General features: G+C 38.1%; 7 protein-coding genes and 1 long non-coding RNA gene across 11 annotated transcripts; 2 read left to right on the forward strand and 6 right to left on the reverse strand.

Annotated features, from left to right (window-relative positions):
- Positions 1–1,379: 1,379 nt before the first annotated feature.
- Positions 1,380–6,100, reverse strand: LOC140230791 (uncharacterized). Its single transcript, XR_011901414.1, has 3 exons — positions 5,150–6,100; positions 3,389–3,474; positions 1,380–2,592 (listed from the first exon to the last, which is right to left on the reverse strand). It is a non-coding gene; the product is annotated as an uncharacterized lncRNA (long non-coding RNA).
- A 753-nt stretch (positions 6,101–6,853) lies between these two features.
- On the reverse strand, positions 6,854–30,396 carry LOC140230963 (leucine-rich repeat-containing protein 28-like). The gene is made up of 10 exons (XM_072311107.1): positions 30,277–30,396; positions 25,941–26,080; positions 23,779–23,901; positions 21,273–21,310; positions 20,883–20,920; positions 19,156–19,293; positions 14,977–15,183; positions 8,721–8,823; positions 8,155–8,315; positions 6,854–7,189 (listed from the first exon to the last, which is right to left on the reverse strand). The coding sequence occupies exons 2-10, from the start codon at positions 26,046–26,048 to the stop codon at positions 6,948–6,950; spliced, it is 1,158 nt and encodes a 385-aa protein (XP_072167208.1). The 5' UTR covers positions 26,049–26,080; positions 30,277–30,396; the 3' UTR covers positions 6,854–6,947.
- Positions 30,397–35,986: 5,590 nt separating this feature from the next.
- LOC140230378 (probable ATP-dependent RNA helicase DDX59) lies at positions 35,987–59,377 on the forward strand. The gene is made up of 15 exons (XM_072310526.1): positions 35,987–37,036; positions 38,198–38,359; positions 39,536–39,611; positions 40,864–40,983; positions 41,489–41,641; positions 42,379–42,461; positions 45,891–45,939; positions 47,055–47,131; positions 47,400–47,528; positions 49,126–49,229; positions 52,771–52,837; positions 53,473–53,670; positions 55,030–55,096; positions 56,791–57,022; positions 58,014–59,377. The coding sequence occupies exons 1-15, from the start codon at positions 35,996–35,998 to the stop codon at positions 58,063–58,065; spliced, it is 2,610 nt and encodes an 869-aa protein (XP_072166627.1). The 5' UTR covers positions 35,987–35,995; the 3' UTR covers positions 58,066–59,377.
- A 10,086-nt stretch (positions 59,378–69,463) lies between these two features.
- LOC140230877 (ATP synthase subunit alpha, mitochondrial-like) lies at positions 69,464–101,726 on the reverse strand. Its single transcript, XM_072311023.1, has 11 exons — positions 101,569–101,726; positions 91,919–91,988; positions 90,662–90,831; positions 84,194–84,367; positions 83,660–83,823; positions 82,425–82,573; positions 80,902–81,053; positions 80,367–80,591; positions 74,831–74,938; positions 72,731–72,875; positions 69,464–70,319 (listed from the first exon to the last, which is right to left on the reverse strand). The coding sequence occupies exons 1-11, from the start codon at positions 101,632–101,634 to the stop codon at positions 70,087–70,089; spliced, it is 1,656 nt and encodes a 551-aa protein (XP_072167124.1). The 5' UTR covers positions 101,635–101,726; the 3' UTR covers positions 69,464–70,086.
- Positions 101,727–102,083: 357 nt separating this feature from the next.
- Positions 102,084–127,457, forward strand: LOC140230878 (uncharacterized). The gene is made up of 4 exons (XM_072311024.1): positions 102,084–102,203; positions 117,595–117,644; positions 119,996–120,131; positions 123,871–127,457. The coding sequence occupies exons 2-4, from the start codon at positions 117,606–117,608 to the stop codon at positions 123,987–123,989; spliced, it is 294 nt and encodes a 97-aa protein (XP_072167125.1). The 5' UTR covers positions 102,084–102,203; positions 117,595–117,605; the 3' UTR covers positions 123,990–127,457.
- Positions 127,458–138,208: 10,751 nt separating this feature from the next.
- Positions 138,209–155,748, reverse strand: LOC140230957 (uncharacterized). Of its 3 annotated transcripts, none has more exons than XM_072311098.1 (7): positions 155,649–155,748; positions 150,736–150,968; positions 148,840–148,908; positions 147,199–147,280; positions 143,740–143,840; positions 142,229–142,361; positions 138,209–138,610 (listed from the first exon to the last, which is right to left on the reverse strand). In XM_072311098.1, exons 2-7 carry the CDS (start codon positions 150,928–150,930, stop codon positions 138,468–138,470), a joined length of 723 nt encoding a protein of 240 aa, XP_072167199.1. In that variant the 5' UTR covers positions 150,931–150,968; positions 155,649–155,748; the 3' UTR covers positions 138,209–138,467. The 3 variants fall into 3 exon arrangements, with proteins under 3 accessions (XP_072167199.1, XP_072167201.1, XP_072167200.1); XM_072311100.1 differs by lacking the exon at positions 155,649–155,748 and adding an exon at positions 155,324–155,387; XM_072311099.1 differs by lacking the exon at positions 155,649–155,748 and having other exon boundaries at positions 150,736–150,973.
- An 8,855-nt stretch (positions 155,749–164,603) lies between these two features.
- On the reverse strand, positions 164,604–183,191 carry LOC140230380 (ATP-dependent clpX-like chaperone, mitochondrial). Of its 2 annotated transcripts, none has more exons than XM_072310527.1 (11): positions 182,973–183,191; positions 178,748–178,906; positions 176,738–177,010; positions 174,594–174,727; positions 172,985–173,156; positions 169,747–169,932; positions 169,214–169,378; positions 168,405–168,658; positions 167,698–167,997; positions 166,368–166,460; positions 164,604–165,631 (listed from the first exon to the last, which is right to left on the reverse strand). In XM_072310527.1, exons 2-11 carry the CDS (start codon positions 178,830–178,832, stop codon positions 165,470–165,472), a joined length of 1,824 nt encoding a protein of 607 aa, XP_072166628.1. In that variant the 5' UTR covers positions 178,833–178,906; positions 182,973–183,191; the 3' UTR covers positions 164,604–165,469. The 2 variants fall into 2 exon arrangements, with proteins under 2 accessions (XP_072166628.1, XP_072166629.1); XM_072310528.1 differs by having other exon boundaries at positions 182,965–183,191.
- A 10,144-nt stretch (positions 183,192–193,335) lies between these two features.
- On the reverse strand, positions 193,336–201,607 carry LOC140230381 (uncharacterized). Its single transcript, XM_072310529.1, has 4 exons — positions 201,450–201,607; positions 198,082–198,122; positions 197,182–197,311; positions 193,336–195,840 (listed from the first exon to the last, which is right to left on the reverse strand). The coding sequence occupies exons 1-4, from the start codon at positions 201,537–201,539 to the stop codon at positions 195,739–195,741; spliced, it is 363 nt and encodes a 120-aa protein (XP_072166630.1). The 5' UTR covers positions 201,540–201,607; the 3' UTR covers positions 193,336–195,738.
- Positions 201,608–251,766: the final 50,159 nt, after the last annotated feature.

A 251,766-nucleotide genomic window follows, 5' to 3' on the forward strand; every position in this document is an offset into this window, starting at 1 on the left:
TCTCTGATTGCAGACTCTATCAGAATCTGGTATAATTTTAGAGCGAATGCTGCCAAAAAGGAACTCAGAATCAATTTTTGTGTTTTAGGTTCTATTCAAAGTATTTGTTTATATATATAAATAGATGTAAAAGATCCGAATCAAAAAGTGTTTTTTGTTGTTGTATGAAGAATGATTGGATGAAGGAATTATATATATTAGTGATTTGTTTGATCCTCCACACCCAGTTAGTAAACCGTTTGAAGATCTTATTTTTTATTTTATATTGATCCACAGGATGCAAAATTTTCTTTTTTAAACCATATTCCACCTTAGCACATTCCCACACACTACCCAACTACACACAAAGTGACACAGAAAGCCAGCTCTTGAGAAAAGCAAAGGGTAAGCTACTTCCACTCAGACTCTAATCCTTCATCAGGCTGTTTGCGGAAAAATGAAGTTATACCACAGTCGTCATAAAAAAAAAAAAAATGTAGAGGGACAGCAGAATTTACTGCAACATGCAGCTGCATGCCAAGCACAGAAGTCTAGCTGCACGTGACACTTGTTTAGTAGAGTGTGCACATGATGCTTGCCATGGGCTTGGTTTACAACGTACATGGTGTGGGGTCTTCATGCCAACTGTGCAGGCTATAAGATCATGCTGCACACACTAACATTTGCACACGGATTAAAGAGAACAATATGAGTGTGGGAGAAGGGAAAATTCTTGGTGACAAGCCAAATGACTATAATGTGCTACTTCATAAAACTTATGATCAAACACAAGTAAAATGGGAGAAAAAACAATCAGTTCATCAATTTGTTTTCTTTTTTCTTGTTGTTTATTCCAACAGGACCTACATACAGGAACTACACATATTCCATACAGTAACAACTGCATTTTTTGTGACTTACAATGTCATGTTAAATGTGACTTATTTGTAATACATTGTACATACATGAATGACAAGCCTGCACTCATAAAAGCAGGTCCTTGTCATGGACTACTGGTTATCCTTTACAGTTGGTCAATAAGGTATAATATTGAAACACTATATTCATTTTGTTGGGTTTGTATGTTGTTTTCCTTGAAAGCATCACAAGAGTATTAGGATTTCTGCAAAGGCTGGTTGTGCAAATTTATATGAGCTGCAACTATAACTCTGTAGCTACATACCATGCTATAAGGTACAGATAGGTGCATAATTAGTGTGTGGCAGGATCCAGGAATTCTGTAAAGGGGAGGGGGTGCAAAAAAAAAATGAAAAAAAAAATATATACACATGTATATATATATTTATTTTGGGTTTCCCTGTCATTATTTTCTTTTTATTTCCCTTGTTGTAACAAAAAAAAAATAAAAATAAAGACCCCCCCCCCCCCATCGATCCGCCACTGTGTGGTAGCTATGACATACTAGTATATGAAACATGCTCCCTGGTATACAAAGACTACTGTACCATAATATCACCCAACAAAGGAATTTATATAGTATATAACGTATGTGCTATAATTGTCTCACAATCAAATAAGTGACAACAGGCACATCTACATTCAGGAACATAATCAACTTTTTCGCAAAACAACAATATAGTAAATATTTTGATGTATGCAAACAATTTTCTTTTTTATAACAGTAGATGTCAAATTCATCAAAAACTTCTAACCTTTGTAATAATAAGCGACTTTAGCTACAGTGTAGAATCAAAAATTTGAAATGTCAGCAATCACTTGAGAAGTACAAAATAGACAAAGTTTGCCTTGCTCACAAGAAAAGGATTGAATTGAACAAAAACTGACTGAATTGACCTGCTTTTTACGGTAAGCTCAGAGTTTGTTTTTCATACATTTTTTTTTTTCTAAAGAATAATCAATTGAACAATCTAACATGTACATTGTACATCTCCAAAATTATGAATTAGATGAATGAAAATTTTGGTTCAGAATTCATCATGAATTAGATGAATGAAAATTTTGGTTAAGAATTCAATTGAAGGTGTTTTTTCCACCCATGAGCTTTTATAAATATCTACTCAAACATGATAGCATTTTGAAACACAAAGTACAGCCACGTGTACATGAGTTAAATTTTCATGCATTCAAAAATTGAGGGCCCTAGCATCAACAGGTTGATATAACATACAAGTTTTGTCAATTTTTTTTCTCTCTCTCTCTCTCAAAAAAAAAGTAGTATTAGAAAAACCACTCAATGTGTCCAGAACAATCCAATAAACTCTCACAAGTAATCACAAATCATTACCAGAATATGCAAGATGGAGGAATGATTAACATCACACATGCCAAAGATTGGTAGGCAATATATATCTCCATGGACAGGGTTATAGATTTCTGTATTGATCACAGAGAAGCTGGTACAATGTATCATGCTCACTGAGATTGATTGCTTGGATTGGTTTTGCAGAGGACACAGAAGTTGTGAAAAAGGAGCCATCTTCTACATCCTTCATGGGAGTCAAGTGAAACACTAGTTGTCGTCCTTAGATTCCAGTTGATACATTGGGAGACTAAGGCATTGGTGAATTGTCATCCTCTACAGTTGCTTGGATGAAACAAGATACTCCACATGAGGGATGAACGATCCCTTGTCTACATATAAGAGGAAATGAAAATGGAAAAGTGGCCTATGGGTGGCCTGACTTGCATCTAGCAGTATACTGTAAAATGACAAATATCCACCGCATGAAACTTTTGTGAACTGGAGCTGACGGCCTTTTTTGTGGCACAAAACTGTCAAAAATTGCCACTGGCATTGTGTAGACAAAAACTTTTGCGTGTATTGTACTTTTGCGAACCTTGGCCTCTCACAAAATTTGTGAAAGTCTTGTTGAGGCACACAAAACTTTCTGGTTTTACAGTACACTGTGACTATGACAACTGAAGAAATGACAATGTAAATTAACCGAAAAGCCATATTACAGTGTACAGTGAATATTCATGTTACTTTTAGTAGTCAACATAAAAAAAATATGATCATGATTTCTTTAATATACCATGGTACTATGGAAAGGAGATGATTCCTGTCTTTGTCTTTGTTTTTATAAGAAATCACGGCACTAGATCCATCCTTCACAATGCATGTAGATGTTTTACTAAGTGCAGATGGTAAGCAAAATATTTTCAGCCATGATCTTTAGAAACTAACTGGCTAAGAAAGAAAAAACATGCTTTAGGCAAGGCTTCATGTAATTTCCTCCTGTAAGGCCAAAGTCATTTGGATAATGCATGTCTAAAAGATATCAAATCTATCCTGCAGGGAAGTTTGGAAACTCAATACACGAAAACAAGAAAAAAGCACAGTGACCATACACTTAATAAACTCTGACAAAAAAACAACAACAACAACAACAAAAACATCCCCCATCTGGGGGTAGTGCAAACTTACATGTACAAGTACACTGGGCAGGGCATCACTCACAGAGGAACTCTCTTTGTCTGAGAGAGTGGCAAAGTGAATCAGGAATCTACTGACTATAAGCCAACAAAATGAAACAAAGAAAAACAAAGAGAAATATAAAAAAAAATAGCAATCTCACATGATTCACAGAGCCTGCATCTCTAACAGGGAGGGCATCTTGCTCCTGCAATCTGCTGACCAATGCAGCATGCATGGTACACAGCTGTCCTGCTCCCTTTCATGTATGACCACACGCCAAATGAATGTGTTCTGAATTATACTCATGTTGCTGAAGTTGTTGCTGTTGTTTGTTTGTTTTGGCGTAGGGGTTGTTATGTGAAAATCATCAGGGTACTGTTTCATTAAATCTTACTTCATACAATCAATACATGTTTTAAATCTTATTATAAAATCTAATTCTGAAGATCTATTGTATGATATTAGGATACTTAAAGGGACTGTACAGTACTGGTTTAGGTGGGTATTCATGTTTTGAAAATTCCTAAGTGAGATACTGAGAAACCTCCTATGAAATATGAAAGAGCATGTAATTTTAAGAAGGATTCAACGTTTATTTGATGAAAATTGGTTTTCAAATGGCTGAGATATCAAAAAAAGTGATAATAATAAAAGACTAGAGGCCAAAACTTTATTAGGATCTCTTTGTTTCACCTTATTTTTGGATATCTCAGCCATTTCAAAACCGATTTTCATCAAATAAACTTTTGATACCCCTTAGAATCGCAGTCTCTTTGAGATCTCATAGAGTTAGTGGTTCCTGAATGTCTCGCAAAATATGAAAAGCTAAATCCTCACCTCGACCAGAACTGTACACACCCTTTAAAGGAAAAGTTCACCTTCATAAACATAAGGATTGAGAGAATGCAGCAATATTAGTAGAACACATCAGTGAAAGTTTGAGGAAAATTAGACAATCGATGCAAAAGTTATGAATTTTTAGAATTTTTGTGTTGGAACTGCTGGATGAGGAGACTACTACAGCTTGTGATGTCATATATATGCGTACAACAGCATAAAGAAAATGTAAAGAAAATTCAACATATTTTCACTTTTTCCACATAATAAAAGAGCACTTGACTTGCCTCTTTCTAAAGGCAGGGGGAATAATATTACCCATAACATACGTCAGTAACAAGTCAAGGGAATTTGTATTTCTTTCAAAAGATGAAATTTTGTGAAATTCTCTTTATATTTTGCTTATATTGTTGTACTCATGTGACATCATACGCTGCAGTAGTCTTCTAATCCAGCGGTGACTGCACAAGAACTTCAAAAATTCATAATTTTTGAACGGATTGTCTGATTTTCCTCAAACTTTCAATGATGTATTCTACTAATATTGCTACATTCTCTCAATCCTTATGTTTATGAAGGTGAACTTGTCCTTTAATAGTGACATGGTATATTTTGAACATCATTACTTTCTAAATTACATGATGTAGAATCCATGTCAGTTTACACAGAACCATTTCATAATCACTGTTTTATTCCAGCTTTTTTCAGATGCTGTAGTTACTTTCTACTAGTAGTGGACCAAAGAATTTGCTTTACATTAGGGTGTCTAATTGCTGTTTGTATTGTCTGACAGGATCAAAACACTTGAGCACATGTTATTCTTTCGAGTACTGGATCCTTTTACAGTTTGATACGGATTTATCTATCATTTTGGTGAGATAAATCACTTATTCATTCACCAATATCATTATGAATTTAGAAATTGTGACTCACATACTGTCCAGCTCTTCCAGGAGATTTCTTTGAATGTCCATGTCGTAGTGGGCATTTAGTGATGTCCTCAGTACGGCCTTGACATGTCAAACTCTAGGAAAGTCTCCCTGATGAGTAACACAAGGTACTGCAGAATTACTTGCATGTATTTGTTACATGTGTTCAGTTTGCAACTTCCCTGCAGCACCCGCATTTTACTCTCAAATCCAATGGCTGAAAGATGCTGCATAGACACCAGCATTGTTGTTGGTCATATGCATACAGTATTTGACAGGCAGGGCACTCTTCCCACCTTCCTGGCACAACCTACTGCAGCGAGCATAACACCATCATCGCTATCCGGGTCACTGATATTGTCATGTGTGGCTCAAGCAGTCCTATCTTGGAGTTCATCCTTGGCAAACACTGGCTCATAATCATAAGCTCCAAGTCCTCCATTGAATAAAATAAAGGATTTATGAAGATATTCTATTTTTCAATGTTTGGAGGTGATGAAGTAATAAAAATGAGTGTTTGGCCTACTGTACATTCATGGTCACAGAATGTTTGTGCATTCAATATTCAAGTGCTTTGCGATATTGTATGGTGATATGGGTCTAGACCGAAAGACTTTATATTGTAACATGCACACTCTAGCCTCTCAGTTTAAAAAAGTCAATAGTCTTACGTATTTGATTATCTTTTCTATTTTTCCCCCTAAAAGAATAATCAAATTGCAGCACTGTATATAAATGCTGCAAAAATCCATTAATTTTTAGGCTACATGTAGTTGGGACTTACATGTACAGTATATATGACTTATGTAAAAACCACTCATCTTCGTATAGGCTACAATGTTTTACATTATAGTAAACACATAAACTGACCAATGACCGACAGTTATCTCCATGCCATGCATCCTATCACAGGGTACATTGGACCAAAATAAAATGGCAACTGATTGACAAATTGCCCTACATCGATTTTAACATCTCTTGCTGTCGAACGGAGGCTCAGTGGTCTAGTGGAGATGACACCTGTCCAGAGATCAGAAGGTCGTAGGTTTGAATCCTGCTCGAGTATGTACGCCCATGATTTTTTTTAATCACGGCTACTATTAAAACACTGATCAATTCTGTGCTTATTTACGTCAATGTACAGTGTAGGGCAATTTGTCAATCAGCTAAATTTTTATATGATATGCATCCACACTGAATTTGAATAAGATCAGTTGAGAAATGGGGCCGGTATATGACATAGGAGTGGTGGCAGTGGTACACAAACTGGGGAATACAGTCATATAGGTGATTCAGCTTTTTACATTTGTATACCAATAAACTTTATCATTTCATACTCCATTTTGGAAATTATTTAGATAGCGACATTATCATGCCTTCCATTTTGTTTTTCGTTTTCCTACCTCGCTGATTTGTAATATGGATATTTCATCTATTCATTGTCACTGTCAACGTGATGAATCTTGCAGAGTCTGGAGGTTTTTTCATTTTGTATGACTGTACTGTTATAATGAGGATGGAAGTCTCTTTTCATCTGACTGAAAGTTCTCAGTCTCACACCTCCTAAAAGAAAAAAAAAAACATGTTCTGTAAAGTTAATGGTAGATATGCATCCAAAGTAGTTTGGTCAAGGGATTGATTATCACACTGAAGGCACTGCTTCTCTAGCACTGATCATATGGGAAAAATTGAAGGTCCACGTCCATCTGTTAAACAGTGCCCTCTGCCAGCAAGAAGCAAAACCAACCTGCTGATGCACTTTCAACCTCACAACACAGGGTCTCGACCCAGGGTAAGGAAGATTACGTTGGGATTGGATGCCTCTTCAAAGTCTGAAGGCACTTTCTTGAGCAGCACAGCGCCATCAGCGACACATTGCTGTTACCTCCCAAAGCATAGTCTTGTACCCATGGTATTTGAAACAGGTGCACGTAGGCCTGGGTGAAGATAGGTTGATCACCACATACTGGTCCATTGCAATGTGCGGTAGGAAACTCTAGAAGGCTGGCAAGTCTTCTTGGCAGGGAGTTTATGTCTAGGATATCTGTATTATAGCATGGGGGGGGGGGGGGAGAAGAAAGCAGAAGCTAATTTCTAACATTAAAGGGACTTTACAGTACTGGTTGAGGTGGGGATTCAGGTTTATAACATTCCTAAGTGAGATAATGAGAAACCTGGTATGAAATATGAAAGAGCATGTAATTTCAAGAAGGATTCAACATTCATTTGATGAAAATTGGTTTTAAAATGGCTGAGATATCAAAAAAAAAAAAATTATAACAATAAAAGGCGACAGGCCATGCCTTTTATTAGGATCTCTTTGTTTCTTGTTGCAGTAATCCCATTCGCAGCTCCAAGGAAGCTATACCGGGATGCAACCTTGTTTTTCGGTATCTCAGCCATTTCAAAACCGATTTTCATCAAATAAACTTTTGATACCCCTTAGAATTGAATGCTCTTTGACATCTCATAGAGTGGTTTCTGAATATCTCGCAAAATGTTAAAAGCCAAATCCTCACCTCAACCAGAACTGTACAGTCCCTTTAATCTACCAACATTTCTGTTATCACAGACGAGTACCATCAAAAAATGGATTTTTCTCATGATGAATTTCTTGACTAAAGCACTCAACATACATGTGAACATAATACATCAGCAGTTTCTACACTCCAAATGGTAATAACAACATCTACTGTTTACAGCTCTTTTGGAGAGCAACACCAATGAGAATATTATGCTCCTTTAAAATGCAACATTTACAATAAGATTATAGAGCAGAATATGAACTATCTGTCACTCAAACAACACAGAGATTTGAAAATATGGCCAAAACTTCAGAAAACACAGTTATAACAACACAATAGTCCTGTGATAATATATATATATATATATATATATATATATATATATATATCTAACACTACTTTACACAAACATGAAAAATTCACATGAATTCACATGCATTCACACAAGTAATATTATGTTAGACATTGAGATGGGAAAATTTACCTTTATACTCATAAACAATGCGGAGTGCCATTTCCAAGAGTTTTGAGGGATGTTCTGTCTTATGCACTGCATCAAAATAAGTCTGAATTTCAGGAGGGAGAACTCCACACAGCTCCCCCTGCACAATTTGTCGATCCAGCAAGGGTTTGGATGATCCACAGCTACACAGAAAAAAAAATAAAAAATAAAAAAGTAACTCCACAGAAACAAAAGGCAATCAAAATGAAAGCTGCTGTGACATAAAAAAACGCACACCACAAAACAGAGTCGCATGCCAGTCTACATGTTTGTATGTCAAATACAAAGCTTTCTAGCAGAGGAAATGAATGAAAATGTACATTTATCAAATAACATTCTGAAACCATTGCATAACAGTTTATCTAATTGTCCATTACACAATGTTTGATGTTAGTTTCAAAGCCTGTAATGCACATAAACAAACCAGACAGAAATACACAAAGTATTTGGTCACTAGAGGTGAAAAAAAATGTAATAGGAGTAATGTGTTGATTAAGATGCAATTTGTATCATAAACTAGACTATAATGTAATCATTATCATTCTTACTTGCTGACACCAACTTGTTTGCTGTACAGATTGAAGGGCACTGCACAAAGATGGGGATTGTGGTCAACATAAAGTTTTGACAAACGTGGCAACCAGCCAATCCCTGAGAAGAAATGACAAAGAAAGCAATTCTAAACAGTTTCCAAAAGCTTCGAGGAGGTTTAGGAAATCTGAAAGAGATTTCCTATAGACAGAATCTAAAGGCGTTTTCACATCAGCCCGATGTTTCCAAATAGCGCGCTATTTTCTGACTTGGGAAATTTTCCCGATAGCGAAATAGCGCGCTATTTGATAATGTGAACACAAATTAGCACGCTAATTGTATCGCTCTGATCGAGAAAATTTCTCGAGCCCAACTCGGGAAATTTCTGAAATAGCGGGATAGTAGCGCGCTATTTGATAATGTGAAAATGACTCGAGAAATTAGCGCGATGCATCCCATCATGCCTAACGTGTGTGACCCGATCGATCGACGCAAACTGCACACAAATCATGATGAATTTTTGAGAGGGCACACACATTACTGGTGCTGTTTGCATATACTCAGCTGTCGAATTAGCTATTTTAAAAATTTTAACTATTCGGGCTACCCCCTCTTCGGGCTGATGTGAATAAGAAATGAAATAGCGCTCTAATTCGCAATCGCGAAAAATATTTCGAGCTTGGATTTTTATCGGACTGATGTGAAAACGCCTTAAATGATTGCATATCAGCACAGAATATCACAAGAGGCCTGAGGAATTTTACCAGAATCTCATACTACAGAAATGACAGTACCAGAGCTGCTATGTCTCCCTGATTGTGAAAGACAGAAAACTTGTTCAAATCTTCATACGCTGTTATTTTCATGTACAGATATTTTTGTGAATAAGGTCATGGACATTTTTGAGAGATATTGTTTTCAGGAATTGACACAAAGCTGTCATATGCCATGTTTATTTTCAAACAAAAACTCAAATTAATGTTACTTAATGAGTATAACTTCCCTGATTAGAATTTTTTAACCTGTTATTTACATTATCCTCTTTCAATGCATGGCGGAACAATCTGCAGTGTAAGACTGCCGCCTTACCTCTGGTCCCAGGATTTATGCTCTCATTATATAATCATTACACTAGTATTTACATTTTGAACTCGTTACGAACTTGATACTAGACATATGCTCGCATGTACTTGTGTATTGTGTATTTTTATACTATTTTTTTTTTTATGCAGTTCTTATTTTTTTTCTCTCCTTTTACTTCTTCTTTCCTTTGTACCTTGCTATTTTAGCTTTCATTTAGTGTTGTCATTAGTACTTTGCGTCCTATCTCCATTTCATAAAAGATTTACACTGTTTTTGTTTTTTTTCCTGAAACTCGCATTCATAAGCTTTGCTTTTGTGGTTCCATGATATTTCACATGTTATAGAGAATTGTCTTATGTACATATGTATGCTGACACACTTTCTATTCATGACCTGCTTTGTATCATATTTTGTATCTTGCTCGCTTGTATCTTTTTTTTTTTATAATATAGATGTTAAGTGAATTTTGACAATAAACATGCTGAAACTGTTTAATGTGTCTCGAGTATAAGACCAGTGCAGTTTCAGTTATTCATTTCAATTCATAAGTGCACTATTGCGCATGGGTGACATATTTGCGTGCTGTTAAATTCGTGGCCTAATAGTGAGTCATGAAATTCACAGAAATAACAACTTATACAGTATTTCTTCATATCTGGATGAGAGAATATACAACTGTACATATCATATTCAAAAACTATTTTTGCTCATTAGGATGCATGTAACACACAGTGCATCTTCCTGATTGCACACTGAAATATTCCTGACGTTGCTGTATCAATGTTGGCAGTCATGCAGTATCTAATACATGGACATCCAAGTTTTGCATGCACATATACACACACAACCACACAACTGAAAACTAGAAATGTCGCTATGGCGACTGGTATGCCTCTGCCATAATGCATGATTCTCCTAGTAGGACTGTAGTACATGTGGACAATGTGTGATTACATTTTCACAAAATTGGCAAAATATTAAAATGACATGTTTGTCAAAAATGTGTTGAATGTTCACCTTCCTTGACCTAGGTTTAATTGGATGATTGGGAGAGCATGTATTTGGTGATTTTAGGACTTTTACTTGACTTTGACCGTTTTTATTTTATGTATTGAGCAATTTTCAAGGTACGGAGAAAAAGTGCAATTTCTGTATTGAACAGTACATTTTCATCTGGCCTTTGACCCTTAAATATAGAAGAGAATTACTGTCAGGCAGAACATGCATAAACATGTACTAAGTTTCAAGATAACTTGAGCCACTTCCGAGATATGGAGGAAGAAGCAATGTTCAGCACTTTCACTTGATCTTTGACCTGTTTACCTTTGACCTTTTAGGAAAAAAAAAAAAAAAAAAAACCTTCCCAGAGAATCTCTATTTGGTTATACATGCATGCACCAAGTTAAAAAACATAATAATCCTGCAGGCATTTCATAGATATGAGGGAAATAATAAAATTTCGAAGTGTTGCCCTTGACCTTTGACCCCTGACCTTTGACCCCATGAACCTAAAATTCCCAAAATAATCACTGCCAGTCAGTACATGCATATAACTATGTTCCATGGAGATACCTTGAACATTTCCAAGATATGGACAAAAAAGTGAAATTTGAACATTTTTACTTGACCTTTTGACCTTTGACCTCATGACCCCAAAATTTCACCAGAGAATCTCAATTAGGCTATACATGTATACACTAAGTTTCAAGAAAATATCTTCAGGCATTGCATAGATATGGGGAAATAGTGAAATTTTGAGCATTTGACCTTGACCTTTTGACCTTTGACCTTGAGCATGTGCACCCAAAAGTTGATAGGCACAACTTCACTCCCTAATACACAACTGCCAAATTCCATCAGGATACCTCAAAAGGTTTTTTAGTTACGCTGTCCACAAAATTCATTACGGACAGACGGACGGAAGGACGGACGGAAGGACGGACAGAAGGATGGACAACCCGAAAACATAATGGCCCGAATTCACGAAGGTGGTACAAATGAAACCATGGTTTAAACCATGGACAAAAACCATGGAGCGCCAAGTGTCGCATGGAATATTTCGTTACAAAATTGGTCATTTCGTCGAAAAAATGACGGTTTCGTTTACGAAATTATCATTTCGTGAACGAAATGTTCATTTAGATACAAAATGTTGTCATTTCGTTACAAAATAATAATTTCATTGACGAAATGACTGATTTTGTAACGAAATATTCCATGCGACACTTGGCGCTCCATGGTTTTTGTCCATGGTTTAAACCATGGTTTCATTTGTACCACCTTCGTGAATTCGGGCCAATGCCTCTGGCACCACTTCATGGCGGAGGCATAAAAAGAAACTATGAATTTGTTGTAATACATAACACTGACCCAAATTCTGCCTCACTTTTTTTTTTCTTGCTGCAGCCAATCTAGAAACCTTAATTCTTGCATTTCGCAATCCATGTACCCTCATTCCATTCAAACATGGTAGTTGATTGTAAAGTGTTGATTCCTGGGAGATGGGTCTACAACAACCATTTGTGTGCTAACTAGCTGGGAGCTAGACAAATCAAGAAGTATGGTTTGTGGTAGTTCATCCTTCTTTTTCCCAATGCCTGGAATACTGCAGTTAGTAAGATATTTTTTCAATTGATTGACTTTTATTTCCCCAAAAATCTCCCCAAAATAATACAGAAATGTACAAAATTTGCTAATTTGAGAGAGACAGAGAAACTTTTGAAGCTCCCTTTCCACTATCACGATCTGGACCCCAATCTGTCCCGATCTGCTAGATCGGGAGAGAGCGGCAAAAGCGTACGGGGATCGGAAGCATCGTAGCAGCAGCGTGTGGAGGTCGGGGTTGGAGCGGGCATTTTTTCAGATCGGGAAGAAATTTTGAACCTGTTCAAAATTTCTTCCCGATCTCCCAAATCAAAATTTACCTATTTTTAATCGTACGGCAAGCGGGGAGAGCGTAGTGACAGCGTAAACGCAACGGGATGAGCGTAACAAGGTCTTTCTGAGCGTAGTAACATCAGCACAAGAACGGGAAGAAAACTTGCACAAAAATGTCTGCCAGAAGAAGATCAAGAAGATCGAGAGGCAGAACTGTTGAGGAGGAGGAGGGCATTGTCGCTACACCTGTCAGGGCAGAACATGAAACAGAAGGAGCTCAAATTTTCGAAGAAGGAGAAGAGATGAAGAAAATAAGAGAAGAAAGCAGCAAAGCAGCTACCCAAAAGGCGAAGAAAGAGAGACTGCATGTGATGCTTAAAGAGGAGGAAAAGGATATAGCAGAATTTTGAAGAATATGAAATCATCTACAACTGGAGGAAGACGGACTATAAAAGCAAGGACATCAAGAAAAAGCCTTGAAAAATCAGCACGTCTTTGTTTATAACAATGCATTGCTGCAAATGAACCGAGAGTTGAGGAGCCTCTTTGAGGTCCACAGTATATTCTTCGGTTCTGCGTGCTAATAAGTTGACTGACTGCAAATCGATAGTCGAATCGGGGTACATCTGGGCACATCGGGCACTTTTCAGCTCTCTGAATGAGGTGACAGCGTGATAAGATCGTATAGATCGTTCAGAGCGTAGATACAGCGTGCATCGATCGGATAACATCGGCAACATCGCACTGACAGCGTAGCTAAATCATTCTAAAACTGTGTCCAGATCAGCTCAGGTTTTACCCGATCCTTCCCGATCTGAGAAAATTGTCAAATCGTAGCGAGAACGGCATAGTGGAACAGGGGCTTAACTGTGAAAAATATCTTGTCCATATAGGGATTGGTTACATGATTAAACTAGAAATGTCGCTATGGTGACTGGTATGCCTCTACCATAATGCATGTTTCTCCTAATAGGTCTATAGTACATGTGGACAATGTGTGATTACATTTTAACAAAATTGGCAAAATATTAAAATGGCATGTTTGTCACAAATGTGTTGAATGTTCATCTTCCTTGACCTAGGTTTAATTGGATGAATAGGAGAGCATGTATTTGGGGATTTAAGGATTTTAACTTGACTTTGACCCTTTCATAAGTTTATGCATTGAGTAATTTCATGGTGTGTAAAAAAAGTGCAATTTCTGTATAGAATAGTAAATTGTTACCATTTTCATCTGGCCTTTGACCCTAAAATTAAGAAGAGAATCGCTATCAGGCAGAACATGCATAAATAAGTACTAAGTTTCAAGATAACTTGAGCCACTTCCGAGATATGGAGGAAGAAGTAAGTTCAGCACTTTCACTTGATACTTTTGACCTCTGACCTTTTTGTACCTTTTTGGCAACCCCCCCCCCCCAAAAAAAACAAAACAAAACAAAACAAAAACAAAAACAAAAACAAAAAAAAAAAAACTTCCCAGAGAATCTCTGTTGGATAATGCATACACCAAGCTTTAAAAAATAATAAGAATCCTGCTGGCATTGCATAAATATGAGGGAAATAGTAAATTTTGATGTGTTGCCCTTGATCTTTGACCCCTGACCTTTGACTCCATGAACCCTAAATTTCCTTGATAATCACTGCCAGTCGGTACATGCATATATACTATGTTCCATGAAGATACCTTGAACAATTTCCAAGATACAGAGAAAAAAGTGAAATTTTAACATTTTTACTTGACCTTTTGACCTTTGGACTTTGGCCTCATGACCCTAAACTTTCACCAGAGAATTTTAATTGGGTAATACATGTATACACTAAGTTTCAAGAGAATATCTTCAGGCATTGCATAGATATGGGGGAAATAGTGAAATTTTAAGCATTTGACCTTGAACTTGACCTTTGACCTTGAGCATGTGCCTCAAAAGTTGATAGGCACAACTTCACCCCCTAATACACATACATGCCAAGTTTCATTAGGATACCTCTAAAGGGTTTTGAGATATGCTGTCCACAAAATCCATTACGGACGTACGGAAGGACGGACGGAAGGACGGACGGAAGGACGGACGGACAACCCGAAAACATAATGCCTCCAGCACCACTTCGTGGCGGAGGCATAAAAATTAAAATGATTTTGACAGTACTGCAACAAAAAACAAACAATTACAAATGAACAATGATGAGCTCATCCATAGGACAGAGAATTACTTACTCTGTCTTATAACATAGTAACACTGAAGAGTAAAAATAAAAATGAATATATCAAGTAACATCTAATGTGGTTTGGGGGATTGATATGATCTTTCTCACCTGCTGGAAGCCAGCTTAAATTATTTCCCACAGCAGACAGCTCTTCAAGCTGCTCCAGGGCTAGGATCTGTTGTGGTAGACTCTGAAGCCGATTACGGTCTAGCTGCAGGGTCTCCAAGCTCTGGCACTGGCCAATCTCTGGAGGCAATGTCACCAGGCTGTTGTTCATCAGATTCAGTAGCACCAGTTCCTTCAGCTGACCAATTTCTATCGCCAGAGGAGAGAGATGGCACATTTAACACTCTTCTTCAATGAATACTTTTCAACATTTATGTTATACAGTGTACTGTAAAAGTGGTTTCTTTCGCAGTGGTTTTATTTTTGCGCTTTTCGCGCTTTGAGGTTGACCCGCGAATTTAACATCACGCGAAAATGTTTTGAACTTGCCCCTTGTTACAACGCGCATATGCACACACGAAGATTCCGCGCACTGAGTGTACTGATGGTCAACACACACACAGCGATACCGCGCAATGTAGGTACAAGCCAAAGAAGTAAGCGTCTTTGGTACAAGCATGTTATAAAGTACTCGAGAGACGGGATTTCAGGCAAGCCTGCATTTAATTTTAATTTCTATTTAATGAATAAAAGAATAATTGGAATATAGTTTGGATTTTCATGTGCAAAACAAAACAGTTTTTGCCGACTGTGAATTCACAGATTTTGCCGACCGCGAATTTAAACACACATGAAAAAGTCGGCACCGATGGAAACCGCGAAAGTATCTGTACGCGAAAGAAACCACTTTTACAGTATATCATAATGAGGCTATAACTGGTGTAGGTTGAACAGTTTCTGGGTATTTCTTTTAATATGGGTACCAGGAGTAATTGTGTGATGTCTAATCATGAAATTAGCTGTGCTGGCTACATGAAAATAAATTTCTAAATAATTATGGTCATGAACTATAAAGCAGTCAGAAAGCTTTCCAATGGTGATACATTTTAAATATTTTGATAAAACCAACATGTGTTTCTTAAGCATAAATGTGTAAATATTGTTACTTTTTTGGTTTAAAAAGTGTGACATTTTTGGTAGGTTTCAGAAATAGTTTAATCTTAATTTTCCAAACAATAAAACTGCCCCTCGGAAATGTTCACTGACCAATTAGAACATGTTCATGCATACTGAATACACAATTCATGAGAAAATGTTACGGTCTCTTTAAGAGGTGAGTGCAAAAATAGGCGTTTCATGCGTAACATTTGGTGTTCTCAAAAATGTGTTACTCAGTGATATGTTGAAAGCTTTGTAGAAGCTAAATAATCTGACACACAGTTGTAGCTTGCATTAAAATTGTAAGACTTGCTAACATTAAATAGAATTTAAGTCCAACTTCCATTCAAATTCGACAAAGAACAAGAAAAACATGATTTCATTTTCTGACAAACGTGTTTGGTGTTCTCAAAAAATGTTACTCTGTGAAATTTTTGGGTTGAATTACTGTCTTGTTCAAAACTCCCATATCTTATAAAGTACCTTTTCTGTATGCATTTCCTAGGCAGATTAGACGAGAATTTTCCTTCAGTCTACAATTTCTCAAGTATTGGCCTCATTGGTGAAATTTCATTTTGGTGTTCCCCTGAACACCGTTACTCCGTGAAATATTGACTTTCAGCCAAAATGCTAAAATATAATTAGGAATAGTGTTTTTAATTAAAATAAGGTTCATATGACCCTGTCGTTTGGATTAAACAAAAGAAAGGGGCACAGACAGTGTCAATTGTGACCAAATGTTCTGGAAAATGATTATTTGGTGTTCTGCATAAACCTGTTACACATGAAACCTCAGCCTGTGTAACAAAGTATACATCCTTACAGGAATTTCTTTGGAATAATAAAAATTTAGGCCATACCATGTCAATATGTGACCCTGCACCTCAAAACAAACAAAAAGTCGCCAGACATTAATTTTTAGTTAAGACCATATTCTGAAAGAGCAGACTTTAAGCTTTAAAGTGATGCATAACTCAAATCAAATGGACTCTCCTAACCTATCTAAATATTGGAAAGAAAGCACAAACTCAGGAAAAGTGTGAACTGAGATAAGAGGCTCTGAAGTACAGTGTCTATTCAAGCGCTTAATCTTTACCAAACCTTGCTGGCTGTGCAATGAATGGGACAAAAAACAGGAAGTAAACCACTAGAGTAACAACAATGAAGGGATTATCAGATTAAACTGAAATTAAGCATGCCTCATCAACACATTCTGTCCATAATTATTGCCAACTTTCAAAGCAGTAGCACTATCCTTTCAAAAGTTATTAGAGTTGAAAGTGAAGAGTGTGGACAAGGTTTTTCAGAAATGAAAAAGGGATTCTAAAGACACACCTAATCACACTATTCTACCAAAAATGTTCGAGATAAACTGCTAAAAAACACACTTTCCTGCCCGTTTTATGATACCAAATTTTAGCATAATGTAAAAGAAGTCCCGCTCTTTCAAAAAATATGAAAAAATCAAGTTCGGCTATGTTGACCCATTTCACTTATTTTCAGTCCTCACGGGAAATCAGTGTGTGCGACTTTATGTTCGTTTTGAGGTGCACGGTCACATATATGCATTAATACTGAATCTAAAACAGTTATTTTATTTGATTATGTATGGAATAAAGATACATTTATTGCAATTCTTCTCTCACATAGTAACAGAACACCATTAATATTGGTGTTCATGTTACACCGTGAATTAGGCCTTTCCAATATGTTTGCAAGGTACTGCTTGCGAATACACGTATTCTATACTGGTCTATGAGTCTTTAGAACAAACATATTGGTGCATCCTGAACTTGATTTGACTCTTTCAATGAGGCTTTTTCAAACAAAACAAGTTTTAAGACCTATCAAGAAAAAAAAAAAATCATATTTTGTGGATATCTACAAAAAAGCACATTGAAATTGTACACAAACAATTTTTCCTTATGCTCCGATTCATCTCGTGTGTTGCAAGTATGTTCATTTGCTACACAGGAGTGAGTAACAAATAGAAATTATGTATTTACAAATTAGAAACATTTCAGAAAATCTACAAATTTTGGTGTTCATGTTACACATGAAACATTTATGGGGTAGTTGTGAATGTTTATTGGCTGTTATCTTAGATATAACACAGTACACAAACAGCTAAGTTTCATTACATATTAACCAATTCGAAAATTTGAGGTCATTGTCACACTTTGGTACCCATATTTATAGAAATAGAATGGGTTTGAGAAATTGTGTTGACATTGAGCATCAATCTCTAAAAACTGACTAACTGCATGCTACAATAATCTCAGTCTGGTGAAGAATACTGTCAATGTCTTACTACAAAGGAAAATGAGCTCTATTTGACTGTGCCCAAAGGGCATCTTCACCCATATCCACACCTGCAGTGATATGATCCTGCAGTATAAAGGCAAATCCTCTCTAATAATTACCACACTCTTTTTTTTTTTTTTTTGGTCTATAGAAAAATGTTCTCTCACAGCTACAGGGTAGTGACTGCTATGTGTGTACCTGCCCTCAGATCATATTCAAGACTGATGATGTGACTGTGTCTACAAAAAATTGCTTTGAATGTCAATTATCAGTTCTAAAGTAAACCGCATAAGCATGCGTACAGTTGCTCCAGACAGTAGTTGTAGATTTTAGTTCTTGAACAAATATTAACCCACTAAAACTCTTTGTTGCTTGGCAACATGCAATCATAAAAAATACAGTTCGACCTCGATTATCCGGCCTCCTTTTATCCGGAAATCTCTATCATCCGGCCGCGTTCACGCAGTGAAGGACTTTTCTTTTTCATCCAAAAATTGAGAAAAAAACAGTGACTTTAACATCTTTTCATGGATCTATTTCACTAATTTCATAAGATGTGCATGATAGGTTTCTCAATATCTAATGAGGTAAAACATGTATGATTTTCACATAAAGATATACTTTATTTTTGTGAAGAAGGGACTACAATTTTACGCAGGCTAGCATAGATTACACCACCGTTGTGGGGTACGCTACCTGCCTAGCTGCCAGTGCACTGAGACAGCAGCTTGGACGGCAGCTATATACATTAACATTGTGTCTCCCATATCCGGCCAATTCGCTTATCCGGATGAGCGCCGGTCCCCGACATCGCTGGATAATCGAGGTCGAACTGTACTAGTAGTAAAGTAGAAATGTGAGATTGTTGCTAAGGGTTACCTGGAGGGACTGATGAGAGTCCACTGGAAGACAGGAAAAGTTTCTTGAGGCTTAGACAGCGACATACAACAGGAGGAATCTGACTGAAGGCATTCTGACTGATATCCAGCGAGCCAAGGTACTTTAACTCACACAGCTCTGTGATGTCAGATAGATACATGTACATTCTATGCTGATCAAAAAGACTGACAGACAGAAAGGTAGATAGATAGAGGAATAGACAGACAGCTAGATAAATTAATAGATAGGCAGATGTATACATGTAAAATATTCACAAAATGCATGCTACATGATGGCTATAAATTGACAAGACCATTTAGTAAATCAAAATCATTCACGACAGAAAGCACTAGATGTAGCCAACGGTTGGAACACATACAGGTATTAAAGCATGAAAGTATCCCTCATATGTCTCACATGCTACAGCAAAACTAAATTTCTTGAGTTTTCATACTTTCTCCAGCAATACAAAATATCTTGACAAGATATCAACACAACATTCATTGGCTAATGCAGAATGAACTCACTATTTGTTGCTAGCAAAATGTTTTTTCTTTACATTTATGAAAATGCCCTGATGATTTGTGGGAGTCAAAATATGGTACTGGCAATACTGTTTGTCTCAAATAATTATCACTTATTCAAACTAAATGCCAACAAACTATAAATCACACACAACCAATTTCTTTTGTTCTTATTCACATCAAAATGCTTTGACATTAACATTTTTTTTTATTTGAGATAAAGATGGTTTGAACTTGTTACATCAGGTAAACAATTGCAAGACCTAAAACTTTGGAACAAAATAAGAGCTGTGTAATCCAATGACTAAAAAAGGAGTACACAGAACACTGACACTGATGGGCATCACTCATCAATCAACATCTACTAATTGAAAACACATAGAGTGAATGCCACTTTAGCACATCTGCAAAGCTAAATGGACATGGTCGAACTCACATTTATAGAACTAACCCTAATCCAACTGGGTCTTTTGAGGGACTTGAAACCATGGGGGGGGGGGGGGGAGCTTTTTGGCCCCCCCTTCAGATCTCAGTTATGGATCACGGAAAATTTGCACTATGGTAGAGGCCAATGTAATCTACAAGACTGTATAGTTAGATTTTTCAAATTTTAATTTATGTATTTTATATTAATCAATTTATGCTAATTTATGCAAATATTTTTTGCCTATAAATCAAAAAATAAAGCTCCAAGACTTCTAATTTTTGGTGAACATATTCTTTTCAATATCCTTAACAATAATATTGAAGCAGAAATTTGGCTTCATAATTATTTGTTTTATTGTTTATTGAATTTCTTATGTATTTCTTTGTTTTTACTTTCTGTTTTTGTTGTTTTTTGTCAAAATTTGTCACAGAAACCTTTTAAAGCATAATCAGTCTAAAATAAATCATTATCAGCCATTGAAAATAAGAATATTTATTCTTATATGAATTACTTGCAAAAACACAATTTACATTGGATTTGTACACAAAATCATGTTTTTGAGCAATTTTTGGGTCGACAAATTTTTTTTCAGTGAAGGGGCATGGCTTCAAAACGGTATGCTCGGAAGCAACAAATTTGGTCTCAAAAGTTGCGCGATACTTTTGAAAAAAAGTCATAAAATGTCGCGGCGAGAGCATCACCGTTGCGGAATAATCACGTGAAACGTCGAGGGGGGGAGGAGCAAAATAGGGGAATAGGGTTAAACTTTATCTCACCATCTGGGAGAGTTGACAGCTTGTTTGATGGCAAGTACCTGCAGATAAGAGAAATTTGAATGTTTTGAATCCAACAAATGGTAATTTCATAGATTATTCATTCCCATGCTTCAAACCATTTCTTTCACGGCTACATTCCAACAGTTCATGAGCGATCTCATTTCCCATGTCACCTATACTTGCCATGATTTCCAACCATCACATTTTACATACTGTCCCTTAATAATTCCCACACATTCTTTACACACTTATCTAAGTGATTTCAAAGACTCCACAATTACCAAAAAAAAAAAAAAAAATGTAATCGATTAAATATGCTTCTGTTATGCCAGTTACTGCTCAACTTTAAAATCTGAAATAAACTCACTAGGCAGAAAGCCCAAAACTTACAATGTGTGAAGTCCAGAGAGCCTGTGGATATCCGGTGGCTGACACAAAATTGGAAAGTAAAGAATATTGGGTTGATTACAGTTTCACAAATAGACAAAAATATGTGAAATGACAAACAAGACGGTTCATAAAGGCAGCAGCAATATCAACAAATTTCAGTGAATGAAAATGGCAAGTACATTGTACTGAGAAATGATATAATAGCCGACAATACATCTGGTGAGGAAATGAGTAATAGACAATGATGAAATGATAACAACCAGAAATATCATATTTTTCACAAAACACCTTCTTTTTAAAGAGCATCACTTATTTCTCTTTGACATCCATTGCTGAAATTACCGGCATTTCTTATCATGATTGGTATCAAATTGACTTCCTACATTTACAATCTAAATTCACTTGATTAAACTAGAACTATCACTCAATGTGATTAATACCCCCACCTAACACTGAGGGAGTTAGCTAAACCAGCAATTACTTTGTATGCTTTTTATTGAAAAAAAAAGAAGAAGAAGAAACCATTCCAATGTATTGTTTAACATTGAATAAATGTATATTTTGCTCACTGATAGTCACAAGTGCCATACTCAAGTCAAGTGCTCAAAACCTGAGGGAGTAAGATAAGTAAACTGGCAATTTCTATGATTTTTATTAAAAAATGTTGTTACCATGGCAACACAATGTTTGACATAACAAAACATGAAATTTGCACAACTACATATCACAGATGTTGCATGCGCCAAATTTCAAGTCAAATGCTCAAAAGCTGAGGGAGTTAGCTGAATTCATATTATTGCAAAATTTTCATTCAAAATATGCTGTTACCATGGCAACACATTTTTCAACGCTGACAACTTAAATTTTGCACATCTAGGTTATACAGTTATCACATGTGCCAAATTTGAAGCCAAATGCTCAAAAATTGAAAGAGTTAGCAGAACTATAATTTTTGTATGATTTTCATTCAAAATATACTGTTACCATGGCAACATGTTGTTCAACAATGACGAAAGATGAAGTTTGCACATCTTTGTACTTTAATGGTCACATGTGCCAAATTTCAAGCAAAATGCTCAAAGACTGAGGGAGTTAACTGAATCCACACTATTTTTGTATGATTTTCAATCAAAATATGCTGTGACCATGGCAACACATTACTCAACAATGACAAAAGATTAAGTTTGCACATCTATGTACCATAGCCATCACTTGTGCCAAATTTCAAGCCATATGCTCAAAGACTGAGGGAGTTAACTGAATCCACAATATTTTTGTATTCTTCGTGAAAAAATCCTGTTGCCATGGCAACAAATTGTTCAACAATCATGAAAAATTAAGTTTGCACATATATCTACCATAGTGGTCACATGTGCCAAAATTCAAGCCAAATGCTAAAAGACTGAGGGAGTAAGCTGAATCCACAACATTTCTATATGCTTTTGAGTGAAAAAATGTTGTTACCATGGCAACACATTGTTTATCAATGACAAAAGATTAAGCTTGCACATATACGTACTGTAGCAGTCACATGTACCAAATTTCATGCCAAGTGCTCAAAGAACATTTTGTAAGATTTCTTAAAAATTTACTGTTGACATGGCAACGCATTATGCAATACTAAGGCAAAAGGTGTCATACAGGTACATCTTTATTTGATAGTGGTCCCACATGCTAAATTTGGGGTCAATTGCTCAAAAAATGAGAGAGTAGATTGATCCACAACATTGTGCAAGATTTTTTAAAAATTTGCCGTTGCTATGGCAACGCATTATGCAATACTCACAAAAAAGGTGTCACGCACATCTTAATTCGATAGTGGTCCCACATGCCAAATTTGGGGTCAATTGCTCAAAAAATGAGAGGGTAGTTTGTTCCACAACATTTTGCAAGATCTTTTAAAAATTTGCCTTTGCCATGGCAACGCATTTTTGCAATACTCACAAAAAAGGTGTCATGCACATCTTGATTTGATAGTGGTCCCACATGCCAGATTTTGGGTCAATTGCCAAGAAAAATGAGAGAGTAGTTTGATCCACAACTTTTTGAAAGATATTGTAAAAATTTGCCGTTGCCATGGCAATGCATTATGCAATACTCACGAAAAAGGTGTCTTACACATCTTCCTTTGATAGCAGTCATACATGCCAAATTTGGGGTTATTTGCTCAAAAAATGAAAGAGTAGTTCGATCCACAAGTTTTAATGAAAATATGCCGTTACCATGGCAACGCATTATGCAATACTAACAAAAAAGGTGTCTTGCACATCTACCTTTGGTAGCGGTCTCCCATGCCAAATTTGGGGTTAATTGCTCAAAAAATGAGAGAGTAGTTCGATCCACAAGTTTTTTGCAACGGACTGACTGCCCGACCGTCTGACCGACCACCCGGCCACCCGCCATCCAAGTGATTCCTATATACCCCAATACACACTGTGTGTGGGTGGGGGTATAAAAACATTTCATTAGACAGAAATCACCGAGATGGTATTTGCATGATACTCACAAGACTGGTTATGAGATTTCTCTTGGCATTTATGACCAAGATGTGTGTGTAATCATCATCTCTTGTCAGTCTGTGTGGAAATTCCAACAATCCCTTGTAGTTTAGGTTCAAAATCTGGTGGGCCTTGTCATGTAGATAGAACAATTGAACAATGAACAGAATGTTAACAATGAAAGTGAATCATGTTAAAGAGAGAAAAAGAATGTATCCTGGTCAACTGAAGACTAAAAATAACCTACTGAAAGTGGTTTCAAGAAACATTTGTGACTTACATGTTTGACTATTGAAACCTGTTTGTACAGAAATCTGCAAACTGTTTGTGAGAGAGAGAGAGAGAAAAAAAAACTAACAACTAGAAATGTCGCTATGGCGACTGGTATGCCTCTGCCATAATGCATGATTCTCCTAATAGGTCTAGATAGTACATGTGGACAATGTGTGATTACATTTTCACAAAATTGGCAAAATATTAAAATGACAAGTTTGCACAAATGTGTTGAATGTTCACCTTCCTTGACCTAGGTTTAATTGGATGAATAGGAGAGCATGTATTTGTGGATTTAAGGACTTTAACTTGACTTTGACCCATTCATACATTTATGCATTAAGTAATTTTCAAGGTATGGAAAAAAAGTGTAATTTCTGTATTGAATAGTAAATTGTTACCATTTTCATCTGGCCTTTGACCCTAAAATTCATAAGATAATCACTGTCAGGCAGAACATGCATAAATATGTAGTAAGTTTCAAGATAACTCGAGATATGGAGGAAAAAGTTAGTTCAGCACTTTCACTTGATCTTTGACCTTTTGACCTTTGAGGCAAAAAAGAAAAAAGAAAAAAAAAAAACTTTCCAGAGAATTTCTATTAGGTTACACATGCATACACCAAGTGTAAAAAACAAAAAACAAAACAAAAAAAATCCTGCTGGCATTGCATAAACATGAGGGATATAGTAAAATTTTGACGTGTGTAGCCCTTGACCTTTGACCCCACAAACCCTAAATTCTCTAGATAATCACTGCCAGTCAGTACATGTATATATACTATGTTCCATGAAGATATCTTGAACAATTTCCAAGGTACAGAGAAAAAAGGTGGAGTTTTAATATTTTACTCGACCTTTTGACCTTTGACCTTTGACCTCACGACCCAACCTTTCACCAGAGAATCTTGATTGGGTAATATATGTATACACTAAGTTTCAAGAAAATATCTTCAGGCATTGCATAAATATGGTGGAAATAGTGAAATTTTATGTATTTGACCTTGACCTTTTGACCTTTGACCTTGAGCATGTGTACCCAAAAGTTGATAGGCACAACTTCACCCCCTAATACACATACATGCCAAGTTTCATTAGGATACCTCAAAAGGTTTTGATAGTTACCCTGTCCACAAAATTCATTACGGACGGAAGGACGGACAGACGGACGGACAACCCGAAAACATAATGCCTCCGGCACCACTTCGTGGCGGAGGCATAAAAAGACAACCAGAAATGTTGAGGTTGTACAAATAATACCACGGGAACATTAATAATAATAATCACACATAACAAATGAATATTTCTTCTAATGAGAGTTTGGAGAGGAAAGAGAATGCAAATCTTTAGATTAAGTCATTTCTTGCAAAGTTTGAATTTCAATAGTGGATGGCCAGAAGATGGTTTTAAAGGGACTGTACAGTACTGGTTGAGGTAGGGATTCATGTTTTGAACATTCCTAAGTGAGATAATGAAAAACCTCTTATGAAATATGAAAGAGCATGTAATCTTAAGAAGGATTCAACGTTTATTTGATGAAAATTGGTTTTCATATGGCTGAGATATCCAAAAAAGTGCTAATAATAAAAGGCGACATGCCCCAACTTTATTGGTATCTCTTTGTTTCACCTTGTTTTGGGATATCTCAGCCATTTCAAAACCGATTTTCATCGAATAAACGTTTGATACCCCTTAGAACTGCATGCTCTTTGACATCTCATAGAGTGGTTTCTGAATATCTCACAAAACGTTAAAAGCTAAATCTTCACCTCGACCAGAACTGTACACACCCTTTAAGGTGGTTTTCAAAAATTATTTGTTTTTAGCCAATATCATTGAGTTTTCTCGATGTGTCACCCTTGTCAACAAGAAATAGGAAGGCCCCAGTTGATATAAACCTTATTATGAAGGGCCTCTATTAGGAGATCTCCCACACTGCTGGATTCTTGGTCCTCATCCATCATGGAGGCTGACCTTGTTGTGACCTTGGCTTTGACCTCTTCCATGAAGGCAGTTTATCTTGTAACTTAGATCTACCCTGAATGTGATTTAACAGGATGAATTTGAATGAGTCATCCAGGGTTAACATATGGATGTGTGGAGGTAGAGATGGAGATTCTGCATTTTCCAGCATAAGATAAATATCTTATACATTATAGCAAGTATAAGTGTACTTTTATCAACACCCAAGGTCAGGGCTCATTCTTGTCTAATACAAAGGAATTGAATTCAAGTGGCCTTGTCTAAGAAGCAAAATACAGGTACCATTTGGTATATAAATTCTTTCAGGGGTTATAAGCACACAGTCATAAGAGGGGTCTATTGTACAGCTTGTATTCGTTATCATTTGATTCGGTATGGATTCCTCTCAAGCATAAAATTGTGGGTATTGTGGGTGTCAGATTGACACTGACAGCAGGGCTTTAGACAACATGGGGGGAGGGGCAAACATGTCTTGTCCCCCCCCCCCCCAAAAAAAAGGGGGATACCCCCTTCTACGTCCTCCACTGTCAACTTCCATACAATTTGCACACGGTGAAGGCACACACATGAAACAAGAGGTGGCAGATTCACAACTTAGTCATTCACTCTAGACTAATTTCCCTACTTTTTGACTTAAACATTTTTTTTTTTGGACATTTCACAAAATGTGTGCTCCAGATCTTTCAATTTCAGTTCTACATATGCAAAAGCATCCTCATGTGGGAAGGGGGATACCTCCTCCCACCCCATTCATCTCCACAGACTTTGTACCGGTACACAGTGAAGGCGCACACACGGAACAAAAAGGGACATATGTAACCATAGTTTACAAGTTGTATCTAGCCACTGATGATTTCCCTTGAATATTTGAATATTGAAATTTTCCAACTGCATTCCACCAAAGTGTGAACCAGATTATTGAATTTCAAGCCTGAAAATGTAAAAGCTCCCTCATATGATGAAATTTCACATTTTTTCCGGCAATATTTCAAAAAGTCACATTCTTATTTCTTATCCGCTTTCAATCATTTTTGATTCGTGCTGTAGAGAATATTTTTCTCTTTCTTTGGAAGTTTATTTATTTTTTGGGTGGATTTCTTCTATAAGAGAAAGATCATATAAAAAAAAAAGGAAAAAAGGCCTTCAGCGCAATTTTCTGCTGCCGTGCACTTCTGGGTTTGGCAAGCAAAAAAAAAAAATCAATAAATAACCTGTTCTGGGGTCACTGCCTCACAAGCAAAGAAAAAAGAAAAAACAAAGAAAACAACAAACTTAACCACATTTTTCTCATGTCACTTCCAGAGTATAAAAACAGTGGAGGGGGGGGGGGGGGGAGGGGGGAGAGAGAAGCACCAAGTCGTTATAGACCCTATGTAATCCTATGAGATGTACTGGTATTATTCAAAAAATAAGCGACGCCGGCCCCGTGTTGTTTTCTAAAATGCTGTCCTGGCGCGGCCGGACCATGCGACCATTACTATCACTGAACAAAAGCCCCAAGTGTGATGGCTGATAGTGTTCCCTTCCCCCGGCTCGCACCCTTTTTCTTTTTAACTGTACTGAAATAAAACCAACAAAATTTACTTTTTAAGTGGGTTAACAAAGACTGGATTCCTGGATTCAAGTTGGAAGGAGATCAAACACTGAAGCAGTTCAATTAAGTTTAATTAACCAGTCATGACTGTACGTGTAATAATCAATATTATTAAAGGACAAGTTCACCTTCATTAACATAAGGATTGAGAGAATGCAGCAATATTAGTAGAACACATCAGTGAAAGTTTGAGGAAAATTGGACAATCGATGCAAAAGTTACAAATTTTAAAAATGTTTGTGTTGGAACTACTGGATGAGGAGACTACTAAGGCTCGTGATGTCATATGAGTACAACAGTATAAAGAAAATGTAAAGAAAATTCAACATATTTTCTCTTTTTTCACATAATAAAAGAGCACTTGACTTGTCTCTTCCTAAAGGCAATTGGATTAATATTACCCATAACATAATGTTAGTAACGAGTCAAGAGAATGTGTACTTTTTTCAAAAGATGAAATTTTGTGAAATTCTCTTTATATTTTCCTTATATTGTTGTACTTATGTGACATCATACACTGCAGTAGTCTTCTCATCCAGCGGTGACTGCACAAAAACTTCAAAAATTCATAACTTTTGAATGGATTGTCCAATTTTCCTCAAACTTTCAATGATGTGTTCTACTAATATTGCTACATTCTCTCAATCCTTATGTTAATGAAGGTGAACTTGTCCTTTAACATCCTTTACTTAGAGCGCATATGTGTATGATTATGATATGATATTGTTCTAGATTAGGTACCCGGTATTTGGCATATGGGGTACCGGGTACGTCAAAGTCGTTAAAGGCAGTGATATTGTTAGTCGATTCAGTCAACTGCCCTTTTATTTTAGACAATCTCAAACCAGATACCTGTAGAAAAAAAGGAATACCGCTATAAAATCTGGCACACCTGAAATCCTAGGTTCTAAATGTAAATTAAATTCACACTTTGCCAAAATTTACAGCGACATAAGAGAGTTGATCCTATCACCAGACGCTTTTTTTTTTTTTCCGTGGCTCTGAATTCTGTACTCACAGGATAAAACTTCGGTCAAAAATAGCATGTTATTCACAAAGTCCTGAAAATTTATGGATTCTGCAAAATTATGAAAATCATTCACTCTCATTTTTGGAAAATCGACTTCGAATATACCCCTCTCTAAAAAGTTGTCTCTTTGCATACCATGTTAGTGTAAAATCGCATTTTAATTCCGGACACGATTTTTGTAATGGAATAATCGACGTCTTTCACACCTTATCCTAACGCCGGCGCGGGGCGCTGTAACCAGTAACAGCACGGGTTGGGGTCGCTGGTGCGGTTAACCTTATCCTTGCACCAGAATCACAATTCACACAATTAATCACCATGATCACCGTACACATTCCTACTGAGGACGACAAAGAAAAAAATCAGCAAATGAGGCTGAAATTTTGCATTTTACAGTAAAATGTCTACCTTGAACATTTCGAACAGTTCACACGATAAAACCTTGTGAAAAATCAACTTCTTCTAAATCTGAGGTATGGTACCGGTAGTCAATTGGCAGTCTAGGCTAGACGCCTAGTAACCATGGTAACCAAAATACAAAATGTAAATTTCTTTGCATTTTTACATTTTTATGTCACGTTTTTTACAATTTCCTTCCACACAACTACAAGTAAAATTTACGTTTTGACATTGTGAGGCTATAAATGTATGAAGTCTCGCACGCAAAAATTTGCATGTCCGGAATTGATACTAATATCTCTGTTAACCATAACCCCGGGGCGCTCCTTGTACACAGTTATCACACGTAGCGTTGGGGCTGGTCGCCGTTATGTTAACTACCGGTATAGTATACACAGTCAATGACAATGACAATGACAATGACAATGACAATGACAATGAATTTTATTCTTGAACGGCCCCGCCAGGGGGCATGGAAGAATAACAAACAAGTAAATGTTTCATGGCTAAACAAAGCCATAAATAAAGATGTACCGGTAATACAGAAAGCATATATATACTATGACATATAATGAACTTCATAAAGCAAACAACGACAGTTAACAAAAAAACGATCGAATAAGTAAGACAATCGGTACTTAATGGCAAACAGTGGCAGTAGTATCTTACAATATATACATGTAAAGTAAAAGAAAAGTAATGACGAGACATCAAAATCTGGCCATTATGATCTGACAGAAACGTGACAATTTCTTTAAAACTCTTATGTTCTTAGAATTAAAAAAGCTGCTTCATTTTCAAAACATTCGGTCGGCGAGCATAATAGGTCTTAATTAAAACTTTGCGATCCGTTTCAAAGAATGGACATTTAAACAAAAAATTAAACTCGTCAACTGGATCATTCATTTTACACAAGGTGCAGGATTTAACTTGTTGATTAGGGAGATAACGTCCTTCACTAACAGGTAATCTGTGATTTCCACATCTAAATCTACACAATGCTAACCGTTCCAAATAATCAAGTTTCATCAAATATTTCTCAAAAATATAGCTTTCTTTAAATATCCTATAGTTAGTGCAAAGGCGGTTTCTATTAACTTCCGCACACCAGATCTGCTGACCAATATCATTTAAACGAAGACTAGACTCTGTAGAACGTCTATGTATAAGGGCAGTGCATGAGTAAAGTTAACTTAGCCACAGCATATTCAAGGCGTGGGACTATTACGTTTCATCTTCCTTGAAAGAAGGACCAGAAGGGTTTGCTCGCCTCACGTGCAGACTGCAAGGTGTTGAGGACGTTGACCAGCATCTACCTTTGGGCATCGTTCGGGGAGTTACCACAGAGTGCACAATTGCCCCACAGAGATGGTTTCTGTAGTATTTATCAGTAGTTTTCCTGAGTATCGTTGGCATGCACCACCTCGTAGGTAGCTGGCGTTTTCTAACTTTCGAAGGCCAAGGATGAATACATCCCACATAATTATGTGCACTAACCCAGACCCCCCGCCCGGCGGCGGCAGGGCGCTCCTTCGCGTTCGCGGGCTGGTCGCAGTCATATGTATCAGTACGGCACGTACAGCTGCACAGCACAGTCGTCAATAATGCTCAACAAAGTTTATAGATTGTATTACTAATAAACTTTTTTGGATGGTACGTGGCAATATCCTACATCGATATTGTGGTTACGGCGTGGCCGGTGATAGATCTTGGCCTGGTTCACTGGTTGGGGTAGGTAAGTTTTAGATTCTAACGACAACGTTACGTGTGTTAGGCACCAATGCTAGAAAAATAAGGGACCTAGCGTCTAGCAGATAACGTGTTAAGTGGTAGGAGTTGGTATGATACGTGTCTCATTGTCCCATGCCTGCAAAATCTTACTGCATAGTAAATGCTTGTTGATCTCGGAACCCAACCAAACATTTAACTGTCAAAAGTTTGCTGGATCATGTTCAGGTGAAATGGCGATGAATTGCACAAACTTGACGTTGACTCATTTTGTCACTGTCGTCCTGTCAGGCCTCCAGCTAGGCGCTATAAATTTACTCACGACTACACTCTTGTCTCTAGGCACCATAGGATAGCATTATTAACAAAGTCATAGACTTAAACACAAAACAAAAGACAGAAGAATTAAGAAAACAATAATTTGAATAAAATAATGTCTGACGACGTAACTGTTACTGGCATTAGGTTTACTAATGTACATGATGTATTAACCGTCTATAATACAAATAAAGACAGAATAAACTGACCAGAAAGAATGGAACGTTAGTGGAAAAGTGAGCAAAGAAAATGGGATTCCATCGGGAGTCGAACCTGAGACCTCCAGATTGCTTTTCCACTAATAATTTATATTCTTTCTGGTCAGTTTATTCTGTCTTTATTTGTTACAAACTCAAAAAGCTGCATCACTTTGGTGATCCCTCGCATTTATCCCCAAGTTGAATTATCCTTCGGGTTTATGCCAGGTTCAAGTGTGTGTGTGTGTGTCACACACAAACACACTGCTATAGTTTCTGACCACCCGAGCATTGAGAATTAAGGGTTTCTGGGACGAACACTGTACTAGGGCTTTCTAAAGCTCAGTCGGTAGAGCACCGGTCTAGCAATCCGGAGGTCTCGGGTTCGACTCCCGATGGAATCCCATTTTCTTTGCTCACTTTTCCACTACCTGGTAATAATTTATATTTTTTCTGGTCAGTTTATTCTGTCTTTATTTGTTACAAACTCAAAAAGCTGCATCACTTCGGTGATCCCTCGCATTGAATATCCCCAAGTTGAATTATCCTTCGGGTTTATGCCAGGTTCAAGTGTGTGTGTGTGTGTGTGTGTGTCACACACAAACACACTGCTATAGCTTCTGACCACCCGAGCATTGAGAATTAAGGGTTTCTGGGACAAACACTGTAAATTTACTAGGGCTTTCTATAGCTCAGTCGGTAGAGCACCGGTCTAGCAATCCAGAGGTCTCGGGTTCGACTACGATAGAATCCCATTTTCTCACTTTTCCACTAATTATTTGTTAATACGGTACCTTATTTACAATAAGAAACCCCAGGAAGAATTTCCCAAAAAGGCAATAAATTTAATTGCTGAGCACTGAGTTCTGGATCTGACAGCATGCACTTTATATACATTCAGGTGGATTTCAGTTCAGTATGATCATCATGATCATCCATGATATGTATCCGTAGGTACGTACTGTACATGTACATGTAGGTAAAAACAATATTTTAGCCTAGGAAAGAATGTACCGGTAAATCTAAATGAGCTGTTTATTCTTGTGGAAGATTTGTGATGTTTATATGTGGGTGATCAAATTGCAGCACAACTCTCTGAGTATGATTAATTAATACACTTGGGTCTAACTGCAACCAGCTCAAACACGAAGCAAAGTGTTCAGGCTGTGGATTGTAGGATTTTTGTGCTGGTACGGGGTAGTATCACACCCAAAATCCAACTTAAATACTGGTACTTGAATGTTCTTCAATTTGAATTCATACAGATGTAACGTTTAATAGTTCAATTGTTGACAACAAGCATCGTGGAACATTTAGTTGAACCTCAAATTGTCCATTTCTGTCCAAATTTATGATTTTTGTTGATTTGGTCAAGCGGAATCTGTGAGAACAACAACTGTTTTTTGTTTGTTTGTTGTTGTTGTTTTTTTTGTCGTTCTCACAGATCTTGATGGAATCCCATTTTCTTTGCTCATTTTTCCACCAACTGTTTTTATTTCGACAGAATTGAAACCTGTGCACCTGTGCGCATGTGCTAGCCGTTAGCAGTATAGCCTTTTGACAATGCACTCTCATTGCACAATATTGCACAACTCCTCATGCTTATTCATGTCGCCGATGCACAATCTGTCACACAAAGGCTGTTATGAAAAATGAAGGAAGGAATGGGGGAATGGGGATGAACTTGTAGAAAAATGTCTTTTCAGGACTGTAGGATCAGTCTGGAAATGAGCAAGTGTACAAAGGTATGAATTAGATAAGAAACGTATGTAAAGTAGTAAACGTAAGCATTTCGCGAGTGAAATTAATAGGGCACTTTTAGAGGTACATACATGTGTTTCTTTTTTCATCGATCAGAGTTACATGTACCACTCTGTTGATTCAGGGCGTTCCCACAGTAAACTGTGGGGTCTGACTGTTTCTGTGTAGTGCACTGTAGAGAATCTATCCAAAGGGCACCTTTCTTTTTTCTTTGTCTTTTTTTAACTTTTTCCAAGGGAAAAGAAGTGGACAAAGAGCATTGACTCATAATGAAATATCTGTATTGCATACATGTAGATGGAGTTCAGCCTTTATACACTGTAGGGTGTTGTAGTGAAACGTGCACTGGTAGTGGTACAGTGGTAATAATTTTCATGTTTATGTAAACTAAAAACCTTTGCTTGATATATCTGGAAAAAAACAAAACAAAACAAAACAAAAACATACCTGCGTTGTATAGCAACATGAGACTTGCTTTTCTGTCTCAGGATAGAACTGATCATGATGCAGTTTTGTTTTTTGTATTTGTTTGCCTCATCTTTCATTACCTCCGACAAGGAAGGAGGTTACAGTATGTTTCATCGGCGTTAGTTTGTTTGTTAGTTTGTTTGTTTCTTTTTGACTGTGTGCAAAATAACTCAAAAAGTTGTGAATGGATTTGAATAAAAATTGCAGGAAAAGTTTACAATGACACTAGGAACAGATGATTAAATTTTCGTAGTGATCAGGGAATTTTGATGGATTTTTGAAGGATTTTTATCTTTTGGCAGATAGGGTCAATGAACTTGGGAGTTCAAGCTGTGCTTATTTGAGGTTGGTATACACGCACTAAAGTGCGGTCTCTGCTGGGGCGAGGCACCACGTAGCTGGAAGCTGATAACATAACAAAAGGCTTCTATGATTGGAAAACTGGGCGATTTTCAGCATGCATGTACGAGTGGAAATCACTGATCTCTATGGAAGAACAAGATCAATTGGTGGAAATTAGTTGCTTGGCAGAGTTCTGCGCTCTCAGAGTTCTTTTCTAGTCTTTTTATGTTTTATGGTTCAGTTCTTGCATAGTACATGTATGTCCCAAGCTTTGCACAAGGCATTTATAATCATTAGTTTACACATGACTTATGTATGGACGTAATGGGCATGATGCAGCTTGGTAGTACATTGTATGGTTGGACCTACTACTAATCGACCGCCTAATGTTTATCTGCTTGATAAGAATATTTAACACTAAAATTCACGTAAAAAAACTTGACCTACGTGATTGAGAAAATCCAGCTCTATCAAATGCCGTTGTTCCGTTTTCGATTCGAAGTTTCAGTGCAAAAATATTGCCGACGAACTTGCGTGGCCTCGTTTCAGCTCCCCGCGGTAAATCGCGTTATTAGGATCGACCGCTGTTTTTGCATTGACAATGCACGCAAACCGAGTTGTATTGAAGACCGTGTTGTACGAAGCTTTTTAGAAGCCTTTTAGAAACTTCCACAGACATTACATTGTGCTGTCATTACGATTCGGTGAAAATATTCATTCGAAATTTTGTCCTTGATTAAAACCATTAATGAACAATGAATTATCTCGTTTTCCCACACCATCCTCATCTACATTCAAAGCCAATCCATTTTTATGTGCTTTGCGCGCAGAGAAGTGCGTACTAAGTGTTCGGTGCGCGAATTATACGCGGTCGGTTTCAATAAGGGTGGTCGATATGTAGTAGGGCTACCATACATGTTCTGTTTTGTTTTTTGTTTGTTTGTTGTTGTTTTTTTTTTTTTGGTTTCACCACATTGGATTGCACAACAGTGCACACTAGCACTGGTCCGATGGTCCCTGACCAGTAAAAATCACTGTTAGGCCTGTAACTTTTTTTCTGAAATTTACCAGTTAAAGGGTGTGTACAGTTCTGGTCGAGGTGAAGATTTAGCTTTTAACGTTTTGCGAGATATTCAGAAACCACTCTATGAGATGTCAAAGAGCATGCAGTTTTAAAGGGTATCAAAAGTTTATTCGATGAAAATCGGTTTTGAAATGGCTGAGATATCCAAAAACAAAGTGAAACAAAGAGATACTAATAAAGTTGGGGCATGTCGCCTTTTATTATTAGCACTTTTTTGGATATCTCAGCCATTTGAAAACCAATTTTCATCAAATAAACGTTGAATCCTTCTTAAAATTACATGCTCTTTCATATCTCATAAGAGGCTTTTCATTATCTCACTTAGGAATGTTCAAAACATGAATCCCTACCTCAACCAGTACTGTACAGTCCCTTTAAAGGGTGCATGGTTCCGGTGTTTTAGTCAAATGCGTACACGGGCGCAAGTTTCCTATAGAGACCTATGCTATCAACTCCTCTTTAGCGCTTACGCTTTGGCCCACTTCCCCGAGTCCGAAGAAGTCCGATCCACTGTAGTCAGTGGTCCGATCACAGTTCAGCTCATGATTCGGCTGAGGGGGATGACAGCTTTAGCAAACTTCTTTTGTGATGTCATAATAACAAGCACTTATGCACGCACCCTGGCATTACTACAGACTGCGCGATGCGCAGAGAAGACAACGAAGGCAACATTACTTAGCAACACCTACTCACTTTACTCTTGATGACAGCTCAACTTCGATAATCTTCGTATCAATGCTAACGGTGATCGGCAGTATCATCAACAGCGCCCTCTACACTACCGGGACTATGCCCCTTTAAAAATGGAAAAACTGGGTACCGGTACCTTCTGGTCCAACAAGAAATAGGTTAGTGTGCAGCCCTAGATTACATGACAGTTTGTTTTTTGTTTTTTGTCTTCATTTATCAGCGGTGCTATGTTTTGTAGGGCTGGTGTTATGTTTTCTTTCCTTCATTTCCATTTTATTATCCTTTGCAAAGAACATTGTCGGGGAGTGGTGACTAAATATATTAGTTTTTATCCCCATAATCCAGGAAGAAACATCATCATGGACTTCATTCCAAGGGCAGTGGCAAATAGAAGGACAACAAACAGACCTGTCACGCCGAGTTCAAAGAAGGTTGTATCAGCCCAAGGTCTTAAACTTAATATAGATTCAGTCGATCAATGTCTCCCTTCTGGAGAGGCTCACAGTGGTCCCATATCAAAGCAACAGCAAAATGATTGTGGATTGCTGTCACTGCATGGAAAATCCCAGCCCAAGAGTCGCAATGCTGAGTCTCAGCCATGTGGACATCCTGCGTTTAGATCCAAGCAGTTTGAGATGCAAAGTAACAATGTGGAGAGGACAAATGAAATGAAACTTACTTGTGACCCACAAGCTTCACAGACTGTCCAGATTCAGGATGGCAACAGCTGCAGTTTAGATAACCCTGTTGGAGCAGTAGTTACTGCTGATCAGCAATCCAAGGCTGCAGATGCGTACAGTACCCAAAGCTCTATGTGTGATATGAGGAACATCACTCCTTGTGAATCTGTCCAGGACACACAAGTGAATATGAACAAGGACTGTAGATCAGGAGGAACTGGTCTGGCTGAGTTGCAAACAAGAAGTTTCCAGCAATTTCAGCAGCTGCAAAATCAGATATTGACACATATTTCAAAATCTGAAAAGAAGGAGAGAGAAAATGATCAAATTTTGAATGATCAGAGTGGGCAGGGGAGTAGCAGGGATGGAATTTCTGAGGATGTTCACTATGCATCAGGGTCATCGACCACCAAGGCAGACAGCAAGCATGCAAGGACAGACAGTCAATTTCATGATTCATCACTGATAGATCATGGGGATGTAGAAATGGCGGTTAAACAGTCAGAGACTAGTTACTTGGATGAAGAGTTGGCTGATGACAGGCCTGTAATCTCGTTCAGCAAGCTCCAGCGATGGCCGGAGAAGGAGGAGCCTGTTTGTATCATTTGTGGGCGCTATGGGGAGTACATCTGTGATCAGACTGAAGCTGATGTGTGCAGCCTGGAGTGCAAAGCAAGAAATCTGACAAGGATGGGACTACAATCAACTGTAAACATTCAGGTAATTATCTTACATATCGTACAATGGTCTTAGACATTGTGGAACAGAAATATTGAAAGTAAACAAAGTTGTATCTGATTTAACACTCTTACTTGATATAGATAATTACTTGGGAATAAAAATTAATTTAGTGGTGAATAAAGTAACATTTGTGTTAATTTGCATATCATCTGCAAGCAGTAATGTAAGTTAGGATGTAGGAAAATAGAATTTCATTGAGAACTAAGACATGCCAAAAGATGCTTCTGCAGTAGGTTAAAGGACAAGTTCACCTTCATTAACATAAGGATTGAGAGAATGCAGCAATATTAGTAGAACACATCAGTGAAAGTTTGAGGAAAATTGGACAGTCGATGCAAAAGTTATGAATTTTTAAAACTTTTGTGTTGGAACCGATGGATGAGGCTCACTACTAAGGCTCATGATGTCATATGAGTACAACAGTATAAAGAAAATGTAAAGAAAATTCAACATATTTTCACTTTTTTGGCATAATAATAGAGCACCTGACTGGCCTCTTTCTAAAGGCAATGGGAATAATATTACCCATAACAAATGTCAGTAACGAGACAAGGGAATGTGTACTTTTTTTAAAAGATGAAATTTTGTGAAATTCTCTTTATATTTTCCTTATATTGTTGTACGCATGTGACATCATACACTGCAGTAGTCTTCTCGTCCAGCGATGACTGCACAAAAACTTCAAAAATTCATAACTTTTGAACGGATTGTCCGATTTTCTGCAAACTTTCAATGATGTATTCTACTAATATTGCTACATTCTCTCAATCCTTATGTTAATGAAGGTGAACTTGTTCTTTAATGTTTTTCTTTTCAGGCCAACAACAGAAATTTGTACAACATGATGCGAAGAGGATGTTTGGGAGACCATGTATGAATATTCAAGCTGTCAAGTTTCCCTCTTCCCCAGAAAACATTGATGTGCATCTTTTTTGCCTTTATCATTACTTTGCAGGAGATAAAATACATTGTATATCTGAGTGAGCTACTTCTAACAAATCTGATATCATATCTCATTGAAGTTCAGACAGCCTACAGAAAAACACAGCCTTCAGCATTGATGTGTGAGCTGGCAATATGCGTGATAACTTCGACAAGCAATTTGCTGAGTGTTAATAACTAAAATGTCTTGCATACTAGGCTGCTGAATTGGAAACTGCAGAAGATGACAGTGAGACATCCCAGAGTGAGGAGACAACATCCAGGCAATCAACAGATAACCTCCAGGGTCTGTACATGTACAATGAGCACAGCAGCATTTCCAGTCTTTCTCATGAGCAGATCCAAGATATCCGAAATGAGGCAGGCACTCGCTAATTCTTATTCTATTTGCACATCATTTGATGTAGACTAGAAATGCCAGGTGAGCATAACTTCTTTGCCACTTTTTGTGATGAGACTTCCATTGAAAAGAATGGTAGGTTCAGATTTTTATGAATTCTGTGATTGCATATAGAAGTTCTTCAAAATGTGTAAAGAAATTCCAGTGCCATTGTATGAACCATTGTCTGATCATATTCTGTAAGCATACAGGTAGGAGCACACATGTTTCATCATGGTAGACAGAGCTACTTTACTGTGATGTTAACATACAAATTTATGATACCACCTAATCTTGGCACACCTAGTACCACATCTTTTGAAAACACTGACTTGAACTAATACTTTGCTCTTAATCATTGCAGAGAAATTTTAAAGGTGAATAGATGCTTCATTTTTCTTTCTTTCACTGTAAGCCTATCTAGTAGTTTACTGGAGGCAATCACTGAAGCAAGCCATTACCACCATTCTTTTGTCTTGAAAGCATTGCCTGATTTATTTTTTGTACACCTTCATTGTGTTCTTGGAAACCTATCCTTAGACTATAAACTTAAATTGCAAGAATCATTATATAGGGTAGGGGACACAATGATGCTTACATGGAATGAGCAATGCCCATGGGGCCCAGGGACAGGGACCAAAGGGCCAAAATTGTCTTCATTATAATGATGCTCTTCTCCAGATTTCCATACAGTAGATCCAAATCATATTTGATTGTGGTGGTTGTGGAGGCTGGGAATGTAAGTTGTCTGCGACAGTGATAGTTGTCAACTTTGGCACATGCATTCTAAGGGGGTATTACAAGTTGGGATGGAGGCTCGTTGGAGGCTTGTTGTGCTTTCTGTGCATCAAGCCCCTCTTGACCTTGTTTCCCTGTGCCATGCAAAAATTTTTATCTTTTAGACCGCTTGTTACAAACTTTTTGGGGATTTCTGTCGTTGGACAACAAACTTAGATGATAAATAATATGCAATTGAAAAGCTATCAGAATCAATATTTTGACACATCTGCAATCAGTTGAATGTCATATGATCTTTATTAAAGGTGATGATTCCCATTGTCAGTTTTTTTTTTTTTTCAACCAACAGAATCTTGTGTTGTCTTCTGTTCTTTTTCTTGAATGTAACATTGCTAAACCTCATATTTTCTTCTGTGCAGGTGCAGATATTTGTTGAAGGGGTAGATGTGGCAAGACCAGTCATGGAGTTTGACCAGCTCAGCTTGCCAGAAAAATGTAAGTCAGAATGCATGGAAATGTTATATTGCCAATTTAGACAGCAAATTGCAATGATTTCCATTTCAGTCTCTCAAAATCAAATGGAACCTGTTGCCCCAATAAAACTGGGAAGATTTCTGTTAATCTGAATCACACTTGTTCCACATATCCTGATAACTTGAATCCATCTGAACTAGTTTGTGCCATCCTGCCTAATATCTATATTTTTCAGCCCAACACTGTCGAATTTGGCACATATTTAAAAGAGGTCAGGTTCAATAGTATTATAGCATCAAATTGAAAAATAATAGTCATCCCGTGGGGCATGTTTTAAGAAAAAAAAAAGGAAGTCTGTGATTACAGTCCCTTTAAAGATATGCACCACAAAGTTGAAATGATAACAGTTATGTGTGTTATTATATATTATTATTACTTGATACAACTTCAGAGTACATTACACACCCTAAATCTAAAGCTCTAAAGGGGATATCTAGTAATTTGAAAATTGAACAAAAGAAAAATGTTAAGCCAAACAAAAAAAAAAAGAACAAAAAACCCCAAAAGGAATAAGACATTTTGTTAAATGGTAAAATCTTACTTGTTTTGTACAATGTTATGTACTTTATTACTTTCTATATATATGTAATTTCACATTATTTTATTTTGATTGCGGTGAAATGGTAAGTCAGCTACAAAGTTATAGTTTATGCGCTAGGATATTTGTGTGTGTGTGTGTGTGTGTTTATGTTTATATTATCTAATATGGTCCAAACCAAGGCTAAATCCAGCTTAGACAAATCAATGTCATAAATTGTTTTATTTAGTATAGTACACTAGCCAATATACACTTGTACACTCCAAATGCATTATTAGCCCACATGCACTTCTATAATATCTATGACCTTTTGCCTTGGTAAAATAAAACTGCACTTTGATTAATTACAAACACACTGCTATAGCTTCTGACCATTCCAGCATTGAGAATTAAGGGTTTCTGGGATGAACACTGAACTAGGGCTTTCTATCGCTCAGTCGGTAGAGCACCGGGCTAGTTAGACCAGAGGTCTCGGGTTCAAATCCCGATGGAATCCCATTTCTTTGCCCATTTTTCGATTGTTGATTTATTGTCTGTTTGTCACACTTGTGATCTAATACAATGTACTCAAGATCATGGACTAAATTTATATGATACTTGTGCTGGCATGGCGCATGTCACTGCATTCATACAGAGGCTTGACAGTGGATGTGTAACTAATGTTTGTGTTTGTAGTGCAAGCCAATCTGAAGCTGTCTGGCTACCTGACTCCAACTCCCATCCAGATGCAGGCTATCCCAGTGGCTTTGAGTGGCAGAGATGTCATGGTTTGTGCCCAGACCAGTTCAGGAAAGAGTAAGTGAAGTTGTTGACATTGTTCCTTGGTGGCAAACATTGCAAAATATGTGTGCCAATTTATTGGCAGCTGCATTTACAAAGTTACTGGTAATTCTGCTCACAGAATGAGCTTCTGAATGAGCTATAAATCCATAGAATTACAATTTGCCATTGGCAAATTGACCTGGAGGTTATTGCTGCATGATAAAAAATAAAAAATAAAAATGTGACTTGTGCAGAAGCTGAAATTAACAGACATTGAAGCTTTGTATAGTCTCTTGTGTCCCAAAAGATTTTGTTGGAGAGGTAAACTATACTCATTTCATTATTCACTGTAACACTTTGATGTTTCATAATTATGTTTGTTTGAACAAGCTTGATAAGTTGTATTCCACTTCAGTCAGACATGTACCTTTTAGAAACCATCTTATGTGATGATTTGTACATACATTGTAATGTATGCTTGGAATGATGATGTGCACAGCTAAAGATATGATTCATGCTGCATTCCTTCCCTATATAGCTGCTTCATTTCTTGTATCCAGTGTGATGACTATCTACAACGAAGTGTTATTTGCTACCAGCCAGGAGATGCAGTGGCCACATGTCCTTATTCTTACCCCTACCAGGGAGTTAGCCATGCAAATAGAGGAGCAGGCAAAGCAGTTTATGAAAGGTGTGTGATCATTCTGGTTTATATCTACTTCCTCATGTATCACATCCTGATACACCATCCAGGGCTTACTTGTTTGAAGTCAATTTCAAAATAACATTATGTTGTTCAACTCTTACAAAAATTAATTGCAAGAATTAGATTTACACAAAGTGATATGTGGTGTGATCATTTGGTGACAGTAGAGTGCTGTACATACTCAAACAAAGGTTAGATAGATAAAGGAGACAGATTACAGCTTGACTCAGAGTGGTCCGGGTGTAAACCTGTGTGGCTTTTCTGCTCTAGCTGTGTATCCTATTGCTTAAAGTGTATTTTCGCCGGTGTAAAATTTAGCTTTCTCCAGCCCAAAATTTGTTTTGTCTTACATGTTCAAAAATAAAGCTGAGATAGCATCAGAAAACATCTATAGATGTCAGACTTGCTTTTGTAAATCAACTTATGTAGTTCTGCCTTTTGTTTTGCTTACTTTTTGTGGGAAATTTCTCAAGAGCCACATTTTAAACCCCATATCCTATTCAGAATGGGGAAAAAAAATGCAGCATGAAGGAGCATGCCAAATGCTCCAAACCTGAAATGGACAGAAGTAGACTGACAAAATCAACTTTTCAGATGAAGATAATAGTCATACAACTAAATCAGAGTAACAGTTCATTTTGGTGGGTTTCAAGCCACAAGGCAACTGTCCAGTCCTCATTAGATTTGATGTGTCTCATGTGTATCTCATCATTCACTGACAGGATTAGCTAATATGAAGACTGCCTTGCTAGTTGGAGGACTCTCTCTACCTCCTCAGCTGCATCGCCTTCGCCAAGGTGTCCAGGTAACATTCTCTTGTCTAACCACAATGCATCATAGCACAGGCAAGCTTGGTTTTTTTTTTTGTGTGTTTTTTTTTTATACCCCCGCCACACTTAGTGTGAAGGGGGTATATAGGAATCACCGTGATGTTGGTCGGGCGGTCGGTCGCAAAATCTTGCGTCGCGAACTCCTTCTACAGTTTTGAAGCAATTTAAATGAAACTTGGGTAAATGATTGAGGTATAGATGTGCGAGACATGTTTTTTGTGTTTGACGGACAATGCATTGCCATAGTAACCACAATTTTACCAAAACCTTGTGGAGGGAACTACTTCCATAGTATTTAAGCTATCAATTTCAAAATTGGTATCTATGATGATCTATAGGTGTAGTTATGCAAGACACTCTTTGTGTTTGTACTTGACAAAGCATTGCCATGGTAACCACATGTTTTCTTCGAAATCCTGTTGAGTGAACAACTTCCACAGTTTTGAAGCAATTGAAATCAAATGTGGTAGGCATTATGGCCTTGAGGCATAGATGTGGAACACATAATTTTTGTGTTTGTCAGACAAAGCGTTACCATGGTAACCATAATTTTACCAAAATTTTGTGGATTGAATAACTTCCACATCATTCAAGCAATTAAGGTCAAATTTAGTATGTATGATGATCGGGAGGTGTAGTTATGCAAGACACCAATGTGTTAATACAAGAAAAATGTGTTGCCATGGTAACCACTCATTTTTGTATCAAATTGAACCTTTTAATCTATGAAGGTGAAATTTGGTGTGTATGATGCTCTTTAAGTGTAGTTTTGGAAAATGTCCTTTGTATTTGTATCGGACAATGCATTGCCATGGTAACTGCATGTTTTTTTTTTTTTTTTTTTTTTTTTTTTTTTAATCCTGTGGAGTGAACTTCTTCCACAGTTTTCAAGCAATTGAAACCAAATTTGGTAGGCATTATGGCCCTGAGGTATAGATGTGGAACACATAAATTTTGTGTTTGTCACACAAACCGTTTCCCTGGTAACCACAATTTTACCAAAACCTTGCAGATTGAATAAATTTTCCATCATTCAAGCAATTAATGTCAAATTTAATATGTATCATGATCTAGAAGTGTAGTTTTGCAAGATACCAATGTGTTAGTATAAGGAAAATGTGTTGCCATGGTAACCACTCATTTTTGTATCAAAATAAACCATTCAAGCTATGAAGGTCAAATTTGGTGTGTATGATGGTCTTTAAGTGTAGTTATGCAAAATGTCCCTTGTGTTTGTATCAGACAATGTGTTGCCATGGTAACCACACTTTTTACCCAAACCTTGTGGAACCAACTGTTACCATAGCACTCATGCAACTGTGGTCACATTTTGTTTGTATGATTGCCCTCGTGACATCACATACTATAAAGCAACACTAGGGGCGGGGGTATTAATCTTCTTCAGTGATAATTCTAGTTTCATCTGACCTTATGACTCCAACCACCATCAGGAAATGATAGGTAAGCACAGTGAATAATTGCATTGTGCAAAGGACAAAGAATTAAAATGCCTTTTGCAAAATAACTCTGCATCTTCATTTTTGAGCGGTTGTAGTACACAATGTGTAAAGAAAGGAAAGGATTATGAGGAGATGGATTATTCTGATTCTACATGTATGAGACATGGAAGAGCAATTTTATGTATGCAGAGGTAAAGATTGATAGTCTTTTCTCAGTGAAATAGGAAGGTTTATTCATGCATTTATATTATTCATGATTTTATTCTGATTTTTAAAAAGGGAGCCCATTCAGCAAATGGTTGCTTCAATGGGCCGTGTTGAAAGTAATAATGCATTATTTAATACGATGAGGAATTAGTACATGTGTATTTGGTGACTTGAGTTTGTCATTGAGAACGCACAAATGTAGCCTTTATTTCTCAAACACGAAAGTTGGTCTTTTAGATTCCATTTTGCAGATGAGAGGTTTCCATTTCTGACAAGTCCACTTTTTACTTTTAATGAATCATACTGCTAGCCCAGCGGCTTACCCAAGTTCAACTTCAAATTTAAAAACGGCTTCCTCCTCTACTTGAGAGAGAGCCACACAAAATCCACGTCTTTTTGGCATCAGGCTTAAGCTCTTTCCCTTTTAGAGCTCACCAATTATTGGCTTCAAAGTGCTCAGTTACGATGCCCATCTGGTTTGCAAAATGTGTTTTCAGGGCCGTCAGACAAGAATCTATACCTCTGACAGCATTACAAATTTGATGTAACAAGTGCAAGTCTATGAAGCTACAAATGATTCCTGTCCTGAGTAATAGATCCATCATGCACTGTGGCTTCCCAGAGCTACAGAACTAGAGCAGCCATGATTCTTCCCATTTTACAAGTGCAGCTTGAAGCTCTTTCACTCAAAGACTGCATATTTGAATGGAATCAGCCATTGTGACACAGTTCTTGACCAACTTTTGTGTCACTAATGACACAACAGTGGGCAGGTGATACGTGTATGCATGAATCATTTGGAATGATGTGTAGAGTCAAAACATTAAAAAATGTGGCTTTAGACTAATAGACCAAAGATAGTGTGAAATCACTTTGATGTACATTTTATAATGCAATAAAACACACACACACACACACATTTATTTTAGTCAGGTAACTCAGTGCAAGAATGACTGATTCGCTTATGCATGTATTAAAGGACAAGTTCACTTAAATATATGTGTGGATTGAGTGAATGCAGCAGTATTGGTAGAATACATCTATGAATTTTGAGGAAAATCAGATGATCCATTCAAGAGTTATTTTTTTTTTAAAGTTTCAGTACGACCATCGCTGGATGAGGAGACTACAAAGGTTTGTGACATCCCTGCATGTATGAGATACAAAGAAAATATAAAGAAAATTCTACAAAATTTCATTTTTTTATGAAAAGCTCACATTTTCTCAACTTGTGACTGACACATGTTAAGGGTAATACTGTTCCCCCTGCTTTTTGAAAGAAGTATAGTCAAGTGCTCTTTCATTTTGCTATAAATAGTGAAATATGTTGAATTCTATTTATATTTTCTATGTATTGTCCTGCAATGATGTCACAAAGTGTTTTAGTCTTCTCATCCAGAGATAACAGCACTGAAACTTTAAACGTTCATAACTTTTTAAGGAATTGTCCAGTTTTCCTCGAACTTTCACTGAGGTGTTAAACTGATATTGTTGTATTCAGTCAATCCATAACACATATGTATATTAGGGTGAACTTGTCCTTTGATGAATGGCTTTCTTTAATAGCCATTAAAGTCAAAGACTCACCCGTATGATTAATGAAAGCATTTTGAAATGAATGTCTTTGAACATGTGGAATGTCTCGGTGTACTTGAATGTAAATTGCAGTAGATGTTGAACTTGTATGATTTTCTCTTTTAACCTCCTAGTCATTCTTTCTTGATTTGTTTTCTTCAGTTTATCGTTGGCACCCCTGGCAGGATTTTGGAGATCATGAAGCAAGAAGGTATTTATAAGGCAATGTGTTGCAGCAAATTCTAAAACACTATTCAAAATGTATAATACATTATGTAGTATTGTGAAAAAAAGAGGCCAAATATGTTTCATGACCAGTTGCCGTAAATTCCTCCCATCAATAGCCCATAGACTGATCCGTCCTGGTATCAAGATCTGCCATTACTGCTGTATTCCATGCACACATGCTTATGTTGATGCATGATATACTGTATACGCTATGATTTTCGCGTACATAAATTTTCGTGAATTGCCGCTGTCACACATTTTCGCGAGTGGTTAAATTCGCGATTGGGGGACCAAAGAAAATATGAAGTGGCAAAGAAAGTGAGAATTTTCAACTTACTAGCAAATAAGAATGATACTATTATACACTGCATGAAAAAAAACTTACCAAACTCTGCGAACTAGTAAGATAGAATTCAACATTTTTGAAGTGGTTAAGTCCATTGCGCTAGATTTCTGACAAGTGGTGGTACGAGGGGTTGCGATAATAGATTGGCTCTACAGTATTCGTAAGTAGACGTGGACTAGCCCGACCACCCCCAGACGCTGTTAATACGCTGTGCTGTGCGAATACTACTTACAGCGACTGGGCTGTGTATACTAGTAGTTAGACGTGGGTGTGCTATATTTACATAAACAAGCTTAGCCAGTATGGTCTGTTCGGTAAGCCATGACATGTATACTAGTACTGAAATGTTCGTATCATCAAGGCAAGGGATTCAGTTTGGAAGGTAATATTTTCGCGTGTTGTTAATTTCGCGAATAGCTCCCGACTCGCGAAATTCGCGAAAATAAAACCCACGCAAAATATATAGCGTATACAGTACATTATATATTGCAACAGGCTTGCTCCCAGGGCAATATACAATGTATGTCATGCATTCAGCATAATATGTATACAGGCGTGGAACACTGCAGTCATGGCAGGTTTTCTGTTAGGCCAGATCGGTCTATATCATGAAATTTAGTGCTGTATATGTGTCATGGATACTTCACTAAGTTTGACTGTTTCTTGCTTCATTTTTCAGGCAATAGATGATAATAATATTTTTCCCATTTTCTTTTTATTTTGAATCTTATATCAATTTCTGTAAAATCAAGCCCTGTCTCTGGATAACATCAAGCTAGTCGTGATTGATGAGATGGACACAATGCTGCAACTTGGCTTTCAACAGCAGGTATGTGGGAAGTGTTCATTGAGTACAAAGTAGTATAGAAATAGACACATTTCATTGACTTTTGGACTGGAGGTGAAAAGCTGCATTGTTGTCTCATTCAAGTTTACCAGCTACACTGTACTTAAGTGTTGGCAAAGAACATCAATTTTGAATAAAATGGTGCTCACATTAAATGATTTTTGTTACTGTATGCAAATTTGCATCCTTGCTTAAAAGTGCAAATGTAAATACAAATTAACAAAACAAACACATAATTTCATTTCAACAGGTGTATGACATCATGATGCACTTGCCGAATGAGCACCAGACATTTCTCGCCTCAGCAACTATCCCCATTGCCATTGAGAAGATGGCTTTATCTCTGCTCAACAATCCTGTCTTCATCTCAGTTGGCACAGTGAGTTCCTCTCATAGATTTTGCAGTAACTTGTATCCGTGGTACATGTGCAGGAGGATACTTTAGATTCAGCAGTGTCACACTGCTGCTGTAGCATCTCGTTTGTGCAGTTCTGGCCACTTTTCTTGATGGATTGTATTCAACTTTAGTTTTGAGGCGTATCGGGGGGGGGGGGGGGGGGAGTTGCCTTGTTCTGTCCTTACACACAAGAAAGTTGATTTTGGTCTGTGTGCGTGTGCTCATCTAGCCACATTTCTCATAGATTATATTTATGTTTTGTTCAGAGGCTTATCACATTCAAATCTTAACCTCTATAATTCATTTATTTACTTTTTTTATGCTGACCATAATATTTCATCTTTCATCGGGTCAAGGGTCATATTTAGGTTGCTGAATTATATACACTCTACTAGCTACACTTTTAGACTCTTTTTTTTTTATGCAGGTCATCATGGTATACTCTTAATCCCTATGATTTGTAATGGTGCTGCCTAGTACATATTTCACTTTTTATAGGGTCATAGGTGATAGTCTTGTCATGTGCTGTCTGCAGGCACCACCTATTCAGATATTCTTGTGCAAATGAGGTGCAATACATTTAGATCTTCACTCCTGTTTTTAGTGATGCTGCCTACAGTGGTCCATCCGTCACCATATCACATTTTTGTATGGAGTGTAAGGGCTGCATTTCTTGATGAATTTCTATTTTGGATTTCTTTTGCAGGGCCAAACATAATAAGCAGTTCAATATCTTGTATGTGCTCTTTACCCATGCTCTCTCACTTGTAGACTCAGGTGTCATTTTAGTAGGATTATACTATGAGTTAGTACATTGATTTCATGTAAGTTCATTGCATATCCAGGGATAATAAAATAGATAATTGTTTTTCAGTGTTAATTGTACCCTCGTTTTATCCTTCACATTGGAAGAGGCTGTGTTCATTAACGTCTTTATTCATTGCTCATTTATGGAGAAACAGCCACAAGTTTAACAATTTATGTCAAAATATGATACAATGCAAGGTTGAAACATTCAAATGATTTGTCATGCCGTACACCGGGGTGCCGTTGTAACCCGGGGTACAGCATTGTGTAGCATCATCTCATATCCATTATCATTCAGTTGTACAATGTTGTCATGGCGACTATTTTTAAACAGTGAAGAGTACACAGAGCATGTAAATGAGAGAAAAAAAAAGTTACTGTTTGCATGCATTAATCGTTGCATAATCACAAACAAGAAAACATTTTTGTGCAAAATAATACCAAGAATTATTTTTACACATTTTTTGTAACCCGGAGTATAGTGCTGAACAAAAAAAAAGAAACCCAAAAAACCCCACTAATTCAACAAGATGGCGAATTTTCATTTGATACCCTAGGGTACCAAATATTGCATTAAACACCAGTGTGTGCAAATGTTGTGTTGACAGTTCAGTCTTGTACACGTAAAATACCCATGCTCTCTCAGTTGTAGACCCATGTGCCATTTCAGTAGAATTATGCTATTACAGCCCTATGTTTAACATTTCTATTGTGACATGACAAGACTACCACACTGCATTAAAGAGATCCTGCTCCTTCTTCCACCATTCAGCCCAGTACACCATGTACATCGGTGAAACAAATCATCCTCTGGGTTGAAGAGCCATCCAAGAAGAAAAAGCTCTTTGCAGTTCTCCAAGATCCTAAGCATTTCAGGTACAGGGTTATTATTACTATTACCCACAACATGTATTTTTAGCAACAAGTTAAAGGATTGTGTACTTGTTATAGGAAATGAAATTTTGTGGAATTCTCTTTCTTTTTGTCGAGCCCACCAGAGGCGCGGGGAGACTAAGGGATTGCCTGCGGCATCTGTCTGTCGGTCTTCCGTCTGTAACGCTCCAAAAACTTGACTCTCTACTGAGGACTTCAATTTCAATCAAACTTGGAGGGAAGAGTGGTTATACAAAGTTACACATTTTACCAAACATGAAGGTCACCTCACGGTCAAAAGTCACAGGCAGGGGTCAATGAACTTTGGGGCCCAATGTTAAGTTTTTACGGCGCCTTTCAATTATGGCTCATAACTTTTGATCCATATGTCCGTTTGTGACCAAACTTATGTATGTTACGTATGTCCCTTGGGGAGTTGAAGGTCACCACAAGGTCAAAGGTCACAGACAGGGGTCAACAAACTTTTAGGGCCCAATGTTAAAGGAGACCTCCAGATGATTTTCAGATTTTTACATGTGAACGATGATAAATTACTTATACTGAGTACAGAGTACTCAGTGCGTCTGTACTCAGTGCTTTAATGAATTGCCAGAGAATTTATAGTGATCGGGATGTGGTTTAAGAATGTATTCAAAATTTATAACAAATTGCAATGAACAAGGATGACGACACAGCAGCCTCACCATAAGAATGCATGAGTTGGGGCTCAAGGAAATAGAACAAAAGAAGAAGGTATGCATATATACATTCTACACAGGTGAACTTGTCAATCAAGCGGTATTGTAATGAAATTATACTGCTACATTTCTGAAATACGTGAGGCTCTATGTCATCAACACTGTTCAGTGTAATTTGTTTAAGATTTTCAGAGTATTGGTTTCTTTGCTCAAAGACCACAATAAATTCCACAAATCTATACATGGAGCTGTCAATTTATGTACTACATGATGTGAAATTTTGAAAATCGTCTGGAATGCCCCTTTTTTTTCGGCGCGTTTTGAGTATGGTTTAAAACTTGATCCATATGTCTTTTTGTGACCAAACTTGGATCATGGATGTCCCTTGGGGAGTTGAAGGTCACAGACAGGGGTCAATGAACTTTTAGGGCCCAATGTTAAAGGCAAAACATAGTTCTGGTAAGCCTGCAATTTAAATTGTCAAATTTCGCTCCAAAATGTACACATATGCCTAAGAAATGTGTGGAGTAACGCTGTAATAACAAGATATTCGTTGGGTAACAACAAAAATGTGAAATAGTAACCAAAAAGGTTTGCATCTCAGCTCTTACCCAGTCGGGGTCAGGCTAACTCAGGAAACTCTGGGACAACTCGTCCTCGCTTTGACGGCAGGTCAAGTTGTCCCTCTGGATTGTACAGTGTTGTGCTATGGGAGCGCTTTGCGTTCTGGCTGGTCGCAGTTATGGGCCAAGTTGATACAACGCGTGTATCAAAGAACCTCTTTTGCGTGCATGTAAAATGAACATGCGCCTACAGGTATAGAATACAGCGATCACGAACTGCGTGTAAATTGTCTGAAATAGGGCCGAGTTGTCCCTGAGACAGAGTTAACCTGGATCCTTCTTGAACAAAAGTCGGTATACCGACTTTTACTTATGATCCCAAAATACTCCAAAACAACTCATCTTCCTGGCAAATCGTGTCAGCTAGGTAAGTTTCTTGATAGCCTCTTTCGATATATTGCAAGCAAATATGAAATGGTGCAAGACGGGTTCTCAAACCCTTACCAGAACTACATGTATGTTTTCATTTGAAGTTTTTACGGCGCTTTTCGATTATGGCTCATAACTTTTGATCCCTATGTCCGTTTGTGGCCAAACTTGAATGGTAGATGTCCCTTGGGGAGTTGAAGTTCATCACAAGGTCAAAGGTAACAGACAGGGGTCAACGAACTTTTAGGGCCCAATGTTAAGTTTTTACGGCTCATTTCACTTAGGGGTCATAACTTTTGATATGTCTGTTTGTGACCAAACTTGGCTGGTAAATGTCCCTTGGGGAGTCGAAGGTCACCACAAGGTCAAAGGTCATGGGCAGGGTCAATGAACTTCCGGGAGTTAGAAAAACATTAATTTCTTCTACGCAAATTGGCGAGACACATTTTGGCACTTGCCTTGTGTTTTCTATACATATGGATCAACTACTTTGACCTCATGAATTGTTATAGCCTTTTTATCCAGTGATGAAAGCATGTGAATGTAACAAAGCATAAACATTTGAATGGATTGTCTGATTTCCCTTAAACTTTATGCAGAATATTCCGTTTCATGAATCCACATGTGCTTGCTGAAGTTTAATCTTTTTTTTTTTAACTTGCCCTTGATGCAAAATGCATGGATGGTGGTAATGTATGAGCTCTGGACTGAAATCACATCTTTTTGTTGATTAATTATACCCCCGCCAAACGAAGTTTGAAGGGGGTATATAGGAATCAGCGGACGGTCGGGCGGTCGGGCGGTCGGTCGGGCGGTCGGGCGGTCGGTCCGTTGCAAATCTTGCGTCGCGAACTACTTCCTCAGTTTTCAACCGATTCCCATAAAACTTGGCACAGATGTGTGCCTTGGGTTGTAGATGTGCAAGACGTATTTTTTGACAGTACCCAAAAGTACGTTGCCATGGTAATGGCATATTATGGGCAAAAATGGGTACAAATCTTGCGTCGCGAACTCCTCCCACAGTTTTTGATCAATTTTTATGAAATTAGGTACAGATGTTCATCTGAATATGTTAATGTGCAAGACACATATTTCCGCAGTGGCAAAAAGTGCGTTGCCATGGTAACGGCATGTTATTGGTAAAATATAGGGCAAAATGCTTCATGGCAAAACTGCTTCATCAGTGTTCTTCCAATTCTCATGGAATTCATATTGAATGTTTGTCTTAGGATATAGGTCAGCATGACACATTTCTTGACAGTGATAAAAAGTATGTTGCCATGGTAACAGCTCACATATTATGAGCCAAAATGATGGAAAATTTTGTGTTGCAAACTACTTCCTCAGTTTTTGCCCAATTTCCATGAAACTTGGTACAGATGTGTGCCTTTAGTTGTAGATGTGCAAGACGCATTTTTCGACAGTAACCGAAAGTACGTTGCCATGGTAACGGCATATTAATGGCAGAAGATCAAGGAAAGATCTTGCGGATTTAACTACTTCCTCAGTTTTTTGACCAAAGCTTATGAAATGTTGTTTTGACCAAAGCTTATGAAATGTTTGGCGGGGGTATAACCAGTTGCTGTAGCGACATTTCTAGTTTTAGATTGGAATAATATGGAGCATAACTAGACCACCTTAGATTAGGACAGGATGCAGGTACAGTGTACAATGTATCTATACTGACAGCCTTCTTACACTAGTTGCAGGCAAATCGTAAATTGGCTCCAGAGGTGTTGCTAGTTGTGTGCTCAATATAAAGAGGATATGGTAATGATAGAAAATATTTCATTACCTAAAGAAAAAGAAAACTACTGTAACTTTCATTTGTATGCTTTTGTTTGTTTTCTGCAGTCCTCCTCTCATCATCTTCGTAGACTCCAAGATGGGTGCTGATCTTCTTGCTCAGGCCATTGAAAAGGTGAAGGACAAAGTTTTCAGCCAACTATTTCTTGTACTCTTTTTGATATCCCAAATCACATTTGGCTATGTTTTACCTGATTTTGTTCTAATGACTTGTCCAGAATGATGTGATAATATGTATGACTAGGATTATGAAATGGCACCTCTGCTCCTTGGCTATAATCAGTGCTCAACAATATTAGCAGTGGCCCAGAGACACTAAAAACTGATGTCAGGTCACTTATTTTCCACAATGGCTATCTTTTTGTGGCCTATTTGCGTCCTTAAGACTCCAAATGGATTGTTGCGTTGCCATTTATTCCAGGCCACTACATTTCTTTTTCAGGCCATCTAAATTTTAGATAAAAAATGTCGAGATCTTTGTGGCCCATGTAGGCCACGAGAAAAAAGAAAGAAAAGTATACGTGTCAAGCCCAGCTATAATGTTAGATGGTAGAGTTCGGTTTGGGTAGTAGATGTGGTATTATGTGATTTCCTGACTCTTCTTGAGACAACATTTGTCAGGGCCATGTATGTATAGACATAGAGCCAATATGAATAAACTTTGACATGTATTTCCATACTGAAACCGTACTTCTGAAGTTATGCCTGTTCTGTGATACTTACCTTCATCCTTATGAATCCCATAATCAGAGTTGTGGTCTTGCAGTGGCTTCCATTCATGGGGACAAACCCCAAAGAGAGCGGATGGAGGTGCTGCAGCATTTCAAGGACAAGGCCTACCAGGTGCTGGTGAGCACTGGTGTCATAGGGCGTGGCATCGACCTCCCTGGTGTGCAGATGGTCATAAACTTTGACATGCCAGCAAGTGTGGAGGATTACATACATCAGGTGAGCATTGCACTTTATGAGGATATTTGTACAATTTTAAGGTATGATAATTGCAATGTCCAACATCAAGTTCCCCATCCTCTCCAAAGATAAGTAACATAATATACACTAAGTTGTATATATTGTATACACAAACTTTGTTTGTGTAATTCTTTCTCTGAAAACTGAAAAGAACATCAGTAAGGGTTCTGGTTCTTGAAAGTGCCTTGTGACTTACATGTAGTAGAGGAAATGGAATATACAGTAAACCTGACTTGGTCTACACACACTGGTCTGGATAAAATCTTTTGACTTTTGGGGGACTTTTTATGTTATCAACTTAAGTATGTGTTCACTTACGCGATGTTAACTATACTGTATATGCGAGGATATCTGTGTTAACAAAATGCTGTTGTGTGACATTTTCTTAAATTTCATATTTCTCCCACTTTTATGGTACTTTCAGTCTTTTTACTTCCATGAAAAGCACCTTTAATTGAGCATTTAAACAGAATGGAAAATGGTGCTATAGAAATTGTATGTACATGTATGTATGTTTTATTATCAATATTGTTATTATTATTATTATTATTATTATTATTATTATTATTATCATTATTATCATTATCATTATTATCATTATTATCATTATTATTATTATTATTATTATTATTATTATTATTATTATTATTATTATTATTATTATTATTATCATTATTATCACTATCATTATTATTATTATTATTATTATCATTATTATCACTATCATTATTATTATTATCATTATCATTATCATTATCATCATTATTATTATTATTATTATTATTATCATTATCATTATCATCTTTATAGAAAACACATATTTTTGTCCCACGTAAATATGCAGTAAGCTTTCAAAAGCATTATGAAAACTTCAAAGAAAGTTTAATTTCACAACATAGAGCTAGGGGACTGATTACTCTGAAATTTGAGATGCAATGTATTACCATCTGAAACACTGATGCTGTAGACAATTATCATTATCATTATTATTATTATTATCATCATCATTATCATTATCATTATTATTATCATCATCATTATCATTATCATTATTATTATTATTATCATTATCATTATCATTATCATTATTATAGAAAACACATATTTTTGTCCCACGTAAATATGCAGTAAGCTTTCAAAAGCATTATGAAAACTTCAAAGAAAGTTTAATTTCACAACATAGAGCTAGGGGACTGATTACTCTGAAATTTGAGATGCAATGTATTACCATCTGAAACACTGATGCTGTAGACAATGAAGGGGGAACTTAATACCATGATGTCTTCACTCCTGTTGTAACTTCATAATTTCTTCCATATCTTGTCATGTCTTCTATAGATTGGGCGAACTGGAAGACTTGGGAACAAAGGAACTGCCATGACATTTCTTAACAACAACAGCAAAAATATCCTTTTCAGCACCAGATAGGATGGATATAGAGTCCAATAATGAGTGATATATTTTCTTTTGTAGTTTCCCATTTGTTGCTTTTATTACCTCACGTTTGCGAAATCCTTATACTTTTTTTTTTTTTAAAAAGCAAGATGGTGTATACATAATGTTTGATGACTTTATCTCATATTTGCTGGTAGTGTACAGTGTATTATCATATACAACTTTCGGTCAAATTAGTGGATTATTCTTTTTTGCTCTGAAACATCTGAAACAAAAGGGTCTGTGTGAATATTCGGTGACTGTGGCTACGATTTTTGCTGGAATACCCATTATTATCATTAAAGTTCCATTGAGGGTAGATTGAAGATGTATGCATGAGGGGATGCATCATGACGCTTACATCATGAAGATTACATGAGCATTAACCCTAATCAGGCTGGGGGGAGCGGAATCCGCCCCCCCCTCGACGTTTCGCGCAATATCTTCGCAACGCGATAAGCTCCCGCCGCGATGTTTCATGACTTTTTTCTTTCAAGTATCGCGCAACTTTTGAGACCCAAATTGTTGCGCCCGCGCATACCGTTTTGACGCGACGCCCATTCGAAAAAAATTTGTCAACCCCAAAATTGCTCCAAAATGTGATTTTGTGTACAAATCCAATACAAATTGTGTTTTTTCAATTAATTCACATAAAAATTCATATCTTCACTTAGAATGGCCGAAATTAATTTATTTTATCATAATAATGCTTCGAAAAATGTCTGTGACAAATTTTGGCCAAAAAACAAACAAAAACAAAAGGTCAAAAAACAAAGAAATACATAAGAAATTAATTTCGATACAGATTTTTTTTATCCTATGTCTCAGAAGAATGATACAAAAAACATTTTAAAAAAGAAATTAGCTTAATTGGAGCATTAATAAGTGATTTAGAGCCCAAAACTGATTTTATGCATAAATTACAATAATTAATTAATATAAAATATAAGAAAAATATTCGGAGAAAGCAACCATACATTTGTACATTTTGATAGAATACGTCGCGGGCGTCGCGTGTGCCGATTTTCGGCGCAATCGCGTGTTCCACATGCGAGATCTGAAGGGGGGGGCGGAATCTGCCCCCCCCCCCCCCCCCCCCCCCCGATATAGCATAGCCAAAAAAGCCCAGCCTGATTAGGGTTAAGCCTTCAGCTTTTATTTATATGTTAGAGCAAGCTACTGCAGTATGTTTCAAACTTTATTGTAGAAAGGTAGGAATATTTTCCAGAATATCTTTTATCTTTATTTGTGGCTTGATGTTTACTCGGAGTGAGTGTTTAATCACTATTGTGTGTGTGCACGTGTGTGCACATGTATGTGCAGTCGCTGAAAAAAAGAAGTACCATCACATTGCCAAAGAGTCAGCAGTGGCTTGGTTACATGGAATTGTGTAATTTGCACCAAGAGTTTATGTTCCTAATGCGGAGCACATGCATCAATCACATGCAAGGATTTTACAAGGAGAACCATACAACTCATAGTGAGGATATCATTTGCGATCCCCAAAATTGTCTTGCTGAAGGACGAAAGCAGCAAGCAGTGCGGAGATTTAATGCAAATCCAATTGTTCCATCATGAGTGTCAAAAGTCTGCACCATAATGGCTCCTCATTCTCATATTATATGAAGCAACACTGTTTTCCTTTACTAGTCATGACTTCCTCACAGCTGTTTTTGCAGCTGACAAGCATCCTCAAGCCACTAGGTGTGGTCCTCCCCCAAGAGCTGGTCAACTCCCCTCATCTCCACTACCAGAGACAGATCCACCAGTCCAAGGCATCACAGAGAAGTCAGGTGCCAGGCCACCACCCTAAACATGACAGGAGGGCATATTCTCACTCGAGCATAGCGATCCACAAGCAGGATGAGCGAATTCAAAAGAAGAGAAAGAAAGAGAGGTATGTCAATTGACCCATTTGCAAAATAGGGACTACGTCCAACCAGCACAGGCTGAGAGAATAGTGTGAAGTTCTTTCGTACATGAAAAAAAAAAATGGTGAAACTTCTGTATTTTTCATCTCATTTCCCTTCAGTTGGGAGTTGGGACACACTCTTATCGACTCCCTTTTTTTTTTAGTCATTACAAAAGAGGTGAATAACCTGCCTTAACTTTGTTTCCTGTCTTATCCATTATCTTGTGACTGTTCCATATCTATTTACATAAGTGTTCCAGAACCTTTATCAATAATGAATCCATAAAAACACCTTCCCTTTCCATCAGAGATCTTCACAGTACAAATTTTATTCAAAAACAAACAGTGACAAATGAACAACAAAGGGCTCAAATGAAAGCAGTTCTTTAAGGTCTGCTGCTTGTAAGACTATTATATGAATAATATTTTCTTTAAATAATTACAAAGTATTTTTAATTCATTTTTGAGTTATTGTTCTTAGTGAAGTATTTGACATGGTGAAGATAAAGGTGCAAATATTCAGATGTGAATGACGAGCCTCTTAACTCAACAACAACAATATTATACAAATGGTACACAGCACCATGATGGGTCTCAAGGGTATGTATATGCCATATATTCAGCAAGTATAATTTTACGCGAATTGAGACCTCAGACAATTTTGCAAGTGGTTAAAATTTGCAATCGTGGAGTGCAGTAATGAACAGAGAGATGTATGCATGCATGTCGCATTGACGTTGAGATCAGAGTTAATAAATTCACATGCTTTTAAATTCATGAATAACACCCGACTCGTGAAATGCACGAAAATAAAAACCTCGCAAAATATATGGCATATACAGTACATGTTCATAATCATGATTATACAATATTTGCTTTAGATGCCTCACTCTCCATTTTCCCACAGATAAAGACCGAGTGATGTAATGATGTGTTCTTCATTCCTTCATTCTTCTACTTTTTTTCCTACATGCAGAGAGACTGTATCAGACATCTTGAGGCAAAGGAAGCAAAAGTTCAAGCCTTGAAGCAACATCATGTACAGAATGTGGAGTACATGGACTTCTGAACAAAGAAGACATAAAGTGTGCTAACACCAATATCAAGTCAGCTCAATTTGATGCATATTTGTGTAGGGATCAGGCCTCCACACAAGTAGATTTACTTTAGCAGACATATGAAGAGATGGAATGTTCTCAGTTCTGTGAGCAGTAATGTGTCTTTCACAGTCTCAGGAAAATACTATTTGATAACAAATATTCTCTTAATTCAAATGCAAAATGAAGACAATAAATGATCGACAAAAGGTGTGATGAGAAGAGCAATCATATTTTCAGAAGATACTTGCCTGTTTTTCCCTTTGCTCCTCGGAGGAGGAGAAAATTAGATGAACACATCGGTGCATCATATGTCTAGAACCATGATCGTGTCGCCTTTCTGTTGAGCCATAGTGGCTATGTTCACTTTAAGCAAAGCCAATTGTAAACCGATATACTTATATTAATGCAAAGGCTATACCCTGATCAATATTGAATATATCTATTGTTGCACCTTTGTCAAGGTTATTCTCTGCTTTCCCAAGAGAGATCCTGACTAGAGACTACGAGTCCATGACTGACCAGTCAACTCTGTAACTTCTCCATCTGTTGGCTGCACATGCTGACTGCTAAGAAGCATTGGGTTATGTGTTGAAATTGCCTCACAGAAGTGAGAATGAAATGGCATTCATTGGTGTCATTTCAGTAGATCTGCTTCATTGGTAAGAAGGCACTAAAGAAATGTGAGGAAGATTGTGAATTCAACTTTACTTTGAATGGACAAACTTTGTCCTGCTTAAATGTTTTCCTGAAAAATAATGAAAATCTTGATCATTATAAGAATACAGCTCAAACTTTAACAACCATTAAACATAGTACATTTGATTATGTAAGGTTTGTGAAAGTGCTACAAATCAAATCCCTGACATCCCACCTATGATTTGTACTTGCAGTGCCCATTATAGGCTGGACTAACATAATAAGGGAGTTCTTATGGCTAGAGTTGCAGCTGGGGGAGGGGGTACTCCTAGGCCCCCTATGGATCTCACAACTTGACTCTGCACGCATGGACGTTGGCGCATAGTGGCACATCCAGAGGGGGACGCGCCGGGCGCACGCCCCCTTTTTATTTTTTGTCAAAACAAAAGAAATAAAAAGGACAAAATGGGAAGGGGTGGGCGTGCCCCCCTTTAATTTAAAGGGGAGGCAAATGTGCCTCCCCTTTACAGAATTCCTGGATCTGCCCCTAGCACATAAGAGTGTTCATGAATAAAATTTTAACATTTTGGTTTTTTTCTCTTGTACAAAGTGTATTTGTTTTAGCTCACCTGAGCCAATGTCTCATAGCCAATGGTTCAAGTTTTTATTGAGCTAATATGCTATCATTCATTGTCCGGTATCTATCATACTTCATTCGATTTGTATTGTGCACAAACTTTTTTTTACTTTGCCAGTTTCTACTCAAAAACCATATGATGGATTTTCACCAAACTTGGCAGGAACATCTATATTGTGATAGGATCTCAATGTTCAAATGGGACCTTTGAGGCCCCCCAGGGGAATGCAAGCCTCCAAATTGATGAATCTTGACAAAGACCTTGATCTCTAGAACCAGAAGTGATAGTGCTTAGCTTGTGCTCCGAGTAAGTGCATTGGTAACTGTTATTCAATTTTGTTCATGGTGGATCCAGGGATGCCCCCCCCCCCCCTTTAACCTGTTCAGGACAGACTGATTTCGCTGTAACACGCATTTCCCATATAGACACCTGCCCAAGTATTCTTGGGACTCGTCTCCAGTGGCTTAATAAATCTTACGTTTTTGTGCTCCTTATGTATTCCTTTTTTCCTTGTATTTGTGTATCTTCATGACACAGTGTTATGATTTACTTTCTCATTAATTAACAACAAAAATTTGTCAGCAACTGACACCAACTGACACCAACGCAATATGTTGCATCTCTTAAAATGTATTGTCAGAGTGTGTGAAAGCAACAATATATCAAAGCAAAAACTTGTGCAGTATGTCTTTGCCAAGTATTGTGAAAACTTATCATGTGTAGTTTTGTTATATCATGTGAATGAGATATGAGCTGTTAGGATAGATGGACAAAAATTGACATAACACCTCTGGCACCATTTAAAACATACATAAACATCACACCTGCAGTCAGTTCATTTCCTACCTGAATATTATCAATGGCTCCTCTCCTTGCATGTGCATGTAATTTATGTCTCAATGTCAAGCTGCCAGTGGAAACTCATTGTTCAGATGATTCAAAGAAGAGTACAAAGAAATCAAAAAGGTGCATGTAATTTAAAGTGATGTGATATTATAGAATTGTGGGAAACTATAAGCATCCAGAAGTCTCCCACAAGATACACTACATTGTGTATTAAGCAACCATCCATTGCATGATTTGTTGGAAGATAATTGGTTGAATAATACAGATGATACATGTATATTGAGTAAATTTTATTTCAACATGGTGTTGCCCATGCATTGCTTTGTTCATGTTGATTACTGTGGGAATTTTCTAAAATTTATCTTCTATGTCCACATATCAATCATCGTCATGCACATAGCAGATTGTCGTTAAAGCGCTTCCCTGCACATGGCAGATTGTTGTTAATGCGCTTCCCTGCGCATGGCAGAATGTTGTTAACCCTATGCGCACTCCCACACCCTAATCACAATCGGCCATGTGCAGGGAAGTGCTGTAACAACAATTTGCCATGCACAGAAATGTGTTAGCAACAATGTGCCATGCACGGAGATATATTTGTCTGATTGATTGAAAAATACTGGTGTTATTTCTGTCATAAGAATCAAATATCGCACCTGGGAGATGGAACAGATTGCATTTTTATTATGGGAGGATATTGTGGCCTGCTGTATACATGTACATGTATTTCTGAAATATTATGCTGTATACACTAATACAAATACTGACTTGTAAGACAAACTGAGGGCAATACTTCAGCTAGGAAATGTGATGATGTAAGTTGGTGAATAGAGTGGAAATAAGATGCCAATTACCTGCATCATAGGTCGGCAATGTATGTGGTTTAATATGTGGCAATAAATTTGAAAAAATATTTTCATCATGCAGAGATAGTTTAATGTCAAGTTTTGTTTGGTGGTGAAAATCAATGTCTTTCAACAAAATGTGTACGAAGGGCAACGTTCTTTTTGACAGATCTAGTGATTATATGAAATACTGAGGCATTCAAGTCAAGTATGTGCAACTGTTTCATTACTCTAGTCCCCCCCCCCCCCCATATTTACCTATTGTTCAAGGGTCATTGCTTTTCTTCAAAATCACTTCTTAAGATTATCATCTCATTTGCCTATTTCACTGTACAATAAAAGCTGTTATTTTTGCAAGGGTCTAATTTTTTTTTTTGCAAATTTTACAAATCACTTGTGTCACAAATTTAATGACACACCAATACAGAGTGTATAAAAAAAAAAGAAAAAAGAAGGTAATCCAACTTTGAAGGGCTACCATTTCTTAATTGTCAGCTTTGGAGAGAGCAATGTTAGTTGTGAGGAAAGAAGAACTCTTCCTCTTTCCATTGATACCTAATTATGTATTTAAAAATGTCATGCATGACTGAGCACATGAACTTTAAAGATGACAATTACAAATTGCACTTTTTTCCAAGTTTGTATGTCACATTAGGAACAATTAATTGATGTCTCACTGAATGGATGGGATCTGTCAAATATCAAAGTGGTCAAATAAACAGGCCAGCCTACACGACTGCAGGTTTGTGTTTTTAGGGTTTATTCTAACCTTTTATAGTCGATAACCTTCAACATGGCACCGTTGTTGATAACTTGGTCACTCCCCGCAAAGGCTAACCAATTATTCATTTTCTCTCTTCATATTCAAGACATGGTTTGTTGCTGCAAGCTATGTGTTGAAAATGAACAGAGAAAAATGGACTGTGTGGGTTGGCCTTAGTGGGAGTGACCACGTTATCAGACAGGTGGCCATGTTAAAGGTTATGGACCATACATGATATGTTAGAAGAAACCCTAAACACAAACCTGCATTTGTACAGACTGGTCACTTTCATTGACAGATCTCATCCATTCAGTGAGACATTCATTGTTCCTTCATGTGACACTCAAACTTGGAAAAAGTGCAATTTGACATTGTTGTCTTTAAAGTTCAAGTGCTCACTCATGCATGGCATTTGTCACCATAATTAGATATCAATGGAAAGAGGAAGAGTTCTTCTTTCCTTACAACCAACAATGTGCTCTCCATACCTGACAAGTACGAAATGGTAGTCCTCCAAATTTGGATTACCTTTTTTTTTTTTTTTTTTTTTTATACACACTGTATATCGCCACCTAATCCTAATTGCATCAAGTTTGCAAGGTGAACGGACAGGCATAAATGCACTTAGTGTCAAATTGAGAAAACAGTACTTTGCAAAAAATGTTGATGTGTCCTCGTTTGCAAAAATACCTTATGTGAAATTACCAGCTTTTACAGTAACGGTATTTGACATCAATGTATAATGTTGCACCTTATTTTAGGCTTATGGTACAATGATAATGTTGATACTCTTGTCTGAGGGCATCATCATGTCTTTACATCATTTCTACATGACTATGTATATTTTCCAATGTAGAAGAGAATTCATTCAGCTTTCAGGTGATGTTGCATCATTTCTCATAGAATTCCATTTCATGGAATGTGAGCAAAAATGTGAGACTATTGCAATCCAAATTTGAGTGTCATACAAATAATACATATTACATTATAATGGGAAATATCAGCCTGCTTGGAACCTGCCGACACTGGAAACGTAGCAAAACATTGAAATGTAAATAGTGTAAATATAACTTGAGCTGTCCGTGGCATTTACATGAAATATGTAAAAGTTGTTCATGAATCTCGATGAAAGAATAAGATTCCACATCAAAGTTGTATATTCATCCTCGTCAGTTGATGAAACGAGGAAGTGGCAGGAGAAAAGTGTGGGTTAAGCTTTTTTTGTTTGTTTGTTTGTTTGTCAGCTGATGAAACCTGGAAGTGGCACTAGAAATGTAAACTGCCCCCCCCCCCCCTTTTAAGAACGCGGCATCAGCCCTGATCCTTCTCCGAGTAAGGCTCTGACAACTCCAAAGACGACTACAATGCACTAATACTGTAGGCTATCATTCACAGAAGTTACTTAGTGGAGACAGTCAAAACGACTGGCAGCAGTTAAATAAATTTGGATTTCATGATTGCACATCTACATCAAGGCAGTCTCATCTTTCATTCTCACATCTTACACTGCAGTTTATGCTGCCTTCTGGAGTGATTCTTGAAGCTTTACAGAATAGGAATGAAAACATCTGAATCACATCCCCTTCCAAATATTTAACAACATAAACCTTTCTATATCCTAAAACGGAATCATTTGAAGAAAAAACTAGAATTATCACTGAAGGTGATTAATACCCCCGCCCCTAGTGTTGCTTTATAGTATGTGATGTCATGAGGACAATGAAGTTAATACCAAGTTTGTGCACTTGTTGAATGGGAACAGAATAATTTTAGTTTACTGTACAATTACCACAGTTGCTTGAGCGCTATGGTAACAGTTGGTTCCACAAGATGTGGGTAAAAAGTGTGGTCACCATGGCAAACGCATTGATACAAACACAAGGGACATTTTAATTATAACTACACTTAAAGACCATCATACACACCAAATTTGACCTTCATAGCTTAAATTGAATGGTTTATTTTGATACAAAAATGAGTGGTTACCATATGGCAACACATTTTCCTTATACTAACACATTGGTGTCTTGCAAAACTATATACACTTCTAGATCATGATACATATTGGTACTAAATTTGACTTTAATTGCTTGAATGATGGAAAAGTTATTCGATCTGCAAGGTTTTGGTAAAATTGTGGTTACCATGGCAACGGTTCGTGTGACAAACACAAAAATTATGTGTTCCACATCTATACCTCAGGGCCATAATGCCTACCAAATTTGGTTTCAATTGCTTGAAAACTGTGGAAGAAGTTCACTCTACAGGATTTTAAAAAAAAAATGTGGTTACCATGGCAACACATTTTTCTTATATTATCACATTGGTGTCTTGCATAACTACACCTCCCGATCATCATACATACTAAATTTGACCTTAATTGCTTGAATGATGTGGAAGTTATTCAATCCACAATGTTTTGGTAAAATTATGGTTACCATGGCAATGCTTTGTCTGACAAACACCAAAATTATGTGTTCCACATCTATGCCTCAAGGCCATAATGCCTACCAAATTTGATTTCAATTGCTTCAAAACTGTGGAAGTTGTTCACTCCACAAGATTTTGAAGAAAACATGGTTTCCATGGCAACGCTTTGTCAAGTACAAACACAAAGAGTGTCTTGCATAACTACACCTATATATCATCATAGATACCAATTTTGAAATTGATTGATCAAATACTATGGAAGTTATTCAATCCACAAGGTTTTGGTAAAATTATGGTTACCATGGCAACGCATTGTCCGACAAACACAAAAAACATGTCTTGCACATCTATACCTCAATATCATCATTTACCCCAAGTTTCATTTGAATTGCTTCAAAACTGTAGGAGTTCGCGACGCAAGATTTTGCAACAGACCGCCCGCCCGACCAACATCACAGTGATTCCTATATACCCCCTTCACACTTAGTGTGGCAGGGGTATAAAAACAAACACAAAACTAGACTCGGAATTTGTCATCACTGACAAATTAGGTGATCCGGTCTATTGGGAAATCAATGATTTGAGTCCTGATCCCAATAGGCATGACCATACAGGTTTCATCTGTGTTGAGAGGACATTGGCCATGTGATGTTAGGAGTCTCATTTAGAAAAGGGAGTCAGACCTGCCATCTTTGGTACCGAATTCCGTATGCACTAACGAAGATACAGAATGAAGTATATTTGACCTTTAACCCCATTTTGCACACCAAAGATGGCATCTGAGCAAAAAGTAGTTATTTTGTGAAATGATTCTTGTAAAATGGTCCTTGCGTGTGCAAAATATGGGAAAGATAGGACAAGTATTCACCAAGATACAGGATGAAACATTTATGACCTTTGACCCTAATTTACATACCCAAGATGGTGTCCGATCAAGTAGTTGTTATTTTATGAAATAATGTACGTGACATGAACTAAACATGTGCAAAATATGGGGGTGATAGAGGCTGTTTTTCTTGAGTTATTGATAAGAAAGTTGCAGAAAGAAAGAAATATCTCAATACATCGAAGATAAGCTTTAATTTCAACCAAGTCTTTTAGCATGATCCAGACATCGTATGAAAAAACAAAAAGCATATTTCTGATGGCGCAAAGTCTCAGCTACAACATATTAAAATCTGGGAGAAATTCACCGAAGGGTAAGTGAACTAGTGCTCGATAAAGACAATCGTGTCAACTTTCACATCTAGAAAAATTCCCTCCCATAGAGATAACTAGAGATAACACGTCATAACGAAGATACAGAAAAAACTACATATGACCTTTGACCCCACTTTGCACAGACAAGATGGCATCTGAGCAAAAAGTGTTTATTTTGTGAAATGATCCTTGTAACATGGTCTTTACGTGTGCAAAATATGGGAAAGATAGGACATGTATTTACTAAGATACAGGATGAAATATTTATGACCTTTGACCCTAATTTACATACCCAAGATGGTGTCCGATCAAGTAGTTGTTATTTTATGAAATAATGTACGTAACATGAACTAAACATGTGCAAAATATGGGGGTGATAGGGGCTGTCTTTCTTGAGTTATTGCAAAGAAAGTTGCAGAAAGGAAGAAATATCTCAGTACATCGAAGACAAGCTTTAATTTCAACCAAATTTTTTGACGAGATGCCGACGTCGTATGAAAAAATGAAGGGCACACTAGCGATAGCCCAAAGTCTCAGCTACAACATACTAAAATTTGGGAGAAATTCACCGAAGCATAAGTGAGATAGTGCTCGAGAAAGATAGTCATGTCAATTTTCATTTCCAGAAAAACTGCACTCCCATAGAGATAACACGTAAAATGGTCAAATTTGACAAGATTACTTTCAATCCATTTTTACGAGGTGATGCCGTCATCCAATCAAAATGCTGTTACTATATTAATGAAAAAGCATTTAATAAGCTACAACATACTGAAATTTGTGTGAAGATTGACAAAGGATAAGTGAGAGGATCCAGGACAACTCGCCCTCGAGACAAGTCACCCCGGAGACAGCTCGCCCTCGATTTTCGAGGGCGAGTTGTCTTGGGTCCGAGGGCGAGTTGTCTCAAGTGGCGAAGGAATATACCCCGAATGTTTGATATAGGTTTTACAGACAAAATAAAAGCTGCTTAAAAATAATTTTGCATTTATCTGCCTAAGTTGAATATCAGAATGCACAAAGTTTTGATTTGTCTGATTAAAATCATTCCTAAAATGAAAATTATGGCATTTTGTTATCGCATTTTCCCAGCCCTGAGATCGCAAGAATTGCCGAATCGTCCATGCCCACTCTGAGCTGATTCTCATCGGCAAATTGTGGTAATTTTTTTTCGATTTTGAATGCACCTCTTAGACTTCATTTATGATTCAGGTTTGTATTATTGATTAATGATGCTAGATAGTAGGTTTAATTCGATTAATATTTCACTGTCTTCGTTTATTCAGCAAAAGAAGAAGAAGATACGATCTCGCCCTCGCCTCTTTTTCTCCCGCTGGCGCGACGCTCGGCTCTGGCAATGGCATAAAGGGAGCACAATAATGCAGCCCACAACGCACGCCGCGCGAGCGAGAGAAAAAGAGGCGAGGGCGAGATCGTATCTTCTTCTTCTTTTGCTGAATTAGAAACGAAGACAGTGAAATATTAATCGAATTTATTCTACTATCTAGCATCATTAATAATACAAACCTGAATCATAAATGAAGTCTAAGAGGTGCATTCAAAATCGAAAAAAAAAAAAAAATTACCACAATTTGCCGATGAGAATCAGGGGGCAAGCTCAGAGTGGGCATGGACGATGATCGGCAATTCTTGCGATCTCAGGGCAGGGAAAATGCGATAACAAAATGCCATAATTTTCATTTTAAAAATGATTTTAATCGGAGAAAATCAAAACTGTGTGCATTCTGATATTCAACTTAGGCAGATAAATGCAAAATTATTTTGAAGCAGCTTTTATTTTGTCTGAGATTAAATCAATCATTCGGGGTATATTCCTTCGCCACTTAAGACAACTCACCCTCGGACCCAAGACAACTCGCCCCTCGAAAAACGAGGGCGAGCTGTCTTCGGTGCGACTTGTCTCGAGGGCGAGTTGTCTGGCGCCCAAGTGAGATACGCTCAAGTGAACTTGAAATTTGATGACGTCATTTTGAAATTTACTTTTTTACTCTATTAAGAAATTTGATATCTTTTAATCATTTTTTCAGTATCGCCAACCCATGAAATGATATGTACAACTCAGCTTTCAAAATATGTAAAGAAAATGGGGGGTCACCGTCCATCCTGACGAGTAAAATCGGATTTAAAATTGGCGTTTTTTTTTGGCATTGTTGCACTGTATATCGCTATTGACGCGCGCGCGGAATTTCAACTTTGACGGGCCTGTATGACGTCATATTGAGTCGGATTGACTTGAAACTTGGTAGAAACATTCCTTGACATTTCAGACATCCGATCCGTGTGAAAAAACGGGAAATTTCTAATGCATATGAGCTGTGCGTGCGTATATGTGTGCGTGCGTACGCGTCCGTCCAATTTTTTCAATTTTTCAAAAAATGCTCCAAATGGTCTGAAACGTGTGCAAAAAAAATTTGAGCTCGATTTGAGCATACAAATATTTCAACGAGCGCGTACGCACACTTTTAAATAATAAATGTGAATTTTGATAATATGAGTAGAATGCGCTTGACTTGAAATATATGTGATGTAAATTTCATTGAAAAATTCCTTTCCATTAATGAGATATGCATGAAAATGTGTTTTCATATAATGACGTCATAGTGACGTCACGGTTGACTGATCACTGTGATTTTATAAAATTTGTCGACTTTGGGACACGATACATATATGGTATAATTTTGAAATTGATAGGAGGAACACTTTCTGAGCTAATCGAAACAAAACTTTTGAGGAGAAATAAAGAAGAAGAAAAAGAAGAAGAACAAAGAATCCGTACAGATACAGAAGGTGATCCGAGAGGATACTCGGATCACCTAAAAAAACCCAGCTCAAAGCAAACCTGTACAGCACGACTATGCTGGGGAAATTTTGCGTTTGAGGCAAAGCAAGTTGTTTGTGTGTTGTATTTTCTACATTGCACTCTAGTTGGCATTGCTCGTTGTGTGTGTGTGTGTGTGTGTGTGTGTGTGCATGTACATATGTATACATGCACAGAGTGTGCTAGGCTATGTACAGTCCTATTAACAAATCCTATGCGTATCATCATGACGTGGCAGGTGTGAAGTACCCTCTGAATGTTTCGCTAGACTTCCACTAGGTACTAGGGTACCCTCCATACATGCATGTATATGAACGTAAAATGTCACACAGCGTCAGGCATATCATGTTTGAATCTTCCACACACAACACACGCTTGCCAGAACAATCACATCTCATACAATTCAGAGATCATGACACAATTGTCTTCAAAATGACTGCACACTATACACACTGTACATGTACATGTATTATCGATAAATTTGAACATTCATCAAAAAGCGTATTCATCGAACATTTCATTGGCAAACCCTCCCCCCCCCCCCCAAAAAAAAAAAAAAATTTTACACATGAAAGTAATTCTAATAGACACATTGCAATGTTCTATTGATTGAAACATAATTTGTAGCCCCACACATACAAATTAGTCTCTTTAAATGTTATGCATTTTTTTAATGTTCTTTGTTTTGTTTTGTTTTGCTGTTGTTTTTTGCCAATTGGCATTACAAGATATCTGCTATAACAAGGACTATTTGGTCCAGAACTCCTTATACTGAGTTTCCCTGTGACGGGGTTCAGCTGTACATTCAGCGCAGGTCCTCCACACAAGCATCCATCAACAGTATGGAAACGTCACACTGTAGTCACGACATGCATACACACTACACACCATCAGGGCGACACACATTTCTATTTGAAAGGTTTATTCTGATCAGTTGAAGGGGAGAACTTTTATTTTAATTTCTTTGTTACTTTGTTTCTCTGCAATGTCAACCAATCAAAATGAGACTGAATATATCTGCTTGAACCTTCTGATGGCTGATTACATCCACTTATCACACATTTCAGGGTACGTTTTTCATACTCCTTCAAGTCATTCACCACATAAAGAAACAAATCACACATCTTCATCTTAGTCATAAAGCTCTTTATTAGGTTTGAACCAAGCACATCTCAAGGTTCAAATATTCTTCAATCTAGGATTTCACAGTGACTGACATTTCAATTGCTAGATAAAACAAACATGTACTACTTGAAATCATGTGTTTCTTGTTTTGCTTTTGTTTCTTTGTGGGTATGGGAAGTTGGACAACACAAATATGCCCGGTAAATAGATTGTGTCTGGTAAATAGATTATGCCAACTCATGGAAAATGTTGGGACAAAGAAAACACAGAGTATTTGAGTTTTTAATGTCACTTTCGGCTGACCTGGTTTCTGTGCAAAAAAAGGGATATCACATATCACAACAGATTCTCAAGAAACACAAGCCTATGATTCCTTACCATTTCAAGTCACTTATTCAGTGAAAACCAGAGGAGACACTGTACAGTTAACAGATTGTGTGTTCATGGTTTTCAATGAAACGTTTCTCCTGGAATCATTTTTTTTTTTCCATGTCATAAATACCATTTCTTTTCATCAATGCATCACAAGCTATGAAGCATGAACAGGAATATCCCCCTGAGAAAGTAACTAGCTTACCATCTGACAGGGGGATGCATATAATTTGAATTTTGCTTAAGGAAGGTGCATTATGCCTCAAATGTGTCCAGGAATTTGGTCACGATCTCCTTGAGCTTCTCCTCTGTCTGTGGGCTGAGCTGGCCCTCATTGCGGATGGTGTCCAGCAGGCCCTGGTGGCTGGAGCGGATGTGAGCAAGGAATTTCTCCTCGAAGGCTGTGACCTTCGATGGGTCAATCTTGTCAAGGTGCCCACGGACACCCGCGAAGATGACAGCAACCTGGTCCTCAACAGCCATGGGAGCTACAATGAAAAAGGTGTAGTTTTAGAACTGCTGCTGCTCCAGTTGCATGCAATATCAAGGTAACAACAAGGAAAAGTAGAAATTACGCGGTGCGTAATATATGTCCCCGCCGGAAGTAGCATTTTGTAACAAAATGTGCAATATAGGTAAAAAATGAAGGTCAAAGGTCAAAGAAGTCAAAGGTCAAAATTCTGTGTAGAAGTGTTGAAGCCCTCACCTAGTGCCATCACATAAAGCAAATGGAAATCGAAATTGGGTTAGAAATGGCGAAGGAGTAGCATTTTGTAGCCAATGTACAATATAGGTCAAAAATCAAGGTCAAAGGTCAAAATTCTGTGTAGAAGTTTTGAAGCCCTCACCTAGTGCTATCACATAAAGCAAACGGAATTGAAATCGGGTTAGAAATGGCGAAGGAGTAGCATTTTGTAGCAAAATGCACAATATAGGTCAAAAATCAAGGTCAAAGGTCAAAGAAGTCAAAGGTCAAAATTCTGTGTAGAAGTTTTGAAGCCCTCACCTAGTGCCATCACATAAGCAAATGGAATCGAAATTGGGTTAGAAATGGCGGCGGAGTAGCATTTTGTAGCCAATGTACAATATAGGTCAAAATCAAGGTCAAAGGTCAAAGAAGTCAAAGGTCAAAATTCTGTGTAGAAGTGTTGAAGCCCTCACCTAGTGCCATCACATAAAGCAAACGGAATCGAAATCGGGTTAGAAATGGCGAAGGAGTAGCATTTTGTAGCAAAATGTACAATATAGGTCAAAAATCAAGGTCAAAGGTCAAAGAAGTCAAAGGTCAAAATTCTGTGTAGAAGTTTTGAAGCCCTCACCTAGTGCCATCACATAAAGCAAACGGAATCGAAATCGGGTTAGAAATGGCGAAGGAGTAGCATTTTGTAGCAAAATGTACCATATAGGTCAAAGGTCAAGGTCAAAGGTCACAACTGAAATTCTGTTTAGAAGTTTTAAAGCTCCCATGTAGTGCTATCATATAAAGCAAACAGAATCAAAATTGGCTCATAAATGACAGAGAAGTAGCAAATTGAACATTTTGATCACACATGGACGCACACACGGACGGACGCACGGACGGACGGACGCACGGCCACACACACGTACGGAGCCCGTTTCATAGTCCCCTGCTGGAACTCGTTCGGCGGGGACAAAAATGCTATCAATACTGATCTTACATTTTAAAATGCTGTAAAGGTCGTCTACCCTCGCTCCCCTGAACCCCACCCAAGCTCTTAAAAAAAATAGATACATCGCTACGGCGACTGATATGCCTCCGCCATAATGCATGGTTCTCCTAATAGGTCTATAGTACAATGTCTTGACAATGTGTGATGACAGTTTCACACAATTGGCAAAATATTAAAATGACAGGTTTGCCACAAATGTGCTGAATGCTCACTTTCCTAGAACTAGGTTCAATTGGATGAATTATTAAAATGTCAGAGTGCAGGTATTTGGGGAACTGATGATTTTTACTTGACTATTGACCCTTTTATAAGTTTATGCCTTGAGTAATTTTCAAGGTATTGAGAAAAAGTATAATTTCAGTATCAAATGGGAAAATAGCATTATCTAAACCTGGCCTTTGACCTTTGACCACACAGTTCCAAAGAGAATCACTGTTAGGTTGAACATGCATAAATATGTAAGTTTCATGATGATACCTTGAGTTACTTTTGAGATATGGAGGAAAAAAGTGCAATTCAGCACTTTCACTTGATCTTTGACCTTTGACCTTTTGGCAAGAAACTTCCCACAGAATATATATTGGGTAATACATACATCAAGTTAAAACAAAAACAAAAACCTTAAGGCATTGCATAAATATAAGGAAAGTAGTGATATTTTGAAGAGTTGACCTTGACCTTTGACCCCCTGACCTTTGAACCATGACCCCCAACTTCCCTAGATAATCACTGCCCATTGAAACAAGCATATATACTAAGTTCCATGAAGATACCTTGAACCATTTGTGAGATATGGAGAAAAACATGAATTTTCAACCTTTTTTTCACAAAAATAACCTGTGACCTTTGACCCCGTGACCCTAAAATCCAAACAAAGTATTATCTCCCCAGGATATACCCTCATACCAAGTTTGATGTAAAACCACCACACGGTTCTTGAGATATCGACAAAAAAAAAAAACGGGACGGATGACCCGAAAATATAATGCCTCCGGCCACTTCGTTGGCGGAGGCATAAAAAGAAAGACATAAATGGTCTGTACAGAAAAAGAATTACAATGTATAAGAAAACCCAGTTTGAACAAGCTCTATTACAAGGTACCACTTTTAACGAGGTGAATTGCCGATTTGTCATTGTCATTCAGCTGGTCCTAGTGACCTTGTTAACATGAGGTTTCCCTGTATTATGTTGGAAAGCATCTTCTTACTATACTGTCCTTGCTTGAGCAGCTCAGTGAGGCGGACACCTCTGTTAAGCAGGTTCTGTGTGGCAGCATCCAAGTCAGAGCCAAACTGGGCAAAGGCCGCGACCTCACGATACTGAGCCAAGTCCAGCTTCATGGAGCCAGCAACCTACAATGAAAGGCAAAGACTAATATAAATACCCACTTACAAACTAGAAATATCTGTTGTCACACAATTAAGTATATTCCCCAGGTCATTAAACTATAAAGGGTAGGAGTATACCGTGATGGACTCGCATATCAAAGAAGGGGGGGGGGGGGGCAGTCAAAAGGTGTGGCCAGCAGAGTGTATACATAACTTTGATCTTACAAAAGACAAAACACTTTTACAAAAGACAAAACACTCAATCAACAAAAACAAGTCTACATTTGATAATCATACACTCAAGGAAAAAATTTATTGCTGGCAATATTGCAAGTTTGATCCTTGCTGCATTAGTCACATAATTGCATTATGACTAATCACTGACCAGTATTTATGTAGACCAGTCAATCTAATAAGAAATCCAATGGAAAATATCGATCACATGAGCATATCTTTATATCTGTCTCTCACTTATTGGTCTCACCTGAAAAAAACAACAACAACAACAAAGAACTTCCCGAGAAGAGCTTCACTTGATATTGGATGCAAAATAAAGCAAACAGGCACAATGTTTGTAATGCCGTATCATTATATCATATGACATCCAGACATGCTACCCAAGGTTCGTTACTGATATTCCAGCTTTGAAACCAGCATTAGTTAAGGTCCAGGAGATAAATTTCCTAAGCAGGGCAGTATGGAGCTGTGAATCTGCCCAGAAAAGGGGTTCATTTCAGCAACATGTGAACAATTCTGCTTTCATTTTAACCCTATTCTAACTGGGGGGGGGGGGGGTCAAATTCCCCTTGACGTTTTGCGCCACGATTTCGCAACGCGCAAAGATTTTGCCGCGTCGCTTCATGACTTTTTTCATTTGAGTCTCCCGCATATTTTGAGACCAAATCTGCGATGTCCGGATACACCATTCTGAAGTTATGCAATGTTTTGCATATGCATGTCAACCTGAAAACCGCTCAAATTCATGATTTCGTGTGCAAATCCAATGCAAACTGTGGTTTTTTGTTTAACTGATATAAATTAGATTATTTTAACTTTTAGCCATTGAAATAAATCAATTCTAATGTAGATAAGCTTGAAAAAGTGTCTCCAACAAATTTTGGCAAAAAAACAACAGAAAACAAAAGATCGAAAAAACAATAAAATACATAAGAAATTAACAAAACAATAAAAAACAAAAGAAAATGATTTTGATTGCGCTATTTTTTTACAAGAAAATTGTTTGATGTGTCTTGAGGAACTTTGACACAAAATTTAATAATAATTCAGTCTTTTTGATGGAGTTATAGGTGAAAATATGATTTCATGTGTTAATTTGCATAATTAATTTATTAAAAAATATGAAATCAAAATTTTTCTATTGTATGACCATGTAATCTTGTAGTTGACATCCGGCTCTATGTTTAGGCAAAATTTTGCGGCGATCGTGTGATCGGCGGCCGAGATCTGAAGGGGGGGGGGGGGTCAAATTGACCCCCCCCCCCCCCCCCCCAAGTTAAAACTTGGTCTCAAATAGCCCAGTTAGAATAGGGTTAAAACTGGGGCAGAGCAACAACTAAATGTGGTGCATCATCATGTTACCCATATAAAGTCAGAGATCATAAAGGAAGAAAAAAAAATGTGTAAAGCTGACTTTGGCACTACAACCATTACAGTTTCTAATTTTTTATCCCCCCCCTGCAATGAAGTAGGCAAATTATATATCAAATTAAAGCTTAGGATCTGGCAAATTCATCTCTGCCAAAAACCAGAAAATAATTTTTCTGACATTATTACATAGCTTTCATGACGACACACCACATTTGACCAAAAAAAAAAAAAAAAACACAAACAAAACAAAACAAATGAACAAATACCCTCCACACCCTCCTATATGTAATGCTTGAATGAGTTAAATAAAGAGTATTTTCACAAGGATTTTCCCCAGATAAACGGGGAGCCAAAATATCTAGAACACTTACCTGCTTCATGGCCTTGACTTGGGCAGCTGCCCCTACACGGCTGACAGACAGACCGACGTTGATGGCAGGGCGGATTCCCTTGTAGAACAACTCGGTCTCCAAGAAGATCTGCATGAAGAGTTACAATACAATATATAGAGACCAGCAGTAGAACACCAATCAAAAGTGATATAAGAACCACATAATCTCAAATATATCCTATACAGACTAAGTCTTCAATGCACTTGGTAACAAAACTTAAAGCAGAGCTGCCAACTTTTGGAAGCACAAATTAGTACTCAGCAGCTCCAAAATTCGTATTTTTCCACCAGAATTCGTATTTTTCAATCTCCCTCTTTTTGCTATTTTGAATTAAACTCGTCGACTTATGAGGCCTACAGGCTCTAAACATAACGTTATGACACATACCGAAGCATCGAGCTGGTCACCAGCACGATAAGATGCCAAACTACGCAATGTTCAGCGTTGATTGATTGCTTTCTCCCAATGAATGTGTACAAGTGCAAGTACACCTGTATGTAACTCTAAAAACTTGCTGGGCTGATTATGGAAGCTTCCACTATCTAGCAGGGGATGAGGAATGCTTTCATCTTCTCAAGAGAGCTTCTGTGTGAGCGGATGCAAAATTCTGTTCTGTGTTTCCAATTATTGTTTACTATTAAAACATAATCATGCGTTGTTTTCAGGCTTTTTTCTTTTTATTGGATTTTAAACATCAGTATTTTCCGAAGTATTCCAATTCCTTTTCCCCCTACTGGAATCGGAAAGTCTGCTATAACGATGATCGCAAAATGCCGCGCTGTGTGTGGAAGCGCCGATGTGCAAACACGTGGCTTCACTTTCAAGTTTAAAGGAATGCGCCATGTGCTCCTGCCTATAAGAGGTTACTGCAAGTTCGATAGATCGAATGCGCCATAGCTGAGCTGAGCTGAATGGCTTGTTTACGGTAAACATGCAGTTTACGTTCAATACGAAGAAATCATTACGTCTTTCACGAGGGAAAAACACACAAAACAAACAAACAAACAAAATACACCTACGAACGAATGTTGATAGCCAAAACTTTGAAAAGTAATAAGCAGTTTTGATGAGCGTGAACTGAAATTAATTGTCATTACACGTTGTATTTTGCTGTCTAACCAGGTGATGACTGCATCTCATTGGACCTACTCGTAGTGAATTTGTCTGGGCATACGAGACCTTTCATGTATTTCTGTGATTGCATTTTTAATTGACTAAATAATCAATCCTTTTATGATTGTTCAGGGAACATTAGCTATTCGATCAAGTTCACTATAATCGACTCTTCGATGTTTCCTACTCTGCGCCAAAAGAAAGGCTATAGAAATAGAATCATGATATCTTTGCAATGATTCCTTTAATTCAACTAATGAGCTGGTTCTTCGATCGATATTTCCAGGATATTTACACGCTGTTTATCCCAGTGCGCGCATTCTTTCGTCTGGCACGCACCTGAGCGTGGCACCTGCTTTTGTGGAAATTTCCACAAGGGAGAGGGGTGGGGTGTCAAGTTTCTTCGAGCCGAAGAGACTGCATACACAATCTCTTCGCTTTTATTTGTCATTCGTGTTTTCCCCTTATTCTTTGCTGATATTGAACATTTAGATTTAACTTTACGAAGGTTGCTATAGCACGTGGTTCTTTTTGTTGTGAGGTGTATGTAATTTCTTTTGTTTTATCATTCTTGAGAGGGGAAAGAAGAGTAAGGGGGAAAGAAGAGTAAGAGGGAAAGGGAAATAAAACAAACGTCACGTACGCTCAGCATTCACAGGAAGCCGTCTTTTTACACCAGTCACCAGCATAGATTTCATCACCATCAGACATCACTCAAGATCATTTTAGCCTTTTCCTATCAACATTAAGAAACACGCATAATCCCTCGAGATAAATACCTAGGAAAATAAATAACAAATACAAAGTATCACACTCCCAACAAAACAAACATTTGGAAAATACAACAAACAGCACATCGAAGCGGCTGGGATCAAACTCCGTCGCTTCGATTCGAAAAAGTATTGCAGCGAAGTGGAGAAATCGCCATTACGAAAATAACAGTGCGAGACACTTAAGAGAATTACGTTTAAATACTTCAAAGTATAAAGGGAACGGATAAAGTGATATAAAATGGAAGAAATCGTACCAAACGAGGTGTGAGAAACGACAGAAATAAAACGAAGTTCAGTAGTAAGCTTAGGCCCTAGCAAAAGTTTGCAGCACCGAAAGCTACGCGAAAATAAATACAATGTACACAGTGGAAACTTGGTATTGCGACGAGATCCTTGGGATCAAGTCAATAAACGATACAAAACAAAGGAAATTAATTCATTTTGACCGGAAAACTGTTTGTTATAAGTATTCTGTTATATGAGATCTCCTTTAATAGGCCTAGAAATACATCGAGTTTCCACGATACTCGGGAAAGAAAAGTTCGAACGCTTTTCACCTGCACATACTGCAGTGCACATCAATACACGAACAGAAACTCGCCTCTTCCTTGCAGAAAATGATGCAATAACGTTATCAAAAAAACACACAACACTCTAAAATCATTTCGTACTTGGGAGGCAAGGAACAAGCGGATGAAGAAGAAGAGAAAAAGAAGCAGACATTGCACAACGGAACGCTTTCTACCCCGCCTCAAAACGAAATAGGGTACTGTAGTGGCAGCTTGCTACAGTGTGTAGCTACTGCAGTATACTCACGCTCCCCAGCCGGCCACACATGGGGATACCACGGCGATCCATGTAAACATCCAGGGACCGTAAGCGGCAGGGATTCACGCGCGCGAAGTTCTGTTCGGTGTACACAGTACGCAATCAGCGATATGCGTGTGCGCACACTTTTCTATTCAGCGCTTTCCACATACGGTGCGTACGCGTTGCATCGATATCCCAGCTGAGTACAGATAACATGGCACATGCGACGTGCGTTTCGGTTTGCCATTTTTTTTACCCATTATTTTTCCCCACTGTGAATTCGTACTTTCTAAGGACGTTTTCGTATTTTCGTATTCCCTTCGATTTTTCATAACAAATACGAATTTTTCGGAACGGTTGGCAGCTCTGTTAAAGCGACTTGTTAATGTGTGAAGTTGGCCACCATCACAATGTGTACGTAACATTTATTGCAATGTCAAATATTATCAACACTTCAGCACAAAAGTTGAAAAGGATTTGTTCCAGTGTCACCATGTCAACACATTTCATCATATGTGACCGTGCATCTCAAAACCAACAAAAAGTTGCCAGACATGGATTTTTCATGAAGGGCACATTCTGAAAGAGCAGACTCTAAGCTTTAAAATGATGTATAACTCAATTCAAATGGACTCTCCTAACCTATCTAAATAACAGAAAGAAATCAGACACTCTGGGAAAGTGTGAACTGAGAAAAGAGGCATATATGATATACACATATGATATTATGGTACAGGAGAAACTCGTTTATAAAGAGGTCAGATATAACAAAACCCTGCCATTACACGGTGATTCTGCACGTTTCAACAGTATTTCTTTGTTTTTTAATACAAATATAGTGAGAAACCCAATGTAAGAATTGTCATGGTTTTAGGTCCTCATTATAACAAGATTTCCATATAGTACAAGTTGAGCACCAATGACGACTACTGGGAAGCATTTCATGAAACATTTTGTCTGACCAATTTGTCAGACAAATTTGCTCTCACCCAATCAAATGCAAGGATTTTGTCAGAAGCAATATCTGACAAAATTCTTCATGAAATACCCCAGGACTCATTTTAACAAGTATATCTCTTACCCCTGAAAATAACCTTCATAAAGTTTAAGAAAATCTGATCCTGCATTGTAAGGAAATAGATGACAATGTCAATTTACTCCTTGAGGCCTCAAAAAAACTTGGACAATGCGTCTTTAACCCTATCTGTGTCATGGGCCGATTAAGTCGGCCCAAAACCTGCCATGTAAATACTTCGGCCGATTTAACCGGCCCTATTTTGATTGACAGATCACTTCAAAGGCTATGGCACTACTGTTCTATTAACTCATTTGTGACTGGCTGACAGTGTAAGGAAACGATATCCAGTGCGAAAAAAGCTTCCCCATCTTCAACCAATCAGAGAAGCATTCTCAAAGTCCAAGAAATTGTGGTGGCCCCGCCCATGTTTATTTCAATTCAGACTGCAATGTATTGTGCACAGTTTTGCCACAGGTTTCTTGTGTGGAGAACTTACACGAATCTGCATGTCATGGGACTGTAACAGAAATCACCGTGTGCGATGGAAAGATCGTACACATGGGTCAATTTTCATCTATTCTATCTAAGCCAAAATAGTAAAATATGAAGGGAAAACATTCAGAATAGGGATTTCAACATCTTTAAACTCTGTGAAGGGGTATAGTTCCAGTAATATCGGTCTCATAAATGATCTGTAGAATTGATAAACACTGCACATTCAGTGCAGCAGTTGCAACAGTTTACTCAGCACTAACAGCGGTGCAATGGGTCTCTAGTTAGCCGGGGCTAGCAGGGCAGGGTGCTAGGAGCAATAAGGTTACAGTAGCCTCCTACCTGAAGCTGCACAGTCTCGGTCTCGAAGCTGAGGTATGTTTGACAGTTGATCATTATTATCTAATAAACCGTTACTTTATGAAACTTATGTTCAATGTAGGTTTATCATAAAGCAAATGACTACAGTGATAGTTCAATTCTGTTTCAATGAGAGTGCAAAATAAAGTCTAGCATACTCGACAGGAATGGACATTCTGAAGACTGAGTATTTTCAGTGACAATTTTTACCGTTAGATTATCTTATCATTAATGGCAATATTATAGGACATGAATAATCTAAATTACAAGTAAAAGGCATATAATTCAATTAATATTTTCATCCTGACTAGATATAAGCACGCTTTATCTACTTTCAGGCCAACATTTCATTCATAAAATCAGAAATTATGCAAAAAGTGTGAACTGTAGGTTGTACTTGCCACACACTTTTGTTCATAAAATGAAAAGTACTAATGCTACTGATGAAAAAAATCACATCATCTGAAAGCTGAATAAATTCTCTACAACATTTGTGTAGACCTTTTTGGGATGCAAGAGCATGTTGTGTGAGAAAATGAGGTGGTAACATGTAGAAGTAAGTCTGCAAAGATAATTATGTGACATAGGAGGGCATCCTACTTAAAATTTGAGGGCGCCCTCACTCAGATTATTACGTAATATGAAAGTTTAGACCATAAGCTTTCAAATGATGTATAACATGACACATTAATGTAAATCATAACAATCAGAACTGGCCATCAACAATCCCATGTCTGCGCACTGCAAAATGTCCGAGCACTCGGGCTTGGTCTATGTGACAGAGATAGGGTTAAGAAGACAACCAAGATATAGCTGAATTATACGTAAATGAAATTGCGATAGCTTTCCCAATTTTTATGTGTCATGCTGAATAGGATGAATTCATTACAGATGCATCTTCCATTTAAAATGTGGCAAGAGTGTCCCTACACGGACATAAATGAGTTACCTGTCCATCAGTGATGGAGATCACATTGGTGGGGATGTAGGCAGACACATCACCAGCCTGGGTCTCAATGACCGGCAGAGCAGTGAGGGAACCACCGCCAAAGTCAGGGTTCATCTTGGCAGCTCTCTCCAGCAGACGGGAGTGGAGGTAGAAGACATCTCCAGGGTAGGCCTCACGACCAGGAGGACGACGTAGCAGTAGTGACATCTGACGATATGCAACAGCCTTATGAGGAGAAACAGTAATGAGAGAAATGATCTCTGTATGTGATGTGAAACAGCTGAATATAAGTCAAACTTACAGTCCTTGGAGTAAACCTCCCCCTACCACTATCAAAGACAGCTTCGCTTTGTATGAATCATGTAGCACACAAATATCTCTCTTCCAGGACAGCAATATTATTGGAACACATTCTCAATATTTGCTCTAAAAAAATTCATACCACCACAGACAATGACTACACATTTATAATCCATACAACAGCATCTACTTTCTGTTCTGGTCACTTGTGTATTTATGTTGAGCCACAACTAACCTGCTTGGAAAGATCATCATAGATGATGAGTGCATGCTTGCCATTGTCTCTGAAGTACTCGCCCATGGCACATCCAGAGTAGGGGGCCAAGAACTGCAGAGGGGCAGCATCAGAAGCAGTAGCAGAGACAATGATGGAGTACCTCAGTGCATCTGTAAAGGAAAAAGCGTACAGTATCGCCACTTAGCTATCACGCACATGAATACTGTACATCCGTAAAGTATGATCCAAGTTACACCTTCCTTAGCGGATGGGAGAAAAAGCAGTTGCTTGAATTTTGACTGTCATTTTTCTCCTTGAAAATGCAAATTTCTAATGAAGGAGGGCATGACTGACTTTTAATGTCAAAATATGTTAAGGTATGCAATACACTGGTGAACAAGATATTTTGGAGTTATCAAGGCAGCAAAAAGCCTGAGAAAGTATGACAATGGGAAACCATGTCCACAAACCCTAAAGGTGGAACACAGGAAGCACCATTACCTGAAACAGTATGGCCCGAATTCACGAAGGTGGTACAAATTAAACCATGGTTTAAACCATGGACAAAAACCATGGAGCGCCAAGTGTTGCACGGAATATTTCGTTACAAGATTGGTCATTTTCGTCGACAAAATGACCGTTTCGATAGTGAAATTATCATTTCGTGGACGAAAGTTCATTTAGTTACAAAATGTTGTCATTTCGTTACAAAATAATCATTTCACCGACGAAATGACTGATCTTGTAACGAAATTTTCCATGCGACACTTGGCGCTCCATGGTTTTTGTCCATGGTTGAGACCATGGTTTCATTTGTACCACCTTCGTGAATTCGGGCCTATGGGTCTACATTTCACAAAGATGCAGATTCATTAAAGTTTTGACTAACACGAGAACCTCCCCCCTTTGGGCATTGTGCTCCAGTACCCCATCCCCCCCCCCCCCCCCCCCCCCCCCCGCCAACCATGCCCATTTGGAAATCACCCAATTTGACCATGCACTCTCAAGAATGCAGAACGAAAATGTAAAAAGTTTACGCATGACAGACGGACAAAGAGCGATCGCAATAGCTCACTTTAGCCTTGGGCTCAGGTGAGCTACAAATCTAGTAAGAAATGTGGATGGTACAGCACAATAGCACGGTGGTGGCCTTTGACCCTGTAAGGGCATGCATTAAGGGCAGCAGCACCAATAATTCAGAGGATTCAGATTCAATTATGATAGACTTATGTACAAAGCTTGAAACAAATTCTTTGATAAATAGGTTTAGCACAGCACAAACAAGCAGACCCTCAAAATTCAACGTCCATGCGTACAGACGGAACAAGCTAGGGCGTGTTTTCACAAAGCACTTTTAATGATACACCTCCATACCAAATTTTGAATTACAACCATTATGAAATGTGACTAGCATTGCGCACACAAATGTAATAGGTGGTGGCGCAACACTGCTGAATACGAAGCATCCTCCTGTACACAAAAACCAGGAGATACAGTCAAAAACTTGTTGCTTTGTTCTGAGAAAAGCCAAACCTCCCTACCAGAATCCTGCAATCTCTTGACAATCTGTGCCACAGTGGATCTCTTCTGTCCAATGGCAACGTAGATGCAATACAGCTTGGCCTTCTCATCTGCAGCATCATTGAATTTCTTCTGGTTGATGATGGTGTCAATAGCCACAGCAGTTTTCCTGATAGTAAGACAAATAAAACATATCACATACTAAAAAATGAGAACTATGTATAAAATTGTAACAGTCACTAACTGTAAAAATTTGTTGTGTGTATGATTGCATCTCAGAATAAAGAACCACAGATGAAAAATGAAAGTGAAAAAAAACTACTATGTTCAGGTATGTGGCCCCAGGTTGGAGAAAATTACAGAATGTACTAGAAAGGGGTGAATGGATAGTATATAAGCTGGAGAAATTCTGCAGTAGGCAGAGAACCCAACACCTCTGCTCTGAGAGTTACGTCACTTTTGGCTCTGAAGCGACTTGTTATAGTCAGTCCTGTGTTACCTGCTGACCTGCTATACAAACTGTGTTTGTGGAGATAAGGCCTGGGAGACATTTTTGCCTGCAGAGAATTAATTTGCCTACGTTGGATATAGACTCCATATTTTAGTGTCAACGGACATTATTACGGCAAAGCTGTGACTGGCTGGATTCCTTGCTGGACATTATAAAGTGAATCATCATTCAACGCATCAACTGGACGTGGTCGTCACAACATTTGGATTCTGCCCGTTTCCTGTGGATTCTGCACGTTTCGCTGTGGACGTATATCCTGGATTTTTACCCCGGATTTATACTGTGGATTAATGCAACCTGTGCCTTTGGAGTTACGTCGGAGGAATCATTCATCGGTGCGTCAAGGATCATTCATCGGTGCATCGAACATCGTATCTGAACATTTTCAAAGGACTACTTGATAACATAATATGTAAGTGATTCTATTACCGATTTGTAATTGTTTCTATTGATCATTATTGTACTGATGTGAAAGCTGATTACGAGTCTGTACCCATAATATCACTGTTAATAAACCGCCTGAACATTAGTTGATTGTTTCTTTTGTGCGATCATTCTCAGAGTGATTTTGGTCGTAACAATACACATAAAGAATAATGAACTTTTGTCCAGGCAGTGTGTATTCTTAAACCGAATTATCATTTCTGATATTGCACTTGAATTCAGCAAAGGATAATGTGTTTCAAGAATATGCCAAGACAGAAGAGATATCATTTCAACGGTATCAGGCAATGGACAGCTCACCCAGTTTGTCTGTCACCAATGATGAGTTCACGCTGTCCTCTGCCAATGGGCACCAGACTGTCCACAGCCTTGATTCCAGTTTGCATGGGCTCTCTCACTGAGATTCGGGGAATGATGCCTGGGGCTTTGACACCAACACGGGCACGCGTTGTCTCGATTGGTCCCTGCAAAAGTGGTTGGCATAATACTAACAAGGTGATTTGCAGAAGTTATTTGAGCTTTAGGCCAAACCCCAGAGACAACCTGCAAAGAAGGCTGAGTTAGTATGACAAAATATCTTGCATCACTTGCATACTACAATACAAGCATATCAACACATTTATTGAGACATGAAAAAATATATATATTTGGGCAATTTGGGGCTTTTGTATACAAGGCATCAGCCGCACTAATATTCCAATCACAGGTAACAAAGGAATAAGAGGTAGGTTTATGCTGATTGTATCTTGACAAAATCCACAAGAGGAATAATCAAAGTTTTCCTTGAAAGCATTAATCCTTTTAAGTGGCAAGTTTCTTTGTATGATATCTTACCTTGCCATCAATGGGTGTCCCCAGGGCATCCACTACTCTTCCAAGAAGCGATTCTCCTACTGGGACATCAACAATGGCTCCTGTCCTCTTGACAACATCACCTTCCTTGATGAGCTTGTCATTACCAAACACCACAACACCAACATTGTCAGGTTCCAAGTTCAAGGCCATACCCTGAAATAAAAAACAACAACACACAATTGAAAGAGTAAAAGCTCAGTTTTGCAATGTGCAGTCAACTCCTCAGAAGTCAATGGCACATACATCAAATAATTGGCTAAGTTGATAAAAATAAAATGTTTCAATGTACATGCACAGCTCAGCTTGTATTATTCCTCTGTGCAAGCAGAAGTCGAATATCGCCCAGTTCATGCATCTTTCTTAGTCTCACCATGATCAACTTGTGCAAAGTTGTTGCATATTGTCAGAAACTACGAGAATGGATACTGCCAACCCCACCTCCTCAATAGGAAAATATATTAGCAATCAGCCTATACAGTGGATAACTATAGAATGTAAGAAAATCAATTCACTTTTATTATTCTTTTCCTTCATAGGGCTGTCCAGTCATCAGGGTTTTATAAAAATACTCACAACACTCACAATCAAATCTTAATGTTTTTTACTCAGCTGATGTGCCCTCAACATCTGCAGCAAAAGCATGACTTTGTTTCTCCTTAGTTGTTAGCGCAAACTTGAGTACGAGCATAACACTTATGCTCAAAGTTTGCTTCACAGGCATGTGAGAAAACCTTAAAGCGGATGGCTAGTAACTGATCAGTGGGAATCAGTGGGAATGCTGGGGGATGATTGTTCCAATCCTTTTGGGATTCATTTAAGAGTACATTATCAGGGTTCTCGCCAGGAATTTCTTCATGCTTGTCGGCAAGTTTTCGCGCTGTTCTGGGGGTGGGTACGGGAGGAAGCCTTCGCTAATGCTCAATACAACACAGATAAATCGCCGCTAAAATGCCACTAAATGCGACATTTTCACGGAGATGTAATGAACGTTGTGAGGGGCATATTCTGACAGAAACAATGCAGAAACTCCATACCTTTTGTTGGCGGCAGTTCCTAAATAATAAATGAAAGAGAAGTAGGTGCCGACGGTGAAGGTTCCGATTTCTTTTAGGCCTTTCCTGTTCAATGTTGCAATAATTAGCCGTCTCTGCATCGCAACAACGCGCCGCCGTGTACTAACTACACCCGTAGTGTTTTTGTTTTCTCGCCGTCTAGACACGTCTGCTCGACCACGTGGTAGGCCTATTGCACGAGTAGATGCGCGAGAAGCGATCGAGAACTTTCGGGACATCGTTGCACTTTCCTTTCTGGGTATACTGCGGTAGTTTGGCCGTGACATCAAAAAACGAACCCTCAGAGAACGAAAACTGTAACCGTTTTGGGGCCGTTGTTGTATTCCGAAATTATACTGGCAGAACGTTCAAAATAACAAAACTGATTTGTTTGGATATAAACGAATATTATTTTCTCTTTTATCATTTGTCGATTAACGATCATTCAGAATTAAAAATGTAGAGTATTATTTTACCATTATTCTTTCGGAGTAACGAACCCTCAGAGAACGAAAACTGTAACCGTTTTGGGGCCGTCGTTTTATTCCGTAATTATACTGGCAGAACGTTCGAAATAACAAAACTGATTTCGTTTGGAAATAAACGAACATTTCTTCTTTATCGTTTTCCGATTACCGATCATTCAGAATTAAGAATCTTATCATCATTGTTCTTTCGGAGTAACGAACCTTCAGAGTGAAAGAAAACTGTAACCGTTTTGGGGCCGTCGTTTTATTCCGAAATTTCACTGGCAGAACGTTCGAAATAACAAAACTGATTTCGTTGTGAAATGAACGGACATTTTTTCTCAATCATTTTTGGATTAACGAACCTTCAGAATAAAGAATCTAGCATCATTTTATCATTAATCCGTCGGAGTAACGAACCCTCAGAGTAAGAAAACTGCAACTGTTTTTGGGCGGTCGTTTTATTCCAAAATTTCACTGGCAAAACGTTCAAAATGACGCACTGATTTCGTTTTGAAATTTACGGACATTTTTCTTTATCTAATTTTCGGTTAACGAACCTTCAGAATAAAGAATCTATAAACAATGTATTATTTTATCATTGCTATTTCTGTCGGATTAACAGACCCTTAGAATACGAAAACAAGCTGTTTTGTGCTGTCATTTTATTTCGAAATTTCACTGGCAGAACGTTCGAAATGACAACTGATTTCGTTTTGAAATTTACGGACATTTTTTTTTTCTTTATTATCTTTCGGTTAACGAACCTTCAGAATATAGAATCTCGTAATAGTAATATTTCATTACTATTTTTTTTTTTTCTGTCGGAGTAACGAACCCTCAGAATAAGAAAACTGTTACTGTTTCATTCCGAAATTTCACTGGCAGAATGTTCGAAATAACAAAACTGATTTTGTTTGGAAATTAACGGACATTGTTTCTTTATTATTGTCCGATTAACGAACCTTCAGAATAATAAGGAATGTAGTATTATTCTATTATTATTTCGGAACAAACCCTCAGAGTAAACCCGTTTGGGGCATCGCTTTATTTAGAAATTTCATTGGCAGCGAACTGAACACAGGCTAACCAAACTGCTTTTCTGAATGTGAAAAACATTGTTAACTTTCACTAAATCAAGAACTGATCTGGAAGGAGAACAATTCACGTGTTTACGAAAATTAAAACTGCGTCACAATTATGATTTTATGTATATATGCCTATGTAGGCTGTCAATTGCTAAAGAGAAGAACATTTCGCTCTCTCCCGTAAAAGAAAAAAAAAAAAGAAAATGCTCGGCAGTTAAGCGCATGAAATGTCAAAATAATATTTTTTACATTACTTGAACAACCAAACATTCTTTATTTTAAATTGAAAAAATTATTATAAATAGATAAAGAATGTATCTGTCTTCACGTCAAAACGTGGGCCTCTGAGTTCGGTATCCATTATTAATTTTACGCGGGAAAAGCGTAGCTCCTTGAAGCAAGAGCATGATTAAAAAAAAAATGAATAAACACAGACACACACTGATGCTGGTGTAGAGAAAAACAAAGACAGCTTGCTCAAAAGATGCTTCCTTCTTTCAGTTTATTTTCTCCCCAGTCATTCCTATCGTTCTCCTCCCAAGAACCCCTGCCATGCACGGACAATGAACAAAACAAAATATTACCGACGCTGCAATGAAAAAAAACAACAACAACAAAGAAAAAAACACGTGCTCGAAGCAAATTATCTACACTATTCAAGTTGAACAAATTGATGTTCGTAATGAAGAATTAAAAAAAAAAAAAAAAAACACGACCACAGGCAGTGGGGAAACCTGATATCATGGCTTGTGGATATTTCCACGACATTTCCACGAAAGCCAGGCGTCAGATAAAGGAATGCCGTGCGTATACTGCCACCTTGCTTCAGTGGTCGTAAACAGCGTGTAAATAGCATGTAAACGAACTGGGAACATTGATGAATGATTATCCATTTATTTTCTGCCCATGAAGGCCCCCTAACGCACCTGTTAACAAACCACGCCAGAAGCACGTGGAGCATTACGTACGTTGAACTTTGAAAGACCATCATGACAGAATTACTATAAATGTCGGCCCGGAGAAGGAAAATGGAATATTCACGAATGACGTTTACAAATCCATGGAAAGTGAAAGGCTCAAATGGAACGCATGGCTTTTTAAATAAAAAGAAAAAAAAAATAACCCGCTGAAACTGAAAAAAAAAAAAACAAAAAAAAAACAATTTGCATTTGCTTACTCCATCGCACATTTTTTTTCTTTTTTTTTAACGAAAGATGAGTTAATTTTCTCTCTGCGGCAATGCTTTGAACGCATCTAATATTTTGCGCCATTGCCGATGGCCAGCTTCCTAAAGAATTGATACGAATCCTTTCAAATATACGAAACAAAGTCTAAAAATCTTGGGTCCTGGTGGTGAATTCCGGTGGTATTATAAATCCTGCTCACTATCAAAATTTAATCATCTGTTCCTTGCGCCATTTTACCAACCAACTGTTCCTGAAAATTTCATCCTAATCTGTTCCCAAATGTTCATTTATTTTGCGAATAGAGAGACAGACAGGCAGATAAACGAACAAACAAACCAAAGCAGCAAAAAAAAAAAAAAAAAAAAAAAAAAAAATACAACCTTTGGCGGAGGGGGGCATGCATTTCATATCGTTTGTTTTTGCGTAACCCGACAACAAGCGTGACAACAAGCGAGCACGTGTCAGCCTTCCTAAGCCGGCCTCCGACCCTCTTTCCGTCCTCTCTCTCCCTCTCAAAATAATATCGTCGTACACACAGGCGGCTGTCTGTGGCCGGCTGGGTGCATGCAACCAGGAGGTGGACCTCTCTGGTGCATGTGTGTGTGGATCCCGAATCAGAGCACATGTGAGTGAGCAAGTGTGTGATGTGGTGTGTATACGATGCTGCTAGTACATGTACGTCGCTATGTTGAGCCGCGTTGTTGTGATCGGTGCGGTGACTGCGTGGATAACTTTTGCGCTTGTAAACTGCTGCTCCTGTCGACATCTAGCTTCTTTTCTAAATTCTAGCCAGATAATAAAGAGTAAAAAAGGCGAGAAATTGGTCCGAACTTAGCTCGTCAAGCAAGTTCACGCGTGGTGTTACCCTTGGCCTTGTTGGCAAGTTTTACCCTTGTCGGCAATTGTTTCTTCAAACCGCACGCTTGTCGGCGCCGACAAGGGTGATATACGCTGGCAAGATCCCTGATTATATATTATTGTTTTGTGAAAATTGTTTGCTTCAGAATGGTCTCATATTCAAGTAATGTGCAGTTTAATGTTTCCAGGTTAGCGTGCCTGTACAGTGACTGGGCATTAACCCTAAAGGGGCCGGGCTTTTTTGGCTATGCTCAGACCGGGGGGGGGGGGGGGGGGGGGTGGATTCCGCCCCGCCCCGAGATCTCGGCCATCGGTGGTGCGATCGCGATGAAATTTTGCATGCGTGAGACCCGCGTCAAAATCTACAAGATTGTGTCATAAGATTTTTTGAAACAATCACTTTCTAATTTTAATTAATTAATTATGCAAATTAAGCTCAAGATGATATTTCAGCCTAATTAAAAGCATTGAGAGTCTAATTTTTGATCTGTAAATCTGTTTTAGCATATTCAACAATTGTACATCACAAAAACTTCCAAAACTCATTTCAATTCTTATGTATTTTATTGTTTTCAGAATTTCTTATGTATTTCTTTGTTTTTCAACTTTTGTTTTTTCTGTTTTTTCATTGGAAATTGTCACTGACCACTTTTCTACCATAATTAGCACAAAATTAATCAATGAAAGTGAATAATTGTAAAAATAATCAGGTTTTTATGACTTTCATGACAGAGCACTGTTTTCCATAGGAAATGTACACAAAATCACAAAATTGTGTCCGTTTTGGGGTGACATTCCGTTACAAAAATGGGCGTGGCTTCGCAAAAGTATGCACGGACGTTGCAAATTTGGTCTCAAAAGTCGCGCAAGACTTGAACGAAGAAAGTCAAGAAGCCTCGCGACGAGGCCTTCTCGCGTTACAGAATTATAGCGCGCAACGTCGAGGGGGGGGCGGATTCCGCCCCCCCCCCCCCCCCCCCCCCCGTCCTTTTAGAGTTAAACTGCACATTACTTGAATATAAGACCGTTCTGAAACAAATAATTTTCACACAACAATAGATATATAATGTACTCTTAAAGGTAGGGAATCCCATTTGCATGCCTTAAATGAAGAGTTGTAAGTTGAAGAGAGTATCATTTTAGAAACTCCCATAAAGTATTGAAAGTGGAAGGTAACATTTAGTACATTTTTATTGACCATTAGATTTTGAATTGAATTTTTTTCAGGGCTCACTGTAAATTTCAGTACATTACTAGGCTACCTTTGCAGACCCATGCACTGCATGTGTGTCCATCATGTATATTTTGCGAAGAAAGTTCATCAAAACTTTGCCACACACTCTATATGTTATTACATCAGCTCTTATACTTTTAGATTTGTGTTTATAGATAAGAGATACAGAAGACTGCAACAAAAAGGCTTGAGTGTGGCTGACACACAGAACTACTGAGTAGTTGAGTTTTGTGCATTATTCAAATTGTAGATAACTGTTGACTTCCAAATTTCTCAGCAGTGGCCAAAACAAGTCCCCTGAGGTTCATATTTCGTCGGTTGAGAATGATAAGGGCGTTAAGTTGTCACAAAACCCATAGTGTTCAAGATGACTTAACGCCCTTCTCATTCTCAACAGACGAATGTTTTGCTGCATTTTGGGAGGTCTGTAAAAGGTATCCCCTACCTTTAAATAAATCCCACAAGAATTTGAAAAATCATCCCCCAGCATTCCCACTGATTCCCACTGATCAGTTACTAGCCATCCCCTTTAAAACCTTTCATGGGCTTTAGAAAACAAACCTTCAGGCCACTGGAGAATTCTACCATTTCATCAGCCTGAATGTTCTTCAGGCCATACACACGAGCAATGCCATCACCGATTGACAGAACACGACCCGTCTCCTCAAGGTTTTCCTTTGGCGTGTGTCCTAAAATTCTTTCTTCCAGGATGCTGGAAACTTCAGCTGTACCTGCAAATATAGCAGCACATACATGTATAGCCCAAAACTTTCCATAGAGAATATCTACTAAGTACACATGCATACACTAAGTTTAATGAAAATACCTTTGGGCACTGCAGAGATGTGTGGGGTGGGGGGGAGATACTGAAATTATAAGAATTTGACCTTGACTTCTGACCTTTGAGCGTATGCACCAAAAAGTTGACAGGCAAGCTTCATCCACTCACGCATATGCCCAGTTTCATTTGGATATCTCAAATGGTTAAGTTATACTGTCCATAAAATTGATTACGGACAGACAGACAATCCAAAAACGCAATGCACCCTGCCAACACTTTGCGGTAAAGGCAAAAAAACAGCAATCTGGTTTAATCTTAGTTGCCCAATTCGGTCACCAAAAGATAACCTTTTTGGAAGTTTAGTGGTTCGACATCAATTTTTAGTGTTTAGCGCCACTGCACTACCACTTATGTTGAGCCCCGTCATATTGTTATCTACATCTGTGACTATGACAATGTAACTGTTAGGGGACAATGCGACATTTTACAATTACAAGTTCATTTATAAGCCCAAGCTTATCAATAAAACAGGGTGGTTATCAGATTTGAACTTGTTTAGAAATCTCTCGATTCTGTGTCTATCATCCACACTGCCTGATGAAGAATTACATACGTACATGCACAGAATTCAGAAAAGTGCAAGAATAGCAAAGATAGGACTCTGAAATTTTTGATAAAACACTCCTGATTATGAAGCTGTGTATTTCTCAGGGAACAATTTTCCTAGTTTTGCATAGCAATTTGCTGTGTATTTTGGACATGACTGCTGTACAAAATGTCACTTGTGTGGTAACATCATTACATAAATTTGTATACCATTTTTGTTCAAAATATGTCTAGAGACTCAAATTGCTTTTCAATTTCAAGTGCCAATGCTTGGCTGCAATCCCAATACTACAAATATTCACTTGTTGATCAAAGGGTCCATGTCGTAATATTAATAGGTTGCAGCATATAGAAAAATCTTTATAATGATGCATGAGGGAATGAGGGAGATAGTGAGGAGAGATGCAGAATCAGAGAGTCAGACTACTTACTTGATCTGGGGGATGTTGTAGATATATTTCTGTGTGACACAAATGTAGCACCTAGACATCTCTTGGCAACCTGTAACAGAAAAACGTAAGTGTACAGTGATCAAAATATAAACATTGTGAATCTAGAAGCTCTGTTTACAAAATACTTTAAGGGGAAACTATCAGACACACAATATTAGCTTTTACCTCATGAGTAATGTGAGAATTGCCTTGTACAGTGCACTCCCGTTATAACAAACACGGTTATAACATAATTCCAGTTACAACGAAGTAGAAAGTTGGGTCGCAACGTTATCAACTCTTATGTATTTTTATGGTTTATTTGTTCAGTTATAATGAAATTTCTACATAGAGAAAGAAAACTGCCGGTCCCGAGGACTTTGTTATAACAGGAGTCCATTGTATCTTCTTTTTTTATATCATTGTACATGAATAATGTCATGAACTGTATATTCTTGTAAATATTCAGTGATTTGGGCATTGAAACTCCAAAAATTTATGACTCTGAATGGCTTAACCAAGTTTCATCAATATTTGCTGCTGTGTTCTACTAACATTGCTGCAGTCTTTCAATCTGCATAGTAATTTGGTTTCATTCCCCTTTAAATCAGCGGTCTCTACTTAAAGGGATTGTATAGTTCTGGTTGAGATGGGAATTTTGGTTTTAACTTTTTACAAGATAATTTAAGAAACTTCTTAGTATAAAAGAGCATACAATTCTAAGAGGAATTCAAACTCTACTTGACAAAAATTGGTTTTTGAATGGCCGAGATATCCAGAAACATGATGTCCTATTAAAAGGTTTGTCCCATCTTTTATTAGGAAAACTTTTTTCTACTTTGTTTTTTGATATCTCGGCCATTTCAAAATGGATCTTCATCAAATAAACTTTGAATTCCTCTTGGAATTGTATACTCTTTAATATTTCATATAAGTGGTTTCTAATCACCTTTTTTGAAGTTAAAACCTGAATCCCCATTTCTATAAAAGTTTACCATCCCTTCAATGCTAATTTACATTGTGTACAATGTATTTTACCACCCCCCCCCCCCCTTGAAGAACTGGATGGTCAAGTACAAGTGCATGTACTGTTTCAAGTGTCTATAACTCAAAAGTGGCTGCAAAGTTGGGATGTCTTCTGCAGGATCATCGACCATTTGTGCACTGGGAGACCCTCCTAGCTAGCTACATACATTCACATGCAATACATACAGGGATGTCTCATACTGTACGTTATGCCTTTGTCCTATACGTAACATTATTTCATTGCCTAATAAAAAAAAAGATTTAAAAAATATTTCTTTTGCTACATGTTTTTCTCTTTCTGTGGTATCTACAACTTCTTCAAACAATAAATTAGAACTTCCCTGAGTAGCACTCCAATATCCCTTGCAATTAAGAAATAAAAACCTAAAAAAAAAAAAAAAAAAAAAAAATATATATATATATATATATATATATATATATCCACAATTTGTTACGTTTGGGACATCTCATGATAGGACATGACCTATCTTGCACAATTAATTGCATAATCCCTAAATTTTCAAACTACAAATGTAAGTCAAACTATTTGATGAACTTCTGTCCAAATATTAATAAAATATCATTTGCTTTCCTTTGAATAAATATGACTTTTTATAAATGTCTCATATGTAATGCTGTATTTCACACTTATGCAAATGAAACTCTTGAAAGTTACATAAATTCACATAATTTTTTTCCTTCATGGAATTCAAAACTTTCAACTCAAAAGCTTCAAAATACCAAACATGTCAAAATTGAGCAAATATGAAATTTTGCCTTCTGAGGGGACCTCATCTTTGACTTGCCCATATAACCAAAACAAGGAGAGTTATTGGAAAAGGTTTTTTTTTTGTTTTTTTTTTGTTTCTATAAATACATACATTACTGTGGTACATTTACAAGAACAGTTTGCATTTCATTTTTTTTTTTATCACTGAAATTGCTACATTGTAAATGTGTTCACATTTCGTGACCAAAGATAAAACCAAATATTCAAATTTGTATGTCATCTTTTAATATCTAAAAATTGCACTTTTAAAGAGTAAAAGTTCACTCAGAAATATTTAACAAGCTTTCAATGATGAAAGAGGGAATTGTTCCTCAAAACATTATATTTCAATGAAAGAGCAGTGTTCCTGACTGTAAAGTGTACAAACATATATGACATGTCATGGTGTTACGGTGCATAGTTTTTCATTTTGTTTTAATGTTTTAGTTGGAAGTTTTATACTGTGATGTCAAACATTCATCGTAAATGATCACTTTCTACTACAAGTTGCAAGTATGACAACAAGATTCTACATATATTTTTCGACACACATTTCAGAGGTCGCAGTGTTTCAGTCGAGGTGTTACAGTGCACTTATTCATAATCTATGTCTTAGTTTCCCTATAACTAATTATTTAATCAAACTTTATTATTACCCTTGAGTCTCTAGTACATGCAATGGAGGGATCAATTGTTCAAAATGTTCATCAACTTCTGAGTTTGGTCAGTAAACGAAGTGCACAAAAACCCATGTCCATTTTGTGTCACGGTGTTGCCGTGGTAATTAATTATGCATAACTCATATACCGTAGTAACCCCGGGACGCTCCGTGTACTCAGTTACACACTGTGGGAGCGTCCTGAGTCAATAGAGTGCTATATCGGTAAGCTTGAAAAACATACACAGTCTGTCACAGATTTTCGCGCCTCCGTAAGTTTCGAATTTCACTAGAAAACAAGACTGAGTATCGCAAGTTCACCTTTCACGCAGTCACTAATCTAAATTATTCACAGCTCTACTAAAATTTGACCAGGCATTCTCAAGTAGAAGATGAAAATGTACAATAAGGGCCCACATTCTTTAAGATTCCTTAATTTGGGGGGATTGGGGCCCCCTGGGGCCCTCTGGGTGGGGCATGGTGCCCATTTTGATAAATTGAGATCCTGACCCCCTAGGGATGCTACCTGCCAAGTTTGACGAAAATCCATCATGAGGTTTTCAGGAAGAAGATGAAAATGTACAATTCAGGCCCCCATTTGGACCTTCCCAATCCCCCCCCCCCCCCAGCCCCCCCCCCCCCCCCCCCCCGCCCCCAAGAGGGGCACCCCTGGATTTGCTATGAACAAACTTGAAACTACAGTCATTAATGTACTCACTCATAGTATTATCTTAGCTCTATAACTTCTGATTCTAGAGAAGATTTTTAAAGATTCCTTCATTTTTGGGGGTTTGGGCCCCCCTGGGGCCCCTGGGTGGGGCATGGTGCCCATTTTAACAAATTGAGATCCTAACCCCCTAGGGATGCTACCTGCCAAGTTTGGTGAAAATTGGTCATGGGGTTCTCAAGAAGAAGATGAAAATGTATAATTTAGGCCCCATTAGGACCCCTCCCCACCCCCCTCCCCTGGGTCCCAAGGGGGGCACCCCTGATTCTGCCATGAACAAATTCGAGCAGTAATGGAATATTGGCAGGACCAAAAGTTGAACGCAGTCAGTCTACAACATTATAACTTCACCTTTAAGTCTTCATATTACAGAATTTTTGCGATTATTATATTGATATTTAGGCGCTATACTTTGCCTGTCATGATCATATCTGCTACAATGCGCAGCCCCAACACTGCGTGTTGGGGTTGGTCGCAGTTAATACCGTAGCAAAGTTTTTTTCTGTCTTTTCTTTTCAAAGTTGCTTATGATGATAGGCATAGATACACAATGAAATATTGTTCTTAAGTGTTACATTTTGTTATTTACATTTGATGAATAAAATCATACTCCAAAGTGTCACAGTGTTATCATGGAATTGCCCAATAGTGTAATTTTTGATAATTTGACCTTGACCTCTGACCTTTGATAAATGATCCAAAAAGTACCTAAAGAGAATCATTTTTGGGCAGTAGGGTAAAACCCCCAGTTTTCGGTTATTTAAGCTTTTCTGCAATATTTTTCAAACTAAAATAATACATATGGGCAATTCCGCGGTAACGGAATTACAAATCAGAGAATTTTGGCTTATATTCTTTCACCCTGTATACAGGATTGATTACTTTGCCTTCTCTTGATACATTTAAAAGATGCAGAGGTACTCGCACTGTCACCCCAAATACAAATTTGTTAAATGTTCTCACTTGGTTGGTTACAAAGGAGGTCTATGTGCGATGGTAACGGAATTACCAGAGAATTTAGTCACAACTTCAACTCTGACTTTGGGAGTTGTTTCTCTGAAATCTATAACACATACACTGTAGGTTGTTGTCCGATTTCATCTTTGATTGTGTCGACTTCAATTCAGTTGTATTGTTTTTCAAATATTTCATCACATTTTCAAAGCAGCACGCTTTTTCCCTGTAAAGTCAGTGGTAACGGAATTACACAAATGGTAACGGAATTACGCCTTCTGAAATACACTGGAAAAAATACCCATTCTTGGTACTCATGTATTCTGAAATGTCTTGATAAAGATTGTTTATGCCTTTAGCTATAATATAACCACTAAATAAGTACTCTCTAGCCTATGACCTTGAACTGCTACAAGTGTATACATGTTGTAGGTGCCAAATGAGTTTTTATTGTAAAAAAACATAAAATGTTCATGGTAACGCCTGTGATTTGAAGTCGTAACTATTTCAATCAAGATCTTGTAACTTCTAAGTACCACATCCATCAAAATTTGTCTAATTTCAAGTTAATAATTTCACACTCTGCAGGTAAATGACATCTAAGACACATGGTAACGGAATTACGCTAGAACAGCCCTACACAAGTACAAATCTATAAATCCAGTCAACAATACTCAAATTTTCTTGTATTTCTTTTGTTGATATCATGCAAGATTTCTCTGTTTTCTTCTTCCTAAATATACCAATAATTGACAATATGTGTGAATTACTTACAAGTATTGTACATAAATATTATGTGCACATGCATAAGAAAATAATAAAAAACTGTCCGGATTGACACTGAATTTAAATCTAAATCATTAAGTGCCAATTTACAGTGCAAGAGCACAGTGTGCAGCCCCATCATTGAACACAATGTTTAATATTAAGGATGAACACTAAAGATGCTTGAAACTTTTAATTTGTTATGAAGTGAAAAGATGCAGTTGTGGTTCAATAACAAATATAACAAATTACAATTCAATCATAAGTAGAAAAGAAAATTTTCTTATATGATTATGGTACTGCACCAGTGCTTAATCATTATTATCTATATGTTGTGGCATATATTAATCACTAAAAACTTGTGACATTTTACTAATAGCTGAAGTTGCCCCCTGGTATATAATGTAGTGCATAACTTGATGATTCCCTTACAGTGCAAGTCCTACTTAAGCCCACCAAAATAAAATGAACTAAACAGAAAGGAAATAGAAAACAGCAAAATAACTTTAACAAACTACCAACTTTTTGAACCATTAGAGTGAGTCCACCAAATTCTGTTAATTCATAGAAAGGTAAGAGGGCCTCTTTTATCCATCTGCAGCTCACTGTGTTAGAGTTAGATTAATCAACCTGTGAATAATGTTAGTATTTACTTCTGACCACACAAAATTTCCAAATGACGTCTTCAGAAACACAATCATGACTTGGCCTATAATTTTCCTACAAGTTTCCTGTCTCTGTCTTTCTTCTTTGACTTTGTCTATTTTCTCATCCTGAGTATTGCCATAGATTTACTCTCAAGAAGTGTGCATCTTCTCTTTTGCAGTAAGTTGTATTTTGACTGCCTGAAAGCAAATTATAAAATACCCTGTAATGGCACTTGTATGAAAGGAAACTGGATTGTACAGCAAATGATAACATGAAGAAAGGTAGAAGCAGAAGCCCATTGACTTTAATATTTAAAATCTTCTTAGGATGGGAATGTATAGGCCTAAATGTTACATTTTAGAGCTGTATCACAATTACTGACTGGGTAAATGTTCATCACAAATGGTGTTTTTGTCTTTATTCCTTTTAAAAAGAAAGGATTAAAGAACAAATTTCAAAGGGTAGCAGATGCTCTTTATCAAATGGGCATGAAAATCAAAATACATGTCTCTGTGGAGGAAAGATCTAAGAAACAAATGAAAGAATGTCATAGTCATACACTTACCATTAAAGATAAAGGACTTGAGGATGAAAACAGGTCATGTTCAATAAAAGGTCAGACTATCGACGTGGTGATAATAAAGCCTTTAGCATACAGAAAGATCAACATTTGTCACATTCAGTGGGCATCCCGTGTCAAGTAATGACTTCTATCACATTGTGTATGATCCTTCTCTTAAATTCTTGATCTTTCCTCACAAAAATTATCCTGTTCATTTCTCTCTGTCAGTAGCAGTGCTCTCTTTTCCTTTTAAAGAAATTTTATGTCCTTCCTCTTCTTTGTAACCTTTGTTCAAATTATGCTGCATCACACCCATTCAATAGTCCCTCATCACTATACCAGCTGTTAGATTTTGTATGAAACCACGAGACTTTTTAGCAAGAAAATATACAAATTGATATCTCAGAATTCAGTATGATTTTTAACATTTGAGAATGAGTATCTGTAGCAAACCTCATAAAGTTATCAGTTAGCACAGTCTCCATGTACACATGTAGTTCTTGTACATTAGAAAAGGTGAAAGAAGGGAGGAGACTTTCAGCACAAGAAGTTTTGTCAAGCGTGTACCCTGATGTCGGGACTCACTGTCAGAGGCATCCAGCTACACTGTACGAGCACTGAGTCATGTCAGTGCATCATACCATACATATATTTCAACTTTCACTCCTTTACTGCCAATCACTAACACTGTTAAGCTCAATAATAATGCCCTGAAGCTATTTCATGAACAGTTCACGTACATATTGGCACGAAAGTGGGATATGTCATTCTCTTCCATATTAGATGTTTGTGTAATTCCGTTACCATGTAATTCCGTTACCACAATTACAGAAGAACTGAAGGAGATATTTCTCAAAATGTTTTGTGACTTTTCAGGGAGTCACATGTAGAGAAAAAAATTACAAGGGGAGAAAAAATCAGTGACTAGTTTGTTCAGGAGAAAACTTTTTTCAATTTTATGGTAACGGAATTACGTCAATTTGTCAGTAGATTTTGAAAATTTCTCCAAAAAATATCATAATGAGAGTGACTGAATGCTTCCCCAAAATGTGATTGTTGAAGCATAGGAAGAAAGATGTGGAAGTATGGATAAAGCAGAGAGATATTTAAGTTGTTTCATTTTAAATTTTCATTTAATATTGTAAGATTTTAGATAAATACAGTAAATAGTCTTCCAACTTTAAAAATGTGTACAACAAAAACGAGGAAAGTTATTGGTAGAGGGTTTTTTGTTTCCGTAAATACAACAATCCGTCTGTACAGGAAACTGAAATTTCTGAGCATTTACTTAACTTTGAATTTTGCTGTTTTTGCCCTTCCCATACGGAATTGCCCATATATACATCATATATATATATCTACAGCAAAGTTTGTGAAATATATCAAATTTCTTTAATCTCAATTTTCATCTTGTTAAATATCTCACAGAATTGCACAAAATCCCAAAATATATCACCTTGAAAATCCCCCCCGAATATCACCGCGATCAGAATTCGGTCACGTGATATGTGCGTTCAAAGTCAATGCGTGTTCAAGGCAGCTGAAAAATGCACCGCGCACTACATTGTTGGAGCAAAATTGCATCGGGGACGTTGCGGCACCCGTTGGTGACTGAATACTGGGGAATCGGCACTTGCATTCAACCCTTGTACATTGAGTGGTTGCATCGGCACGTATGGAAATTTTGTTTTTCTTTTGCGTTTTTGAGGATACCATGACACTCCAAGCTTGCGATAAGCAAAAAATCCCACAAGAAAACGATGTATTTCTCAATTTTTAGCGCTTTTTCGGCGACCCATACTCTTAAAACTGGGCTTAATCCGTGCACGCTTTTGGAAAGTCGCTCTGATTCTGCACTTTTCACAGTGAAATTTGGGATTTTGGATGGATTTTTGGAGGGGACTAAGAGACTTTCGTGTTGTGAATGAGTATGCAAGTATGTGAATTGATGTGATTTGCGTGTGTTGTGACAAGTGACCGAATTCCGGTAGGTGACCGAATACTGGTATTACCCTACATGCATAAATATGTACTAGGTTCCATGATGATACCATGGCAAAAAGAATTAAATTTTAGCATTTCCACTTAACCTCTGACCTCGCGGCTCAAAATTTTTTCTAGAGAATCTTTATCAGGTAATATGTGACATGGGGAAAATACTGAAATTTTGAGCATTTGACCTTGACCTTTGACCTTGAGCATGTGCACCCAAAAGTTGATAAGCACAACTTTGACCACTCGTACATGATACATGCCAAGTTTCATTAGGATACCTCAAACGGTCCTTCAGTTATGCGGTCCATAAAATTGATTACGGAACGGACGGAAAGACTGCCGGATAGACAACCCAAAAACATAATGCCTCCAATGACACTTCATGGCGGAGGCATGAAAAGCAAACAAAAGCATAAAATGTGATGAAAACATACACTTTAAAATTGATTAAGTATGAAAAATAATTAGGAATACGTCATACACTTGCATCGAAGATAAGATAATGTTGGACATTGGAAGTCACATTAATTTAAGCGGTGCAAAATTAAACTTTGCTTAAACTTGGCGTTAACAGTGTGATGCCGCTCCATTACGTGCAAAAATATTTCCTTCATCTTCCTCTTTTCCCTTTAAATCGCGTGCATGGTTCCTGAAACACAAAATCTGTGAAAACTTTAAATAAATAAACTCAGATGCAGGCATACACTTTAATAAGTGATGGGTATCAATTTCATAAACAGGATAATTTCAGACACTTTCAGTAGATCTTGATCGACACAAGTTGCGAAGGCCAAAGCAGTAGGCCTGCGATAAAAATCACATCATAAAAGCATGCATGCGCAGAGGACCGGGGGGGAGGGACCCCGCAAAACACTTCAGGTCATTGCCTATCATTGCCCATTTCTGATCTCCAATCCGATGGCGATACCGACATTTTGGCAAGTTTGCCAATCCAATTTTCCGATCTAATTTTTGAGGCTAGCTCCAAGTTGCACCACTTAACATTACCCGACTGGTCAGCTTGCTCTATGCATGGATGGACGCACACACTTACACACATGGCAAGTGGTGGTGGTGGTGCCGTGGTGGGACACGGGGGGGGGGGGGGGGGGGGGGGGGGCGTGGGGCTGAGCATAGACACTGCCACTAACATGTTACCTTGTATGGAAGCCTTGCTTGGCAGACTGCAAGTAGAAGTATCACACGTTAAGGTCTAACATTAGACCTTTGGGCTAACACTCCATCATGAGCTCCAGCTACTGCACAGCATACAAACTAATATTTTGACCTCATATGTTGCCTATAACTGCATAACCGGAAAATCAGCTCTTTTTCAGAAACTACACCTAATATCTGAAGTTTCAGAGCTCGTAGAATATGACCGGATTTACTCGTAGCTAAATACTTGGTTTGTTACTACGCAAATTAACTGACTGATCATTATCACACCGCTGACGGTGTCAAATTCAGGGCAGCCTCACTCACACAGACAGACACAAATCAGCTTCATTCACTGCATATATATCTAGAAAGTATTGATAATTACCTGAGGAGTTTGTCGAGACAAACTCCTAGCTGCGGCTGCAGCCAGACGAACAGATACTTGAGCCATTGTCGGGTTCCTCCAGGGAAATGGCGACTGAAGTGGAGAAACTCAACGTCGTTCAGCGCAGCAGCAAGCAAGTTCGCACACACGGTACACAGCTAAAGCAGTGCCGGAGTGCTGGACCCTTAAAATCAATTTCGGAAACCCGTCTACAAATATGTTTTCATAAAAAGTGATAGCATATCATGTTGAAAAAAGTATTACACGTCATTTGATGTAATTCATCAAATTAAAAAAATAGGTAATAAATGTTTAATTTGTAATTCAATTTAATAACTATAATGTTTTATTAAATAAAAATGAAACATTTTGTTTGAAAACGTATCAGGCGAGAAAGAGTCAAACATGTCAGCGCCCATTAGAAGTGTGGTACGGCGTGAGAAAATAGAGCATGTGTAAGACGCACTTTGACGGAGCTCGGCCTAATTGGATACACACAGCGGGCCGGCCGTGGCCGCTGGGGCCGGGGCCTAGAAAACATCTAGCATTGTTAGATCTACCGTATACTGCTACGGTACCGGTACCTGCTGATGAGGAGGAGCACCATGTTCGTCCGTGGATTGTTAATACTCAAGGTAGGCCTACTACTACTACTAGCACGTCAGATCAGGATTGATTGCTGTTCTGACTGACTAGAGTAGAGAGTAGACTATTATTACGTTAGCAGCTAGGCTAACGAGTGTTAGACTTCACTCGCTCGGAGTCGGGTACATTAGAACTCTATATATGTAGACGTCTATTGAAACCGGTTAACCTTGGATGTCTATAGACTATCTAGTCGGAGGCCTTTGTTTATCTAGTCGTTAGTTACCGTACTTTAACTTCATAAATTCTGTGTTGAAGCGTCAGTGTATATCAGTAGAAATCACAAATGATGTGAATGAATCTTTTAATATGATAATTATGTGCAAGAGATCTACATGTAGGTTAGGCCTAGATCTATAATTTAGGACTATACAAATTGTGTTTTCCATTAAAGGAACGTAAAAGGAAGAATAATGAATAAGAAAGTTTGGATGACTTTTCAGTTGCAGAAGTTATGTCGGAAAAGATCTGCTTTGTATAAGATGTATGGTAATCATGTAACTACACGCAGCGCTGTCTTAATCGCGACAGTGTCTGGTCAGGCTAGGTAATCATGTAGAAATGCACACCTAGCGTTTCCTTCGCCGTTTGTCAATCAAATTTTTTGCAGCTATTGGAGATGCTAAATTGAACCATATCAGAGAGTTTTCATGGAATTAGAAAGCCGAAAAGGTAAGAAAAATGAGAAATCGGAAAAGAAAAGTACGTCGGTCGCGAACATAGTCTCCGACGTAAGTATTGCACCGATTTCGCAGAGAACGATGTCAACGATTATAATCGATTCTGGTAGTCTCTAATTAGCCGCTTACTAACAATATCGAACTAGACTCGTGCAATACGTGTAGCCCCTACTTTCATTTTCGCATTTTTTTTTTCTTATTGTTAGCTCACCTGAGTCGAAGTCATGACAAAAGTTGATAATAATAATTTAATTTGAAAAGTGTTGAAGAGAATAGAATGAGGTTGAAGGAAAAGTGGAAGAAAAAGGTTAGGCTATTAACGAATAAACTCAAACTTGAACTTGAACTTGAACTTGAACGTTAGAAAGAGAGAGAAAACAAGATGAGAAGAAAGTTGAATTCAAGGGGGATTTGTTTCTAGTACCGGTAATCTACATAATTTATAGGCCTACATGTAATTTAATAAATTAATGAGAATAGTATTACAAAAAGTATATGTTATGTTATAGAATCATGTTTTAAAAATATTGTGGACTTCTCATAAAGTGCTCATTTTATCTGAAAAGAAACAGAATATTGAAATTGAAATGGTAATATGATTTTAATTGATAAGTTCAACTTATAGTAGAAAGTAATTGTCTTTATGATAGTGTTTATTTTTCCATTTCATCTTTTTAATTATGTATACAAAAACTACAACCCCAGTATTTGCTTTTGTTTTGCTGTAAAAATCCATTTTATTGTGCAATATTCATGATGGATAATTCCCATTTTTTTCTTGATATCTTTTACTGTTTTGTACATATATCTGTCCATTCTTTAGTCAGCAAAAAAAAAAAATGTTGACAGATATACAGCCACACGCAGGAGAAAATTAACTAAAACGATAAAAAACAGACGCATCAAGATCACTTTCTTTCTTCCACATTTTACTGTCGAGCCGACGTAATCATCGTGGTTAAACACCAAACAAGCGGCTGTATCACAGACTACAACGATCGATTATCATCGTAATATCGCTCTTCCACATAATCGATCATCTATCATGCTACGCTGACACAGCCGTCGATCGGCGTACTTTTGAGTCGAAATTAGCCACTTTTCTTCTGTAATTGACTATGAAATTTTATGAAACCGTCAGATATGATCCATCTTGACATTTCTGATAGCCACAAGAAGTTTTCAATGACAAATTAAGGAAGGAAATGGTAGGTGTGCATGGTGTGCATTTCTACACGATTACCAGATGTATTTGAGAAACCCAACTCAATGCCATAGAAATGTTTCTAAACAATTCAGAAATTAAGTTACGAATGAGTTGAAGAAAGCAAAATGTAAATATTAACCTGATAAATTTGATATTGTGAAGAATTATACTCGGAAAATATGGCAATGTGTAAATGGGCTCGAAAAAATAATGAGAATAGAAATTTAAGTTCACATGGAATAAAAATAGACAATGAGTTGGTTACAGATAAAGCTGAACTCACAAATGTGTTCAATGAATATTTTTCAACCATTGCATTGGTCATAATTTTTCAATGAATCAAGGTTTTAAAGATGATGGTGCGTTTATATCTTCACTCCTGTGTATTCATCAATATTCTTTAAGCCTATCACGTGAAATTTTGTCTGTTGTTTCTGAGATGAAAAATAATACTTAGTGCAGGATCTGATTTTATAAGTATCAGGGTTGTGAAACAAATTATACCATTTATTGTGAGAACATTGTGTAATATTTTCAATGTGTTGTTTCTGAGATGAAAAATAATACTAGTGCAGGATCTGATTGTGTAAGTATCAGGGTTGTGAAACAAATTATACCATTTATTGTGAGAACATTGTGTAATATTTTCAATGTTAGTTTATCAACTGGTATAGTCCCAAATAATATGAAAATTGCATGTGTAATCCCAATATATAAAAAAGGTGATAGAAGTATGTACTATGAGTAATTATCGTCCCATATCTATTCTTAATACATTTGCTAAGATATTTGAAAGATGTATCTACAATACTAGAGTTACCGCATTTCTTCAAGATTCAAATACACTCATCCCAAATCAGTATGGTTTCAGAAATGGGCACTCCACTTCTTCTGCAGTATTAGAATTTATGCATAATGTCATTCAAGGGATTGAAAACAAAGAATTTACTTTATCTGTCTTCATTGACCTGTCAAAAGCCTTTGACTCTATTGATCATGATATTTTATTGTATAAGCTACTGTAAGTCAAGACTAAGGTATACGGGGTATGCCTTTAAAGTGGTTTGAAAGTTATTTACATAATCGACAACAATATACTGTAATAGAAGGTTTCAAATCAGATTATAAGGTTGTAAAATGTGGCGTCCCTCAAGGTTCCATTCTTGGCCCTCTTCTTTTTTTAATTTACATAAATGATTTACCAAACTGTTCTCGATTGCTACATTATGTAAGTAAACTGTTTGCTGACGATACAAATATTTCTGTGTAACAATGACCTCTCATTATTTGACAACATGAATATAGAATTGAAGAAATTAGATGTATGGATGCAGGCAAATAAGTTAATTTTGAATGCAGGAAAGACTAATTTTATGATATTTGGGACTCGTGAGTGTACTGATAATTTCATCTTATAATAGTGATATGATCAAACGTGTAACAAATATTAAGTTTTTGGGTGTTATGTTGGATGATAAAAACTGTCTTGGAATAGTCATGTTAATATGCTTTGCAACACACTTTCAAGAAATATTGGTATATTGCGAAAACTTAAATTTTTACCTTGAAGCATATGTTCAAATTGTTATATCATTCTTTCATTTCATCTCATTTGAGTTTACTTATTGTACTCTCATCTGGGGCCATTCAACTAAAAAGAATGTGAAACGTATTCATTTGTTGCAAAAGAAAGCTATACGTATCATAACCCGCTCACATTGTTTGTCACAAACTTCTGCATTATTCAAAAAAAAATGAATATATTACCAATTCAAGATATAATCTGCTTCCAAACAGGAATCTTTATGCAATGTTTGGTACATTACCAGTCCCCTTACAACGATGTTTTCATCTCAACAGCAGTATTCATTCTTATAATACAAGAAACCAACAAAATTTTCATCCTCCCCTCTACCAAACTGAATTAGCCAAGTCAACAATTTTTTATCAAGTGCCATTTTGTGGAATACCTTACCAAAGGAACTGAAAAACTGCAAATCATTACAGCAGTTCAGAAACAATTTTAGAAGCACTTACATGTACATAAAAACATAGTTTTGTATATTGTGCCAGTATTTCACTTTTTTCTTTTTTCCTTCTTCAGCCTGCTTTGATTGTGTACTGTTTGTGTTCTATAGATTTATTTTGTACCTATATATTGTAAGTTGAGAAAGTCTTGTATTTACTTTGGGGCCTATTTCCAACAAGCCTGAAAGGCTTTAATTGGTCCCCCACAATGAATGCATATATGTTTATACTATGACTTGAAATGTAATGATTGTTGTTATTAATGTGGAAATAAATGAAATGAAATTTTAGTGTTCTTGTTAAATGTTGTGTCTAAAAACTCCATACCTACTATACTTAGGGGTTCTAAATTTAGTTCTGTGCTGTGGTTGTCTATCGTCTATAGACTACTGTGAAGCATATATTCGCGGCATGATTTTTTCGCGAATTGGAGCCGACGGCCTTTTTTGCGGCATGAAATTTTCGCGAACTGCCACTGGGCACTGGCATTCAATGCATATAGTTTAGACAAGAACTTTCGTGTGCATTTTAATTTCGCGAATCTCGGCGCTCGTGAAATTAAAATGCACGCAAAAATTCCTCGTTTTACAGTATTAGGCCTTCGTGTGGTGGTATACTTGGGTGACCCGTTACTGCGACCAGCCCCATACGCATAGCGTAATGGGGCTGCGGACTGTAGCATTCAGGATCATGACAGGGTAGTATCGCGGACAAATATCAACTTAAAGTGAACTAGAAATGTCGCTTTGGCGACTGGTATGCCTCCGCCATAATGCATGATTTTCCCAATAGGTCTAGATAGTACATGTGGACACTGTGTGATTACATTTTCACAAAATTGGCAAAATATTGGAATGACAAGTTTGTCACAAATGTGTTGAATGTTCACCTTCCTTGACCTAGGTTTAATTGGATGAATAGGAGAGCATGTATCTAGGGATTTAAGGACTTTAACTTGACTTTGACCCATTCATACATTTAGGCATTGAGTAATTTTCAAGGTACAGGTGTGGAGAAAAAGTGCAATTTCTGAATTGAATAGTAAATTGTTACCATTTTCATCTGGCCCTTGACCCTAAAATTCATAAGATAATTACTTTCAGGTAGAACATGCTGTAAGTTTCAAGGTAACTTGAGCCACTTACGAGATATGGAGGAAAAGTTAGTTCAGCACTATCACTTGATCTTTAACCTTTGACCTTTGAGGCAAAAAGAGAGAAAAAAAACTTTCCAGAGAATTTCTATTAGGTTACACACGCATACACCAAGTGTAAAAGAAATAACCCTGCTGGCATTGCATAAATATGAGGGTAATAGTAACATTTTGAAGTCTTGCACTTGACCTTTGACCCCTGACCTTTGACCCCATGAACCCTACATTCTCTAGATAATCACTTCCAGTCAGTACATGTATATACTATGTTCCATGAAGATACCTTGAACAATTTTCCAAGGTATGGAGAAAAAAAAAGAAATTTTAATATTTTTACTTGACCTCATGACCCAAACTTTCACCAGAGAATCTTAATTGGGTAAAACATGTATACACTAAGTTTCAAGAAAATATCTTCAGGCATTCAATAGATATGGTGGAAATAGTGAAATTTTATGTATTTGACCTTGACCTTTTGACCTTTGACATTGAGCATGTGCACCCTAAAGTTGATAGGCACAACTTCACCCCCTAATACACATACATGCCAAGTTTCATTAGGATACCTCAACAGGTTTCGATAGATACCTTGTCCACAAAGTTCATTACGGACGGACGGACGGACGGACAACCCGAAAACATAATGCCTCCGGCACCACTTCGTGGCGGAGGCATAAAAACTTCTTCAATTTGAAGACTAACCAGTGAAGTTGAAGTATTGACAGCAGGGTTCCTGCAACGTTTGGTTCTGTCAATACTCCCTTTCTGTTCGAACTGATGACTTAATGTGACTCGGTTGAGAGGAACCTGGGAGAGCTACACTGAATTGATGGCCAGCGCATGCGCACATCACATGCGCACAAATTTCAAATCCATTGAATGGATAAGATGTTTGTGTGCGCATGCGCTGGCCGTCAATTCAGTGTAGCTCTCCCAGGTTCCTCTCGACCGAGTCACATTAAGTCATCAATTCGAACAGAAAGGGACTATTGACAGAACCAAACGTTGCACGAACCCTGCTGTCAATACTTCAACTTTACTGGTAAGTCTTCAAATTGAAGAAGTTTTTCGATTTTAAGTTGATATTTGTCCGCGATACTACCTTGTCATGATCCTGAATGCTACAGTCCGCAGCCCCATTATGCTATGCATATGGGGCTGCTGGTCGCAGTTAGGTGACCCGCACCTCGTCATAGTTAAAGGGATCGTACAGTTTTGGTTGAGACTTAAAGGGAACGCAAACCCAAAGAGCAATGTGGATTGAGTGAAAGCAGCAACATTAGTAGAACACATCAGTGAAAGTTTGAGGAAAATCGGACAATCGATGCAAAAGTTATGAATTTTTAAAGTTTTGGTGCTGGAACCGCTGGATGAAGAGACTACTAGAGGTTATGACGTATGAGAGGACAACAATACAAAGAAAATGTACAGGAAATTCAACAAAAATTCACTTTTCTAGCATTATGAAAGAGCACTTGACTAACCGCTTTCAGAAAGCAGGGGGAATAATTGCCACCCTTCACATAAAATACGGTATCAAGGTGATGGAATTTGTAATTTTCATAAAAAATGAGTTTTTGTGGAATTTTCTTTATATTTTCTTTATATTGTTGTCCACTCACACGTCATAACCTCTAGTAGTCTCCTCATCCAGCGGTTCCAACACTAAAACTTTAAAAATTCGTAACTTTTGCATCGATTGTCCGATTTTCTTCAAACTTTCACTGATGTGTTCTACTGATGTTGCTGCTTTCACTCAATTCACATTGCTCTTTGGGTTTGCGTTCCCTTTAACTTCAGGTTTTTATCATTTTTTGGTGAGATAGTGAGAAACCTCTAATGAAATATGACAGAGCATGTGCATGTAATTCAAAGAGGGATTCAATGTTTATTTGATGAAAATTGGTTTTGAAATGGCCGAGATATCCAAAACAGAGCGATTCTAATAAAGTGTGGGACCCACACTTTATTACAATCATTTTGTTTTACTTTGTTTTTGGATGTTTCAGCTATTCCAAACCCGATTTTTCATCAAATAAACCTTGAATTCCTCTTCCCTTAAAAATGGTACCTGGTATGCTCTGTACTATTTCATAAGTGTTTTCTTGGTATCTCGCAATTAAAGCCCAATTTTCATCTCCACCAATAGTGTACCTTCCCTTTGATGTTTGTGCATATTTGAATCACATTTCGTCACTGAAATTCTAAGAAATCCCACTCACTTACAGGAAAAATGCTGAAAATTCCAATTTAATCACAAGTTCACTGATCGATATAGAAAATTTGCAGCTATTGTCGCCAAACGCGAACGATGCGGAATAGTCGTGCGCTGAGTGAAGAAGGGGCCTGCAACTCGTCACCCGCGCTCCCATAGACAAAGCATGTAAAAGATGTGTGCGGGTGACCGTGATGCTCCCATAGACATACACGTAAAAGATGCGTGCGGGTGACCATGATGATACTTATAACACGTATTCCTCATATAAATTCCAGATTTTCGCGAAAAAACTGTTCGGTTTTCACCACAATTTGCTTGGTTGTGGTAGCCCTGTCAGGCATAAATTTTTGTTTAGCGCGCTTGTAACAATTTTAAGGGGGGTGACGGTATTCGGGCCCCTGACAGGGTGCGGGCACCTCACTATACCATGTATACTGTACTGGTAGTTACTGCCAGGTGGTATTAATTACTGCCTAACTGGTAAATTTCCATGTAACTACGTTAGTATGTATGTGGTTTACACATGTACGTACTACGTAAATACTATGTGTGTTGCCCATGATTTGACCACCCGTGCCAATTTCGACACCTAGATTTCGCACAATAAACTTATATTTGTTACTTTTACATTGATAAGAAATGCACGAATGCAGATAAAGAATGTGCATTATTACTTACCGATCACCAACCAAAGGATACACTTGTGAAATTTAGATTGAGGGATTTTGATGAGACTCGATTGCGGAAGAAATTTAGCGCCCATGAATCGACTGCCTGTGCCCACGGTTCGGCCACCTTTGCCCATAGTTCGACCATACACTGTAGAACACCCGTGAATGGATTGCGCGCGTGTCATGACAAGAGCTGTAATTGTTGCAGTTTGTCATGGAATCTGTCCATATTTTGCAATTTCTTTTTGTACCATGTGCTATATGGTATGATTATGAAATATTCCAACATTTCCTCGCATGTTTGTCAAAAGAGAAGAAAACAAATCTTCAAGTAGGGCCTATGTGGGCATATGCATTCTGGGGTCTAAAATGGGAACAATTGATCCGTGGCATTGCCACACCACCATCGCTTTGTGATGATTTTATTGTCTGATTTGTGTTTCCAATGCATTTGACTGAAGTGGACTTTGTACTTGCTGAGATTAATTATTTGTAATACTTGTAAAAATATAGAAATGAATCTACCTAAATCTAGACACAGATCTGCTCATCTTATTCCAGTTTCATACCCGTACTTACTCCAAACACTGTCATAATTACTAGAACAATTCAGCAATAATTTGCTCCATCACCCACAGATTACTTTTTAGCTCACCTGAGCCAAAGGCTCAAGTGAGCTATTGCGATCGCCCTTCGTCTGGCGTGCGTCGTGCGTAAACTTTTTACATTTTCATCTTCTTCTTGAAAACCCCAAGACCGATTTACATCAAATTTGGCAGGTAGCATCCCTAGGGGGTTAGGAACTCAATTTGTAAAAATGGGCACCGTGCCCCACCCAGGGGGCCCTCAGGGGGGCCCAAACCCCCCAAAATTAAGGAATCTGTAAAAATCTTCTTCTCTAGAATCAGAAGTGATAGAGCTAAGTTAATACTATGAGTTAGTACATTGATGACTGTAGTTTCAAGTTTGTTCATGGCAGAATCAGGGGTGCCCCCCTTGGGACCCAGGGGAGGGGTCCTAATGGGGCCTAAATTGTACATTTTTATCTTCTTCTTGAGAACCCCATGACCCATTTTCACCAAACTTGGCAGATAGCATCCCTAGGGGGTTAGGATCTCAATTTGTTCAAATGGGCACCATGCCCCACCCAGGGGTCCCCAGGGGGCCCAAACCCCCCAAAATGAAGGAATCTTTAAAAATCTTCTCTAGAATCAGAAGTTAGAGCTAAGATAATACTATCAGTGAGTACATTAAGGACTGTAGTTTCAAGTTTGTTCATAGCAGATCCAGGGGTGCCCCTCTTGGGGGCAGGGGGGGGGGGGGGGGTTGGGAAGGTCCAAATGGGGGCCTGAATTGTACATTTTCATCTTGTTCCTGAAAACCTCATGATGGATTTTCGTCAAACTTGGCAGGTAGCATTGCTAGGGGGTCAGGATCTCAATTTATCAAAATGGGCACCATGCCCCACCCAGAGGGCCCCAGGGGGCCCCAATCCCCCCAAATTAAGGAATCTTAAAAAAATGTGGCCCTTATTGTACATTTTCATCTTCTACTTGAGAATGCCTGGTCAAATTTTAGTAGAGCTGTGAATAATTTAGATTAGTGACTGCGTGAAAGGTGAACTTGCGATACTCAGGTGAGCACTAGACCCGCGGGTCTCTTGTTATGTAAACCACTCGTACTTGGTTGGATGACCACAAACATCAGATCAATGAAAATTCACAGCAGTAACTTTTATGTCAAGATTCAGTGTGACTTAGTCACTAGCTGTTCAATTCATCATCTTCCATGTTGGTAGCTCCTGTCAATGCAACAGATAAACAAGGATGAAAAGGAAAAGCAAGTTCACATTCTGGAGAAGATCCAGAACAAAGAGAATGAGGTGTTCTCAAGAAAGATTAGACTCTGACACTAAAACACTGGAATGATCTTCCACAAATATAACGATAACTTCTTCAAGAATGGCTGAAATTTATCCATTCCTGTCATGTTTTTTTTATTCATGTCTTAAACATAAGAAACGTGTGACTGATAAGATAAACTCATCATGTTAATTGCCGGTATACTGAAAAGTAAAGTCGATCAGATTTAAGGTTTACAAGTTGAAATGAATTGCACAGTAGTGGAAGTAAAAAAAAATAAATAATGAATAAATAGATAAATAAAAAATGATTTAACTGAAAGCATGTGTCCCAAAATATTGCACAATAACTAAAAGAAAGACCAGTTTGATTTACAATGTAGATGTCAAGATGTATTGCATGATTATATACAGAGATAATGCAACATTGCCAGAAAAAAACCCAATAAACATAAATCCATTTATCCTGAATCAGAATGATATAAATTTACACTTTTCAAATCGTATCAAAGAGTTGCATTTCATGATAGTGCCAGTGATGCCAACGATCAAAGTGAGTGAGCTGCAATTACTGCTTGGCCATATTCTGCTTGTACGACAGATGATGGAGAAAGAGGAAGCAGGAAAGGACAGCAAGAAAGAAGCAGGACATTTGAAATCGGCATTCTCAATCTCCTCATCTGTGAGGCCGTCCAATTGTGTGCAGACGATGTGAAAACCATCTGCCCCAGTAATCACAACCCACCCACTCCTCTAGATTGTCGCCATATACTCCCCCCCCCCCCCCCCCGCCGTTCGGCACACACATTCACGTCTATCTTTGATTTCTCCGCCTTCTCTAGATTTCTCTTCCTCTTCTTCTCCTCTTCATCCTTTTGCCTCCACTTTTCCCTCTTCCTCTCGATGAAGGCTACAATACTGATGCATTTTGGCATGTCATCAGTGGCTGCCCTTCTGCTGAAAGTATGGTGAATGAGACATTAAAATCAAGAAAATCATATGAAAGAAGGTGTCAAAGCAGAGGAAAATGTATCCTAAAACAGATTTTTAATGTGACTTATTGAAAGATCTTTGCGCCAGTGAGAAATCGCGAGTTAAAACTGACTGATTTGCTTCACCGATATTCACTCCGGAACAGCCGTCTTTTTCGAGCCCTAAAATAATGACGTCACGAAATGAACAAAACCCTTTACGAGTGCAGCGGGACATCGAGGCCGCCATTCATAAAGCACATATTTCTTGGTGAGCGAATGCAATTTTTGGCCTGTCTTTAGTCGCCTCTGCTTTTTCGCCTGAGACATTAAAAAGACCCATTTTTACCTTATATTGTATGGAAAGACTTTGAGTTTGACATCGAGAGTGAATTGAGTGTTGACAGTGACAATGACACTGATAGTGACAGGGGCAAAGTCGGAGTGGTAGAGGAAGAGAGGGAGAGGCGACCGATATGGAAGGCCGCTGCGGACACAACTCGTTAGGGGCATACATGGAAACGGGCACACTGCCTCTCCATACATATGCCCTAAACGAACCACGTCCGCAACTGCCCTCCATAGACGGAGCCCACTGTGTGGATAGAGTGGTAGCACAGCGCACATTTCGTGACGTCATGATTTTGGTCGCCACAATTTCACCGTCAGATCGGGTTCTGGTGGTCTAAAAAGGGTCTCAAAACACCATCTCTCCGTCGTTCTGGAGACGTTTTTACCTTCTGAAAGTTAATTATTCATATTCCTAGAGACTTAAGCTTTCCAGAAATGTATAATTCACCTTGTTTATGAATATCGTCCTTTTTTTCTCGTACACCATACTTTAATGCCCTCCTTTGGGCTTTGGGGAGGACCAGTTGTTCCTTGAGGGCAGGGTTGACGTACTGCTCATGTGATAGGCCCTGGCATGCCTCAGGAGGTGGGCGGGCTTCAATAGAGGGAGGTGGGTGGGCCTCCATGGAGGGCAGGCCTCGGCTGGAGATGGGTGGGCCTGAGCGGGAGGTGGACGGACCTCGATTGGAGATGGATGCGCCTCGGCGGGAGGTGGATGAGCCTCAGCAGGAGGTGGACGAGCCTCGGCGGGAGGTGACACGTCATGGAATAGGGTTCCAGCCTCAATTCGTGGTAGGTCTAGGTGAAGGGGAATATCCCCGCTGCCCTGAATCCACTCTTGCAAGTTGAGGCTTGGAGGACACTTCCTCCCAGGCCCGAGCAATGGTCCGAGCAATGGTCAACTTCCTGCCACCTCGTCTGGATTTTTGATCAGAAACCCTCACTCTGCTCTTCCCCATGCTACCTTCAGGGGCCCAAACATGCTTAAATCACATGGCTGGAGGACGTGGCTGGAGAGGGCTGGGAGGCAGTACAGGATGATTTTCTCTTCGTTGTAGAGTTCTGTGACTTCGAGACTCAGATGACTTGCATGGCCATCTACCAGAAGGAGAACCAGCCTGTGCACACCGTTCTGGTCCAAGAACGGGGTGAAGCTATATAAGATGAAGTCGTGGAGGACTTCACCATCCATCCACCCATTCTCAGACCCGCCCGTGAATGCTTCAGCCAGTTCTCCTTCTAGTGGATTCACGTAGAACCTCTTTCCAGCAAACACGAGCGTGGGAGGGAGAAATTTTCCATCCGCCAAAATGGCACAGAGGAGTGTTATTTGAGTCTTGTCGCCATTGGAGTATCTGGAGACCACCTTAGCACCCCTCTGTACTAGCACTCGATCTTGATCTGTCGGTTTTCCCGCAAAGTGGGAAAGCCCATCTCCAGCTGGGAAAACCACGCATCCAGGTTGTCTGCTGTGATGATGGCGCATTGAACCACTATCGCCTGCAGCAGTCGTTGTGAAATCTCAGAGGGTCTCCTCAAGAATAGGCGCATCCACTTCGCCCATGGAAGATTGTCTTTAAATGGTGCTGGTTTGCCATCCTCATCTAAACAAATTTGTAATATGTTCTTTTATTTCTTAATGAACAAAAAAGAAAACTATCTAAATAGAACATGAATTGCAAATAACAATTACGACTAAATCCTCTCTCTTTAAAACAAATATTAGCCGACAAACAGTTCATATTATATCATAGCAGGGTGTTTATGGATTAAATGTAGATAAGCGGGTAGACGAGCATGACCCATTCTAAGGCAATGAATGATGATTTCGTCACGACGGCAAGTACAATTGATGTGGAAAGGTTGTTTGACATCATTGTGAATAAAATATAAATGATGACCATGTGTGGATGTCGCCAAGACTCGTCCCAGGAGTCCAGGCATTTTTTGTCCGGATGACTTGTCTAATTTCTGAGACAGTTGGAAGAATCATGTTTGTTATGTAGTCTTTGTTTAGGCTTTTCTTCACAAGGGACTCGGTACAATTGTTTCCCTTGAGATCACAATGTGAGGAAACCCAGACCAGGGAAAGAGTAAATCCATTAGATGTTAATTGTGAACATTTCAGTAAAATTTCACATGTTAAATCATGTTTATTAGAAGAGTTATTATCTAAAAATGACAGAGCACTGAGAGAATCTGAAAATATTGCAGCTCTCAGCGGCAGGGTTGCTCTTTCAACTGGATTTTACCTGGATTTCAGTTGATTCCAGTATTCCAATTTCCATATTGAATCCATTTGCCTTACTGGAATGAACTGGTACTGGTACCAGTTGACTCGGCATCTGGATTCTAACTGTTTTTTGACCTAGGTACCTAGTGGGTAGTCAGTCACACTCAAGTGGCTGGTATCCAGTCACTCGGGGGCCATGGATACATCTGTGTGGCTGTAAACATTGCCTTATATTTGATTTACCATGCCATTCTGAGTCTTGTTCGTCATGTAGATATCTGTTTTAGTTCCCAGCCAGTGCTTAGTCAAAGGTGAAGTTCTCCAATAGAAGTAGAAATTAGAATACAGTGCACTCCCGTTAAAACGAGCACGGTTATAACAAAATTCCGGTTACAATGAAGTAAAAATTCAGGCTGCAACATTATCCACTCTGTGTATATAGGTTTGTTCGATTATATAACAAAATTGCAATATATTGAAAGAAAACTGCTGGTCCCGAGGACTTCATAATAATGGAAGTCCACTAGCTGTAGCTAGTAGCAGAGCTGGCACTGTGTACTGTAAAAGTGGATATTTTCGCACGACTAATTTTTCGCGCTGAGAGGGGCAAGAAGAGTTTCCCGCGTTTTTATGCCTCCGCCACGAAGTGGTGCCGGAGGCATTATGTTTTCGGGTTGTCCGTCCGTCCGTCCTTCCGTCCGTCCGTAATGAATTTTGTGGACAAGGTAACTATCAAAACCTGTTGAGGTATCCTAATGAAACTTGGCATGTATGTGTATTAGGGGGTGAAGTTGTGCCTATCAACTTTTGGGTGCACATGCTCAAGGTCAAAGGTCAAAAGGTCAAGGTCAAATACATAAAATTTCACTATCTCCACCATATCTATTGAATGCCTGAAGATATTTTCTTGAAACTTAGTGTATACATATATTACCCAATTAAGATTCTCTGGTGAATGTTTGGGTCATGAGGTCAAAGGTCAAAGGTCAAAAGGTCAAGTAAAAATATCAAAACTTCTTTTTTTTCTCCGTGCCTTGGAAAATTGTTCAAGGTATCTTCATGGAACATAGTATATACATGTACTGACTGGAAGTGATTATCTAGAGAATGTAGGGTTCATGGGGTCAAAGTTCAGGTCAAGTACAACACTTCAAAATTTTACTATTTCCCTCATATTTATGCAATGCCAGCAGGGTTATTATTTTTTTTACACTTGGTGTATGCATGTGTAACCTAATAGAAATTCTCTGGAAAGTTTTTTTTTTCCTTCTTTTTTTGCCTCAAAGGTCAAAAGGTCAAAGATCAGGTGAAAGTGCTGAACTAACTTTTTCCTCCATATCTCGAAGTGGCTCAAGTTATCTTGAAACTTAGTACACGATTATGCATGCTCTACCTGAAAGTGATTATCTTATGAATTTTAGGGTCAAGGGCCAGATGAAAATGGTGACAATTTACTATTCAATTCAGAAATTGCACTTTTTCTCCACACCTGTACCTTGAAAATTACTCAATGCCTAAATGTATGAATGGGTCAAAGTCAACTTAAAGTCCTTAAATCCCTAGATACATGCTCTCCTATTCATCCAATTAAACCTAGGTCAAGGAAGGTGAACATTCAACACATTTGTGACAAACTTGTCATTCCAATATTTTGCCAATTTTGTGAAAATGTAATCACACATTGTCCACATGTACTATCTAGACCTATTGGGAAAATCATGCATTATGGCGGAGGCATACCAGTCGCCAAAGCGACATTTCTAGTTAATTCCATGGAATCGAGGCCTCAACTACTGCAACATAAAGCAGGCAAAGATATTCACATGCTTTTATTTTCGCGCTAGTTTCTGGTTGCGCGAAATGCACGAAAATTTCCACATTTACAGTATCTGGATCAGGTACTTTCTAAGGTACAATGTACAGGCTGAGAATGTACCTGTAGAATAAACAATGTGACATACACTTATAAAATTATTATCCTTGCACTTGCACTTGTGTATTCCTGCAGTCACTGGAAAGATGTCCCATCAGAAGAATAAAGGCCCGAGTAAAGCAGAGGTAGGGAAAACGTATATTTCCTAGTTGTAAAAAAAAGGTGCTGTAAGTGTGACGTCAGTATCAGTGGTGTCCCTTTCTCATTATAGGATAGAGTGATGACTTTGCTGTGTAACTCCAGTGGACTGGGGACATGGACAACTGCATTATTGTGGTTGAATAGCCTTGTATAAGTTCATCTTATATTTCTTGCATCTTTGCTTCAATAAAATCCATATGAACTTTGTGTTTATACCCTTGCGGTTAAGGAGTTTGTACAAAAACACAAGATGTGAGACAATCAATGGACAACGTAAGTATTCCCCGGTGACAAGGTGTAGTGGAAATTCTCTGGTTTTATTGTCCCCACCGAACGAGTTCGAGCAGGGGACTATGAAATGGGCTCCGTATGTGTGTGTGTGTCCGTGTGTGTGTCTGTGTGTGCGTCTGTGTGTGATCAAAATGTTCAATTTGCTACTTCTCTGTCATTTATGAGCCAATTTTTATTCTGTTTGCTTTATATGAGAGCACTACATGAGAGCTTTGAAACTTCTGCACAGAATTTCAGTTGTGACCTTTGACCTTGACCTTTGACCTATATTGTACATTTTGCTATGAATGCTACTCCTTCGCTATTTCTAACCCGATTTCGATTCCGTTTGCTTTGTGTGATGGCACTAGTTGAGGGCTTCAAAACTTCTACACAGAATTTTGACCTTTGACTTCTTTGACCTTGACCTTTGACCTATATTGTACATTTTGCTACAAAATGCTACTCCTTCGCCATTTCTAACCCGATTTCAATTCCGTTTGCTTTATGTGATAGCACTAGGTGAGGGCTTCAAAACTTCTACACAGAATTTTGACCTTTGACTTCTTTGACCTTTGACCTTGATTTTTGACCTATATTGTACATTGGCTACAAAATGCTACTCCTTCGCCATTTCTAACCCAATTTCGATTCCATTTGCTTTATGTGATGGCACTAGGTGAGGGCTTCAAAACTTCTACACAGAATTTTGACCTTTGACCTTGATTTTTGACCTATATTGTACATTTTGCTACAAAATGCTACTTCCGGCGGGGACATATATTACGCACCATGTAATTTCTACTTTTCCTTGTTGTATGTGCTCGAGCTGCCAGCTTGTTGTTTCCAAATTTGTTCTAGTATGCTATAGAAATTACTCATAGAATAATCTAAATGGCTACTGTTTTTGCTAATGCCACTGGTAGTATTCAGACCCTTGCATACCCAGGAAGGTAAATGGCCAGGTAAATGTTTCTGTGTAATATTGTGGTTATTACAGTACCGGTATTCATCAAACGTGATATGGAGATTGATATGGTTTTTTTTTTGTTTTTATTTTTGTTTTGTTTTGTTTGTTTTTTTTGCTCCTGAGTCACATATTCCTCTTTTCTAGCCACATTTCGTGCTAAATTTCATTTAAATTTAGAATGAAGGTGTGTCATGAAAAAGCTTGCTCCCTTTTACTTTCAGTGACAATGACTTTTACCATAACTGAAACGCACAAGCCCGCCCAAAGCAATCAATAAAGCACCAAATGCCACAGTACAATGATTTGCAATTCCATTCCTGCCACATGTCACTTGCATTTAATGTGGTGATGGACTCTCAACCGGTGTTCCCTGCTGGATTTGTGAGTAAATTATTAGTTTCACTCACTGTTCTTGTGTGCTAAAGTCACACCATTACAATAATGTAGCTACAACATGTGTACTAGTCATTTAAAAAAAAAAAAAAACAAAACAAAACAAAAACCAAAACCCCAAAAAACTAAACAATCATAGCTTTGTCATACAATTTACATCAGAGCAGAGCTTGGCATTTTCTCTACAACTTTACTCATTACTATTCGAGGTAAAACAAAAAAAAAATCTCTGAAAGTTACATAGATTTGAAAAATAGAATGTTTTCTCAAAGCATGACTATGTTGCTATCTCAGAATAATGTGGCACACAAGGGGTTTTCAGCATGGCACATAAAGGGTTTAGCTCAGATGACCCAGGTGTTAACAAGTACCTGTATCTCTCTATCAGGATATTGTACATAGGAAAACTCCAGTTGGTGACTTTGTCCAAGGGCTACATCTGCATTGCTTTACAACTAACACTTCCAGTAGTTGTTGTTATTATGCAATTAGTTTTATTGGTGATGGTAGCATGATAAGACCATTCCATATGCTTTGCTTACCTTTGATGACATTTAATTTAAAAAAAAAAAAAATATTTCCCAATTTGCTTATTAGTTGCCTTACAGCTTGAAAAGCTTTCATAAGTCCTAAAGTGTCATATTCTTTTCATGCTGTTGTGTAATAACTATTTTCCATCAATTTCATACTGCTTTCTTGTAGCATTCAAAGATATTGAGAAGCTTGCAGTTCAAGAATCCTGGCAAAAAGGTTCAAGAGTTTGCAAACTTCAAACCAGAGGAGAGTGAGAGAGAGAAAAGGAAATTGAGGAGATTGCAGGAAGAAGAAACCCTACGAAGTAAGCAGTAAGTACTTCTGACATTAAGTTGTTATGTTGCACTGAGAAATGCCTGATAAAATTGTAGCACCAGGACTACAATCATTTTCTTTCTGTAAGCATACATGTCTGTATTTTAATTGTATCAGAAATTTTGAAAGACATAATAAGGACATTGGGGAAAAATCTTATACACGCATTTCTTCTTGTCTAAAAGTACAGTCCATATTGGATATGGTCATAGGCCATACTGTCTTGCAGGTCAGGTGTGGTGTATACTAATGCCCATGAAAAAAATTTTCAAAGTTCTCTGCAGCTACCCAGCTACAGGTGTACCCAAATTTGGAACATGTGACACCCATGTCGTAATCTACAAGATTTTGTCTTGTGATTAATTGAAATCATCAAATCATCAATTTTGATTATATTATGTTGCTTATGCAAATTTAGCCCAAGGTCGTGCTTTAGCCTGTTAAACACTTATAAAAAGCATTGAGAGTCTACTTTTTGGTTTGTGTCTATTTGAAAATATTCAACAATTTACATCATAAAAACTTTCAAAAATCATTTCAATTCTTTTGCATTTTATTTTGGGATTTGTTACATATTTCTTTGCTCATTTTACTTTTTTCTGTTTTTTAATGAAAATTGTCACCACTTTTCTACCAAAAGTAGCATAGAATTAATCATAGTAATTGATAATAAAAATTGTGAGGTTTTTATAAGTTTCATGACATTGGAAATATGTAAACAAAATCACAAAATTGTGCCCGTTTTGGCTTGATGAGCAGTTACAAAAATGGGTGTGGATTCACAACGGTATGCATGGACATTGCAAATCTGGTCTCAATAGTTGCATGAAGCTTGAAGAAAAAAGTGAAGAAGCTTCATGCCAAGGCCTTCTCGTGATGCAGAATTATTGCACATAATGTCGAGGGGGGCAGACCCCCCCCCCCCCCCCCTTTTAATGGTTAAAGAGGTTAACAAAGGTAGTCTTGACCACTGGTAGTTCATCAGGCAAAGAGTTCCACTTTGTGGTGCGCCAGAAGCACTACTCGACATGGATCCTTTGAGCACATGTTGGCTTCGATTGTCAAGGAAGTCTCTGAGTTGTCAGTATTCAAATGATGAACAGGACAGAATGGATCGGATCGGTGAGAATTGGATGCGCGAGTTTAACTTTGGAACTGTTTAAACAGTTTTTAGACTGTTCCACTGTTCCAAAGTTAAACGAGAGCATCCAATTCTCATTGATCCACGAAATAGGCCTGTGCATCATTTGTGTGATAAAATGGGCCCGCAAATTCATGAAATACAACCATTTTCTCCATCATGTGTCCGGTACACCTACAATACAACACTGTACAAGACTTGAGCCATGCTTTTGGATTTTACTGGACGCATGGCCATGCGTTTGGATTTTACTGGATGAATGGCTCAGTGTGGATCAGTAAAAATCAATGCATGACAATTGACCAGAGATTGCAGAGATTCTAAAGCCCATTTTATAATGAGAGCTACTGTAGCTTGTAAAGTCTAGCATGAGAGTCTTGTCAGATGCCTAGCAGAAGTACACCTGAAAAGCAGAATGGCATGATGTTGTTGTCATCATTCCCTTGGCAATGTGTTGAAAAAATGGTACGAGGATGAACCGAGACTCACATGAACACCATTTTCTTTAATAACCCATGCTGTGCATCTTAGAGAATTTCATTTAATTTCCAGGTGATTCACATCAGCACTGCAGACAATTTTATTCAAGTACACTGTACTATACTGGCATTGGACATTAGGGAAATGGGCATGTAGTTCTCTGGTCTTGTTTTTCTTACCGTATGAAATCTCTCACATCTGCTACCCACCAGTCATCCCGAGTTGCTAGTTTCATAGAACAGTGATCTTCCAGTGATACATGCTCTAAATACTTGTACAGTCGTGAGGAGTACTAGCAGCAGGCATTGTGCACAGTTGATGGTGGACTCTCTGAATCCTGAGGCAACAGACATACACTGAAGATTGAAATTGCTTCTTGCCTACAGCATACAATATCATATGGCTATGTGCAATGCTAGTGCATCACTAGTGAGGAGGATACCGCCAATTGGATACTGCATGACAACTTTGACTATGTAGCAATCACCTAAATTAATGTTTTGATTTTTAAGTTTTTACTTTAAACACATGATATTTATAGTGCAAATCTTGTTTACAAATTACAGACAGCAAAGTTACACATATTTTCAGTTTTATTGAGTAAAAGTTGTGTAAGTCAATTATTGGATATGTTATGTCAAAAGGGAAATTCAACTACAATGTACAACCTTCAAGTTGAAATACCCAAGAATATGACTGTGTGAATCACACTACAAGTACAAACTTTGTTTTGCCAAAATGTGAGTGACTGAGTCTCACTGTAAGTCTCACAGTGCAAGTTTTGTCACAACAACTGCTGCACAGCCGGGCTCTCGATGTTTTTACAGTTAATGGTTCAGCATAGGAATTCCTTCTTAATAAGGTAAGCAGTATTGAGGTACAAAATTGTATTCATAAACGTGTGGTTCTTCTAGGATGTAGTCAGTTGTTTGTGGTTCTTATAGGATGTAGTCAGTTGACATAGAGTTTGACTGTGTGTGTGTGTGTCTAAGTCTGCTTTTGTTTTTGGTTTTTTTTATGCCTCCGCCAACGAAGTGGCCGGAGGCATTATGTTTTCGGGTTATCCGTCCGTCCATACGTCCGTACGTCCGTCCCGTATTGTTTTTGTCGATATCTCAAGAACCGTGAGGTGGTTTTGCATCAAACTTGGTATGAGGGTATATCCTGGGGGGATGATACTTTGTTTCGATTTTAGGGTCACGGGGTCAAAGGTCAAAGGTCACAGGTTATTTTGTGAAAAAAAAAGGTTGAAATTTCATGTTTTTCTCCATATCTCGCAAATGGTTCAAGGTATCTTCATGGAACTTAGTATATATGCATGTACCGATGGGCAGTGATTATCTAGGGAAGTTGGGGGTCATGGGTCAAAGGTCAGGGGGTCAAAGGTCAAGGTCAAATCCTCAAAATATCACTACTTTCCTTATATTTATGCAATGCCTGGAGGATTTTTTTAACTTGATGTATGCATGTATAACCCAATGTATATTCTGTGGGAAGTTTCTTGCCAAAAGGTCAAAGGTCAAAGGTCAAGTGAAAGTGCTAAATTGCACTTCTTCCTCCATATCTCAGAAGTAACTCTAGGTATTATCATGAAACTTACATATTTATGCATGTTCTACCTAACAGTGATTCTCTTTGGAACTGTGAGGTCAAAGGTCAAAGGCCAGGTTTAGATAATACTATTTTACCATTTGATACTGAAATTATATTTTTTCTCAATACCTTGAAAATTACTCAATGCATAAACTTATAAAAGGGTCAGAAGTCAAGTAAAAATCATCAGTTCCCCCAATACCTGCACTCTGATGTTTTAATCATTCATCCAATTGAACCTAGTTCTAGGAAAGTGAACATTCAGCACATTTGTGGCAAACCTGTCATTTTGATATTTTGCCAATTGTGTGAAACTGTCATCACACATTGTCAAGACATTGTACTATAGACCTATTAGGAGAACCATGCATTATGGCGGAGGCATACACCAGTCGCCGTAGCGACATTTCTAGTTTTTTTTCTTTTTTTTTTGGGGGGGGGGGGGGGGTTATCATGTCATTTGTGATATATTTGTTATAGATTTTGCTCTTGTTACTTTGATTTTCCAATACAGGAAGAGGACAATGTACAATGACCAAGGTCATCTCTCAGAAACTGGACAAGATCTCTGTGATTGTTTGGATAAAAATTGCCCAGGCTGTCACTATCCATGCAAAACCTGCAATTCCTTGAAGTGTGGTCCTGTGTGCCGTTGTAAGAGAAAGTGGGTTTTTGACCAGGTAGAAGATGAAGAACAGAATTACCTTATCAAATTTTAGGTCAGATGTACACCAAGACTTGTGATTTTTTAAGTAAATGCTAGAGTGAACTTGTATAAAACTACATGAAAAAGTGGAATACTTTTCATGTATCCATTTGAATGGTTGGATCCTGATGATGTAAGAATATAAAGTTAAACTCCACTGGTGCAACACTATTTTTTTTTTTTTTTTACTAGAAGTAGGAATATATCAAAGAAGTCTGATTTAAGTCTGATTTGATAAAATGAAATGTACCAAAACCTTGTTCAAGACAAAAATTCATATAAGTGTAAAGGTGGACAAATTTCAATACGTGTTGAATATTGCTACAGCAGCACATTTGCACTATGCTTCAAACTGGCATCAACTCTAATTAGGCTGGGCTTATTTTTATTTATGCTGTTAGATATAGGGCCCCATTTCAATTGTCATACTAGTAGGTCCTACTTATAAATGGACTCTCTATTGAGTACTCTAGCTGCTAAAGACACATTACTGTCCTGTAATGTTGAAATAATCAGTCATTTGAACTTAAATCAGTTAACACTGCAGGGATATCATGAGCATGCTGTACATGTAGTTATTTCACAAATTCAGCACAGCCTGTTACATACCTTTTGGTAATTCTATGACTATTTACAATGTATGACTGTTTTTCTAGATGAAATGATTTGATCTTCCAACATACTATCAGTGAGAGAGAGAGAGAGAAAAAAAAAATAGAAGTGAACAAGATATTTACAACCATGCAATTTCATTAAAATTTTTGGCTGTCATCACAAAAGCTGCTGTGTCACTCAAGTACAGTATACCAAATCTCCATGGTGAGTAATGTATGTGGTACTCCGTACATTTGACACTGATGTGATATTATCATCTTGTCTACTGTTATATTACAGTTATGTATTTTCTTCTAGTTTATGTTGGAGAATTACTACAGTACTACAATGTATAGGATGCAGTTTCTGCTGCTACTCACCATTTTATTTTGAATTTACATTGATTTCAAGTGTGCTCGGTCCATTTGTGGTATATCCAATGTGAGCCGTGGAGCTACTGTAAGCTCCTAAGGTAGAGGATGTATGCCAACCATACGTTTATAAGTCATGCAAGAACAAGAAGCGGGCTGGTTGCCGCTTGAGTAGAATATATATCGACAATGATACTGGGCATGTTTTGTGAGAGCAAAATGCTTTTGACACAATAGATAATTTTAGGCAATGTGTTGCCTGTAATGGTAAATACTGTATGTTTGCGACAAAATCTAGTACACATACTACACGTACTTGTTAAATAGTACTTCAGTTGTAAAGTAAATGAATAAATAAACAAATAAATAAAATAAGAAATAGAATATATTGATCAAATTGAATAAATAAATGATGACCCTATAGTAATAATGGTAAAAGTTATAAATGTGCATGTCTGTAATCAGTTCACTATGAACAAAGTACATTGTACTGTATGGCTGGCACTATATGGTCTTCTTTTGTTTCATTTGTACCGGTAATTGATTACAGTGGACTCCCATTATAACGAAGTCCTCGGGACCGATAGTTTCCTTTGGTTATACACGTATCAAATTTTCATTATAACTGTAAAAATAAGCAATGAAAATCCACACAGTAGACTCGATAACATTGCGGCCTGAATTTTTATTTTGTTGTAGTAAACCTGAATTTTGTTATAACCATGTTCGTTAAACCGGGAGTGCGCTGTAATATGTGTATGAAAGTTATCTGTTTGTCATGTAATGAAATTTTCAATACAATTGTGTGTGAATGACTTGTATCACAGCATTCCATAGGATGCATCCTGTCTTGGATTTAACAGTCAACTCAAGATGTCAGGGTGATGGTCATATCTTGTGCCTGCTTTGCTACAGGGCAGGTGTCGACTTCCATGTATTACATGTATATGACTGAAACTCCAAGCGAGCTCATAGACTGTAGGCCTATGCCATTATTGAAAGTTGCATGTATTTTGTGAGATACGAAGTTGATATTTTGAGTTATATTCTTACTCAATAAGTTCTGACAGCAGGGCCCAGTGCTAGAAAGTGTATACATATGAAATAATCTTCTGGTGCTATGGAAACCTTTGAATACCACTTCAGTCCAGAATCATTTTTCCCCCAGGTATTTCAGTTTGTATATATGTACATACTTTTTGTCCCCGCCGAACGAGTTTGAGCAGGGGACTATGAAACGGGCTCCTTACGTGTGTGTGTCCGTGTGTGTGTTCGTCCGTGTGTCCGTCCGTGTGTCCGTGCGTCCGTGTGTCCGTGTGTGCGTCCGTGTGTGATCAAAATGTTCAATTTGCTACTTCTCTGTCATTTATGAGCCGATTTTGATTCTGTTTGCTTTATATGAGAGCACTACATGGGAGCTTTGAAACTTCTACACAGAATTTCAGTTGTGACCTCTGACCTTGACCTTTGACCTATATTGTACATTTTGCTACAAAATGCTAATGTACTCCTTCGCCATTTCTAACCCGATTTCGATTCCGTTTGCTTTATGTGATGGCACTAGTTGAGGGCGTCAAAACTTCTACACAGAATTTTGACCTTTGACTTCTTTGACCTTTGACCTTGATTTTTTGACCTGTATTGTACATTTTGCTACAAAATGCTACTCCTTCGCCATTTCTAACCCGATTTCGATTCCGTTTGCTTTATGTGATGGCACTAGGTGAGGGCTTCAAAACTTCTACACAGAATTTTGACCGTTGACTTCTTTGACCTTTGACCTTGATTTTTGACCTATCTTGTACACTAGCTACAAAATGCTACTCCTTCGCCATTTCTAACCCGATTTCGATTCCGTTTGCTTTATGTGATGGCACTAGGTGAGGGCTTCAAAACTTGTACACAGAATTTTGACCTTTGACTTCTTTGACCTTTGACCTTGACTTTTGATCTGTATTGTACATTTTGCTACAAAATGCTACTCCTTCGCCATTTCTAACCCGATTTCGATTCCGTTTGCTTTATGTGATGGCACTAGGTGAGGGCTTCAAAACATCTACACAGAATTTTGACCTTTGACTTCTTTGACCTTTGACCTTGATTTTTGACCTATATTGTACATTGCATGGCTACAAAATGCTACTCCTTCGCCATTTCTAACCCGATTTCGATTCCGTTTGCTTTATGTGATGGCACTACAGATTTGTAGGTGAGGGCTTCAAAACTTGTACACAGAATTTTGACCTTTGACTTCTTTGACCTTTGACCTTGATTTTTTACCTGTATTGTATATTTTGCTACAAAATGCTACTTCCGGCGGGGACATATATTACGCACCGCGTAATTTCTACTTTTCCTTGTTGTATTTTGTATTTCATCATTTGATGTATGTACATGTACATAATAAAAACTACATGAGCATGTATTGAAGCATACCTGTTAAAAGTGTTTTTGAGTAATTGTCCCCGCCGAACGAGTTCGAGCAGGGGACTATGAAACGGGCTCCGTACGTGTGTGTGTCCATGTGTCCGTGCGTCCGTGTGTCCGTGTGTCTGTCCGTGTGTGATCAAAATCTTCAATTTGCTACTTCTCTGTCATTTATGAGCCAATTTTGATTCTGTTTGCTTTATATGATAGCACTACATGGGAGCTTTGAAACTTCTACACAGAATTTCAGTTGTGACCTTTGACCTATATTGTACATTTTGCTACAAAATGCTGCTCCTTCGCCATTTCTAACCCGATTTCGATTCCGTTTGCTTTAATTGATGGCACTAGGTGAAGGCTTCAAAACTTCTACACAGAATTTTGACCTTTGACTTCTTTGACCTTTGACCTTGATTTTTTACCTACAGTTTGTATATTGTACATTTTGCTACAAAATGCTACTCCTTCGCCATTTCTAACCCGATTTCGATTCCGTTTGCTTTATGTGATGGCACTAGGTGAGGGCTTCAAAACTTCTACACAGAATTTTGACCTTTGACTTCTTTGACCTTTGACCTTGATTTTTGACCTATATTGTACATTGGCTACAAAATGCTACTCCTTCGCCATTTCTAACCCAATTTCGATTCCGTTTGGTTTATGTGATGGCACTAGGTGAGGGCTTCAAAGCTTCTACACAGAATTTTGACCTTTGACTTCTTTGACCTTGATTTTTTACCTATATTGTACATTGGCTACAAAATGCTACTCCTTTGCCATTTCTAACCCAATTTCGATTCCGTTTGCTTTATGTGATGGCACTAAGTGAGGGCTTCAAAACTTCTACACAGAATTTTGACGTTTGACTTCTTTGACCTTTGACCTTGATTTTTGACCTATATTGTACATTTTGCTACAAAATGCTACTTCCGGCGGGGACATATATTACGCACCGCGTAATTTCTACTTTTCCTTGTTTGATGATACGAATGGCCTACAGTGGGCTACACACACCTCCCATCAGAGATACAAAGTTCATCGTGCAGACAGCCGCTAGGCATGAAATTTACATGTAGTGGCTCATAAGCAGCTGAGCAGCAGGAGGAGCTTTTTTTTTTTTAAGCTGTAAATTGTGTGGTCTTGTGCATATTACACATCAGACATCTGAGCAGTGTAATTTTTCAGTCTTATTGCCCCACTTTGAAAAGCGAATGAAATTGCGGGCTAAAAAATTTCCTAATGCCTGCTGGTGAAAGTCTGTGGGCTTTTGAGTATACAAATACTGTATGTAGCAGGCAATGTCATACATGGAGGTTGGATAGACGCTGTTGTAAACATGTACGGGATGTACAGTATCTTTACAGCTATTACCACTTGTAGCAATTTTAAGAGTTTGCCTGCTTGGCAAGTGTTTGGCACTTTCAGCAAAATATGGGTAGCCGGCTGGCCATGCATCCAGTATTAACAACTTGCCCTGATAGTCTTATACAGTTGTAGTAAAGTATTTGTTTTCCCTCTTTAAAATGCAATTTTGCAACTCTCAATATTTCCAAGTTTGCTCTAGATGTCTTATTTATTACTTGATGATATGGACTGGCTACTTTGGGGGGATACAACATTAATTGCCCTCTCTAGAAACATATTGCTCTCGTCTTTGGCTCAAGCTGTACAATTCTACTTTAGGCAATACATGTTGTACATATGCATCCCCCTTGAGGCCAGTCCATATCATTATACATGTAATTTATGTATTTCCTAATCCTCATATCAAGCTAAAGCTGTAAACCTAAAACCCTATAACAACTCCAACCCTATAGTGTATACAATAGTCTGAGGAAAATAACATCGCAGCAACTGTCGCAGGAGCAAATATCGTGCTCCAGTCTATCACAATACACATTTGCTCTTTTTTTTCATTGGTCATAAGGGTGTAAATGTTTTTAAATATGGCATCTTCAAAATGCCATGGTTTACAGATCATGCTGGAAAAGGGAGGTTTTCAATACCTGTTGACACATTTGATTATGAAAATTTGATGATTGGCTTTTGAGATACTGTAAAATATGATATATTCGCAGCATGAAATTTTCGCGAATTGGAGCCGACAGACCCTTTTGTGGCATGAAATTTTCGTGAATTGCCACTGGCGTGCAATGCATACAGTGTAGACAAAATCTTTCGCATGCATTTTATTTTCGAGAATCTTGGCGCTCGCGAAATCCGCGAAATTAAAATGCACGTGAACATTCCTCGTTTTACAGTAGTCTAAACACATACAAGATGCACAGAAAGGAACTGCATTAAGACTCTGACAATCCACCTAGCCTGCGTGGGATTCAGTGAAGGCAGTTTAGCCAGTAGATTTGGCAACTTTCCACAGCATATTTACACTGCTTGCTTGAAATTTTGAAGTAACGAAAGAAAACTGCCAGTCATGAGGACTTTGTTATAACGAAGAGTCACCTGTAGTCTCTACGTGTACCCGGTAATCATTGTGTGTCAGCATTTATGTTGCATTAATTAACCTGGAATGTGTACAATTAATGTTCATAAGCTATTTTACTAGGCATCTGGTTTGGTGCTCATAAGATTGCAACCTAGGTTTTCAAGTGTTGAGACTAACAACAGCTCATTGATCCATTATCTAGACATAGAGTACATACTTAATTGCCAACTCTACCGCATTTGGCGTTAGACTACCGCTTTTGAAAGATTTCATTAGCATTCAAGCTAGCGCGCTGCTCGCATAGGCATCCTGGATTCTACCGCTTTCTCAAATGAAAATGTTGGCAAGTATGATAGTACAGTACAGGGGAGACCCACCACACAGAGGTTACTGTATCATACTCAAATTTCTTATCAAGATTATTATCAGCTCCAGATTAATGATCAGGCAAATACTTGTTAGGTCAAATACTGTTCTACATTGTGTACCTTTGAGCAGATTTAGATTACAAAAGCAGAACTACAGTGTATGTCTAATATCACAAAAGATCACCACTTTTAAACATAGAATAGTCGGATCATTCTGAAAGAGTTTACATGTGCATGATTATGTATGTAACTTTACCCGAGTTCAATCGTGTGTTGTTGTGTTTTTTTTTCATAGTTCTTAGGTTGGAACATACACTGAAGGTTGAGAGAAATTCCAGTCCACAATGAAGTAGACTTCTAAAAAGGTGTAGCACCATATCATGCTCATGGTGACTTTCACACAGAGTAAAATCACACAAATTTGTTTCATTCAAATTAGACATACATCAGGAAAGTTCTGTAACTTTCTAGATGTCATGCTTTCAAGAAGCTGTGATATTAGTTGCAACCATACTGTGGAAGTTGGATGAAGTGATGATGTCATCACCTCACAACTTTACAATTGCTTTATGAAGCGATTGTATATATACACCAGGGTACATGTATACACAAAATTACGAGATGTGTACCTCGTGTTTGGGTCTATCATGTAGCAATTGCAACACCTTCACTCCCAAAGTCACAAGAACTTGATGTTTATTACAACACGATAATGGTCTGACATTAAAGAAAAACATACAGAGCGTAACAAAGTACAGTTCAAACTGTCCGAATGAAAATTTCATATGAAATTTTGGAAATTTTGTATGTCTGTGGATAGATGAAAGTCTCTGTCACAAGACGCCAAAAAGTTTATGACAAATCATGATGGACACAGAGGAGGTTTGTGCAGTGAGTGCATGAAATCTTATTATTCTTGTCAATTAAAGACAACATAGACATACATTTGAAGTGAACTAATTGATAGGACATTCCAGACTAGTTAAAAACTTAGTCTGAAAAGAAAGAGCAAAATCTTATAAGCACAATGAAAATATGATCAAAATGGGATAAAGATTAAGGAATTCATGAAATTGTGAAGTTTCTCTTAGTTTGGCAGAACAGCTAGTCCTTCAACAGTCGATATGAATATGCATATTGTTACAGGTCATCCAAACCAAGTATATCCCGATTTTCGGTAAAATTTTCAATTTTTATATTTTCAGTATTTCGATGGTGGACATTCCATTATACATACTAGTATTGTGATACTGTATTCTCAGTTTCTACAATTTGTGTGCAAATATCATTTCTATAGTGTTGTCATTTCATTTTGTTCTAATAAAATTACATTTTCCCATAGAGGCGCTTATTAAAAAACAGTGATAAGCCAGCCTCCCCCATACATGACGGCTCTGATGACAGCAAACATAGTGCAGTCGGTCTGCAAAACCGTTGTATATCAGTGCACTGACTTTGCATGTAATATTGGTGATATACGACGGTTCAGTGACTGCAAGTACAGTGCACGTGGTCAATAAAACTGTCATAAAGGGGACACATTAAAAAAACAACAGTTTTTAGCAGACCGAAAACATACATGTAGCTCTCTTGCGATTTTTCCCATATTTCGTAGCAACACAATTCGATGAAAACATCACACGTAAGAGTTAGAATTAAAATCTGCCATATTACAAAAGTAATTGGAAATACCAGACATTTAAGTGTACCCATCATGATAAAAAAAAAAAGAAGGTAAATTTCAAACACGATTATATTGAAATATCATTCTTATGCGAAAATTGCATATACAACTGTTTGGATGATCGCCGACGAATGAGTGAGCTGATGATGTCATCATCTGACAATTTTAGATTGAGTGTATACACACAAAGAAAAAAAAATGACAAATTTTTCTACCATGATGTAAAACATATTCCCAGCTGAATAACCTTAGAATAGTGCTCAGTCAGATTTGAACAGTGTGTATTATTAGGATTTGAGGGTAGGACAGAAATGCATTTGAAACAAATATGTGGAAATTTTAAGACCTTGTGCACAAGCTGTAAGTACAATGTATATTGCAAGTTGTGAGGGGATGACATCAACAACTAACTCATTTCCATATTCATATTGACTGTTGATGAGAAGTGTTTTTTGAAAATGAGCAAAACTTCAAAATTCCCTCACTTTCTAAAGTTTTATCTAACTTCAAATTTTCACTGTTATGCTTAGAAATTTTTATTCTTTCGTATCAGTGAATTCGAAAAAGTAAAATCTAACAAGCTAAGCAACCAAAATCATGTGTACTTACAGGACCACCATCCTCCCTATATCAAGAGATATCTTCATCATTGGTGTCTTTACAATCTTCTTGTACATGACCCTTTCAAAACAAAAACCCCTACACAAATACTTAAAGGGGGAGTCTACTCTAAAAAATTGTTTGTGTGATTAGAAGCACAGAAATGAGAGGAACAGGAGAGTAATAGTAATAGAGCAGATTCTGAGCAAGACTAAGAAACAAGAGTGCTACTGTTACATGTATTTTGAGTCGTTACCTGAACCATCCGATGTAGGGACCAATGTCTGTAGGGCCTACATATTCATCTTTCAAGCATGCATTTCATGGCTGGCGCAGCCGTGGGGGCTCGGGCCCCCCCCCCCCCCCTTTTTTGTGCACAATACAAAGGAATACATAAGGTGTCATCACTTCGGGCTCCCACACATTTTTTTAACCCGGAAGTACGTAATTTTTTTTTTTTTTTTGCTTGTCTGGTGAAAACACCCGAAAATGGAAGGGGAGAGAATGAGCTGAGGACCTTTTTTTTTTTTTTTTTGCTTGTCAGCTGAAGAAACCCGGAAGTGGACGGGGAGAAGGAGAAGAGGTGAGCCGACGTTTTTTTTTTTTTTGTTGTTTTTTAGCTTGTTAGCTCATGAAACCCGGAAGTGGGCCCCCACACTTTTGAAAATGCTGCGCCGGCCCTGCATTTGACTGTAGATGTACATGTGTACATCATGTTGCTTTACGGATGCAAGCTTTTGTAAACATGCACATCACACGCACCGCGTGCACGCCCTCACACACACACACACACACACATGTATACAGGTTCTGTCACAGCTGCTTTCAATCAAAGTTCAAATCCATAACATATTCACTGTGGCTCTACGAGAAAAATTACACAAACAGAATGGCACGTCTTACAAAGTGAGATGCAGAATGGATTTTCTCAATGAATACTGATCTTGGTGGCATGACATTGACGGATCCAGAGGGGGGTGCACCGGGCGCGTGCCCCCTCTTTATTTTTGTTAAAACAAAAGAAATTTAATTTTGATGAGGCGCCTCCCCTCTACGGAATTCCTGGATCCGCCCCTGCATGATAATGGTGGCTTTGTTTCATGCAAAAATGTGAAACTTTAAAATTACAAAACTCTTTTTGTCTGATTTTTTGAAACTTCTATGAATTTACTTTCATATTTTTCACAAGTAGGTTGCACTGATCAGAAACATGTCACTTCACCCAACCACTCAACAGTCTGCACTCCAAAGCTACAAATGTATAACAATGGCTTTATGTGTGTTGGAAAAATTGTCAGAACGATGGCATGTTTGAGATTGATTGTGAACACTAACACTATGTGTACATACTGACAGAAAGAATAACTGACAAATGAAAGTCATTTAGATATATTCAAATATAGATAGATATTTATTTGGGCATGCCAATTCCTGTTTCAAGGATATAAATCAAATTTTGCTGTCTAATTTGGTATAAAAGCTTGTCTTCATAGCATGCTTATAAGTACATGTACATACATGTGTACATAAGTTCAAAGTCTGAGTTCGTGGTGGCTTATAATGTTTTAATTTACACTATGATAGAGACGACTTGATTTCTGACCTCTTTACTGATGACAGTTGCTTAATCTAACAAAGGACATGTGGATACAATCACACTGTCCTGACTAATCAGTAGAAACTGTATGGTATGTAAATGCATTACTTCCTCCCAGCATCATTAAAATCATTATCAACTAGAGAAGCACTCTGAGAGCGCAGACCTCCACCAAGCATGCAGCTCATTTCCACCACTGATTTTGTTCTTCCATAGAGATATCAGTGATTTCCATCCATACGTAGTTAGAGCATTGTGTGCTGAAAGTCGCCCGATTTCCCAATATAGAAGCCTTTATTACGTCATAAACCCTCGGCTGCACGGCGCGCCTCGCCCTAGCAGAAACTAGAGCACGCACTTTAGTGCACGCATGCAAACCTCAAATACGCGCAGCCTGAACTCCCAAGTTCACTGACCCTACCTGCCAAAATATCAAAAATCCTTCATAAATTTCCCCAAAATTTTCTGATCACTACCAAAAGTTAATCGTTTGTTACTTATGTCATTCTCAACCTTTCCTGCAAGTTTCATCCCAATCCGTTAACTACTTTTTGAGTTATTTTGCACACGGACAAACTAACAAACGAACAAACAAATGGTAACGAAAACATAACCTCCCCCCTTGGTGGAGGTAATAAAACACATCAGAAAAATCTACCTGAAGGAACAGAGGTACGTAGACAGTGGGGTGGGGTGGGGGTGGGATGCATCCCCAGCTCACAAAGAGGATGATGACATGTGCAGTCATTTTTTTTGAACGAGTGGTATTCTTTTTATCATGTATCCTTATCGACATTCTTCTTACCATTATTATCACAGCATATAATAAATATTTTCATTATCATCATTATAATCATTGTCACATTCATCATTGCCTCCTCATCTTTCTTTATTTCTGATCCCTAAAAACAATTTTCTATTATACTGCCTCTAATGGGATAGTGGTTTCAAATGTTTAAAAAGAGACGTATTTAACAGGGACGGGCAAATGCATCACTTGATCCCATTATAATCCTGTAAATGAAACACAGTCACTGTAAGCAAGCTTCTTGCGTCATTGATGTGTGCGTCCTTGCTTGTGCTTTAAAAAGCAGTGCGTAACTGAACTTAACGCTACACAGTAACATATAACTGTAATTAATAGTAATTTTTAATTACTTTTTTATTTTTTGAATTTTCTTAAAATTCCACCAAAAAGTGTGCACCAGATCATTGCATTTCAATTCTTTAAATACATAAGCTCCCTCTTGGGGGAGGTGTGTAAGCACCTGCTCCCACACTCTTCCCGCTAGTTCCACCTCAATAAACCTAGTAGGCCTTAACACAGTGAAAAGATGTTTATCACTTTTTGACTGAAAAGTTTCTTAATATTCTCCAAAAAGAATGCTCCAGATCATTGAATTTCAAATCTAAAATGCAAAAGTTCCCTCATGTAGGAGGGGATACCCCTCCCATATCCACCCCCTTCTGTCTCTCTCCTTTATAGACTTGTTAATTAGTGCACAGTAAGATGGAGACACATGTAAAATGAGATGAAAGGTAATTATTAGTTATTCACATTGCCTTGAATGTTCCTTTTTCTTACTTTCTGATTGACAATTTTCCATAAATGCTCCCCCAAAAGTGTGCATCAGATCATTGAATTTAAATTCTAAATAAGTAAAAGCTCCCTAGTATGGGAGGGGGATACCCCCTCCCACTTCTGTCCATATCTGTAGACCGTATGTAGGCCTACACAGTGAAGACGGACAAGCGGAAAAGAGGTGACAGACACAATTCTAGCGGTTCATACTCTTTAAATATTCATTTTTCTAAATTGGGATTGAACATTCTCCATTTATTCCCTTGAGTGTGTATTTCAGTTCTAAAATTGTAAGAGCTCCACCCCTCCCCAATTTTTCCTGCTCCATATTAAACTTAATACACAATGACGACACACATGTAGAAAAATGGTGACAGATAGCACAATTTAGCCCTTTGCAATGTACTTGAATATTGATTTTTCTTGCTTTTTTATTTAAAAAATCTCCCTGGTGAGGAAGGGGGGATGATACACTCCTCTCACATCCTCCCTCCGCTCCGTTGCTGTAGAATCTTGCTCGACTGTTCCCTTCTCCATATGAAGCATATTCTTGCTCTTTTGTAGAAAAATTATTCCTTCTGCATTTCCCACGTACGGCAGTGTCAATGTGTCATATATTTGTGTGTGTGTGTGTGTGTGTGTACCATGTGTGTGTGATGAGTATATGTGGTTGTTCAAACATACATTGTGAATGCATCTTTCGGTTGCAAATCATACCCTCCAGGTATGAGGACCTGTCTATACCTCTGCTAAGCAAACAGTTACAGATGCAGTACAGTCAACCTTGCCCAAGTCGAATCTATCTGGACTGAAGAAATAGCTTCAACTTAGAGAAAATTTGACTTATGAGATTAAAATCAATAAAATATAAAGAGAAGGGAATTGAAAAGACCTTCAACTTGCAAGGCGATTATTCAACTTATGTGAGGTTGACTTAAGCAAGGTTGACTGTATTTGATAAGTCATTTGCTATGGCATTTCATAGACAACAGTAAGAAAGCTAACATGGTTACTTGCTAGACTGTGACAACCCTTCGATAACACAAGGAATTCATTTGTGTATGAAGTTTCACTTGATTCATACTTTTCATACTTCATACTATACTGAAAGACATAGTATCTGCATGATTCTGCTGAAGAATTTGATTTTACACTTCCTCCAAAGTTTAGGGAAAAAAATATAACGATACAATTCAATGCGATTTAAAGGACAAGTCCACCGTCATATACATGTGGATTGTGTGAATGCAACAATATTAGTAGAACAAATCAGTAAAAGTTTGGGGAAAATCAGACAATCCGTTCAAAAGTTATGAATTTTTAAAGTTTCTGCGCAGTCGCTGCTGGATGAGAAGACTACTACAGTGTATGATGTCATATGCGTACAATGATATAAAGAAAATAAAAAGAGAATTTCACAAAACCTCACTTTTTGAATAAAGTGCACATTTCTTTGACTTGTTACTGACGTATGTTAAGGGTAATATTATTCCCCCTGCCTTCTGAAAGAGAGAAGTCAAGTGTTCTTTTGTTATGCGAGGAAAGTGAAAATATGTTGAATTTTCTTTATTCTTTCTTTACATCGTTGTACACATGTGACATCACAAGCTATAGTAGTCTTCTCATCCAGCCTTGAGTGAGCAGAAACTTCAAAAATTCGTAACTTTTGAACAGATTGTCCAATTTTCCTCAAACTCTCACTGATGTGTTCTACGAATATATTGCTGCATTCACTCAACTTACATGTCTATGAAGGTGAACTTGTCCTTTAAGATTTGGCCACTTTTTCTCCCCCTTTTTTTTTATATTGTGGGCAAAACATGAAAATTTCTTTGTAAGCAATGCCACCAAAGTGTGACAGGGACTGTTATTTACAAAGAGCTGATAGGGTACCATGTCAGATGACATGTAAGCTAATGAGTTGTACACCATTTCTCTCCAATATTATGTCTAAGTCCTGGTTATTAAACAAAGGACATTCTTATAAAATTTTTCATCAACTAGTGGGCTTTTGAAATTGTCAGTTACACTAAGTTGTTTTTGAAATAGAAACAGAAAACTACAGAAATGCAAGCTAACAATTTCCTCTGTTTCAAGCAAAGTAACAATAGAAACTGTAAAAACATTTAAAGAAGGGAAAATGTTGGATATGCAAAGGTCTTTTAAAGTTGATTTTCCATGATTTAAATTATCTTCTGTTGCTAAATAATGTATCTAGTCTCTACACAAAATCAATTTTGTCACAGGATAATCAGCAAAAAATGGCAGAATTCTATCATGTGCATTATTACCTACACCACATATGGATGTTTCCACATAAGTCTTTTTTCTTTTCTTTTTTTAATTAATTATAAATTATTACAAGAATACATTTAGTAGTACCATAAATTGGGTGAGTGAGAATAGTGATCCTGATGTGCTGGCAATAATGCAATGCATCGTAACGGTAGAAAACACAGAAAAGCACCAAGGTCCACTATACAACATGCTTACTGCATGGGTAATCATTTAATACTCGTACTTCAATATTCAATTTGTAAAGCATGCAATCATTAAATATCCATAATGCATAGTTAACAATAACAACAAGAGTTGAAGTGTCAAGTCTGCATGTTCAAAATGTTTCTTACATTGACCACTATGAACTGGCTTTGACTTGTACATCTGACAATTCTGTATAATTTAACAAAGACTTTACAGTATTGGGGGGGGGGGGCGGTCTCGTCAGCTCTTAAATCATGACTGAGACTGAATCCTGTGTCTTGAATGCCCAGGACCATCCCCATTTCTTGCTGCCTCGGTGCTGGTTGAAGTCTCAACCACTCTGGGACAACTGGCTGCAAGATCTTTGTTTCTGGATCCATAGTTACCATCAGAAACTGTAATGCACAAATACACAACACAAAGTACAATATGTGATGGAAGATAATGGTTCACAGTTGGTATTCTTCTTGAGAATTTCAAACATTACTCTACAGATATTAGGAATTAAAGCATCTTTACATGGCTAGGACAGGTCTATAACAACAACAGCAATACCATCAGCAATAGGAACTAAATCATATCATAGCACTTTGAAAAGTCATAATAGTTCCCCCCCCCCTACAAATTTGAAACTGCAGCTTTATCAATGTACCAACTCATAGTACAGGGGAAACTCAATATAACAAACACTGCTATAACGAGATATAATAATCGGGTATTACGAGGAAATATTTGTGGTTAATCAGATATTGACATTTGTGGTAATTATGACATTTGTGGTTGATGTGTTATGACATTTATGGTAATTATGACGTAAGTGGACGATTTTTACAGTTGTAGGCTCTACAGCGTTTCAGCCCTCTGGGGGCTCCGAGGGGGAGCGTGATGCCCATTTGAACAAATTAAGACCCTATCCCCCTAGGGATGCTACCTGCCAAGTTTGGTGAAAGTTCATAATGGGGTGTTTCAGAAGACTATACATTTCAGGCCCCCATTTTGAACCCTGTAATCTCACCCGGGCAAGCTCACGCATGGTATCATGATAGTACAGTATAGTATAGCATGGTTGTTTCTTCAAAGCTCATCCTTGTCAGGGCCGACAGGGGTATACACACTGGCAAGATCCCTGCATACTAACTTTCACAAAGATAACACTTCCAAGATTTGGAGGGAAAAATTTAGCACTTTCACTTCACCTTTTACCTTTGAACCTTGACTCAACAGCCCCAAACTTTTCCTGGAGAATCTTTATCTGGTAATACGTGTATACGGTAAGCTAAGTTTCATGAAATACTAGGTGTTACAAAAAAAAAAAAAAAAATTTCCTACTTTTGATCCTTAAAGGTAGGGGATACCTTTTACAGACCTCCCAAAATGCCGCAAAACATTAAATATGAACCTCAGGGGACTTGTATAGGCCACTGCTGAGAAATTTGGAAGTCAACAGTTATCTACAATTTGAATAATGCACAAAACTAAACTACTCAGTAGTTCTGTGTGTCAGCCACACTTAAGCCTTTTTGTTGCAGTCTTCTGTATCTTGTATCTATAAACACAAATCTAAAAGTATAAGAGCTGATGTAATAACATATAGAGTGTGTGGCAAGAATGTATATAGAAATGTTTGTAAGTTTTGATGAACTTTCTTCACAAAATATACATGATGGACACACATGCAGTGCATGGGTCTGCAAAGGTAGCCTAGTAATGTACTGGAATTTACGGTGAGCCCCGAAAAAAATTCAATTCAAAATCTAACGGTCAATAAAAATGTACTAAATGTTACCTTCCACTTTCAATACTTTATGGTAGTTTCTAAAATGATACTCTCTTCAACATACCACTGTATTTATACAACTCTTCATTTAAGGCATGCAAATGGGATTCCCTACCTTTAACTCTATGTGCCACGGTGTATAAAACCCCCTACTGTGTGCCACGTTATTAAGAAATAGTGCTCAACATAAGTCATGCTTTGGGAAAACATTGTTCTTCAATCTAAATAACTCTTTGTTACCCTGGGCATGTAGTGAGCAAAGTTGTAGAGAAAAGGCCAAGCACTGCTTTGATGTAAATTGTATGAGAAATCTGTTATTGTTTTTCTTTCAAATGACCAGTAGCAACAACATTGTAGAGGCACGACTTTTGCACACAAAGCAGTGACAGAAACTTAAGATTTACTCGCAAATCCAGTAGGGCACTCTGCTCGATAGTCATTCACCACATAAAATGCAAGCTACATGTGACAGGAATGGAATCTCAAGAAACACTTTCATTGTACTGTGGCATTTGGCGTTTTATCGATCCACTTGGGTGGGTTTGTGCGTTTGAGCAGAATATGCGAAGTTGGCAATCCGTCGACCGAGTCAGGCTAAGTGGCACTTAAAGAGTTAATAGTTCAAAAACTATATCTGATAACCCTGACATTGAAATGAGCAATAGCTGAATAGTGTACAATTTTTTTGGAGGTAATTTAAAAATGAAAGCATTAATCAGTTTCATTAATTTCAAGATTTATTTTTAAGCTAGAGTTCAGAGTTTGCTCTATTTTCAACCCTCTGTACAAAACTTTAACTTTGCACAGGGGTCAATTGGTGTGTTTGGGAGTGTGTAGCTAACATCCAGACAATGGTCCTGAACAAAGGCCAGGGTTTGAATGCTCTGTATTACATATTCATGAGAAATTCCATTATCACAGGTAGTCTTTATTCATCCTGAAATGTAGTGTATGCAAACACATGAAAACATGTCCTTACTTTTTTTCTTTTCTTTTTTTTTTTTTCATGTGCATGCATTTTACCCTCTACCAAGAATTCACACTAGCAGTGCCCAGGGAATCCATCATGAATTACATGTATTAATAAAACATTCATGTACCTTGGAGCACGAGACCAGAAGCCTAGTCAGCACAGCTCTGAAAAGGTGGTATTCGTGGTATTCCTCGTCTATTGTTCAGGATCATTGCAAGCACACACTCACATGTATACACATAGTTCCTGTGTAAAGTTCCATTTTGTACAGAGGGTTCAAATTTGACCAAAATCTGAACTTAACTTTAAAAATTTAATGAATTTAATGAAACTGATTCATGCTTTCATATTCAAATCACCTCCAACTAAATTGTACACTATTAAGCTATTACTCACATTATTACCTCCGCCAAGGAGGAGGTTATGTTCTTGTTACCGTTGGTTTGTGTGTTTGTTCGCTAGTTAGTTAGTTAGTTAGTTTGTCCGTGTGCAAAATAACTCAAAAAGTAGTTAACGGATTGGGTTGAAACTTGCAGGAAAGGTTGAGAATGACACAAGTAACAAACAATTAACTTTTGGTAGTGATCCAAGAATTTTTGGGGAATTTATGAAGGATTTGTGATATTTTGGCAGGTATGGTCAATGAACTTAGGAGTTCAGGCTGTGTGTATTTGAGGTTTGCATGCGCGCACTAAAGTGCATGCTCTTGTTTCTGCTAGGGCGAGGCGCGCCGTGCAGCTGAGAGTTTATGACATAACAAAGGCTTCTATATTGGGAAATCGGGCAACTTTCAGCACACAATGATAAGTACGTATGGGTGGAAATCACTGATATCTCTATGGAAGAACAAGATCAGTGGTGGAAATGAGCTGCTGCATGCTTGGCAGAGGTCTGCGCTCTCAGAGTGCTTCTCCAGTTTGTTATTTGATAATGATATTTGCTAGTTTTTGAACTATTAAAGATCAAAGAGGGAAATGTTTTTGTAACACCTAGTACCTTTACATGCATTGCATACATATGTCAGGTTTCATTTGGATACCTTAAACAAATTTTAAGTTATGCTGTACACAAAATTGATCGTGGACAGATGGACAAGCCGGAAACATAACACTTTCAGCAACACTTTGTGGCGGAGGCATGGAATAAACTGTGATATTATGGTGCCTGTGGTATGATGTCTTGGTTGCTGTTGCTGTTGGAAATGGCATGGCAGTATATTATCAAGAAGCCATCTTACCAACACTTGTGATATGCTGTACTTACTAAATGGAAATGGGTCCTTTGGTGGTTCCAACCTCTGATCTCTTTCCTGCTCCAGCATCTTGCTATAACCCTTGGCTGTCTCCACCCCACAGAAACCCCAGGATGCCATCACAATGACCTTCAGGAAGATGTTCTACAGAGCAAGAACCACAAATTCACTTGGACTTGAAATGACAGAGAATAGCACATAATAGATCCAGTGCTTGTCATTTTTCTCTCTCTCTTAATGCAAAATCATTCTTCTTGAATACAGTAAATCTTGTGTAAGTCTTATATGCATGGGACCACAAAATATCTGTCAACTTGATATGCATATGCTCACACGTTGGTTGACAAAACATCCACTAACACAGTATAAGTGCACTATACATTGAGAGGTATCTTCAGTCATGATCGGTTGTTGACAAACATGTACAGTTGTATGATGATTATGACATTATCTGCTGATGTTTAATGAATTCTTGAAATTTACTGTTCTTGGATTTTCTCTCCCCTTTAATGCTACGGTCACACCTTTGCATATTTGGCTTGTGTTTTGTTCTGTATTGCCTGAATGCAGACATATAAGCAGTCATACCTAATAAAGGGCAATAAAATGTGCTCCACATATGCTAACTATGCAGATGAGCGCAAAGGCCTGCACTTACTGCTCGCTAGTTTCAAAATTTGTTAAACTAATGCAAACAAATGCGAGGCCAAACCCCCTATGTTTGCCTAAAATTTTAGACATCCGCAAGAATTCTGGAAAAACTCTCAATGTCACCAGCAATTTGTCACTGTGTAGCATACTATTTTCATACTGTGGGCTACTGGGAGTGATAAACACTGGTTGAGCAGCTAACAGTGAGTTGTGATTGGTCCATCGGTCCCCAAACAGTATTATCAACACTGATTTTAAAACTTTTTTATACTTTAAGTACATCTTTAATAATACATACTTACTGCAAAGATATTCTAATAATTTTGTAATTACATTCTACACCCTAAAAATTAAACAAAAGGATTTAAATCATTCATTATAAATTTGTATCAAATTGATAAGTGCACTTGTCATTGTATCACTTGTACTCACTCCGCAAATTTCATTGTGAAAAACTCATCTCTGGTAGCATGACCAAGAATTACAAGACTGCAGATTTGCCTATAATAAACCTCTGTACATAATTTGAACAAAATCCATACATGTGGCTGGTAGTGCACATAGAAGCAGATCCTCAGAAATCAACATTTTTGTGTATAAAGATGGAACTAGCAAGGGCGCTAGAGTCAGAAGTTATAAGCAGAGCTCTACATTTTGTAATAAAGCACCTCCATACTTAAGTCACATTTTTAAAATCCATCATGAAACATGGTCAGGATTCTGCACACAAATGTGACACAGCAGCATACGTGTAACACTGCTGAATAAAAAATATCCTCTAGTATAAGTAAACGGGGAATCAATGAAAACCAAACAAACTAACATTCAGATGGTTTTGGCAATAATGACTATCAGTACAAACAGAGCTTACCTGAATTATGGGTACTGGCAAGAGAAAATCATTCACAGCTAGTGCTAAACCTCCAATGACCAAGCCGAGGAAGAAGCCCTTCACAGTCCGCATACGTTTAGCTGCTCGAAAGGGACAGAAGTTATCAGTCAGAGTTACGTGAGAGAGACGTGGGACTCTCATCCTTTCTTCAACAGCCATGACACATCTACATAACATTTTAAGTCATTGTAACAAGCATTACATTGCTCAAAATTATATGGTAATGGGTGTCATAGCAAAGGAAAACTAGAAATGTCGCTACAGCGACTGGTTATACCCCCGCCAAACAACATTTCATAAGCTTTGGTCAAAACAACATTTCATAAGCTTTGGTCAAAAAACTGAGGAAGTAGTTAAATCCGCAAGATCTTTCCTTGATCTTCTGCCATTAATATGCCGTTACCATGGCAAGGTACTTTCGGGTACTGTCGAAAAATGCGTCTTGCACATCTACAACCAAAGGCACACATCTGTACCAAGTTTCATGGAAATTGGGCAAAAACTGAGGAAGTAGTTTGCAACACAAAATTTTCCATCATTTTGGCTCATAATATGTGAGCTGTTACCATGGCAACATACTTTTTGTCACTGTCAAGAAATGTGTCATGCTGACCTATATCCTAAGACAAACATTCAATATGAATTCCATGAGAATTGAAAGAACACTGATGAAGCAGTTTTGCCAAGAAGCATTTTGCCCTATATTTTACCAATAACATGCCGTTACCATGGCAACACACTTTTTGCCAATGCGGAAATATGTGTCTTGCACATTAACATATTCAGATGAACATCTGTACCTAATTTCATAAAAATTGATCAAAAACTGTGGGAGGAGTTCGCGACGCAAAATTTGTACCCATTTTTGCCCATAATATGCCGTTACCATGGCAACGTACTTTTGGGTACTGTCAAAAAATACGTCTTGCACATCTACAACCCAAGGCACACATCTGTGCCAAGTTTTATGGGAATCGGTTGAAAACTGAGGAAGTAGTTCGCGACGCAAGATTTGCAACGGACCGACCGCCCGACCGACCGCCCGCCCGACCGACCGCCCGACCGCCCGACCGCCCGACCGTCCGCTGATTCCTATATACCCCCTTCAAACTTCGTTTGGCGGGGGTATAAAAAAGTCTACTGAAACAGGTTATCAACACCATCTATTTCGAACTCTTTATGCCATGCAATACACACGAGTCAAAACTGACTGATATACCGGTATTCCAAGCGTTTATGCCCAGGAGCACCTGACCATGGTGAAACAAAGTTAGCGACATCATTCTATAGACCCAAATCAAATCTCTGCACAATATTTAGTACACCATCTGTGTAATTTCTGCATTGCATTTCTTGTCTATGCCTCTCTATGGTGAACCAACAGAATGTCTGATTCTGACATTGATGTACATTTACACTTTTGAGCTTGATGTTGAGCATTCCAGCAGTGAAGACAGTGACAGAGACACTGATAATAATGGTGGTGAAATCAGGGAGATAGAAGAAAGAGGAGAAGAAGCAAGCAGAGATGGGTTTGATCGCATGGCTGAAGTGACAGGGCAACTTTAGGTCTATGTGGGAGACCAAGGAAGACATGGTCTGAATGTATCAACAAAAAACTGATATGAAAATATGAAACTCTATCCAAAAACAAAGACCCACAAAACAGACTTTTATGTTAAAGATAATAAAAAGTTTTGGTACCACAAAAGTTTCCCTGAATTTCCTTGTCTTGGTTTGTGTTTCAGGTTAAAGTACGTTGTCTGTGAGAATTACTCGCCCCAAAGTGCTCTCATGTCTTAGTAATCATGCAATAATGGTTTCGTACCAGAGCCGTCGTGGTACCGCGGCGAAAATTATAGTACAATGTATACGTTGTACGAAACCACTGACTGCGACCAGCACCGTGCAGCCCCATACGCATACTGTAGCTAACAGCGACCAGCAGCCCCATACGCATAGCGTAATCGGGCTTCGCATTGTAGCATTCAGGATCACGACAAATTTAGTATCGCGGGTACATGTCAAGTTAAAATCCCAAAATTTCTTCAATTTGAAGACTTACCAATTAAGTTGAAGTATTGAAAACAGGCTTCAGACAACATTTGGTTCTGCCAATAGTCCCTTTCTGTTCGAATTGATGAATGAATGTGACTCGGTCGAGAGGACCTTGGGAGAGCTACATACACTGAATACTACGGCCAGCGCATGCGCACACAAACATCTTATCCGTTCATGGATTTGAAATCTGTGTGCATGCATGTGATGTGTTTTCATGCACTGGCCGCGATACTCAATCTGTCGTGATCCTGAATGCTACAATATATGCGAAGCCCGATTACGCTATGCGTATGGGGCTGCTGGTCGCAGTTAATTGCATGATTACTAAGAAATGAAAGCACTTTGGGGCGAGTAAGTCTCACAGTGTTAGTTATATGAAAGGTACTTTAACCTGAAACACAAACTAGGACAAGGAAATTCAGGGAAACTTTTGAGGTACCAGAACTTTTTATTATCTTTAAGTGAATGTTAGACACTTCAAGCCGCCTGCTGCCTACCCTGGAACATGGGACATCATCAGCAAATGTCAATCAATTATACCCCAATGCATGCTTTGCGTTGTGTGTGTGACCCATGTGCGTCTAAACTACATTTTCTTGTGGAAATTCAAATATAAAGCAAGAAAGAAAAAGTCTGGCTGCCAGAGGCTAAACCTTTTTTCTTTCTTCTTTTTTTTTTTTCTGTGTGCCCAGTTCTCCTTTGATGGTTTAACTCTACTTTGAGGATGTTGAATCTGAATCTGGATGATGCAACAATTTGGGGGTTAACCTTGTCTTATCATCTGCACAATGCGTTTGATGTTTCCCCCGCCCCCATTTTCTAGGATGATGAATCTGAATCTGGATGATGCAACTCTTGCATCTTTGAGGGTTTTGAGATATAATATTCAAGATGTCCACCAAAATGGCTGCCAAAATATGAAATGTCTATATACTGTACTTCCTCACAAAATGGTAAAAATTCTGCTCCAAACTAATTTGTGGGATTGGTGTTATTGCAATAAATTTGCTCTGCGACAAGTAAACAGAAATCTGAATTACTGGTTTACATACTGGGTTCAACCCTACAACCCCGCAAATCAGTTTATAGAAGAATTTTTCACCACTTATAAGGAAATACTAGTATACTGAAATTTCATATTTTGGTGGTCATTTTGATGGCCATCTTGAATATCTCAAAACCCTCAAAGATGCAAGAGTTGCATATCATCCAGATTCTGATTCAGCATCCTAGAAAATGGGGGCACGGGAAACATCAAATGCATTGGGCAGATGGTAAAACAAGGTTAACCCCCAAATCTGACTTTGGCATCCACAGACTATCAGAATACTTTTGCTTCACGTAACTTGTGAATACAAAGAGTCTCCCTAAACTTACTTATTCGTGCTGAAAATGTGGCTCTGGATGCTTTCCTTAGAGCAGTGATCAAATCATCATCTGAGCTGTAAGTTACACCCTCCTAAAATCAAGAGGAAGAAAGCAGGCGTTAGCATACTATCATGCCAACTGCAATATGACTTGGCTGTACGACTACATTTGAAGACAAGGATCATTGAAATTTCAAAATGTTAGGCCTTTTCGGGCCCTATTGCTCAGCCCCGAGGGAGAGGGGATACCTGTCACAGTTGAACAAATTTGTTTCCCCTGTGTAAAAGAATGATTCTTGTCAAGCTTGGTTAAATCTGATCAAGCATTTAAAGGGAGAAGATGAACTTGTCAAGACTGACCCTTGGACTCCATCCAAACTTTTCACACCTTAAAAGGGCATCAAAAGTGTCTTTTTCTTTAATGTGTGCAATAAGAATTGCTTACATAAATCATGACACCCCCTTGTTGTGATATGCCAAAGGGTGGTTTCATCCTGGGTACCATGTCCAAATGTGACATTGTAAAAAGATAGCAAACAGGGGGCAATCAAGGTAACTAGAGATCATGAAGCTGTAGTACATTTGATTAAAGATAATATAAAGTTTTGGTATTACCTCAAAAGTTTCCCTGAATTTCCTTGTCTTAGTTTGTGTTTCAGGTTAAAGTACCTTTCATATAACTAACACTGTGAGACTTACTCGCCCCAAAGTGCTCTCATGTCTTAGTAATCATGCAATAATGGTTTCGTACCAGAGCTGCCGCCGTACGGCGGCGAGGTAGTACACGTTTTGTACGAAACCATTATTGCATGATAACTGCGACCAGCAGCGTGCAGCCCCATACGCATACTGAGTAGCTAACTGCGACCAGCAGCCCCATACGCATAGCTAAATGGGGCTTCGCATTGTAGCTTACAGGATCATGACAGATGTAGTATCGCGGGTAAATATCAACTTAAAATCCGAGAATTTCTTCAATTTGAAGACTTACCAGTTAAGTTGAAGTATTGAAAACAGGCTTCGGGCAACGTTTGGTTTTGCCAATAGTCCCTTTCTGTTCGAATTGATGACTGAATGTGACTCCGTCGAGAGGACCTTGGGAGAGCTACACTGAATTGACGGCCAGCGCATGCGCACACAAACATCTTCTCCGTTCGTGGATTTGAAATTTGTTCGCATGTGATGTGTGCGTATGCGCTGGCCGTAGTAATCAGTGTATGTAGCTCTCCCAAGGTCCTCTCGACAGAGTCACATTCAGTCATCAATTCGAACAGAAAGGGACTATTGCCAGAACCAAACGTTGCTGGAAGCCTGCTTTCAAGACTTCAACTTACTTGGTAAGTCTTCAAATTGAAGAATTTTTTGGATTTTAAGTTGATATTTGCCCGCGATACTAAATCTGTCATGACCCTGAATGCTACAATGCGAAGCCCCATTACGCTATGCGTATGGGGCTGCTGGTAGCTATGCGTATGGGGCTGCTGGTCGCAGTTAATTGCATGATTACTAAGAAATGAGAGCACTTTGGGGCGAGTAAGTCTCACAGTGTTAGTTATTTGAAAGGTACTTTAACCTGAAACACGGAAATTCAGGGAAACTTTTGAGGTACCAAAACTTTTTATTATCTTTAAGTACCAACAAATAAACTCACCTCAAATGATTCCAAAGCTGCTGTGTAATGTTCTGCTCCAAATTCTGCAAGGCCTTTACAGTAATACCCCTATGTGGAGAACACATGGAAATTGTAAGTAATGTCAAAACACAGAAGAAACATGACATTCTTTTTTTGCAACTTCTGACGAGGTATCTCTCAATATTTCTACAATATACAGTAGTTACTCAGTGTTTCAAAGTGATTAAACACACAGTTTCACTTGCTGTCCTGCAGAAATTTTTCCATGACAGAATTTAAAAAAGAAAAAAAAATTGGTCTGAAATGACTTTTGACTTAGACTATTTTGAAAGGTTTGATTCGTATACTGCAATCAACTTCTGAAGACTAAACTTCATATGCTCTTTGCTGTGTAATTCTGGCTCATCACAGATGACTGCTCAATGTATACCTGAAGGCAGTGCCTTCATACCTAAAAATAATGTGTCACTACTTTGTCTGTGGGTAGGTAAGTCACTACATGACCATATTCCACAGCATATCATACACAGTGTAGTTTCATTTACTTTGCATAATGCAGTAAGTACAGTGTTACCTTGTCTGCATTTTAGTTTGAAACCATTTACTTCCTTTGTTATGAGTACATTATTTCTCTTGTAGTAAAATTGTGATGCTTCTAACTTTCTTATAAAGGTAGTGATTTGACACACAGACCATTTATCCAAGGCATTTAGAATGCTCCAGGAGCCCTCCTGAAGCACTTTAAATGATGTACAAATAGATAATCAGGCCCCAAAGAACTCTGGAGAAATACCCCAGGCCCACTTGAGGGTTAGGCTCAGTAGTGCTCCTGAAGCACTCTACACTCTATGACACGATCATCAACATTCACAGTGCTCCAGAAGTGACAGCGACCTGGTTGGGTTGAAGAGACATGTGTAGTTGGTGCATTGAACCGTCTTGATATGAGTGCAAAAATTATTAGCTACGTACATTGTAAGAAAACATGCAGAGCTAAATAGAGTAACAGTGTGTACCGGTAATGCAAGCTGCAGCGCACACTTTGGAGACTATGTTCGAAGTTCCCACATGGCAAAGGTTATGTCTCTCTCAGCCAATTATGTGTGACTTTGTTTTAGATAATATACTGTACATATTTGATCATTAATGAGATATACCGGTACGTGAATTGAGAACATCATGGACCCCGTTTACAGTACGAGGCTCTGCCGCGGCCCAGCCCACCTTCATTTCAGTGTAAACGCGCAAAAGGTCAAATGTGAAGCCAAAATTGGCCTCGCATTTGGCCTCGCTCTGGAGGTGGTCTCCAGAGCCCGGCCTTTTCTCAGTGTAAATGCAAACTGGGCCAAATGCGTGGCCAATTTTAGTCTGGCTTCCAAACCCTCTGCCTGTATCTTTCGCTATTCAGGATATTAACCCCCTCAACATCGAAAACTAGTATAGTTTAAGGTGGTTTTGTCCTGCAAATGATTTTTTCCTTCGGCAAAGGCCTTTGCTCAAACGGCGACTTTTTTGCCACAGAATTCAGTTGGCAAAGGGTCTGAAAACCAGACAATACCAAATTGCGTTTGTTTACAAGCAGAGCGCCACTACGACAAAATATTAAAAGGTTCGAATCAAAAGCGCGGCCGAGCCCTGCAGTGTAAACGGACAAAATTGCGGGGCTCGGCCTCGCAATTGAGGCTGGGTTTGCCAGCGGCTCGGCAGCGGCTCGGCAGCGGCTCGGCCCAGCCCCGCACTGTAAACGGGATCTTATATGACCAAATTCTATATAAATGCTCAACTGTTTAAGGCAATCTATAACAGGAGCTTGACACATTCACTCACATTCAAATATGTGTTCAATTTTAACATGAAAGAGAAATAAATGGTAAACACAAATGATATTAAAGGATATGTTGTTGTACCATGTACCTTCCACCACTTGGGCTTGAGACGAATGACCATCTCGGCATCTTTGACAGCATGATAATACTGCTGAATTATCCTGAAACAATGTGACCTTTTAGCATACAGCAGGGCATTATCACTGTCCAGTTTGATTTCCTTGGTCAGCTCAATGATTTCAGCTATGCCACCACCCCAGTAGTCTCCTGACATCTCATTCATTACTTTTCCCTGTTTTTGGTAACTTTTCTTCTTTAATCCTGTGATATGAACAAATAACATATGAGAAAGTATCACTGATCTGCGACAAAACATTTATTTCACTAAAATTTCAAAGCACATGTTAGCTGACAATGATATTGTTTTAGTACTGCAGATAGTAGTAGGGAGTCTTGTGCTCAATTGGGTACCGGTATGGCAAGTTCACATTCCACACATTCTTGCACACTACTACCTGTTAAAAATGGCAAACATGTTAGCAGGGGCAACTTTAAGGGCTTCTGTGGGGGCATGGTGTACCTGGTACTAATTTGCATATTCTACAACACTGGTAAAAGTGGAAAACTGATTGACAAATTGCCCTACATCGACGTAAATAAGCACTGAATTGATCAGTGTTTAGTAGTAGCCATGATAAAAAATCATGGGCGTACATACTCGAGCAGGATTCGAACCTACGACCTCCTGATCACCGGACAGGCGTCATCTCCACTAGACCACCGAGCTTTCGCCCGACAGCAAGTGTTGGTTCTAATCCTTATAGCATGCAGCGGGTACTGCTTTTATCATTCAAATTCATGAAATTCTTCCGTCGAGATGTTTTTCATTGCAACTGATTGACAAATTGCCCTACATCGACGTAAATAATAATATTACTAATACCTGCCACATACATTGTATAAATTATAAAATGTACTTTTACAAATCTAGATTTGTTTTGATCAAAACTCTATTTTTGTTAAAACAAATTGAATTTTTTTCTTCTCCTCATATGTACATGAGAGTGGACATGTGTGTGTAACAAAAAATCACAGCACAAACTTGAGACCATTCATACAGCGACTGTCAGATGGACGAGAAGTGAAGAGGAGACCTCATGAGCACTGCGGGGAGGGAGCCTCTTGAGTACCCAAGAGGTGCTCATGAGGGGGAGAGTTCCTTCTGAGACGGAGCCCTCCTCATAAGCAGATTTCCCTGACTGATCTAGAGGATCTATTACTTGCAATCAGCTGCCCAATCAACATTGACTAACATTAACAAGCAAATCCAGCGTTAGAACAAAGCTTAACCACATTTTTTTTTTTGGTGCCACTTCCGGGGTAAAAAAAAGCCAGTTGCGCCAGTCCCGAGTACACCCCCCCCCCCCCCCCTGGTAATATAACTAGGGGGCCGGGGCAATTACCCCCTGGGCAAATACCCCGGACCCCTCCCCTGAACCTCACCCTAATCCTAATCCTGAACCTAACCCTAACCCAAACCTAACCCTAACTCTAACCATATCACTAACCAATACTTAACCGGGGGTAACTGCCCTTTGGGGAGGGGGGGAGGGGTGGGTAATTGCCCCGATTAGATAAGTTGTAATGTCTTGCCTACTGTCAATCTGTAACACAGCCAGTTGAGAAACTTGGTGGAATATAGCTCTTGGCTCTGCACTTTTCTTTTGGTGGGTGGTACATTTGTAATCACTTCTCAGCTCGTAATTAAACAATTAACTAGAGAAGCACTCTGAGAGCACAGCTAGACCTCCGCCAAAAGCCTATGCCCACCACTGACCTTGTTCTTCCATAGAGAACAGTGATTTCTACCCATTGTACCAGTAATATACTATGCATGCTGAAAATCGCCCGATTTCCCAAAATAGAAATCTTTTGTTACGTCATCAATGCCAGCTGCGCGGCGCACCTCGCCCTGGGCCAGTAGAAACTAGAGCACGCACTCCAGTGCATGCGTGGATGAAAACCTAAAAAATATGCAGCTTGAACTCCAAAGTTCATTGACCCTACCTGCCAAAATATTGAAAATCCTTCATAAAATCCACAAAAATCCCCAGATCACTACCAAAATTTAATCATCTGTTCCTTGTGTCATTTTCAGCCTCTCCTGCAAGTTTCATCCATATCCATTCACAACTTTTTGAGTTATTTTGTAAATTTTTTTGTATATTATATGAAAACATAACCTAGCTCCTCCCTTGGCAGAGGTAATAAAGCATTAAAGCCTAAAGGCAGTAAGCTGTGCGATCATGATCATAGCTGTCCGTTTTCTCCATTTCTGTTTTCACCCTTTCAACTACTTGATCATCCCTTTTCTTCCACGATGTCCCTGCCTACTCTAGTCTAGGCTTTAATAATCCAACACCCTGGGCCAATAAGATTTTTTGTAACTACATGTATAACGTTAGGCCTAAAACAGGTTAGGGGCCTGTCCTGACTTCTATAACTTTAATTCTCACAACCAGGTAAAAGTTTTTGTTAATAAGGTTTTTGTAAATAGTGTACCGGTATGTTTTGTAGTTAAATCTAAGTGATTATTGAAATTATTGGAGCAAATTGCCCACCCAGCAACTAGAGTAGAGAGCTCCGTAAATTTAAAAGAACAACAAAATCACGATCAGGGCCGAGACAGCTCAGTCGCTGTATAAAACTTGGCCGTGCAAGCACGGCGTCTGATCTGGGCCCTGTCGTATAAAACTTGTGACAGAAATCAATCAATCACAAATCTCTTGAAAGCTGCAATCAATCGCAACCTGTGATTGATTAATGGCAGTTCTCCATCATAATTTCAATCATAACTTTTTTATAAGATGGATTTGCATTCAATTCATAAAGTTGTGATTGATTTGAATCAATCACAAGTCTTTATAAGACAGGGCCCAGGTCGATGGTCGGGCTAGGCTCGGGCAGAGGAGGAGGTAGAAGACTGACCGTGTCATTCATAAGCCGCTGAGCTAATGACGAATGTGGGGGTGGCTGTGGTTCCTTAAAGCCCAAACAAAGTTCTGGTACGCCTGCAAAAGTTGTCAAATTTCGCTCCCAAATGTGAACGTATGCCTAGGAAATGTGTGGAAAGCTGTATTTAACAAGATATTTGATGGGTAACGTCGAAAATGTGAAATATAAACCAATAAGGTTCAGTCTCAGAACTAATACCCGAACGGGGTCAGGCTAAACTCGGACTCGGGGATATAAACTCGGCCTCGCTTTGACGGCGGGCCGAGTCGTATTGGTTGTCCCTCTGGATTGTACAGTGTTGTGCTATGGGAGCGGCCTGTAGGTCAGGGGTACGTTGTAGCGCTTCGCGTTCTGGCTACTAATGGTCCGAGTTGTTACAATGCGCGCATCAAAACCTCTTTTGGCGCGCATGCAAAATTAGTGTGCGCCTATCAAGCACCTCTAAAAACAATCAAAGACGCTAATTATGATAAACAACAACAAAAACTTCAAAGACCGCGCATCTCAGCAACTGAGCTGAGGTGATGTGCGTAAAGGCTTGATTGAGGACTGCGTGCTGTCCAAATTTATTGCATTTATTTTGTAACGTTACAGGATTAGCACGCTCTTTCCTAACTATACACAGCCCAGTCGCCGCTGTACATACGTAGCGCGACAGGGCTGTACCAACGAAGCTCCAAACACGAAGAGGGTCCAACGATCGCATGCAATCGGATTGAATTTTGATACTTTAGATCATTTTTTTGTCACTTCAAACTCATCCGACGAACAAAATGATAATGAGACTTCATATCTATGCTATGAATATTGAAATTTAGATTTAATAACTTACCTAAAATGATGGTTATATGCAGCATGTGTGAACGGTTCACGAACGGTACATCGTCTTTTACGCCAGGCCATTTCCAATATCCGGGAGGTCACATGATCTGAATGCCCTTTCAAAAGGTTGCGCTGTCGACCGTGCTGCTACACCAACACTCAACTCAAGCGCAGCGCATCGCACGCACGCAAAAGATTTCCGCAGAGATCAAGGCGCCATTTTGAATTCTGCAACGATGAACCCCGACGGTGTAGGGAATCCGCCAGAAAGTATCATTTTTTGGTTCCACGGACTTATCACGAGGGCTCTCAATGGACTTACGAACCTTCTCTAATACAAGCATGCACTTAAGGTGAGTAACGTTTGGTAACGTGTACACTGTTTATAAAGAACGTATAAATTTTCATAAGTTTTGTAGTTGTGTTGTGGTTCCCCCTTTGAAGGTGCCCGCTCGCTGGTCAGACGCTGTATTCGCGTAGCGTATTAACAGCGTCTGGTCGGGCTAGCTCTTTCCTGTCTGTTCAGCTGTTCAGTTAGGCCTCATTTGGTATTAACCATGTTAACAGTAGAATGAGGCGATCACGAACTGCATGTAAATTGTCTGAAATAGGATTGAGTTCTCCCTGAGACCGAGTTAGTCTGGAGCCTTAAGTCTGAAAAACAAAAGTCGGTTTTCCGACTTTTATTTTTCTCAAAATAAATTTACTCCAAAACGACTCATCATTACGGCAAACCGCGTCAGCTAGGTAATTTAAGTTTCTTTGTAGACTCTTTCGATATAGACATCTAGAATTGCAAGCAATATGAAATGGTGCCAGACGGGTTCTCAAGCCCTTACCAGAACTTTGTTTTCACTTTTAAGTTAATCCTCACGCCTCTCGTCAGATCAGCAGCTCCAATCAGCTCCACCTCCCTGCTAGCTGCTCGCTCCAATACAGTACAGGATCTGCATGCAGGATCTATATCAGGAGCACTCGCCCCTCCCCTCGGCCTCGAGCGATCAAGCTTGCGAGCGTCCAGACCACAGCACAGGCAAAGATTCTACACCGTGATCGATGGTGATGCGCTCTTGTCGTTGGATAGCGTAGATGCTAGCTAGCGGCATTTATGATGGCAACCTCCCTAAGGTTAAAGAAGTCAGCGATAGTCCTGCTGAGACTTACAATCTAAGCCCAGCAAATACATGAAAGAACTGTTTCTTCCGTCCCATCCACTATAGACAGTCAGCATGCAATGCACAGGTACACAGCTGGCAGCTGACTCGACTCCGCACGCAGTATAACATACGTTAACTTATGTGTACTATGGTGATGTGCACATGTATGCAGATAACAAAAACTGCGACTGATTGAACATGCTTTGCTGGGATCGTACGTAGAGGGCTCTGTTCTAGGTACTGTACACGAGATTTTACGTAGAGTTAACGAGCAAAAAATAACAAACAAAAAACAAAAATGAACTTTTTTTTTTCAAAATATAAAATAAACTCTATGTACCAGGATGTGTACAATGCCAAAAAGGGGAAAACGAAGAAATTATTTTTAGATAAACAAAAAGGACAGTAACAAACAGAACAAACATAAACAACAGGAAAACGAAGAGAGATGTAAAAGAAACAAAAAGGAAATTTGAAAAGATTGAGACATACCCTCAAAAAAAAAAAAAAGGAAAGAAAAGGATGTGCAATGCAAAGCAATGCAAGTCAAGGGGAAAGAAAACAGAAAAGAATAAGGTGAATTCAAGAAGAATGAGAAGAAGATATTGAAGTAAAATACATAAAGGGAGAGAAGAGCAGGCCAATCAGGCGTGAAAGTAAGATTTTTACTTGGGGTCAAACTTGGAAATAGTGGACATTTTTATTCTGAGTGAAGTGACTGAGCAGGGAAGCCGTTTGGAAGTATTGGTGTATGAAGGAGGTGTCGAACTTGCGTTCAAAGATTAACCAGTCATGACTCATAGCAGGGCTGCCAACTACCTCACTCAATGAGAGTGACACTCACTCATTTTGGTCCTTTCTCACTCTAAAACTTTATTTCATTTGCATGCACTTCTATTGATCTCACTCATTTTGACTCCAAAATTATAGCATTGGCCTATGGGAGTCTCACTCGAGCTCAACTAGTTTCCAATGTTGGCAGCCCTGTCATAGTCTGGGATAACGTTCAATAGATGGTATGGTTTTATTCATAGCTAGCTGCCACACAGCAAGCTGCCAAGGAGGACTGCCATATTCTATAATCCTCACGATTAACAATGACATGGATGAGCATGAACTGCGCATGTGCTAACAACACAATCATATTATTACAGGAGGAACTCTGGCATTAGAACTCCTTGGGCATGTTGGGTGATATATTTGGAAAATTGTCAATAAAAAGATATGGCAATACGTTTATCACTAGTAATTTGACTTCAACAAAAAATAAACAAAAATTATCTTTCAAGGATTTATTTGTTAAAGACTTTTTAAATCTACTTTTTTTTTGGGCAATTTCGCAATTTTGATTTAATAACCAATGTATAATCTTCCTTGTTTGATTGAAAATTTCCCAAACATTCTATTAAACTAGCCCTACAGATCACCAAATTTCAATGCTGGAAATGCAAAATCTCCAACAGGCCTCTAAATTGCTATGGGATCAATGTTGATTGATTTCAAAATAATCATTTACATAATTCAACAGGAAAAGCCCCTCAATGAATTGACATCCGTATTTTCTTTTGTCATATGACAATTTATGTCTCAAACAAAAACAAAAAAGGCTCTCAGCCCTTGAACTTTTGTTGCCACTTCTGGGTTTTATCAGCTATACTAGCAAGCAGCAGCAGCAGCAACAACAACAACAAAAGGCCTTCAACTTCTGCTGCCACATCGATCCGGGTTTCATCATCTAACACACACACACACACACACCAAAAAAAAAAACAAAACAAAAACACACACACACACACACAAGGGGGACTCTCCAGCAAAACTTTTTACTTTTGTGCACTTCTGGGGTAAACAAAGTGGAGGGGGGGGGGCAAAGTGGGTATACAGTCATGTGCGTATTCCTATAATCTTGTGCAAAAGGCCGATTCCGCAAGATCTGGGGGGAAAGCAATGTTACAACAATATGGAACATGTTTTGATGATTTTTATCGCAAACTTATCTCAGTGTTTTCATTCCTCACTATACAGGTAAGTGCGGTTCATCCCTCGACAGAGTTTTGAAGTTTTTGAGGGGGGGGGGGGGGAAGGAGGCCGATTTTCCACATTTTCAGCATCTTGCTGGGGGGGGGGGGAGATGGGGGAGTTGTATTGACTTCTTTTCAGCAGACCCACATATATGATTATAAAATCAGTATTACTTTGTCATATTTGTTGATAATTTATGAGAGGTAATAGGCAGCAAGAATGTAAGAAGGTCATGCATTGGCAGCCATTTTGTTTATGCAAATTCAGTGGTTTTGTACGAGGAATTTCGATCGGGAACCAGGTCTTTTACTTCAGCATACTCAAATGATTAAATAAAAATAAAAATCTGGTTCCAACTTTTACTCTGAAATGCCTCTAACAGTCAGACTTTTCAAAATCCCACTAGACTATAAGGACAAAGTGAATGGCTAAATTGTTAAAGTTTTTGGCTCCTGAACACAGTGGTTGTAAAAATTCACATCTCTTATTTCTTGTTTTATATCAGAAATAAATTAAGCAAAATGTAAATACAGTGCACGACTCAATTAAAAAAGACAACATAGATTGACTCAAACATAAATCCATTTCAGATTTTTTTTTTTCATTTTATTTTTTTCAGTGATTTACCTAAGATACTGCAGAGTATTAAAATATGTACAATAGACAAATATCTTGATGCAATGTATGATACATCCCTTTAACAACGGGTGCTAATACTACTGACACAAACGTTATACACTTGGCATTCTTCTACCAAATGTTGGCCAGCACGGCTATTATTACTGTGAGCTTCAGGCTGGATGGTGGACACACAAGTGCCATTACGTATACAATGTACACGTACTGCACTGAACCCTGGTCAACCACACCAAAATTCATGCACACTTGGGTTCTGATCAGGTCTAGTGCAACCTTTCCCTTGAGATACATGATGAACTTGTTTCAGCTTCATGCTTACGGTATACAAAGTGATTATAAAAATATCCTTCTGTTTGTTCTCCACTAGTAGACCTCGGATATCACAAAATTTTGCTTGCAATAACATAAAAATCTTGTAATCTGTTTCAGTATAGATTACACAACAGAAATAGGTAATAACCTCTACTGTATGATAGAAGAGGTCAGTACAGGTATATGATATGTTATAAAACTGTCTGAACACTATGTGTTGACCTCACATAGCATAGGAGTTGGTCTTGATTGTCATCTGTTGCAGTGCTCACAAACATACATACAACTTAAAGGGGATGGCTAGTAACTGATCAGTGGGAATCAGTGGGAATGCTGGAGGATGATTGTTCCAATCCTTGTGGGATTCATTGAAGAGTACATTATATATCTACTGTTGTGTGAAAATTATTTGCTTCAGAATGGTCTCATATTCAAGTAATGTGCAGTTTAATGTTTCCAGGTTAGCGTGCCTGGTCAGTGACGGGGCATTAATCTGCGCATTACTTGTATCCACCCTGATGTTTCCTGGTGTGCCTGTGTCCCATAGGGGTAAAGGTGAAAAATAAAAAATTGCCAACTTCAGTCTTCTCCAAGGGTTATGCATTTCTTGTGAGCCCTTAGGTTTTATACATGGCCTGTAACTACACTTACCAAATAAAGTTGCAAACATAAAAGCCACAAAAAGTAAATGTCAGCTAATTGGGTTGAGAAGAAAATATCAGTATGTTAAAATCAAGGAAATTTAAGTGCAAAACTATCTCTGTACACATCTTAAAGCCTTTGAATGTTTTGAATTTCCTGACTTTTCAATTACCAAGAAGCATGTTAATACATATGGTGCTTTTAATTGACCAAATGTGTTTTAAAAGCATTACCTCTTGTTCTGTTGGACTGCATCTTAACATCATAACAAACTTTCTCAGAACTGCATTTGGTTGCCTGCTGTTTCCTGTGGAAAATAACAGGGCCCTTTACATACCCCCGGAAACCAGTGTAAAAAAAAAAAAAAAAAAAAAAAAAAAAAAAAATAAGAAGCCAAGCTCTGCAACCTGATCAGGCTCTTGCCATGACAGTTATTTACTAAGATGCAGGAATGCAATACAGCAAGTTTAATCTAGTGTGTACACTGAGTAATATTCAAGATATCAAGAAAAAGGTTCTTACTGTATGTTGTTCACAAAATCAATCATGGATGGATGGATTATAACCTGAAAACATTCAGCCTCCAACACTTCATGGCAGAGGCAAAAATATAAATAAATACATAAATCAATTTAATTAAAAGACAACAACAACCAATTAATAAAAACAAAAAACAACCAAGTATTAAAGGGCAAATGTTTCTTCATTATAGACATCCATCACACGTTCAAGTCAAGGATGACCCCATTCCAACTTTACAGAAGGAAATATAAAGCTAAAGAGATACATACTACTACATACAACTTATGTCAACATTGTTAACAAAATTTACTAAGCAGAGTTCACAAATCCCATTCATGACATTACACGAGGCCACTTTCCAGCAGCGGCACATGTGTAATCAGATCCAAACAAGATGCTTGCACACGATTGAACATCCAGGAGTATACAGCTGACACTTTGTCTATCATCGATACAGCAGGCTGATTATTCAGAAGCAATACGCACTGCTTATACATTGTACATGTATGTGTATCATTCAAATACACAAACAGGCTCACAGAATTTATATGCGCAACAAGTTCCATAAACACCATTAATGATTCCAACACAGCTATTACAGCTATGCTTTCATTACTGTATAAAAGAGGCAATTTTTGCAGTCACAAAATCTTAGTGCTTTTCGCACAACCAGAAACTAGCATGAAAATAAAAGCGTGCAAATATGTTTGCATGCCATATGTGTCTGAAGTTGATATCTTTATTCTGTGGAATTAAAAACAAGCGAAACTCATCTTCCCAGTGAAGTGTGAAAAATTACTCAAGCCAAAAAATCCACTTATACAGTAGATGCTTCACAGGCATGGGTTTTCTAATGCAAAATCAGATAAGGTACAGTCTTTTTTAGGTGGAATTTCCTAGGTAAAATTGTGGCTGCAAAAGAAACTTTTAGTCAGAACTTCCTTGAACTTGTAAATATTTAAGCTCACCAGAATCTTGGTGTATTCATCTGTTTCCTTCTTACTACATTACTAACCACTGGGCATTCAAAGCTGAAGCCATGGCTGTAAATGAACTTTCTAGGGCAACAGAAAGTGATTCTTTGAACTTAACCTTTCACTGCTCATTAAATCATCACCTACAAGCAATTCTCCCTTCATTTCAGCACTTCTTATGAAGTTATATTGTCAATGGATACCCCTTGTTGAACTTATGGCCGACAAATTACATTGGCAGACAAAGATCAGTGAGCACATCTACACTTCACCTAGCACATTGGAGACAAGTACATACATCTACACAATCCACCTGAAGAGTATTTCTTAAAATCAAGAATGGGTCGTCATTGTGCAATGCTCCTATCCTTCTTCTCTTCTATACCAGAACTGTGGGCAGGCACATATCACAGAATACACATTACGAGGGTCAGATTTTTCATTAAAAATGAAAAAATGAGAACAAAACCTTTTGAAATAATGGTTAAAAATAACAAAAATGGCCAATATATGTACTACACTAATGAACAAATGAAATAGCCTTACAATAAATGAATTTCCCAATTTTTTTTTCTTTTTCTAAGGGAGTGATGTGATGCTGATACCATGTACGTTATCTATCAATCATTAAATCATTAGCTTTAGGTTCTTGCATTCTTATCATACAAATATTCCATCACAATGTCTGATGGTGTTGCTTACTCATCGGACTGCATCTATAAACCATGACTGCACACTGTCGCTATTAAGAAATGACAGTTCCCTAGTGTTTACTTGAATATTTCAATATGTGAGAGGACATGATACTTGCTCAAAATATAGTTTGATAAACACAAGTCATTTTGGTTTTTTTTTCTGCTTTTTCACTATGTGTGTGAGAAAGGGAGTATCAGAAGGTTTCACCAAGCACTGAAAGTCTCTATGAAAGTGTGTTAGGAAAATAAAATTATTACTCATTTCATAAGACAAAAGACTTTGAAACCAAACTTCATTCCAGCAAATTCCTGGGAAGATGCAAGAAACCTCATCACTTAAAAGTGTTGCTAACGTAATAAAGATGTACAAAAATGCACTTACAGGTAAAAGAGAAAAAGAACCTATCAAAGAGTATGTATGTTGATATTCGTGTTTGGATTAGCAAATCCCTTAATCCTAATCAGGCCGGGCTTTTTTTGGCTATGCTAAAACCAGAGGGGGGCAGATTCCGCCCCCCCCCCCTTCCAAAATCATTTAATTTCTTATGTATTTTATTGTTTTCGGAATTTCTTATGTATTTCTTCGTTTTTCGACTTTCATTTTTTTTTTTTTTTTTTAAGGGAAATTGTTACCGACCATTTTTCTACCATAATTAACCTAAAATTAATCAATGAAAGTGATTAATTGCAAGAATAATCAGGTTTTTATGACTTTCATGACAGAGCACTGTTTTCCATAGGAAATGTACACAAAATCACAAAATTGTGCCCGTTTTGGGGTGACATGCCGTTACAAAAATGGGCGTGGCTTAAAAAAAGCCCCCGCCCTTTTAGGGTTAATATGGGAGGGAACTCACTCTGTATTGCTTCTACAGATGTCAAAAAAACCAAACAAACAAACAAAACAAAAACATGCATAAATGCATGCATGCATGCATATTGATAATGGGGCACTTTATGTATACAGTCAACTTTGCATACCTCAACATCCGACTGGCTAAATATCACTTATCTTGAGGTCAAATAAAAGTCCAAATTTTTTGGATGTATTTACTCCTTTAAGTCTAAGTGAATTACTCGAAGTTCACCAATGTCTAAGGGAAATCCTCAGTCCCAATTATTTGATTGTTTTTCCCACACGTTACTTGAAGAAGTCAAACATTGCTCAGCTTCTCCCTTACAAACCACATACTAAAATTAAGTATGCCTGTGCGGCAAAGATGGCGTCACAAGTGTTTTCACACTTGATCATAAATAATCCAAGATCAAAACGATCTTGAGTACAACACAATACACTGTATGTATGAAAAATACCCCTACAACTACACACATGTATGCAGTATGCACTACTTGCCCGTGATGTGCATATGGCAGCATGATGCTCCTCCGGGGCTATGTGATGCATTAGAAGAGTGAGTGTTCTCTCTTTTCTCCATACAACATATACATGTACATGTGAGTAAATGTACACCTAGTTTGCTACATACACACCATACGCACATGCAGACACAGTTCAGCATGTACATCCTGCAACTCTTGCCTATGTTTTCTTCTGACTATCATTTTCTTCAAGGAACTCAAGTCTTTCAAAAGAAATATATCATGCAATTTATTCAATTTATTCACATTCTAATTGAGTTACGACTGTGACAAACATGCAAGCAATCAGCATTACTCACACCATCTGAACATCCAAAACAAAGCCCAATGTCAAACAAGACGCATAAATTCAACGTAAACAGAAGATGAAGTTCGTTTGAAGTCGAACCATTTTCTTCAGTCCTGACTGGTATGAGGTACATGAGGTTGACTGTACAGGAGATATAGCTCTTGGTAATCTGTTCTTCACTGGTGATACAGTTTCCTTAACCCTATTCCCACCAGGGGGGAGGGGGGCATTTTGGCCCCCCTCCCCTCGACGTTTCGCATGATTATTCCACAACGCGTGATGCTCTCGCTGCGACATTTGATGACTTTTTCTCTTTCAAGTATCGCACAACTTTTGAGACCAAATTTCTCACTCCCGGGCATACCGTTTTGAAGCCACGCCCCTTTGAAAAAAAACTGTCGACCCAAAAATTGCTCAAAAACATGATTTTGTGTGCAAATCCAATGTAGATTGTGTTTTTGCAATTAATTCATATAAAAATAAATACAGTGCACTCCCGTTACAACGAACACGGTTATAACGAAATTTCGTTATAACGAAGTAACTCTTCTGGTCCCAAAATTATCACCATTAAAGTCTATGGTACAAAATTCGCTTATAACGAACACGGTTATAGCGAAATTTCCGCTATAACGAAGTCTTTTCCGAGTGCCACAGACAAAGAAAAACAAAAGAAATGTGCTCTGTTATAACGAAATGCGAATTGCTTTCGAAAATACGTAGCGGAACAAGCATTTATAGCGTCTCTGCATGGGTGAACGCTTCACACCACTGTGTGTTCGCTCCTTGTGTCACGCACAGTTTCTGAGGGGAACTTGCGTTTATTATTGTAATACAGTTATTCTATCACATTTTAGATAGCTTTCCAGTGTATGATGAATATTCAGCAAAAATAATATGATATATATACACGTGGTTCCTTGTTTTCGTTATATATTGTATTTGTTCGGTTATAACGAAATTTCGTTATAACGAAAGAAAACTGCCGGTCCCGAGCATTTCGTTATAACGGGAGTGCACTGTATTTTTACTTTCAAAGGCTGATAATGATTTATTTTAGCCTGATTATGCTTTAAAAAGTTTCTGCGACAAATTTTGACAAAAAAAACAAAAACAGTAAAAAAACAAAAATACATAAGAAATTCAATAAACAATAAAATACATAAGAAATATTTATGAAGCCGAATTTTTCCTTCAATATTATTGTTGAGGATATTGAAAAGAATATGTTCACCAAAAATTAGAAGTCTTGGAGCTTTATTTTTTTTTTTTTGATTTATAGGCAAAAAAATATTTCTACATAAATTAGCATAAATCAATATAAAATACATAAATTAAAATTTGAAAAATCAAACTATACAGTCTTGTAGATTACATTGGCCTCTACCTTAGCACAAATATTTGCGAGGACCGCGTGATCCACGACCGAGATCTGAAGGGGGGGGGGGGGGCAAAAAGGCCCCCCCCCCCAGTGGTTTTAAGTCCTTCAAAAAAACCTGGTGGGATTAGGGTTAAATTTGCTAAACCAAATATGATATATACACCTTTCCTTTCTATGATGAGACCTACACTATCCACAACACAGGACCATTGTCTTTATTTAAAACTCATATGCAAGCTCTTTGGAACTTATAATGCGATTAGTGTATTGACTTTAATTATGCTAATCACAAAATGTGATCTATATACACAAAATGGCTCTTTCATGGAAAAAAATACTCATTCTTCTTAGAAATACTTTTCCTATGTACATCTAGTAAACTGAGGGCAGAGCACACAGCCAGAAATGACAGGTGACCCTGTAAATGACATGGAATAGTCAACTACAAACACACTGGAGAGTGACAAGCAAAAATAATAACAGAGTAAAAGTACACGAATCAAGTTACAAATATAAATGGATGCTAAACAGTTCACATTATTTTGATTCTTCCTTTGAATTCTCTATGGAACAGGAGTAAAAAAAAAAATAAAAAAAAAAGGGGGGGGGGACAACTTTCACCTTATCCACTAAGCGTGGACAGCTAAATGACTTCTGTATTCTTATAGTGTTGATATCCAATCAAAACCTATAGCATTTTGGGTGACACAGTTAGTGGGAACAGCTCTTCCCATTTCATAACATTGCTTCATATAAACAGGTAGTGAGTGCACACACCAAGTGTACAGGTCTTCACCATTTATTCTTTAAAAGAAAAGAAAAAAAAGGAAAAAAAAAGTAGTAATCAGATCACTATGCAACAGATGTCTCTCAGTGGGGGGTTTTCTGAAATGGTATTGGGAAATTACATGAAATTAACATTACACAAAGGTAATCAAAAAGAGTGATGTTGGTCATGACATGTGCCCCTCCTTAAACCTGGATGGCTTCAGCAACTGGTTCTGGGTCCACTGGTTGTGTTGATCTGTGAATGAAGTCAGGCTGCTTCTTTCCCAGGACAGCTGGTGCATCTACAATGACCTCCTCAATGTCAGATCCCGGTATTTCAAACATGGACTCCAACAAGATATTTTCCTGTGTAAACATCGTTTGAGAGAAATGGGTCTTTTCTTTTAACAGGAAAACGGAGGCATAACAGCATCATCGTCATATGAAAAGTAAACTGGTGGGCCCAATACTAGTAGTAAGCACTTCGGTGTCATGACTATATTTTACTCAGGGATAGGAGGGAAATGAATAAGATACCTAAGCTCAACCAAGCAGCACACATCACCTTCATGGAACTTCACATGAGGCAAAGTACTCCAAAAATCTTGAGATTTGTGACTTGTTGTAGGCCCCTTGGGAAACACCCTCCTGAACTTGTATATTTGATCCCTGCCAAAGGGGCCGGGGTGGGGGTACTACTAAAATCCAGCACTAGTTTCCTAGATGATGAAAATGTGAACAATTTTATGTACTATTAATTTTATTGTAACGGGCAGTACATAATCACAACAGCTAACTTCGGCCATTCGGCTTAGGTGATCTAAAAAGGATGAGTACCTTGCATGGCATGGTGAGGCAAATCATAGTGATTCTAGCCATGGCTGCATAACATTGTCCATAAGATCAATGAGATTCAAATTGCAAAAAATGTTATCTGCTTCTTTCCACACTGAAAAAATGGGCAATTCCATTGCACTTACGGTATCACAATGTCTACTGCTTGTGTAATCATTTTCATGCATTGGACCACTGGTCAGTGATGGATTGACCTTCTAAATGTAATAGTAGTACACCTTGAAGTAATGCTCCTCCCCCAACTCACCATAATAGAGCGGAGTCCTCTGGCTCCTGTCTTCCTCTCAAGGGCCAGCTTTGCTACAGCTTTCAGAGCATCAGCGGTGATTGTTAGTTGGCACTGGGTTTAGAGTGCAAAGGGACAGTTCTTCAAGATTAGACATTCAACATTGCTAGTTTTTAGTCCATAAGTTTCTTAACTCTATATGAGATATAAATTTGATGAGCATAATTTTTGATGAAAAAAAAATAAACCCACAAAAAAAAAAAAAAACCAAGCAAATCTGAGAAGCATGGGGATGTACTGGTGTATAAACCATTGGCATTTTGTGTAAAAAGATTGAACAAGCGAGGGCGCTACCAATGAAAGTTACAGGCAACTACATTGTATATTTTTAAGTCAAATGTGTGTGCTTGTATAATGCATAAATTACCTAAAGCGAGGCATAATGCGCACAAAGCTGTACGAATGTTGCGCAGTAAGGTACAATGCACCCCCATTCTAACGAACACAGTTTTAATGAAAGTCTCATAACAACCAAGTAAGAATTCAAGTCCCAAAATTATCATCTATACATGTCTATCTGTATAGTACACAATAAGTGAATGGTCATGAGTGCGATGCTACAAGATTTCAAATGAGGTGAAAAATTGCGACGCTCTATTTAAGACAAAGCCGAGTTGAAGAGTGTGTTTATCTTTCATAGAGTGACAAAATGAGTGACAAAAGTATGCTCTTGTAAGCGCACTTGTAACTGCCAAGTGCGAACGACAAGCATTTCTTTATTGTGACATCAGAGCCATGCAATGGAACAACTTCAAGTCAATCCTGAGTTTAGCATGGGAATCAATGGAAATTGATGATGTTAGCCATGCGCTATCCATTTTTGCTCTGCTCGAACAAAATTGCACCCCCCAAAAAAAAGAGCTGCTCAGCACCAAAAAAATGTAATTGCACGAAAATAATGATATTTAGAATATTGCATGCATTAACTGCATGTGTGTACAACGTTGCAAAAACTTCTGCATCTGGTTAATTTCAAGGATATTTGAGATACACTTACAACATCTGCTTACCTAATTCTAGTTAAAAATATGGTGCATGTAAAAATGTCATGAATTCAAATCACCGAGGGAAAGGTAGGTATGCATATACCATTAAATATGCAGTTTCATTAGTTGAATCTCCTATTATGACATAGATTTTATGCAGCACAATCGTTATTGCATCTTAAAAACAACCAATCTTTAGCACTTCCATGAATAGGTGCAATGTCTTCTTTGGTATGTCAGGGCAATCATTTCATTATTCCTTTTTTTAACCCTTGGAGTAACATGTGCCTAAGACCATGACTCACATTATCCATCTTGAAGAGGGCCTCAAACTGGGGGATGATTGCATTGCGAGGTTCAGTAAGGATGCGCTGCAGCATCTCTTCATCAAGGGAGCCAAGGCTGACAAAGATCGGGAAGCGGCCAACAAATTCAGGAATCATGCCAAATTCAATCATATCTCTAGCCTCTACCATGCGCAAGAGGGCATCCTTCTCTTCATTATCCTCCTTGGCTGAGGACCCATCAGACTGATTAATCTGGTCTGCAATTGTAGCTGCCCTCCGGCCTGGACTCACATTGGCTGGAGCACCAAAGCCCAGATACTGTGTTTGGAATGAGCATTTTCAGATTATTGCTCTAGATATCACTCAATTCTACATGTTCAAAGAAATGTTTTCCATAAGCTGCAAAAAGATTATAGCACTTATATCAAAATATGTTGTTGTATATTAGACTAGATCAAAATCATCTGAACATTCTGCAACAGAGTGTCATAACAAGGGTGTCTTCCTTCCTACCTCTCAAAATAGGTCTTCTTGATATTTGAACATTGAAATGGTGTCTAGCATCAACAGGACACATTTTGATAATACTAAGCTTCTGTGTGGAAGCTCGAGTTACTGAGATTCAACTTTTCTTGAAGCAGACCTTTGCCATATACTGTACATTTCAAGATAAGCAGATATTCATAGAAAAGCCATTTTCAATTTCAACACTATGCTATTCCCACCTTCTGCTGTTTTCTCCTGCTGATCAATTTGTCAAGGCCATTGAAGGCACCCGAGGCAACAAAGAGGATGTTAGTGGTGTCCACTGGGACACTTTCGCCCCGTAGCTTTCTGGAGCTCCTCTCAGGCACATTGACCACGGTGCCTTCCAGAAGCTTGAGGAGTCCCTGCTGGACCCCTTCCCCACCTACATCACGCAGCTGGTGTATGCCTGGCACGCAACCAATCTTGTCCACTTCATCCAGGAAGATGATACCTGGTATAACACAATGGCAGTGCACAGGTGGGCAGAAAATGTTTAAATAATATGTGTGCCTTGTTCTGAAGATGGACGTGGATCCAATTCTATTGAAATACTAGAGCAAGAAATATTCACATTTTTTACATGTAGCTGTTTTTTGTGTGTGCGTGGGTGGGTTTGTGTTTCAAATATATCCATATCACCATGTTTCTAATATGGGCATCTCAGGTGGAACCTCAACAACACCACTACATAACTTAAGTCATAAGAACTTTTGCAAGTCATACCCAAAAGCTAAATAGGACTTGGACGGATAGGAAATCAAAAGTTCTGAATTTTCAAAGGTTTGCTTGATTTCATAAGTGACTCCCTTCAAGGAAACTCTACAACAATAAGTAATTTAACATAATAGAAGTACATACAGCAGTTATGGCCTAATCTGGGAGTGTCAAGCAAAGTATTTCTTACCCAAAAGAGCTGCATACCCGATTAGCCTGAAAGCAATGTAAAACATCAACTGGCACTCAAAAAACAGAAAGTGTGTAGAGAAAAACAATAAATCAAATTCACCTTGCTGAGCCTTTTCTACATTGAAGTTGGCATCAGCCAGCAACTTGGCTATGACAGATTCAATGTCTTCTCCGACATAACCAGCCTGGGTTAAGGTAGTGCAGTCACAGATTGCAAACGGTACGTCAAGACAAGTCGCTATTGTCTGGGCAAGAAGAGTCTTTCCTGTGTGAAAAAAAAAAAAAAAAAAAAAAAAAAAAAACATTCACAAAACCTCAGCATTTGCAGTTTGTGCTTAAAATATGCTGCATGTTATACTTCCTTATTAGTCAAAATGCTTTTCACTTACATTATTATCAAACATTTCAATGTGATTTGCATTCACCTTTTTGGCTTTAGAAGCCAGTCATTCTAGGAAATATCAACAGATGATATCAAAACCATATAATTCACCTAGAATATGATTTAGTGTGTAGAAATATGATGAGCATAGCTTTCCATACACAAACACAGAAATTACATACAGACACATGGGCAGGAACTAAAAATGACAAACTCAACATTTCTGTTACAACAAATTAGACAAACTCTACCTGAGCCTGTGGGCCCTAGCATGAGAATGTTGCTTTTGTCCAACTTCAGGTCAAAGACCCTGGCATCCAGGAGCTCGCTGCCACGGTGCTGATGTTCACCCTCACTGGATCCCTGGGCCTGTTGCTGATTAGACGATGCCCCCAGTGCACTGCCCTGGTTGCCTATCCCTGCCAGCTGCAACAGTTCTACATTTGAAATACCAATGATGAAGGAAATCTGTAGCTCCAGCCATCATTGCAGATCAAACAGTCATGTGATCTCACTAATTCTCTGTCAGTGAGACAGTCTGCCTTTGCATCAAGTGAGAAAATTCTACATATTTGTTCAGAGCTTACTGCGTTCCCAATTGTGCCTTTAAAAACAAATTAAAGTGACTTTGCAGTGCAAATGCACGTTGACTTGTGTGGATTCATAATACCTCAGTTAAGACCTGAGGCCAAAAGAATAACTTTAAAGGGACTGTACAGTACTGGCTGAGGTGGGGATTCATGTTTTGAACATTCTTAAGTGAGATAATAAGAAACCTCTTATGAAATATGAAAGAGCATGCAATTTTAAGAAAGATTCAATGTTTATTTGATGAAAATTGGTTTTCAAATAGCTGAGATATCCAAAAAAGTGAAAATAATAAAAGGTGACAGACCACGCCTTTTAATAGGATCTCTTTGTTTACCCTGTTTTTAGATATCTCGGCCATTTCAAAACCGATTTTCAACAAATAAACTTTTGATACCCATTAGAATTGCATGCTCTTTGACATCACATAGAGTGGTTTCTGAATATCTGGCAAAACGTTTAAAGCTAAATCCTCACCTCACCCAGAACTGTACACACCCTTTAATATGTGTGATACATTGTATATTCCATTTAAAAAACAAACAAACAAACAAACTTGTACTATTTTTCTTCAGATTACTTGGATATGCCCACAAAAAAACCCCTTCAAAACCAACGTTCTGTCAGTGACATCATCTGCCAATCACTGGTCAAGTACTGATATGACAAAACACATGCACATCAGAATAGGGGCCTACATCTTCCCATACATGTACATGTATACTGGGCATAACTTGCATGCAATGACTTTTCACTGGTAGTTACACTCACACAGTGTTCCTTAATTTCAAGTTCAGCTAACTATAATGATATGCTTGTAGTCAAGTACTGTGTAGACGCACTTGAAAGTTAGCTAACTGAAAAGATAACTTGATGAAAAGAACCACAAGATTTCTCAGGGGTTATGCTCCATCCATGAGTTGCAGGGGGTCCCCACTCGCAGTTAAGCATTGTGTGGTCACGATAATTAACGAACTCGAAAGTTGTGTGACCTCTCCATGAACCCCCATTCCCCTTATACATTGTACCTTCCAGGTCAACCTGCCACATGTAAATACAGTGCCCCTCATACTGGGGTCATTACCAAACTCCCGCTTCTGTGGTTTAATCATTGAGTGGGACTCTCACTCGCAGTTAAGGGGGCAAGAGCTAATCATTAAAATTAGTATTACCTGAAGTTAACTAAGCTACACTTTGTAGATGTAACTCTAAAGGGATGGTATAGGTTTGATTAGAATTGGGATTCAGATTTTAACTTTTTCTGAGATACAAGTGTAATTAGAAACCATTTATACACTGTATGAAATATTAACCCTAACTAGGCCGGGGGGGGGGGCCTCTGAGGCCCCCCCCCTCGACGTTCCGTGCGATGTATCGCTAACGCGAAAAGCTATCGCCGCGACGTTTCATGACTTTTTTCTGTCGAGTCTTCCGCATCTTTTGACACCAAATTTGCGATGCCCGGGTGCGCGGTTCCGAAGTTTCGCATAAATATGTATGTGCATGTCAGACCAAAAATTGCTCAAAAACGTGAATTCGTGTACAATTTCAATGGAAACTGTGCTTACAGTCAAATTTCATAAAAGCATGATTATTTTGGGGTTTTATTGATTAAAATCAATGAATACCATATTTTCTTGTTCGGAACAATGTCGTGGACAAGTTTCATCGAAAAAACATTGAAAAACATAAAGTCGAAAAAACAAAGAAATACATAAGAAATTTAAAAAACAATAAAATACTTCAGAAATTTTTTCAGATGGCTCAATTTTTTTCTCTTATATTTGCTTAGGACACTAAAAAGAATATTTACACCAAAAAAAAGTGCCCATTTTGAGCTTTAGTTAGTGATTTATACCAAACTGTCTGATTTCATTGCATCATTATGCATAAATTAGCATAATTTAGCATAAATGATAATTTTTTTAAAATCTAACTTCGTAGTACTTTAGATTACATCATAGGCAATGTGTGTGCCAATTTTCGTCGCGATTGCGTGGTCGACGGCCGAGATCTGGAGGGGGGGCCTGGGAGGCCCCCCCCCCCCCCCCCGGCTCTATGATCTACCTAAATAGTCCGGCCTAGTTAGGGTTAAGGAGCATACACTTCTATAAAGAGGAATTAAAAGTTTATTTTAAGAAAATCAGTGTTGAAATGGCTGATATTCAAAAATAAAGTAAAACAAAGTAGTGCTGATAAGAAGTGGGACCAACCTTTCATTAGCACCACTTCACGCGTGAGGGGGGAACTCCCCTCTCCATGCACCCTCCCCCCTAGGGAGCTCAATATGTAACTAGGTGATCTAAGTATCTCCTCAGATCACCTTCTGTCTCTGTACTGATTCTTCATTCTTTCTTTCTTCTTCTTCTTCTTCTTCTTTTTCTTCTTCTTCTTCTTCGTTATATCTCCCAAAATCTTGTGTAGAAGTAAACTCAAAAATCCTTGGACGAACAACTTCAAACTCAAGTCATCTAAGTATAATGTCCCAGGGACGACAGATCTGTTTCGTTGTGATCAGTCAACTGTGACATCAGTATGACGTCATCATCTAAAATCACATTATCAATCATAAAGTGGGTTTAAAGGTCAATTACATTGCATTCTGTATCTCCCTTAGTATGATAAGCGGTATCACCCCTGCAGTTTGTTGCACACATCCCAGACAATGTTACAAAAATCATTTCTTAAATTTACGACTTTTTCCTCAGACACCATTCTGGCTTTGGGCTATATGCAGCAATACACAAGTCAATACACAAAGGTGTGACAAAGGCATTACACACTATGTGCGGGTGGGGTCTTGTGATTATCTAAAGAGGAAATATGCACATTTGGCTTTCACACACGATCACACAATATTTCAAATTTCTGAGTTTTATACTGGTAATGTATGCAACTAACCTCTTGGAGTGAAATTTCCACTTTGACTCTTGCCCTCTGTTTCTGATGCACCCTTTTGGGAAAGGGATGGGATGTTGTTGTAGATACGCTTGTAGTGGTTGTACACGGCAACTGAGAGCACCTTCTTGGCCTGGGACTGCCCGACAACATACTTGTCAAGGTATTCATAAATCTGCATGAATGCATAACATATATATATATATATTGAATACTAGTGACCTTCCAAGAAAGCACACACTTTTAACAGCAAGAAGGAGAAACATTGAAGATGTTTCTGGCATTGAATTTGTCCCATCTACACATATATCATGCATATTTTGAATAGAAATTCTACATTATGTTCACACTGACATAGTAGTATCAGAGAGGCAAGAGAAGAAAGTTATGGAATTTTATGTTTCCATCAAATATTGATGTTAGTAGCAACTACATATTCCAATAAGAAGACATGATAATGTCATGGCCTTAAAGGGATCGTATAGTTTTGGTTGAGACCTAATTTCAGGTTTCTAACATTTTTTGGTGAAATAATGAGAAACCTCTTATGAAATGTGAAAGAGCATGTAATCCCATGAGGAATTCAATGTTTATTTGATGAAAATTGGTTTTGAAATGGCTGAGATATCGAAAACAGAGCGATTCTAATAAGTGTGGGACCCACACTTTATTACAATCACTTTGTTTTACTTTGTTTTTGGATGTTTCAGTAATTCCAAACCCGATTTTCATCAAATAAACTTTGAATTCCTCTTAAAATGGTATGCTCTGTACTATTTCATAAGTGTTTTCTTGGTATCTCGCCAAAAATTCCAATTGTCATCTCCACCAATACTGTACTATCCCTTTAAAGTCTCCCATTGACCCACACATAAATTTTCATGTAAAAAGTCACATGAAGAAAAAGAGATATTGCAAATAATGCCCTTATTTTTTGATTGCATTTCACCAAGAATGATAACTTTCAATGGAGAAAGGATGTCCAGTCAGTCGCTTAATTGTTAACCAAAAACTTAAATCTTATGACATTTCTTTCTTAAACAAACTAATGGGATATTTGTGAATTGATAACATCATCACCTCAGTTAAAACCACCAATATTACTATTAAATAAATACATGTAAGAGTTCAAAATTCGATAAAAAACTTCTAATTTTGTGAGAAACCTTCCCCATTCTTTATGTCTGATCTGATTTCAATTATTAAAATCTGATTTGTTTGTTTGTTTTTTGTTTTTATACAAGTTTCTGACAAGTATTACCGACACTTCATTTTCATACAGTGGTAATAGCATTTACTGCTAGACGTCATTGGCGTACCATGTGAAGGTGTACATTTTCACGACAATTCAACTTCCAATATTAAGAAAACAAGTATGGATTAATACAGGTAAAACATGCTAGATATCTTTAAAAATAATGTTTTTTTTTTTCTTTTTTATAAGTATTTGAATTGCAAGAATGAAATTAGTGCATACGCATGATCATACAGACATCCCAAAATCATACCACCCCTGTGACCCTTGATCTCACACCTACGGAGTTTAGTTAGGCACAACAATCATGTGTAATGAGTGTTTCCACCTATAGCAACAAAACAATCAGGATCATACCTTTTTAGGCGGAGGTGGTGGGGGCCTGTCTGTCTTGGGAGCAGCTGTTTCTTTCATAGATTTCTTGCTGTCTGTCTCAGATAGCACCACAAAGAAATGATGGCACTTCTCACACTTGACAAACCGTGTTGAAGCTGTTGCACAAGGGGGGATAATAGTGATAGTGAATACAAGCGAGAACATAGTAGGCATACCTGGCAAGTCCTAAATTCAACAGATAGACCAAACAAAAGTACTACTACTACTACAGAAAATTAGGATAAATGGCTACAATACCTCAACCTTCAAGATATCTTCAGAAATGTATAAATACAAGATATGAATAAAGTTCTCCTTTTTTTGCAAATGTTCCAGTTAAAACGGTTGGAAGGTGTGCAAAATGATAGAGAAAATGAGGGACAAAGGAGACACATCAACAATCATTTGCGTTAAAAGTTGTCAACTCTCACCTTCACAATATTAACAAACTTAACAATTAGTCATCCAGAAAACAGAAATTCAAGAACTTTGAAATACAAAATATCAGTTCATCATGCAACATTTACTTACAACATGGTTGATATTCAATAATAACTCATGATTTTTCTAATACTTTTTAGATGTACAATGGTATCAAATAACTGACAATCACTTTTTTTTTTCAGGAATAGATTTGAGTATACATGTTTGAACACTTAGTAAAAAGACAGTTGCCATAGTCCATGATCATAACAGTCCATTATGTCACAGCAGAAGAACAATACAAAGACACTACAGATAGAATTCCACAAAATTTGATTTCTTATGAAAAGTACTCCTCTGACTTATTACCAACATAATATTCTTGCCTCTGCCTTGGTTCTGAAGGAGGTAAATCATGAGTGTTTTCATTACACTAGAGAACTGATAATATATAAAATGCTTTCTTCATATCATTCCCCTACTATGACATCACATATCTTTGTACGCTTCTCATCCAGAGATGACAACACAGTTTAAACCAGATTTTAGACATTTGTAACTTCGGAACGGATCACAAAATTTTCCTCAAACTTCACTAATGTACTCTACTAACATTTCTGCATTCACTGAACCCACATATACAGTTCGGAGTAAATCCCCCTATGACAGAAATTTCAATACATGGCAATTAGGCTTACCAGTAGATGTTAGCATTGACTAATGTAAGTTCTTTTTGTTTTTTGAGGATTTTATTTCCATCGCAATACATGTTTCTTTATTTTATCTTGAGCAAGTACTGTGCCTTATAGCAATAACTGAAATTGATGATGGCAGTGACATCCCTAACAAGATTATTCTCAGAGGATGTGAAATATATCAACAAAATGAGACAGTTCACATAAAATCAGACCACCTCTAACCCTCCCCCCCCCCCCTCCAAAAAAAAAAAAAAGCAATTAGACTGCAGAGCATAGTTGACTGGTATGCCCCGCTACTTCCACAGCACTCACTATTTCTGGCATATGTATATAGCCCTTCTTTTCATTCTGAAAAAAAAAAAAAAAAAAGTTCACTGAGCTTAACCACTTACTGAGGTTTTATCTTTAACCTCTCTTCACAAAGAAAATATCTTCCATTTCATTTTAATCCATTTCCCCAACATAGCATTATCATTGACATTCCTAGTGGCAAATACATTTATGCCCAAAATATGTCCTCCTTTTTTTTTTTTTTTTTTTTTTTTTTTTTTTTTTTTTTTTTTGCTTAAGGTTGGTAACTTTTGACCTTGGCTATTCACCCCTGTAATTTCAGGCAACTAATGCTTGTCTTCATAACTGTATACTTCATACCAAATCACCACCTACGTTCCTTTATGATGTTACTGCTAAAAAAATATAAACTTTTAGCCAAAGTTCATGTAACCTTCAATTATTCACCTTAAGGATTCTGCTCCAAACAAGTATAACACATACTACACCTCATGTACAACCATAGCAAACCCAAGCAAGGTACCAAGATAATTCATTCATTTTTTTTTTTTTTTTAAATCACATCAACAGGATGTGGGACTGACAGGCAAAGACCCAGAAATAGAATGCCTCTGGCAACTCTCAGGATAAAAACATCAACACCATCAACTTGCAATGGTTAGCATGTTTAATCTTTTGCAATGGATTGGTGATTTCAAGTATAGGCAGACTTACATACAAACGTTTCTACATGAGTGCATGGATCTCCACATTTAGGACAGCTGAGCTGGCCTGATTTGCCCCCTCCATCACCACTGCTGCTACTACTGCCACCTCTAGATGACCGTCTGGTTGGAGGAAGGTCACTTTTTGACCCATCATTGCTGCCTGAGGCAGAGAGATGGAGAATCGAGGTGCTGAGAAGGCGGCATTGCACAGGGCTAGCTAGCAGACTCGAGTGGTGGGGTGATTGAAGGCAGACTTTTCGTATCAGATGTCTCGAACAAACTGCATATCATGAACAAAAGAATAATAAAGATAAATTTTACTTTCAAATCACTGTATCACTTGGCTGATAGATAAAAAATAGAACTATCAAATACTCATATTAACACATCATGCATCAGTCAATGAAGCAAATAATAATTGTGGTTTCTAAAAGAAATGAAGCTCACCTGGCTTTTGAAACTATCAATATCACATCTTGCATTACCTACATATAAGCTGTCCTGAAAGAAAAGTTGATTTCAATATACACATTTCTCATTTTGGAAACACACTTCAGAACATCACAACAACAAACAAACCAACCAACATTGCTAGTACAGTAATGGCAGTAATAGCTTTTTGGAATACTAATTCTACAATAGATAAAATAATCTTTGGTTCTGGGAGACGGAAAGGTGCAATGTACATGTACATCATAAGTGGACAGAGTTCACATACACATATATTGCGTGTATAAAGCCAATATTTAGATTACCCTGAGAAGTCATTATAGTTGGTGGCAAATTTCATCAGAACATGACTTGTTTGCCACACTGTCACATTTATGTATGCAGTACAATACACTGTGTAGAAAGTTGTTCAAGGAGTCGCAAGCAAATATTAGGGAGCTTTAGATTTTCGCAACGGGGACGTTCAGAGGGAAAAAAAATCTGGTCTGAGCATGCGCAGAATCGCATATCAGACGCGATCTATTTACAGATCTCACGTGCCTGAGTTTTCACTACGCGTTCTGGGCTATTTTTACGTCCGCTCAAGTTCACGAAGTAGAGAGATACTTCATGCACCAATCATATGGGGGCGCCATTTTATTTTTATTGTTGCGTCTCAGCGTAATCTAAAGCTATTTTTCAGCACAACGCAGGGAAGAGGAGAATGTCCAGCTCGAGCGTTGTCTCAAACATCCACGCAGCAAATCTAAAGCTCCCTAGTGACAGTATTCGTACATACACCTGGCAATATTTATTGTAATAATTTTGTAATTAACGGCCAAAGTTGGATTGAAATAGTATCGTAGACAATAGAACTGACACATGTCAGAATACTATTCTGTAATCTACTGTCTACTGTATAAAGTAATCATGCAGAAATGCACATGCCACATGTCTTGGATGTCCGGAACATCCAATGTTCTTCTGATACATGCTACAAAGTACATGAACCAACACCCAAAGAATTAACATTTGCTGAAGTCTTGGGTACTGTCAAACAAAGTCTCCAAATCTAATTTTATGACCTGTGCTACAAGTGGAGTCAGTAATTGAGGGCCTCTTTACATGTGCTTGCCCATTCAATACAGAAGAGAGGGACCCTTTCAGAACTAAACTGGCCTTTGTATGTCAGCAAGCATTGGTGATGAATACCTTTTTTCTCTCATTATACTCTATCTTCTAATGGGTTGTAAAGTCACATCTGAACTTGTCTGACAGTGCCCAAATACTTAAGCATATAATGTTACTTTCTGGGTGTTTGATATCTATCAAACTGAAACTTTATGTAGCTACCAGACAGACCAACATTTAGCACACCTCAGCTGGGTATTACGTGGAATTCAAAACTAAACAGAATGAAAGGAAAAAAGCATGTTTGTAAGTACATTATGTACATAAGTACAAGGAAACTATGTTGCTTGTTAATAATTTGTGTACCAGCATACTGTTGTTGTTTTTTCATGCACCTGGCAATACTTATTGCAATATTTTGTTTTTATACACGTATATATCAAATATTGCATTTTACCTGTACTTGTTAGTTGTGTCTGTCTCGATCCCGACAATAAGGCTATTCGTACCGCAGACACAGGTTGACGTATTGATGGCGGCATGTTCCTCTTGTGCCAAGGCAAAGTATGTATGCCAATTCTTTGTCAAATGAGAGCTCCTTCTCGCATTGGTAGATCTAAAAAGTTTCAAGAGAGCAGCAGTTATCTACAAGATGGCACTGGTAATTGACTGTGATAGAAAGAGGTCAAACGCCATTCCCACTCGTAATTTTGAGATATCTCTGGAGGTCTATTCACACTCAGTAGACTACCACATATCACATCCACATGCGACATATGATATACCATGAATGACGACCAGCTCACAAAATATACAATGCAAGGAGATGTGATGTATTGATTATGAGTTCAGTTACATTGTATGCTCTAGTGAGATATCCATGCAAAACACAAGTTCAAATGTACACTGTACATGTAAGAGCTCAAGAAATGCAATAACAAATTCCTGGTATTGAGTATTGGTGGAACCCTAATTTGTATAACTATTTTCATGTGTCCTATCGCAGGATCATACGTCAAAGCCTCAAACTCAAGGTTATATTTGAACTGACATTTTCCATTGATCTCTCTCTCAATAACATCAGACACAGCAATACAGTACAAGTTGAAATTTTTGCACATTTCATGCCACATGAAGCTTAACACGAAAATAAATATATGCAATTTTTTTTTTTTGCTTTAAATGGTATTATATGTCCAGGCACTTGTCTACTACTTCACATTGGGCTCCACGGAATCAAAAACAAGTGAAATTCATCCCACTAATCTGGGCATGAAAAATTACTTTGTAGACCTACATAATGAACCAAGCCTCATGCCTACGGCATGGGTCTCACTCCCGACAACCCATCTCATACTCTCCCGCCCGGTAATCATTTCTCATGCCTCCAAGAAGGAAGTGAAGAGGAAGGAGAAAAAAAAAACAGCAGGTAGATCAATAATAATTGGATTCGTACGTTGGCTATATAGGAATGACGGAACCTTGGGACGCTCCATTGTACAGTTGTAAACTGTGGGAGCAACCAGAGTAAACAGGGTGCTTGCTTCGTATGATCAGGAAAAAAAAAAAAAAAATCATAACATCATGCACCTCTAAAAGTACCCTATTTCACCAGCAATAGGCTGGCATTTATACTAAATGAATGGTTTTTATCTAATACCCCTTTCATAAACTCAATAATGCGGATAATATCCGCAACATTTGGTCGTAAAATCGGAGCGGGGATAGAATAATGCGCATTATTTCGACCCTTCTATTATCCGCATAATAGCAGCGTCGGGACCAGATTTTGAGTTTATGAACGCAAACCCAAATAATGCGGATAATTGCCGGGGTGCGGTCAAACGTCACCTGTCTTTCCCGCAGGAGGGACGTGTGCAGTCACCATGACGATTATCCGCCTTTTTCAGGACGGGCGCTCGTAAAAATAATGCGGATTATTTTCAGAGTTTGTGAACGCATTTTTTATTGAATTGTCCGCATTATTCTTATGCGGATAATAGGAGGATGAGTTTATGAAAGGGGTATAACATGTACCTGTAGTTGAACCTACTAATTCTAAGACTGTTTTCATGGTCTTGAAAAGACAATTTACTTTGTGTGTACCAGTATCTCCTTTCTGCCATTCCTTTTCAAAACAACTTTGCGTGTGCATATACGTATACTCATGAATATTCATACATGTTCATGACCGTAAGATGTGATACATGTATGGAGGTTCCTGCCGATATGCATTATCAGGGCTGCCAACTCCCACGCATTGAGCGTGAGACTCACGCAATTCAACCAATTTTGACTGTCTCACTCTGATAAACGAAATCTCACACTAAACCCCCAAAATGGAATGTACACGACTACAAAAATAAATATATCTCTAAATTCTCTGATATTCCGAATATCGATAAGCCCAAGCCAAAAATTTCGAGATTTTCCAGCGCGGGTGTAAAGCTTAACCAATAATAATCGTTTTCGGTTCGCGCGCAAAGACGAGCTACTTGTATTGGATTACGATTGCATGGTTTCTACCTATACCAAGTGAGCGTAGCTTGTACTTTTGGCAAATTACAGTACATGTATGGCTATGACGTGTGCTTTACATCGCTTTACATACACTGACTGTGTACGTAGTACGTACGTACGTACGGCTGCACAGCCCCGCCAGGCGGTCGCTCCGCTCCCTCGCAGTGTCTCACGCCAAACTCTCACTCAAGGTTGGTAGCCCTGCATTATGCATGTTAGATCTACTGTGTGTGAGAGAATTGAACAGTTAGCCTAGAGCATGCACATCTAGTTTCAAATCCGTTGACTAAAGTGGTTGCCATTCTTCCCGATTCCGCTTGACCGAATCAATAAAAATCATCAATTTAGACAGAAAGGGAATATTGGAGGAACTAAATGTTTCACGATTCCAGTTGTCAACAATGGAACTACATGTACATCTGTACATATTCAAATTGTAGCAAATTCAAGTAGGGCCTATCTAGGTTGGATTCTTTGTGTGATACTACCCTGTACGAGACCAAAAATCCTTCAAATTCATGAAATTCTTCCGTCGAGATGTTTTCGTTGCAACTGATTGACAAATTGCTCTACATTGACATAAATAAGCACTGAATCTATCAGTGTTTTAGTAGTACAATTGTAGCCATGATAAAAAAAAAATAAAAAAAATCATGGGTGTACGTACTTGAGCAGGATTTGAACCTACGACCTCCTGATCTCCGGACAGACACCTGTCCGGAGATCATGCATGAATACTACCAGTAGACGACTGTCTACATCGACCTGTCTTAACTATAAACAGCCCAGTCGCTGTAAAAATGTGACAGGCATTTTTAAAGCAACGGGGCTACAATGTATGTATAAATATAATTACATCTGTCTACGCCTCTTTAGAGTATTGTATTATTAAAGGCAAAACATAGTTCTGGTATGCCTGCAAAATTGTCAAATTTTGCTCTAAAATGTACATGTGTGCCTAAGAAATGTGTGGAATAACGCTGTAATTACAAGGTATTCATTGGGTAAAAAAGAAAATGCAAAATATTAACAAAAATAATGTTTGCATCTCAGTAAACCCGATCGGGGTAAGGCTAATAGAGCTTCAGTTAACTTGACTCGGGTACAACTCGGCCTCACTTTGAATGATGGCAGGGCCGAGTTGTACCTCTGGATTGTACAGTGTATAATAGGGCGCTTCGCGTTCTGGCTGGTCGCAGCTATGGGCCGAGTTGATACAATGCATGCATCAAAGAACCTCTTTGCCTTTACAAAATGAATGTGCGCCTTAAGGTGGCTTCACACTATGCATTTTTTTCGATCGCAGTGCTTGCGATCTGTTGGCAGTTGCAGTTGCCAGATCGCAATCATCGAGTCGCATAGTGTGAACGCAACGACCGCAAGGCTTGCGAAATTCTCAGCCGGTCGCAAGGGCTCGCAAAGGCAACCGCAGACGATCGCAAGGTTTTGAACATGTTCAAAATTTGACAGCCGCCGCAAGGAGGTCGCAAGGCTTGCGGACGCCTCCAAGTCGCGAGAAGTCCATGCGGTCGAGAACCGCATGCGACTTCTCGAAACCGCAAGCAGTCGCAAGAAAAAACCGCATAGTGTGAGGCCACCTTAAAGCTATGTATAATGTAGACATCTACAGAATATCAGAATACTTCTGGTTCTAGTTAGTAGCATGACGATCACGAACTGCATAGATCTAGACCCTCTATAAATATTAATCTGAAATAGGGCAGAGTTGTCCCTGAGACCGAGTTAACCTGGATCCTACTCCTAGCCCGACCAGACGCTGTGCCATACAGCGACTGGGCTGCGTATAGTTACCTGCATCCTGGCTTTGTAAAGATAAAGGTTGGTAATTTATACCAACTTTTGATCTAGGCCCCTATTAAAAAAATAAATTTATTCAAACTCTGTCTCTGAACATGCTGAAACAACTGATCATCCAATCAAATCGCGTCAGCCAGGTGTAAGTTAGACTCTTTCGATAGGGCCCTGCGCCCCTGCTACCAATATGAAATGGTGCAAGACAGGCCTTGGCTTTCAAACCCTTACCAGAACTATGTTTTCACTTCTGTTCTAATTGAATAGCCTCGGGCGTACACGTATTTCCAGTAGGCCTAGGGACCTACTGCACAATAATAATAACTTGTCTTGCCCTCCTACCTGCCTACCTATATCAGGCAATGAAGCTTTTGCCGATGACCAATGTCAATGTGTTGCCGTTGGTGTACAAATTCTCTTCTTCGATGGGGAGACGTCTAAACCTTTACTCAGAACTTTCCCTTATGGTTCTTTCTCAACAATATAATGGGACTATAGAATTTTGAGTATTATGAAAGTATTGTAGATCTACTACAGTACAAGAGGATCCTTGCCCAGGAGTATTTTTCTACCAGATGAACGTTGCGAAAGATCATGTTGATGTAACAATAGGCCTACTATACGATACACCACGTACCTTACAGAACGATCGAGGACATCACTGCAGTGTCATCGCCATCTCTAGCCGTGTAAGCACATTAGTGCAGTGTTTTGTTACATCACATCGTATATACAACACACACAGGACGCGTGCGGTGCGGGCGTGCGTCTTTCAAAACACCAAGCTAGCGATAGCCATCCGGGGATCCGACCGATCGACTGACGCAAAAACACGTCGTTCATTGTGAAACGAGTCTGCATAGATAGAGTCATGTGACCGTACCATGTAAATATTTGCTGTACCGTGGTACCACAAAGCAAATGGATCTTTGCACAAAGTTACTAGCCCCAGGTGTCATATCAAGATGTTAACAGGAAAAAAGTGACTCTTCTCGATGAAATTAAAGGTGAAATATTCAAATTTCATAAGAATTTTTAATTTTTTGGAAGGGTCGCAAAGTGCCGGTATAATCCATATATCTTTCCTTCTGATCAACCAAATTCAAGTTTCCAAACTTGTTGATGGAGGTAGGCCTATACATTTGAATTAGGCCCATATACTATATGAGCAATACAGGAATGAAAAATCATTATGTTCGGTGAATGTATTTTTTTTTTTCATCATGGTAACGGAAAATATCTTATTGCAAATCTCAGGTTGATTTTAGAGAAAAAAAAAATCGAAAATTAATTAAGTACGGGTAAGTACGGGTAGTTACAACTAAACTCCTAAAAAAAGTTCTGCAAGTCCAATTTGACGTATCATATTTCTCTTAAAACTATATCATTTAATTCAAATGTGACATCATAAGAAAGCCTGATTATTTATCTTGAAAATGGCACCTCACTTGCTATGATTGGGTATTCGTGGAATGCACAGTATGACTGAGTATGAGGAAAGGCCAAATGTAAAATGTTGCAAAATAGAACAAACGTGCTATGTCAAACAGTGTACTGAAGTAATTCCCATTTGATTTGTCGTTTCACTGAAGGAATGTGCTTGAAAAAAAATGCATTGTGAGATTATCATTAGATTCCAGGCTTCATCCATGAATTAAAAACTGCAGTAGTATCGGCATAAAGGTTGACCAAACAGTCATCTAATGTCTAGGAAATGGGAGTTTTTGAAAGTGCTGTCATTTCAGCACTGACGGCTCATTCCAGTATGACCTTTTTTCATAAAAACAGTACATTATCAATAGCAGAATTGTTGCGACTTTCCACTTTTGATTTACCTTGTCCCCCATACTCAGATGTTTTGCACATTTCAAGAACACCCAATCATAGCAAGTGAGGTGTCATTTTAAAGATAATTAATCAGGCTTTCTTATGATGTCATATTCAATGAAGATAATGTGGGTATAAGAGAAATATGATATATCAATCTTTAATTGCAGAACTTATTTTGAGGAGTTAAGTTATTTCCCGTATGGTGACATATAGTGACATTTCAACATTACGGACCATAAACTGGACCATAATAAGCTCAATATGTTAAAAAAAAAAGGGGGGCTGCAGCCCCCACACTTTTGGTTCGTCGAAAAAAATCGAGGGAAAAATCACAACACCTATGATTTTTAAATTCCAGATAGGCCTACTCCCGGCCTTACATTCATTCCGTGTAAGCGGGGAGGGGGGGGGGGGGGGGGTCTTGACTTTGAGACCCCCCCCCCCCCCCCACACACACACACACTGAAGAACGTTCCGCGGCCCCTGACAACAATAGCTTATATACCTTTACTTATTACCCCGTGAAGGGACTGCATGTGTGTACGAAAGTGCTGGAGCTTTTCAAATTTGGATTTCAGTCAGATAATTTTTTGTAGACTTTATAAGAGAAGATTCTTATCAACCTCTCTTTTTAGATTATTCAAAACTAAAACGATCATGGCAGAAGATAAAGTTATGAAGTTGATATCGATGACTGGAAAATAATCTCTATGGGATATCGGGCAAAAAATGCTAGAATAAATGTAACAAGTTGTGTGTGATTTTTAAAGTAAAATGTATCATTTCAATGCTAGATAAAAGGCTAGTCTGAAATCTGATCTGCAAAAAGTAACAGATCGGACAAATTATTTGAATTAGCCACTTAAAAAAAATGAGAATGGGGTACATCTGGGGAGTATAGTATCGATTTTTAAAAGCATTTTTTATTGTTATTTATCTATTTGTTCAATTATTATTTTGTTTATTTATTTATTTATTTATTTATTTATTCAATTATTTATCTATTTATTGATATATTCATTTATTCATTCATTCATCTATTTTGCGCACACGCAATTATGAACCGGAACTGCATGCAGGATGCGTTTGTGTTGGATGCGTTTATTTTGAGTGAGATGTGTGCATAAAAAGGGAAAGAGAATCAACAAAGCTCTCGAAATATGAGGACACTTGCAATAAATGTTCGGCAATTTATCAGTATCAGAAGCAACAGATATCCCTGGGAAGTATCCCAGTCAAAGTAACAACATATAAACGCCTCTTCCAAACAATTGAATTGAAACATTAATTGCTATAACATTTTCTCTACAAAAGGAAAACCCTCCCTTAAGGATTATTAATGACCAAGATATTGAATCCTATAAGTGAACACACAGTTTCTAGATAGATGTTGGAAATGCCAACAATGCGGATATGTCGCTGACATCTGCAAATCAAAATGAAATAGCCTCGATCAGAAAGACAGTCCCACTAATGCTTCAGATGCTTGAGATGTATAGTCAGCCGCATACGCATGGTTGTCACGTATTGTAAAGAAAAATTATATTATTGGGCAGACAACAACTTGAGAAGCATGCAGCAGCTGGAAATGCATACTCCCAAACACATTACACAACACTGCCACCAAAGCTTCCGCTCAGATCCCACTCGGAATAACGAACCTTATTTTCTGTCGGATTAAAACAGTTAAATGCATGTATTCGCAATTGAGGAACCTTATATTTTTCTGTCGGATTGAAAACAAATCTTCGGAATAACGAACCTTATTTCATTTTCGGAGTATCGATCCTTCGGAGTAGGGCCTATATAACGAACATAGTTGCCACAGTGTTTGGATTAAAGAACCCTTTTTCATTTTCGAATTTACGAACCTCTCCGATAGGTATAAGGGAGTTTGTGCGTTTCGGAATAAGGAACTTTTGGAACATCAAACGAACCTTTCGGATTAGCGCACCTGGGGTATTCCATACAGTGAACGTACAGATTTCAAACTCAAGGCTCTCCACGATGTCATTGTATACCGCGACGATCCATAAATTATAATTTTGATAATTATGATACAGTTGCAAAGGAAAATGTGCATTGTCGGTTGTTGTTGGGTTTTTTTTGTGTGTGTGTAAATAAACCTGATTATTGTTGACTATACCTGTAAGTTGAAGAAAATGATTATGATTTCACTTTTATGTGGCTAGAATTGGCTATAGATAAAAACAAATGCATGGGAAATCAATTGCGGGTAGTGATGAAATAGGCTAAGTAACGATTTCATAAAGAATATGAAATGACAATAACATAAGGAAATCTTTAAATTGATGAAACACATATCTAATGCTATTAGAATCACGCAAATGCCAATTTCCCAAGGAAATGGCTCACGGCTTTTATCAAACACATTCCGAAATGCAAAGAGTCAGCAGATGAGATATAGGATTCTATCGTCATATTTCTCTCTCATCTTCGACGCACACAGGTGGTGTGGTTTCTTTGAAGAAAAACGAAGAAAAAGAAGAAATACTATTAAAAATAACTTCTTCCTCCAAAACTGCTATACAGTCTTCAGTGCAGTTCAAAATTAATATACATAAGTGTAGATAACAATGCGATCGATTTGAACATGCTGGGGTCCATCTCTAGAAAAGAACTTGTGGCGAGTGTGCCCTTAACATTTTTCATTAAAAAAAATGTATTACTTGTACTCATGTCTTTATAAAGGCATTATTACGGAAGGAGGGAAACCCTGGTGGGGCACTTAATGTCACACATTCTGACACCAAAACAAATCACCACAACTTTATTCTTCCCTCGCCTCCTCAGACGGCATGGTCCTAGCCTCGAGCCATCTTGTCTTCCACCGTGGGCCGAACAGGCCACCCCCATAGCACTTCATACCAACATGCATATTCATGACATCAACATGGTCGTTGCATATGGAAGTAAATTGCTTTATGGGATCATGCAGAAATGTCGAAATAAAGACGAGGAGACGACGACGAAGATAATTATAATGATGATTATGATAATAACGATATTCATAAGAATTTTGATAACAATAATCGTCATGATGATAATAATATAAAAAATAATAATGATTATAAAAATGATAACAATAATGATAACCTTGTGCATGCGCCGGGGGATGCATACCCCCATCCCCGCTGTCTACACCCCTGTGGATCTATACAAATGTCGACATAATAGCACGAGATATACTGATGTATATACTGAGAACGTCACAAAGATACTCGAGGAATAAAAAAACAAAAACAAAACATTCATCATTCCAATTGGAACGATTTTGTACCTGCATATTTACACGAATGTATCCAAAGTATCAAATGGGAATGAAGGCGTTGCATGCCTTCCACATTTCTTTCTTCTATATCAGCATGAAACTAGAAATGTCGCTATGGCGACTGATGCCTCCGCCATAATGCATGATTCTCTCAATAGGTGTATATAGTACAATGTCTTCACATTGTGTGATGACAGTTTCACATAACTGGCAAAATAGTAAAATGACAGGTTTGTCAGAAATATCTTGAATGTTCACTTTCCTTGAACTAGGTTTGCTATGATTGTCTATGAAACAGTTCAGGTACATGTATTTGGGGAATTGAGGATTTTTACTTAACTTCTGACTGACCCTTTTATAAGTTTATGCATGCATTGAGTAATTTTAAAGGTATGAAGAAAGAGTGTAATAAGACTGTGCCAAATAGATTTTTTGCATTAAAACCTTGCTTGGACCCTTAACCTTTGACCTTTGACCTTCTGGCAGGAAATTTCCAAGAGAATCTCCATTAGGTAATACATGTACATATTGTATATTGAATTCTAAAAATAATACTGCAAGCATTGCATATATATACTAGTTTATGAGGGAAATAGTAAAATATTGAGGAGTTGACCTTGACCTTTGAACCCCCCTGACTATTGACCCATGACCCCTATATTCCCTAGATAATCCCTGCCAGTCAGTACATGCGTATGTACCAACTTCCATGAAGATACATTGAACCATCTGCGAGAAAAGTGAAATTGTAACATTTTCACCTCACCTTTAACATTTTGACCTTTGACCTTATGACATGAAACTCTCTCTGGAGAATCTTTATGCAGTAGTACATGTCTACACTAAGTTTCAAGAAAATACCTTTGGGCATGGCTATTGGATATGGGGAAATAGCAACATTTTTAGCATTTGACCTTTACCTTTTGACCTTTGACCTCTTGCCAATGTCACTAAAATCTACTCAACTAATTGCCCTATCATAAATCATCCTTGGACCAAGTTTGGGGAAAGCTGCTCCATCCAGTTTTGAGTTATCACATAAACAGATAAATTTTAGGATTTGACCTTGATCTTTGACCTTTGACCTCTGTCCGATTTCACTAAAAAATCAATCTAGTAATTGTCCCACCATACATTATCCTCGGACATAGTGGTGAAATTTGCGTGATCCAGTCTGGAGTTATCGCGTAAACAGATACAATTTCATGATTTGACCTTGACCTTTGACCTTTAGTCGATTTCACCCAAAATCTAATCAAGTAATTGCCCCATCATACTTTATACTTGGACCAAGTTTGGTAAAATTCCAGTCAATATATACGCAAGTTATCGCGTAAACGATTGCGGACGGACGTACGGACGGACGGGCAACCCAAAAACATAATGCCTCCGGCACCACTTCGTGGCGGAGGCATAAAAAAAAAAAAAAAGAGTAAACGGCATATTGATATGCCATAGAGTCGATCAGGTTGACGAAAACAGCTATACCACAGGTTAATTCAAATACGAAGCATGAAAAGCGACTAATAAATCACTATAACATTATGAATCTTTGGCAACAACGGTGGCAAACTTGTTCTCATTGCAGGATTTTTTTTTATTTGACATCATGAAGCATGTAAATAATCTCATTTGAATCACACAATAGAAACAGACTGGAAGAAATTGCGATGGATAGATAGATACCAGCAAATGTCGACAACACCAGAACAATGTCTCGTTTTGTTTTATTCAGAACAATCAGACATACAATCTATATGTCCAAGCTGCAGGAAACCTGAACCTGTCAAACGCTGATATACATGTACTGCCGAAAATATTTGCCACATAGCAACGGAATGGCATGCAACCGGCACTAAAAGAAAAAAAAAAATGTATTTATTATTGTTATCATTATCATTATTAGTGTGGAGCCTCACGGAATTGCCCCCTTATTTTTTTGATATTTTTTATTTTATTTTTATTTTATTTCTATTTTTTATTTTTGTATTTATTTATTTATTTATTATTATTATTATTATTATTATTATTATTATTATTATTATTATTATTATTAGGGGGGTTAAATCTCCGTAAGAAAAGTAAAAAAACAAGGAAATAGAAAGAAAGAGATGAAAAGAAACCTGGGGGCTCTAGCTCGCACTCAATTTGAGTCCCCCCCCCCCCCCCCCCCTTCGCGGCCATCCCTCAAACGCCATGAGCAAGCTTGCAACTACAATCACCGATCTATGAACAAACAGCACTGACACGGATTGCGTGAACGCAAAAATAATAGTAACAATTATCAGTACACAATCCTTTCAAAACGTATGAAACTTATAACGATTTTGTACTGCAATTGCTGGATAAGAAGACTGCAATAGTTTGTGATATTACAGTTGAACAACGCTATCATAACAAAAATTTAAAGAGAATTCCATAAATGCTCAATTTTATGAAACTACACATTCCTTAAACTTATACTGATGACACACGTTATTGTGTAATACGTTGTACATTATGTATTATCTTCCTTCCTCCTGCAACGTAAGCAATTCATTATGATAGAAAAATGAAGATATCTAAAATTCCGTCTCTACGTTCTTCTTATCCTCCGATAGCGGTACCGAAACTTTGAAAATTCCTAACTCTTGAAAGGATTGCCCTATTTTCAGTGGCGTATCGGGGGGGGGGGGGTGGGGGCAAGGGGGGCACGTGCCCCAGGTGCCACTCCTTGGGGCGCCAAAAATGAAAAAAAAAAATAATAATTACTTGAATTATCAACCATAGTATCCCGTAAGGTTTACTTCCTATATACAATGTTCAGAAAATGCTCACACTGATTTGTAAACTTTAGCAAGCTTTTGCATTCAATTGTCGCATGATCTGTTATTTTATATACAGGGCAAGCCACCATATAACAGTGTGCCAACATTGTATGATTTACAAGTACAACGAACTATGAGATAAGTGCAATGTTTCCTACACAGAAATATACAAATTTCGGCTCACTCGCTCGTACTAGAGTATTTTTTTCAAGTCCTCAGTTTGTTGGTATAAATCGTTATCTATAAGGCCGTCACTATATCTTGATTAGAATTGTAAGATTTAATAACCAAAAACGACAAGAATTCCATGTTTTGTAAGCTGAAATACAAAAATTTTCGGCTCGCTCGCTGCGCTCGCTCGTCAAAATGTATCAAAATTTATTACATTTAAATCACCCTCAAAAGACCCCTTTTAAGTGCTTGAAAAAGCATATCATGTGGACTTTTTTTTTTTAAAAGTCCCTACCGAGATGGGGTTGGGGTTGAACACAGAAATTAGGGGCGCAGTTTTTGCGCTTGCCCCAGGTGCCGTTTTCCCTATAGATACGCCACTGCCTATTTTCTTCAAACCTTACTTACATGGTCTAGATAGGTTTTCCCGGCCAATTTCACACTTTTGTCAGTCCATTTCCTAAATGCTGCATTCAATTTAGCAAAATTTAGCGGAGATGATTTATGATTCTCTTCATTCAAATTCATTTTGGAGCATTCAAATTACCTTTAGCCTCATTCTGATTAACACTTTTTCAATTGAAATTGGTAAAAAAAAAGCACCATTTCGTTATTCGTTCATTCAATTTAGAATGGTATAGTCACGTGATCACGGACATGCTGCACTCGTTCATTCGAATTCATTTTTGGGTATCCAAGTATTTAACATCTTTTGCAGTCAATATAGCACGCATGTTTATGCTTTGGTGTTTGTTTGTTTTTCAACATAGTTATTGTTTTGCAAGCGTAATTACATTTCATATTTTCGTACTCATTTTAGAGATTTTGGCAACAGTTTTTTTTTTTTCTTCAATGTGCTTAGCGCGTCTTCCAGTCCGAAGATAGTGCATCATGTGGCCACAACTTATCTGGCCGTTGAGCGCTTTATTACGAGTGTGTCGGCCAGTTCTAGAAAGTCAAGGTTATGATCATCAAATGTTCCCATAATTCTTTTTCTGTCTTCTTGAGAAATATGTCTGTATCTAACTTGTGTTGTCATGACTGTAAGAAGATGAAATTAATCTGTAGTATTGGTACATGTAGGCTTAAATGACATGTATGAAAGAAAAGGGGCGTTACAGAACAACAAACTCGAGTTATATAGGGTCAAAAATAATATGATACTATTATTGCTAAACAGTGCGTGGATGAAACAAAAAATCACATAGAAATACGCGTTTAAATGTTATCATCTTTTCAAAAAAGAAGTAACATGACGTTAATTTGAATGAACATGTTTGGAATTTGACTGCCCATACGCGAAATTGAATGACTGAAATACCCCTTTCTGTCAGTGCTGGCGAATTTGAATGACTGAAGAGCACGTGCCAATTTGAATGCCCGTTTTACATGTGCAAATTTCATTGATCGAAATGCTAAATTGAACGATCAACTTGCAATTGTGAATGACAGAATGTGCAATGACGAGGATTTTCGCTAAATTGAATGAATCTTTTATCAAATGGACTGACAAAAGTGCAAAATTGGCCGGGAAAACCTGTTCATGTGTATTTCTGCATTCACTCAATTCACATCATACTGGGGTTTATTTCCCTTTAATATCTGGTTAGGTCTCTGATATCTGCTTTCTTTCACTGCCACCGAATATTCGGGGCTTACAGTCACACAAGCATGCTTATATGATATGTCTCGTCATTTTCTCTGATATTTGTACAACATGAACCACATTTTCCGTACCGACCAAAACTACTATTGCTTATATTGTGTTTTGTATATACAATGTAGGCCTCTGTCTAGGCCTTGTAAATGTATGGGTTTTTTTGTCTGTTTACAATTAACAAAGTACAACAATTTGTGTTCATGTTATTTACAGTGTTACCCATAATGAGAAATACAGATGTCTCAAAATAAACTGAATTGAACTTACTGTGACAGACGATGTCATTTGATGCCACGTTATAGTCAACTGGCATTTCACTGCAATGGTACCACAGCAGCAACATTCAACGAGTCACCATCTCGGCCTCATTCTTCTCTCTGCATTAGTTTAGCATTAGTTAGTTTATACTTCTTTTCTTGGACAAAGTACTGGTAATTGTAATAATGTTGCTATTTCTATTGTGTTGTTTCAAGGTTTTCTATTGTTTTTATTGTTCCATACTTCAATAAAGTGATGATGTACAATATGTACGTATGTATGTATATATATATATATATATATATATATATATATATATATATATATATATATATATATATTGTAAATGCTAGGAGGTAAAAGAATGACATTCAATAAATGTATTGTATTCATCTTTTTTTTTCATTCCTGTTTCAATGCATATCAATGATATCATTAATTTTTTCCCTATGCCTCCGATGATGCATGGAATATTTAGAAGACACTAAGTTTGTGAAAGGGGCACAATGTGTCCCTATTTTCAGTTAAATTTGCCTTTTTGTACTTTTTGTATACTGTACGAGCTGAAATTTTCGCGTACGGATATTTTCGCGAATTGCTACTAGGAGAACATTTCCACGTGTTGTTAATTTCGCGGTTGCGAGGTCTAACTGTGCTTATCTGTTCGCACGTTGTTATCTTTGCGTGTTGTTATTTTCGCGGTTCAAAGGCGATTCGCGAAATTCGCGAATTGCTAGTGTCGAGCCCTGATATATACATATATGCTCATCCCTTACAGTATGATGTACATTTATTTTTAAATCACTCAAAACAGGCTATTTCGCATTGTGAAATTATTCAAAGTTAGTTGTCTTGATATTCTGCAATACATTTTGACATTAAAAGCATTAGAAAAATCTCTAAAAATACAATTGCCCCATTCCTCCTCACCCAGCCCCTTGGCCAAAATTTCACCAAAGGACATGTCTCACAATAGATAACATAATTGTTCACGGTTCCTTTGTGTATGGCAAAAACTTGAATATTTTTGAGCTCACTCACTGTGTTAACCTGCATTTATAAACAAATTCTGTTTTGATATGATGCTTGCAACAATCATAAACACATAAACATGTATGAAAGGTATGGCAGCAACACCGGTATTACATCAATGGCTCCACCCCACCTCATGAATAACCAAGTGTCTATGCCATCCCTGTATGGTTTATTCTCTTGTTTTTGTAAGTCTGGTTTTTCTATGAGCATTACCAAGCTACTAATCAATTACAAAATATATGATATCAGATGTGGTAAAATCACTGCTTAGATCGAAAGTACAAATCATGAGCAGACTATATAGTTTGAAGGGAATTTAGACAATTCCATAGTTCACTTTCCTATGAAATCATCTGCCCTGAAATGGGATTTGATACAAAATATTTTGACAATCCCTTTCTTCCATAAGCAGGCGACCACACCCTTGCCCACCTGCTCTCACGACTCTCTTTCACACTCCTTGTCATGTAAGAAGACTTTTTGGAAATAAAAGTGACATTCACCAAAGAAAGACCTCAATACAATAGTAATGCATACAAATGTATGTATAGATAGTATACATTATCATGTGTACATACAAACATACATACATAGGCCTACTAGTCATTGCATTACAACGCCCTCTATTTCCATTGCCCCCCCCCCAAAAAAAAAAAAAAAACACCTCACACACAATTTTTCTATCCTTCCTGTACTGCATTGATGACTTGCGCTTAGTTTGTCTTTACACATTAATATAGAAATCAAAGTTACATCTTTTTTCAGTATCTTAAGGAATAATACTGCTAAGTGAGCTACAATCTATTTCAACTCAGTATATCATATGCATGTATTTTGCAAAAAAAGAAAAAAAAAGAGAAGAAAAGTGAAATAACTGGCAGGCATCACACTAACAGACAGCTGGATGATTTCCTTATTCTCTCCTCAAGATAGGACAATCATACTCTTTCATGTCATGCCTCAAGCAGCTTTTCACATATTGTGACCAGAGTTTTCACAGCATTTATATGTCTGTGCATTATGATTAACTTCAAATCTGTCTATGAAAAAATAAAAAAATAAAGAAATAAAACAGGAAAAAAAAAATGATTACTTATAGAGGAAATCCATCTCAAAAATAAATAAACTGTAAAATATTTCCTACAGAATGATACAAAAATTAAAAAAATGGGATAAGAAATAAGGAAGATATGACATTTTCAAATTTCAAATTTTTTTCTGGAAAACATTTCTTGGTCAGTCCTTATGAAAATTCAAATGAGCGAGTTAATGATGTCATACCCTCACAATTTTTCATGTATGTAATATATGAAATTTGGAAAAATTGTCATTTTTAGTGAATACAAGTAAAAGCATGTTCTCATATCAAGATATCTACATTTGTTTTGTCTTTTTTTTTTTTTGGGTGGTTTTAAGGCAAGTTTTATACTTAAACAGATGAAATATGAGATTTTTAATAGTCATTTCTGTATAAACACGAAAAAGAAAATGCGAAAGCATGACATCGTCAACATCATCAACAAGCTGAAAACATAATGCCTCCAGCGACACTTCGTGGCAGGGGCATAAAAACAAACATATAGTTGGGGATATTATGAGGGTTAGGGGGTTACACCATGATAACACTGGGAGGGGGTGCCTTAGCTGATGCATAGTTTTAGTCTCAACAAAGAAATACCTGTATGCTTTGAAATCTCCATTGTGGCAAATCAATTATTTGTTTGTGTTGTTCACTTAATGTCATGTGTTATACGCCATATCTTATCAGCCTCACTTGCCAAAAGAGCAATGCAGGAGTTTCTATTCAGAAATTGGTGTTTGATGAAATGTCCAAGAAAAAAATCTGTCTCCTCCCCACAAAAGATTACAAGTCGAAGGCCTCTTCCAGCATGTGTGTCAGATCTTGATTACTGTATCCATAGGAACAGCTGCATATCATCAGCTCCCAGTAAACAAGAGTAAGACTGTCCATGTGCCATCAGGTACTTGTATACCTTGGACAGAAGTTTAGTAGACCAAACAGCTAAACAAGCAAGTCCTCTTCCCATAGGCTTCAGATGTTATTACTCCCTCTTGAAGTAGAAAGCCTTTCCCTGAGCACGGAGCTCCTGCTCGTACATTGCATATTCCTGTTCTATCTGCTCCCTCAGGGCTGCTCTCCTCACCTGTATTAGAACATTCAAACAATGTTATCATAAGAGCACATTTCTGATTTAAAAGTCAGAAAATAACACATGTACAAAGTTTAGGAATGGTGGTTGACGAATGATCACAATAGCTAACTCGAGCCTTTGGCTCCGGTGAGCTAAAAAATCCATCAAAAAATGTGGATGGTAGATCACACACAAAAATACAACATTGTGGCGGCCTTTAACCCATTAAAATGCAGAACGTCACGGGCAGTATAAGCTAACTAGTACAAATGAAGATTTTACAATATTTTTCTGCACAAAACTTGGATAAAATTCATCAAGAAATGTGGCCAGTAGAGTGCAGACAAGGAGACCATACAAAAACTCAAACATTTTGTGTATAGAGATATTAAAGAATAAGTGAGGGCACTACCATTAAAAGTTATACATAGCTGGCTGGATTTCTAAATAATAAACTTCCATATCCATTGAATAATATGCATCAAGAAATGCAGCCCATTATAGGCTACACAAAAGACACTGACCAGAATATGATCTTTGACCCTGTAAAAGGTGAAGCACTAGGCACAACATCACCAACACAATCAGGGGTCTAAGTTTTGAAAAAAAAAAATCAATCAGAAAATGTGCATGGCAGAACAAACACAAGATACCTAATATGGTGGCTGTCTTTGAACCTGTAAAATGCAGAACATTGCAAGCAGTGTCAAAAAAAAAAAAAAGAATTAAAAGAATTTAAAAAATAAATAAATAATGGGGTTCAGATTCAGATTCGGAACAAAAACTTGAAATAAGTCCATTAAATAAAATGTGGATAATAGATCACATGCAAGCAGACCCTAAAAAAAATTAACCTCTTTTTGTGTATGAGGATGGAACAAGCAAGGACACTACCATAAAATCATACGCAGCTACACCTGTTGAATTTTAAATGAGACACTTTCATAACAAATTTGAATAAAGTCCGTCAAGAAATGTGGCCAGTATCGTGCATTCGAATGTGATGTGGTGGTTGCATAACGCTGCTGAATCCAAAGTTTCCTCCATACACGTACCAGGGGATACAATAAAATGAATAAAGTGCTGTATAATTTGGCAGTCTTCTTTTTTTCCTTGAGTTCTGCGAGTCAAGTGATATTCATGAAACAAGCTCAAAGAATATCACCTCCTGTAACACTAATGCATTGTATGTCCTAATCCAAGGTGGGAAATCACACATTTTTCTCCTGGAAAGGGTTTATACTGCATGTAATGCCATTACATATTTCACAAGTTTGACATTTCACAAAACTGACACTTGGAACACAATTTTGCAATTGATTGAATTCAATACAATTATACAAGTACACTTACGGCAACAAGGGCCTTGCTTGCTATGGCAACTTCTGCTTTTACTGCTGCCTTTTCTCCCCTCATTCTCCTGGCTGCACTGGCTTCTTCAAGATTTTCAGTCCACTCTGCTTTCTGGTTCACTTTAAGTTCACTGTGTACAATCCAGAAATAATTTTATGGCTTATGGCCACAATTGTTTTAGTGGCAACTTTAAACGCCCTTATCATTCTCAGTCCACTCTGCTTTCTGGTTCACTTTAAGTTCACTGTGTACAATCCAGAAATAATTTTATGGCTTATGGCCACAATTGTTTTAGTGGCAACTTTAAACGCCCTTATCATTCTCAGCTGACAAAATGTAGTTATATTATTGTCACCATGGTCACATAAATCCAATAAGAGCCATGATTCTTTTAGCATTATCATTCTTATAAAACATTGAAACAACTACTGAAATCAGTTTCTTTTCTAATCCTGATCATATTCATTCATGGGAGATTTTTTTTTTTTTTTTGGTTAAAAATTAAAGGAATGAGGAATGTACTTGTTATGTTAATTTCTTTTTTTGGTTATTTCAAAGTAATGGTAAAACAAGGATATATCAAACAGCAAGTACTACTAGCAATTCTGATAACCCGGGACAAATGAATTTGAGTTCACATTTTTCTATGTACAGCAATATCAGTTTAGGGCTTTCAAGAAAGAAAGGACTTTCAATATTAATTATGTATACCTACAATGTACATGTATATCATCAAGGTTCTGATAATTTTAGAATATAAAATATGACATATATGACATATGTCATATGTCATATGACATATGAAATATATGACAATGACAATGACATCTAATGCCATTTTAGGTTTTTATCACATATCATATATATGTATGATAACGATAACAATGATAATAATCTTACCTCCTCACCACTGCTTCCCTTTCTGCCATTAATTCATCATGCTGCATAGAGAGGTGATAAAAAGAGATTCTGTTCAAGAACTTCATATTCTTCCTCCTGCTCCTCTATCTGGTAAAGATTGACTATACAGTGCACTCCCGTTACAATGAACATGGTTATAACGAAATTTCATTATAACAAAGTAAAACTTTTGGTCCCAAAATTATTGCCATTAAAGTCTATGGTACAAAATTCACTTATAACGAACACGGTTATCGCAAAATTTTCGTTATAACGAAGTCTTTTCCAAGCGCCACTGACAAAAAAAAACAAAACCCAAAAGATATGTGCTACGTTATAACGAAATGCGGATCGCTTCCGAAAATATGTAGCGGAACAAGCATTTATAGTGCCTCTGCATTAGTGAACACTTCACATCACTGTGTGTTTGCTGCGTGTGTCATGCACAGTATCCAGTATCCGAGGGGAACTTGCATTATTGTAATACAATAATCTGAAATTAAAGGGAAGATAAACCCCAAGAACAATGTGGATTGAGTGAAAGCAGCAACATTAGTAGAACACATCAGTGAAAGTTTGAAGAAAATCGGACAATCGATGCAAAAGTTATGAATTTTTAAAGTTTTGGTGTTGGAACCGCTGGATGAGGAGACTACTAGCGGTCATGACGTATGAGTGGACTACAATATCAAGAAAATATAAAGAAAATACTACAAAAATCCATTTTTCATGAAAATTACAAATTCCATCTACTTGATATTGACATATGTTAAGGGTAGCAATTATTCCCCCTGCTTTCTGAAAGCGGTTGGTCCACTGCTCTTTCATAATTCTAGAAAAGTGAATTTTTGTCGAATATCCTTTATATTTTCTTTGTATTGTTGTCCACTCATACGTCATATCCTCTAGTAGTCTCCTCATCCAGCGGTTCCAACACCAAAACTTTAAAAATTCATAACTTTTGCCTTGATTGTCCGATTTTCCTCAAACTTTCACTGATGTGTTCTACTAATGTTGCTGCTTTCACTCAATCCACATTGCTCTTTGGGTTTACCTTCCCTTTAAATAAGGTTTGTTTTATTGCTCCGAAGGTACTTTATTACAACACACACAGATCCTGATACAACTAAATGTCCGTTAGTTCGGAAATGAATTAGGGTTTGTTATTACGACCATGTTGGCGTTATTCCAAAGGTTTGTTATTAATAAGGTTCGTTAATCCGACAAAGAAATATGATTCTTATAACGACGGTTCGTTAGTCCGAAAATTACAGGAATTTCAAACATTCATTAATCGGAACATTAAAAAAAAAAAGTTTTGTTAATCCAGAAGTAAAAAAGATGAGTCCACTAACAAAAACTTGTAGGAACTGCAAATCTTATTATCGTCTCAATATAACTGAACCTTCGAAATAACTAACCTTTCTCTTTTTCTTTTTTATTAACAAACCATCTTCATAATAATGAACCTTATTTCATTTTCGGATTAAAAAACCTTTGGAACAACGAATCTTCGGAATAGTGATCCCTTCTCATTTCTTGATTTACAAACCTTCAGAATGATGAAACTCATTTCATTTTCCGATCAACCAACCTTCGGAAAACAAATAATATATTTATATCTAAATTATGAACTTTTGGAATTCACAACTAGTCCTTGGGAGAGTGAAGCTTCAAATGAACAAACCTTCGTAATCCCGGGAATTGCAAAACTTCAGAATTTGAAGGAGCCTTCTGAGTAACAAACTTTAGTAAGATAAGAAACGAACCATTGGAATAGCGAACTGTAATCGAATTCTAAACCGTCATTTTCTATTAAATGCGTGACAATACAAACAACTTTATGCTCTCTTTTAAATGTAATATTCAAACAAAATTAAAAAGGTACCATTCCATTTCACATAGCTTTCCAGTGTATGATGAGTATTCAACAAATAGAATATATTTATGCGTGGTTTCCTTGTTTTCTATATATGTGTATATTGTATTTGTTTGGTTATAATGACATTTCGTTAAGAAAGAAAACTGCCACTCCCGAGCATTTCGTTAAACGGGAGTGCACTGTACTATGTCATAGCAGAAGGTCATATAGAGGTAACAGTAACACTACACCTGCTGTTTATTTGTTTGTTTGTTTTTTGTACAGCAACAGAAAACTGCATTGCTATGTAGAATGTCTACACCGTATTCTGCTAGCAATGCTGCACTTTGTTAAGATGAAAATCAATTGTCTGACACAAACAATGAGGAAATAGCATTTAAGTTGGATGTAATTTCCATGACACAAGTAGCAATTTTGGACATATCAATTATAGAGATCCACACTGCCTGGTAAAGGCCAAGTGTTTTTGCATTCTACTTCTATGGTTTTACTTCAGACCCTGAAGGATACACTAGATGATACAGTGTATGGAAGAAGAAGAAATACTTCTAAAGGTTACAGTGGCAGTGCTTCTCATCAAAGCCAGCATCAGTTCAGCAACTGGTATGTAGCCCGACCAGACGCCGTGCAGAGTATTTATACAGCGACTGGGCTATGTATAGTTGAGCAACTGGATGAGGATTTGTGGTGTGGCGTTTCTGACAGTGGATGCAGTTTGTGCTTTTATATGCTCTTTCAAATGTAGAATACAGGTGCTCACTGTGCAAGTAAAAAATCTTGACTCTGCCATGCTTAGCTGGCTTCTATGGCTCTCTTGAACTGCTCAACACAACAGAGAGGGCAGTTCAATGATGCGTTGTGTTGAGAGGAAGCCTAGAGGTCTATTCGATTCCAGTCTCTGATTGTCCTTGGGAAAAATTGTGGAAAATAGGTTCGAAGAAACAAAGAGGCCCCATAAGCTGGAATCTCCTTAAACTGCGACCAGCAGCCCCATAACGCATAGCTATGCGTATGGGGCTGGTCGCAGTTAGACAGAAAGATCCGTCTGTCCGGAGGACTCTTTTTATATTTTGCCATTAACGCTGTCCTCCGGAGGGGATCCGTGAAGCCAGACGCAGTCTCCGCGGAACATTCCCCGACGGACAGATACAGACCGATCTTTCGGTCAAGTCGCAGTAAGAATCAATATCTAGTAGTGCTAGTTTCAACTAGGCCTTCCACTACTATATTACTCAGTACCGCTAGGGAGACTCCAGAAGTAAAAATAGCGCTGTGACCGTCTGACTTAGTGTCTGTGTGTTGAGTCAGAAATCTAACCAATTGCAATGACAATCAATGTCTACTGAAAAGTCACTACGAACTCCGTCTACGTGACACAATTGTAGATATACGGGACTATGGTACAACCCCAGGTGCACGAAAATTCGTAGTTCGCTGGCTGGACCTAGTAGTAGTACATGTAGGGAGTACATGTATTGGTTCTCACCTTAATTCGTTCCTTTTGTCTGTTTAAAGCCCTTTGCAAGTTTATATTTTCAGTGTTTGACTCAAATCTGTACGATGTGGCTTCACTCATGATGCAATCACGATTTTTACAGTGGTCTTCAACGCAGTCGCAAGTTAGTATGGTCGCATGAGCTTGATGTTGTTATGGATACAAAAATTTAGAACGATAAAAAAACAACAACAACAAAGCTAGCTAGCTTCACTGGCGATGGCACCGTCACGGTATAACTGTAGCTCACACGTACGTGCATGCACCGAAGTTGGGATCTTGACCTCCTATCCCAGTCTCACGATCACGGGCTTTTGGAAGGCAAGCCATCAAACCCCATCACACAGATACTGTTTTATTTGGAAGGGAAGCTAAATGAAGGAATGGAAATACATAACTGAGTGCCGATGTAATAAGGATCTTTGGTAAAATAACTTGCTGCAACTCAAACATACTCACAATTTGATTATGGGAGAAACAATAGGGCCTCCGAATGCATGCTATAAAAAACGACTGAGACATATTATTTCAATATCAGGTCATTTGATCATGAATGATGCAATTCTAGAGTCAGTTGAGTCAACATCGTTCTTTGGAATTCGTACGGCCTATAGACAATACGTACATTGTAATTTGACATGGAAGAATCACATAATTGTTTGCAATGTAAGTAAAAAGATGTGTATATTGTCTAGATTAAGACATTTTGTGTCAAGAATAGTCATGCTATTATACAATTTTATTTCACCCCATCTAACGATAGCCTATGGATTGGCGGTTATAAATGGGATGCTGCTTGTGAAATAACTCATAATCCTATTCTAAAGCTGCAGAAACAAGTGGCGCGAGTATAATACTTTTTAAGGTTCGTAATATTACTCTGCTCTCCCGTTATTTATAATTCCAAAGAATAATTGGTATATACGAATGCATATCACCTGCCTCAAGTTCCTTATCTGACTATTTCTCAGTACTAACATAGAACACCCTTATCAAACAAGAAACACTAGAAGTGAAGTCTAATTTGAGTGTTTCAATGAGTAACACCAATTTAGGGAAACAGTCAATTCCTATTTGGGACCTTATGGAATAACTTGCCAATAGAATTAAGAAATATTACCAGTCGCAGGAGTTTTTGGATATACATAACAACAGTATTTATTGAATAATACCAACTTAAAAACTAATATCAGAAAAATTTATGATGGTAATTATTTTTTACTTTAAGCTCACCTGTTATTTGCTTTTTCTAATATTCTACTTCTTCTTCTTCTTCTTCTTCTTCTTCTTCTTCTTCTTCTTCTTCTTCTTTCATGGTTATTATACACTGTTATCGCCAACCTATTGTCAATATTGTATAATGTGCTATTATTCGAAAAGATATTATGAGAGGTGTATTATGGGCCCTGTACCGGTGGTATTTTTAGTCTATTTGCTATGATACTAATTTGACAACCTTATATGGGGCAAACCCCGATAAGCATGCTCACGTTTGTCAGCACCCTTTACCAAGACGTAGTTACGTTGTGACTGTGAGATGAAGAGCTATAGTGTCCACTCTTTCAGCATTTGCACTGACAGGAACATTTTGATGGACTTTTTATAGACTCCTGACTATACAAGAGAAGATCATACGTAGAGCCTATACCTTCCTGCGACAAGACGGTCAGCCCGGCATGCTTTGCAGCAAAACATGAACAGTATAATAAAGTAGGCCTATGTCGGGAGAATTGGGGCGAACATCAAGAAGTCGTACTCAAAGAGGTTCTATAGAACCTCTTTGGTCGTACCTTCCTGCCACTGGCGTAGCCAGGGGGGGGGGGGGGGTGGTGGGGGGGGGGGTGGGGGGGGGGGGGCGATGGGGGCGGTCGCCCCCCCCCCCCTAAGATTTGGACCGGGGATTTGGGAGGCGAAAAAAAAAATGCGTGTATACTGTATGCATTCACATGAAGCGGGTCTCCTTTGCAACCTTTCATCAAATAAGATATTTTTTTGAATATTTTACTCAAAGTGTGCACCAGATCGTTGAATTTCAATTCAAAATATGCAAAATCTCTCGTGCTTGGGAGGGGGTATCCCCCTCCCAAACCCTCCCCCTCTGTGCCTCTTTCCCTAGCTTAGTACACTTTTTAGATTTACAAAACAAAAAAAAAAACCAAAAAAAAAAAAAATAATATATATATATGAATAATTCTGAGTGCACAAGACTTATCACTTATATTCCGAAAACTCAAGGTTCCCTCATGTATAAGGGGAATTTCCCCTTTTAATCGACCCTTTCCTCCCTCAGCCCCCCCCCCCCATCAGTTTTTTTAGTTTTTTTTTTGTGATTTCTCAAATGTTGATTCCATCAAATATATGCGTATACGAGATATCTCAATTTCAGGCAAAAGCTCCATCGGAAGGGAAGGGTGGAGATGACACTCGCCCACGCCTTCTCCCTGCTCGCCCGCCCCTCCCCCCCCCCCCCCCTCCCCTTCCGCCATGCATAGAAGTAGACTGTGGCTATACCCAGATCGCTTTATTTCAATTCTAAAAACGCAAAAGCTCCGCGAGCGGGAGGGGGAATCCCCCTTCCCCTAAGCTCTACCTCACTAGACTTTATACATACACACAGATGGTGCATATTCGGAATAAGAGCTAAATTCCGTGATTTTAACACTTCGACGAAAAAGTATTGCACCAAAAATTTGCACCAGATTGCTGAATTTCAGGTCTGAAAACGCAAAATCACCTTCGTGTGGGAGGGCATATGCCCCTATCCACACCCTCGTGTGCATGTTTTTTCTGTTTGATTGCTGAACTGCAGACAGCGTTCATGATATTCAGTGTAAGAATTAATACAAGAAGATTATTTAAATGATATACCATTTTATAGGCAAATTGTTCAATAATAATCTACACTAAAATATACTGGAACCTTAAACAAGTGGGACTGTTTCAACTCGTTAAAACACGCAAAAACATGCATCAAATTGCACCATTTGCAACATCAAAATGCAACGAGATATGAAACTCGTCAGACTGACGAGTTAGGTGATACGCTTGGGGTTATCAGATGTCGGTCATCTGTGATCGACAAAGAAAAGAATGTGATATAGGCACCTTGAAGTTATAATTGAGTTTGCATGCAAAACCGTTTCCCTAACCTCTCGGCCACGGGACATCCACGGAAATGGTAAGGCAAAAAAGAAATGTATAGATATTACAGGGAGAAAAGTCAATGCCCACTCAACCAACGTGGCCGCGTGAACATGTATTGCATTGTTAGACGGAAATGCGGCCTTGTAACTACTGATGTCGCTATGCCATTTCTGGCAACTTGGGAAAAATACGTGCCGTAAACATAAAACCTATAATCGGCTGGTTTTGATACCTTGCCTTTAATCACAATTTTCAGTGTGATGACGTCATCAAAGTACAAAACAATGATGTGGTCTTGAAAGACAATTGTTCAAAGTACAATACCTTCGTCGTCGTCATTACATATTATGATCAGTTTGACAAAGTCAGCCTGCAAAATTTTGCAGCAGTCGAAGCAATATGGTCTCCAACACAAAAAAGAGGGATATGGTGTGTGTGTGTGTCTGTGTGTGTGTATAGGTGCGTTTATATACGAATGTGATTTCTACATGGACGATATATGTAATACAAAATTGAAGAAAAAAAAAGTAAAATAGCTAAGTATTTTGTTTCGTGATCTTGTGGGGTTCGAACCCGCACGTGTGCAACCTCACGTCTCTGAGACGTCACCTTTAACCACTCGGCCATACGTCTCGACGAGAAAAAAAAAAAGAGGAACGTAAACTTATGTATGTGAAAGATGAATCAGGAATCGTTTTGTCCACATTCCATTCTCATTTTCAGTTTTAAACTGCAAAATTGTCAAACTAATAAGGAGATTTCAAAGAATAACATGCATGATTACTGCAGCTTATTGTCTCAGTTACCACACACTTAAGTTACAGAGGAAATGGAGCAAAATCATCTGAGATAAAGGTGCTTAAACGTTGTCAAGTTAATGCACATAAAAAAAAAAAATCACCTCCCATAGAGATAACACGTAAACTTGTCTGATTTTGAGTCTTTACCTTTAATAACAATTTGAAGTATGATGGTAAGTCTTCTTGAACCAAGAGTGTGGAACGCAAGCTTCTACGTGAAAGATGAATCATGACGATCACCCGTGACCGACACATCTTCAAAGGGATCAGTTATTAGAAGTGGAAGCCCTCGTGCCAAGCATATTGTCTCAGCAATTCCAAAGCAATGATACCCTTACATTTATGCATACCATAATTTCCCTCTGAAATCAATGGTAGGTATATTCATGTACAATTGCTTGCCTTGTCCATAAACTTTGCTTTACAAACTTTCAGTGAAACGTGTCATAACATAATTCTGTAACTCCATTAGCAGGGATTGACTTCATAAAGAAAGATATATCAAATTGAACGCTTAGCGCGTATAACTAAGGGGGATTTTAGCCTGATGCTCTGTTCTTCACTGCTCAGATACCAACAACACTCATTACCTACGGCTACGTATAGAGAAACAGCCATGACGAAAATAAGTTATTCCTTTTCTTTGGCAGATAGACACACAATCCCTTTAAACCACACTATAATTGACATGGAGGGACATGAAAAAGTTCATTACTACTACTGAACAGTGATGCCTTCTACTCATGTGGCACAACATACCTCTATAGCAACATAAAACCTGTCTACAACTCCGTTATTGCGTCAAACAATAACATCCTGGAATTTCAAAGAGATGAGCGAGACGCCATACACCTGGCCTAGAGTTAATTCATTCAGTTGCCATTCCTGCTCCAGTTGAGTTATGCAAATTATTTTCCGACCTGTCTTGTGACAATATAACAGGAACAAACGTAGAGAAAAGGAAAGGGAAAAGGAAAGGTGGCAAGCGGGGCACTGTACCAAGGGCAATTTAAACAATACGTATGATAAATGAAGCAAATCCAACCTAGAGCCTCCGACAAAAAAAAAAAAAAGAGGAACTTGAGCGACTGTGTGTCGTGGGGTAGTATAATTGATAAGATAATACGATAAATGACATCGATCGGAATAAAGCTGAACTGCCAAAAGAAACACAAAGAAAGAGAGAGAAAAAAATGATAGCGTCCTGCGGGTCTCGAACATCTCGTCCTAAGGTAGTGCATAATGACCATGCAGCGCGCTAAGTGACTATAAAGCCACACGGCTGTACCGAAGATTGGATGTGAAATTTATCTTTAATCTTTATATATATATATATATATATATATATATATATATATTTATTTATTTATCTTAAATATTTATACCATATACAACATGAAAAAGTTCATTACTACTACTAAACAGTGATGCTTTCCATTCATGTGGCACAAGATACCTCTATAACAACATATAACCTGTCTACAACTTCGTTATTGGGTCAAACAATAACAACCTGGAATTTCAAAGAGATGAGCGAGACACCATACACCTGGACTAGAGTTAATCAATTCAGCTCCCATTCCTGCAAGTTATTTAAACATACATGTTCCTACCTATCCTGTTACAGTATAACAATAACCAATGAAGAGAAAAGGAAAGAGCAAACGAAAGGTGGCAAGCTGGACACTGTAACAAGGGGCAATTTACAACATTAAGTGTGACAAAATTAATAAAGCAAACCCAATCTCCAAACTCCAATACAAAACAAGGGAAATAGAGCAGCCTTGTTCACGGGTTACGTACACTTGATAAAGTAATACGATAAATGACATCGGAGTAAAGCTGAACTGCCGAAAAAAAAAAGAGAAAAAAAGAAAGAACGGATAAAAGTCCTGCGGGAGTCGAACCTCTCGCCTTCCGGTATGGCGTTATGAACAACCAGCGCGCTAACCGATTATGCCACATGGCTGTCCTGAAGAACGAGTGCGAAACTTAAATCTAAATACTATCGTGACAGTGTTGACTTGTGATGGCGCTATTCAACTTCCCACAAGTGGCAGCGTGGATTCGATCAATATACAGTTGCAAAGAAAAATTGGGAATCGTTCCGTACAGATTGCATTCTCATTAGGTGATACGCTATCAGCGTATCACCTATTGTGATTGTCAAAATTTCTCTTTTTTAGGTGATACGCTATCAGCGTATCACCTATTGTGATTGTCAAAATTTCTCTTTTTAGGTGATACGCTTTCAGCGTATCACCTATTGTGATTGTCAAAATCTCTATTTTTTTTTATTCTTCTTTCTTTCTGGACAATTTTGTGTCGTCAATATCTCAAGAATGACATTACGAAATAACATGACATTTTCAGTCAACATGTCTCATGACAAAATCTAGCCACAATAAGGTTTTCATGACAGTTACATATCTATGACGTCATCTAGGCGCCATTTTGTGATTTTCGGACCTTGTCACATGATCGATCATAACTTCATAACTAGATGTCATTTCTGTATCATTTTCGGTGGACATGAAGTTCAGGTCACGCTCTATCTTACTTTTTAACGCTAGTTACACAGGTCATCATTACGCGCGCGTAAGCGCGCGTCAAAATTTTAAAAGGCTCAAAACGACTTCCCAATGGGAAATCTCGAAGTTTCAGACAATTTTAAGCGTTTCAAACATTTTCTCGCGTGCGCGTCCGTCCGCGCAATTTCGCGCGCAGAGCCCGTAAGCAACATGAAAATGCAATTTTTTTGACTGATTTGGATTCCTGATACTTTGAGTAATAATATCCATTGATTTCCGATCGATTACGACCTATAACAAAGGAATGCACTGGCGTCAAAGTTGAAATTCCGCGTGCGCGTCTTTCTGCAAATATAGTGAAAAAACATGTCTTTGTTTATTTCGCCATAGCTCTTTAAATCGTCCGTTGACCCTATATTTCTATTGCATATTACAAAAGTATATGAATTGTAAGTAACATTCCAAGTATCAGTATTGCCAGGAATACGCGATGACGTCATCATATCGTCATTTTAAATCAAAAAAGTGGAATTGATTTTTTTGAGGTACTGTTTCTGACATTCATTTGCTCGTATCTCTGTTGTTTAAGCTCAATATTACCCCAAATTCAGATATGTTGCACTTTGAACATTTGCCTTTCAAGGCCATGTGATGGTTTTGAAATATGATGACGTCATCATACTAGAAATTGTGATTAAAGGTAAAGACTCAAAATCAGACAAGTTTACGTGTTATGTCTATGGGAGGTGATTTTTTTTTTAACCATGCATTGACTTGACAACGTTTAAGCACCTTTACCTCATCTGATTTTACTCCATTTCCTCTGAAACATAAATATGTTGTAGCTGAGACAACAAGCTTTAGTAATCATGCATTTTATGTTTTCAAATCTCCTCATCAGGTTGACAATTTTGCAATTTAAAACTGAAAATGAGAATGCAATCTGTACGGAACGATTCCCAATTTTTCTTTGCAACTGTATATTGATCGAATCCACGCTGCCACTTGTGGGAAGTTGAATAGCGCCATCACAAGTCAACACTGTCACGATAGTATTTAGATTTAAGTTTCGCACTCGATCTTCAGGACAGCCATGTGGCATAATCGGTTAGCGCGCTGGTTGTTCATAACGCCATACCGGAAGGCGAGAGGTTCGACTCCCGCAGGACTTTTATCCGTTCTTTCTTTTTTTTCTCTTTTTTTTTTCGGCAGTTCAGCTTTACTCCGATGTCATTTATCGTATTACTTTATCAAGTGTACGTAACCCGTGAACACGGCTGCTCTATTTCCCTTGTTTTGTATTGGAGTTTGGAGATTGGGTTTGCTTCATTAATTTTGTCACACTTAATGTTGTAAATTGCCCCTTGTTACAGTGTCCCGCTTGCCACCTTTCGTTTGCTCTTTCCTTTTCTCTTCATTGGTTATTGTTATACTGTAACAGGATAGGTAGGAACATGTATGTTTAAATAACTTGCAGGAATGGGAGCTGAATTGATTAACTCTAGTCCAGGTGTATGGCGTCTCGCTCATCTCTTTGAAATTCCAGGTTGTTATTGTTTGACCCAATAACGAAGTTGTAGACAGGTTATATGTTGTTATAGAGGTATCTTGTGCCACATGAATGGAAAGCATCACTGTTTAGTAGTAGTAATGAACTTTTTCATGTTGTATATGGTATAAATATTTAAGATAAATATATATATATATATATATATATATATATGTATATATATATAAAGATTAAAGATAAATTTCACATCCAATCTTCGGTACAGCCGTGTGGCTTTATAGTCACTTAGCGCGCTGCATGGTCATTATGCACTACCTTAGGACGAGATGTTCGAGACCCGCAGGACGCAATCATTTTTTTCTCTCTCTTTCTTTGTGTTTCTTTTGGCAGTTCAGCTTTATTCCGATCGATGTCATTTATCGTATTATCTTATCAATTATACTACCCCACGACACACAGTCGCTCAAGTTCCTCTTTTTTTTTGTCGGAGGCTCTAGGTTGGATTTGCTTCATTTATCATACGTATTGTTTAAATTGCCCTTGGTACAGTGCCCCGCTTGCCACCTTTCCTTTTCCCTTTCCTTTTCTCTACGTTTGTTCCTGTTATATTGTCACAAGACAGGTCGGAAAATAATTTGCATAACTCAACTGGAGCAGGAATGGCAACTGAATGAATTAACTCTAGGCCAGGTGTATGGCGTCTCGCTCATCTCTTTGAAATTCCAGGATGTTATTGTTTGACGCAATAACGAAGTTGTAGACAGGTTTTATGTTGCTATAGAGGTATCTTGTGCCACATGAGTAGAAGGCATCACTGTTCAGTAGTAGTAATGAACTTTTTCATGTCCCTCCATGTCAATTATAGTGTGGTTTAAAGGGGTTGTGTGTCTATCTGCCAAAGAAAAGGAATAACTTATTTTCGTCATGGCTGTTTCTCTATACGTAGCCGTAGGTAATGAGTGTTGTTGGTATCTGAGCAGTGAAGAACAGAGCATCAGGCTAAAATCCCCCTTAGTTATACGCGCTAAGCGTTCAATTTGATATATCTTTCTTTATGAAGTCAATCCCTGCTAATGGAGTTACAGAATTATGTTATGACACGTTTCACTGAAAGTTTGTAAAGCAAAGTTTATGGACAAGGCAAGCAATTGTACATGAATATACCTACCATTGATTTCAGAGGGAAATTATGGTATGCATAAATGTAAGGGTATCATTGCTTTGGAATTGCTGAGACAATATGCTTGGCACGAGGGCTTCCACTTCTAATAACTGATCCCTTTGAAGATGTGTCGGTCACGGGTGATCGTCATGATTCATCTTTCACGTAGAAGCTTGCGTTCCACACTCTTGGTTCAAGAAGACTTACCATCATACTTCAAATTGTTATTAAAGGTAAAGACTCAAAATCAGACAAGTTTACGTGTTATCTCTATGGGAGGTGATTTTTTTTTTATGTGCATTAACTTGACAACGTTTAAGCACCTTTATCTCAGATGATTTTGCTCCATTTCCTCTGTAACTTAAGTGTGTGGTAACTGAGACAATAAGCTGCAGTAATCATGCATGTTATTCTTTGAAATCTCCTTATTAGTTTGACAATTTTGCAGTTTAAAACTGAAAATGAGAATGGAATGTGGACAAAACAATTCCTGATTCATCTTTCACATACATAAGTTTACGTTCCGCTTTTTTTTCTCGTCGAGACGTATGGCCGAGTGGTTAAAGGCGACGTCTCAGAGACGTGAGGTTGCACACGTGCGGGTTCGAACCCCACAAGATCACGAAACAAATTACTTAGCTATTTTACTTTTTTTTCTTCAATTTTGTATTACATATATCGTCCATGTAGAAATCACATTCGTATATAAACGCACCTATACACACACACAGACACACACACACACCATATCCCTCTTTTTTGTGTTGGAGACCATATTGCTTCGACTGCTGCAAAATTTTGCAGGCTGACTTTGTCAAACTGATCATAATATGTAATGACGACGACGAAGGTGTTGTACTTTGAACAATTGTCTTTCAAGACCACATCATTGTTTTGTACTTTGATGACGTCATCACACTGAAAATTGTGATTAAAGGCAAGGTATCAAAACCAGCCGATTATAGGTTTTATGTTTACGGCACGTATTTTTCCCAAGTTGCCAGAAATGGCATAGCGACATCAGTAGTTACAAGGCCGCATTTCCGTCTAGCAATGCAATACATGTTCACGCGGCCACGTTGGTTGAGTGGGCATTGACTTTTCTCCCTGTAATATCTATACATTTCTTTTTTGCCTTACCATTTCCGTGGATGTCCCGTGGCCGAGAGGTTAGGGAAACGGTTTTGCATGCAAACTCAATTATAACTTCAAGGTGTCTATATCACATTCTTTTCTTTGTCGATCACAGATGACCGACATCTGATAACCCCAAGCGTATCACCTAACTCGTCAGTCTGACGAGTTTCATATCTCGTTTTTTATTCTTCTTTCTTTCTGCCACATTTTGTGTCGTCAATATCTCAAGAATGACATTACGAAATAACATGACATTTTCAGTCAACATGTCTCATGACAAAATCTAGCCACAATAAGGTTTTCATGACAGTAACATATCTATGACGTCATCTAGGCGCCATTTTGTGATTTTCGGACTTTGTCACATGATCGATCATAACTTCATAACTAGATGTCATTTCTGTATCATTTTCGGTGGACATGAAGTTCAGGTCACGCTCTATCTTACTTTTTAACGCTAGTTACACAGGTCATCATTACGCGCGCGTAAGCGCGCGTCAAAATTTTAAAAGGCTCAAAACGACTTCCCAATGGGAAATCTCGAAGTTTCAGACAATTTTAAGCGTTTCAAACATTTTCTCGCGTGCGCGTCCGTCCGCGCAATTTCGCGCGCAGAGCCCGTAAGCAACATGAAAATGCAATTTTTTTGACTGATTTGGATTCCTTATACTTTGAGTAACAATATCCATTGATTTCCGATCGATTTCGACCTATAACAAAGGAATGCACTGGCGTCAAAGTTGAAATTCCGCGTGCGCGTCTTTCTGCAAATATAGTGAAAAAACATGTCTTTGTTTATTTCGCCATAGCTCTTTAAATCGTCCGTTGACCCTATATTTCTATTGCATATTACAAAAGTATATGAATTGGAAATAACATTCCAAGTATCAATATTGCCAGGAAAGCGCGATGACGTCATCATATCGTCATTTTAAATAAAAAAGTGGAATTATTTTTTTTTAGGTACTGTTTCAGACATTCATTTGCTCGTATCTCTGTTGTTTAAGCTCAATATTATCCCAAATTTAGATATGTTGTACTTTGAACATTTGCCTCTCAAGTCCATGTGATGGTTTTGAAATACGATGACGTCATCATACTAGAAATTGTGATTAAAGGTAAAGACTCAAATTCAGACAAGTTTACGTGTTATGTCTATGGGAGGTGATTTTTTTTTAAACCATGCATTGACTTGACAACGTTTAAGCACCTTTACCTCATCTGATTTTGCTCCATTTCCTCTGAAACATACGTATGTTGTAGCTGAGACAATAAGCTTTAGTAATCGTGCATTTTATGTTTTAAAATCTCCTCATTAGGTTGATGGTTTTGTTGTTTAAAACTGAAAATGAGAATGCAATCTGTACAGAACGATTCCCAATTTTTCTTTGCAACTGTATATTGATCGAATCCACGCTGCCACTTGTGAGAAGTTGAATAGCGCCATCACAAGTCAACTAGTCACGATAGTATTATTATATATTTAAGTTTCGCACTCAATCTTCAGGACAGCCGTGTGGCGTAATCGCTTAGCGCTGGGTGTTCATAACGCCATACCGGAAGGAGAGAAGTTCGACTCCCGCAGGACTTTTCCCGTTCTTTTTTTTTTTTCCTTTTTTTTCGGCAGGTCAGCTTTACTCCGATGTCATTTATCATATTATTTTATCAAGTGTACGTAACCCATGAACACGGCTGCTCTATTTCCCTTGTTTTGTATTGGAGTTTGGAGATTGGGTTTGCTTCATTAATTTTGTCACACTTAATGTTGTAAATTGCCCCTTGTTACAGTGTCCCGCTTGCCACCTTTCGTTTGCTCTTTCCTTTTCTCTTCATTGGTTATTGTTATACTGTAACAGGATGGGTAGGAACATGTACGTTTAGATAACTGGCAGGAATGGGAGCTGAATTGATTAACTCTAGTCCAGGTGTATGGCGTCTCGCTCATCTCTTTGAAATTCCAGGTTGTTATTGTTTGACCCAATAACGGAGACGTAGACAGGTTTTATGTTGCTATAGAGGTATCTTGTGCCACATGAGTGGAAGGCATCACTGTTTAGTAGTAGTAATGAACTTTTTCATGTTGTAAATGATATAAAGATATGAATTTCACATCCAATCTTCGGGACAGCCGTGTGGCTTTATAGTCGCTTAGCGCGCTGCATGGTCATTATGCACTACCTTAGGACGAGATGTTCGAGACCCGCAGGACGCTATTATTTTCTTTTCTCTCTCTTTCTTTGTTTTTCTTTTGGCAGTTCAGCTTCATTCCAATGTCATTACCCCACTACACACAGTCACTCAAGTTCCTTTTTTTTTTTTTTGTCGGAGGCTGGAGGTTGGATTTGCTTCATTTATCATACGTAATGTTGTAAATTGCCTTTGGTATACAGTGCCCCGCTTGCCACCTTTCGTTTTCTCTTTCCTTTTCTCTACGTTTGTTCCTGTTACACTGCACAAGACAGGTCGGGAAATAATTTACATAACTCAACTGGAGCAGGAATGGCAACTGAATAAATTAACTCTAGGTCAGGTGTATGGCGTCTAGCTCATCTCTTTGAAATTCCAGATTGTTATTGTTTGACCCAATAGCGAAATTGTAGACAGGTTTTATGTTGCTATAGAGGTATCTTGTGCCACATGAGTAGAAGGCATCACTGTTTAGTAGTAGTAATGAACTTTTTCATGTCCCTCCATGTCAGTTATAGGGGTTATAGGGGTTGTGTGTCTATCTGCCAAAGAAAAGGAAAACTTATTTCCGTCATGGCTGTTTCTTTATACGTAGCCGTAGGTGATGAGTGTTGTTGGTATCTGAGCAGTGAATAACACAACATCAGGCTGAAATCCCCCTTATATACTTGCTAAGCGTTCAATTGATATTTATCATCTTGATTTATGTAGTCAATCACTGCTAATGGACGGTTACAGAATTATGTTATGACACCTTTCACTGAAAGTTTGTAAAGCAAAGTTTGTGGACAAGGCAAGCAATTGTTCATGAATAATACCATTGATTTCAGAGGGAAATTATGGTATACCTAAATTAATGTAAGGGTATCATTGCTTTGGAATTGCTGAGACAATATTATCTTGGCACGAGGGCTTCCACTTCTAATAACTGATCCCTTTGAAGATGTGTCAGTCACGGGTGATCGTCATGATTCACCTTTCACGTAGAAGGTATACGTTCCACACTCTTAGTTCGAGAAGACTTACCATCATACTTCAAATTGTGATTAAAGGTAAAGACTCAAAATCAGACAAGTTGACGTGTTATGTCTATGGAAGGTGATTTTTTTTTTTTTAACCATGCATTGACTTGACAACGTTTAAGCACCTTTAATTCAGCTGATTTTGCTCCATTTCCTCTGAAACGTAAGTATGTGGTAGCTCAGACAATAAGCTGCAGTAATCATGCATTTTATTTTTTCAAATCTCATCAGGTTGATAATTTTGCAGCTAAAAACTGAAAATGAGAATGGAATGTGGACAAAACGATTCCTGAATCATCTTTCACATATAAGCTTACGTTCCTCATATTTTCTCGTCAAGACGTACATGGCCGAGAGGATAAAGGCGACGTCACAAGAGACGTGAGGTTGCACACGTACGGGTTCGAACCCCATAAGAGCACGAAACAAAATACTTATATCTTTTGCTTTTTTCCTTTTATGGAGTATTCACCTTCGTCCATGTAGAAATCACGTTTTCATGTAAACGTACACACACACACACACACACACAAACACACACACACACACCCACACAATATCCCTTTGTTTTGTGTTTGAGACCACATAGCTTTGACAGGCAACTTGGACTTGAAATTACAAATGTTAAAGTGAAGATGACTCTTAAAAGACCGCATGGCCATGTTTGATTTTTTGTTGTTGTTTTTTTTTGCAATATAAAGACCTATTGGTAAATATTCATTCACATATCCTTTCCAATCAACTTGCTTGGACACGCCGACACCAAACGAAATTTTCAATTAGTTGCATGACAGAAACAATTTCATCTGAATTATGTAGGACTGTATAAAGAATTGGACTTCACGAACATTTCTCAATATTACTTCAAGTCGCTACTTAACATTATTTTCGTTGTCGATCACTGAAAATGAGAATGGAATCTGGTTGAAACGATTCCCGATTTATCTTTGTAACTGTATATTGATCGAATCCACGCGGCCACTCGTGGGAAGTTGAATAGCGCTATCAGTCACTTGACGTATATAGCCAAAAAACTGAATATCAATGTATAGCATACATAGATATATTTAAGTTTCGCACAAGATCTTCGGATCTTCCGTGTGGCAGATTTGCTTAGCACGCTGCGTGTTTATAATGCCCGACCGGAAGGAGAGAAGTTAATCGAGTCCCGCAGGACTTTTTCCTTTTATTTGTTTTCTTTTTTTTTTTCCTGCAGTTCAGCTTCACTCTGATGTCACGAACACAGCTACTCTATTTCCCTTGTTTTGTATTGGAGTTTGGAGGTTGGGTTTGCTTCATTAATTTTGTCACACGTAATGTTGTAAATTTCCCCTTGAATTAAAACAGTACCCCGCTCGCCACCATTCGTTTTCTCTTTCCTTTTCTCTTCATTTGTTCTTGTTATATGTAGCAGGATATTTAGGAACGTGTACGTTTACATAATTAACAGGAATGGGAACTGAATTAATTAACTCTAGTCCAGGTGCATGGCGTCTCGCTTATCTCTTTGGAATTCCAGGTTGTTATTGTTTGACCAAATGACGGAGTTAAAGACAGGCAGGGAAGGAAGTGACGTGATATTGCTTCATAATGAGGAATTTCGGGCAACACCTTTCCAAGTGTAGTGATTATGACGGGGTTCTCTGTCGTTTATTTTCGTCATGGTTGTTTCACTAGTTCAGCCATAGGTGACATATGTTGTTGGCATCTGGGAGAATAGAACAGATCTGTACCAAACTGGAATAGCCCTATAAGCAATGTGGTAAGCGTTCAATTTTTTGCATTATCTTTCTTCCTTAAAGTCAGTCACTACTGATCGAAATACACAATATAATATGACACGTTCTACTGGTAGTTTAGGAAAAGGGAGTTAATGCACGATGCAATGATAAATGTGCTACCATTGATTTTAGAGACGTCATTGTGGTGTGGTACTGGTGATGGTAAGGGAACCATAGATTGCTTTTAAAGTAATGAGACAATCATTGGACCTTTGCATCAAGACCGTATTCCCATCTAGAATATAATGCATGTTCGTGCGGCGTTTTTTTTTTTAAATCCTGACGTGGGCATTTTCTTTTTCTTGTTTTTAATTCAAGAATGTTATATCTAAATTTGTTTCTTTCCCCTAACATTTTTTTTTTGTTGAATATAAAGTTGGACGTTCCGTGACCGATTAAATTGATGGTTTTTATATTTGACATGGTCTGTCTATTTGCCAGTTTATGCTTATAAAACACTGCTATAACAACTAATACATTTGCTTCACTTGTCACACGCAATTATATGGATTGCAGTTGTGCTTGCAGTTTTCCTTTTGCCACCTCTCGTTTTTCTCTCCCCCTTTCCCTCACTTTGGTTTTGTTATACTGCAGATGGGAATGAGTACAATAACATAACCCAACTTGAGGTAGGAATGAGAACTGAATAAATTAACTCTAGGCCAGGTGTATATAGCGTCTCGCTCATATCTTTGAAATTTCAGGTTTTCATTGTTCGACCAACGGAGTTGAAGACAGGCTTTATGTTGCTATAGAGGTATCTCGCTCCACATGAATGGAATGCATACGCTGTTTAGTATTAGTAATGAACTTTTTCATGTCCATCCCTGCCAATAAAAGTGTGTTTGACGAGGTTCTGTGTCATTCTGCCTACGAGAAAACAAAGTTTTATTTTCGCCATGGCTGTTTCGCTATGCGTAGCCGTGGGTGATGGATGTTGTTGGCATGTGGGCAGTAAAGAACCGAGTATCATGCTATAATACCCCCCCCCCCCCCCCGTTAGGTTCTAAGCGTTCAATACGGTGATATATCTTTCTTCTTTATTATATCAATCACTGCCGATGGAATTACAGAATTATGTTATTACACGTTTCACTCAAAGCTTAAAAAACAAAGTTTATGCACGATACAAGTAATGGTGCATGAGTCCCATAGACCATTGATTTAAGGTGAGAAATTATGATATGCCTCTAGTAGGGGTGTCATTGATTAGGAATTAATGAAACGATTAAGCACTCCTTCCATTTCTAACTGTCCCTTTTGAATGTGTGTCGATCACGTGAGATCGTCATAAATTATCATCCACGTATAAGCTTACGTTCAAAGTGTACTCTTAGTTAGAGGAGACCTATAGTTACATGGTTAAAGGCGATGTCTCTTTCGCTGGAGCCGTACGTTTGGCCCATTTTTCTTTTGCCCTTTTCTCTTTAATTGAGGTATCACTTTCGTCCAGGATAAATCACATTCTCATGTAAACAGACTCACTTGCTCTATATCCCTTGTTTTGTATCGGAGGCTTCATTGGTTTTAATGCTGGTAAATCTCACAGGCTTGTATATAGCTGAAAGAGATCTCTGAACTGATCATTGTAATAGCAAGATTAGAGGGAGTCATATTGGTTATGTAAATAATGGTCAAAGGTCATGTTTCAAAAGGCCACTGTTAATGCCAGGATGGTTATAAACACTTAATTGTCATGTTTTATTTGTACGTGCCGAGGATCACTTGGACCCCGTTTACAGTGCGAGGCTCGGCCGCGGCTCGGCCGCGCCGAGCCCACCTTCATTTCGGTGTAAACGCGCAAAAGGCCAAATGCGGGGCCAAAATTGGCCTCGCATTAGGCCACGCTCTGGAGGTGGTCTCGGCCGCGGTCGAGCCGCGGTCGCGCCCGGCCTTTTTCGCAGTGTAAGCGCAAACTGGGCTAAATGCGCGGCCAATTTTAGTCTGGCTTCCAAACCCTCGCCTGTACTATTTCGCTATTCAGGATATTAACCACTTCAACGTCGAAAACTAGGATAGTTTAAGGTGGTTTTGTCCTCCAAAGGTTTTTCTCCTTCGGCAAAGGCCTTTGCCCGAACGGCGCCTTCGTCGCCACGGAATTCAGTTGGCAAAGGATCTGAAAACCAGACAATACCAAATTGCGTTTGTTTAAAAGTAGATCGCCACTACGACAAAATATTGAAAGGTTTGAATCAAAAGTGCGGCCGAGCCCGGCAGTGTAAACGGACTAAATTGCGGGGCTCGGCCTCGCAATTGAGGTTGGCCTTGGCTGCGGCTCGGCCGCGGCTCGGCCCAGCCCCGCACCTCAAACGGGGTCTAAGTTTATGCACTGTACGTACTCAAAAAGTCCGTAAATCGACTTAGTCGCACACGCACAGAATTTCCACTTAGTTTGTGTGACAGAAAAACAAATGTGATCTGAATAATGTAGGCCCAAAAAAGTTCAACGAAGTATCTCATTATAACTTCAATGTGCTATATTACATTCTTTTCTTTGTCGATCACGGATGACCGACATCTGATGACCCCAAGCGTATCACCTAACTCGTCTTCAGTGTGACGAGTTTCATATCTCGTTTTCAGTTTTAAATTGCAAAATTGTCAACCTGATGAGGAGATTTGAAAACATAAAATGCATGATTACTAAAGCTTGTTGTCTCAGCTACAACATATTTATGTTTCAGAGGAAATGGAGTAAAATCAGATGAGGTAAAGGTGCTTAAACGTTGTCAAGTCAATGCATGGTTTAAAAAAAAATCACCTCCCATAGACATAACGCGTAAACTTGTCTGATTTTGAGTCTTTACCTTTAATCACAATTTCTAGTATGATGACGTCATCATATTTCAAAACCATCACATGGCCTTGAAAGGCAAATGTTCAAAGTGCAACATATCTGAATTTGGGGTAATATTGAGCTTAAACAACATAGATACGAGCAAATGAATGTCAGAAACAGTACCTCAAAAAAATCAATTCCACTTTTTTGATTTAAAATGACGATATGATGACGTCATCGCGTATTCCTGGCAATACTGATACTTGGAATGTTACTTAAAATTTATATACTTTTGTAATATGCAATAGAAATATAGGGTCAACGGACGATTTAAAGAACTATGGCGAAATAAACAAAGACATGTTTTTTCACTATATTTGCAGAAAGACGCGCACGCGGAATTTCAACTTTGACGCCAGTGCATTCCTTTGTTATAGGTCGTAATCGATCGGAAATCAATGGATATTATTACTCAAAGTATCAGGAATCCAAATCAGTCAAAAAAATTGCATTTTCATGTTGCTTACGGGCTCTGCGCGCGAAATTGCGCGGACGGACGCGCACGCGAGAAAATGTTTGAAACGCTTAAAATTGTCTGAAACTTCGAGATTTCCCATTGGGAAGTCGTTTTGAGTCTTTTAAAATTTTGACGCGCGCTTACGCGCGCGTAATGATGACCTGTGTAACTAGCGTTAAAAAGTAAGATAGAGCGTGACCTGAACTTCATGTCCACCGAAAATGATACAGAAATGACATCTAGTTATGAAGTTATGATCGATCATGTGATAAGGTCCGAAAATCACAAAATGGCGCCTAGATGACGTCATAGATATGTTACTGTCATGAAAACCTTATTGTGGCTAGATTTTGTCATGAGACATGTTGACTGAAAATGTCATGTTATTTCGTAATGTCATTCTTGAGATATTGACGACACAAAATTGTCCAGAAAGAAAGAAGAATAAAAAACGAGATATGAAACTCGTCACACTGAAGACGAGTTAGGTGATACGCTTGGGGTCATCAGATGTCGGTCATCTGTGATCGACAAAGAAAAGAATGTAATATAGCACCTTGAAGTTATAATGAGATACTTAGTTGAACTTTTTTGGGGGCCTACATTTATTATTCAGATCACATTTGTTTTTCTGTCACACAAACTATGTGGAAATTCTGTGCGTGTACGACTAAGTCGATTTACGGACTTTTTGAGCCTCAATTGCGCGGCCGAGCCCCGCAATTTAGTCCATTTACACTGCCGGGCTCGGCCGCGCTTTTGATTCAAACCTTTCAATATTTTGTCGTAGTGGCGCTCTACTTGTAAACAAACGCAATTTGGTATTGTCTGGTTTTCAGATCCTTTGGCAACTGAATTCCGTGGCGACGAAGTCGCCGTTCGGGCAAAGGCCTTTGCCGAAGGAGAAAATCCTTTGCAGGACAAAACCACCTTAAACTATACTAGTTTTCGACGTTGAAGTGGTTAATATCCTGAATAGCGAAATAGTACAGGCGAGTGTTTGGAAGCCACAATAAAATTGGCCGCGCATTTAGCCCAGTTTGCGTTTACACTGAGAAAAAGGCCGGGCGCGACCGCGGCTCAGCCGCGGCCGAGACCACATTAGCGTGGCCTAATGCGAGGCCATTTTGGCCCCGCATTTGGCCTTTTGCGCGTTTACACCGAAATGAAGGCGGTCTCGGCGCGGCCGAGCCGCGGCCGAACCTCGCACTGTAAACGGGATCCAAGTGATCCTCGGCACGTACAAATAAAACATGACAATTAAGTGTTTATAACCATCCTGGCTTTAACAGTGGCCTTTTAAAATATGACCTTTGACCATTATTTACATAACCAATATGACTCCCTCTCATCTTGCTATCATAGTGATCAGTTCAAAGAGCTCTTACAGCTATATACAAGCCTGTGAGATTTACAAGCAGTAAATCCAATGAAGCCTCCGATACAAAACAAGGGATATAGAGCAAGTGAGTCTGTTTACATGAGAATGTGATTTATACCTGGACGAAAGTGATATCTCAATTAAAGAGAAAAGGGCAAAAGAAAAACGGGCCAAACGTACGGCTCCAGCGAAAGAGACATCGCCTTTAACCATGTAACTATAGGTCTCCTCCAACTAAGAGTACACTTCGAACGTAAGCTTATACGTGAATGATAATTTATGACGATCTCACATGATCGACACACATTCATAGGGGACAGTTAGAAGTGGAAGGTGTGCTTAATCGTTTCATTAATTCCTAATCAATGACAATCCTACTATAGGCATGTCATAATTTCTCATCTAAAATCAATGGCCTATAGGACTCATGCACCATTACTTGTATCGTGCATATACTTTGTTTTTTAAGCTTTGAGTGAAACGTGTCATAACATAATTCTGTAATTCCATCAGCAGTGATTGACATAATAAAGAAGAAAGATATATCACCGTATTGAACGCTTAGAACCTAACCGGGGGAGGGGGGTATTATAGCATAATACTCGGTTCTTTACTGGCCAGATGCCAACAACACCCATCACCCACGGCTACGCATAGAGAAACAGCCATGGCGAAAATAAAACTTTGCTTTCTCATAGGCACAATGACACAAAACCCCATCAAACACACTTTTATTGGCAGGGATGGACATGAAAAAGTTCATTACTAATACTAAACAGCGTATGCATTCCATTCATGTGGAGCGAGATACCTCTATAGCAACATAAAGCCTGTCTTCAACTCCGTTGATCGAACAATGACAACCTGAAATTTCAAAGAGATGAGCGAGACGCTATATACACGTGGCCTAGAGTTAATTTATTCAGTTCTCATTCCTACTTCAAGTTGGGTTATGTCATTGTAATCATTCCCATCTGCAGTATAACAAATCCAAAATGAGGGAAAAGGGGAGAGAAAAACGAGAGGTGGCAAAAGAAAAAATGCATGCACAACTGCAATCCACATCATTGCGTGTGACAAGTGAAGCAAATGTATTAGTTGTTATAGCAGTGTTTTATGAGCATAAACAGGCAAATTGCTTTATAGACAGACAATGTCAAATTTAAAAACAATCAATTTAATGTCAGAGAAGATGGTAAACAAGATGCATTGAAACTGTAACTAAATCGCTGCTCTTTTACTTGGTCACGGAACGTCCAACTTTATATCCAACAAAAAAAAAAATGTTAGGGGAAAGAAACAAATTTAGATATAACATTCTTAGATTAAAAACAAGGAAAAGAAAATGTCCACGTCAGGATTAAAAAAAAAAACTCCGCACGAACATGCATTATATTCTAGATGGGAATACGGTCTTGATGCAAAGGTCCAATGATTGTCTCATTACTTTAAAAGCAATCTATGGTTCCCTTACCATCACCAGTACCACACCACAACGACGTCTCTAAAATCAATGGTAGCACATTTATCATTGCATCGTGCATTAACTCCCTTTTCCTAAACTACCAATGGAACGTGTCATATTATTAGTCAAGGCGCTAATTCCTGTAAGAGGCTTAATTAAGGAGTTCGTTCAACCCACCCCGCAGAAAAGGTTTGACCAGACAAGGTGGTAGATGGGACCTCTATGAACATCCCCAGGTAGTATGTGGTTCCAAATTGTGGTGTCAGTAGAATTTTAGTGGCCACTTTTCATCATGATTTGTTGGAACAAACGTAAAAGAGTCTGCGCACGCCAAGACTATTACAAGTACCACTAGCGCTGCTACAGGCGCCAGTGCCAGTGCTGCGTGTAGTAGTCTTAGCGCGCATATACTTTTTCTTCGATAAACAAGGGTTTTGCCTGCAAACTAACTTTTCACGCCAAGCTGGGTTCGGTGTAGTGTAGTTTCTAGCCGTTTTTATTTCGTCTTTATTTCAAGAGTTCAAGCAAGCCGAGTGAGAGCGCATACCCGGTGATTGTGACGACCGAATCGCAATCACTGGGTGTGTGCTCTCACTCCACTTAGCGCAATATATACAGCGGGCTTCTGCATAATGCACAAGCTGCAACTCAGAGAAATAAAGACGAAAAAACGGCTGGAAATTAAGACTAGGGTCGGTAAACGCTTGTCGCTATTTGGGGCACTGAAAACGACAAACTCACACAGTCTTTGCATTTATTTCATGAAGAATTCATCAAAACTGCATAAAACTACATATGTACATGTTGCTAGGGATGTCATCCATACAGTGGGATTCATTGTAAGTTATAATATTGTGCATGGTCACCATGGTAACCGGATGCCTAAAGGTGACTGGTAACCCCAAAAATGCCTCCTGCTGCTGCAAACATTTTTTTTTTAAATCTTATAGATGCAATAAAAAACACACACACTTTTTTAATGATTTTCATTAAAAAAGTTTTCCCTGTTGCCATGGCAACCAGTATTACCCAATCAGAATTTAGTTGTCAATAACTCAAAAACTAAAGCCCATAATTTCAAAAAGCTCAATATGCATGTCCTTCCTTCTGCATAAAGTGTACGACATATATGTGAAGAATATTTTGAAGCATTCTCAAGTTACAGCAAAATTTGTAAGCAAAGGCATAATAAACGGCCATTGAAAGAAAAATATCATTTTCGAATAGTAAAATTCATGAAAAAGTTGCACCCGTCGTCCTTTCAACACAAATTTGACTTCAAAGCATAGGCAAATGTATATAGTTTTTAATAATGTATGGACACAAATTTCCCTTAAAAATAAGATGAATACAGAAAGCAAAGCCAACATTCTATAGTAGCTCTTTCGAGTATTTACAGAGCGATGGTTATTCAAAACAATCCTGGAAAAGAGCAGAGGAAAGCAATTAATTGTTTATGTTCTTAAAGGAAGTTTATTCAAGAATACCCGGCGATAAATTCCTTTCTAAAGAAGGAATATACACGTGCGCTGGATTATCCATCAAAGAATTAAGCGTACTTTTGTGTTCGTTAGCTATTGTTAAATATATATATATATATATATATATATATATATATATATATATAATAATAAAATGAAATATCATGATACGTAAATTTTATTCAAAACGTGCAGTAATGAATTAATGCTGAGGAGAGAATGAGGGAAAAATCTTGGGCGTCTTTTCCCTTTTTATCCAGACTAATTTTACAGTGTAGAGCTCATCTTCAATGAGTGATGTGCACGAAAGGCAAAAGAAACAAACCTGCCTAAATTCCAGATATTTTTGGGAGTTACCAATCACCTGTAGGCATCCGGTTACCATGGTAACCATGCACAATATTACACCTTACAATGTATCCCATTGTATTGCTGACATCTCTAGCAACATGCCCATATATAGTTTTAAGGCGTTTCGATGAATCCTTCGTGAAATAAATGCAAAAACTGTGATAATTTTGTCATTTTCAGTGCCCCAATAGCGACAAGAGTTACCGACCCTAGTCTTAATTTCTAGCTGTTTTTATTTCCCCTTTATTTCTCTGAGTTACAGCTTGTGTATTGTGCAGAAGCCCGCTGTATTGCGCTAAGCCGAGTGAGGGTGCATGCTCAATGATTGCCACAAAAAAACGGTTCGGGCGTCACAATCGCTGGGTATGCACTCTCACTTGGCTTGCTTCAACTCGGAGAAATAAAGACGAAATAAAAACGTCTGGAAACTACACTACACCGACCCCAGCGGCGTGAAAAGTTAGTTTGCAGGCAAAAACCGATGTTTGTCGCGGAAAAAGTCTTTGTACGCTAAGACTATAACACGCACCACTGGCATTTGCGCCTGTAGCAGCGCTAGTGGTACGTGTAGTAGTCTTAGTTTGCGCAGATGCTTTCTCGAAGAATATGGTCATGTCGCAACTAAAATGGCCTGTAAAATTTCATTGATACCACAATTTCATATCACATACTACCTAGGGGTGTTCCAGAGGGTCCAACCGACCACCCCATGCAGTCAAACCTTTTCTGCGGGGTGGGTTGACGAAGTCATTTTTTCTGGGTCGCTGCGCCTGGACTATATTGTGTATTTCGATCAGTAGTGACTGACTTTGAAGAAGAAAGATAATGCAAAAAATTGAACGCTTACCACATTACTTATAGGGCTATTCCAGTTTGGTACTGATCTGTTCTATTCTCCCAAATGCCAACAACATATGTCACCTATGGCTAAACTAGTGAAACAGCCATGATGAAAATAAACGACAGAGAACCCCGTCATAATCACTACGCTTGGAAAGGTGTTGCCCAAAATTCCTTATTATGAAGCAATATCAAGTCACTTCCTTCCCTGCCTGTCTTTAACTCCGTTATTTGGTCAAACAATAACAACCTGGAATTCCAAAGAGATCAGCGAGACGCCATGCACCTGGACTAGAGTTAATTAATTCAGTTCCCATTCCTGTTAGTTATGTAAATGTACACGTTCCTAAATATCCTGCTACAGTATAACAAGAACAAATGAAGAGAAAAGGAAAGAGAAAACGAATGGTGGCAAGCGGGGCACTGTTTCAAGGGGCAATTTACAACATTACGTGTGACAAAATTAATGAAGCAAACCCAACCTCCAAACTCCAATACAAAACAAGGGAAATAGAGTAGCTGTGTTCATGACATCAGTGTGAAGCTGAACTGCTGAAAAAAAAGAAAAAAGAAATAAAAGGAAAAAGTCTTGCGGGACTCGATTAACTTCTCTCCTTCCGGTCGGGCATCATAAACACGCAGCGTGCTAAGCGATTCTGCCACACGGAAGATCCGAAGATCCTGTGCGAAACTTAAATCTATCTATGTATGTTATACACAACACAAATTTACATTGATATTCAGTTTTTTGGCGATATACGTAAAGTGACTGATAGCGCTATTCAACTTCCCACGAGTGGCCGCGAGGATTCGATCAATATACAGTTGCAAAGATAAATCGGGAATCGTTTCGACCAGATTCCATTCTCATTTTCAGTGATCGACAGCGAAAATAATGTTAAGTTGCGACTTGAAGTAATATTGAGAAATATTCGGGAAGTCCAATTCTTTATACAGTCCTACATAATTCAGATGAAATTGTTTCTGTCATGCAACCAATTGAAAATTTCGTGTGGTGTCACCGTGTCCAAGTAAGTTGATTGGAAATGATACGTGAATGAATATTTACCAATAGGTCTTCATATTGTTAAAAAAAATCAAGCATGGCCATGCTGTCTTTTAAGAGTCATCTTCACTTTGTAATTTCAAGTCCAAGTTGCCAGTCAAAGCAATGTGGTCTCCAACACAAAACAAAGGGATATTGTGTGTGTGTGCAGGGGCGGATCCAGGAATTCCGTAAAGAGGGGGCGTGTTTACAAAAATAAAGGGGGGGGGGCGCACGCACCCCTCCCCCCATTTTTTTTCTTTTTATTTCTTTTGTTTCAACAAAAAATAAGGGGGGGGCGTGCGCCGGTTGCTGTCCTCCCTGGATCCGCCCCTGGTGTGTGTGTGTGTGTGTGTGTGTGTGTGCCTGTGTGTGTGTACGTTTACATGAAAACGTGCTTTCTACATGGACGAAGGTGAATACTCCATAAAAAAAAAGCTATACGTATTTTGTTTCGTGCTCTTATGGGGTTCGAACCCGTACGTGTGCAACCTCACGTCTCTTGTGACGTCGCCTTTATCCTCTCGGCCATGTACGTCTTGACGAGAAAATATGAGGAACGTAAGCTTATATGTGAAAGATGATTCAGGAATCGTTTGGTCCACATTCCATTCTCATTTTCAGTTTTTAGCTGCAAAATTATCAACCTGACGAGGAGATTTGAAAAAAATAAAATGCATGATCACTGCAGCTTATTGTCTCAGCTACCACATACATAAGTTTCAGAGGAAATGGAGCAAAATCAGCTGAGATAAAGGTGCTTAAACGTTGTCAAGTCAATGCATGGTTAAAAAAAAAATCACCTCCCATAGACATAACACGTCAACTTGTCTGATTTTGAGTCTTTACCTTTAATCACAATTTGAAGTATGATGGTAAGTCTTCTCGAACGAAGAGTGTGGAACGGAAGCTTCTACGTGAAAGATGAATCATGACGATCACCCGTGACCGACACATCTTCAAAGGGATCAGTTATTAGAAGTGGAAGCCCTCGTGCCAAGATATTGTCTCAGCAATTCCAAAGCAATGATACCCTTACATTTAGGTATACCATAATTTCCCTCTGAAATCAATGGTATTATTCATGTACAATTGCTTGCCTTGTCCATAAACTTTGCTTTACAAACTTTCAGTGCAATGTGTCATAACATAATTCTGTAACTTCATTAGCAGTGATTGACTACATAAATAAAGATAATATCAAATTGAACGCTTAGCGCGTATAACTAAGGGGGATTTTAGCCTGATGCTCTGTTGTTCACTGCTCAGATACCAATAACACTCCTCACCTACGGCTACGTATAGAGAAACAGCCATGACGAAAATAAGTTTTTCCTTTTCTTTAGCAGATAGACACACAACCCCTTTAAACACACTATAATTGACATGGAGGGACAAGAAAAGGTTCATTACTACTACTAAACAGTGATGCCTTCTACTCATGTGGCACAAGATACCTCTATAGCAACATAAAACCTGTCTACAATTCCGTTCTTGGGTCAAACAATAACAACCTGGAATTTCAAAGAGATGAGCGAGACGCCATACACCTGGCCTAGAGTTAATCTATTCAGTTGCCATTCGTGCTCCAGTTGAGTTAGAGAGAGAAAAAAAATAATAGCGTCCTGCGGGTCTCGAAGGTAGTGCACAATGACCATGGAGCGCGCTAAGCGACTATAAAGCCACACGGCTGTCCCGAAGATTGGATGTGAAATTCATATCTTTATATCATTTACAACATGAAAAGGTTCATTACTACTACTAAACAGTGATGCCTTCCATTTATGACAACCTGAAATTTCAAAGAGATGAGCGAGACGCCATACACCTGGACTAGAGTTAATCAATTTAGCTCCCATTCCTGCCAGTTATCTAGACGTACATGTTCCTACCTATCCTGTTACAATATAACAAGAGCCAATGAAGAGAAAAGGAAAGAGCAAACGAAAGGTGGCAAGCGGGACACTGTAACAAGGGGCAATTTACAACATTAAGTGTGACAAAATTAATGAAGTAAACCCAATGTCCAAACTCCAATACAAAACAAGGGAAATAGAGCAGCCGTGTTCACGGGTTACGTACACTTAATAAAATAATATGATAAATGACATCGGAGTAAAGCTGAATTGCCGAAAAAAAAAAGAAAAAGAAAAAACGGGAAAAATCCTGCGGGAGTCGAACTTCTCTCCTTCCGGTATGGCATTATGAACACTCAGCGCGCTAAGCGATTACGCCACACGGCTGTCCTGAAGACCGAGTGCGAAACTTAAATGTATAATAATACTGTCGTGACTGGTTGACTTGTGATGGCGCTATTCAGCTTCTCACAAGTGGCAGCGTGGATTCGATCAATATACAGTTGCAAAGATAAATTGGGAATCGTTCTGTACAGATTGCATTCTCATTTTCAGTTTTAAACTACAAAATTATCAACCTAATGAGGAGATTTGAAAACATAAAATGCACGATTACTAAAGCTTATTGTCTCAGCTACAACATACGTATGTTTCAGAGGAAATGGAGCAAAATCAGATGAGGTAAAGGTGCTTAAACGTTGTCAAGTCAATGCATGGTTTAAAAAAAAATCACCTCCCATAGACATAACACGTAAACTTGTCTGATTTTGAGTCTTTACCTTTAATCACAATTTCTAGTATGATGACGTCATTATATTTCAAAACCATCACATGGACTTGAGAGGCAAATGTTCAAAGTACAACATATCTGAATTTGGGATAATATTGAGCTTAAACAACAGAGATACGAGCAAATGAATGTCTGAAAGAGTACCTGAAAAAAATCAATTCCACTTTTTTTATTTAAAATGACGATATGATGACGTCATCGCGTATTCCTGGCAATATTGATACTTGGAATGTTATTTACAATTCATATACTTTTGTAATATGCAATAGAAATATAGGGTCAACGGACGATTTAAAGAGCTATGGCGAAATAAACAAAGACATGTTTTTTCACTATATTTGCAGAAAGACGCGCACGCGGAATTACAACTTTGACGCCAGTGCATTCCTTTGTTATAGGTCGAAATCGATCGGAAATCAATGGATATTGTTACTCCAAGTATAAGGAATCCAAATCAGTCAAAAAAATTGCATTTTCATGTTGCTTACGGGCTCTGCGAGCGAAATTGCGCGGACGGACGCGCACGCGAGAAAATGTTTGAAACGCTTAAAATTGTCTGAAACTTCGAGATTTTCCATTGGGAAGTCGTTTTGAGTCTTTTAAAATTTTGACGCGCGCTTACGCGCGCGTAATGATGACCTGTGTAACTAGCGTTAAAAAGTAAGATAGAGCGTGACCTGAACTTCATGTCCACCGAAAATGATACTGAAATAACATCTAGTTATGAAGTTATGATCGATCACGTGACAAGGTCCGAAAATCACAAAATGGCGCCTAGATGACGTCATAGATATGTTACTGTCATGAAAACCTTATTGTGGCTAGATTTTGTCATGAGACATGTTGACTGAAAATGTCATGTCATTCCGTAATGTCATTATTGAGATATTGACGACACAAAATGTGGCAGAAAGAAAGAAGAATAGCGAGACATGAAAACTCGTCACATTGAGGACGAGTTAGGTGATACGCTTGTGGTCATCAGATGCCGGTCATCTGTGATCGACAAGAAACGAATGTGATATAGGCACCTTGAAGTTATATTGAGCGTGCATGCGAAACTGTTTCTGTAACCACTCGGCCACGGGTCATCCACGGAAATGGTAAGACAAAAAACAACAACAATGCATAGATATAACAGGGGGAAAGTCAATGCCCACTCAACACAAAAAAGAGGGATATGGCGTGTGTGTGTGTGTCTGTGTGTGTGTATAGGTGCGTTTATATACGAACGTGATTTTTACATAGACGAATATGTAATACAAAATTGAAGAAAAAAAACAGTAAAATAGCTAGGTATATTGTTTCGTGATCTTGTGAGGTTCGAACCCGCAACCTCACGTCTCTGAGACGTCGCCTTTAACCACTCGGCCATACGTCTCGAGGAGAAAATATGGGGAACGTTATGGACTTGAAAGACAGTTGTTCAATATATAACACATTCATCGTACGATGTCAGTTTGCTATTGACATGACGATCTATTGCTCGAATATGAGGCAGATATTAGTACCTGTATGAAATTATTATAGGCATGGTTATCAAATTCCCCTAAAATTTCCTTATAATTGCCTTATTTTTACACACAGTTATGCTATATCTTTAAACTCGTCACAGTTTAATTAGAATCATTAATATCATACATCAGTACCATATTCAGTTCCATAGCTGATCACGTTTGCTAATTAATTAAGATTATTTGTCTAGAATGTGTCATATGGCCAACCTGTATACACACGTATATACACACACAATGCTAAATGCATGTATCAAACATCTGTAACACAACTTTGAACTAACTGTAGGAATTATCGCTGCACTTATCATCCATAGTTTTTATCACTATCTGAAACTCCACAAAAACCACTAATTGACAAATAATCATCAATACAGAAGACTGACTTAAAGGAACAATGCAAATACCTTTTTTACAATGTATAGCTTGTTACATGTATAAATCAGCACAAAGTAACCACGACTACATTGTGTTACTGAATTGTTATGAACAAATTTCATTTTGTTACAATATACTATATCAGTTTGAAAAGCCCAGCCTCCAAAATTTTGCAGCAGTCGAAGTAATGCAGTCTCCAACGCAAAACAAAGGTATACTGTGTGAGTGTGTGCGTATAGGTGTGTTTACATGCAAATGTGATTTGTACATGGACGAAAAGCCCAGCCTGCAAAATTTTGCAGCAGTCGAAGTAGTCTAGCGGGCGACGTATTTTTAGCCTAAATCAGTGACTGGCAGTCAATAGAGGGCGCGACGATGTGGAAGTCAAGTTGACTAAAAATACGTCTAGTAAGAAACCTCCGAATAGAGGCGTGGAACCGGGTGTGGCAAGACAGTTGTCAGTCGTCAACTCTCGAAGTTTTATTGGCTGAGCATCGGATGTCAATCAAAACACGTCGCAGAGCCCGAAGAAATGCTAGTCTACTCCCCTAGGTATACTACAGATAATCTTTCAATAAAAATACAGTTTGCCTGTCTCTTTCAGCTTACTACAGTATTTTTTCACTCTTCTCCATTCTTTTTGAGGTGTATTACATTTTACCTTACTTCAAATAGAAAAGAACGATGGCAATCAGTGCAACTGACTTCAGTTGTAAATCTATGAGGGTTTTGCACGTGAAAACTACGCCCAAATTACTGCCGAATGCAAACTTTCAGTTATTGGAGTAAAGTCTACTTAATATTTACTTCAATCGTACGTTTCGGAAATGCATTTGATATCATTACTCCCCTTTATTATTTTTAACCTTGAGTTACCATATATTTTGTATTAAACTTTGTATGATATGTGCTTAACATCAATAAAGCTGCCGTCAAGACATCAATCTCTATATCGGAGCACCGAAGACTTTAAACAGGCATTTTTCTGTGGCGTTCACGCGTGATCACACTGTCACGGAAGAACTCGTCCGCGGTAACATGGGCGTCCAAGGGAAAAACAAAGAGGAGCTGCGACACAAAAAGATTCCTGCAAAGCCAAAAGCCCAGGGGAAATGTGGTGCATTCTTTGCAATCATGAAATTACGAGATGCCATCTATGTGGTCCTGGCAACAAGTAATGATAAACCGATTCAATCTGATTCACATTTCATTACAAATGCATATATGAGGACTTCTTTGTGGCCATTCTGTTTGCATGTATGACTAAATTGAGTATCATCAACAAGCGAACAACTGTGGTAAAATGCACATACAAACACGCACGCACACACACACAAGACGTATTACGCAACTGAGGCACAACACGCGAGAGATGTGTCCATGTCCAAATCGCTAGAAGTGACACGTGTGGCTCTGCTTTAATAGTCTTGTACCATTTTCGCCTGGAACATCTCGTTTAGAGGTTAGGCGTGGTTGTTGAAATAACATTCACTTGATTCGACCTTTCAGAAATGATAATACTCGTATTTTCTGACAAGATTTAAGAAATGATTGATATGTTCCTTCATGTCCTTTCTGGGATTCATCATTCCAAGGATCGTTAATCTGATAATAAAATCAGGTTCGTTATTCCGAAAACGAAATATTCTTCTTTTAGTTACAAAATACGTTGATGTGACAGCAATAATAAAAAGGTTAAATATTATGCAGTAAAAATTGAATGAAAACACGCACACGTATTCATGCCTACACACGTGCACACACACGCATTGACACACACAAGGACAAGTATAATGACAACCATACACAAACTAAAAACGTCAAAAACAAAGCATTCCTGTATGTGCTGATAATCCCCTTTGAAATACGGCCCAAATCATAGATCAGCTCCTTCCCTCTCTCATAACTCAAATGCATCAGACATGCAGTTGTAAACCATGGATGACAGAAAAAGGCAGCAACGGTGACGAAATTGAATCAGCCCACAATGTGCTTAGATAATACCTCAACTTATTTTCCACTTTGCTTAGAGTAGCACGCTTCTGAATGTGCCTTATCAAGACGTTTTGTCCAAGACACACGTGCTTTGGATTGCAGGGGTAAAATACCTCAGACAGTTGTAAATAAGGGGTGACGGTAACGAAATCAATTCAGCCACAATATTCTTAAATAATCCATCAACTCGTAATTCAACATTGCTGAGAGTTGCATGATTCTCAACGAGCCAAATCAAGACATTTTATCCAAGAGACGTGCCCTTTGGGTTAGAGGCTCAAATACTTGATGACGTTGTAAATACAGGATGACGAAATAAGGCAGTATAGGGTGACAAAATCGATTCAGCCAACAATATGCTTAGCGAAGACATCAAATCATTCAGCCACTTTCATTAGAATTGCATGCTTCTCAATGTGCCATATCAAGAATTTCTCTCCAAGTGGCATGAGCTTTGAATTAGAGGGCTGAAATGCATCAGACAAATGTACAGAAAGGGTGATGAAAAAAGGTAGCAACGGTGACAAAATCAAATCAACCTACAATGTGCTATGGTAACACAGTATCATACCACTTTGTTAAGGGTTACCTGTCTCTCAATGTACTATATCAAAACAATTCTTCATTTTTCCAGGACACATGTGATTTGGATTAGAGGGCTAATATGCATGATGAGGTTGTAAATAAAGGGCGAAGAAAAGAGAAAAGGAGAACGCTGACGAAATCGATTCAGGCAACAATACGCTTGAATAATACATCAAATCGTTTTACTACTATGATCGGAGTTGCATGCTTCTCAGTGTGCTTTACAGTGCATCAAGAAATTTTCCCCCAGTGACGTGTGCTTTGCATTCTAGGGCTCAAATACATGAAACTAATTGTACATGAAGGGTGGTGAAATAAGGCAGTAACGGTGTCTAAATCGATTCAGTCCACGATATGATTAGCTAATACGTCGAATTGTTCATTTTGTTCAGAGTTGCATGTATCCCAATGAGCTTTTGATATGGGGAATCAAATGCATCAGAAAGTTGTACATAAAGGATGAAGATAAAGGCAGCAACTGTGAGGAAATTTAACTAATCCTAAATGTGACCGTGCATCACAAAACGAACAAAAAGTCGCACACAGTGATTTTGTGTGAGGACTGAAAACAGGTGAATGGGTCAACCTAACTAATGTTGAGTTTTTCATATTTCCTGAAAGAGCAAGTATTTTTCTATATTAAAATTTGGGATCATAAAACAAACAGGAACTTGTATTCTCAGCAGTTTTTCTCGAACACTTTTTGGTGGAATAGTGTGATTAGTTGTTTCTCATAGCAACCCTCGTCCCATTTCTCAAAAACCCTGTCCATACACTTCACTTTCAACTCCAATAACTTTAGAAAGAATAATGCTACTGCATTGAAAATTGGCATAAATCATGCGCAGAATGTGTTTATGAAGCATATTTAATTTCAATTTAATTTGATAATTCCTTCATTGTTGTTGCTCCGGTGGTCAACATCCTGTTTTTGTCCCATTCATCCCACAGCTAGCGTAACTTGGTAAAGATTAAGCGCTTTAATACACCCTGTACTTCAGAGCCTGTTTTCTCAGTTCACACTTTCCAGACTGTGTCTTTTCTTTCCAATATTTAGATAGGTTAGAGGAGTCCATTTGAATTGAGGTATACATCATTTTAAAGCTTAGAGTCTGCTCTTTCAGAATCTACTCTTAACTAAAAATCCTTGTCTGGCGACGTTTTGTTTGTTTTGTGATGCAGGGTCACAAACGTGGTTAGGCAATGTATATCAACTCGTCATACCACTTTGATGAGAGTTGCATGGTTCTACAGAACCATGTGCTACAGAAAGACATTTTCTCCAAGGGGCATGTGCTTTAGATTAGAGGGCTCATATCAGGGAGATGTCAATAAAGAGTGACGAAAACAGACAGCAACGGTGACGAAATCGATTTGGACCAAAATTTACTCAAGTACTACTCCACTCTTTATACCTTTCTACAGAGAGCCGAATGGTTCGTATTGTGCTTTATCAAGGCGTTTTTATCCAAGAAGAATGTACTTTGGATTACAGGGCTGCATGGTTCTCAATGTGCTATATCAAGAAATGTATAAAAGAGACATGTGTTTATATCACAGGGGTCGAAAATACATGATGAGGTTGTAAATAAAGGGTGACGAAAAAGGCAATCAGGGTGACGGAAGCAAACAATGTATCTAAATGATGCTTCAAATTGTTATACCAAATTACTTAGTGTTCCATGCTTCTCAATGTGCTACATCAAGACATTTTCTCCCAGAGACATGCTCTTTGCATTCGAGGTCTTAAATACATGATGCCGTTGTACACGAAGGGTTACGAAAAGGGCGACAACGGTGACGAAATCTATTTAGTCCAGGATATGATTAGCTAATTCATCAAATTGTTATACCATTTTATTACAGTTGTACATCACAATGTACTTTATCAATATTTTTTCAAGTGGCATGAGCTTTTGATTAGACAACTGAAATGCATCAGAAAATTGTGCGTAAAAGTTGACGAAAAATTCACCAGCTATGACGAAATCAAATCAGATCAAAATGTGCTTACGTGATATATCAACTCGTCACGCCACTCTCTTGGGAGTTGCATGGTTCTCAGTTTGCTAAATCAATACGTTTTATCCAAGAGACGTATGCTTTGGATTAGAGGGCTTAAATGCATCAGACAGTTGTAATTAAATAGTGTCAAAAACAGGCAGCAACAGTGACGAAATCGAATCAGCCCACATTTTGCTCAAGCAATAAATCAACTCGTCATATCACTTCATTGAGATATGCATGCTTCTCAATGTGCTTTGTCAAGGTGTTATATCCAAGAGATGTGTCCTTTGGATTAGAGGGCTCAAATGCATCAGTCATTTGTAGGTAAAGGGTGACGAAAACAGGCAACGGCGGTGACGGAATCGAATCAGCCCACATTCTGCTCAAGTAATAAATCAACTCGTCATATCACTTTACTGAGAGCTGTGTGCTTCTTATTGTGCTTTATGAAGATATTTTATGCAAGACATGTGGGCTTGGATTAGTGGGCTCAAACGCATCAGATAGTTGTAAATAACGGGTGACGAAAACAGGCAGCAGCGGTGACGGAATCGAATCAGCCAACAATATTCTTTATTACCAGTACATCAACTCGTTATACCGCTTTACTGAGACTTGTGTACTTCTCAACGTGCGATATCAAGACGTTATATCAAAGAGAAAAGTGTTTTGGAATATATGGCTCAAGTATATCAAAGAGTTGACAGACAGGGGGAAACCCCACAACGAAGAGCTGTACGGTTCATATGCAGTGACTACATTTTCCGCGATTCAGACTGTACAACGTGCATGAGGGAGAAACTGAACTTGCCAACTCTTACCTTGGGATGCCAGGTCTGGAGATTAAAATCATTCTTCAAAGTGGTAGAGGGGTTGGTCCCAGCCCTATATTCTGGAATTGTTTTCACTAAAGTAAGACCCAAGCGAAATATTACAGCAAAGAAATATAAAGAATGTAACGTAAGAAAAAAATGTCGAAAATTACGTTACAAATCAAACTAAATGTTACACAGTAATTCACTGTAGCACATCAGTATACCGACCGAGTTTCCCTCTTTTTTCTTTTTTCTTTTTTGGTGAAACCGATCCTGGTTTGGAATTAACTTCCAGCTGAAATCGTTAACAGTATATTAAGGAGATTTTCAAAGCAAAGATTGAGCAAAGTCTTCTTCATTCTGACTACCAACGCTCCCAACGTGCCCTCTCTCACCCGGTGCCTTATACCGCAAAGTCCTGCACCGTACTACATCCAGAACCAGACAGGATGACGAAAAAAGGCAGTAACGGTGACGAAATTAATCAAGCCACGACATGCTCAGGTAATGCATCAATTCGTAATACCACTTTGCTGACAGTTGCAGGCTTCCAAATGCTCTACATCAATATGTTTTCTCCAAGAGACAAGTGTTCTAGATTATAGGCTCAAATACATGATGACGAAGTGAATATAGGGTGACGAAAAAGGGCAACAACGGTGACGAAATGGATTAAACCAACAATATGCTAAAATATTACATCAAATCGTTACACCAATTTGTTTAGACGTACGTGCTTCTCAATGAACTATTTCAAAACGTTTTTGTCGCAGAGATATATGCTTTGCATTCGAGTTCTTCAAGGACAAGTTCACCTTACTAGACATGTGGATTGAGTGAATGCATTTATATTTATGTATAATATTATTTTAAGCATATTGTTGCCTCAATCGATTTTGTCACCTCTGCTGCTTATTTTCGTCACCCTTTACTTGCACCTCATCATGTAGTATAGCCTCTAATCCACAGCACATGTCTCTTGGAGAAAACGTCTTGATATAGCGTACTGGAAACCAGGCACCTCTCAGCAAAGTGATACAACGATTTGATGTATTACCCAACCTCATTGATTCATTGATAAACATTGCAATTTTGTCACTGTTGCCTCTCATTTTCGTCACCCTATATGTACAACTGTTTCATGTATTTAAAGGACAAGTTCACCTTCATAGACATGAGGGTTAAGTGAATGCAACAATATTAGTAGAACACATCAGTGAAAATTTGAGGAAAACTTGACAATCCGTTTAAAAGTTATGAATTTGTAAAGTATCTGCACAATCACTGCTACATGAGAAGACTGTGATGTTATATGCATAGAACTATGATTATGACGAAAATAATAAGAGAATTTCATAAAACTTCACTTTTTGAATAAAGTGCATATTTCCTGGACTTGTTACCGACGTATGTTATATGAGTAACATTATCCCCCTCGCCTTCTGAAATAGAGAAGTCGATTGTTCTTTTGTTATGCGAGAAAAGTGGAAATATGTTTGATTTTCTTTATACTTTCTTTTGTTGTACACATGTGACATCACAAGCCATAGTAGTCTTGTCATCCAGCCAAGACTGAGCAAAAACTTCAAAAATTCATAACTTTTGAACGAATTGTCCGATTTTCCTAAAATTATCACTAATATATTCTGCTAATATTGCTGCGTTCACTTAACCCACATGTCTGTGAAGGTGAACTTGTCCTTTAAAGGGATCGTACAGTTCTGGTTGAGACCTAATTTCAGGTTTCTAACATTTTCAGGTGAGATAATGAGAAATCTCATATGAAATATGAAGGAGCATGCAATTTTATGAGGAATTCAACGTTTATTTGATAAAAATTGGTTTTGAAATGGCTGAGATATCCAAAAAAGAACGATTCTAATAAAGTGTGGGACCCACACTTTGTAACGATCGCTTTGTTTTACCTTGTTTTTGGATGTTTCAGTTATTCCAAACCCGATTTTCATCAAATAAACTTTGAATTCCTCTTAAAATGGTATGCTCTGTGCTATATCATAAGTGTTTTCTTGGTATCTTGCAAAAATTCGAAAGCCTATTTCTCATCTCAACCAAAACTGTGCTATCCCATTAAATACATGAGACAGTTGTACATATAGGGTGACGAAAATGAGAGGTAACAGTGACAAAATCGATTCAGCCAACAATATGCTTAAATGATACAAAATCGTTATGTATAAAAGTTTTCTCCAAATTACAAATGCTTTGGATTTGAAGGACACGCTGAGATAGTTGTAAATAAAGGGTGGCGAAAAAGGCGGCACGGTGACGGAATTGATTCAGCCAACATTATGCAAAACTACGCATCAAATCACTATGCAACTTTTCTGAGAGCTACATGCTTGTCAATGTGCTACAAAAAGTTTTCTCCCAGAGATATATATAATGCTTTGCATTCGAGAGATCCAATACATGAGAAAGTTGTATATAAAGGGTGACGAAAGAGGCAACTACGGCGAAGAAATCGATGCAGCAAACGATATGCTTACATACATCGAATTATTATGTCAAAGTATTTAGAGGTGCATGGATCTCAATGAGCGTATCAAGAATTATTCTCAAAGTGACATGTGCTTTAGATAAGAGGACTCAAGGGCATAGGACCGTTGTACATAAAAGATTACGAAAAACGCAGCAACGGTGACGAAATTGCAGTGTTTATCAATGAATCAATGAGGTTGGGTAATGCATCAAATCGTTGTATCACTTTGCTGAGAGATGCCTGGTTTCCAATACGCTATATCAAGACGTTTTCTCCAAGAAGCATGTGCTGTGGATTTGAGGCCATACTACATGATGAGGTGCAAGTAAAGGGTGACGAAAATAAGCAGCAGAGGTGACTAAGTCGATTGAGTCAACAATATGCTTGAATAATAAATCAAATCGTTATACCACTTTGCTTAAAGTAGCATACTCCTTAGTGTGCTTTAGCAGAAAGTTTTCTCCCAGAGACATGTACTTTACATTTGAGTTCTCAAATTCATCAGTCAGTTGTAAATAAAATACATGGTGACGAAAAAAGCATCAACGTTGACAAAATCTATTCGGCCCACAATCTGCTGAAGTTACACACCAACTCTTCGTACCACTTTGCTGAGTGCTGCATACTTCTTACAATGCTTAATCAAGACGTTTTCTCGAAGAGATAGGTGGTTTGGATTAGACGGCTCAAATACATGATGAGGTTGTCAATAAAGAGTGAAGAGAAAAGACAACCACGATGACGAAATCGATTCAGTCAACAATATGACTTAATAACTAATTAAATCGTTAAAAACCACTTTGCCAAGAGTTGCATCCGTCTCAATTTGTTGTATCAAGAAGGTTTCTCCGAGAGACATGTGCTTGCATTTGAGGGCTCAAATACACAATACAGAGGTAAATAAAACAACCTCAAGCCCTTTTGGAGATATATTTCATTGAAACGCCAGGACAGAACCAGCATCCCCATTCAAACAAATAGGAAGACCGAATTCATGACAGCAAAACTAAGGCTCAGATGTTCCTTAAAGAGTTCAAGTCCTTCTTCACGAGAGTGTCTTATCTGATACCAGACATAGTTACTCCACCCTCCATGAACAGCACACCGCTACACAGTCAACGGTGTGGAAACTCTGTTCGGGAGAATAGAGGTTTCGAAGCCACAGGTCCAGACTGCACAGGTTCCGACCCATTACCTAACACAGTGCAAAAAGAATGTGCAAAGGAGCTGGCTCCAGTGCTGGGGAATATCTTTCTCTTCAGTTGTCAGTAGATACAGGCAACTTGTCATCTAACTGGAGGTCTGCTCATGTCACACCAGTGTCGAGGAAAGGAGATACACATCAACCAGGAAATTACAGACCTGTCTCCCTGACATCCGTGATGAGTTAAAAACATGAGCAGATGATATGTAAGCATTCTTGCAACATTTGGAGAATCACAACATCCCGTCGCCCTTTAATCATGGTTTTAGACTAGTGAACAATTGCCCAGCTCCTCACAACAATGTATGATCTTTTTCTTGCCAATGGCAAGAAGATCCAGACTGACACCATCTTTTTGGATGTTTCCAAAGCTTTTGATACGTTACCGAACAGTTCTCAGGCGGTTACTGTCTTTGTGCTGAATAAACGACCTACCAAATACCCTCAAGTCCCGACTCATTACTCCTTTTGGTAGATGACTACCAATTAAAAAAATAAGTCAAGTCTCAGCGCGATTATCTCAAGTTACAAGATTTATTTCAACTGAAAAAAAAAAAATGGGCATCCGACTGGGGAATGAGGCTCAATGGTGACAAATGCCAAGTTATGAGCACTGACGACAAATCCTCATACTTGCCCCAGGCCACCATAGACAAAATTATCACTGAATGCAATGTACATATGACCAAGAATGAATTTCTCAGGAGATATCACTTTTCATGTGCTGATATAGCGAAGTACATATGGACACCTCATTACACTTGTCTGGGAAGAAGTGAAACTGAGCTTTCATCAACAGAGAACATTGAACTTGATGATCTCACGTCTGAAGATGGCTCAGATGTTTGGCCTATGAACGAGTATGCTGATGCACAAGATGGGATATAGTGACAGTGATGATGATTAGATACGGGAGTAGATCAAGTTCAAGAAACTTTACTGAATTAAAGGCATTATTTACCATGTGCAGATGAAACAAAAACCCAGCTTAAGTGCTTCAAAATAGTTCTAAAATTTGGATTAGGGATAGAAACGACAAATGTAAAAATTAAGTACTATGTATTGTTGAATATACAAATTGGGTACAAAAGTTATGATAAAAGAAAAATAGCTAGACTAAACCATATTAAGTTATAGTTTATTGAGAAAGGCTTTATTGGTTGGGGCTTTTTTTATACAATGCATCAAAATTGACATGATAATTCGAACATATTTAAATCACTATACTCCCAATGGTAAACAATGCCTTTAATAATCTACATTGCCTCGTTAAATGTTTTTTACTGCTACTAATAAGTATTTCGTCTTGTGCACAACATCCATCTCTTTGTGTTGGATACACAGCATTTCGATAATATTTTCTATAGTTTCTAGGACTCCTTTCAAGTCATCTGCTCTTATCGTCATGGTTCGCTCGCATCTTAATAAAAACCGTGTTTAATTGGTCTTCTTGTTTTTGAAGGGAATATAAGCAACAATAGTGAATTATGATCAGTGCACTTCAATACACAAGGCCAGCGCACTGGAGCAAACTGCAACCCACTGGTAGAATTAAAACTAACTAATCACATTGTTATGTGTACTATGACTGAACTGCAAACCGAATTTGGTTCACGTGAGTGAACATGTATTACACAATATAGGCCTATTTGAAAATGTAGGCCTATTGGCATAAATTTCCAGTATAGAGAATATGAGCAAAAATATATAGCAAGATTGAACAACCTTATTGCTTTTCTCAAAGCCAACATAACTTTAATCCCCTTTGCTTTCTAATGTAAATGCTATCTCGACTATATCATGGCCATTTGAGATAAGATATTTGTTGTATGGATGATTAAACTGTTGTCCTATTATTATTATACTGACCCATTCGTCTTGCACGTTATGGTGGTAAAAGTACTTGTCACAGGCAACCTTATTTTCTCAAAAGAAGGGCAATACAGAAAGCGTTTCAGCGCCTCTGTCACAAAATTCCATCATTTATCCATAAATTACAAATATATTCATCTCCCAAATTGATATATCATAATAATCATCATAGATTTAAGTCATTTTCACCATGATCATATAAATCGTTGACGCTATTTCTCCATAGTCATTAAACGACTCTTGACGTTTTATGACAGCATGTTTTACAGTAGGGCCTACTAGTAGTCGTTGAAATAAGTTGTCGGTCTATTCGCACACATATAGAATGCAAGGTTTCACTTCATACCCTATTATTCGATAAGTTATTACTCTATTGAGGCACTTCAATCATGACTGGTGATATATGTGTCGCTGGACAGAATCTGATAGAGGATCGCATTTCCATGTTTCGCTATACGAACAGAGTCACTTTCTTTGTCAGCTGAATTGGACACTGTGAAAAGTGTCTTTTTTTTTTCAGGCAAACGTATATCAAAGCAATGAAAATTCTGGCTTTCGTGCGCTAGCCACTAACGCAAGTTATTTATACAGATATTTGGTTGAATAGATGCAGAAAATCATGATGGATAAAGCTTGAAAACTATTACAGTGTGCTGATAAAAGAGATAACAGGGTCTTTCGCGAAGCGTAAAAGCGGTATCGTGTTTGACATCTTCTATGGAGTGAGAATGGTGAATCTCCACATGCTAGCGAAGCTTCTATCTGAAATCGTTCGTCACTGCATTCAGAGTAACAATTTTGAAAATTCCAATTCAGATGTCCTCATGCTCACTCGAGGTGCATCCATATTTAAAGAGTATGCTTTACCCATTTACGCCTATACTTCCTAGTCATATTTGACACTTTCAACAAAAATATACAAAATACTGCTGGCGCTCGCGCATTTCCAAACATTTACCTAATGTCTATACTTTGTGATGCCACGTTGACCTGCTGTACACCTGGAAATAAAACTTTAACTTTTCAACCAATGTATAACGTCCCTCGAAGCACTTTCTGAGATATGAAAACCAGGAAAATAAGGTATAGGAATTACCATGAGCTACCAACTATATAAGCATGTATAAAAAAATTATTCGTTGATGTTTGATTTGACAACCGTGAAATTGGATAAAAAATGACCATCACTTGTCTTTTCCGGCGCTTTGGCCATGGTCACATATCGTGCGTGTTATGCTTCAGTTTCGTAAGTAGGTCGTGCTTTTTTTTTCTTCCTTTGCGTGTGTGTGTATGCATCAGCCACATTGGTTAGCTTAATTTTCTGCATTGGCATGCATTCGGAATGGTCAGAAATATGTCCTCATTTGCATTTGTAAAGAAATGTGAATCAGATTAAATCGGTTTATCATTACTTGTTGCCAGGACCACATAGATGGCATCTCGTAATTTCATGATTGCAAAGAATGCACCATATTTCACCGGTGCCTTTGGCTTTGCATGAATCTTTTTGTGTGGCAGCTCGTCTTTGTTTTCCCCTTGGACGCCCATGTTACCGCGGACGGGTAATTCCGTGACAATGTGATCACGCGTGAACACGATAGAAAATGCCAGTTTAAAGTCTATTGTGCTCCGATATAGAGATTGATGTCTTGACGGTAGCTTTATTGAAGTTAAGCAAATATCATGCAAAGTTTAATACAAAATATGTGGTAACTCAAGATTAAAGATAACAAAGGGGAGTGTGTGATATTAAATACATTTCCGAAACGTACAATTAAAGTAAATATCAAGTAGACTTTACTCCAGTAATTGAAGGTTTGCATTCGGCAGTAATTTAGGCGTAGTTTCCACGTGCAAAACCCTCATAGATTTACAATTGAAGTCAGTTGCACTGATTACCATCATTCTTTTCTATTTGAAGTAAGGTAAGATGTAGTACACCTCAAAAAGAATGGAGAAGAGTGAAAAAATACTGTAGTAAGCTGGAAGAGACAGGCAAACTGTGTTTTTATTGAAAGATTATCTGTAGTATACCTAGGAGAATAGACTAGCATTTCTTCGGTCTCTGCTACGTGTTTTGATTGACATCCGATGCTCAGCCAATAAAACTTCGAGAGTTGACGACTGACCACTGTCTTGCCACACCCGGTTCCACGCCTCTATTCGGAGGTTTCTTACTAGACGTATTTTTAGTCAACTTGACTTCCACATCGTCGCGCCCTCTATTGACTGCCAGTCACTGATTTAGGCTAAAAATACGTCGCCCGCTAGACTACAGTCGAAGTAATGCAGTCTCCAACGCAAAACAAAGGTATACTGTGTGAGTGTGTGCGTATAGGTGTGTTTACATGCAAATGTGATTTCTACATGGACGAAGGTGTAGTACTCCATTGAAGAAAAAAAAAGTAAAAAAAATAATAATTATTTTCTTTCGTGCTCTTGTGAGGATCGAACCCGTACGTGTGCAACCTCACGTTTCTGAGACGACGCCTCTAACCACTCGGCCATATATCTCGACGAGAAAATTAGAGGAACGTAAACTTATGTACGTGAAAGACGAATCAGGAATCATTTCGTCCGCATTCCATTCTCATTTTCAGTTTTAAATTGCAAAATTGTCAACCTCATGAGGAGATTTCAAAGAATAAAATGCATGATTACTGCAGCTTATTGTCACAGCTACAACATACTTAAGTTTCAGAGGAAATGAAGCAAAATCAGCTGAGATAAAGGTGCTTAAACGTTGTCAAGTCAATGCATGGTTTCTAAAAAAATCACCTCCCATAGACATAACACGTAAACTTGTCCGATTTTGCGTCTTTACATTTAAACACAATTTAAAGCATGATGACGTCATCAAGTTTCAAATCTATGACATGGACTTGAAAGGTAAATGTTCAAAGTACAACATATCTGAATTTGGGATAATATTGAGCTTAAACAACAGAGATACGAGCAAATGAATGTCAGAAACAGTACCTTAAAAAAATCAATTCCACTTTTTTGATTTCAGATGATGATATGATGACGTCATAATGTATTCATGGAGATATTGATACTTGAAACGTTATTTCCAATTCATATGTTTTTGTAATATGCAATAAAAACATAGGGTAACCAGACGTTTTAAAGAGCTATGGCGAAATAAACAAAGACATGTTTTTCGCTATATTTGCACATAGACGCGCACACGAAATTTCAACTTTGACGCCAACGCATTCCTTTGTTATAGGTCAAAATTGATCGGAAATCAAAGGATATTATTGCTTAATGTATCAGGAATCCAAATCTGTCAAAAAATGTGCATTTTCATTTTGTCTACGCGCACTACGCGCGAAAATGTGCGGACGGACGCGAACGCGCGAAACGCTTAAAATTGTCTGAAACTTCGAGATTTCCCATTGGTAAGTTGTTTTGAGCCTTTTAAAAGTTTGACGCGCGCGTACGCGCCCGTAATAATGTCCTAGGTAATTAGCATTAAAATGTAAGATAGAGCGTGACCTGAACTTAATGTCCACCGAAAATGATACAGAAATGACCTTTAGTTATGAAGTTATGATCGATCATGTAACATGGTCCGAAAATCACAAAATGGCGCCTAGATGACGTCATAGATATGTTACTGTCATGAAAACCTTATTGTGGCTAGATTTTGTCATGAGACATGTTCCCTGAAAATGTCATGTTATTCCGTAATGTCATTCTTGAGATATTGATGACACAAAATTGTCCAGAAAGAAAGAAGAATAAAAAGAAACGAGACATGAAAACTCGTCACATTGAGGACGAGTTAGGTGATACGCTTGTGGTCATCAGATGACGGTCATCTGTGATCGACAAAGAAAAGAATGTGATATAGGCACCTTGAAGTTATATTGAGCGTGCATGCGAAACCGTTTCTGTAACCACTCGGCCACGGGTCATCCACGGAAATGGTAAGACAAAAAAAAAAAACAATGTATAGATATAACAGGGGGAAAGTCAATGCCCACTCAACTAACGTGGCCTGGTGAACATCTATTGCATTGCTAAACGGAGAAGCGGCCCTGTAACGACTGAGGTCACTATGCCATTTCTGGCAACTTGGGAAAAATACGTCCCGCAGACATAAAACCTATAATCGGCTGGTTTTGATACCTTGCCTTTAATCACAATTTTCAGTGTAATGACGTCATCAAATTACAAAACAATGACATCGTCTTGAAAGACAATTGTTCAAAGTACAACACCTCAGTCGTCGTCATTACATACTATGATCGGTTTGACAAAGTCAACCTGCAAAATGTTGCTGCAGTCGAAGCAATGTGGTCTCCAACACACAAAAAAGAGGGATATGGCGTGTGTGTGTGTCTGTGTGTGTGTATAGGTGCGTTTATATACGAACGTGATTTCTACATGGACGAATATGTAATACAAAATTGAAGAAAAAAAAAGTAAAATAAAAAAAAAATGTTTCGTGATCTTGTGGGGTTCGAACCCGCAATCTCACGTCTCTGAGACGGCGCCTTTAACCACTCGGCCATACGTCTCGACGAGAAAATATGGGGAACGTAAACTTATGTATGTGAAAGATACATGGGGAATCGTTTTGTCCACATTCCATTTTCATTTTCAGTTTTAAACTGCAAAATTGTCAATCTGATGAGGAGATTTCAAAGAATAAAATGCATGATTACTGCAGCTTATTGTCTCAGCTACAACATATTAAAGTTTCAGAGGAAATGAATCAAAATCAGCTGAGATAAAGGTGCTTAAACGTTGTTAAGTCAATTGATGCTTTTAAAAAAAATCACCTCCCATAGACAATACACGTAAACCTGTCCGATTTTGCGTCTTTACCTTTAATCACAATTTAAGTTATGATGACGTCATCAAATATCAAAAGCATGACATGGACTTAAAAGGCAAATGTTCAAAGTACAACATATCTGAATTTGGGATAATATTGAGCTTAAACAACAGAGATACGAGCAAATGAATGTCAGAAACAGTACCTTAAAAAAATTAATTCCACTTTTTTGATTTCAGATGACGATATGATGACGTCATATTGTAATTATGGAAATAATGATACTTGAAACGTTATTTGCAATTCATATGCTTTTGTAATATGCAATAAAAACATAGGGTCACCTGACGTTTTAAAGAGCTATGGCGAAATAAACAAAGACATGTTTTTTCACTATATTTGCACATAGATGCGCACGCGAAATTTCAACTTTGACGCCAGTGCTTTGCTTTGTTATTTGTCAAAATCGATCAGAAATCAATGGATATTGTTACTCAAAGTATCAGGAATCCAGATCAGTCAAAAAATGTGCATTTTCATGTTACTGACGCGCTGTGCGCGCGAAAATGCGCGGACGGACGCGCACGCGCAAAATTGTTTGAAACGCTTAAAATTGTCTGAAACTTCGAGATTTCCCATTGGAAAGTTGTTTTGAGTCTTTTAAATGTTTGACGCGCGCTTACGCGTCCTAGATGACGTCCTAGGTAATTAGCATCAGAGAAAGAAAGATAGAGCGTGACCTGAACTTTATGTCCACAAAAACTGATACAGAAAGGACCTTTAGTTATGAAGTTATGATCGATCATGTAACATGGTCCGAAAATCACAAAATGGCGCCTAGATGACGTCATAGATACGTTACTTTCATGAAAACCTTATTGTGGCTAGATATTGTCATGAGACATGTTGACTGAAAATGTCATGTTACTCCGTAATGTCATTCTTGAGATATTGACGACACAAAATAGGCCAGAAAGAAAGAAGAATAAGAAACGAGACATGAAAACTCGTCACATTGAGGACGAGTTAGGTGATACGCTTGTGGTCATCAGATGGCGGTCATCTGTGATCGACAAGAAACGAATGTGATATAGGCACCTTGAAGTTATATTGAGCGTGCATGCGAAACTGTTTCTGTAACCACTCGGCCACGGGTCATCCACGGAAATGGTAAGACAAAAAACAACAACAATGTATAGATATAACAGGGGGAAAGTCAATGCCCACTCAACACAAAAAAGAGGGATATGGCGTGTGTGTGTGTGTCTGTGTGTGTGTATAGGTGCGTTTATATACGAACGTGATTTTTACATAGACGAATATGTAATACAAAATTGAAGAAAAAAAAACAGTAAAATAGCTAAGTATATTGTTACGTGATCTTGTGAGGTTCGAACCCGCAACCTCACGTCTCTGAGACGTCGCCTTTAACCACTCAGCCATACGTCTCGACGAGAAAATATGGGGAACGTTATGGACTTGAAAGACAGTTGTTCAATATAAGACAGTTGTTCAATATATAACACATTCATCGTACGTTGTCAGTTTGCTATTGACATGACGATCTATCCCACGAATGTGAGGCAGATATTAGTACCTGTATGAAATTATTATAGGCATGGTTATCAAATTCCCCTAAAATTTCCTTATAATTGCCTTATTTTTACACACAGTTATGCTATCCCTTTAAACTCGTCACAGTTTAATTAGAATCATTAACACCATACATCAGTACCATATTCAGTTCCATAGCTGATCACGTTTGCTAATTAATTAAGATTATTTGTCTAGAATGTGTCATATGGCCAACCTGTATACACACGTATATACACACACAATGCTAAATGCATGTATCAAACATCTGTAACACAACTTTGAACTAACTGTAGGAATTATCGCTGCACTTATCATCCATACTTTTTATCACTATCTGAAACTCCACAAAAACCACTAATTGACAAATAATCATCAATACAGAAGACTGACTTAAAGGAACAATGCAAATACCTTTTTTACAATGTATAGCTTGTTACATGTATAAATCAGCACAAAGTAACCACGACTACATTGTGTTACTGAATTGATATGAACAAATTTCATTTTGTTACAATATACTATATCAGTTTGAAAAGCCCAGCCTCCAAAATTTTGCAGCAGTCGAAGTAATGCAGTCTCCAACGCAAAACAAAGGTATACTGTGTGAGTGTGTGCGTATAGGTGTGTTTACATGCAAATGTGATTTCTACATGGACGAAAAGCCCAGCCTGCAAAATTTTGCAGCAGTCGAAGTAATGCAGTCTCCAACGCAAAACAAAGGTATACTGTGTGAGTGTGTGCGTATAGGTGTGTTTACATGCAAATGTGATTTCTACATGGACGAAGGTGTAGTACTCCATTGAAGAAAAAAAAAGTAACAAAAATAATAATTATTTTCTTTCGTGCTCTTGTGAGGATCGAACCCGTACGTGTGCAACCTCACGTTTCTGAGACGACGCCTCTAACCACTCGGCCATATGTCTCGACGAGAAAATTAGAGGAACGTAAACTTATGTACGTGAAAGACGAATCAGGAATCATTTCGTCCGCATTCATTCTCATTTTCAGTTTAAATTGCAAAATTGTCAACCTCATGAGGAGATTTCAAAGAATAAAATGCATGATTACTGCAGCTTATTGTCACAGCTACAACATACTTAAGTTTCAGAGGAAATGAAGCAAAATCAGCTGAGATAAAGGTGCTTAACGTTGTCAAGTCAATGCATGGTTTCTAAAAAAATCACCTCCCATAGACATAACACGTAAACTTGTCCGATTTTGCGTCTTTACATTTAAACACAATTTAAAGCATGATGACGTCATCAAGTTTCAAATCTATGACATGGACTTGATAGGTAAATGTTCAAAGTACAACATATCTGAATTTGGGATAATATTGAGCTTAAACAACAGAGATACGAGCAAATGAATGTCAGAAACAGTACCTTAAAAAATCAATTCCACTTTTTTGATTTCAGATGATGATATGATGACGTCATAATGTATTCATGGAGATATTGATACTTGAAACGTTATTTCCATTTCATATGTTTTTGTAATATGCAATAAAAACATAGGGTAACCAGACGTTTAAAGAGCTATGGCGAAATAAACAAAGACATGTTTTTCGCTATATTTGCACATAGACGCGCACACGAAATTTCAACTTTGACGCCAACGCATTCCTTTGTTATAGGTCAAAATTGATCGGAAATCAAAGGATATTATTGCTTAATGTATCAGGAATCCAAATCTGTCAAAAATGTGCATTTTCATTTTGTCTACGCGCACTACGCGCGAAAATGTGCGGACGGACGCGAACGCGCGAAACGCTTAAAATTGTCTGAAACTTCGAGATTTCCCATTGGTAAGTTGTTCTGAGCCTTTTAAAAGTTTGACGCGCGCGTACGCGCCCGTAATAATGTCCTAGGTAATTAGCATTAAAATGTAAGATAGAGCGCGACCTGAACTTAATGTCCACCGAAAATGATACAGAAATGACCTTTAGTTATGAAGTTATGATCGATCATGTAACATGGTCCGAAAATCACAAAATGGCGCCTAGATGACGTCATAGATATGTTACTGTCATGAAAACCTTATTGTGGCTAGATTTTGTCATGAGACATGTTCCCTGAAAATGTCATGTTATTCCGTAATGTCATTCTTGAGATATTGATGACACAAAATTGTCCAGAAAGAAAGAAGAATAAAAAGAAACGAGACATGAAAACTCGTCACATTGAGGACGAGTTAGGTGATACGCTTGTGGTCATCAGATGACGGTCATCTGTGATCGACAAAGAAAAGAATGTGATATAGGCACCTTGAAGTTATATTGAGCGTGCATGCGAAACCGTTTCTGTAACCACTCGGCCACGGGTCATCCACGGAATGGTAAGACAAAAAAACAACAAATGTATAGATATAACAGGTGGAAAGTCAATGCCCACTCAACTAACGTGGCCTGGTGAACATCTATTGCATTGCTAGACGGAGAAGCGGCCTGTAACGACTGAGGTCACTATGCCATTTCTGGCACTTGGGAAAAATACGTCCCGCAGACATAAATCTATAATCGGCTGGTTTTGATACCTTGCCTTTAATCACAATTTTCAGTGTAATGACGTCATCAAATTACAAAACAATGACATCGTCTTGAAAGACAATTGTTCAAAGTACAACACCTCAGTCGTCGTCATTACATACTATGATCGGTTTGACAAAGTCAACCTGCAAAATGTTGCTGCAGTCGAAGCAATGTGGTCTCCAACACACAAAAAAGAGGGATATGGCGTGTGTGTGTGTCTCTGTGTGTGTATAGGTGCGTTTATATACGAACGTGATTTCTACATGGACGAATATGTAATACAAAATTGAAGAAAAAATAAAATAAAAAAAAAAATGTTTCGTGATCTTGTGGGGTTCGAACCCGCAATCTCACGTCTCTGAGACGGCGCCTTTAACCACTCGGCCATACGTCTCGACGAGAAAATATGGGGAACGTAAACTTATGTATGTGAAAGATACATGGGAATCGTTTTGTCCACATTCCATTTTCATTTTCAGTTTTAAACTGCAAAATTGTCAATCTGATGAGGAAATTTCAAAGAATAAAATGCATGATTACTGCAGCTTATTGTCTCAGCTACAACATATTAAAGTTTCAGAGGAAATGAAGCAAAATCAGCTGAGATAAAGGTGCTTAAACGTTGTTAAGTCAATTGATGCTTTTAAAAAAAATCACCTCCCATAGACAATACACGTAAACTTGTCCGATTTTGCGTCTTTACCTTTAATCACAATTTAAGGTATGATGACGTCATCAAATATC

The sequence above is a fragment of the Diadema setosum genome, chromosome 7, assembly GCF_964275005.1.
Source record: "Diadema setosum chromosome 7, eeDiaSeto1, whole genome shotgun sequence".
Taxonomy (NCBI): Eukaryota; Metazoa; Echinodermata; class Echinoidea; order Diadematoida; family Diadematidae; genus Diadema; species Diadema setosum.

Excerpts from the sequence above, each read along its gene's own strand:
- LOC140230963 (XM_072311107.1), bottom strand. The coding sequence starts at position 26,048 with ATGGAAGAGGTCAAAGCCAAGGTCACAACAAGGTCAGCCTCCATGATG. Across the intron at positions 23,902-25,940 it reads TAGAGGCCCTTCATAATAAG|GCCCACCAGATTTTGAACCT; the intron begins GTTTATATCAAC and ends CTACATGACAAG. Across the intron at positions 21,311-23,778 it reads GAAATCTCATAACCAGTCTT|CCACCGGATATCCACAGGCT; the intron begins GTGAGTATCATG and ends ATTTTGTGTCAG.
- LOC140230378 (XM_072310526.1), top strand. The coding sequence starts at position 35,996 with ATGGACTTCATTCCAAGGGCAGTGGCAAATAGAAGGACAACAAACAGA. Across the intron at positions 38,360-39,535 it reads TCCAAGATATCCGAAATGAG|GTGCAGATATTTGTTGAAGG; the intron begins GCAGGCACTCGC and ends TCTTCTGTGCAG. Across the intron at positions 47,132-47,399 it reads AACTTGGCTTTCAACAGCAG|GTGTATGACATCATGATGCA; the intron begins GTATGTGGGAAG and ends TCATTTCAACAG.
- LOC140230877 (XM_072311023.1), bottom strand. The coding sequence starts at position 101,634 with ATGGCTCAAGTATCTGTTCGTCTGGCTGCAGCCGCAGCTAGGAGTTTG. Across the intron at positions 83,824-84,193 it reads GGACACCCATTGATGGCAAG|GGACCAATCGAGACAACGCG; the intron begins GTAAGATATCAT and ends CCACTTTTGCAG. Across the intron at positions 81,054-82,424 it reads CAAGAGATTGCAGGATTCTG|ATGCACTGAGGTACTCCATC; the intron begins GTAGGGAGGTTT and ends TTTCCTTTACAG.
- LOC140230878 (XM_072311024.1), top strand. The coding sequence starts at position 117,606 with ATGTCCCATCAGAAGAATAAAGGCCCGAGTAAAGCAGAG. Across the intron at positions 117,645-119,995 it reads AAGGCCCGAGTAAAGCAGAG|CATTCAAAGATATTGAGAAG; the intron begins GTAGGGAAAACG and ends GCTTTCTTGTAG. Across the intron at positions 120,132-123,870 it reads GGAAGAAGAAACCCTACGAA|GAAGAGGACAATGTACAATG; the intron begins GTAAGCAGTAAG and ends TTTCCAATACAG.
- LOC140230957 (XM_072311098.1), bottom strand. The coding sequence starts at position 150,930 with ATGAATGAGATGTCAGGAGACTACTGGGGTGGTGGCATAGCTGAAATC. Across the intron at positions 147,281-148,839 it reads CAGCTTTGGAATCATTTGAG|GAGGGTGTAACTTACAGCTC; the intron begins GTGAGTTTATTT and ends TCTTGATTTTAG. Across the intron at positions 142,362-143,739 it reads TGCCAGTACCCATAATTCAG|AACATCTTCCTGAAGGTCAT; the intron begins GTAAGCTCTGTT and ends CTTGCTCTGTAG.
- LOC140230380 (XM_072310527.1), bottom strand. The coding sequence starts at position 178,832 with ATGCCGCCATCAATACGTCAACCTGTGTCTGCGGTACGAATAGCCTTA. Across the intron at positions 177,011-178,747 it reads GACACAACTAACAAGTACAG|TTTGTTCGAGACATCTGATA; the intron begins GTAAAATGCAAT and ends CATGATATGCAG. Across the intron at positions 169,379-169,746 it reads GCTAGGGCCCACAGGCTCAG|GAAAGACTCTTCTTGCCCAG; the intron begins GTAGAGTTTGTC and ends TTTTTCACACAG.
- LOC140230381 (XM_072310529.1), bottom strand. The coding sequence starts at position 201,539 with ATGAGTGAAGCCACATCGTACAGATTTGAGTCAAACACTGAAAATATA. Across the intron at positions 197,312-198,081 it reads AGGGAAGCAGTGGTGAGGAG|TGAACTTAAAGTGAACCAGA; the intron begins GTAAGATTATTA and ends GATTGTACACAG. Across the intron at positions 195,841-197,181 it reads CAAGCAAGGCCCTTGTTGCC|GTGAGGAGAGCAGCCCTGAG; the intron begins GTAAGTGTACTT and ends GTTCTAATACAG.